The following is a 288,358-nucleotide window of genomic DNA, read 5'->3' as shown; positions in this document are numbered from 1 at the left end:
TTATTTATTTATTTATTTATTTATTTATTTATTTATTAAAAGCTTTTATAGGCCATCCACAACAAGCATCTTGGGACAGCTTACAAGAAGACACATACATGTGTCCATATAGAGATCTTTCTTGTCCAGGCACTGCATGTCTTCTGTTGAAAATATCTGTTTAACACTATACATATACAATATATTTCTGTGGAATTTCATCTTCTTGTAGTACTTTTTCTTATGGCCAATGTGAGCTTTCAGATTTTTGAGCCTATGTGACAGAGATACCTGTTCACAGACTTTGTCAAGAACTCAGGCCAAAGCAGGTCAGTAGAGAAAGTCATCAGCCTGGTAGTCTTTGTAGCTGTTATTTACTTTATAAGTGTATGAGTTGCCCTTTGGCCCAAATTGGAATCCCAAGACCAGTCACAATTCAAACTTAAAACAATTCAAAAATAATTTAAAAACATTACCCACAAGAGAAATTAGAGCAAAAAAGATTTTTGAGAGTGCACTGCTAATTCATTTTAAAAGCAATGAAGAAAGTATTACTGTTAGTGTTGTATTGTTAAACAGTAGGGAGTCAGAAACCTTGCAGCTCGGGCTGTTAATCAGCCAAAGACTTATCAGTATATCCCAATCTGTTCAGCCTCCTGTATATTCTTCCTTTGACCAACAACTCCAGTGGCACAGGAAGAGAGTGTCTAACGCACAGGAATCCTGGTTTGGGTTTTGTAGAACTAGTAAGAAATAGAACCAATGGCTTCATTTTAACTTCATTACAATTTAATAATGGTAATAATCCACTGGACTGAACACTACAGAAACAGGATGCGAATGGTCTGCAAGTCCATGTACAGCTTGTTTATGTTTTGAGGAAAAAACAATCTCAGCTCTAACAGTCATATGTTTATGCATAGTAGGAAAACCTTTAGATTGAACAAGATGTTTATGTTTCATTTATAGCTTGAAAAGATACAACAACTTGAATCCTGTAAGTTAGCATTTTCTCTGAAGTGTGCTGTAACCAGGTTATACCAGGTTTGTGAAAGGATTATTCTATTAATGGTTGATGAAGATTTGCATGAGTTGCTTAGTCCTTAGCAAGCCCATACATTAATGTCATCATATCTTTTTGCTATGCCAGCATTCTATCATAAAATGATGTTGCATTGATTCAGCAGTTAATTGTTCCAAACCTCAAAAATCATTTGCTAATGCAGCAAATATTAGGTATATCAGTATTACTCCATTATACAACTTTTCATATAATTAGTCACAACTAGGTAATAATAGGCAGTATCCGATGCTCTTGTGTAAGCCAGTATTCATATAACATCATTAGCACTTGATAGGTGAAAAGAAAAAGCAGTGCAGCCAAAATTTAGCAGCAAACCACACCACTGAAATTCAAAGACAAATCATTTCACCAAAATTTGAGGGGAAGCCATGTCTCCCAAATTCAGATAAAGATCACTTGTTCCCTTGTTTCAAATGCTAATCATGTTGTGTCACCACTAGCACTGTAACAGTACTGGATGCTGACAGGTTTAAACGTGAATGAATATAGCACCTGTATGAAGATAAAAAACAAATAGCGTGTTTTTAGTTGTCAGGCGAAGCTTATGGGACATATCAGTTGGAAAGCTAGACAAGACATCAACTCTTTCCAACAAAAACAGAACAGCCGGAAGAAACGGTTGTATGCAGGTATAACTAAGTTCAGTTCCACCTAGTGACCAGACTATATAATGACATATCCATACACTAGTTAAGATTAACCAGTTCAGATATTCTGTGTTTTGTTTGTGCTCACACATGCATCTGTGTGCATGCCATCCTTACATTCATCTGAGGATCTATCACCTATACGACTGTGTATGTAAACAGCCTGTCAGAGATAGAGAGCCTAGTCTACTGGTATTACATGGACTTTCAACTTCCATGAGATTAACTAATATGGCCATTGATCAGGGATCGTGGAAATGGTGGTCCAAAGCATGTTTAAAGCACTGGTTTGAACATAGGCTCTATTGAGACCTTCAAATGGAGATTGCCACAAAGAATCCTGCCCCCTGCTCCATCATCCTTATGTATGGCTCCAAATGCCCGTACAGAGCCAGTGTGTTTGGTATCAGGGCAGCTATTACCAAATGGCTTTCCAAATGCAGTGTGGGAGCCAACAGAATTGGTAGGTGTCTCCATCTCAGTAAGGTTTATTTAGTTTGGTATAATCAGAAGCTGTTATCTAGAATAAATTAGATTGGAGATACAGAATATATGTATATGTGAAATATATGTGAAAACTGAGAAACTATGTGCAGATCTATCACACACCAGCTGATAATTGCTTCATTATTTGGAATATATACTAATCTCCTTTTTGTTGAGTTTAGCAACCTGCCAGGTAGCCTATGAAAGTTTTATTTTTTGTTTTGCAGGCTTATGATCATATCTGCACACATTTAAAATAACAGGATTTCACTGTAGTCAGAGTTTTATAAGATTTCTCAATTAAGACTGAAAATGATTTTTGACAATGCATTATTCACTAGACAAAGGTAACGTGCTATAATATTTAATCTGCTTCTGGGCTTTCAGTGACAGCTGGTAGGCCACTGTGTGAACAGAACTTGATCTGATATGCCATGGCTCTTCATGTATTCTTGTGTAACAGTCTTCCTTTTTCTTCAGAAAAATGAAGAATGTTTAACATACATATATTCACTGAAGAGTTATATAGAATTAAATTCCCAAAAAGGGAGATCAATCTCACTACATTTTAAAGCAAATTCATTTATTTAATTTTTTTCTATCCCACCCAGTAACCAAAGCTTTCTGGGTACTTTACAGCAACATGTTAATGTAAGAAAATAAGAAAAAAAATCCCATAGTACAGAGGTAGGGAGACTTCAAGAATGTGGGATAGAGTATATTTGGAATTTTATTAGACCCTGGAATCCCCTAACTAAAACCAGATAGTACTACCAGTTGATGGGATTGGAAAGAGCTGGATGCACTATGTTGGTTAAGTGAATGGACTCAATTAACTACTGCAAGGGCCATAGACTTCAATTTTCAAATCTACATCTGAGTTAAGTCAGGGATTCCAGCACAGAACAGCTCTAAAATTGGCAAGCGGAACTGAACAAAGACATGGTCAAAGTCAACTGCTTTACAGATAATGAACACTGACATTTTTGGAAATTATGCACATATACTGACACACAAACAGATTCGTTTTTTTTTTTTTTTTTAAGTGCTGTCTGCCTGGCATACCCAGACAGGAAATTTCAGATTTATTTATTTATTTATCCCTCCCTCCCTCAGTGGAACTTAGTATGACTGTGATGTTGTATGATTATTTATCTGGGGACTACAGAACACGGGTCTCTTAATTTCTCTCATGGTAGTGCCATTTGCTGTATGTACAAAGTGTTTTCCAACGGAAGCAAAATCACAGTAGGAGGTTTCTACAAGGCAAAAAAGGTTCACTGTCCTCTGTCATCTTTGCCAGATGAGACATCCTGATGTGTCTGGTTAGCTTGTCTCATATTCTGAACAAGGCTCTGCAAGCAAAGTGATTTTATAATCTACATAAGCAGCAACACTCTGTTGATGGTAATTCCCACAGAGTAGGCATTACAGAAACATGGTGGAGCAGAGATAACCAACGGGTTACCGTCATCTCTGGATATAAATTGTATAGGAAAGACAAGGTAGGGTGAAATGGAGGAGGTGTTGCCTCTTATGTTAAGGAGGGCATAGAGTCCAACAAAACTGATAATCTAAAGTGTGAAACTCCTCCACAGAAGTAATATGGGTGAAAATTCCAGGCTCCCAAACTAACTTAGTCATAGAAGTATGCTATCATTTTCCAGACCAGTATGCTTAGGATGATCTTGACATAGGAAATGAAATCATGAGGCCTCCAACAACAGCAGTAGTGTAATAATGGGGGACTTCAACTATCCACACATTGACTGAATAAATGGGTGTTCCAATTCTGACAGAAAGGATAAATTAGTCAATGTCATAAATGACCGACCAACCAACCCTAGAGCAATTGCTTATGGAACTAAGCAGAGGAGAGGCAATCAAAAATTAAGGAAGCGGTAAAGAAGAAGCTAAACAGGGGAATCAAGATATTTAAAACACTTCAAAACACTTGGAGATTACACCAAAATATTATAATATTTTGTTTTGTGATTTATTGATTTGTTCTGCTTTATTATTTATTGAAATTGTTGTTTTAATTGTCTTTTTAAATATTGTAAGCCATCCTGAGATGTTGTATAATAGGATGGCATACAAAAGCTTTTAATAAATAAATAAATAATAGAGTTCAGATAATATGATTTTCACAACTGAGAAAAGGTAGCACAAAATCCAGCAAATCACCAGCATGGTTAATGCATAGAGTTAAGGAAGCTATTAGGGAGAAGAAAACTTCCTTCAAAATATGGAATTTTTGCCCAAATGAAAAAATAGATGGGACCACAACTTGCAGGAAGGAGATGCAAGCAGACCATCAGAAAAGCAAAGGAACACTTTGAGGAGTGCATTGCTAACAATATCAAGGCTAACAATAAAGAATTATTTATATATATCAAAAGAAAGAAAGTGTTTAAGGAAGCATTGGATAATAAATAAAAGGAACACTAAGGAGGGATAAGGAGATTGCAGAGAAGCTGAATGAATTCTTTTCATCCATCTTCACACTGGAGCATGAAGAGCAGTTACCTGTGTCTGAGCTTATGTATTCTGGAAAGGATTCCCAGGAATTTGGGCAGATAGTAGTGACAAACAAACAAACAAACAAACTCAACCTTACTGACAAACTGAAAGTCAGCGAGTCACCTGTCCTGAAGGTTATCAGACAACTCAAGCATGAATTTTAACCCTCTTTAATGTGTTCGTAAGTGATCTGGAATTAGGAATAAGGAGTGAAGTGGCCACATTTGCTGATGACACTAAACTTTTTAGGGAGGTTTAAAGCAAAAGGAATTGTGAGGAGCTCCAAAGGGAACTCTCCCAACTGGGAGAATGGGCATCAACATGGCAAATGCAGTTCAATATAAGCAGGTGTAATGTGTCTTGGGGCAAACAAATCCAACTTTTAAGTATAGATTGATAGAATAAGAACTAGCAGGGACTGAACAAGAAAGGGATCTTGCAGTAGTGATGGACAGCTCAATGATAATGTTGTCCCAGTGCTAAGCTGCTGTGAAGAAGGCAAACTTCATAATTAGAAATGAAAATAGAACTACCAAAATTTTATTTTCCTTATATAAAACTTTGGTGCAACCGCACTTGCAATATTGTGTTCAGTTTTGGTTCCTTTACCTTAAAAAGGGCATTATTGAGTTGGAAAAAGTACAGAGAAGAGCAACTAAAGTGATTAAGAGGCTGCAGCAGCTCCCTTATGAGGAGTAGCTATGACACCTGGAACTGTTCAGCTTGGAAAAAAGGTAAGTGAGGTCAAACATGATAGAGGTGTTCAAAATAACTCATGGTGTGAAGAAAGTAGAGGGGGAAACTTTTCTCCATCTCCAGTAACACTGAAACTGGGGTCATGCCATGAAGCTGATTGGTGGGAGGTTTCGGGCCGATAAAAGGAAGTTCTTCACACAGCGTATACTTAAATTATAGAATTCACTGCCATGGGAAGTGGTGATGGACACCAATCTGGATGGCTTTAAAAGGAGTTGGACAGACTCATGAAGGAGTTGGGCAGACTCATGAATGAGGAGGCTATCATTCATGGCTATTAGCCTTGCTGGCTGTTTGCTACCTTCTTTGCCAAAGGTGGCATGCCTGCATACACCAGTTGCTGAGGGACTTGGACACCTCTAGCTTGAGGGATGCTGTGGGCAACTGGTTTGCCACTGTGTATGCAGAAACCTGGACTAGATGGACCTTGTGTCTGATTCAGCATGACTTTTCTTATGTTCTTATTGGGCAGAGTAAAAATAGAATAATTACCATTACTGAGTAGCAGGAAGAAAAAAAACCCACTATAATAGTATATAGAATACTAAAAATAAAAGAATGCTTCAGTTGTGTAACTAGATTTCACACCTATATAGTCGTGGCTTTGTCATGTACATGCAATAATATTCCACACAGAGTTGTCAGTTCATGCTGTCACTGTCCAGGATGACTCTTTGTGGCTAGGCTGAAGTTGGATTGTGGAAGCAGATGGTCATGGCCTGAGAGAATAAACAGGTTTTCAACTGTTGGTTTAAGGTGTTTGAGGAGAATTTGTATGTCTTGAATTTAAAAAAAAAGTCCCATGACCATTAAGATACAGCTGAAGAGACGTTAAATAATGAATGACGTTGCTTGTAGATTAGGGGTCTTTTACCTTTCATACTTTTGTTGTACCTTCCTTCTGGAGTCTAGCCATACATTTTATTTACAAAAACTTTATTGTGAGTTAGATAAGGATCCAGCTTTTGTAGAAGCAGGAAAAGCAGCTGTCGCAATATCTTGGACAACTCATGCTAGGAGAATATATCCAAAGCAGGTCTGTATCCTTATGTTCTGATCCAAGCATTGCACTTATCTAAATGGTGATTCAGGCAAAGCTTTTTTTGCTCGAGGAAAAACAACAAATGGCTCCCCTCCCTTCCCACAAATCAAGGCACATAGTGTCCAAGACTGGTCAACTTATTTTGGCACCTAAGGCAGAAAATCCCACAATACATCTCCCTGTGGAAAACAACAAGTAGGTTTTCTGCATTTTTGTGTCCGCAAGATCAGCTGCCCAAGGAGACCTCACTGCTGATAATGGTAGTGCCAGCTCAGTCTCCTGATAGTAGGAGATGACATGCTCAGAAGCAGATTGCCAAAGGACTGATGTTATTGCAACAGTGTGCTTACTCTTTTAAAGAGCAACCGAGCATTTTCTCTGTGGGCTGTTTCCGTGATGGTGTCGGGTGCAGTGATGCTGTGGGCTGTCAGTACAGGCTTCATGAACATAATGACTGCATCTGATCCTTTTCTAGCTGAGCCAGCTGTGTTCTGTTTTCATTACTGCTGCTGCACTTGCATTGAACATGTCTGTGTTTAGCTTTCCTTTCCAACATTTGAAGCACCTTTCGAATGCCAGAACAGAATTACTTGCCTGTGTGCTTCAAAACAACCAATAAGCAATTACAGTGCTGAAAAAATAATTAGGTTTCCAAATTTTGTTGCAGAATCATGCTGATCTTTGCTGCTAATTAAGCAATGTATCTTGTTGGGCTATTTGACTGACAAGCCCAGAATGTAAGTAGTTTTATAGAATCCTTCCAGTTTAACAAAAGGAACTAATTAATGGACAAAATCGAGACTGCAGAGTCCTCTATACTTATACCGTAAATATAACAAAGCTTTTGTTGTAAGTACTAAATTCTCTAGAAGTCATGCATTTGTCCTGTCTTACACTTCTTTCATTGCAACAAACTTTTTTAGTATTTTTAGATACATTTGGAGTGGATCTAGCTCTCATTACTTGGCCAACTATGCAAGATCAAGGATAGAAGCATTAAAAGAACACCAAAGTCGTTGGTTCTGTATAATCCAATTTGATGCAGAGAAATCTTTGATGAGTTAAATTTGTCCTTGTTGACTAAGAAGAATCATTACTGCAGGCACTGAGATGGGATCAGTCATTCTTTAACAGCTCTTGTTTCTGCATCCTTAACAACATTTTTGTTGTCCAGTCCTGCAGAAGGTGGAGCAGTATAGTGTGACCACAGTTTTCAACAGCTGCTTGGCCTCTCTAGGTTACAATAGGCATTTATGATCCACAAACTGATCTTCAGTATTGATCTCAATGACACCAGTCTTGTAATTAGTTATTTCTGAAATCTGTTGCAATGAAAAGTGGTATAGGAGTATTTAAATAAATCAAGACATGCAGTACACCATGCCTATTGTGTTTATAGCTGTAATTCTGATTAACACCAAATCTCCTTGTGGCTTTCTCCTGGTTCCTGGTGAAGCTTCTCCTGTGAAGCCACCTTTTGGTCTTCTTTAGGTGCTTGTACCACACAAAAGATGACTGCAGAAAAAGTCCATAACTTCAGGCTGTATTGCCTCTCCTGTGCAATCTCTGTGGTCTTCTGAGGAACGGTAACTCGCTCTCCACATACTTCCTTCCCCATGTGTGCAGTCTTGCACTTGTAAAGGGACCCCAGTGGAAGTTTCAGGCAATAGGAATGATTGCACAGCTGCAGGAGACCCTTTCCTCCTCCAACCTCACACAGAAGTGATGAGAGCCAATTGCAAAGATTCCCCTCCATGCACTTGATTAATACCTCATTAAAACAGGTTTATATAACAGCTGCTTAAGGTATCTTTAATTACTCCTTGAAAGTAGGGTCATGGGTCTTCTTTCCCTGAAGAACAAGAATTATGGGCATGTTTTTAGTTTTATCTGAAAGAAAATGTCAGCTCACGTCATTCAGGCCAAGACTATGGACATCTTACAATGTGAAGCACAGAATTCAGGCAACATTGTTAGAACAGAGATACTTTTAAAGATATATGCATATTATATCAGATATTATGGAAATATTATAAACACATTTATAAATAAGTCTTGTAAAAGGCGAGATAGAAGGAAATAAATGAAAAAATAAACAGATAATAATCTGTATCATAGTTTAACATTAGTTTAACAGATCTAGAACTATGCTATATTTATTAAGGCAAGTGTGGGAGCCAGTGTGCTTTAGGTAGCAGTAAATAGGGCTACTTATTCAAAAATTAAAAGAACAAAAATAACAGTTTGAATCTCTGCTAGAAATAGGTGAACTTTCAGAATTACTACATAGAGTATTATTATCAAAATATTTCTTTGTTATTTCTACTATGTCTCTCATTGCCATGGTATATCATTCTCATGGCATAGTTTGCATTTTACAATAAATGCCTGTAAGAACAATTGGTGAAAAACCTTCTTCATATCTTGAACCCAGCACACTTTGCACTGAAACTTTTTACATATTTTCCCAAAGTGATTAATTCTCTTCTGTTTTGTGTATGTGCCCATTCATGTCCCTATAACAGTGGCTGCACTCTCAGAACACATTGACTGCCATGGGGATTTTAACCATGAATTGCAATTAAAATGTCTTTGTGCCTGAAAGATGATCATGCACAGCAGGGGTTGTGCACCTTCCAGTGTCTTCCCCACCTCCTGCCCCCCTCCTGTATCCCAGTATCCCAGAGGTCAGTACAGGGCCTCAGAGATGGTCCCTAAGCAGCGGCAACTCATGTAGTGCCGATGTCTGACATTTTTAAAAATTGCATCTGTGCTGATAAAAATAAAAAATATAAAACACTGAAAAATGGTTAGAAATGGGCTGCAGAGTTGCAAACATCTTTGCTATCACTGCTAATCTTTATTTTTTTCCCAGATTTTTTAAAAGAAGGTGGGAACCCACCATTGTGAACCAGTAGCTTTGACGATATTCTTGAGCAGAACAGGACCCTGGACATAATATTCCCTGTTTTAGCTTCTCCACCCCATTTTTGACAGCAGTAGGGCAGAAGCAGAGTCCATCTTGTTGTGGCATCTCAGGCTAGCTGCTGTATTTATTTCTTCATGATGCCTCACTTAGATGTGGTGTTAGAGCTGAGGTATTGTGGGGAAATAAATTTGCTGGCCAGCATTAGGTTGGTTTAAGCTGTTTAAGAAAGGGATGGGGAAAAATTCCTGAAATCTCTGACAGTTCCTGTTGCTGGAATCAGATAACAAGAATTACCCAAGGATCCTAACAGTTACCAAATCACTGCTACAGATCTTACTAAAGAGAGACAGAACATGCACTACTGTTTGTCTTCCTGTCATGCATGATAAAAGCATGAAGCAATTCTGTTAGAATATGTGGTTTTATGAAGTGGCACCTAGTCTTCCATACAACTTGTACTTGGATAATCCCATTAAGTGTAACTATTTGTGGATCATATTTGTAGATTACTTGTACAAAGTGCCATGGAATTACTCCAGGCTTTAATCTGTTTGCAAAATGTCACAGTAGAATAGAACTCGGGAATGTCTGTGTAGGTATTATAATCTCCAGATACTGATGTCCTATTTCCCCCTGCATCAAAATTTGAAGAACAGTGTTGTGCTGTGTTCAGTAATTAAATAGTGAAATCCCAAAGCAGTCATGATGTAGGATTATGGGCCATCAAATGAAAATCAGAGCTGCCAAAATTAATTGCTATCCTCATCACAAGAAAAATTGGCTTCCTTCCATTGAGGTGACCTATGGAATGTGCATGCAGAGAATTTACAAGATATTCTTTTAAAATTCAGCCATATTTTCTGTAAGAGAAAAATGGATGAGCTTTACAAATCCATTGACTTAAATTTTAAATCTGTTAAAGATTGCTGCTTTATAGTCATGTAATGGTAGCCATTAAAACTATTATGAATAAGAACTTTGCTGTTATAGAAGGGCTGCAATCATAGCCCTCCATTGTATTTCAGCTTCAAATTTCTGAAAAGATAAAATTCCATCAAAAACAAGGGAATTTAAAACTAGATATGTCAAGTAGTGTGGGCAAAGTGCAACTTAAAAAAAGCCTCGAACTAGTGTTGAAAAAGAACAACCTTACTATGGCATATATTACAGCCATTGCATTTCTAGTGCTTTTCAGAGCAGCATAAATCTTGCACTGCCTTGTTCTGGTGGCAGCATTTATCTGATCAATGTGATCTAAACCGCTATATGGTGTCCTTTGGAACAAAACAGTGCAAGACAATAATCAGAAATGCATGCCATTTAGCTAAGGGACATATATTACATTCCATAATAAAGTTCTGGAAAGACATGCATTAATTCATGATACCTCAGAGAAGTATAACCTATCTTTAAACCCACAGGGGTCATATCTTTTTAACCCCATGAGGGTTACAATCTGTATGGGAAGAGGTGGGATGAGGTTCTTCCCCTCACACTCATGTACATACATCCCCATCCACTCCCATAGGCAGGGGTAAGGGCAAGATTGAGGATAATACTTTATCCGTAGGCTCTTACTCCTTTTCTTACTCCTCTGCAATTTTGCAGAGATCAGTGAAACCCCACAGGCAGTGAGACTTTTGAAACAGCCTTCTGGTCCTGCTTGAGATGAGAGGCACTGCCTCTCCTTGTCTGGGTTGGAAACTCTTGGGTGGAATCTGGCAAAGGCTCTGTGGGGTACATGCAAGCCACAGGCCAAAGACTGCGCACAGTTTCTCTGACATCCAAAATTGTTCATTTTTTTCAAGTAACAAAAACACTAGTATCTACCATAATAAACCACTTGCATTATTCTGGGCTTGGGTATGGGTTGAGTGTGGTTGTCAAAACATAAGTTATTGTGTTGTCTGAACCATCAGTGTGTGTGTATTTGTGTGCATATATATGTGGGCATTTGTGTGTATGTGTATCATCTTTATGAGTGCCTCTGTGATGGTGCAGCAATGCTTTATGGAAAAACATAGAGAAAACATGCTTCATACAAAAGGCAAGTGGCAGTGATGAGAGGGCCTTAGTTTTAATAGGATGGGTGGTAGCTACCTGTTTCTTTATACCTCTAAAACAGCCTTATCCAAAATGGTGCAGTTCAAATGTTTTAGATCACAACTTCAGCCTTCATCACCATTGCCCATGTTGGTTTGTCAGGGGAGCATTAATGGGACTTGAAATTCAAGATATCTAAATAATATTGGGTTGCGGGCAAATTTTCACCATAAAGTACATGCATGTGAGCATCTGGTTTTGTGTGTGTGTGTGTGGGAGGGGGGATTGGCACCTGCAGGGGTTGTTTTGAAAAGCAGGAGCTTTCTGCAAACTTTCCATGGATTTTTGAGAACATGTAAAAGTATGCAGAAGTAAAGGGATAGGTTTTGTACAGTTCTTGCCAACTGTTCAAACAAGAATAGTCCCATGGTGAGCAAATCTATGGTGTCACAAATATATCCAGCTCAGCGTGTCCATGAAGCCAGTGCTTGTACTGTTGTATACCATCTCTGGCATAATAATAATAATAATAATAATAATAATAATAATAAGAAGAAGAAGAAGAAGAAGAAGAAGAAGAAGAAGAAGAAGAAGAAGAAGGAGTGGCTGTGATGGAGAGTGAGAAGGCTTTCAAATCCTGTGTTCACTGGCAAAGCACAAGCAATACAGGCAATATAAAGCAAACTTTTCCGAAAGGGGATGCTGAGTCAGAACTCTTGTATTCCAATAAAGGGGCACTTGGCAGAATATGCTACAACACATTTTCTTGGTTATGTTTTGAATCCCGAGGCTAGCAATTAGTTAAGAATCAGAAAAACAAATATGACCTTCCTCTCTTTCCTAAGACAAACTTGTATTACTCTTCAGAGAACCATTTATATTCTTCACATAAACTAGGAAAACAGGATATTGTGTTAAAACAAGGAGGGTGGGTGGGGAGAGTTTAGGATATTTATCTAGTGATCGTTTTAGGAATCCTGAACAGAATCGAAACAAGGCTGAACATTCTTCTGCACTGACCTGAAGAAATAGATTACAAGTTTGTTCATGCACACACACACACACACATACACACACACTTAAGGAATAGTGATTGGAAAGCTAGCATTATTTAAGCTCACAAAAATTCTCTGAACTTCACTGTGAGGCTTGGATTAGTGCACTCCTGTTTTTGTTTGCAGCATGATTTTTGGTTTGTTTTAATGAGAAAAGCTCATGTATCTGTGAACATTTTTGCAAAGTAAAAATTTCTCTTCCCATTGACTAAAGTGTGAAAATATTTTTTAAAAGTTAATTGGAAAGCATGCATTTAACCACAAACTAAAATTTGGGAATGTGCAGACAATTTCCCAAAATAATATGTTTGCATTTGGAGTTCAAAGGGGCAAGTCTGGATTATTTGCAGACTGGAATGAAATTCTTGCTCCTTACTAATGAGGAGAACAATTCATGTTTGGCTGATCTGTTTGGATTATGGCACATTTCTAAAGTAACTTAAGAAAATTCACAAATGGAAAGTTTTGTCTTGCCCTTTTCATCCCATAAGCCATCTTCAGAGACCCCTTTTCTTAAAGTGTCTGTGAAGGGTTGGAAACTCTTCTGAAATTTGAAATGTGGGATGGGATATGAGAGACAAGCTCTTGGATTACAGGGAATAGCAAAGTTTTGTACATGAATTTCCTTCAGTTTAGCCTTCAAGTCATTTGAGTGATTTCCTTTTCCACTAGCAGTTCTTGCACCAGAGACAACATTTTCCACAGCACCCCCAGAATCACCTTTCAGGAGTTGATGGTGGCCATGGAACAGAGAAGAACAGCACATTTCCCTTTTGTTAACTTCTTTAAGAAAGTATCTAATCATCCTGTGATAGCATATGAGGATCTTAGGCTACAGCCAATTTGCCCCTCCAATTCCATAAGCAGAGCTATAATGTAACAGTGTGGCCACATAAACTAGGGTAGGTAGACAACTCACAGTGTTCCTGACCATTGCCATTTTGCAAGGGTTTCTGGGAGTTGTATTTATTTGTTCATTAATTTATTACATTTCTAGCCTGTCCAATGCCTCACTGGGTACTTTCACTCACACTTGTTGCAGTTATTTCTACAGAGGGATCCTTGCCAAGATGAGGGCATATTTATAGACTTCTGTGTATCTAAACCTGCCTGCATAAGGAAACATGGTGCAGACTATCCTGTACATAATATTCTACGCCCAATCTAGATGGTGGAGTTGTGCATAAGTAGCCCTAGTCAAACGATAAAGAATAGCACCAGTAGACCCTTTTCTTCCTCTCCCTGGATTGTCGATTAGCACTATCATTAAGTAGCTGGCCAGGGCAGCTGCTATATACACATGCCACTGGATCAGGGCACTTTAACTTTAGCAAGCTGAGTACACATCCATTCTACTCCCTTGCCCTCCAGCTGCAATTTAACAGAAATGTCTAGTAGCAAATATTTAGTTGGTAGACTTACGATTAGTTCCACATTTGTTGAAACGTGCGATGCATTGCTTCAAGTCCTACCTTCATCATAGTCTTCACTTATTGCTGGTGCAGCAGTGCTGATGACATGTTCCTACTGCAGAGCGACTTCATGGATTGGCGCAGGGCGCCATTGCTGTGCCATGGGGCATGGAGTCCTATTGCAGAAGCTTCTGTGCTTCTCCCCACCAACATATATTTGCAAGAGCTGCAGCTCATGGATTACGCCCCCAAATCATTAAGGGTCTAAGGAAGACACTGTCTATAAATTCAGAATAAAGTCCAGCTATTGATGCCCTCCTTACCTCCAAATTTAGGAGGGTTCGAACTGTACTTTTGCTTTAGATTGACCCTAAGTTACAGTGAAAATACAAAAAGAGAAGACAGTCTCCAGTTTCTTTATAGGCTCTGTTGTTTCTTATCTGCAGAGTGTCTTCTGGCCACAATAAATTATTTCTAAGCACATTTTAAAAAGGAGAGAAAGGGAGGGAGGGAGAGAAAAAGAATGAGAATGTTGAACTATGAAAATGATTTCTTTAAAGAATGTGACAGTGTTAACTTTCTGTGCTTAAATGTTGTGCCTTCCTGTCTATTTTCAGTCTTCATTTGCTTAATTACTACTCTGAGGCTGGCAGAGATTTCCCTTGCAGGGCTCAGCAGCTCTGCTGACTGCAGAGACCCTACCTGGCATGAAATTTAGTGCGTCAGCATTCTAGACAGAAATGAATGAAAAATCAATCAGGGCAACTGCAGTGGTAGCACATGCAACTCTAACCTACTTTGTGCATGGTTTTCAACATTTCACTATAGACTAGATTCTAAAATGGTAAGTGTGCCTGAAATAAAGTATCCCTTTGCTGTTCGGCCAGTGGGCTCCCTAGATTAGATGATGGCATCACACTTGTGTGCTAAGTTATCTAGAATACAAAAATGGCTGTATTAGATGCATTACAGTGCATACTCTATCAGAGATACAGTTGGACATAAATAGAATAAATTCATAGTACTAAGCAGACAAAGAAATCAAAGTCCATTTAAGATTTGAGAATCACAATAATTGGTTATTTTTATGATCTGGAGATGTTAACTGCATCTGGAGATGTTAACTGCATGTTTCCATTTGTTCTAATTTTAATTGGCAGAGTTGTTCAGTTTCCTATTTCAGCTGATTAAATACCATTTAATAGTCTATGCAACTAACTCCCTGATAAGGTAATAATCTTTTATAATATGTTTCTCAAAGTCATCTGCTCCTATAACTTTTCAAGCAGAGTGGGTTAAATCTTCCCGGAGCCATGAGAGAATGATTGGGCTGTAACAAGTTGTGCAGTGCATCACTGTTAAGATTTCCAAATTTCACCAGGTTCTTTATATGTGCTACTCTCACAGTGAAGAAGAGTCTTGGGCTATAAAAGATGAAGAGCCTACTTTTCCTGGTGCTGATTCCTTTCTGTTGGGCTGATCATACTGCTGCCAACTTTACTCTGGAGCATGACAGAATTATCCATATCCACGGTAAGTAAAATTAATTTAAACTACAGTTTAATGCTGTATTGAAATGATCTGATTTGCTACATCTATACCTGTATTTTAGCTGTATTTGCTATTGCTACTGTGTACTGTGAACACTGAAACTTTGAATGCTTTTAGATTTGAACTGAGGTTATTCAGTGTGCAGCCCCCCAGTGATTTCTGAGACTGAAACATTTTCTGCTCAAATTAAATTGCATGCATATTGAAATCAGTAAGTAAACAGTTGTCTTAGATAGAAAATACACTTGCCTTACTGCAGAACAAATATGATCTAAAACACATCCTTTAGCAAATACCACCATGTCACAGATACATGGTAATGGATTATTATTAAGATACAGTGTACAAAAGAGAGAAATCAGTGGTTAACTTGAACAATATATGAAGTAGCTTACCTCACTAATGAGATGCCTTTCCTCATAGCTTTTCATTTGAATAAAATGGTATGCTGCCCTCTGCATAACTGTGCATATCCATTTGAATCCTAAAGCTTATGGTTGGCTGTGTGATGCTTTGAGGCTGCAGTGCAGTGCAGCTGTTTTTCAGTTCCAGCTTTAGCAGTTGAGGGTCATCCTGTATGAAGCAAGCCAAAACATTTATTTATGCAAAAAGAACAAGCAAATGAAAGGCATTTTGCTTCTTTCACTTGTATACATTAAATGGTAACATCTGAAATTATGCAGCCTAGAAGTTTGGAGCCTCTTGAATGGTGTTTGCACTCTCTACAAAGACACACTGCACTATATTTGAATTCCGAGAAAGGCTTAGCAATTGCAGTCTCTCTGTAGGGATTTCAAGATCCCAGCATCTACATGTACTAGACCCTGTCTTCAAGGTCAAAAAAGAGGTTGCATCAGATTAATGTGGGGGAAGCAGATATTTTTTAAAAGAATCAAGCTGTATAATCAAAAGTGTATGTTAATCATCAGGGTTTAAATAGATAGACTTTGTAAAGCGGCATGTAGTTTTTGGTCCCTTCCTAAGAATTCAGTTCTCACCTTTGGAGCAATGGTCTAGTTGACAATAGTCCCTTGGACTGTAATTCTAGCACTTCCATATGAGCATTTGTTTCTTGAGCTGGGGCAGGAGTGCAAAGACTATTTTCTGAGGAATTAATATATAAACCCTTTTTCAAATATCTAAAGGGAGGTTTAATATAATGTGTTACTTATGCTGCAGACATGCCCTCACTTTTTCCCTTGAAGATACAGAAGATACAAAAGGACTGGTGCTTTCAAACACCAATATTTCAATCCCATGTCTTAGCAGTAGAGTATATTTACTTCTTTGTAATACACTGATACTTTGGTGAATAGTTTAGGATATTTTACTCTGTCTTAGTGGCTATTCCATGTTGTGTTGCATGGCTTGCAAAAGGTCAGTCCACCCAACTATTTTTGTCAACTGGGACAGAGGTAGCTGCACTTCAGGCTGCAATGTCCTTTCAAGCAACCTGGGGGAAATTTGGGAGTGAACTACTGCAGAAACTCCAGTTAGCTGCTTCTGGGACATTTGCACCATTGCCCTTTCTCATTCACAGACTTTTAGGGTGGAGGGTATCTAAATATAATCATCATATACTTGTAGCTCCCCCTTGTTTTCCTATTGCTGCCCCCCTTTTTTTCTTACCACAGAAAATATTTTGGGAGAAAATAAAATGGAATGGCTGTACAATTCCTTCTGATGGGTAATACTAGGAGCCTTGTGCCTAGAAGCAGCCTTAGTAATTAAGCACTAAAAGCAGCTAGCTAAATGCAAACCTTTTGTGGTCAGAGTTTATCTGGTAGTATTTCCTTCAGTAATCCACATTGCCAATTCAAAAGCAAATGTTTCACCACCACCATTAAAACATTAGTGCCCTCATGATTCACTAAGTCCAAATGTTGATCTTTCCTGCTCCATGCCCTTCCCCCTTGTGAAGAATTTCAGGAAAAGAAACAGGGCATTCACCTTTCAAATAAAAAAATCACCTAGTTATGGCTCACTTATACTTGGTATCCAGATTTAAAACTACCCATTAATTAAGTCTGAGATGGAGCTAGACAAAAGAAGAGAATCCCCCACAAACAATTCACTAACCTTAATACCAGGAAGCTGACAATCCAAAAGAAGATTAATATTATATTAATCAGGTATGAGGATCCTAAACCAGCAAGGGGGAGACTGGAGGAGATTCTTGTATTACAATATAGGGAAGGATTTGATAGACACCTAGAGCTAGATCACATACTAGACAAGGCGGGTTCTGGATAAAATGAAATTATGATAACTGAAAACAGACAAAGCACTGAAGTAATTGGCAGCAGAGCATATGGCTAGTCAATTTTCCTTTTCTTTTATGTGAATATTGTGTGTCCTTCAGTTGCCAGTATTATCACTTTGTATTTTTTCAAAAGTGCATGTAGTTGTGGAGATGTTAAGATGAATTTTTAGCTAGGGGTGCTCTCCAATTCTGGATCTGTGGTTTCTGTCCAGAGATCCAGGTCTAAGAGCACCCTTTGGAGAGGGTGCCCCTCTAAGCTGTAGTAACTAGTGTTTAGCTAGTTGTGATTCACATTTGCACTGGGAAGTTCTTTAGATGCCACTTAATTTAAGCTAGAGCTTACTCTCTGAGACAGTTTTGAATGCTGGAAAGAACTCTGTATTCAAATACCTGAAGGACTCACAGAGGAACTGAAATATTTCCTGCTGCCCTAGAGGGCAAGACTATATCTAGTGGGCTTACAGGAAGTTAGATTTCATTTAAGCATCAGGAGTTTATCTTAGCAGTAAGGTACAGTTACATAATGGCAACAATTACTGGGCAGGGGAGGGTTGCCTCCTTCAATCTGAAACTGAAGAACCTTTTGTTGAGGTTGCGCTAAGTCTGGGTGAGCTATACCTAGAGGAAGGTTAGAACAGATGGTTTATGAGACTCCTTCCAACTCTTGGAAGGATTCTGTTGTATAAGAGTATATGCATTTCAGCCAATGTTGAATAACTGCAGCCCATCCTATCTGGGACTACAGGGCAGGATCGAATGGTGTCACTTCTTTATTTCAAAAGCATAACACTTTCACTGTTTAGAAAACATGGGCACATATGTACACTCTTTCCCTTGAATAATTAGTAGAGGATATGGACAAAGATTCATCTTTGTGGCAGGACATGCATGCCTAGCAATTGCCCCCTACAAAACTATTAAAAGGTACCTTTTCTTTCCATTGTACTGTGTTATATATGTACTTACTGATGGAATCAGCTGAATCTGTATTTGGCTTTGTTTCATCTGACATCTAATAAGAGAGGGGCCTGCTTTTCATGACAGAACAGCCCGTCACGGGCAGCTCACTGCTATGGCTTTCATACTGTCAAAACCTAGTGCATCTAGAACGGGTGACTTAATTTTTACAAACAAGCCACCCATGACTTCTTCTAGGGTTATTGTGTTACCCAAACACAGGAGATTTGTTGGCTCACGGCTTGGAGGACTTGTGCCACCAAGTCCTTAGGCAGGTCCTTGAAGAGAACCGCTCCTCTCCTTGTGAACAATATGGCTTCCCAGGGTTTGCCCAGCAACGTATTGCTCTGTGGCAGCTTGTACCATCCTGCCATCTTTTGACAAGATGCAGTCATCTGAGAGGGATGGTTTAATGTGAGCTCTTGCATTGAGCAGGGGCTTGGACCCAATGACCCTCTGGCCCCATCCAGCTCTACCATTCTAAGACACTTCATTTGTTAGCAAAGTAGTTCTTACTTGCCCAGATCAGACAGCTCTGTATAATCTGCATATTTCAGGGGAAATTAGTATTCCATGCAGAAACAGCTCTTGGAGGTACTTTAGCAGCTACAGTCTGCAAAGTTTGCTTTTTTGCTCTTCAGATAGTACCATAGATCCCATCCTTGTCATCACTCATCTTACAAGATCTCTCCAGATCTGGGGCCCTGGCTAAATTGGAGGAAGATAATCAGCAATGTGACCCATTGACATGCTTTGTACATCGGTGTCTTCTGGTACCTTCCAAAGTCACAACAGAAGGTTCAGCAGAAGCTGCCAAATACTTTTGTTTCTCGATAAACAACACATTGGGGGTCTTCTTGGACAAAGCATGGACTGCTGCAGTGGAAGTGGTGGCACAGCAGCAACGAAGGGAGAAAGAGAGAGGCTTCAGTAGAAGACTTAGTGTATGCTCTGTTAGATTTCCATGTCAGAAGCAACAAAGACGGGACAGAGGGTGAGTCGGCTCTCCTTCACTGATGGGCTCAGAATGGTTGCAGTGGTGACCTTAATCCACTACTGACAGACAGAGAGTGGAGGAGGGATAGTTGCTTCAGGTAGGGGATGTGGGTTGAGAGAAACTGGATGAATAAAAGAGGCAGCACAAGCAACTGACGGTTTTAGCACACTAATGAAAAAAACCACAGGGCATGAAAGGTTTTACAGTTCTTACTAGAGATATAAGCTAGCACTTGAAGACACAAGGAAGGGGCTGGAAAAGGAAAATCATGTCCTGGCAGGGGGAATCAGTACAAATAGTACAAATGCTACTGTCGTGAGGGAGCAAAGGATCATGGGATCAGCTTCTACCACAAAAGCACCTGGGATATGTGCTAGAGCTGGCTGAAAAACTGTAAGAGTAGGAAGAGAGAACAACCCATAGCTGGGTGTACTGTACGTTATTCTTTGAACAACCAATGCTACATAGCTTTTGCACAGGGTGGTTTAGTACAGACCCAGCCAGTGTTTATCATTGAACCCAGCTGGGACTAATCTTTGCAGCAGTACTGTAAGATTTTTGTTGTTGTTGTTAGGGATAGAGGCATAGAATTTTGGCACATAGTTTTTTTTCCCCTTCTGTGATGACAGAAATGAGCCAAGTGAGTTAATCAAAACAAAACATAATGCCTTTAACAAATCTGCAGCTAATACTAAAAGATTCTCAGTTACAAAACAAAGCATAAAACTTAGAACTACAGTGAGCACCCCCAACCCCAGAGAGGGACTGGCACTTGCCAAGGGAGATCCAACAATCAGCTTCCTGCAACCTCCCATGTGACATAACCAAGGCCGAAATTACTGAATTCCACACTGGCCAGCCCAAGAATAATTGTAAACAGGTTACGTGAACCACCACATTTAACCCAGTCACTTAGTGTCAATCTGTGCTGGAGTCCCTTCCATTAACCAGGGGGCTGTTGTGGTATTCGTGTAAAATGCATTTACCACTGCAGGGGCACACACAAATGACTATAGTGCTGTTTCCACTGTATTTGGAGATTATCTTCTGTCACACACAAATGCCATTCCAGAGAAGTAGGAGGAGTGTGAAAGGTGATGTGTGCAGAGGAAACGGCCCTTTTTAAAAAGTTGTTTTTCTGTTAATGAGATTTTTGTTTTAATGATAGCTCTCCTGTCCCCTCACAAAAAAAGTTACAGAGAAGGGGTTGGGCAGAGACAAGAAGGAGAGTGTGGTGCTGCTGCCATTCCCCCACCACCCATGGTGGGACCCCTGCCAAATCTATATCTCCAATCCCATCCATGCAAGAGCAATTATTGAAATCAATGTGATTTACTTCTGAGAAGACCTGCATTTCTGCTCATTATCAGCTACTTAGTCCTAGAGACAAGGAAAGACAGAGGCAGGGAGAGGAAACAGCATTCCATATACTCTTCAGTTCAGTGGACAAATTAGAGACAAAAATAATGGGGTGGGGGTGAAGGGGTCAGGGAACAACTGAAGGATCGCTGAATTGCTGCTGCTCTGCTCAAGCCCCATTAGTGCACTTTCTCTCTGCCCCACCCAAGCCCACCAGGCCCAGGACAGTACTGCAAGTTTACAGCACAAATGATATACCCCACTCCACACACACACACCCCAGGGAAAAACTGTAACATATAAAGAGGACATGATCTAACCAGTCTGAAGAAATCTGGGATATAATGGCAGAAATAGCATGAGTAGGGTAGGTTGGGGTGAGAACTACTTGTCACACCAGTGAGTCACACAGTACCATGCTGGTAAAAATGCTTAGTGCATATCCAGCCTTAGTTTGCCCTAAAACATAATATCCTCTGCTTAAGCACCCCTGAGTAATGGCCACTCTGCCCTGTGAAATAGAAGGGAGATTTTATATGATCCCTAGCTAGGTGTTGAACTTTTCTTTTAAGCCAGTGCTTATGTACTCAGTTTAGACTTCAGAAACAGCCTGCAGATTTAGCATGAGATGTCCAGATCTGCATTTTTTCCCAGCCACATATTCCACTTATCCATCCCATCTGCCCTCCAGGTTCCAGCTAGATTCAGCATTATATGCAATCATTTCTGTCTCAGTGTAAAATGAAATTGGAAATGCTCCTTAGCGAATGCTTAGAAATAGAACTAATAGAACTACAGTCAAGTATACACTTACCTGGAATTGAGCTTCACTAGAAAGAGGGGGTTTTAGACAGCTGGTACTGGTTTGTACTACTAAGTTGGATGGATGGGCTAGAATACAATCTTGAAGGAGTGCACTTTCTGAGGAAGGCTGGTGCCATTTTGTATTTTGGAATTTGTAAGTCTGCACTGCCAATGGACCATAGTTAGAAAGTTTTCCCTAATCTTAAGTATAGAATTTCAAACCAGTTCAACAAAGGAAGCTATCTGCCTATACCCATTGAATTGGTTTATACTATTCATTACAACAGGTAATGCTGTGTAGTCCAGTAATTGTGGGCTCCCACACTACAGACATTCAGAAAGAAACTAGATAGTCATCTTAGTGGGATGGTGTGAATTGGTATCCTGCAACACCTTCATGGCCCCTTCCAACTCTACTTTTCTATGATTCTATGACAAAAGCCATGTCTGGATACTTTAGCAACCATTTTAACTAATGTACTTGCATTTTAGAAAATGTGGCCCATTGTGTGTTAATTCCAGAGAGGTTAATTGAGAAAAAGTGGCTCATGTTCAAGGACTACAATTTACTTCCATGCAGTCTGAAATGTTATGTACTATGTGCATCTGAGCAACACAGTATTTTGTTGCAGAGGAAGACAGAATATTTCAGGATTCACCAAAGAACAATATAATGGGTGGAGTATATATTACAGGCTGAATATAAATATTCTTAAAAGTTTCTAATATGGACATGGGACATGCAGCTTAGTGCACAGAATAAGCCAAAATCACTGACTGAAGCTCTTTGTGAAGCAAGAGTAATAAATAGAAATCCATATACTTCAGTTTAACAGATTTATTATGCACAAAACCATGGTGATAAAAGACATATTTCTACTATAAACCTAGATACAAGTTTTATGCAACCAGTTTAGCAATCATGAGTTTATCTAAAGAATCTTGGCAGTTGCAATTTGATGAAGATACAGAGAATCTTCTATAGATTATCAGCTGCACCTCAAAACTGCAGTTCCAAGGCCTCTATGGGAAAAAAGAATGGCAATTAAAACAGTTTAACAGTCCTATGCCTGCTCATCTCCTGGATGGAGGACCCCTCAAGCACAGTGGGACTTGCTCCTGAGCAAACTGGCACAGGATGCTGATAATTCAGATAAGCAGAGTCCTCCCTCCCACACCTCATCACCCAGTGCCTGAAGGCAAGGTCCTGTTTTCATCACCTCATGGAACTGGATTTTTGCTGGGTGGAACAAGCCCAGGTGGCCCAAGAAGGTAGGAGATCCCAGTCTGAAAATCTGGGTCATAATGAAAACTGCAGTTAAGCAAGAGTACATTTATCTGAAGATATAAGCATTCCTAGCATGCACTACTAATTGTTGGGGGTTTTCTATAATTTCTCACCAAATATCAAAAGATATTTGAGGTATGTACATATTTTTACTATCATTTTGTGTACTGTATATGAAAAACAGCTATTTCTGAAACAGTTTTGATGCAATGCAGCAGCTCTTGAAGCTTTAATTTGTCAAGTGTGCAAGTTACTAAATGTGTAGGCTTACTTTCCTCTTTGCTTGGTTTTAAACTTTTCACTAACCTAAATTATTTGCCAGAAGAACATTATAGAATGAAATATGTACTCCCCAGGGGAAAAAAACCAAAGAGCTAATTTAAGACTTCCACTCCCTTGCAATGATACAATGAAATGAGTACTGTGAAATATTTATTTATTTATTTATAAAATTTGTATGCCATCCATTACTTGCATCTCTGGATGGCTTACAACAAATCAGAAATATATAAATTGACTATTCTATGCTGGCCCAAATATGCCCATATTGTTAGAAACTGGTCAGAAACTGATATCAGATATTCAGCCTGCTGCTTTCTATCTGTCACCAGTGGTCTCAGACATTTTGGGACCAGTAAGTATACTTGGAATTTTGCAAAGTGTCTTGTGATCACAAAATGGTAGCCACAAAATGGTTACCATATGGGATGCCCATTCAGGAGCAGCTGCCATGGTGGTTGTCATCACTTACAAAACACTCATTCCATAGAAAGACAAACTGGTGAGTTACACCAAAGATCCTGAACACAAGACATAGATATGGTCTGAGCTCTGAATACAAAGCTGCACCTTTGAAACCACAAGGCCTCCAAGCATTCTCTTGCCTCATCCCACACCCCAGCACACAAAAGCTATTCACCCAATTAATTTTCCGAATCATCCCACTTTAGAATATCCCTGTTCCCTTCTTCACATGCCAAGTTGTCCCAGCAGCCCTCAAATTCCAGTCCTAGGCTCCCTCATTCCTCTTCCAAGTGTCCTCCCTGCTGTTGGTTCAGTGCTGCTCCTTCCCCATTTCTCCTTGTATTCCATTACATCATCGATTTCTTTCCCCAAGCCTCCACCACTATATCCTTACCAGGCAGCAATGGGGTCTGTGCTTTCCTTTTTCCTTTTTCTTTCTTTGGGTGGCTAAAATGCTTCAAAGCAAAGTACTGTCACCCAGCATCTTCACTTCTTAAAAATGTGTCTGGGTCCATGAAGCCAAGAGCAGGTGGCAGGTTGCTGGAGGCTAGTATTTCAGCTTCAAAGTACTCTTGGCCACCCATTCTGTGTGTGTGTTTGTGTGTATGGCCACAGATATCTCTAGTGCATTTTGTTGATTCAGAGGGCTGTGTCTATGTGTCACTCACTACCTACCTTATTCCTATCAAGACCCTTTTTCTTATTGGTTCCTTGCTAATCTTGCTTGCATAATTCCATCTGCTGTGTTCCTTTAACTGAATAGTTATTTAAGATAACATATGGGAGGCAGGCAGCCCTTAAGGAAGGCACTTCTGCATTAACTGACTCAGTTGGAATCAGTTTCCGGATACAGCATATGAGTCTTGCACGTGTGGGAAAGTAAAACTTGAGGTTGGGTGGCTCAGTACCTTGCAGTCCTCAGTATCACTAATGACAGCTCTCTCTGCAACTCAGTCTAAGGTTTCTGCAATATGTTTGCATGAACAGGGATCACAAGAGTACTACAGGAGGAATTACTCTACTAGCTGGGCTGTCTGCCATTTTCAGTTCTGGGTATTTCCCCAAGACAAAAACGTATTATGAAATACTTATGATTCAGACAGTCTATTCAGCCTTTAAGGTTTTTGAAAAGAACCGTTGGCCTGGCTGACCCATATATACACATTGACATTGATGGCTAAGTGTCAATGTTACTAGACTAGAATACTAGAAGTTACTACCTGACAAAAATTAATCTTACTCTTGTAACTAGCAATGAGTTAAGTCTAACACAGAAGAAAGAGCTCAAGGCATTTATTTAGCATAGTTCTGGGTTGTATTCCTTGAACTAAAGGCAGCTTACCAAAAAGAAACAACATAGGGAATTATTTCACAGAGAGGGGGAAGACATAGCATCTGCATGTCACTGTTTGGAAGTCTGCAGGTCTATATACAAGATCACTTGGTTGTATGTCTTGCTGAGAAACATAGAAGGTAGTGTTATACTGGGTGAGTTGGCACATCGCCCGCAGCCACCCTGAAGGTAAGCTTGTTCTCTGGGTTTGATTGTCCTCTTGATAACCCATGTTACTCCTGACAGATGACTGGGCACACTGCAGCTTTTCTTGAGCTGTTTCTTCCTTAATCCTCCCACCCATTCCCAGCTTGTATTCCAGGAGGCTTTGCTTCAGAAATTCTTCTTCCTTCATTCGCTGCATCAGCACCCTTTCTACAACTGGCCCTCTGCTGTTGCTGGCTCACAAGGAAAAACCCTGCCCTGGCATCAAATCACCAGGCACATTTAATTTTTTGATTAAATTTCCTTACAGATGTGAGGATTTCTTTGTCATTTTTATTTTTAACTTACTTATGTGTCTTTCACAAGTGTGCAGGAGTGTGAGACTACCTGTTTGCTATTTATCCTAGCATACCAACTTGTCAATGTCCTTGTTGATTTTATATTCCACTTCAGAACTTGCCTTGTTAGTGAATACTTTTGTAAAAGTCTGCTGAAGGTACTACTGCAATACTTACACCCAGTGCAAAAGCTTCCTCCCCTGCAGTCACCAGCTTGTTTTGCTCCTCAAAATGAGTATTGGTAAAGATACGCATATTTGTGCACATTGATAAAAGAAGAAAAGAAAAATGTTGTGGACATGTTTGTGACAATCTCCAGTGCTCTCTCTTCTAGATTTTTTTTTATAGCATGGGTGGTGGGCATGGGCAAGAGATGGTGAACACATTAGCATGATCACAAAAAGCAACCAAGGGTTTTGCCTCCCTTGTCAGTTGGTTTTCTACAAAATACTGAGTGTGGTAGAATTCTGCATGGCTGCATGAGTTGTATGAGTACAACAAAGATTTCAGACCTCAGCTTCTGGGGAAAAGGAGTTTTGACAATTTTGGCAGGTGGCTGTCAAAACTGTTGAGTTCATTTAAAATGAGTTTTGACATGTAGTGGGGTTTTTTGGTTGGGACATATGGTGGAATATATCTCAGTGAATGGAAAAAGGCATTGTACAGTCAGAACTCCAGCTAGCTATCAAAACTCCTTTTTTCCCAGAAAAGGAACAAACTCCATGCGCACTGGCAGGGCATGCACCCTGCATATTGCCCCAGCCAATGCTTCAGAGCATTATACTCACACGACTGCAAGTGTTCATAGTTGTGTGAGTGTAGCTGAACATAGTTTAAGTTTCTGATGCAATTTGCTACACAAAACAATAATAGAAATGTTGTAACAGCTGCATATTATCAATTAAAGATACCAGCTGGCTGGAAAACTGGCTTTTGAAGTTCTGGGGGGGGAAAGTTGTGGTGAGCCCCAACATGGCTTGTAATCATGGTGACCAGAATGGAGAAGCCAGTGCCAGCTGCCCAACTGCCCCCAAGTGCTGCTTGAGCACTGGCAGTCACCTTGGAGCCATTTGGTAAGGGCAGCAAGGGGCATAGTAGCTGATTTCCCATGCCCACAATGGCGTTAGTTGGGCATTTCCCATGCCCACAATGGCGTTAGTTGGGCATTTCCCATGCCCACAATGGATTTCCCATGCCCACAATGGCATTAGTTGGGCATTTCCCATGCCCACAATGGATTTCCCATGCCCACAATGGTGCCAGATTCAGATGACACGCAACCCATCATCACTGCAAGCCCTATGTGAACCCATGGGTTCTGAACTTATTGAAATAGGTCCATGTTCACATTATGTGGCAATCCATCATGGGTAGCAACCTGCAATGGGTTGTTGTGTCATGTGAACTCAGTCCTTGAGTCATATCACTGATCCATCTTGCACAGTATCATTTGATTGGTAGCAATTTTCCAGGGTTTCAGGCAGGAGTCTTTCCCTGCCAACATGGACATACCAAGGACTGAACCTGTGGTATTCTGTTGCATATTCTGTACCATTGTGCCAGGTTCCTTCTCAGAATTAGGAAAGCATTGACCGGATCAAGCTGTTAAAATATTTAAAAATGCAAAGGCCTCTATGCATCCATTCTGTACAATGTAAAAGGCTGATAAATTTACACTATTTGTAACTTTATAATTGCTAAATTCATTGTAGTCCTGCCACAGGCAATTAAATTATTATGGGTTAGCCTTCAATGTAAAATACTAGATTAAAATATAATGTTACTGTCCAATGATGCAGTATAATACAATTACTAGACTAAATTGAGAAATTGCATTCCATTTACTGTGTGTGTCAAATGAAGCTCCTTGAGCACGAAGGCAGATTTCCCCTTCCATAGCCAGCAGTGAGGGAACGCCTTGTTTCTATACTCAAGACTAGATTAGAGCCATTAAACTCTGATGAAAAACCAGGCATCACTTTAATTGCCTTTTATTTTCATCTGTCAAAACCTTTGTTCAGACAAGGTTTATAGCGCTGGTCAAATGTTCTGCAAGACCTGGACCTGTCATTTGACAGAATAAGCTAGCTGTCTAATTTTGGTTGCTAAAAAGGGGGGAAATGTTACAGAGGGTTTCTAAGTAAGGTGAGGAGGAATAAAGTGGTAAAGTTTGTGTTGGCCAAGGTGAAAGACAGGATGGTGGCTCTCAGGCAGTTCTCTCTTATCCAATTTCCTGCCAGTGGTTTGAACTCCACCCTGTACCACCAATGGTGGTAGATCTATGTCCACAGGACTTTGGTGGGCCGGCCAGAGATAATCTCTGTCGGCAGTACAGCACTCCTTCTTTATTTCAGCTCTCTCCAGCCAATAAACCTATGGATTAGAACTGTTACACCAGGTAATCCTGGGGAGTAATATACCTCAAAAGGAGGTGCTTGCTCTCTAGATTGCCTTGCAAGGTGTGGGATCTTTTGCTGGGGTTTGATGCATGCAGCTAGAAAGAACAAACTCTGGTTTTGCATTCACACAAATACTGCATGTAGAAGGAAAGGAAGTCTGTTATTCAGAAAAATATAGAACAGGCACAAGCTTTTAACCCAATGTAGCCTAGACAGCACAGTCTAGTTGTATCCCAATCTTACTGTGAGAGAGGGGTGGTCTATCAGAGAGAGAGAGAGAGAGGGAGAGGGAGAGAGAGAGAGAGGAGTCCATACCCTGTCCCACTGGGAAGACTCTCATAAGCAGCCTTATGTAGGGGGTGGGGGGCACAGTCTGGTGTTCAGAGCTTTCCTCCCTCTTCCTATTGTGTTCAGAGCATGTTTTTGCTTGCAATCAGAGCATGTGTGTCTACAGCCTGTGTATAGAGCTTGAGTATCCAGAGGTTGTGTGCAGAGCTTGTGTATCTTTTTCCTAAGCTCTGATCCTCATGCTATATCTCTGTGCATGTGTCTGTGGGAAAGATGAGTTTCCCAAACATATCCTAATTGTTGGAAAGTGCTTGATTGCTTCTAGATTACCTCAACTATTGTTGGTCTGGCTAAGAGATGAGTCCTTTGTCTGTGTTTGCTAGGTACTATGGGTGAGGTAATTTCTAGGTGTCTCAGAACAATGGGTCATCCTGCTTGCAGGGTTGTTATGCCTAATTTCTTTAAGGGCAAAATGTCTGACCTTCTGCAAGATTTCCAGCATTTATCCTTCTCTCACACTAACTAGGCCAAGATTCAAGGTACTTCTTCCTGAATTCAAGAGTGCACAACATGGCCCGTGGTCTAAAAGCCAGTCCAGGCCTGGGAGATTATGGTTACGACACTATACATGTGTCACAGAATTGCTGTTCCAGGAGCAAAAAATGCTTCCATGCAAGATATGCTGGTATTTTAACCCTGCCCCTATTCAACCTATCTCTGGAGTGAGACACTAACTTCTCCAAAATAGAACTCAGCCCTGGGCCCTTAATGCTCCAGCTCTGAATGTTATCAGTGCATAGTGTCATATTTTGTGAACTTGACTTGCTATTCATTGTGTGGCTTGCCTAACTGATCAAGTTACCTACAGCCATTCACTTTTAGCTCCCACTTTCTGTTTCTGGTACATCTGAGTCTGTGCCCAGTTAGCCACCTGGTCATACTGTTGTGCTGCCCAGCTCTGTCCTGAGGGTCACCCTCCCATGCTCTGCAGCATCCCTAGTTTCATATGTGAATGTAGGACAGCAGTTCATGCTCAACAATGTTTTGGTTTCTTTCTCTTTCCAATATATTACCAGAAAATGGACCTCACCTCCTTGTGAAAGCAGAACAAACTAAAGTCTTCTCACGCCGGGGTGGCAATATTACACTGCCATGTAAATTTTACCGTGACTACGTATCATCTGACTCAGGAGCCCACAAAATTCGGGTCAAGTGGACCAAACTCACCTCAGATTACCTCAAAGAAGTGGATGTCTATGTAGAAATGGGATACCACAGAAAGAGCTATGGCAATTACCAAGGAAGAGTCTTCCTAAGGAAAAGCTCTGAAAATGATGCAACTCTTGTGATCACCAATATAATGCTGGAGGATTATGGGAAATACAAATGTGAAGTGATTGAAGGTTTAGAAGATGACACAGCTGTTGTATCTCTAGAATTAGAAGGTAAGCATTCCTGGCAAGATAGAAATTGCTAAATATAATACATATCATTGCTACATGGGCTGTGGGAAAATGGTTTTTAATATGACATACATATACTTCACAACTTTAACTATTGCATAAAAAAGCAAGGAGTCTTAGTGGACAACTTTTCATTTTCTAATATTAAGAGGGTTTCTTGCTTGAATCCTTTCCTGAATAAGTATATAAATGTCATTAAATAGTCTAAATTTATTGTTGCAAGGACTTTTGTGGAAACCTGATTATTTCATGAGATGGATCTAAAATGAGCCATTAAGTACAGATATTCATTAAAGGATAATCCAAGTCATTTCTCAGGTGCCACAGCACTGTTTACAAGCTAACATGTTTCCCATTATAGCAGTACAGTCCTTTGTGTGGCTACTCAGTAGTAAGTTATGTTGAGGTAAATGGGACGAACTCCCAGATAAATTAGTATATGATTGTAGAATTAACTTATGGCAGTAAGGAGGGGTTAATTTTTCAAAAATGTTAGCTTTGAATTAGTTTCCCAAGAAATCATTTCTCTCATTCTTCCCTACTAAAGTTGAGGTGAAATGAAGGTCAGCTGGTTCTTTTAGACATGAAATTATCTGCTGTCCCCAGAGCAGGGATGGGGCACACATGGGCCTTCAACTTGCAGCTCCAACTTGCAGTTGGATTGCAGCTCCAACTCTCCCTCACCATTAACTACTCGGACAGGAGCTGGACGGAGCTGCAATCTAAGCAAGGCTACAAGCATCTTATCCTGCTTTAGGGAAACGCAGACCACAAAAACACAAGGAAAAAAGCAGCAGCACATTGTTTGTAAGAGCATGTGTGGCACATTTTGTTGGCAATCTATTACTGCAAGTTAACTATATATCAAAGGAACAGCCATAGTTTCATTTGTATACAAGAACAATGAATATTTGATCTTCATGCTGATTTGTGGAGAAGACAGTTTCATGAGACAGTTTCAGCAGCTTTGAGTCGGATCCACCAAATATTACCAGGTGAGTACAAGTCATAATCATGCTTCACTTGCCACATAACTGACACTAAAGCATATATGATGATACACTTGAGTGCAAGTGAATTAGGGGCACAACTCCTTGACTTTCACACTGGTCTTTCAAGTAGTTTAGAATTTATTCTTTTTATTTTTCCTTTTCTAATCACAGGAATTTTGCATGACATTATTGTTTAGGGTTTTTTCCAGTTTTATTGATGATGGTGGCTGTGGTGGTTAATGATTCAAATGATCACATTTATCTACTGCACATATAGCCTACTTCCCCTCCACATGAACTGCAACCGGATCAACCAGATGAGTAGGGAGAGCATTTTTAATTGACTCACAGCACCTATGAAGGTTTGCACTTGCAACATACAAAACAATCTTTTCAAAACAAACACTAGGTTATGTTAATGCCATGCAAGCCGTGTTTTAACTACATGACATGATCACCAAGACCTCACTTGTGAACTAGCAGATAGAACCAACAACAAAGCTATAAACCAATAGACAGCAGTCCCTAGGTACTGATCTTAAGAATTGTCCTTGACACATTGATGAAAGCATTTCTTTTCAGGAAAGCCCCAAGCTGGATAGAACAAATAATCATTCTTGTGTGGGTTCATCAAATCAGTTAAAGTGACCCTCTCTGGACTGGTTCACACAATCTTGGAAGGGAAATAAGTCATGGTGGCTTATCCCCCCACCCCGCCATGCACACTTGTCCCATGCTGTGCTATCAGGAGGTTTGTATAGCTACCCTCAACAGCATGGATTATACAGTGTACAAACCCATCTGGGATAGTTTATTGCCGTGTATTCTGAGTGGGATCACCTTACAAAAGCTCATGTATTCTAGCTGTCTTGTTACCCGTAGCAACAGGCTACCCTGACCAGGTTCACACAATATAACATGTGGCCGAGGGTGATTACATAAACCCCCATGGCACATGACTGACAGGGCTGGGGAAATAAGCAACCATGGATTATTTCCCTCTCCATGATCTTGAAAACCTGGTCTCTCTTTCAAGGGATGTCCTTCCACTGATGATATATAGATCCTGGTTGGCAATAGCCAGAGTTAAAAATACTGAGCTCAGTTGACAAATAATCTGACCTGTTAAATTATGGGGAAAAGCTGTAGTTTGGCTCTAGGGTGCATGTTTTCAATTCAGAAGATTCCAATTTCAATTGCTGGCATTTTCAGGAAGGTCTAGGAAATATCCCCATCTAAAGCCTGCAGACTCACCACCACTCCATGACTAGGTTTGTACAACATGACAACGCATCATGGGTTACTACCTATGATGGACACTGGGGACTGGCTAGCAACTTGCTTTGTATTAATGGCAAAAATGCCTTGTTGTACTTGCCATGGCCCCCACCAGCCCATTCATCCCACAAGTGCCTGAGCTTGCTGTACTCACCAGTCAATTTTGTATCTCCTTTGGATCCAATTTTGGATCAAGGGCTTTTTTTCCATAAAACCTTGCTTAGTCATATGCTTGCTTTTGCTAAGATCACAAAACCTGGCTTGATAGCTGGCTTTCGCAATTCCCATTTTGAGAGCCACTGGTAGCTCCATCCACTTAGTGGCACCCTAGAGGGACTGACAATAGCTAGCAGAACCTTTTAAAAATGTGCAAGAGATGTATGCATATAGGTTTGTTCTTCAAGGACAGGCCCACACAGAGTGCCTTTCAGTAAAGCACAGGTGACTGAAACCAGGCTATCCCAGCCCAGATAGAGGTGTAACTGGACTACCAACCAAAGTTGACAGAACACACTCTGCCACTGAGATCACCTGAGCACCAAATGGCAATGAGAGTTTTAGGGCAATTCTCAAGGTATGAAACTGTTCTTTTAAGGGGCATGCAACCCCATCTAGATCATGTTTAGCACCCTCTATGCAGTCAGAGCAACCACCCAGTAATAGCATCTCCATCTTACCTTGATTGAGCTTCAGTTACTTAGCCCTGGTCCCGTGCATCACCATGGTCATGCACTGATACAGTACATCCACAGCCTTATATGATGAGGTAAACAGGAGAAGCAGAGCTGCATCTCATCAGCAAAGTCTTCTTGGTTTTTTCCCTTGTTCATCCTGACCGTTCTCAAGGATGGTCCATGAGACAAGTCAGTTCTGCCATGATGTACCTTGGGAAACCCATGGGAGGTTCAAGGAAGAGAGGAGGCAACAACTTATAGGAAGTTTATCACGTGTTGGGCAGACTGTAGCTTGGTTGGCCAAAAACAACAACACTTTCTGGCTTATTGCCAGGGTGGGCTGGCATGACAGGAAAATTTGCCCAGTATATAAACTGCACTAGATAGACCAATGGATTCCCCTTCTTCTGTTCCTAACCTTGGTTCATGTAAACAGATTGGCATTGCACATAATAGGAGACAGTGAGACATTCTGAAGACATGAGATAATTTTCTTTGCCAGAATTACAGTAACATCAGTTGGAAAAATGCTTGTTAGGGCAATATCCATGCCAAGTGAAGACAGTTACACTATGGTGGAGTATACAGCGTATTCTACTGTATCCCATGTTGACTCAGGCTATAAGAAGTCTGAATTTGTTGTTTAGACTAGCACAGAAGGAAGCCAATTTCTTTACTCTGGCTAAGGATGGCCTCTTTTTCCGTGTGGACTTATGGCACAGGAAATTTAAATCTTTCTGTAAATACAGAATGGTTACTCTTAAAATTAATAATTGACTACAGTGTTAACTCAGAAAAGTCTGTACTTGAAAATGTCACAGTATAAATGTTAATCTTGGTAACCAGAAAAGGCAAAACTGATCAATGAAAAACTACCTCTACCAAAACATGTTGGGTTGGTTCCAGGACCTGCCTTCTGTTGATGGAAGGAATCTGTTCATAGAAGGTGCCTCTGCCTGATTTTGGAGGATCCTTCCTTCCCTGCTCTGAACCACTGCTCATTCCATGGGCAGAACCAATTCCCCATCCTTCTCTGTAACGTTCTCAGTGGGGTGGAAAAGCTACTGGGGGGAAGGGAACAAGGAAGTCTCAGTTCTCCTGACCTGGATGCAAGCATCTAAACTGGGTTCCAACCCAAATTTGTAACCCCACCAGGCTCCTCAGACTACAAGTACTGATATGGAAAAAATACATATATTCAGAAGATATTTAGGAGAGGTGGTCATCAAATGTTTCTTGTGAATTTCATAAACTCTTCCATAGCTCTAAGCATTCTCCTGCTGATAATGCTGGGAAACTTAAATAGATGTCAGTACATGCAGCTGGTAACTTCAAGTTTATGAAGTTGCATGACTACAAGAAAAAAAACCTTTTCTTTTGTTTGGGTCTTCTGAAGCTAAAGACCTATGTTCTTCAATGTTCAATTTGGTAATGCTTTGGATGGGGCACATGAATATTTATGAGCCAAATCTTGGCTAAGTAGACCAATATTTATTTTGTAGTGAAAAGCAGATGTTCAAAATTGCTCTCCAGTTGTAGTTAACAGCACTTCACTGTCAGAGAGCCTCAGTTTATAAAAACAATACAGAATATCTCATTATTAACATGTGCTTAACAGCTGCAATTAGCAGCTCTCTTGTACAATAACCTGGGTGACAGGATATGTCAGGTGGACAATGACTGCTGATAAATCATTACATGTTACAAGTAAATAAGTAATACATATTGTTTGATTTCTCCATTTATATTCTCTGATGTTGAATAAACAACTTTAGCACAGTCTTAGGTGTAATACTGATGTGATTAATGTAATAAGCCATATCTTCAACAATAGCAATACCATTTTTTCAGAGAAGAGCTGCACAATTTGGCCATGAAGTATGAACTTACTAGAAAATGAAAGTTTTGGAATGATAGTGCAAACATAGCATGATTTGGTTCACTGTTTCAGATTAAATACTTACATTAGCAAGGTTAGCTTAAAAAAACCTATATTTACTTACATGAAAGTTAGGGCCAAATTAGATGTGACATGGCATGCATTTTTGCATTTCATGTGTGTGTTTTAAGTGTGCAAAAAGCAGCAGTTGTGAGCTGTGTAACTATAGATCACACTAGTTGGATAGTAAGACCTTAACCCTTTCCTCTTCTGCTTGGTTCTGATTAAAATTGCTGCATTGAAGCTTCTATTTGCATTGGAAGGAAATTCTGTTTCTATCAGGGTAGGGGAGGAAAAAGGTTCAAATTCCCTTTCCTCCTGCTGTAATCCCATCACTAGGGTGGGTTTTTGTTTCTTTGTTTTGTTTGTTTGTTTTTGGATCTTTAAAGTAGGACAGTAAAACACAAAATACATTTATGACATGATCTTATGAAGGCAGAAATAAGTCCCACAACAATTGTAAGACCTTTTCCTATCTAAGTGTGCAATAGGATTGCACCATTGTGAGATTTAAAACTCCTTGAGACAGGATTCGAGTGGGTACAAGCAGTTTATTCCATACAAAAGGCGTTTGCAAAGGCTGGCTCAATGCCTCAGTAGTCTGAGAAACAAAGAGCAATCTTTTACTGTTTACAAGAGACTTTATACATTTCTTTCCCCGATGCTCAACACTATCCCCACTTCGCCATTGGCTGGTTACTAAGAAGTCACAATCTTTCCCATCCGCCTACATCATACTACTCCTTAACATGTTCCCCCCTCCCGCTCATACATCCCATGTTCATGCTAATGAGCCTATTACCTATGAGAGGTGTGTCATTTACTATTCATAAACTTATTACGCTTGCGCAGTACCTTCTAAGAGGTCAACAGGCCGAAGTGGCCTTGAAAATTCTTACTTGACGCCAAAATGTTTCTTAAATCTAGTGGGGAGGATGAGATAATGAGAACAGGCCTTTATTCATTCTAAAAGATACAGATTTTACGCTTCTTATGAAAGAAAAGATCTCTTCACCCCCTCCTTTGGCTGCAAGGAACTCCGTGCCAGCCAGCTCTCACCTTTAACCTGCTCCCCTTGCACCTTTGCAGCGCTGCTACCCAATCTATTTTGAGCCTGGTTCCTTTGCTCTCTAGCCTCCCCTTTTGACCGATTGACCTAAAGATATCATCTTCACTGGGGCTGAGACCCCCATGATGATGAATACACGATGATGCATACCCTGTCTAAGGCCACCATTCATTTTGGCCAACAGACTTGGGTTAGCCTGCTTTGCAAGGTGGGAGCAGTGTGAGATGAGGCAATGGCCTAATGTCCAGTTCAGTCGTCTGCTTTGCCCTTTGAGGCGATTCTTCGAGATTTCGTTGTCTAGGCTTCACTCAACTTCTGGACTCAGCTGTACACTTGGCTTGTAGGATTTTGCTTCCTCGTGGATGATACAAAAAGCAAGGCAGAACACAGGAATCACAGTCTTTGTAGTTCCAGTTCATCTGGTGTTGGGAAAGTACAGCTCACAAAACAGGTGGATTAAAAAAAACTTTGCATTTCTTCACAGACTCTGGTTAACCATGTTAGCTTGGAGATGAAGTTGAAAAATCTTTGTCCCTTTTCAAGCCTGCCCCCCCCCCCCCGCCCACTAACATTAGGTTACTGTAAGGAAAACTCTCCTTAGCACCATCAATATTCCTTTCTTGTACAAAACACCCTCCATAGCTATCTTTCCTTGTAAAATTTGGAGCCTGATCAAAATACTTGGCAACATTGCAAAAAGGGAATAACCCACAACATTGAGACCACAACAGGTAGTCTCCTTGGGGTTTTTGAAAAGAACCCCTTCCACTGTGCACCCATGTGCACATGCACACACCCAACCAAACAGCCCCAGTTCCACCCATTACCCCTCTTCCTCTACTCTTTGTGTTGTGGCACAGCCACAAGATGGTATACCTAGAGTTCAGAATATATTCCCCTCAGCCTCCCACACAAAAACTCCTGGTAGTCAGCACAAACAATTAATGCATTCCCACAATACAGCTTTCTAGGTTTCCTTCCCTTAAAAAAAATTCCCCTCAGCCTCCCCATTGAGAGTGCTCAAGGATCCTTTGCTTTAACCCAATCCCTTCTCATACAGAATTTTTCCTGAGGCAATACAGGCTTTGAACACTCAAAGAATGTCTCACCTCAGGTGCAATACCTTATCGTCCCCCTTCCCCTCAACATTCAAACAGCCCAACATTTTCTTTTAGAGTTTTCTGGACACTCCAGATCCCATCCAGAAAACCAGTGCAAGCCTGCCCCCAACTCGTGGCTGGAAGCAGCACTGCCCCAACTTCCCAAAGTGCTTTGAACTCTGCACATGCTTAGAGGCTCTTGTGTGTGCGCTCCCTCTGCAGCACTCACAAAATGGTGGCACCTTCTGCCAGAGCACTCCCCTTTCTTGGCTGTGTGGATCCCACAGTCAAGTCCATAGTTTCCAGCACACATTTCCCTGAATTCAGCTGCCTAGTCCAAATCCAGAAAAAGCTGCAGTTGCTGTCCCTTAAATAATGGAGTGCTCTTCAGCAAATGAGGTACACCAACCCTCTTCCTTTTTTTTTTCTTTTGCTTTTTCCTTCTTTTCTTTACCCAAATGAAAAGGGTGTATCATGGCGCCCTGCAACAGCAGGGGTTTGAACTTGATGGCCTTTGTGGCCCCTTCCAACTCCTCCATTTTGTGCTTCCATGAAAAACTTTAGCAGTTTCATTCTTTACACGGTTTTTTTTTTTTAACCAAAACACTCAGTTGTTTATCTTTTGACTCGAAACTTGGTAACTCCCCCACCTGCCCCAAGTAAGGCAATTCAAACAGCATTTCATAGGGTGATCTCTCTTTACATGAATAATTGCCAATTGTTTAGGCAGAGCTAATTTTTACACTACTTGCATCGACTTCTACTGCACCAAAACTTTTCCTCTACTCATGATCAAACTCCTTTCCTGCCTAATTTTCCCAAAGGCATGTGCTAGCCCAAATACATCCCAATGCCACATCAGTTTTTAGAAATTAATCTACAAGAGCCTTAGCTCCAGAGACTCTACTTGCATGGAGTCTCTGGATTACTTGCCTAGCTAGTCCCTTAGATAGCCATTCTTAGCCATCAGACATTACCCATCTTCCAGAGTTTAGATTCTTCTCAGTTCCCAGTTCCTCCCTACAATTTCAGGGCTCACTTCAGAGCCCATAACTCACAAATTTGGGCTGACCAGGAGGAGGACAGTCTCCCACTATTCCTCACCTGGTTCCCTTTTATTTCTTTGTATCCATGATGCCTTTGCCCTTACTTTAGTTTCTAGATACACTAATTCCACTGTTACCGGACTGAGCCAGTCAACAGCTGGGGCAAACCCAGGTGGACCCCAGACCCAAGCCAAAGAGAGCCTGAGACAAGACTTAGAGCCAAAATCAGCGTTATTCTAGTGCACTATAGAATAAAGGGAGACAAAAGGGGACATTCAGCCCAAAGCAGTGTCTCAAAAGTTGCACCCCAGTACATGAGTTTTATACCCTAGGTAACCAATTAGGTCACCTAATACACATCTAATGCATCGATACATCAATGTATGCACCCTGTCCTGTGCTGGAGAAAGAGTCCTTTCTTCTGTCAAGGACCAGACATTTCCCATGTCTATTTCTTATCTGCTCGAGATTCACACAGGCTTGCCATGTTCTTACTCCCTGCATATTTGCAATGTTCATGGCAGCTAGAACCAGTTTCCACTGTCCCTTTGATTACTGTATTCGAGGTCAGGCCAGCGTGTTAGCTGTGGGTTACACAAAATTCATTTTGTTCTTATCCCCCCTCCCTTCTGGACAGTATAACTGTGGTGTTTTTACTATGTGGCCTTCCTCTGGCCTACTACTTTTGGGGTGTTTTGGGGTGCTGCAATTGGTAACACCACACAATCATGCGCTTACTCCAAGTCTCAACTGCCTCCTATCAAGAAATCTACAGGATTCACACCTCCTCCAGTAGTCAGAATCAAATCTAGTTGATTCATCAGTACAGCCTCATACTTAATAAGTCAGGAGTCAGTTAACCACTTTGCAGCCCTGATGGCTAACAGAGCTTGCACTGGGTGTGCCACTATTACCACCAAAGCTTCCCCCATAGCTAATTTCCTGGCTTCGTCCACCACTAGGGCTGTGGCTGCACAGGCTGTTTCCTCCATCCCTTTAATGCCAGCCCTCTTTTTGACTCCCCTTCCTCAGTAAATACTGCAGTAGCAAATAAAAAATGCTCCTGTTCACCATAGCCTCGTAAACTTTTCCTTTAGCTCCCTCTCCATAGGGCACCTGAGCCCTTCAAGAGGATATGTGCAGCATCATTTGCACATCATTCCAAGTTGAGTGATAAAACATAGAAAAAAAGTGAGTTAGAAAGGGGTCCTCCTCTGGTCATCTAGTCTGACCCCCTGTTTCGGTCAACTCTGTTCCTATAATCCACAACATGTGGTTGTCCAAACTTCTTCACTGATGGGCGTCAACCACCTCCCATGAAACCCATCCCATTTTCTGGGGATTCCTGACCCTCAGAGATTATCTTCTAACACTTAACCTGAAACCTAGAGTTTTGTTTTATTCGAATACATTCTGCCATTCTGGCATTAGTCCAATTAGTGCTTTGAAACAAACTTATCACCTTTCAGAATCCCCTGGAAAAACTAGGATTCTGATTCTTTTAATTATACAACTCAGAGATGGCAAATGGTTGTTAAACACACACAAAAAGATAAACACAACCCCAGGCAGAACCTGTCACAGTGGCATCTGCCCTTTCTTGCTGTTAAGTTATGGCCTGCTCACTTTTGAGTCCAATGCAATAAATTCTTGCAGGGAGAGGCATCATGCCCCCCCCCCCCTTTTTCTTTCCACAAAGTGTTCAATTTTCCTTCCAGGCCTCACAAGCACCAGCTGCCTGAGGTTTTAGACATAAATCACTATTGGTCCTCCTCCTTAGCTTCATCTCTACCTAACATCCAATGCCTTTTACCAAAAATCCCAGTCTGGCTAGGAGATCTCTCCCTGCCAAGTTACAAATTTGCCCCCACAGTACGAAATCACACAACAGTTTCACCATGCTCATGTTTTACCTTAGCAGGTTCGAATATTTTCACTTTTACCAGAATACCTCCCACTCCTTGAGTCATCAATTCCCCTTTTCCCCAATTGCATTCCATTTTGAATCATATTCATTGTGGAGCAGGTAGCTCCAGAGCCTACCATAAATACCATGTCTTTCCCAAATGGTTCCACTTTCGAATTTATCAAATGTTCCCAGTGGGTCCTCCTATGAGGAGACCCCTGACCTTCCTAATCTTTGTCATATTCATGAAAGAAATCAACCTCTCCTCTCCCCTCAGCTCAGGGCATTCTCATTTAAAGTACCCAACTTTTCCACATTGATAACATCCTGCACTTAATCCTTCATTCATTCGCCACACCTTAGGTGTGGGCTGAAATCCTCTTCCTCAACCTCATCCTCTACCTGACTTATTCCCATTTCCTCTATTGCCACTACATTCCATCCTTTGAGTCCATTTTTCCTCATCCTCTCTCCTTGCATACACTTTCTGTGCCTCTCTCAACAAATCTTCCAACGTCCTTGCTTCTCTTCCATCTAACACCTGCAACTTCTGTTCTGCCTAATATTCTCCCCTGCCTTCCCTGCAAACTGACACTTCAGCAATATCTATCTGATGGGCTGGATTCCTGAATCCAGTTGCCCAATTTTTATTTTTTTCATCTGTTGCTTCAGTCTCTCCAGCCACTCAGATGGAGTATCATCTTTCTTTTATTCCAAAGTCTGACGTACATTAAGAGACTGAGGTACTGCTTCTTTGATTCCCTAGATCATATACTCTAATAATTCCCAACTCTTCCTTCTAGAAAACAGCACAGAGCATCTCCTGCTCTGTTGAGATTTTCTCTATTCCAAACATTTCTAGCTGCCTGTTGGATCAAACTCAATTCTTCACCAGAAAACAAAATACAAGCAAGCAAGCAAGCAGGCAGGCAGACAGACAGACAAACAAACAAACAAAAATAGCTTGTAGTTCCTGCCTAAAAGGTTTCACCTCTCCTGCAGTCCGAGGGGACTCCACAAACCCAAATCCTCCCATTGCCAAAGTACCTGCCCAAAAGGGGCCATAATATAATTTTGCTGTCCTCATGCTTTAGGACCAATCAGCAAAATCTCCCCCTGTAAGCCATGGCTAAGGTTTTTTTGTAAGGTGAGATTTCCATCCTTGTTCCATTTATAATCTGGTTCCTGCAGGATATAGGTTGGCCAGACCTTTCTGCAGTACTTAATCATTTGAGTCTTGTTTAAAAAAAACATGTCCAATTAATCCGATAGGGTTTATCCCACTCTTTTAATAAAAATCCTAATGGGGAGTATACCGGTATTTCTTGTTGGGATTTAATCTCTTTAGTGGGCTTTGTATTTCTAGAACCTATCCTTCCTTACTCTATCTTCTATTAGTTATGTCCCGCAATCACTCTCCATTTGCTCGGTACCGTTTCAGCCGCTCACCTCGCAGGGACATGGAACCACGTACTAGGTCCTCCACTCTCACGCGTCCGTTTGAACTTTTCTTTCACACTCCGGGACCTCACACTCACACACTTATTACAACACAATTATTACATATTTTTACCAGCGGTTTTATTTTCCTAGGCTTAGGAACTGATCACTCAGCAGTTCCTGTTTACCTGGTGAGACTACTCCCAACCCGATCACACAGCGTGTCGGTTAACTCACCCTTAGGACACCGCACCAGTGGGACAATTATGACTCTCCGTGGTCTTTTACCACATCTGGCCGGACTGTCCTCTTGATCTCCCAGTGAGACTAATACCGACCCGATCACACAGCATTTCGGTTAACTCACCTGGGCCTGTGCACAGAGTTGCCTGGTCGAAATCTCTTCAAACCTTGGTTCTAACCGCAGTTTCTGAGTTGTAGCCACCCGGATCCTTGTCCCTATTTTGTTCAGCTCAGGCAGTCGACGGAGGACCCAATGACAGACTCACCACCGGCCGCCAAACTCGGCGGGGCGCCTCCGGATCATTCCTTCTTGCCTCCTCCGAAAGATGCCATGAGCCCCACGTTGGGCACCAATTGTGAGATTTACAACTCCTTGAGACAGGATTCGAGTGGGTACAAGCAGTTTATTCCATACAAAAGGCGTTTGCAAAGGCTGGCTCAATGCCTCAGTAGTCTGAGAAACAAAGAGCAATCTTTTACTGTTTACAAGAGACTTTATACATTTCTTTCCCCGATGCTCAACACTATCCCCACTTCGCCATTGGCTGGTTACTAAGAAGTCACAATCTTCCCCATCCGCCTACATCATACTACTCCTTAACATGTTCCCCCCTCCCGCTCATACATCCCATGTTCATGCTAATGAGCCTATTACCTATGAGAGGTGTGTCATTTACTATTCATAAACTTATTACGCTTGCGCAGTACCTTCTAAGAGGTCAACAGGCCAAAGTGGCCTTGAAAATTCTTACTTGACGCCAAAATGTTTCTTAAATCTAGTGGGGAGGTTGAGATAATGAGAACAGGCCTTTATTCATTCTAAAAAATACAGATTCTACGCTTCTTAAGAAATAACAGTCCTTCACTCATATTTTAAAAGATACAGACTTTACCCTTCCCACAACCATTAATATCAAATCTGATTTGGTTCGAAACCTCATTGAGTTCAATGCTGCTTACCACCAAGTAGCGTATTTAGGATTACAGCCCCTTTGACACTTGCTCCACAAGGCTGTTACCCAGACTGTAATGCTTTTCCAGCACAGCTGCTTCTTCTTTAATATGAAGAATATTATTCTTTAATATGCCCTGCTTCTTACATGGCAATCCCTCCTCCTACAGCAGAGAGTTTAGTTGATACCAAAGGCCTTGTGCACAGCTCGATATCAAGGCTTCCAATTATTTTTAAGTCTTGCAGACAACTATTTCCCAAGGTGATCCCATGATCCAGTCCCAGCATACCTCCATGCCCCCACCCCCTAGTTCTTGCATTGGAAAAGATCTACCATGGACATTTCTGCAGAGGAGAAGATTGAGTGAATTTTATGACCCTTGGTTAGCTTCCCAAGATCAACAAGATTGCAGCTGAATTCATCTACTAAAATAAAAATACTATAAACATTTCATCTTCACTTGTAAAACTGGAAAGACTGTCTTGCTGTTTATTCATTGGTGTATTTAAAGAGAAATTTAAAACATCATGATTGCTTAAGTTGCAAATATTGTGCATGTAAATGATGGTGAGCTACTGTGATCCAGATTCATGAGTGTACATTTACAGTTTTATATGGCTGAGATCAGTCATGCATCAAAGTTGTGAAATGCTGAAAAGTAAGGTATTCAGAAGTTGCATAATTGGAGGTGAGTGCTCAAAGAAGCTCAGCACTTGAATGGCCATTTTAGCATTTCTTCTAGGCCTAACCCTGGAAATCTTGTATATGAAAGTTATACACATTTTTGTCATATTTATTTAATGTGCATGTTTGAAACCATAGAGATGTTAATGTGTAGAGAGGAAAGACACTGTCTTGAAATACCTAATTTTAGTTTTATAATCCCTTATGTTTTTACTGCCTTCTATCGCTATTTCTGAACTGCTGACTTATTTTTTTCATACCTATGCTGTTGAACTTAAATTTATTATGTCTGTTATCCACCATGGTCCTACTTTAGCTGTAAAATTCCAAAATGCAACCCAAACTAAGTTATATTTCTGGATCCTGTCAAATTTGGGTACTCCAGTTGCTATTGACTGATGAAACAAAGAGAAGTTTGAAGGGGTAACCCTCACTAGAAAAACAGCACTGGATAGAAGGTTATTTTCTTTATATAAGATGAAATGGGCTCCAGTCCATGATAACTTATGCCTTATCCAAGTTGTTAATCTTTAAGGTGCCACCAGACTCTGCTATTCTAACTTTTCATTTCTGTTATGTTACTAGATAAGAAAGTGAGTATGCTTCATAGTGTTCAATAGCATATAGCCAAACCATGTAGAATGGAGCTGCCCAACTCTGGGACACTGCTGCATTAACTTTCCACTTAACTTTTCCTGCCATGTATGTGAAGAGCTAATGTGTTAAATGGAGGATGCACTGAGCCTGCTGGTTTTACTGTTGCTTTGTGGTGTGGTACATTTAATACCTGCTCTCTTGTATCCTGTAAAGCAAAACTAAAGGATAGCACGTTTGCTAACCCTGTCTAAACACACACAGGATTGTGTTTAGTGCCCTTAGCGTTTGTTTTGTGCTGTTTATCACTTCAGATGCCACATTCTTGGCACAGGATGTGAGATACACATTTTGTAAATGAACAAATACTCATAGCACTAATATTAACTGCCTTCAGTTAACGGGTAGGTTTTTTATATTAAATGGTTGAGTCTAAGACATATACTCTAATTTTAATTGGTACTGAATTTTCAGTTGGAAAAGAAATAGTGTGTGTGCGCGGAGCATTTTCCACTGAATTGCTGCAAACCTGTTTGTTTGGGAAAGAAGCCAGTTTGGTTTTACCCCTGGAAATGAACTGTGTTGTTGTATTATATTTAAAAATGTAAGCACAAAATTTTAACAGTTACTGTGTAAATATTAAGACCTTCTGTACAGCTTAGAACTGAGGCACAGTTTTGGTTAAAATGTGTCTTTTAACTCTGATGACCTTAGTAATAGTCAAAACTGTCTGGATAGTTTACAACACATAAAATGCAATATAAAATACAAACAACAATAAAAACTGCTTACAAAATTTGAAAATCACATTTAAAAGGCTATAGGTATTTAAAAGACCATACAAATTAGACCAATAGATTTGCTTAAGCAGCTAACATAAGCTCAATAGGATAGTAAATTAATAAAATGTCCAGTGGTAGAGGATAGTCTTAATATATCTTTAATATCTTTTGGCACCAAAAAGTTATTAGAATTGGTGCCAGGTAGGCCTCTTCTTCACTTGAAGCAACCACTGAAAAGGCCTTTTCTTGCTACCACCAATGGAAGCTCCCTTGGAGGTAGCAGTGGGAGGCAGGCCCCAGACCTTGATCAAACTGTTCTGGTAGATTGCACTTGGGAGAGGTGTTTGGTAAGATATTGTGGTTCCAGTTCATGCAAGGCTTTACAGGTAAAAACCAGCATATTTACAGGGAGCAATAGGCAGCCCCTGCAGTTGACTAACACTGACCTTATATGTTCAGACCATCTAGTCCCTGGCTCCCACAGTTTGAACAAGCTACAGCTTCTGAACAGTCTTCACAGACAGTCCAATGAAGAGTGCATTGCAGTTAATTTAGTTTAGAGATTACCAGTGCATGGATTATTGAAACCTGGCTATCCCTGTCCAGATAGGGTACACCTGGACACCAACTGAGAGCCCATATCCTGGCAACAGTCACCTGATAACAGATTCCTGGACCTGTTTCTCCTTTTCACCATTGCAGCCCGCTTGTTCAACTGACTTTCACTCAGACAGCAGATGTGGTGGAAAGGAGCAGCAGTAGATACCACTCAAGCAAACAAGCAGTAGATAGTACTGCCTACTTACTCACTGGCTCTCTGCCTGTAAAGCAAGCAAGCAAGCAAGAGAAAAAGGAGCCAAAGCAGCTAATGCAAATGGTACTGAGAAGGCAGGCTTACTGAGAGAGGAACCTGGAACTTGCATTGATTTGTTTTAGTATGGAAACTATAAAAGCATAAAAAGGGCTCTTCTGAATCATGTCAAAGCTCCATCTAATCTGAAACCTTGTATCCAAATGTAGTTCATCTGTTCCTCCCCAAATCCAAAAGCAGGGCAAGAATACAACACCCCAAATCCATTGTTTGCCCTCAGCAAAGCAGAAGCTGCTTTGTGTGAGAAGAAGGCTTCTGCATGGGCAGATGGTGCAATCTGATTTTTGAAGATCGTCCTACGCACACACAGTATAGCTCAATCCAGGCAGCAGGTTGTCCTGATTCTCTGGCCCATCGGGTTTAAAATCCTAATCCCCATTATTTGAAGGCTGTTTCCCCTGCAAATAAGCCATGTTACTGGGTTTTGTTGACATTATAAACCAAACCCAGGTGCATAATTAGTGAATTAGTGAAACAGAGATTAAACCAACCACTGTGACTTAAACAAGCTTGTTCAGATCAAGCAAACTGGCTTTCTGTGTAGAATTTGCAGCTGGATGGAGGGGCTGCTGTGGGATGGAGTAGGCAAGAAAGTCTCCTTCCAGCAGTGCGATTGATTCAGCATAAATCTGAATCCAATAATAGCAAGGTAGTAAACAAAACATACAGCAACAAAAATATATCACAAATGTAATATTATAAAAGCATACAACATTACATTAAAAACAGATCAGAAACATAAAAACAGAACAGACAAGGCTCAAACCAAAAGGTGTAAGTTTCATGTAGCTGTCAGTGCTAGTAATCACTGATATATTTCTTGCTCTGTGAATATCACTCACAGCTCAATCGTATGCATTCTTATTCAGAAGTAAGTCCTGTTGAGTTCATTGGGGCTTGTGGCAAGGTAAGTTGCAATAGGATTGCAGCCATAAAAATACAACTGAATTTAAATGTCATACTTTATTGGTATTAATTAATGCCCACACCAAAGAAGAGGTTTGTCCAGTTCTCAAACTATATTTGTGTTTAAGCTGAGTAGACCAAGTCCTAGTTGTTTTCCTTGCTCTTCTCAGCACTTCCTAGGTTATTTGGTGCAGATGTGCTTCTAGTGTAATGATCAGAACCAAACCATGAGGGTGATATTAATAATCATTGAAAATACTGAGAAAAGAGTACAGAATGGGGAGCATTCTATGGGGAAAGGTTGTGATTCTGTCTGTTACAAAGGGCTGCTGTCTGAGGAGACTAGTCATGCAAAATTCTCAGACTAAATAGCTGACTTGCTGACAGCCTCTACTGCAGACATAAAATTTAACAGATTGCTATTTTGGCATTACATACAAATAACCTCCCTCTTTCCTCTGCCATCAAATGTTCCTTCCCTCTCTTCCAACTAAATGCATGTGTATGCACAACACAATTTTGCAAATGTATTTAAATGTATTACTCTTGCATTCTTTTAGGCATTGTCTTTCCTTACTTTCCACGACTGGGTCGCTACAACTTAAACTTCTATGATGCACAGCAAGCCTGCCTGGACCAGGATGCGGTTATAGCTTCATTTGACCAGCTGTATGAAGCATGGAGATCAGGTCTAGACTGGTGCAATGCAGGCTGGCTCAGTGATGGGTCTGTCCAATATCCCATCACAAAACCCAGGGAGCCTTGTGGTGGGAAGAACATGGTGCCTGGAGTCCGGAATTATGGCTTCTCAAATAAAGATCAAAGCAGATACGATGTCTTCTGTTTTACATCCCATTTTAATGGTAAGGAATTCTTACTTTTTAAAAGGATCTGTAGGTGCTTGCTGGTGGGGGTGGGGGGATAACAATTCAATGCTATTTGTTACTTATTTAGGAAAGAATCATAGTTCAGAGCACTTGCTTTTCATGCTGAAGATCCTAAGTTTAAGTGACTCCCATTAAAAGAAGCAGGAAGCAGGTGATGAGAGATACCTGATGCTGAAGAACTGCTGCCCATCAGAGTATACAGTACTGTGTAGAAAAAAAAATAGTCTGACCTGCTATAAGGCAGCTTCATGTGTAGCTTATTTAAAAGAAAATTTTTCAACCAAAACTACTGCAGGAAGCTGTTACTAGATTTATAAACGCAATTAATGAATGAGATATAAAGCAAAGCAAAACACAACTTACATAAAAAGATTAAAATAGCATAATTAAAGCTTAGGGAAAGGGAGTATATAAATAATTTCTGAACTGCCTCCCATTGAAAGCTTGTGTTAACAAAGACCTAGAAAATGGAGTGCAGAAAACAGGTGTCTCTGGAGCAGCATTCCACATTTTGAATGCCACCACAATAAAAGTCCCTGCCTGTTGTTGCCTGTGAGGAGGACCTCAGCATACAGGCAGATTCATATGGGAGAAGATGGTCTTTCGGATAGTTCTTTAGTTACAATCAGCAGAAAAGTTGCCACCACTTTAACTCTTGTTGCTATCCTCCAACTTTCCATCAGATCATTTCAGAGAGAATTTTTCTGTAATAAGAGCTAACCCCACACAATGGAATATACTCGTAGAACTACTTCCATTGAACACTTACATTTCTAGTAGTACATAGTAGTGGGTGATGGGGTAGAGCAGCCTGCAAATGCTCTTGGCTGTATCCTCTGAAGTCATTCCTCTTTAGGATGGTTGTTTACAAATTTGCACAGCAAGGGGAAGTGCATCTTCAGAAAAAGAGAACAGAAGACACTGATTTACATAGTTCCCAAGTACTGAATTATAAGTATGGATGCACATTTTAAAATGTTCATTATAATTTATACAGAAATACAGTACATCTCATCATAATATGTAAGACTTGCCAAGCATGGCTTACTCAGTCCACTCTCCAGGTGCAGTTGATGGGCAACTTCAAGGCTCAGCTGTTCCTCCTTCGTTGAGACCTTCAAACAGAGGACAGTCCTCTAGCACCTTCTATCTTCTAGAACATAGCAGATAGTTTTCTGTAAAAGAGATTATCAGATGGGAAGGGAAAGCACATATAGGAAAGAATAACAAACAAAAAAACCCAATCTCAGCCCCTGATTTCTGAAACATGTAGGGCAATTATCATCATCATCATCATCACTTCTACTACTACTACACTGGGACTTTTTAGACTTTTTCCCCACATCCCTTTCTATAGTGGACACATGGTTACCCTGATTGCAGCACAACTGAGAAGTAGGTTGACCCCAGTGCTGATCAGAATTCTGGGGTGAGGCCACAAAAGAGAAAGCAACAAGCAGAATGAAATAATACCATGCCATCAATTAAGTGAACTGCTGTGATTCCTGAAAATCAGTGCTCTATACAAGACAGAAAGTTAAGACAGATTTATCTGTTAAGCAACAACTTGGACTGTTTTCTGTGACTCAGATGTGGGCCTCTCACATGCATTTTAACTTGTATGCGTGTTGCAAAGCACACTAAGAGATGCTTCCATTCTTTGCTTATGTGTACTCCAGGCATTATTCACAATGAAATTTATTTGCCTTAAAACATGCAAAAATAAACATTTCTTTTGCTTTGGGCAGTCTTGAGTTTGCAATTCCAAAACAGAGAGGTTTTAAAATATTGTGCAAATGTTTACCCGAACCAGATAAATTGTTCCGTAAGTGTTTGGTTAAATTTATTCAGATAAATCATATGACATTTAAGAAGTTTTGTACAAATTGTGGAAAGGGAATAAATAAACACCATCAGATCCAGAAAGGCTCTCCAGCCTTCAGCTAATTATCATGAAAATTGGATTGTCTCATGTGCATTGTATGTTCACGCACATGTGTTATGTAATAAAATGCTAACTTAGCATCGCAATTTTTTTAATTGACCCATTTCCCAGACTATTTATCTCTGAAAAGCAGCAAACAATGATACCCATGACGGAAAGCCTACTAAGTACAGCAGCACTTCTAAGTTTGTACAAGGGATGTATGGACTTTATGGAGTCCATTCCATCTGGATTTTATGAATCATCTGGTCTGCTTTGTGGATTGCCAGATGCCTAGCTGAGCTGACAGAAGTGGACCTGGATGAAATACGAAGCCCCCCCCAACCTTATCAACATTTACACCAAGGTCAACTTATCTGGGGCAGCTGATAATTCCATTGCTGCCCTGGCAATCATGTGACAGTCCCATAATATCAAATGCAGAATGCACTCTTGACTTGATTTTTTTTCAACCAGCCATAGAGAAGGAGATTCTCCTGACTGGATGAATGGTGTTAAGCCTGTTTTGGAAATATTGCATTCCCCCTAAAGAAGCAGGTTCATAGCTAGGTGGTTCTTCTGAATCTGTCGCCATCTTTTGAGGTTCAGTGGTGTGGAGAGCCTTCTACCAACTTCAGCTAATTGCCCAGCTATGCTCTTATCTGGACAAGGATAAACTGGTTTCATCAATCTGTGCTCTGGTAACATCCAGGTTAGATTATTGCACTATGCTCTATTTTGTTCTGCTTTCAAATATGGTACAGAGACTGCAGCTTTGTAAAATGTTGTAGCCACATTAACAACAGGGATCAGAAGTTCTGAGCATACAATACCAACTCTGTCCTATGTGTACTAGTCGCCCTTATATTTCCAAGTCAAATTTAAGGTGCACTGTTAATCTCTAAAGCCTTATATACCATATGATTAACACTTAAGCCCACCTCTAGTGTTTCTTCTGAAGAAGTTTAGAGCATGGCAGCAAGGAATAGGGCTTTCCGATTGGACTCAGTTTATGGACATTGTCATCTTTTGAGTGCCAGGTCAAGGCTTGCTTCTGTTCCCATGCATTTGATTGCACATAATGGGCTCTTTTAATGTACCAGATGAGCTGAGTTGAGTCACTGATGTCATATTTGTTTTATTGGGTAGTTGTACTTTAGTACAATAAAGAACATCTTTTAGCTCCTCTAAATCGTGTATGTTTTAATGTTGCTGTAAGTTACTTTGATTCTTTTTTAAATTCTTTTTTTCAGGAAGTCATCTAAGAAATTTTAAAATTGTAATAAATAATAAAGGCTTGCCACTAGGAATAAATACAAGCCCACACAGTCTCAAAAGGCAATGCAATATGACAATTAATAAGAATCATTACTGACAATGCTTCTATCTCCCACTTTCTCCCTATCCCTCAAACACACAGTTTTTCACCCTCAGTAAAAGGACTTATCTTAGGCAAAAACAATTATACAATGACAGTTAACAGAGGAGAGCAAAAATGTAATAATCCTTTTTTAAGGACTTTTAACTTATAATTATACAATAGCCATTCCTTTAATAAATTATGATTCAGTGAAATGTTTGGTTTGTATTTTGCTCATCTTTCATTCCCTTGATATTATTTTCTCTGCTTTTCATCAGGCCGTTTTTATTATCTAATACACCCAACCAAGCTGACCTATGATGAAGCAGTGCAAGCCTGCCTTAAAGATGGTGCACAGATTGCTAAAGTAGGCCAAATATTTGCAGCCTGGAAACTCCTGGGATACGACCGCTGTGATGCTGGCTGGCTGGCTGATGGCAGTGTCCGGTACCCCATCTCCAAGCCAAGGAAACGCTGTAGTCCTAATGAAGCAGCTGTACGCTTCGTGGGCTTTCCAGATAAAAAGCACAAGCTCTATGGTGTCTACTGCTTCAGGTCATACCAGTGAATGTACCTAGAGCACAACAATGTCCAATCCATAAAGAACATGTGAAGGATTTTGTTTCAGTATGAACTCATGCAAGTTACCAAAACTGTGATAAATCTTTTTTACTTACTGTAAAGAGTCATTTTCATAAACCCAACCCATTAATTTGTTTTGGTTATTTTTTTTAAAAAATGCCATTCGTAGATATTTTAAATTAATATAATTTAAAGGAAGCTCTAGGTAAGGAAGTGTTTGAAATGTAACTGTTTAAGCTACATCACTCCAACAAAGCATATTTTTCATGAATGGGGCATGCAATAGCTTGATGATTGCTAGGATTAAGTTAAGGAATGTAAGGATACTCAAAGCAGAAACCTTCTCAAGATAAAGTTTACATAATTGCATCACTTTAAAACAGACCATAGAATAATGACTGAGGTATGCAGGTCTGAATTTCATTGATCTTTTCTTAACTACTATTCCATGTGGTTTCTGAGCAGTTAAAAACAAAGATGTGAACATAACTTAAAGCAACAGTGTTTTATGAAGTTGGTCATATGAGAATTGTTTCACTGTTTAAAATGATGCCTTTCAGCAAAATCTGCTCAATAATCCCATAACATTCCAACAAGCACAGTAAATATTCTGAACATCATTCCTGGTTTTATTATGTATGCAGTAGAAATGTGTGTATGAATAATTAAAGAGTGGACCCTAGTTTCTTCTTCATACAAGCTAAATATGCCTGAGATGTTTTGCATTACTCTGAGTAACTTTATGGGGGTGTTCTTTGTTTTGTTTTAAATTCTAAAGGCCATTTTGCTAAGCAGCATTTAGCATCTACTCAGGGCAGTTATCTATATTTGAACTGCTGGACAGAAACACACAAAATGTATTAAATATAGCAGCTTGTTTCATGATAGCTTTTAAAATATTATTGTCTTTATAAATGAAACATTTAAATATTTAATATTTCTTTCTTAGTTACACATGTGAGAAATAAACACCTGTATCTTGAAGGATATGATTAAATCCTTAGATACCAACTAAGGAAGGGGGCGTATTTCTGTATTCTGTGCCCTGTTTCAGTGCTCCCTGTATACTCCAATTTGCACATGACTCTCTTACGTGAGTTTTCCCATTCCTTTTCATGGAGGCAACACAGTTCCATATAGACATCCTTTTGTGCCTGTGAAGCTGTCCCTTCACTGAAGTGAGTGAGGAAACCCTTGTGAGCAAAGGTGCACTTTGCATATCAAAGTTCCCATATCCACAAGCAATCACTGTATCAGAAAAATAGGATCAACTACACCAACATTCTTAATTGTGATTCCGTGATTGCCTGCTCTTGGGATTATGGGGCATACCCTAAATTGTCAGCAGTACTGTGATGGCACAATTCTGTATAAATACTGTCTATGTATGATATCCCTAATAGAAAATAAAAAGGAATATATTCAACATAGTGGATGAAGCTGCCTAGAAGACTTGAGGTCCAGATCCAAGAAAGAATTAACTATGACTAAGTCCTATAGAAACTATTCTCAGACGTTAATCACGAATAAGGCCTGTTGTGACTTAAAATACAATCCTATGCACACCTACTAAAAGGTAAGTACCACTGAGTTCAATGGGACTTACTTCTGGAAAAAGAGTCTAGGATTTCAGTCTTAATCATGACATACCTGGACTGGAACAACTACATCCCATTTTCAATAAAAACATCAATTTCATTCTTCTTTCTGGAATACAGTTTTGCATGTGAGAAAACATAATACTATGCTATGTTACAATGCTATGATACACATAGCATTTCCTCTACTTCTTGAGAGATACATAGCTAATTGATAATGATCTGACTGCTTTCATAGAAAAGTGTTGGAATGGGACAGGATACTGATGCAGGACTGAGAAGTGTTCCAAGCGTGCACAGACATGCAATAGCCACAGAACACGAAGTAATGGTAGGTGCCTCTGTTAATACCCCTGTAAGTGATTTATCAATAAAAGAAGAGGGGAAGACAATGGAAAAGGATATGTACATGAACACGTGCCAATTAAAACACAATGCAAAAGGAAACTTTGATGTGATCATGCCATCATATTAAGATTCCTTAAACCCAAACTCTGAAATAAAACGTGCTAATATTCATTGGTGATCTTTAAAGGAAGGAAAGACAGCTTGAAAACTGCAAATGTGCAAAGCTCTGAATAAAGGGCAGAGTCACAGCATGCTGTAGAAGACGGGATGAACCAGGAGAGCAAAGATCAATGTCTTTCTCAGGATCCAATCCATAGTCTAAGGAAAGTAAGACTTGAGTAGGGACAGTGTTCTTGGCTATAGAAAAATATCTGATTCCTATGGTTTCTTTATATTTTGAGCATCTTTATACTTCTATTCCCACTCAGTTGTGAATAGGCTCCATTGAACAGAATGGGAGTTCTAGGACTGTACTGTAAGGTACTTTATTTGTCAAAAGTACTATTTTATCAAATCTTTTTTTGAAAGCATTCCTCACAATAGTTATGGAGAGGGGGCAGGGATGGTATTACAGATTTCTAAGGCAATACATTTATTATTAACTTTACTATTAACCACGAAGTAACCATGATGACAATGGACTCAGAACTGAGAACTCGTCTCTTGACACCATGCCTGTATTTAAACAAAATAAAATTGTACATTTTCTAATATTGCACATTTACATGTGAAATCAAATAGCATTCTGCAGCATGGCTAGTCAACAGGTTTTCAATAATATTTTTGTGCAGAATGCAGATTTATTTTTGACAGAAATTAGTCAATACATCTCTTTCCTCAATGGTCGATGGACCCATTTGAAAGATCTGTTAGATAGTCTTTGTCATGTATTAGAAATGTACTGTAGTATCAAGAATATTGATAGCCATTGGAATATATATTAGGGGGCTAAACAGGTTCATAATGTCAAGTGTGGCATTGCATCGATCTGAAAATGTTCACATATATCAGTTTATATGATGATGATGGTCATTGGCATAAAAAAGATGTATTACTTCCTTGAGAGGAGTATTTCTAGACAACATAGGTTGTGCAAGTGCAACCCAAATTCCCTCTCCAAATTTTAACTGAGATTTTGGGTTTCTGAATGATTTGCCTCTGATCATGAATTGGTCCTGAAAGAAAGGTCAACTTCTCCTGGTTCTTTTAGTGTGGATTTTTGTACTCTGTAATGACTGCTGTGCAGCTTTCATTTAACTGTTTTCCGTTCCATTTGTTCATGTTAGTTTCGCAGGTATGTCATGCACGCTAATGATTGCGCACATAAAAACGCCATTGTTGTTGCAATCCTATGCAACTTAATTGCAAATAAGTCTCACTGAACTCAGTGGAGCTTACTGCTAGGTAAGTGAGTATACAATTACAGCCTTATGATGCAATTGTGTGCAAGTTTAGACAGAAAATGGCCTATGACTCCCAGCATGCCCCAGACAACTAGGGGGGGGGATCTTTTTTCCTGTCTTAACCTGCATAGAATTGCACTAAAAATGCCACTGAAAATTCTCCATAGAGAAACAGAGGAAAAGCAAATCACATGGCTGTCAGAGTATTCTGTTCACTGAGTCATGTGATGTGTATTTCGTTCAGTTGGTACATTAAGTGGCTTCTCTGCTTCACTAAATGTTGGGTATTGTTGGATGCTTTAACAAATTGTAGTAAAATGAAACTTCTGGAGCTATCAAATGCTTCAAATTATGTAGATCCAGGGTTAAAATAAGCTCTCCCCTGCCATGTGCCTGAGGGCTGCTTCTGTGCTGAAAGTTTACAGAATGCAAATCACATTACACAGACGTGTAAGTGTGGAAATGAAGAGCCTTCTTTATACTGCAGCTCTGCAGTGCGTACACAGATGCTGAGCCTCAGCTCACCTGGACTGTACCACTTTAGAATGCAGTTGAGGATTCCATGGCTTCCTACTATGCCAGGTATATAGTGCCCACCCTATGAACAGATGGCATTGGCAGAGAAACATTACCTTCTCTTCTTACTGTTTTCTAGCCCACATATTTCTGACAGGGTTTAGCATTCAAGCATTGATCTCCTACCTGAATTCTAGTATGGTACAAGTCCATGCAGGATTGAGTTTTTACATAGACTCCTGAAGAATCTTAATATGAATCTCTGCTCAGTGTCTCTCACAAAAGTGTTGTTTATTTTATAGCATAGAACTGTCTCATCCAAACCAATTCTTTCAATATTGAGATGCACAACACATTGAATATCTGAAATTAGGGTCTGGAATGTGTTTGCAATACATAGGAGTTAATTAGCTGTTGTTAATCATGTATCACAATACAAGCTCCCAGATACTACAGCCAGCCAGTTTCAAGAACACACTCAGGACTAATCCAATGTACAATCATAACTGGAAATGGTTTTTTCAGCAGCTGTTGTATCTTTGACCATGCTAAGTATAGCAAGGAGTTTGAGGAGCCCTTCAAACAGACCAATAGCACATCATTTGAAAAATGTGAAGAACAAGTTTTCCAGTTTTGTATGACAGAGGGATCATAGGACAAGAGACGAGTGAGCAGTTCTATAATCTGGTGCATTTTGGTTGATCTCTGTCAGACTGTTAAATAGTTGGTTTCAGCGGCTTTACAGCTTCACACCCATTCCAAAGAGCATCACCACTGGGGTTTCTGTGCTATGAAAAAATCACATTATGTAAGAGGGGATGTATTATTCATGTTTTCATAAATATTCTAACTGAAGTAAGAGTTGCCTCAAATCCCAGATATGTAATAGTACTGATATGTAAGGTTGCAGAAAGTAACATCTTACATTGTACGTAGCTAGATGAAAAAAAAAATTAAAGGTGTGATTGCAAAGAAAATGAAAACAAAGTAAGCAGAAATTATATTTATTTTATACAGTTACTAATATGAATAATAAATCATAAGCTTTACAACATTACCAGGACTTACAGAGCATTTTTCTATGAGGAAGTGGTGGTTCATCAGTGGGCTTCTCTACACAAGGCATTTATTGTGCGGCCACAGAGGTTTTGGGAGTTGCCATGATCCAAGGACTTCTTCCATGTTTTCCAGCTTTTTTTTTTTTTGGGGGGGGGGGCAGCCTTTTCAGTGTGAAGAAAGTTAGCTATTAAAATGCAATACAAAATGAAAGCCTTGTGAAATGTCGCTATTCCACTATACCAGAGTTATACCATTGCACTGTCATGTGGTTGGTTAATAGAATATATAGACCTCCCCCTCCCAAAAAAAAGCACACACACACACAAGAAAAAATGTGTGAAGAACATAGTTTTCCTCCTCCTATGAAAGTGGAAGAGAAGCCTCAGTAAAAAATGTAGAGAAGCCCAGTGACTTATGGAACGTGTAAGAACTGGTTTATGTCAGAGCTATCATCCTTCAAGAAAGAGGGAACTATTATAATAAATAATGCACTGTATCATTTTCTTGTATTTCCCAATGTATCTGAATTTTAATGTCCTGAAATGGCAACAATTAAATCATGTTGATCTTTTCAATAAGAGAACTTCTTTCTTTATGGGAAAGCAATCTTTATTAGTGTCAAATGACCTTCATGAGGACTTCTGTGTGAGATGAGGAATAAGAATTTATTCTTCTTTAGTGCCCAGAAAACCAGTCCACATGGTACCCAGGCTCCAAATGGTATCAAGGGGTGGGGAGCCCTAAGCATCATGCTACTTTCTCCATTCAGAACCAGGGGTAAGCATTGAAGCCTGTTTGCTCTTCCCACTTCTCCTTGATCCAAGACAATCAATATCTGACCTGGGTTGAAATACAGTCAGTAAAGATCACATTTCCAAAAGTTGTAGCTTCTCTCAAAAGAACTTCCAAATACAATGTCAAGCTGGCATTCCTGGTCAAGGAGTAACGTCATTTCATTGGTAGACGTGATTGATTCTCCTTACACAGAACATACCCCACCCCTATCTTAAGGTATGTTTATAGTTTGCAAGCCTGATTGTATTAATGCAATACACATTTCCACTACCTAATGTTCCCACCTGCCATTATGGAGCTTGGGCTGAATGCAGAACTTAAATACTGTAGCTTTCCACAGCCGAGGTGAGTCATTGACATTTACACTGACAGAATGCTCCTGTTAATTGAACCATTCTTCACTTTACTGGGATGCTTCATATACAGTGTGCCAGTAATAATCATCATCATAAAATACTCATTGGCAATTGCTGGAAGTAAATTACACTGGGAAAGGTCATATGAATCAAATATTCATTTTTGACCATTTCTTAATTCATTTGTTTATACGCAACGAAGAATGAAGCAACAATTCCTTTCAAGGGGTGGACTTCATGGCAAGATGTCAAATCCCAGATTTGTCAAGGCTGTTATGCAAACACAGAAAATAAAACTGTATCATTCTGTACAATTGAGGGTGATGGGTGTGTATTGAATTACAGCAGTGAAAGCCTGGGTGATCTGTTGCTAGAAAAGAAATAGTGACTAGGAACATTCCCTCTTGGGGGTATTCTGTAGTCTTCCTTCCCTGCTCTTCGAGGCTAAACAAACAATAGTTGGAAAAAAGTGAAAGTTTTTCTCTCCATCTCCTGCCTGATTTTCTCCCCAGTCTCACTGAGCCTGAATGAGTGGATAGAATGATTCGCTGAATAAATCCTTCACTCTCCAACTGCCCAGTTTGAGCACTGTGATAGTGATGAAGATGTGAATGACACATTATGGCTCATGATGGGTTCTTTAACCCATCGGCAGGCACCAGGTTGCATATCCATGAAAGTATCATCTTGTGCAAACACAGCAAGTGTGGCTTATTTAAAGCTAAATAACCCTTGCATAACTCAGTAGCAGCAGGTTCACATAACAACCTCAAATGGGTGAAATAGCCCATGGCAGACTGTCAGGTTATACAAAGAAGCCTGTTGCATTAGTTTTACCTAATCCTTTACGAGCTTGTTTCCCGGGTAATCTGACCTACAAAACTGTCTGTTAATGAGTACTATGATTGGACTTTTCGCTTGCAGAATTGAGTTGTTCACAAGAACAGGCATTATATGCAGGGGGGGGGTGAGATAAAGTGGTGGCAATTCAGCTAGTGCCACACATGTTTTTGCCTAGACAGCCATTTTCAGCCTTCAAATAACGGTGGCAAGGGGGAGGGTAGGAAGCCCAGGCACAACAGCCCTGCATCCTCCCTTCCTGCTCCCTTTTCCCCTCACCAAGGCCTAGCCATGACTGGGATGTGCAACCAGCATGGTTCTTTTAACGCTGGCTGTGAGGGGGAAGGGTGAGGGTTCAGCCTGAGTACAGAGATGATTTCTGAAATCCTGTGATCTAGATGATTCTGGAAGATTCTGGATTGTTCCTGACAGAACTCTGACTCTAGGCTACATTGTGTTCAGGTCTGATGATCTTTCAACCACTCTATAATGTTGCTTCCACAAATTCTTAACTGCTGTGAAGTTCCCAGAGAGCTTCAGCTAAGTCTTGAATACCCAGAAAATATGTAAATTTTAAAATATTGCTGTCATGATTTAGTTTAATTACTACTCATATTGTGGTCTGAAGACAATGCAGCCCCAAAGCAAAAACAACAGACAACAATAAATATTGCACTAAGAATAATAGAAAAACAGCATGGAAAGCATGTGAAAGCAACAGCATCTGAGTTTAAGCAATGCCACTCTGGAATCCAAATCCTTTCTTCAAACTGAGTTTTTCACTGCTTATATAATAGGGATTCTGACTGGGCCAGAGAGGCCTGCCTGAAGAAAAAATTCCCTAAGAGCCAGGCATGATTTTATATCAGTGGCTACATCTGTCTCCCCTCCCTCAAGTCCTGTCCTGTCCTGTCCTTTCCTTTTCCGTACAGGGAGTTCAGTTCAGATCTCCCTATTCTAGGTTCCTAGTCCTGATTAGGGAACCTGCACCTACTGTACAGTAAAACAAAGAAGAAACTAGGAGAAAAGATGCAATTGCAGAGAAAGATTGAAGTGTTGACCTGAGCAGTTTGCCACTGCAGCTTTAATGGCCCTGGCTCTTGTGCCCATCCACTTCACTGAGTGACACAAATCTCAAGTTCCCAGATTTTGTCTGCAATGCACATATAAGTATAGGTGGGCATCTGGAAGCAATGCTGGATCCAACATCTCTCCCAGATTGTAAGCTTGATCTTTAAGAGGGTGTGCAGTACTCGTGCTCCTGCATCCATGTCATCTTGTTCCAATTACATTTCCTTTTGTTCACTCCCATCCAGCCCATGACATATCCCAGGCAGAAGTTGCACAGGGTGCCTTTACCGATTTAGACTAGTCTGCCAGTTGCAACCCTACCTGGACAGAGAGAGTTGGCTTGGTTAGCCATCTGATATCCTCCAGGTTAGATGACAAGAACGCTCTATACATGAGGCCACTTTTAACAACTGTACATTCAGATGCTATAAATACAGGATGGATTACTGCATTACTGCAACTAGGCATCAGAAACTTATTTATTTATTTATTTATTTATTTATTTTAAAACTTTGGTATACCATCCACTACCAAATGGTCTTGGGATGGTCTTACAACAGAACATTTTACACTTGCATTCCACACAAGCTCCCCAGCATCATCAAACAAACCAATGAATAAATACATGTACAGGTCCCCAAAATGCTGATTTTGAACTTCATTGTGAACCTTTCATACCTCAGGACCAAGTCCATGAAGAAGCACCTCTCTCCATTCACATTTGCCCCTGGTGAAGCGTGGAGAGTGTCTTGTGGAAGTTCCTGCCATCTGCTGCCTGTGTCTTGGCATTCTTGGCATTCCAGTTATGCAACATTTTTCCAGAGAGGTTCACCTGGCACCGGCCTTGTTGTCCTTTCAGCAAGACCTTGTTTTTCCAGGCTTTTAATATGCAAACTGAATCTGCTAACTCTCTTATGCTGTTTATATAATTTTATTTGTTTTGTTTTCTTTTGTTTGTTTACATTCTAATTATTTCATCATTTGGGTAAACCATTCCAGGAATATGATTTGAGGCCATATTTCAAACCAGCTTACTCCAAATCAAAAGGTCTGCTCTCAAAGTAGTTTTAAGGAAAATCATGCATGGCTTGTAACACAGTAGTTTCTAGGGCTCTTCTCCAAATAGGAAAAAAAGAATCAAAATACAGTTTAAAAATATGGCTTGTATCCAACATAGTGATATATAACAACAATTTCAAATACACTAAGAAAGTTAAGAGGGAGGGGAAACTTCCTAGGATTATGTCCATTCTTGAAATTCCTACCTGGTCTACTCACACCCACAAAATCTCTGTATAAACAAGCTATGCTTCTAAATGGTCGTAATAAAAATTGCAATGAGATGAGAGGTCTCACAAAAAGGAACATGAGCACCTATCTATTTTGTGCCATAACTTAGTACCTCAAGAGGCACCATTTGATCCCTGCTCCATGGAATGGCCCCAATCCACCACACCAAGATCTTTAAAGTGTCCTTCCAAATAGCCATAGCAATGCATTAGGAATAAAACCAGCAATTTTGGGGTGGGGGTGGAATGGAGCAAATCTATTCAAAGAAGTTGGTTTGATTGTGTGTACCTATGCTTAAAAAATAAAGGTACTTTTTGCAATACTTTTTGCAGGTGCATTTATTTAAAGATGATCCCTAACATCTTCCAGCAATGTCTTTGCCCATTTGGAATCACACAATGCATTTCATTCGTCAAGTCCTTGTTTTAGTATGCCCCTTGAGAGTGATTACTGACCAGAAATTCAAGGCAGACTTTTGAGCTGTTCTATTTTCTGCTGAGTATTACTGATAGTATTGCTAATTTGGAACCGGTCTGCTCTTAATTCTTGTTTTTCTGAGTTGCTTATTTTCCATGCCCCTTCCATGCCTCTACAAGAAAGAACAAAATCAAGACAATTCTAGGTGCTGAGCCTCTAGAATTTGTTTGTAAATTTGTCAGCAGTCTAAAACGGGAGTAGTTTTAAGAAGTCTTAAGGAAAAAGCTTACTGAGGAGAAGAGTCCAGAACACATCTAGCAGTACACAGCCAGTGGTTTTGGTGTTTGGGTTTTTTGTTGGTTTGTTTGGGGTTTTTTGGCAGGTTCAGGTCAAAGCAACGTTTTAAAAACAAACAAAAGCCATCTATTTACCTAAACTGTACATCTTTAAAATGGCCATGAGGCAAAAACAGTTTCTCTACCAACTGGTCCAGTTAGGCAGCATTGTTTGTGTGTTACTTTTCAACTTGTCACTGTAGTGGGAAGAAGACATTCAAGGAATACAGCCCTCAATAATTCCCTGACTCCATTTCACTCATCTACTGCAGTCAGTCTGTCAGTCAGTCAGTCAGTCAGTCAGTCTGCCTGCCTGCCTGCCTGCCTTTCTTTCTAGATTCCCAGCTGGATTCATACCTTTCATTAACCAAAGTATATTTCCATCACAGATCATCAGTGTTCAAAGAAATGGCCTTCCAGAGTGCCTGCAATGGTCCACGTAATCTGTGAGCAAGACCACGCAGCCGTAGCATAGAATGTGGTCTTCTGCACCTAACTGAAGTACTGTTTCAATTTCACAATTTCACTGAAGTTGTAGTTCAACTTTCATTAAATTTTAATATGGAATTTAATCCCATAATTCTAACAAAATCCGTGGAGCTCCACTACTTAGATGGAGTTCCCACTAACATATTTAAGGGCTTCTCCCACTGCTTTCAGTATCCCTGGGTGAACTGCAGTAATCAAAGTGGACCTCCCACCTCTTCCTTCCCACAGTAGCCCCTCCAGCCCCAGGAAATGCTACAAAGACAGTCAGGACACCATAATGAAGTGAGGAAAGTAAGAATACTCCCCTACTGAATATGGGGGAGAGTGAGAATCACCCAGATCAGGGGAGGGAGCCCTTTCGAAAGGAAAGCCCTTCCTCTTGTGCAAGGCCGATCATGGATTCAACCATGTCTCGATTGCTGAAATAATATTAGCAGTGTAGAAATCAATGTCATTTCCACTGCATGCTGAGATGGAGACCTAACAGGGCAGCAACTGTACAAAAGCAGGATTTCAACAGTCCTAAAAATGGCTTCCTGAGAAAAATAATCTTCTATCCAATAAGAAGGCGAGCTGTGAGGAAATATTTTTGAGAACTCATCATCTTTTTAAGCTATCTTGGACATAGGCCTCACAGCCAGTTGATGAAATGATGCTGGCACAGGGCCCAGGCACATGGAGACATTGATAATTAAGGTGCAGTCCACACTCTCCTGGTCAATTTCTCTAGCATTAAAAACTGCAATAGTATATTTTTAGGTCTTACCTTAGGACCCAATTTTCTGTCCAGAAGTTGAAAACCTGAGAGCAAGGTACAGAAGGTTCAATCCAGATTTAGTCATTGCCTAGAGTCATTGAAATCCCCGAGTTTTACATTAATCGTGTTACATTAGTTAGCTTAAGTCCCACTGATTTCAGTGAATTCAACCCATAGTAACCTACAATCTCAAACTTGGTATAAATTGCACAAGGATGGTATGACTGTGTAGTTCAAGTGTCTCAAACGACGTGGTAAGCTTGCCCATCTTTTCCCTATTCCTAATATACAACATTGAGCTGACTATCCAAACATGGCCATGGAAAACCCATCGTCCCAAACTACATTCCCATGTTGATTGTGTTATCCATTTAGAGCCATTTAGCGTCATATAATAGGTTGAGTCCAGAGATCCTCCCACATCCATTTGGGAACAAGCAGGAGCTGACTTCTGTTTCATCCTTTCCCTGAAGCTCTTCCCAAGCATCTTCTCAGGGTTGGAGGACCCTCCTGAGTGGGCTTGGCTATGGTCCAAGGGATAAGGAAGAAGGATTCATGGTGTCTCTTCCTTCTGGTAAAAGAGGTCTTCCCTCTGCTGCCCCTCTGTCATGGTGCATTCCATTCAGCCAGGATTCCTGACCCTTTGGAGGGTGGAAGGGTGTGGGGAAAGCCAGAAATGGGATGGGGTAGGAAAGCCAGACTCTGCCCATCCTTTCCATTTGCTGTATCCAAACCAGTTCGATGTTAAATAAAAACAAAGTGTTAAATAAAAAGTGTTCTAGCCATATAGACTAAACCATTAACATGGTGTGGTTTTTGCATCTTTCCCCAAACAGGGTTCCAGTACCATTTTTACCTAGCTGTATTTTCAACATGGTGGAAAGTGTTCTGCATTCATTAGCATGAGCCCCAGCAGTGCTAAATGTGTTCTGCATAAATACTAGGACAGCACTCTGTAGTAAATGGAAGGTGCTCTAGTGTGGAGCCTTCCCCATTTTGCTGGATGTTTTCTCACTACAGAAAATATTTTAAAGAGGGTAAAGGAATAGCTGCCCAGTGCCTTTTGATCACTACTGGTAGAAGCTACCCAGCTAGACCATCCAAAATGTATTTGCTTCTTGCTCTCATCCTACATTTTGAAATGTTGTTTCAGTTATGGTCTCATTATTTTACAAAGTTTTCCATTTCACTCTTTGTAGCCCTGCACAACCCTGAAAAGTTGCTCCCGCAGGGTGGCAGGGACAAAATACCAGAATGTATTCATTTAAGTTACTGCCAGTACTTAAGTTACTGCCAGTAACTAAGCTTTAAGAAAGGCATTTAAACCTTTCTGAATGAGGAAAATATGCACAAGGGGAAACCAGCAAGCAACCAGTGATCGGGTGAATCAAGGAAAACAGGCAAGAAGGATAAAGAGTATTTAAAAGCAGAGTGATTCAAGGATCAGTAAAAAGCATGACATTCAAGATCTTGCACCCATTCAGGAAGCTATACTAGGAGTTGATGGATTAATTAAGTGGCTAGGGTGACTTAATTTTTACTGTTAATTTATGTTAATTTAAGTAAGTTTATTTATGTATGTGAGCCGCCCCGAGGCTTCGGCGAATGGGGCAGCATAGAAGTCTCCTAAATAAATAAATAAATAAACAAACAAACCACTTCCTGCTTCCTTTATATGCCAAAAAACTGGACCAGGATAATCCCATGATTGTAGGTAAAGCTGATTTCCAAGACAGGATAGACTGGAAAGGAGAAAGTCTAGACCATCTCTGTGTTGTCTAATGAATAACAAGGAGCTTGGTTGTAGAAGACTGGAGATAAACCGCAAATGACCCCCAAATGGGCTTGGCCAAATCGGGGTTTCTCTGTGTAAGCCCCCCAAGTGCCAGCCCAGCCCCTTCTGTTAAGTAGAGTGAGGGCACCTCAGACAGCAAATATAAGATGTCAAAACCAGAACCAAATTACTGGCTATTTCAGCTGTGGTTATTGTATTGTTATTGTGCTTATTGTAGAGTGTGCTTGTTATGTTGTTGTTTTCAGAAAGGAGGAAATATGTTTGTGGAATTTTCTTCCTCAAATGTTAAAATATCTTGATAGTTTTGTGTACTGGGCACCTTAATTTTAGGTGGTGGGAGAAGGGATGAGTTTGTTCTCTACTTCAAGACAGCAGAATGCCTGCCTGCATGTAAAGTGAGACTATGTAGTCCTGTTACATAAGATTGCTGTCAAATGGAAAGAAGGGCAATAAAAGACTTTGCATAAGCCCCATTTAACACTGCAAGGCTTACTTCTGAATAAACATGAATACAGTCTGGCTGTAAAATTGCCCTATGAATGTTTAAAATGTACCTCTGGCCAATGCCAGTTCAGTGGTTTTGGAGACTATCAACACATTATTCCTGCAAAACTCTGCCCCTAACTCCACGATCCAGAAGACTTAGTACATTGCTTTGCATTTCTGAGTAATTACATCCAAGTCTCCTCCTCCTCCCCATGCATTTTATGAATATTCTTTACCAACAAAACATCTTTCCATGCCCTAGAAAGCTTCCTGACATTCAAGAATCTTGTTACCAGAATATCCCATTACCTATCCATTTCACGCCTGTGGCACAGAACACACTCAACACAGGTCAATGTTTCCGATCATGGCTCTGCCTTTATAAAGTATTTAAGTATTCCATTAGAGTCATCAGGGAAAACTGCGTTCTGCTTTTTGAAAGTGTTATAGCAGAGCATAAGATGGAGAAGAGGAAAAAAATTCTGTACAACCAACCATGTTAGTTTTACAGTTTATCTTTCTGGAAAGGAGGGGAAAGTGTTTATATGATGTGGCCTGCCACTTCTGGTAAAAACCATATACAGACTTCCAAGGGAATCTCTCTCTGAAATGTGTGCAGCATTTGTGATAACCTATTCAAGATAATGCCTCTCAGAATTAGTTAATTCTCAAGAAATGGGAAAGCTAAATGTTTTTCAGCTTGGCTTTAAACAAGATGTAGTTGGCTTATTATAGAGGCTGCTGCTTTTCTTATATATAGTCTGTCTCCATTAGTCTCCCTCCATTTCTTATCAGCTCTTACAGTCTTTCAAAGCAAGGCTTACCAGTTCTTTGTACAGCTTAAAACACAGGACTCCTTGTCGTCGTCTCCTCACTCCACTGCCTCCTACCTTCAGCCTGTTGCTAGTTTGTATTCTTTCTCTGCATATTGGGATCTTGTCAGCATGTGTCAGTCGATTCCCAGCTTCTCTGCACTGCTGGAGAAGGACCCTCTCACTGTATTTTTAAGAGCCTTGATTGATCTCATTTGTATTCTACACTTCCTTGGAGTAGTTCATGATGAAGTGTACAGCTTGTGCCATATTATCTTTACAGAACAGCCATGTGAAGTGGGTAATTTGACCAAGATTGCATAAGCCCACCTTAGAAGTGCTTACTCAGAAATGAGTCTTTCAAAAGCCTTATCCATAAACAAGAGTAGAACAAACCCATAATAGAAGGAGCTCTTGAGCTCCATCCTCCCCTTCATGTTGCATTTGTCATCGTCAAATCATGGAAGGTGACGGTGTGAAGAGGAGAGTCCTATGGATCTGTAGAAGTGCTCCAAACAGAAAGGAACCCTGATTTTCCAGTACTGTGGAGAGCTTCTACGGTTAGATGAGTCTCATTTCTTCAACCTATCTCCTTTAAAAGGGTGATTAAACACAACAGCCAAGAGCACTGGGCCTGGAGAGCTCCTTCTCTGCACATGTTTGCTCTAGTTAATGTTTGCTAGTACATGTTTGATCTGGTAACTAATCCTTAGCAGAGGTAATTCATCCTCTCCTAACTAGCCAGAAAACCATTAAAAGAGTGATAGTTGGAAAAATGCAGGTATGTCTGGAGGCCTGGATTTCATCCTTGGATCTGAGGTTCTGCTTCCTGGCTGTAATAAATGCCTTTAGGATTACAGCTTTGCTGATACCTACAACTAAACAGAACTCTGAATCCGTATCACCCAGTTCAGGTTCCGCCCTCTAGCCTATGCACTGTGTAAGGGTCTGCGTGGATCCTGAAGTTTGAAAGGTACACCAAAGGCAGATGTTTCCCAGATGTGGATGACTCTGGAATCTTTACTGGAATGGGACTGCTTTCTCTTTGATGGCTTTACTATAGCAATGGCTGCAATATGTTAAAGGAACCTTTTGTTTTTGTTTACTTGATGTACATAAATAGAGGTTCTTATATTTACAGTTTTAATGAGGGATATTTGGTTTACACTGAGCAGGCATTTTCTTTAGATGACATAACATAAGGTGGTGGTGGGATGACGAAGGGGGGTTTTAACCGAAGTTGGGCTGTACATTCTGGAGAGAGAGAGAGAGAGAGAGAAAAGAAAGAAAGAGAAATACATGTTTCTGCCCCTTGGAGTCCCAGATCCTGTAAGTTATGAAAAAATAGTAAGGTAACATTGCTATGCTGGCTTGGAGGTGTCTGAGGGGCTGCTGGATGCTGTGGAGCATCCAGTAGAAGCAGGAGGAGGACTGGGGAGGATTTGTTGACAATCCTTCTCTTTCTGAAAGCTATTGTACAAATCCCTTTGACATAAAGCCCAGCTTGCTCAAAGCATGAAGCTCCCAGCATTCATAGTTATGGCTCCCATCACTCACACTGATCTCTGTTCTCCTCACGGCTAAGCAGCAGCCCCTGTAGACAGACCCTTTTGAGATGGGTAAGCAGATCTGCCACAAGGCATGTTCTCCTGGCATATTCCAAGTAATGTTTCAGGATCAATATGAGATCTTTTATATCTTTCTGATGTATTATCTTTTATATTTTTATGTCCATTAAATTTCCATGTGTGGGTACAGTGGTTAAGAGCACAGGACCGGGACTCAGGCAATCTGGGTTCTAGTCCCTACTCAGCCATGAGGCCAGCTGAGTGACTTTGGGCCAGTCACAGACTCTCAGCCCACCCTACCTCACAGGGTTGTTGTGGGGATAAGATTGAAAGCAGAAAGAGAAGAATGAAGGAAGTCACTTGGAATTCTTTAAAAAAGGAAAAGACAGGATATAAATCTAATAAATAAGTAAAATACTATTTCAGTTGTGAATGACATTTCTTGTTTCTTATATCCTGCAGCCATCATTCCATGCTTTAAAACTGTTTCTAGAAACTTTATTTGTTGGAACAATAAGTTTGCCAACCCTGATGTTAAAATGCTGAGCCGGTGCACTTTTGCAGGTTAACTTAACTGAAATAATAGCAGAATTATGGCGATGAGAATACAACAGAGTTAGCTTCTGTTTCCTCACATTCTCTTTGCCTGCTGCTCAAGAGCTGTGTGGCCCTGAACTTTGGCCTCTGGTTCTCTGTCCTAGAAAAATGGAGCCGCATCACAATTTCCTTTCAGTGACAGATTACGTTGTCATCTATCTTGCAGTGTGCCCTTGTTAGTGAACATCCAACAGCTGGAGAGTGAAGCAAGCTGAATTAAATAGATGCATTTGACAGATGGTGGTGAGGAGAGCTTCACACATACCCTGGACAGATAGAAAGGTGAACGAGTGGACCCTCTCAAATGAAGCCAAAATTTTCTCTGGAAGTTAAAATGATGCAACTGAGACAGCTGTGTGCTCTGGGCACATCATATAATGGTTAGACTCACCAGAGAAGACTTTGGGTTGCCATAAGTCAGAGGTACATCATGGCATGTAACCACAACCAACAACAGCATGATAGGGTCCATTTAGCTCGAATGAAAGAGAAGTTCTGGGCTGAGTCATACAAGCTTTATGTCATTTTCTCATCAAATTTGCCTCAAGTAAGTGGCGATTGAGAGTGCTAAGTCAGAAAAACAGACTAGAATTGCCATAGTGCCAACCAGTGGTTGTGCCAGTTTCCATAAGCAACGACTGGAAACTGTGGAATTTCACACAAAGTCTCCACACATGGCAAACATATTCATATAACCTACCAGGTAGGCTTAAAAGAAGTTTAAATTTAGGCTAGGAAAATGAAGATTTCTCTCTATCTTTTTTTTTTTTCTTTCAATGGGTATAATCCACCCAAAGGTAAACACTTTCAAATCCCGTTAATTTTGATGGGGAAAGTTAAGCACATTCATTCTTGCACTAACTGAATAAACTATAAATGCTTGTCCTTGGCAAAACCATTCAAGCAACTTAGCCAGCAAGCAAAATAAAGTTACAGTGTGTCTTTGTTCTCAGCTTTCAAGCAACCGTCCAAAATAACGTACCACTTTCCCCAGCATATTTCTAGGGTGTGTGAGGAAGGTGATTCCCTCTCCACACCCTTAAATAAAACATTTACACAGAACATTTCTGCATTTACCTTCAAGAGGAATTTTCTATGACTATTTCAAACTGACTGTGGTAGGAAAAAAAAGACCTGAAACATTTTCCTTGACATTTTTGGCTGTGGGCGCTTTGGTTTGGCCTGGCATTTGCTGCTGGTTTTATACCACACATACATGGCCACACAGCAAAACCAATTTATCAAAAATTACTTTTGTCTTCACAATGCACTTCTCTGTCTCTTCTCCAGGATAACTCACTGGAGTAAAGTAAGACAAGTTCTGGAGCTCAGGAAGCAATCTTAGATGAGTCTCTGCCTCACTTGCTTGCCAATCCGAAAACATGGTTAAGATAGAGAGGAAAATTATAACTAAAGGAAAAAAAATGTTGCAAACAAGAGAAAAATAAAACTTTACATGGAAAATACTTGTATATGTGAGTATAACTCTTATTTCCTCATAAATTGCATTAAGGCATACTGGAAGCTTTGTTCTATCCAGGTTTTCAGCTCTTGCAAAGAACTGTTTGTGTTGCAACAACTAAAAAAGATTTCTCTACCAAGGAAATAGGGCAAAGTGCCCACTCTGACATCTTAAATTCCTTCAACATCACTCTCTCTCTCATTGATCATGCAAATCTGCAATCATAAGCTATTTTGAATTTTATAAACTGATGACAGGTTCTGTGTTTGGGCAATGGTGAAAACACCCACCAGACTATTCAGAATCTGCCTGAATAAAGAGGCATGCTTTGCTCATGAAGCCACTGTATGGCTTTTGCTCTCTTCACACTAAGTCCTGAACCTATTGACTCTGGGACAGGATATCAGGGCCAAAGGTTCAGAGATTCCACCTGAGGTCATGATGCAGGCAAGCATTTCTCCTCAACACCAGAACTGAGGCCTCCAAAGAGCTGGAGTGTAATTGAGGGAAATATCAGGTAGAAAGATAACCCTAGTTTCACAACCCAAGCTGCAAACCTAAGAGCACTTTCCTGGGAACAATCCCCATGGAATTCACTGAGATTTAATTCTACATAAACATGTATAGAATTGAACACATAGAACATGTACCAACAATTCTTCATTTCACAGCGATTTCATCAGATATTACCATTCTATCTATATTGTCACAGGATTTCAAAAAGTAAAGGTAATGTGCTTAGTATGAGGCCTTTCTGGATTGGGACAAAAGTAATGAGGTTTTCCAAAATGAAATTTCTCCTGCTATGCTGACTTCTGATGTGCTGGCCATAGTGTTGTGCTGATCCACACCTCCACCCAACACAATCCTACGGTTGCCTGACATTGCCATGGGATTCCAGGGAGTCCTAGCTCTGAGGTCCTGCCTCCTCAGAACAGGTCCTGTGACCTCAGAATGGGGGGTGGGGGTCCTCCCATTCTCCATGCAGCTCATTCGGAACAAACCATACCAGTTGAAGAGGGCCAAAGAGGCAAGGCGGAGGAGGTGTCAGGAGGGGAGGACTCTGGCACCAATAGCTTAGGTATGGCCCAATGGCAGCCCAGCCTCCTTCCCTCCCCTCTGCAGTGCTTCATCAAGACCACCAAGGATGGCTGTCTAGAGGACACGGCAGAGATGGCTGCCACCGTGCTTTGTGGCCTTGGTCGGAAGCACATCAGCCTCTCTCTTTCTCTGTCGAGGATGCTGGATCGTGCCCTCCCTGTTATTCTTGTTCAGCATGCCTGGCTCCCAGCTTCTTGTAAGATGATCCACCAGTTGTGAATTATTGATTTGATTAAAAAGCTATTTAATAAGTTTGCTTGACAGAGAACAGTTTTGCAGTGTCCTCAGGCAAAGGGTATTAATGCCTCACTCTGCTCTCCACAATCAGATAATTTATGCATAACCTTTTAATATTCAGGCATAAAGGCTTGTTCCTAAAGGTTATGTGCCATCAGTAATGGAGTCATATTTTCTTCTTCTTTTTTACATATTTATGTCAAGCCTGTGTAGATACATACAAAATCAAATTTATAGGTTAACCTCTTTATAATCTTATGTGAGACAATATGCAATTAATCATGTCAGACTAAAATTGTACACATTTTGAACTTGCCCTTTCCATTTGTATTCATATAAATTCTAATTCTACTCCCTAAATTAGTTTTGACATAGCTGTTGTTTTTGTAGGACATACTTCACTTTGGAAATGGCATGTTGTGTTTAGTATTAATTGCTGGAATTAGAGATGACTATGGCGGGTCAATCAAGCTGAAGAAAGAAAAATAAACAGGCCTACCTCCACTGGCATAGTCCCATCAGTGTAACAAAAATGGGTCTCCACTTCCCTTCTTACTTCATGGCACAAAATGCACATTTAGCTTGTCATTTTGAACCCTTCTTTTATGCAGAAAGCCTTAATCTGTGGTTGGTTCTAGTTCAGTGGAGAGCCCCATTCACTGCATTCCATTGGAGGTGCAATTCAGTTCTAGGATAACTGAAGGAAGCTTTTCCATCTATTCAAATGGGAGATCGATGCCACGAGTGGTATTATGAATAAACGTTCCCATTCTTCATTCAGCAGAAAAAGGCCAATACGCAACCCTTCTCCAAGAAGATCTCTGAATAGATGCAGTGCAATAAACCACCTCTGTCTGACATCTAGTGGAGGCTGCTCAAATTGCAGTTAGTGGAAGAAAAAAATGTCTTCCAAACTGTATTTCTTAGACGTGGATAAGAGGGATGAATTACATGTAGTAGCAGATCAACGCACGGGGGGGGGGGGGGCATTTCTGAGCTTATTTGGTGTTAGTTAGTACACCAGCACCAGGCTTGATACTTTGGAGGAATGGAATCCATTATAATAGCCACCAGATCCTCACAATTAATATCTATTCAGGTGTTTTCCATTTGCTGCACATTATCTCTGAATAGGGAAGAATGACCAGTATTGCTACCCTCAGAATGCAGAGAGGAGCTTGAGACCAACTGGGAATGAGACTGACTGAGACTGACTTTGAATGCGTGGCTGAGGTGAGATTCGAAGGAGGGTCCTGCTGGTCCACAGCTCTCATGTGCTTAACCATTGGGCACAGCACCCAAGAACAAAACTTAGGGAGCAGGACATCAGAGAATGCTTCTCAGGGCTCCCTAAGCATTCATCAATGCATTTGCTTTCTGTACATAATGTGACATCCATAGCATGACACATAGCCTGTGCTGCGCTCCACACATCCTGCAAAGGTGGGAAATTGCGGTATATACGGGCACCACTGTAGTGTGAGAAGTGAAGAGTAGTTAGTCTGTGCAGCAACATCTTGTCATGTCGCTTTCTCCCTGTGCTCACTGCCAGGGCCTGCTTTTTCTTTCCTTTTGGTTTTCAAGCTAACATGCTCAGCAGGGCTCTAGGGTGATGCTCAGATGCCAAGCCTTGCGCCAAGAGCTGTTCAAGAAAATTTTGGCAGGTGCAGCTTTGTTTGCAAGCTGCTTTTGCCAAAATGCCCTTCCTATGTACAACCACTAAATGCACAACCCTCCTCTCCATCTGGTCAACTCTGGTTTACCACGCAGTACAAACCTCAAGGATCTCACTACCACCCTGCACCCTGGAGAATTCGGAACCATTTAGGTGGGGGGGGGGAGAGAGAGAGAGGTTGCAGCAGAGGTATAAGTGAAAGGGTTATGTTTTGGCTTTTGTTCTTTCAAATCTTGGGATGGGGAAGTGATGGAAAATGACCTTTTTCTGCTTGTGCCTGCAGGCTACAGAAATAAAGATTGCTTCATGGGCAAGTCCTGGAGTAGGGGTGGTTCTTCTGACAATTTTTCTGATAGCTATTATTCAGCTGCTGGTCCAAATTAGTTTTGTCTGAGACATCACTCCTACAACCCAGTTCTTCAAACACTAATGATATCCATATGCTACAATGTTTCTTGGCTTTCACTCTTTTTCTTGGAAGAGACTTTGGCACCATAAACCAAAAAAGCTATCCTGAGCCATCAAGTTCTTTGAAAACTTCCTTATTAATTTTGGCTGTTTTCCTTAATAGCAGTGCAGTTAACTCTGAAACAAAAAAAGTGGTGTGTATAGAAATGATTCGATTTATTTCCCAACACTTTATGGTACAAATGAAAAACAATGTCACGGCCCTGTCTAGTGAAGCTCTAGTAGTTTATATTATAGAATTTGGTGGATTTGAGATGAAGGGGCTAGTAAAGTTAAGTTTTAAAGTTTTTTTAAGCCTGTAAGAAAGCCTTGATGCATTTTGTTTGTTAATTAAAAGCAGTCTATGAAGACTAAGAAGTTGAATGGAGGGAGGCCTAAAAGGCCTTTAGTTCACTGGTAGAGCACTGGTTTGCTTGCAGAAAGTCTGAAGATCTTCTTTGGCATCCTTCAGGCAGGACTGGAGAAATTTCCTGTCTAAAACCTTGTAAACCCATTACCAATCAATTGATACATTATCTGACTTGGTATAAGGGAGGTTTCTATGGTTCCTTCAGGGTTGGTTGGTTGGTTTCAAAATTGCTTCTGCACAACAAGAGGAAGAGTTTCACAAGAGTCAATGTGCCTCTAGAAATGCATACAATGAAGAGGAATTATTGCCAGGAGGTGACTCCAATAAGCAGAATGGCTGCTGGGAAAAGGCTTCACCAATACTTCCTATTGTAGGCTATCTGCTCGGCATTGCAGCCCCTCAACAGTGTTTTTACTGAACAACAACCACAATGGTTGCAGCTTTGTTGCATACCTTCATGTAGAATGTGCCATTAACCTCAGAATGAAAAATGCAAGATTAAAACATAAAACAGCCTTGCATGGCCAGGCAAAATTCCTGCCAAGTCCACCATCACATTTCCACTAGCCATCCACAGTAAGACTGGAAGTGTGAGGACAACATCTGCCTACCCCTGCTGTTCTCTGACTACTGGAATTCAAAGACAAGCTACTTCTTATCCTGAAGGGTTTATGTGCCATTGACAACCTCATTGTTCATTAACTTATCTAATCCCTTTTCCTTTCCGAAGGTGCCAGCTCCAGGCTCTTGAGGGCACTTGGCAAAACCCTTGTTCTCAATGGGATCCTCTCATAATGAGTCCTCCTCCTCATTGCCACTACAAGAGCTACTGTTGCTTCTCCTCCTCTCTTCACCATTACTACCAGTTTCCTGCTTGACAGGTGGAGGGTCAGTAAACAAGGCAGCAGTGGTTGCACCTCACACTCTTTCTCACCCCAACAGTCTTCTGGGCCAGAGCAAACCACAGGTGAGCCAGCGACTTGCAATGGCAGAGAGGAGGAACCCTTCTAAGGGCTTCTAGTCAGTGAACTCCTACTCAGCTGGGTGTGCTTGGCAAAAGCCCAGCTATGTCTTCCCTTGACACTAGCCTTGTTCTCATAGTAAAACTAACTGCATTTGTATGACTATTATTTGTACATGCCAAGTTTCTTATATTGGATCAGGCACTAGGCCATTAAATCTTCAGTTATCTGGATTTGTTTCCCAGCTCTGCTGTTGCAGCTCCTTTAAATGGAGATTGAACCAGGGACCTTACACATGCAATGTGTACTCTCTGCAAGTGAGCTGTAATCTCTCTCTCTCTCTCTCTCTCTCTCTCTCTCTCTCTCTCTCTCTCTGTGTGTGTGTGTGTGTGTGTGTGTGTGTGTGTGTGTGTATACAAGAAGGAAAGAGACAGATGGACAGACAGACTTAAATTCAGTACATGCAACTGGAAAGCAGGAATTGCCTACATCTTTCAGAGATCTCATACTATATTCTTAAGTCAAAAGAATGTTCCTTCTGCATGTTTCAAAACAAAGTAGAGGAACGACTTATTCATTTGCCACTTTCTAGAAAGACTGAGAACCCAGATGCTTCTTGGCAAACCCCACCATTCTTGGTTTTTATATCTTTCATGGATATATTTCTGTGTATAAAACCTTTTCTTGCTGTATATTTAAACAAAGAGGTGGTGTTGGATTTCTCCCATGACTTAAAACATAAATGTAGAAAAAGCAAAAGCAAATTAATGGAGTGAGTGTGGACCACTCTTGCCAATGTATGGGACAGCATATTGAATGTCATCATGGGATCAGGTGTCACCACAATGGGTCTCATAACTAACTTTTATTTCCAATGGATTGCCACATCGTTAAGGCTATCAGGGCTTGTTCTGAACAGAGTTTTGCACAACCATTAAACTCAGCTCAGTTTGGAAGATTCCCTGAGAAAGTGATTTCTAAATGGAGGGAAACCTGTAGCTAAACTTTAGCCCCAGTGGGATGGCAAATCATGTCCCATGCTTCTGCCTTGTACATATGTTTGGTACAATGCCTGTGTTTACAACATGCCTGTTCTGTGATTATGGACAAGTCCCTACCTATTCAAGAGTCCTCAGTTAGATAAATACAGCCTATTGCTTGCACATTTTCTGTGACCACAGACTCTTGCAAACACTACATCAGAAGTACATATGGAAGCTTGAGAAGAGATTGAGGCCAGAAGGTGCAAGCAGTTATAACCCTCCTCCCTACATGCATTTGAAGGGCTTTTGAATGGTGCTGATATATGTCAAGTATATCCTTAAGTGTGAAAACAAAGAAAGACTTGGCCTTTTAATCAGAAATAATTCTATGACAGAGCAATGAAGGAAACAGAAACCAGGAAGAGACAATACAAAAGCAGAGACAAGCAAAGACAGGAAGAGACAGAGACAGAGACAGAGAAAGAGTGTGCGCATAGGACATAAAGTCTTTATTGATTGATATTAACATTAACATTCTGCCTTACTTGCTCAAAAGCATACCAAGGCAGGTCACAAACTGAAAAATAAAGCTGTGGAATGTTCAACTGACTACATCATTAGAAAGCTGCATCTTCACACTTTTCCAAAAGTCAAGAGTTGTGGCTCATAAGAGCTCTTGAGGGAATCCATGCTATAATTTCAGAGTGGCACAGAAGAAATTCCTTTAACACAGGCCTCCCTGGGTAATGATGTCCTCAAGAGGCATCTCCTGCACATCATGATCAGGCAGTCCTTTCGATAGCCTAATCCTAAATTATCTAGAGCTTTAAACTTAATATTTCAAAGTGAGTCTTGAAATCAATAGGGAACTAGTGCAGTTTCCTTAGAACTTTTAAAATTTCTTGGCAGAATAGGATGATGTTGCAGGGATAGTTGCCTCCTCTGAGGCTGCCACTGCTTCAGTAGCAGCTGAAGTTCAGGGAATTTTTTGTAAGAGTACTTTTGCAGTTTGAGGATTTCCAAAAAATGATGTATCCCAAGTGTCAGGGATTGTTTGAGGGTTGTACAAACAATCAACCCACACATTATATGAGGATTATTTGAGGATTGTCTAACCCTCAAACAACCCCAGCTGCCTGTGTTTGCATGACAGAACAAGCCACAGCAAAGCAGATGCTTAAAGACACTGTGCAAAAATGCCACCAGCCGTGCCCCCCATGACACAAGATCCCCAGTGGGTAATTTAAGCCAAGATGTGTTGTCATTTCAGATGGTCCATGTCTCTGTATCCTTCCAAATCCTGATTCTGCAGGAGCATTCAGATTTTAATTGGGTCAGCTTTGAAGGAGCCCCAATTCAATTTGGCCATCTACTAAATCTTTCCAAATAAGCCCAGTTTGCTTCTGAATTTGGGATTAGAGCTTTACCTCCATAAACAGCAGCTCATGTTTAAATGTATGCCCCACATGTGCCAGCTTGTTCATGTGGATCATTGCCATTCCAGTATGAAGTGTGGTCATGTGTGCACCAGCAAGTGAATATTTCATTCAAATGGGCCAGCAGCACAAGTGGTAAGTGCACTGAACATGACCAGCTGCACGTGGAACATTTTCATAAGTCAGGGCCTTGCACACTGTCTTCATGCTTTATAAATCAGGCCTTAAGTAGACACTGGAGTAGCCTCTTTGTGTTTGTACACACATTCTTCCTTTTGGAATAGGCAAACCACAGACCCCAATTCATGACTTCAGTGATTTTGCAGTCATTGCACTTAACCTGGAGACTTTGCTGTGTTGACCAGGCAAAGACAGAAGTACTTAAACTTCTCTGTGTATTTAAACCTGGCCAATCCAGATTTTTTTTACTGTGCTAAAGCACAGGACCTAATGTTCTATATGTCCTGTCTTTGCTAAGCCTGAAAAGGATTTGGAGACCCAGGCATGCAGTTTGGAATAGCTCGCTTGGCTAGAACTTAAGTCCAAACTTAAGGCTCAGAGTTCACAGCTCCAATTTCTTGATGAGGGATTCTTAATGAACTTGAGCTCTGATTACACTGTCTATGTGGAGTGAAATTGGAACATAATTTTAGCCTGTTTGTTATTGTGCATGACCTTGGGAATGAAGATACAGCGGGGAAGGTCTGCAGAAGGAGACAGCACAAATGGTGTCATGTTCCCACAGGGATGCTGGGACTCAGTCCCTTGGAAAAGGTGGAAAGGACAGCCCACCACAGAAATGGAATACTTGCCACCATTCTTGAAGGCCATTTCCCCAGCTTCTTCAGGTAAGTTTGTGTAAGTCTGAAGGAAAGAAGAGGAAGCGATGAAGAGGGGAACATGCTCACTCAGAACACACACAAAACAATGATATTTTGCATATGTTCCTTGGATTGTACACACTTGGGTGTGAATGCAACAGATCCAAACTTTTTGGCAGGAAAACAGGAATCATTATATAGTCTTAATACTTTCCTGCATTTACAAAGAAAGAGATGGCAGTGAGGGCACAAGGCTTCAGTCCAGTAAACTGAAGAACATTGCTTATGCATCAACAAGTGACTCTGAGAACAGGGAATCATTGTACGAAGGGTAAAATGCAGCTGGGGCCTATGTACACCCACTACCTGTCTGGATAAATGCTACAGACTTTACAAAGAAAACAGCTATGAAGACAGGGAGAAACTTTCTCATTCAGCAGAAAGCCAAGTGGTTATTTTTTAAAAGCCTTTTATACATATAGATCACTTTTACTTTGGAAAGAATATCCCTATTTCCAAATCCTTTGAGGAAAATGTGGGCCTTTATTTGAATAAGCTGAGATTCAACAATTCTTTGTTTCCCCTTTTCTCACTTACCTTGGCATGACACCTGATCAAAAATAGGCACAAATTAACAGGAGTGGACCATGTTCTGGTATTAAAATGACTGAAATGTATATTTTGGTACAAACAGTACAAAGAGTGATAAAACCTACACTAGTGTATTTTTATACAAAATGACGTGTATATACTGTTTATTGAGAATAATCTCAGTTTACACAATATTTATTATATATATATATATGGTATATTAGAAAACAGATTTCATAAACCATCTGTATCTAATGGACTATGGTCAAATCAATTTCCCATTAAAAGTCTATCAAAAAACTGACCCTGGTTAATCAGTTAAAAAGTTATTATTAGAAATGTAAAAAAATTATGAAAGTGTTTGCATCTTTCAGTATTTGTTGTTCTCAATTATCTTGACTAATCAGTAGAACTTGACATTACAAAGACTTAAATTCTAAGACATGCAATAAACAGGACAAGTCACAGTAGAGCAAAACAAGGTTTCTTTGGTGAGCCAGAAGCCAATATAAAAAGTTAACAATGTTTCTAAACTTTCTTTCACAAAAACAAAACATTCACATTACACACTATACAAAATAGGATATAAATAGTGAAAAAGTACTCTGCGTTTAGGAAAGCAGGGAAATGTACAGATCAAAACAGTGGTAGCTCCATATGAGAGACCATGACAGGCCAAAATGATTAGGCACAGCCCAATTCTGTGATTTCACATTTCACAAAACTGGCCCCCAAACCCTGGTCTCAGCCTAGGAAACTTTGGGTCCATTTGTAAGGGTGAAGTTAGTGAACATGCAGCAAAATGGCAGGATAGAGACTTGAATATATTTAGTCTAAATCTCTACTAAGCAAATGTATCCACCAACTACCACCAAACACCACTATGTTTAAACATGGAAGACTGGTACATATTTCCTCAGGAAACTTGGATACCTCACAATGGAATATCTGAAATAGGATATCAGTGATCTGCTTAGACTCTAGCTTTTGACAAAACAGATGTTTTCCACAGCAGATTTGAACAAATGTGTATGTTCTACCTTTTTAAATGGCCCAATTTCTTGGAAATTCCTTGTTTGCAGAAAGTTATTGCACAGAAGGAAAACAGATCATATGAATCTACCACAAATTCACACACAGTTAAATATGGCAACTCTTAGGTCATCTTATGTTCTCACAGAGATTCAATCAATTTGAATGAGGCTTCAGGTGGTACAAAACTGAACACCACAAAAAGGATACCTGGCAAGTAAAACTTAGCCCTGACTTGATAAATACAAATTCCAAGGCTGGCCCTCCCATAAGGCAGAGTGAGGCAGTCGCCTCAGAGAGCAGATGTTGGGCAGTAGCCAGAAAATGTTGGCGGAGTGAGCTGGGGGTCATGTGGCTTTTCCTGTCCCTTCTGAATGAGCCTGAATTCCTTCAGGTGTGCTTCCCTATTGCCAGTGTTGAAGAAACACTCAACGTCCAGTCCAGTTAACATTTTTTGCACATAGAATGGAGGAGGGCACTATCTTGTCCTTTGCTTCAGGTAGCAAAATGTCTTGGGCCAGCCCTGACAAGTTTACACCATTTGAGGCTGCATTCACAAGAAATACGTGCCACATAAATTGCTATGTGAAGCCAGCTTGTTGCCCCAATCAAAGGCCAGTTTCCTGACATGTGAGAGCACACGTAGAGTCTGTTCACTACTAAAGCTATGTCACGTACACCCTCCCCACACACACACATACTAGAATTCAATTATGAAGAGGTCAGTCTATGAGCTAGCCCTTATTGTTACCTTCTACTTTCCTCACAAACTTCACATGCACTGATACAACTAGGATATTTTTCTTCATAATATTGCTCTAAAAGTCAAAGCATATGACATGAAAAATCTTTGCTTCTGCCCCCAGTGGTGCTACGATTGCAAGGGGAAGACGATTTTGGCTGTATTGGACAATACCTGTTCCCAGATCAATCCCATATGCCTCTGGACCCATCCATGTATAAGATGGGTTCAGAAACAAACACCCTGTTTGGCCCTTTGAAGTACCATTTTCTGTAGCAATTGTACCTCACCAGGCTGTGACAGAATTGTTTATTGTAATATCTTGCCCCTTCCCACCTGTTTGATTGTATCTACTATGAAGAAAAATCTACAATATTTCTATGGGCACATAAATATTATTCACAGGTAAAGATGCTGATTGTATACAAGTCACAGCTCTCATTCACATCACCACAGACAAATGATCCCATTTATTTGAATTTTTTTTCACAAGTCAAAAATGTTTGAAGCCAACTCTGGTTCTTCCAAATGCATCAGGTAAGTTTGGTAGCTCTCAATAAGTTACCAAGCTATTTCAAGGTTAAAAAGAACATCCAATAAATTATATCAGTATGGCTTACTTCATTTATTTATGTACGCTTCACAGCTGCAGCATTCATACACAAACATTCATTACTTTATAAAAGGATTAAAAATGGTTATATATATTTATATATACAAAATTATTTACTTTTTAATTTTATTTTAATTTTTTTTTTACAAAAAAGTAGGTCTATCTATCTCCATCTTAAAATGCAGAGAGCTGTAACATAGACCCAAAGTTAGTGTTGTAAAAATCATTTTTTAAAAAGTGGCCCTGGTTGAGATTTATTGTATTAGCGCTTTTAAATTATTCCTACAGGCCCTCCTTGTCATTAAAAGAAAGAAAGAAGGAAGGAAAGACAGACAGACAGACAGGCAGACAGGCAGAAAGGAAGTCCTCCAGGCAAGTCCCTTTTGGTCAGTGCCAAAGCTGGAAAGGACGATAGTCAAATTCCACATTGCAGTCCCATGTTCAGGGATGTCCCCATTTGCCGTGCTCCTTGTGCAACTCTCGCATCGCACAGTTCTCTATGGACCGCTGCTGGGGAATTGCAGTGTTCCTTAAGCAAGAAGCTACTTTCATTGTTCATCTTCAGGTTGTAAGAGCCGTTTTCTCCCATGTTTACAAAAAAGAGAGCAAACAGCAATTTAAACCTATTTCCAGCCTGGTGAAGTACCTCAAGACAAACAAAATAAATGATTAAAGAACTCTGAGCCCAAATCGCCATAAATAAGCCTGAACTTAGTGTGACATCTCATTGTATATACAGGGTTTTTGAACACAACAGACACCATTAAATCATCTTATTTACATTGTCACTGGTGCTAAAATGGAAGAGCTTAATTATTACAGGACACTGGGATAGAGAAGTGAATTGTCCCTCACCAATGACATATAGAAATTAATATACTAGATAGGCTGGAAATGGCTCCCTTCTCAATTTTTTCATTTGTATCAATCACTGATATGTGTTGTGAATACTGAGTTCTTTAACTTTCCCAAAACTGCTTGGTAATACTCCTATAACTGATTTTATTTTATTTTTAAAGGCACAGGAAGTTAGGACTTTGGCTGGCATGGCGAACATCCCACTTTCACCAGGGTGCCTTCAGCGCCTTGAATCCTGCCATGTCCTGATCCAGCGATGAAAATGTTTAGATGAATTTAATGAGTTTCCCTTTCCTGGGGAAGAATGTTTATAATAATATTTCTTAGGATAAGTCCTTTGGAATGAGGATGCTGAAAATAAAAGAGAAAGAAAAGAGGAAAAGCTTTGTAAATGTGCCAGCAAAAGTATAAGAAAAATGAATGGATGCGATGTGATATTACACACACAGGTAGGTACAGGCATTTCCTGACCTAGGCAGTCTTCACATGGTGGAGGAGCGACTCCGTCTCCATGGAGATCGTGTTATATGTGATGCAAGCTGCTCAAGGTGAGCACCCATTCATGCAAATGGACATCTGACACAATAAAAGAGGGTGATGGAATAATGGCACATCAGACTGATCAGACACCAGTGCAGAGCTCCTGCAGCAAAAGACATGTGCTGAAGGGCCAAGCAGAGAGAGAACGTCTCTCCTCCACTATGCAAAGACTCTTGTAGGGCTGGTAAATGCTTGACCTGGATTTTATCAATGATAAATCTCTTTAAAAGGGCAACTTACGAGTCATGCAGGTAATTTTAGGCAGATCCCATCGGCCATTCCCTTGGCACCGGATGATTGGAACATGACGCTGGATGAAACCATCTTTACAGTGGTATCTGATCAATGAGTTGATTTCATAACGAGGCTTCATCTTCCCAAATGTCTTGGCATTTTCTACTACTGGAGGCTGGCCACAGGCAACTGGAAATAGAAATGCAAGCATATTGTCAGTATTCTTTTATGTTGTAACTTTCGTTAATGCTCTCTCTGTGTGTGTGTAGATCACACAAGTTTTTGGAATACTCACTCCTCAGTAAAGCTTAAGGAACCTAATTGAAGGAAACCAGTATCAGAGCTGTCGTCATTATTTTCAAAGAGCTAAACTAGTCATAAAAGTAGGAAAAACTGATGATAATCTTTTAGTCTGAACTAACAATTTCACTGCTACAATTTCTAATGGAAGCTAGTAGAAAAATCTTGTCTTCTATTTTCACAAAAAAAGCTCTTAATATTTCAAAAGCTGTAGTGCCTAAACCCTCAAAAAAAAAACTCCTGCTTAGATTAAAAAATATCTGGATTTCTGGATCAACCAAAAGTATTGAATTATACAATGACAATAAAAGCAAAAGCTATGTTATGCAAACAATTCATCAGTAAGCCAAGAATGATTCATAGACTCTTATTCCATACTAGGGTTGAGCAATGCTCAGCTTTTGCCATCACAACAAGAATAAAAATTAGAAATAATAATAATAAACAGCAGTGTCTTTAACACTAGGGACTGCTAATAGGGTGTAATTTAGTACAAGCTAAAGCAACTTTTTAAAAAATGAGTGCTCCTTGGAGTACAGCCAATAGGGGGTCAAACATTACCCATTCGCTTCCCAAGTAGCACATCCTTGATCTGTCTCATGATGTGGAGATTCCACCAGTCAGCCACAGTGCTGTCTAACCAATATGTACCTGCCTAATACTGTTTAGAAAAGCTGCAATAGCCAATATTTGTAAGACTGGGGTGCCAAAGTCTAGGAGCTATCATAGCAGGACTGCTGCTTGTTACATTGATAGATTCAGATACATCTGAGCTGGGACTTGACTCAAATGACCAAACTCTCAGTGTAAATGAATGCTCTTAATTTCTGCTCATTGTAGACTGCATGATTTCTAGAAAACTGTAAGACCACCAATATATATATTTCTACACTAGAAAAAAGTTGCCTATTTAACTTTATCATATAACCATTTTATGGCACTTACAGCAATATAATGAAATACAAGGAATTCTTGTTTATATGTAGCAGATTACTATAATTTGGAGTTGACCTAGTCATGACTAATCCAGACGTAGTCATGTTTAAAGCAGACTCATTTTATTTATAGACCATTATTCTGCAAATGAAATTTCAGGAGTTGGGGGCAGTAATCCAGAATGGCCCCATAGCCAAGGGAAGGATTAAAAGCACTACCAGGGTTACAATCCGGATCAGGTCCCTATGCCTTTCATAGGATTAAACAAACTATGACTATTAGCTACTAGCTGTGGCATTCAGGTAACATTGATGACTTAGGCTGCAGTGATTTCATTGTGTCTACTCCAAGTGCAACTAATTTTGGATCATAGCATGGATTGATTTTGCAGCACTAACAGAACTCAGCCTGTGGTGCAGCATGCATTCTCTTCAGGCACCAAAATTTTCATCCATACACTTGGCTGAAATGCTGGCCTGAAAAAACAGAAACAAAAAACAAGTTGGGATTTGTCACCCCAGGCTGAAAGTCTTTACCTGTTCCTTTCTTGCAGGTATAGGTGAGATGATAATTGCATGGTACATCATTCCACTGGCCATTTTCATGCCAAATTATAACAACACAATCTTCTCCAGAAGAAAAGAAACTGTCTGGCTGGTTTGGTCTCCAGTTTTCATATTGCTATAGAAGAAAAGACAAAATAAAGCATCAGAATCATGGCTTGAAGGAATCTAAGCTCAGTGGGGTCTTGCAAAACAAAACTATACCCAGCTATACCGACTTGCAAACATTCAAATGTACAATTTCATAACCTAATGCTTCAGCTTCAGCACAGCAGGGGAGGAAAGGGTTCAACACAGCATTCCTGTGCGCTGAGATCCCAGTCCCTCTCCCATCCCATTTACTGCTGTTTCCATTTTCTTAAACAGAACAAACAACAAGCAAACCCTGCAGTGTTAAATGCATTTATAACATTAACTTAGTCAACATGTCAACTCTCAGTTTGGGAATAAGTAGGATTCCAATGACTGAAGATGGTTTTCTTTAGCCTCTGGGTTCTAAAAATCTCAAACATGTTGCCATCACATTTCCATGTTTTCCCTTTGAAATAGTCAGACACTAATATTGACAAGATTCTGCAAGATTATCCTACAAATGATCTGTGCTGCAGCATTTCAATACTGCAATGTAACTTTGCATTTTGCTTTCAGGGTAGCCCGGGGAGCAAAACGCTTGCCTTTTCAGAATGATCCCTTCTCCATCCATGACTATGTGCTACAAGCAGATCCTGGCTAAAGTTGCTGAACCCGAAGACAGGCCTGTCCTACACGAAGTGCTGCAACGTACTATTCTTTTGTCTTGGTTCTTTTTCAAAGTAAAAATTACCAGTAACAAAGAGCTACAGAGAGAAATGCTTGGCAAAATTAATTTAGCTGTTCTTTGCAAATGTTTCGTTGCAAGTAGAATTTAATGGTGGGTAAAAATAAATTTCTAGAAGAGCAAGAATCCCCATAAATGCCAGCCAGTTACCAGTCAACCTGTGCCTTAAATGGACAAAATGACATGGTTCCTAAGTGCTTTTATTTAATTTCAGAGCTTATGCCTTGGCACTGGTCCACTTACGTGCTTATAAAAGGTCCAAAATTGTTTTACTTTAATTCTTTATAAAGTAATCCAAACACATTGTCTTTCTGAGCACATTTTACTAATAAAGTTAATGAACCACATAAATGCACTGCTTACTTAGTGGAGCCTTAGAAAAGCTGAATATAGTACTTCTATATGTTTCCTGCACTATGTCATCTTCTCAATCACAGCCTTTTAATTATCTAAGCTAGTGGGCTGCAGCCTGCTAAAGTGGGTTGAATTAGATTTATTGCCAGTCTATACAATAAAACTTGTTTTTTAAATGTGGAGAAACTAAGTCTACAATTCTGTGCATACTTACCTGTGACTAAGGTCATTGGATTAATCACAGTGGTACTTTCTTCCAAGTAAATATGCATAGGATCAAACTGCAGATTGGTAAATTTTGCTTTTCTAGTGAAGGGTACAGTGTATCTGTTACAAGACACCTATGCAGCAGCGAGGCACCAAAAGTAGCCCCAGAACAACAAAGGAGGTAGAGGATCATACAGATGCCAATGTATTTTGTGCCACCTTGCCTAATGTTACAGAGAATATCCCCCACCTCAAAGAAGCCCAACACTAAACAAAATTCTTTACCACTATATATTTACAGCCTTACGGATACACACATCTTACCATTGCTTGCATTACATTTGCATAATTTAAGCCTCTGCACCAAATATATCAAGACTGATAATAATTTAATTATTACTTGCAGGATATCTTTAAGATACAAATGTTTTTATACTATCGGCTCATAAAAACCATTCTAATAATCTGCCTGTGAGTCAATCCAGTTGAACATCCTATGTGTCAAAACATAGCTGGCTGGATGCTGTTTGTCTCCAGCATCTGAAGGATTATTGAGTATAACAATCTTTAATAGGGTTAGGAAGGGTAAGAAATAGCAGCTGCCTAAGTCCTGCTGGCTCATGCCACTTTCTAAGCTCTACTGGCTTATGCTGAAAAGGAAAGACAGTGTGTCATGGACAGACTTACCCCAACTTCTTTTTAGCCCTTGCAAGTATTCTCCATTGCCACCCATTTTCCCTCCCACTGGATGCAACAGAAGATGAAACCAGCATTCACCCAATCCTGGGGTCTCAAGGGGAAATGGATGGATACAGGATCCAGCAGAGCCAAGGCCACCTCTGCTACACCCAAGAACAGCTCATTTCGGTGGACAGCAGCAGACCAAGGCTGGTGGTGCTTTCTGTGGGTGAACCAGGGGTCTCTCTGGTGGATGTGTCCCTCTATCCATCAATGGAGCTCTTTTCTGAACCATCCAAGATCGGTATGATTGCACTCTTAGCTACTATATCTTAGCTATTGATAGGCATATTTGCTCCAGGACAGACCCTTGAGTATTCTGCTTCAGTACAAATATGGATATCCCATTTCATTCTCTTTAACCAAGTGAAGGAAAGAGATGTATGGGGACATAAAGTCTGAAATAAAAGGAAAGACCTTTAAAATGGTGCAGAATTGTGCTCCTTTGGAAACTACAGTATAGTCATATATACCAATCACCCATATAGAGTGAGCATACTTATGGTAAAGCAGGATCAAGAGAATAACCCCATTTCCCTCTGAGCTGCTTAAATTCAGGTCCTCCACCTGGGACTGTGTTCCTACACCCAAGGATGGGTGGATTTGCCCCTGCAGATTTTCTCCTGTTTCCCCCACCCCCCCAATATCTGAACTAGCATAGTGTTTACTCCATTAGTTTATCTAGGGGTAGGTGGAAAGAGCTCAGGCTTCAAGGAAGAGAAGTATGGGGATTATTTTTCTGAGCCTCGGATCAACTTGGAAAAATTACTTGTCTGCCAATTATTTTCAGAAGATCCTAGTCAAATTCTGAGTTAATCTAAATAAGAATATGAAAGCCATACTGGATTAGATCAAGGGTTCTTCTAATTCAGAATTCTATTCACACAGTGGTCAAGCAGCTGACCACAGGATTCCACAAACAGGAATTGCGGGCACATCTTCCCCCTTTTCTTTCTCAATAGATCAAAGCAAAAGGGTTCTCAATGCAGTCCTTTACTGAGTCAGGCTGGCTTTGCAATGAAGAGCGAGTAATATGAATGTTGCTAACAAGCAGCATCTATCAAAGTAATGATCTTTCCAATTTGTAGAAATAGCTTTTGCAGAAGTTAGAAGCTGATTCCAAACTGCAACCTCCTGCAACCACCCTTCCAATCCAAAAGGGCTGGCTCCATCCTCAGGGAGCGTTGCACTGCTTGAGGGCCAGATGGCAGGAACACCTGATGTTATGCAATGTTAACGATGTTAACTTGACCATGAACTCATGCCTGTCTCCCTCTGACCTTCCTTGTTCCACAGAGTCTCCTTCTAAATCAGAGGCAGTCTGGTTCTCACCAGGCTTAATGAACCCTGTGGTTCATTAACCCTGACATTCCAGTATTCCAACTTCTTCTTGCTCACATGCAGAACTTTCTAGTTTGGGATGCTGTATTTTGAGAGAAATGGGCCCAATCCCTAAAATAGCAGAGCAACAGCCCCCTCTGCCCAAGTTTCTCAGAGGCATACTACCTCTGCTACTAGAGAGCATACCTCCATCAGGACTAGCAGCCAGTGACAATCTTCTTCATAAATTTGCCCAATCCCTTTTAAAGTCATCTAAATTGGTGTCCGTCAATACAACTCATGGGAGGGAATGTCCTAGTTCAATTATGTGTTGTGTGATAAAGTAGTTCCTTTTTTCTGTCCTGAATCTCCCATACCTGAACAAATAGTCTCAGGGCATAGCCTTATTCATGTTTAGAAAAAAATATCTGACAATTCTAGCATTCCCCAGCTACTATAGCTGGCTGGGAAATGCTAGAAGTTGGACCATCCATAGAACTGCATCCTTAGCTTGGCAAGAATAAGGTACTTCTTCCTTACACAGAACAGGGCTAAGTCTAGCTGTTTTGCTGTCCCAAAGCCTGTATTCTCATTTTAATATCCAAAGCTAGTTGATGTTGGTTAGATCCTGGAAAAAAAGCAAGAATTGCTATTTCAGCAGATTATGCTTGACCTAGTAAAAGCTGAAAACATTTCAAGGGCCTGGATTACTAGCTGTGAGCCCTGGCTTGCATATGTTGTTGGCAAGCACCTAAGATCCCATGGAATGGACTCTGTGGTTTTGCAAGATTGCACCATTCCATTCCCCCAGACGTGACATGCTGTTGCCTCACATCTGATATCATCAGTGTGCACATTTATTTTGGCATTCTGACCCTCACAGTGCTTTTTACTAATGCCAGAACCACTTAACAGAGACTCCTGAGCTGATTTCTTAACTCTACACCCTACACACTGAAGTTTTTCATTTCCTTATTTAGGCAAGCATCACTGACTGAAGATAAGCTTTACAAACGGTTCTTTCAAACACAATACAATACAAATGTATTTAAGCATGTATTATTATTCTTACATTGCATTGCATTTAAAATCTGGACTGAACTTTGGGGAGACAACAGGTCTGATTGCCCTTTTAAAAATATGAGTGGAAATCAGATTTAACTATCACAGACCAAGTTGTTGATCTATGTGCAGATGGCAGCTGGAAACTGGAAACTCCAGTGTTAACTTGTAGGAAAGAACCCCTATATAGCTCATATGACCAAGTCATACCTTGTATTCACATGCTGTCATATATAAGACAACAGATGGAGATGGGAAACAAAGCGATGGCAGAGAAAAGGTAGAAGACAGAGCTGTAATCTTAGAGTGAGCTCCAGCACCTCAATCTGCTCCAGAATTTTGAGGACTGGGATACAGTGATTGCCTTATCGGGGACAACACTGATGTTAGACTAAACTTGCAGTCCTGTGCCTACTTACATGGATACAAGCCCAACTGGAAACGGCATACATGCGTAGACAGACACAGGACTACATTGTGAGGCTACTACTGGAAGTGCAGTCTACACCAGTGTGGAGAAGTAGAGTGTTGGACTTGGGGACCCAGGAGATCTAGTCACCACTCAGCCATGAAGCTCACTGAGTGACTAGGCCAATTACACATTCTCAGCCTACCCTGCTTCACAGGGTTTTTGCTGTGAGGATAAAACGGAATGAAAAGTTCTATTTAAGCCGCCTTGCATCTCTTGCAAGAGGGAAAACGGGCAGGATATAAAGGTAATGTCATTATTATCATAATCATCTAGAGCAGGGCAGTCAGTTTCCAGATGGTTTGGATGTCCTGCATTGTTAACTTTCATGACCATTAGTGATGCTGACAGATCTTTGTGAGAGCTGAGGGTCAAAACATCTGGAGAACTACCTTCGGCCAACTCCTACTCTAGAGAATTGAGTAAAGTACTAGGGGTTCTTTCATTTCAGTGCCAATTAGATCTTGCACCCATATCCCTATAACATGGTTGCCAAATCTGTCATGAAAAGCAGCAGACACTACTTTCATACTTCAGAGCCTGACAGAGCTTTGGATAAAGTTCTTAGTCTCTCTGCAAGCCGTACATATCAAATGGCAAGAATTGGCAATGAACAAAACTACCAAAAGGTAGTTTAAAACCTGTCCAAATGGAAGTCAATACATTTCTTGCATTCGGGGACAATGAAAAATGGATGAATGCATCGCAATTTCATTAGTAATTAATCTTTCATTACATTCAAACAGGTGGAAGACACTGAGAAAGAACCCCTTTCCCCCAAGAATCTGGCTGACAAACAGGTAATAAAATTGAGAGACTCAAAACTTTGCCCAAAGCTCTGTTGGCCTCTAAAGTACTTTTTGTTTTATTGTACTGTGGCACAGTTCTAAGTTTATGCATCCATAAGAAAATGGGAGTGTCAACTTAATATATGTTAAGTTTCCATATTCATTCATTCATTCATTCATTCATTCATATCTCTATCACCCCTTACAGCAAGGAGCTCAGGACAGTGTACATGGTGCTCTTTCCATTCCACCCTCACAGCAGATTAGGCTAAGAACCACTGACTGGTCTAAGATCAACAAGTGAGCTTTATGGCTAAGTAGAAACTTCCCAGTTGTATCCTGACATTCTTACCACTACACCATATTGACTTTCAAACGTTTCTTCTCCTTCTCCTCCTCATCATTATTATTAGACAAGGCACAATGAAAAATATAAAGCTACCTCTTTCCATCCTGGCATCTGTCATATAATCAAAATTTTTCAATTTATTATAGTTTCAGAGTAAACAAAAATTATATTGTGGAAATTTCTCATGAATTAGCTGTGTCCCCACTGGTTATCAGTTTCTTTATCCAACATGTAGGCTTCAGCTAAATCATACTGATCCATGCCAACAGAAGGCAGATATTGTTTTACTGTAAATTGCATTGAAAGAATAAAAGAGACAGTGCTATCATGTGGCCAATAAACAGAACAGCAGAATTTCTGGGAGACCCGACTACAGGATCAGAAAATTCCTCCAACTTCATAGCTGGGTCTCTCCACTCGGCCTCCCCTCACTCCCCTCACAGTTTGTTGGGAAGACACTGTGCCAGCTGTTTCCCTGAGGGTGTAACAGTGCCCTTGGAGATGGGAATTAAGAGATATGCTGGGGTACAGGGAGCAGTTTGGCACTCTCAAGATACAAGGTATCCTGACAGCTCCTCCGCCTGCCTCTCACTTCAAAGCACCCTGCTTAACCAAAGTCAGCCAAATATTTTGCAGGGCAGGAGAATTTAGAGGCAACCTTCAACTCTTTCTGCCCCACATAGGACACCCATAACACTCTGAGTTTGGAGGGTTATGGGCAGCCAGATCATATTGGACCCTCAGTGAATTGTTAGCCTCTCACTAACTTTCATCATTCACTACTGAGACTCATCCAAAGTTTTCAAACCTAAATCTTCTATCTTAAAATCTTGTGCAAATAACCTAACATCTTCCTCCTCTATAATAGCATTGTTTCCTGGATAACTAATAAGTAATCCACATGGGTCTTTAGATATTTGAATATTATCAAGGTGGATCTCTCATGAGCTATATCTAAGTAATGCAAAAACCATTGAGTGATAATAGCTATCCTTTTATCTGTGAAATATCCATGAAGTGTCTGTGATCAATAGTTGGGATTTCACATTGCAGAACAATCAATGGGGCATAGTATATAGTGACCCTCAGCAAATCAACTGCTGATGCAAAAGCATAATTGCTTGTTCATTCACTGTGTGAAAAGTCACTAATTCCCTCCACACCTGTGGTCAAGGATGTCTTTACTATACATAAGTCCAAAAATTAGATTGAATGGAGACTTAGTTTTCAGCATCTTTAAATTCCTCCTTGAGAAAACCAGATGCCTTTCACTGTCTCCTGCAAAAAGAAGATATGAGCCTTTTTTAAAGCTTAGACAAGGATATATCAGGAATAGGCAGCTATACAATTTCACTTCAGTCCTGCCAGCTAAATTCAAGCTAAGCAATTGCTGGCTCAAGATTATCAGTAGCTGATTTAAAACTGAGCTTCAGGAACCTTAATTATGTCATGCCATTAACTAGCATTGTCTTTCTCATAATCTTCCTTGTACTTTAGAAAGCACCTTTCTATTGTGACAGTTAAGCCCTTTGAAGTTGTTATCTAGAATGCATGCTTCCCACACTGGTGAACTTCATCTGTGGTTTTATTTACATAGGCCTGTTTTTCAGTGAAGTTCTTCCAGTGCTTACATGTTTATCTGGGTTACCTAGAAATCAAGCGATTTGTCCAGATTAACCTAAACCACTTGAAACCAAACCTGTTGAATAATCCTACACACACATAAAGACTTTTCAGTGCACTTATTATAAACATGTTTACAAACACATATCACACAGGTGCAGAAAGAAGAGGGCTTGGATTGGATGGAATTTCTTGATGAGAGTGCAATCTGTAACAAAGCCAGGCTTTCAGATTTTTTAATGTGTAAAACTGTTATGAGTTGTGGTAGCAACTGAACATGTTTGTTTAAACAAATCACATCAAGATTCTATGTGAGCCAGAAATGTACAATTCAGACTACTCTGAACACCATGCTTACGTTTTTTAATTATTTTTAACACTGGTCCCAGAACAGTGTTAGATTTTAACCTAGTGTTTTCTCTTTCACACATTCTCTCTTAATTGCTTTTTCTCTGTATAGCCAGACCAACCAACATGTAATATGTGCAGGCCCAGCATTCAGGAATAACCCACTGCTGCACAGACTCCTGACTGTGGCTTCGCACCCTGAGCAACTTTGAGCCACCATTTTACACTTCCCAGAATGCCCCTAACCTGCCCACCAAGACCACTGAGGTCCACTGATCTAGGAGGGGCCTTCCAGAGACCCCTTTGCTGGCCCTGCCTATAACAGCCTCTTTCTTCTCTCAATGCACCATCACAGATCTCTGTGCATCCCACTCTCTGTTAATATTCTTTATGTCTCTCTCTCTCTCTCCATCACATGTTCTTTTTCTAAGCTGCCGCATAAGCTACTTCTATGCTGTGTCTTCATTCTGTCTTTGTACTCCATGGCATTCTCCTTTTCTTCTTTCAATTTCAATCTTTCAATTTCTCCTTTCAAATTCAATTCCAATTTATGTTCAGTTTTGGTTCATTTACAGCTTCCCCTCCCTCCCACTGCATATTCTTATGCAAACAAGAAATTCGAAGAATCATTCTGCATGTTGGATGACAGCATGTTCGGGTTTTACAACTGATGAAGATGCAGCCTGCCTGGATTTTCTAATGGTGTGGTCCTACACATGCCTGCTCAAAAGTATTGCTTTCAGAATAGTGAATTTAGCAGCATTCCACAGTCTGGCACCATCCACCAGCTAGGCTGGCTGGGATGTTGGAAGCTGGAGTCCAATAAAAGCAGGGAATGACAACTTCAGGAAGGCTGGCATGTAGCATAAGCCTGATTCTAGCATTCATTTCATTTGCACACTGTGTTTCATAGATATACGCGTACACTTAGGGTGAAACCTATGCATGTTTAGACAGGGTTTTTTTTACCCCACAACTCCCAGCATGTCCAATTAGCAAAAGCAATGTAGTGCTTAGTAGTGTGGAGGGAGTCTCCAAGACAATTAAACTGTGCAGTAGGATTTGCTGGAAAAACTGGTGCAAACATTCACCAGGAAATTATGGATCCAGGAAAACAAGCAGTAGTGCCGAACATAATGCAGACCCTCTCCTTCCCTGACCTCCACCGTTGATGATCCTGTGTGGGCTGCAGATATTCCCCCAAAGAAATAGGAAAGGGACACAAACAATAGGCTTTCAAAGCTCCCTGGGGGTGGATAGGTGGATACATTATGTTGTACAGACCCAATCTAACTGCATTTTAAACATGCTATTCTATGTAAGATAATAGCATATTTGATTGGGACATTGAAAGAGCAGCTCCCAGGACAGACGGTTGCACACTTTAATGCTAAACAGGAAGTGGGGGAAACAGGATACATAAGCCAGAGGCACAAAGTCGTACAAGTCACTACTTTAGATTATACCACCCACACAGATCTCACTCGTCACCCACCCTGCTCTTTGGAGGAGTGTAGATGCAGTTTGTGGAGCACGGGTCCACTGAATTTGCATGCCACATACCTGAGAATCCTCCACATGAAAGGACTGACTATGACTTATTAGGGCCCAGCACATGCCGATTATGTTTGTGCCAAATTTAAGCCTCTGGTTCTCAGCACATGTGTCTTCCAAGACATATTTTCGGTATGTCTGGCAATGATTTCCTGTTGCAAAGTTAGTAACTGTGTTATATAAAAGCATGTACTGGATTGTATTTTGTTAGTGGCAATCAGTTGTTTTGGGTATTTCATTTCAGGCTATTTTCTCACTAAACTTGAAGAGAAAAGTCCATGATAAATGGTTATTTGGCATCACAGAAATATCCAGTAGATGGAGCTGTTTAATCATTACCTAAGCAGTATAATAAATGTCAGTGATTAAATGAGGTTAAGAGTTTCAATGCACAGGAAAGATGTGATTCCTTTAGTGCTCAGCACAAATACTAGGAAATCAATCACAAACTTCACATTCCTTTTTGTGAGCTTTGTGTACTTAATGGTATGGTGGCTTTCCTGCTATGTGTACGACAGGGAGAGAGAGAAAGGAACAAAAGGAGGAAATGAAGGGGTGAGGCAATTCATAATTCACAGCTTTATACAACACTTTTCTTTCTTGGATCAATGCTTTGCACCCAGCCCATATCACGGCTGGCCCTAGTCTTAGAACTCCACTTGTGCTGTTTGCCAGCATTACAACTAGCAATAAATAGCCTATCAGTTAGTAAAACAAGGTGCATCTACCCACAGCTTTGCAGTAGAAATTAAAACAATTAAAAACAAGCAAGTGTGCATCATATCACAAAATAAGTCAGGGAAATGAAAGCTCTCAGTTCCAAAGAAATAGTCTTCCAGGACAACTGCTGCCAAGGCCCTATTTCGTATGGCAGATATTCTCACCTCATAGAGCAAGCCCTAATACAGTTGGCACTAGGAGAGGCAGTCTGAGGCATGTGGGTATAAAGGTTAAAATTACCATCTTGAATTGGCCTTGGAAGCACCCAGGAAGGTTTATTAGGAGGCAAGAGGAAGCATCTTGCCCCGAAGGAGAAGGCGTTCCAGAAGTTCCCCTAGCTGGAGAACAGAGAGCAGATTATGCCAACCCAGCCTGAAAGTTAGGAAGGTGTGGGTCAGCATGGCAAGATTTGCAATATCAAAAAGACAGACATTGCACTGAGCCAAAATCCCTCCCTGTACTATGTAGGCAGTGAAAGTGAGGCACTGTGGTGAATTTTCAAAAGACTAGACTTCATGGATGAGAACAAAATCACAGCATTGATGGTCTTTTGTCCTCTTGGTTGTTCAAAGGACCACCATTTTTGGCCACCATTTTTATTCCCTCCCCTTTGCACAATACCTGAAGGATGACCATGGCTACAACATCATATAGCAGCAGTAAAAAAAAAAAAAGATCAAAGGGAGAAGCATTTCCTCCTTTCACCTAACAGACTAGAGTTTGATGTGTTGAACTTTCACACCATCATTAATTCAAGTTCCAAACCTGTGAAGCAGGGCGCTCACAGCCCCATTAATCAAGGACTCTGCATCCTCCTTTAGGGCTGACAGTTTCTCATCAGTGTCACACCCATCCTGTTGGAATTCAGCTTCTAATTCATTCATTACCATCCATTCAAGCACTGCCTCCAAGAACTGATGCATAAATGTTTTAGACAGATAAATGGGCAGTGTAGTATAGAGGGTAAGCATGAAGAGGAGAGAGAAAAAAGTCCTATTGTGTTAGCACTAGCAAGAGATTGGATGTAGCTGACTTGAAGGAAAGAATTCTGGCCTGGTATCTGTAAAGTGCTATTTCAATATTTGCATCATTAATATATACTAAGTGGCATGAATTGCATATTTGAGAAATGTTGGTCGTCTATAATAAAACCTACCATCAACCCAAAGATGTTCTCTGAAGAGAATGTTAAGAGAACAGCCAGAAGAACACATGTAACTTGATCTTTTCAGTGAATATACAAAACAGCTGGCCTTTGTGTATAATAAAAAAGAAAGACTCATGTGTGCCCACACAGACATGTGAAACAACTCATTTCTTCCAAGCCTTATTGCAGGATTTTTGTAAAGGCCCGTGAAGGCAGGGACCTATCTTGCTTCACTTTGTAAAAATACAAAAAAAAAGCCTGTGTGGGAGGCTTCCTTACTGATTTGAGCAGGGAACATAATTTTGTTGTTAAATGATATATTTTAAAGTCATTATAGCAATGAGTTCGCCCCTCCTCTTCCTCCAAGCTGGTCAAATGGGTATCTTAAAAACAGAAGCTCTACCAACCAGAACCCAAAATATTGGTTAAGGTTTAAAATCCTTTTATTTGGGGACCTCGAGGGACTCTGGTACAACAGGCTTTTTGTCTGCAGTCTGCACACGGCGCTCCCAGACTCATTTGTTTGTTTTATTTAGCCCTCATGGGCAAATTTCCTCCATTACAGGTACACTCTTTCCCCCACCCCGCCATCTTCAGTTGTGCTCTGTCTGAAAGGAACGGATATGTGTGAGGAAGGTAAAGTGTGGAATGAAGAAAGGAAACACAGAAAAGGGTTGTCTTTACTGTGAAGAGCTTCTGCTTTGTTTGGAGGATGCCCTTTCTATCAGCAGCCTGGGCTGTCATATTACAAACACGTGAAATGCATCCACATGGATGGGAGTCGAAATGAGCATAAGGTCTCTGGACAGTTTTAAAGTGGCAACATGCCTGCTTCCTCGCTGCAAGCAAGCCAGGAGTGAGACACAATCTGGCTGCAGAGACCAGCCTGCTCGTTTAATAAAGCACTAATCTTGTGTAATGTGAGTGAGCTCACTGCCATAGAAAGTACTAATTATCAGCAGCATTTTCCAAAGGATATGAATAACTCCCCCCTGTGAGAAAGAGGCCCAAGGCACAGCCTGAGTGGCTGTAAGTGCTTAATCCACAACAGGAATGGGTCCTGTGGACTCCTTTACAGCTTCGCTTGTTTGCAAGGGACCTGAATAGCAAAATGGTGATCATTCAAGTTTGGCGGAAAATGTGCCAAAAACAATACCTGCTTTCTGTTTACTTGGTTAGGCTTTGCTGATATCAAAGTTGGCACTCAGCAATCTAATTGAATTATTTGAAATTCAATTTCCCTACAAGGTTTTTAAACACCTACTATTGCTGTCTGAAGTATTTATATTTATTTATGGCATGCATTTATTATTCTTTTTTAGCTGTCCAATTAGGAATGGAAAATAGCTTCAGTTGTACTTTAGGGACTGAAAGACGGGGGATAGGAAATGTTTGATCCATGGATTCCCCTCATAAGTTGTGATCATATGATATATATGGGTGGGTCCCCCACCCCATCCCACCCCAACTTTGGCAGCAATCCAGACTTGTTGAGACTTAAACCATACATTTTCCTTTGCTTCTAATGAAACCCTAAGAAGCTCAATAGGACTAACATGAAAACAATGAATGGACTCATTATTTGGGCTTGATAGATGTATAGACAGAATGTGAAATTTGCTACCACAGGATGTTGTGAAAGACATGCGTTTGGACAGCTTTAAAGGGGAATCAGACAAATTTAGCAAGAGATAAGCTTCACCAATGGCTAATAGCCATGATGGCTGTATTTTATTCCGCTACTGGAGCAGTCTGCCTCTGAAAACCACTTGCTGGGGACATGGAAAATTAGTTATTGCTCTCCTGTCCTGTTTCTGGAATTGCCATGGGCATCTAGGTGGTTGATATTCAAACAGAATGCTAGACTAGATAGGCCTTTAATCTGTCCCAGCACAGTTCTTATGTTCCTATGAAACTATGGATTGCTTGTTTAAATTATGGCTTGTTTACTTTCAACTTGAGCCTACACAGGAATCATGGTTTATCTGAGGCTGACATAATGGTCCGCCTCTCATATACCTGGAAGCTTAAACCATGATATGGGTTCTTAACTAAGCACAACATTGCTTTGCAGTGGGCTGGTTCACATGACATGCCTGGCCACTGTGGATTAATTTACCCATGAGAAGCTGCAGCATGTGCCAGATGCCATTACAAATATGCAAGCCTGACTGGGTGTTTCTATGGCTTGCCATGTTGTCCAAACATGGTTGGTAGAGCTTTTTTGAGGACTAAATATCCCCTGCATAACCTGTGATCTACTTCAGGACCAAAGTAAATCACATTATCTTAGTCCACTACAGCAAATGCAACGATCTTGTGACTTATGAATTCACCTTAGAATAAAGCTTTGTGGCCACTGTCCACTTCATATATTGCGTGAAGAGTTATCCACAAATTGGAAGAATTATATAAACATACAGTAGTACCTTGGCTCATGAACTTAATCCATTCCAGGACTCTGGTCGGGACCCAAATTGGTCATGAGCCAATTTCCCCATAAGGGTCAATGTAAATAAGGTTAATCCATTTTGCAACTATTTTTTTTACTCACAAAAATTTGAAGCAAGTGGAAAAAAACAACAAAGATTGCGGCCATCTCCCCCCCACCAGCGATCATGTGGGGGGGGGGGGACGCGGGCGTGATCGCGGATGTGCGAGGGGAGGCAGGCATGGGCGCTCTTGGGCAGGGAACATGGGCGCAATCGCGGCCCTCTCCCCCTTCCCAGCACAACCGTGGTCGCACCCGTGCAGGGAAGGTAGGCGCGCTCACGATCGTCACCCAATGCAGAGTTCGCGACCTGTGGGAAAATGTTTAAGAAATTTTGTTCGCAACCCTATTTGGTCGTGAACTGAGGCGTTCGTGAACTGAGGCACCACTGTACTGGATGAGGAGAGAGAGAGAGAGAGAGAGAAAGATGGACCTCATTATCAGAGGAAACTGAAATGCAAAAAGTACAGATAGTGATAATAGCCTTAACTGTTGCCATTCACAAACTGTTGTTGGCTAATAATCCAGCTATCAGCAAACTATTCATGAGCAAAGGAAATTCAAGGACAGATATCACTGTGAAATTATTGAAGTAAATTCATGAAATTCAACTGTTTTTGCCTTGATTTGTAGGCAAATCACACTATACAAGTCAGTTGGCTCACCATTGCAATGGCATCTATGCTATCACCTAGTTAGATGAATGGAAAAATACATTAGAAGATACAAATTCATACTCCCTCCTCTTTCTTGGTGCTGCAGATGCTGGGACCCAAAGAACATTGTTTTAGCCCAAAGGGGGCATGTGTGGTCGTCGCCCAGAGGATATTCACTCTGCAATAAGAAATAGGAGCTCTCATTTGCTTCCCCGCTCAGTGTGCTACCAGCCTCCAGAGAAATGGTCCAAGAAGGCATTGAGAAGGGAATGGGGGGCTGTAGAGGAACAAAGGAAGCTCTGTTGGGAGGAGAAAGAGAGTGGCTGGCACTTAACCAAAAGATTTGTGCTTTATTCTCATCCCATCCTCACCAAATAACACCCTTTGGTCCTGTACCAATTAACATGGTTCCAGACTCATTAATCACAAATGCATTTATTTTTGGAAACTGCAGTTGACTTACATCAAGTCAGAGCACTGGTTCATCTGGCTCAGTGCTGTCCTTAATTAGGACCTAACTGTGTGACACTAGCCATTTGATTAGAAATCGCATGGATTAAACAATATGAGATATAGATAAATGATGATAATTTGACATTTCTCACTCCTGGAGCACCAAATCTGCATTTAGAGGAAACTGTATTTTTCCCCCACAATATGATCATGCAGGGCATGATTTCTTACTCAGATCACAGCCAGGAAGGGAAGATTTAAACCTTTCCTCCTTGCATGCCATGGTGCCAGTTGCTATTCCCACCTCCTGTGCAAATCGTTTTTAATTCTTAATTTTAAAAATGCTAGGATGCTAATCATAATATTCATGTCACATGTAACTAAGCCTTGACTGGCAGTGACTCTGCAGGGTTCCAGACAGAGGTCTTTTCCAGGCATCCCTCTGTATGTTGGGATCAAACCTGGACCTTCTGCCTGCGAAGAATGTCCTCTTCCATTCAGCTGCAGTCATTATCCTGCAGCCTGTAATCAACCAGAGACGTGTTAGGAAGTTGTGGAGGAAAACCCCCACTAACACAAATAATTATCCCGTGTTCAGAAAACTTGCAGCTGGTCATTGGATGAGCAGCTTTGCTGATCATGAGATGATCGAACATTGAGTTAAATTTCACATTACACTAAGCTTGCACTGAAATCTTACACAGAAATAGATAACCAAGCTAACTAACCTGCTTTCTTGCCTAGTGCACAAGCTGCCTTTTTGCCAGATGGGATGGACAAAGACTACAAGAAAAAGATGCAAGTGGGTATACTGGCAAGCAACTGACCCTATGTCATCTCACATAGGAGAGCTAACACAGGAATACACCCATCTTCCTGTATTCAGCCATATAGAACATTTGTCATGTCAGAAGTATCAGCAACCAACTGGAGAGCCTCAGTGGACTGATACAGCTCCCCTCCTTGGGAATCCTGCCAAGCTGGATCAGATCTGGAATTGGATTTCTTAAGATACCCCAGGCTAGTATTAGTATTCAAAGCTTTTAAAGACCTGGACCTAACTCAATGTTAACGATTTATTCAAAAGTGCAGTCCTATCATATAACTGGAGGTTATTTTTCAAAGGAACTTGGGGAAGAGACATAGCAGTTTATCCTCATGTTGCTAAGAAATTTTACTTGATTTTGTTCTTGCAGTCCAGTTCGTATGCAGACCATTGTGTCAATTTTAATAAAGCCATTTTAAGGCTAAGCCATGGATACTACAAAGAGATCTCTGCTTGTGAAGGAAACCCTGCTGTATTCCAGACACCTCCAGGGTGCAAGATACTAAGATTTTCTTTCACTCACTCATATTCTTGGGTGGTTTCCCCAAACTTAAAAAAGAAGCTTTAGTGAAATTTGAAGTATTACTGGACAGATGGATGAAAGTAATTTTGCTTGGCCCATAAAAAACGATTCCAGTGTGACGGCTCATGGTCGGATCTGCAATGACCTAAGCACTTTTTTTGCTCCAAAGCTTTGCTTGTCAATGAGTCCTCATGGATTAGAAGCTTACTCCACTTACTGGAATTATTTTTGTTAACTTCATATGCATTCCAGTCAGTGTATGAAAAAAATCCACTGCAAAGTCTGGTATTTTTACAGTTGTTAATTCTGGTAAATTGCCAACAGCTGATAATTTCCATGGGAAAAAGTAACCCACAAACTCTGAAAAAGAACAGGTAGGCTCATAACTCCACATGTCATCTAGCACATTGCTTTATGAAGTGTTCAGTTAGCAACACAGTAGAGTTCTTACTTGTACAAAGAGGCTGCATGGAGAAACTTTCAGTAGAACCCAGCTGTATGATCAAAATAGATGCTCTTTTATGATATTACTTTCCCGTATAAGAGTATCAAGACTTCATTGCACTGGGACAATGCAATGGTCAACAGAATAGTAGTCAATAGCCAATAAAGGACTGATTTTTCTAGCAATTCCTGGTCAAGTGTTGAGTTAAAACATGAAAATGAAAGTCATGTGAAATTGATGATTTTTTTTCTACTTCAAAACAAGTTCCATGATAATTTTGATGTTCAAAATCCAATTTTGCGCATGTACTGAAACTAAGATTTAGATGCCTACATTTGTGTTTTATTACCTACTTCACATATACCGACATCATTACAGCTGTATGCCATTTCTAACTAAAATATACATATCTCTGGAAATCACAGGACTTCAACACCAAACTTAATCTCTATCTTTCACAAACCATGTAATTAACTTCTGAACATAGAGCACAACTTAGTGAAAATCACCAGAATAATACTTCAATATATGACTCACTTTTCATGTATTTTAAGCACCTGCAAATTTCATTAATTTCACATGATCAACTGAGTGCTCAGACCAACTGATTTTCAAAGACATATTAAGTACGTAAAAGGCAGTCAAAAGCAAGGAGTGGGAGATTTGCAACTAGTGTAATTTGAGGTACTGAATTCCAGCTTCTAGGAACCTTTTGCCAGATCATTAAGTCATTAATATTTTTAGCAGTAAATGTAATTTCAGGCTTGCTTATTAACATGAGCATTTATCATCAAACTCTTCCCACATGACTAGGGGACATGCTCAAAACATGTCTGTGAATATCTAAGTTTAAATGAAATAATATAGCAATAATAATAACTTTGTTCATATAATCACCTAAACAATAGTTTAGGTCGAGAAATAGAACCACAGTTTAGGTCATGTTGTTAGATTCCAGCTCCCATTATGCCCAGCTAGATGTCTAATGATCAGGAATGATGGGAGTTCTAGTCAAGTAACATTTGGATTGTGACAGGTTTCCTGATTAAGTCATTAGGAAAAAACATAGTGAAATTGACCTTACTTTCTCTAACTTTCTTCCATATGCAAGAGGAGGGAAGTTGATATGTACATGAATGTCATTCCTGCTTGTAAAACATAATTACGTCCTTTGGCAACCCTGAACATGAACACAAGCAAAGAAATAATTCTCGGGAAACTTTTATAATATCCTTAACTTGAATTCATATTCAAAAGTGCATTTCTGTACAAATGCACACTTCTGAAAATGCACATTTGCACAAGTGTGCATTTGAGCAAATCTGCTCACCCCCCAAATTCATATTGACTTGGAACTACAGACTTTGTTTGGAAAAACATGATTTTTTTTTTAAATGTGCCTTTTTACAACTGGAAATAATTGAGCATTTTAAAAAATGCTCATTTTTCCCCAAAGGGCAAAATAAATAAATAAATCTGTGCTTTGGGGAATGTAAATGAGGCAAAATGAGCTTTGTGGAAGAATCTGGGGAAACTCAATGAACCTAAGCCCTAGAGAAAAGCGAATACTTATGCTTCACTTACTTACCTCAGTTAGAGAAGCCAAATGTAAGTAAGCCAGAATTTGAAGCCACAGTTGAAACAAACCACAGTTCCCAGAGTTTGTACAAGTGTTTAGGTCTAAAGCAATTGTGAAAGCTTTCACTGAAAGAGGTTTTGTTTGTTTGTTTGTTTTTGAATAAGTTTTATTCTTAATATATACCTAATCAAAAAAAAAAGACCTAAAAAGCATCAGTCATCGATAACATCAGACCTATTGGGTCAGCATCCCACCTTTTTTCTTTTTATATTAAACTATAAACATATTTAAGTCTATGCATAGTCCCGTTTCTCTAGCCAACGATAAAAAGAGTCCCAAGTTTGATAGAAGTCTGTATCTTCTTTCTCCTTCAGAGACAACTTTCACTGAGAGAGTTTCGATGACATGCTACCCCTTCCTGTGATTAAACTGCACAGTGTGCATTGTCTGGACAATAACCTAAGATTTGCTGAAAAGCCAATCAGATCTGCTGTGGTTTATTCACTCCCTTCTCCCCCTGCCTGGTCCTCCCACCATCCTTCATTCACAGTTGACTCCAATTCCCATGATGCTTTACTCCTTCCCTCGTTCAGCAGCCTTTTTATCATTGGTCCACTGTGTGCTTAGGTCATGCTTTTGCTTCGCCGCCTCCCCTCACCAAGACATCTCGCCACCGCCACCACCCATTCTTTCCCATATTTATATTTCTAATAAAATCTGCAAAGCTGTGCATGCCCTTCTGTGCTTTCTATTTGTGTCCTGCTCTCTTTGCCTATGCTAGTTAATTCATTCTCCTCCCCACTTGGAAGCACCTCTCGCTACATAACACCTCTCCCTCATGCTGCCCACCTTCCAAGACTGTGACTTACGTTGCAGCGATCACCCTGGCTTCCAACACCATCGGCACAGCTGTTTGCACTCACCCTCACTCCTGCCTTTGTTGCTTCATCTGCTGAGACCCCCCCGAGTTCATGCTGCCAAGCTGTCACTCACTTCGACCCACATTTCCACCCCATGGCCCAACTTCTCAACTACCTTTCTCCTTCCTACCATCCTACTTGTAAAAGAGCTACGTTTCCTCCCAAGAATATGCTGTGTTTCTGCTCCAAAGAAGATCTTTACTGAGGTTGAGATTTTCTCTGCCCAATCTTACAAGATAAATCTCAATTACTGCAGCCCAATGACATGGCGAAGGTGAGCAGCCAAGCGTGCTCTGTCATCATTCTTGCCCTTCCTGGCTAAGAAAAGTTAAAAGGGTGGGGTTAACTGGATAGGTCCAGCTAGTGGTAAATTCACATTTGCATGAAGTAATGGTTCCTGCTGGGAACAGTTCCTTAAAGTGGGTGTATTATCATTTCTGAAAATTCCCACACTTTTAAGAGTCCAAACATAGTCTGTGGAGAACCTGGCACATCTGTGGTAGCAACTGAAGCTTTTTTGGTTTTGCAATGTAACATTCATATAGGCATGATATGCTGTGCTAACTCTAAATATGTAACAATGCATTAATGGTTGAAATTCAGATGGCTAAATTGGGTAATCAAAATTTGAAATCAAAGGTAAGGTGTGAAATAGAATGGAAGTGGAGGTGAATTGCAAGTGAAAATGAATACTCTTCAGTGTGCAAAGGAGTGCTGTGCAAAGCTGTTGAAACAATGAGTTAAAATGAGTTGAAGAGACATAGTTCATTTGCAAAAAGGGGGGGACAACAAAAGAAATGGAGCAAATATTTGAAAAAACAACAGGAAAATCTGAAAAACAGATCAGTCAGTCAGATGGCTTTGTCCTGTTCACAAAATGCATTCTTTCTTCATCCCAGAGAGGAAACGAAAATCTAACACCCAGGTTTGTCCATGAACCTGAGTTAGGATTTCATTTCCTGAAGTTTAGAAATTGGTTTTATATGGGTCTTGGCTCTCCAATATTAAAGTTTATCACATGCTTAATATTGGCTAGTTTGAAGGCAGGCTTATCTTGCAAACACAATATTCAGGGCACTAGAATGTATTCCATTATGAAAAGGTAGGAAAAATATGAATGGGATTAAATGGAGAGCAATATTAAGTTCTTATTGCTTCCAAGGATGTGTTAGGCTTCCAGAAATGAAAATGGAATAGTGGCAAGTTGTCCTGGGTGGTAGCAAGCTCCTTCCTGCAATGCTTCAAGTGAAACTGTGCTTCAATGCCCATTAAAACATATTTGTTCCAGCCATAAAGTTATCTCAGTCCTGAAGCACACAAGAGACGTAAAAAGAGTTTGCCACCTTTTTCATTTTCTGTACTGTCATCTGCAGCAAATAGTAGCTCTTAAGGAGGAGCCTTTTAAAGCAAAAACCCAGCCATTGATAAAGACTGTGGTAATTGTTCAAGACAAGATTCTTCAGTAACTTCTTTCTGAAGCTGGCACATGTGATGTGCAGAAGTAATACAAGCCTGTATGTCTGCAACAGAAGAAACAGATGTTTCTCTGGATTCTTAGCACCAGAAGGCAAATAATAACCATAGCCATGGTATCAACGTACATTCAATGGACTATAAATTGTCTGACAGTCGCGTACAGGAGGGTATACTCTGATTTGGATGAAACAAAGCCATATTTTAAAAGGAAAAGGGCAGCTGAGTGAGCTGAAGGTGTACTTTGTTTGCTTCACTTTTATACTCTGTAATGCAACAGAGCATTTTGTCTGTGACATCTGCACTTAGGTAGGACAGTGCCCCAGTCTAGTTAGAAAGAAAAGGAAGACATAATGATTTTGGACTGCAAGACAGAACACACCTCAGGCAGTGGCTAGAATGTAGTGCATTTAACTCCAGTTAACGCAGCCTTCATACCCTAAAGCTTAGGTAAGACAGGCCTTCGCAGATCAAGCCCAGGGGAGCTTGGCCTCCACCAGTGCTGTTTTTGATCCAGGAAGAAACTCTCTGTTAAAGACCCGAACACATCTAGGGCCTGTCTAGCCATCTAGGACTTGTTAGGAGATGGACAACAAGCTGCTTTCTTTGGCAAGGTATCCTGGTAAATTGCAAAATATAAATTGTTTGAACCATTTGAAGCAGCTGGTTCATGCTGGGACTATGAGTTTCATTGATGCTAGAACTTGCTGTTCGGCTCTAGGTTGATTCATAGACAGAGTGAGTTTTCAGGGGCTAAGGGCTCATCTGGACCGATCGCCTTGGCTGAGAAAGTGTCTAATGCAACCTTGCCTAGCCTAGCTTCCTCCTGTTAACTGTCATCAGTACTAGCGGGGGAAATTGCCAGGAATGCTGGGAGATATAATCCAAAGCATCTGGACAGCACCGCATTGGGAAAGGCTAGCTTCAAGCATCTGTGATTGGATGTGTCTAGACCACTTTCTAAATTCCAAGTAAGCAGCTGTCACCAACTAACTTATGTCCCCAATTATAAATGCTGTTATTTATGCTTAGGATTTTTTTAAAGTTTAGTTTAAGGATGAGGAGGGAGCAGCAATCCTTTACCAACTTCCCTGACAGAAATTCCTGGGTTTTTTTTATAAGATTGACTTCTGAATAAACACTATAGGATAACATTCTAAAGGCTTCAGAGAAGAGACAGGTTTCAAGCTGGAATATGAAGAAATTGTGAGAGGTTGAGTGGACCAGAAATAAGGAAAGTTCTGTAAAATTGTCTGAAGCTCACTACATGAAGCTCAATTCCAGAATGGCCTTGACATTCTTATCTCATCTTATGCATGACCACAACCACCACCTTAAACACTTGACTGTTTTTGTTTTACCAAACTAAAGTAACTGCTCTAGAGAGTTGCTTGCTAGGAAACATGTTTCTTCATTGTTCCTGAAGCCTGACCTGTTTCTTTTCTTCAAAAGCAATGCTACAGCCTCTAAAATCTTTAGGTGCCTTACCAGAACACTGCCATCAGTCCAGCGGAAGTCACTTTCATACATTTTATCATTTAGACCAATCCACTGGTAGTCATGTCCTATACCTAGGGGGGAAATGAAAAAGCGAAATAGTTTTGCTAACTTTTCCATAAAAGGGAATTGTCTGAAAATGAAAGCATTTTCATCGACTGAATCAGGCTTCCTGTGCTTTCTTTTTTTAACTCAGAAGACAAATGAATACTTGTAGAGCTCTCCCCCACCCTATCCCTTTTTTGAAAGCTCATGATATTTATAAAACTGTTTTCAGAAACTATATTTTTAACTTATCTCAAATTTTTCAGTTGACTGCTGTAAATAAAAGTATAACTGCTTTTCAGATAGCCATATAAAATGTTTGGCAGTTACAATTATTTGAACTAGACTGCTCTGGAACATTATTACATTTAAATAATTTCAACTTAACAATGGTTTTCTTGTATAAGACCAATAATTCATTCATAGACATGGACGCATGTATTGATTGCATTCATATTGAACATGTCTTCTATCCTAGAACTCAAGGGGAGTTCTTTGGGGTTCTGTGACAGTCACCCATCTAACATGGACCAGGTCCAATCCTGTATTGCATACAGTGGGGCTACAAGCTAGCTTAATTAGGAACATACTTCCTGCTCATTACTGTTGCCGTCTGCTATTGCTTTCCCAGCTCTGTTATACACGCTTTGAAATGGGATAGTCCAGACTCCTCCCATAATGCACTTACTGTGATCCACCCCCTTATTGCGCATGTGACTGCCCGATGCAGATTGCGTGCTCCGAGGTGTAAGTCTGCGCTGTTCTGTTGACATTGGAGGTGGTGGAGTGTACACAGTAGCAAACCCTCATTGTATCATTTATTTAGGTATAATAAAATCCAGAATGCAGTGGGCATTCAGAATTCCCTGACGTAGGTAAAAACTAAGCCTCACCTGTGTATAGGGATCTCTGTGTGCACAACTGAAGTCCTGCTTAAAGTACAATTGTGCCCCAGGGATTAATTTTAACTCCTTGTTAAATTCCTTGTTAATTCATTTGCAATTCAGTGGGAAAAAAGAGAAACTGAGATCACAAACAACAGAAATGGCCACCATCCTATTTCCAAATCGATATCCTATCTCTCATTTAGCTGTAATGTTCTGCAGTGCCATAGCACTGATCTTTTCAAGGTGATGTCCTCCTAAGACTGTTTTCAAAAATATGTTAAAAGCAGAGATGTGCCAAAGTACTTGGCAGACAATCAACAATCTAGCAGCTTCTCAGAAGGAAAGGCAAACTTGACAGCAAGAATGAAGATGTGTTTTTTTCCACTAATATTACTAGGGACTGACTCTTACTCAGGTGTTAAAATAGCTAATGAAGACTTACGTGCATTAGTCTGGAATGATACCCTGTGTTTTCAAAACCCACTTGAAATGTCAACTCCTTGTAACAGAGCATAAAGTGACTGACGCTGCTGAGTCTGTGAGGGGCCATATTTTTTAAAGCACCTGGACATAAGATGGTCTAAGAAAAGGAACCTCATCCTGTTTCCAAACACCTCACTTCAGTTTTCTTCACATGTAATGTTCATGAATTCAGTTCTTTACTCTTGTAAAATATTATTTCCTTCAAAGTTCAGCAGTTTCTCCCACCCCAGCTAATGAGTATGACAGACCATATGAAGGGACTAAAGTAGCCATCAAGGACAAATGATTTCCCTTGGAAGGGATAAATGCTAACTCACATTTTAGAAAACATTTAGAGGCCTGGTGCTTACAACCATTTCATTCCCTATGCAGTCTTAGGCATATCATTGAATTGAAATGCCACATACGGTTCACAAAGAGCTGCTCCTCATGAGACAGGATGCTCGTCAGATGGGCCCCCTGGAGGCGGCACTCTCTCTCTGCTGCGTCCCATGTGCGGCGATGAGCAAAGTATTTGTAGCACTGGCCCTGGAACTTGTGCCACCCATAATCACAGGTTTCAGTGTCTGCAACAAAGAAGGACAAAACTCTTAAGTTAAGTACAACAGAATGATATTTCGGGCTACCAATTGGCTGTGTCAGCCAACCCTGCAGCAACATTCAATGCCAAGGTGACCTGTCTAAAGAGTATTCAGATTTTTTAAAAGTAAATAACCAAATAACCAAGCAGAACATGGACACTTATGTACATGTGCTGATTTTTCAATGTGTCTGTGTCCCTTCTAGACTTTATTCTTTGGCCTCTCTTATCTTCAGATTTGAGCAAGTAGCCTAGGGCAAGAAAGCATGGTCTGGAAAAGTGAATTTTACTAAGGAATGGAAAAATAATGGCAAACTGGTGGACATCACAAAGGATTGGTGGATAATCACACTGAAGGCAGAAGCTCTAACCAACACAGGTAAACACCTTCTCAAGAATTCAACATCTGCTCATGAAACCAGGCCTTTCTTAGATTTCCTCACCATAGCAGGCTCTTGCTCTGTTAAAAGCAGAAAGTATCCTAATCTGGATAGTACCCAAGTTATACTTCTTCACCAGAGAGAACTACGACCATTAAATTTGCCTATACAGCTGTTTGGACAATAGCCACTATCTGTGGGTTTTTCAAATGCCTAACTTCAGCTATTAGTGCAAACAAAAAAGCAAAAAGGAAATTCTACATGAGATGCCAGATCCCCCATTCCATGTGGAATTATAAAAAAAAAAAAAAAATTGACCTTCCAGTCTATGTCATGTAAATCTTGGACAACTGTGCTATCATTTAACATTCCACAGGAAAAGGGAGCAGAAATGAAACTAAGCTAAAAGTTTCTTTAAGCCCTCTGGTATCCTAATGGTTGAAAATGGCACCCTGTTCTGGACAATTAAAGCTCACCCATTTACTCTGTTAACCATTATTAAATTACAGAGTCATAAACTCACAGAACTAGATGGGACTCTCTAGATCACACACGACTGGGCATTCGGCTCAAACAAGCTGCTCTCCATGCGCCCCAAACTCAGATATTGGAACTGAACTAGACGGGGAAAACACTGGATTGAAGTAATGGAACATAGTGGGGCTGAGCAATGGCTTGGTTCTATTCTCTTGCATGTTCCTTTTCATGTAAAAAGTTGTTGCCCTAAGATAAAATACCCCTTGCTTCCCATTACTTCTAGCTTGAACAAGTCTCATTGAAATCAATAGGATTTGGTTTCATCACAGCTAAATTGTACCACTAATTCCACAAAAGTTTTTTGCTGGAGTAGGGTCCATGTAGTATCTTAAAGAAAGGGGGCACATATGTTAAAACTACAAAAAAAGAAAGAAAAAGGTTAGATCCAAGTGGATTTGGGGGATCAAATACAGAAGAGCTTTGTGTGGATGTAGTTTGTCTTGGTAACCTCAAAAATACTGGCTGAATTACTTATTTCAGGAAAGTGACCTGAAACAACTGCAAAAACTGCAAAGTGGCTGGCACACAGTCATGGGGGAAAATTATTGTTGTCATGAAGTTCAAAGCTCAAGTGCTACCTTAAAAGCGGTTAAGACTGCCCAGATAATAATGAAAAGGCCCCTAAGGAGAGCCTTTTAATAAATACAAAGGATTGTTTTCTGAAGGCAGCTATAAAATTGGAATATGAAATAATGAAATGCATATTGTCTGTCCTCACATGATGGATAGCCCTGATAAGAATGCACTGCTGAGCAGCATCTGTATATCAGCCAATAATTCAACTCTGCTAACAAGAAGCAAACATGAAGCTTGGAACTTAGCACATTTCAATGGCTTCCTGTCATTTATACTATGCAGATTACTGTAAAACTACCATTTCAACTCTATTTTAAAGCACTTTAAACTATTTTAAACTACTTTATTTATTGTAAGCTATCCCAAGATGTTCTGTAGAGAATGGGATAGAAACGCTTTTAATAATAAATAAATAAATAAATAAATAAATACCATAGGACCTAAAATGTCAGTGTTCCTTTCACCTGTGGTGCTCCCCTGGTAGATGGTCTTTTACCACGTGGTAGAGCATTTTATTTATTTAGAAATTTTATATTTCGCCCTTTATAGAGCCTCAGGATGACAAAAACATAAATACTTGTAAGACAAAGCTTAAAGCTGTCTACAAACTATGAGTATTTTACTTTTTCAGTTATTCCTTGTAACATTTATAAACAGCTTTTCTGCCAGAAAAGAGTCTATGATATGCAGCCATTTCAAATCCGTGTGTGTGTGTGTGTGTGTGTGTGTGTGTGTGTGTGTGTGAAATACAATAAACTTGCCCCATTGCTTTGGATTAGTATTGGACAAAACTAACCTTAGTCAGATTGAGTCCCCACTACTTTGCACATTGTAGCCAATTTCTAGCTGATTGTTCAGGGTCTGAATAAACCACAGTGATGAGTGGAATCTGATCTTTTTTCCCCTCTGAGGATGACAATATGCAGAAACATGTTTGGCATATTATATCTTCCAATAAATCTTTCGCTTTGAGTTCCTTTCTGACAACTTGCTTCCTCTCTTTTTACTTCGTTACTGCCCCTCCTTTTTTTGTTTATACAAAAATGTTAAGAGAATATGTTTCAATAGCTTCCTATAACCTATAACTTGGAGTGTAGGAGAGTGGAGCTCCTAGCCCCCTTGAAAACCATTTTTAGTGTCCCAGGTCACTTCAAAATTCTTTAATTGCTGCCCATTTCATTTTAATGCTATATTTAATGCTGCATTTTAAAATGATATTTTACATTTTGATTTTTTTTTCTTTTTAAAGTATTTTATATTGTTGTGGTTACTTTTAAAACTTTTCAAAAAATATTTTTGGCACAATCCAATGAGGCTGCCTGCAACCCTCCAAACTTGGAGAATTATTAACAACAAGAAGGATCTGAGTATGGATTTCCTGTTCCAAGCTCCGAGAGATTTTCTGATGCTTTCTGGGTTCCTCGGATTGCCCTATTGTTCTGCTTATTTATTTGTATTGTGTGTTTAACTCTGAGTGCTTTAGCTGTAGGACAACTCATAGAATGAATGAATGAATGAATGAATGAAATGCCATCTTGAAGTAGTAGCCTGCACTATGGCATTGTAGCTTTCTTTGAAAAATGGAAGTCTGAAGGTATTTAATGATTTTCCTTTTTCAACTACAGAGATTTCAAACATGTAATTCTCCATGAACATTCCAAAATGGCAGATGGCCTAGAGGTTTTATTTCCTCTTAGTATAAGGTCTATAAAAGATATAGGCTTCCTAACAAAAAACACAAAACTGTTAGTGTAGAGACACCAATAATTTTTTGAATTGATTAATAATTTAGATATAAACATTAGGGTGCATTTTACTATTTCACTACATCTGAAGCATTCATAGTCAAAATGTATTACATAAAAACTGAAGCGGTGCTTGGCATTTTTACAGAGCCTTAAAAGGTGTTGCTGTAAACCCATGAGTCATTATAGTGCAGAAGTTCATTTTTATTTATGGATTCTGGGTATAACATTTAAATTTCCTCATATACACATCATCTCTTTATATCTACAGAATGGATATACTTTTCCAAACACTGTATTAAAGTTATATATCCTAGGTTCTGAACAAGGGAAGGTATTGTTTTTCATTTTAGTGTTGGGGTGGTGGCAATTATTGCAACAAATCTGTAACAATGGGTCCACTGCCTTCTTTAAAAGCCCTGCTAAAAAACCAGAAAATGAAGTCTGAATGCCAGTTACTACTGAAGTCAGTAGAACAGAAAGCTCTGGGTTTGGGCTGTGATGTCCTGGACTGGGTTTGCATTGCCTTCAGGCATGACATTCAGTGAGTGGTCACCAGCAGGTCACTTCCTGGTCTAATCTATCTCACAGACGTGTTCTGAGGACAAAATAAGGATATCCTATGAATGCATCTTGGAGGCCGAGGAAGAATAAGATGCAGATGTGGTCAGAACCTCTGTGCGTGCCTATTTGGTTCATTCAAGCAAACCTAAAGCCAGGCCTTCTCCAGGAACCTTGAATGTAAGGCACAAATTAAGACCCACTGGGCTATTCTGGCAATGTAACTGGGTACAAGGAAGGTATGCTGATGGGGGAGCAGCTAGCATAGCATCAGGTTATGCATATTCAATTGCATAATCTGAACTGACTCTACATTTACACAAGCTGAACATTAAGCAGCCTGTTTGTACAAGAGTTTGGAAACTACACAAAGAGCATGGTCTTCAGTCATGGAAACAACCATGTTCATGAAAAGTTTGCATGTGCATAGGATTCCCCATGTGAATAGGAGCCTTGCTTTTGCTCCTGAGGATCAGACTCTATCCAATGGGTTCAGAGTACCTAAAACAAACCAAAAAACATTAGGAAGAATTTCCTGGTGATACAAGCTCTTACGACAGTGGAACTAACTACCTCAGAATGTGGAGGAGTCACCTTTGAAGGAGGTTATTAAGCAAAGGGTGGATATTCACCACGCAGGGGTCCTGTAGGAATAGATTTCCTGGTTTGTCAGGGGATTGGACTAGAATATTGGAGTCACACCCAGGTCTATAGCATGTGAATATGGTCTGCTCATTGACCAGCAAAATACATATTAGTCAGGAGTAGGGCTTGCTGTCCTGGCTGTTCTACTTGGCGATGACTTAGGAACAATCCTCCCATCCAGCAGGGCCGTGTTCAGAACAAGTTTACTCTCAGGCTCCCAGGAAAGCTTAACTGGCTTGGAACTGGACATGAAACGAGGAGATGTGGTTCTGTGACAGACCAGCTGCACTGCATGCAGAAGCTGCTAGGTTCAATTCCCAGGATGGACTGGAAAAGTATCAATCAGTGTTGACACTATCGGGATAGGTAGGTCAATGGGTTGAGTCAGCATAAGGGAGTTCCCTTTGTTCCTAAGCTTGCAAAGGAAGAACTTATGAGTCCAGTTTAACTAACTGCCTTTAAAAAGTGACTTTCGGATTTTTTTTTCCTCCCTTCTTCCCAGTCCTCTGCTGTGAGAACTCATCTAGAAACTTTTCAAAAGGAGTTCCTTCTTTCTTTTCCAAACTATAATGACTTCCAGAAGAATGCCTGTGGGCAGAGTCAACAGTAAGCACAAACATTTGCATATTAAACTCCTTTATACAACTGAACACTTCTACTAAAGAAATCATTCTGCTTAGGAAACCTGGAAGAAAAGAGGAGGAACAAAGAAATGAAATCAGACCATAACTATACTGTGCCAAAGAGAGATGTCTACTTACTCACATTTGCACCGGTACAGTTTAGGTAACAGATTCAACAGTACATATAACTTTAGTGAACAGTGTAAGCTATGGAAACTTTGCTGAGATTCATGTATGAACATTCCATTTTAGTTTAACACAGAGAGAGAATGGGGGTTGGGGGAAGAGAGAAGACAAGATGAGTTAGACATGTTGTCTTGATCCAGTTACTGTCCTACTAGAAATGCTGGGTCTTGGGGTCCCAACCTTCCAGCTTGGAATGAAGGCTGCTCCTACTGAGGATAAAAATTGAGGGTACAGGAAGGGGAAAGAGGAGGCCAGAAGTACCCTGCTTGACTCACACTTACACATAAGTAAAGAAACCGAGGAGCTTGGTTTTCTGACACCTCCTTTTAAATTATTCAAAGCATCCTTAACTCTTTCTACTGGGCAAGAATGAGTCTACTAATGCTAGAACTCAGGTTCATCTTACTAAGATGAATGGTAGCAGTTACCACTCCCCAAGCAGGACACCTGCACTGTATAGACTGATGCTACTCCAGCCTTTCTTCAATCTCTGGCACCACCAGTGATGTTCTCTGGTAGCATCCATTTCCTCTTTCATCTTGGTTAATAATTAGTGCTATGATCAGCCAAAACATATACAAATTTATCAGAATGAACATAGAATATATCTCAGTTCAGTCCAACAATTTATATGACCAAGCATCCAAATCATGGATTGATTCTCTAGTTTAGGAGACTGTGTGGCATGTCCCTTTAGCCTAATATACCCGAACCCAATGTTAGTCAAATACTGAAGAAAAGTATTCAGAAAGTTCCCTCACTGTTATTGGAAAAAAAAGTGAGGAACGTTCAAAAACTAGTAAATGGCAAGGAAGTTTGGGATTTCCCAGTTATAACTTTTCTATCTTTTCCCACTGTGGAAACTAACTTTGGCTGCAGTTCTCAGCTCCTCCTCAGTACTGATGACCACTTCCAAGTTATGACACAGAACACATCAAAAATGGCTGAATGCCAACGAACAATCATAAATTATTTTATCCTTCTTAGCATGGCCAAAAGCATCTGCCTTGTCCCATCTTGCATAAGAATATCAAACATTCACAATGATTTCCCCTAAATTAGCAGTGCATTATGAGAAAATAACAAAGAATGCAAGGCACGAAACACAGTCAAACCCAGCAAGCATTCATTTGTGTCTTTCTATGGCATGGAAATACATTTACCATCTTTTGGGCTTTACTTTAAGTCTGATGAAATCAGGTCCAATGACATGAAATCTTTCAGAAAACCATTTGTTAAGCCAATGCACTTTGTTAAATGAAAAACGCTGGTATGAATTCCCTCCCAAACCACCATACAATTGTAATTGGTGGAATTCAAATTCCAACAGTGATTAATAGTGGTCTGGTTTAGACTGACTAACTATAAGATGTTCCCACAAACTAGCTCAAATAAACTCACCGGTTGGTCATAAAGAAAACCTTAAAGCTACTGTGATTTTCGAGCTATTTCACTTGATGGAGAATGATATTCTCAGAAACAAGCTTATGCTGTAAAAACATTGTAGATTTCTTGTATTAAAATAGCTGATTTTAGAAGACATTTCCAGATACACTACTGAAAAACTGAAACATAATGAGTGCTGGATCTACTCCTATGCCTGAGGTTTCAACATTAAGAAAATAAAACCCAAAAAAGGTCCCTTCAGGCTTATGGATTTTTTAAAAAGCTCTTTCAAATTCACAGCCTTTCACCCAGTAGGCTTAGGATGAAAGACAAGCCTGAAACATGCCAATATTAATGTAATTATGTCTGGAGGACACTCTTGTTCTAGCAATGAGTACATCCAGTCAAAGCAAGATGGAAAAAGGAGGAGATATTTTCCTACATCTGTAAAGGGGCCCAGCTTACACCATTTGAATTTTCAGCTCATTCTTCTTCTTGGAAATTTCCCTGTTACCTTTGGACAGGACTGAAAAACCCATGCTGAGAAACTCATGTTTATTCTGTAATACCACCTTTCCAAATGCAGGCCAGGGGTGTGATAACAAAACAGAGCTGGGAAGCTCATGGCAGGTACATAATTAACAGCTAATGAGGGTCATTATGTGAACATGTTTCTTATGCTTCAAGACCACAAGACCTAGACACAGAAGAAAAGAAAACATGATGTCAGCTTGAAAAAAAGCTTCTTGGTCTTGGTCAGGAATCAGGCAGCTCCTTAGGTTTATCTCATACTGCAGGTGCTAAATTTACATAGCACAGTGAGGAAAACAGGCATATATGGTATTTCATGATGTTTCGCTCTATGCTTACATTGTATCCACATTTTCAACATTTTCTTCTGTGTATGCATGCTTGTTCTGCCTTGTGTTGTAGTGTTTTATTGTATTGATGGGTGCATGTACGTACAGATTTGCCAACCAAGGATAAGACTGTGGCCATATTTTCATTATTTAAACTACAAACCTCAATATGCAATTGGGTATTGAGGTCATCCTGTGTATCATCCCCCCCCCCCCCGCCGCTCCAGGCGTTGCAGTACCATGGCATTAGGGAAATGTTATAGAGTTAAGCTCATGGGTAGGCCTATATGCATGAATTAGACAGGCAGCAGCCTTCCAGGTTGCTCCGTGAATGATGCCATGGGAAAGGTCTATGTAGCACACACACTTGTCACCTTTTGCATGCTGAATTAAATAGTTCAACAAATATCTGAATGCCAGTAAAATTGTAGTTTGGCAGGTAGCTCGGTTTGGGAAATGAAGAAATAAACAGATTTTCTGGATTTGCCCATGGCCAGCCAGGTTCTTCCAGGCTCTCTCCAAAAGCTTACTAATTCTTTTGTCCTTGCTGCCTTGCTTCCACATGATCCCACTAAATTTCTTGAAGCTTCCTCTCTTCTGTGTCCCAAGAAATTAATTTTAATTGTTGCTCAGATAAGAGTTGTTCTGTTTTAGTAGTCCTCCTCTGTACTTTTTTCAACTCAGTAATGCCCCTTGTTCAGATGCAGCAACCAAAACTGTACACAATATTCAAAGTGCAGGCACATCAAAGATTTATATGAAGGGAATGTGATCTTGGCAGTTTCATTTTCATTTTCTTTCCTAATTATGCCCAACATGGAATTCGCCTTTTTCACAGCAGCTGAGCACTGTGTCAAAATTTTAATCAAGCTATCCATGTTCCTCATGCCCCAAGATCAATAGCCATCAGCCACTGCTGACTCAGATCCCATCAACCTAGGGGATTGAAGTTAGAAATGTTCACCCCTACAGAGATTTCTTTACACATTTGCTATTTCAATGCCTATTCTCCCATCTTGGAGATATCTTTTTGGAGCTCCTCTCAGTCCCGTTTCATATTAACCACCCTAAATAGTTTGGTGTCATTAGCAAACATGGCCACTTCCCTGCTTACTCCTAATTCCAGGTCATTTATCATTGCTAGAATTGCAAAAGGAAACATGCTGTGTAGCTAAAACAATCTTGGAATGCAATTCCTTTTAACCTCAGGGAAGCTTCAGCAAGAATCTTTCCACTTTAAGTCTTAAACTATATGTTTGTGAGAAGAAGCCAGGAAGTCAAGCCAAGTCAAGCTTCTGATAACATTTTCCAAAATTCCACCTCTATCAGGAACTACAAAAGCTATTATTTATTAATATTTTTAGTTATGACTTTATCAAGAGGAAAGAATAACCCAGAATACAAGTGATGGAAAATAAAAGCTAACAAAAAGGATGCTCCCTTTTTATTTTTCCTGCCTTTAAAACCTAAATATAATGTATCTGAGTTCATTTTGGTGGTTTTATTTGCTGCCTCTCTGTACAATGCAGATGTTAATCTTTTACTGCAAAGCACCCTGGAATCTGTTTTAAAGAAAGACACAGTTAAAATGTTTGCAATTAAGTAAGGGAAATGTATTCATTCCATCCCAATGGAGGATGGATTTGTTGCCAAATTTGAATAGTTGGTTACATTTTTATGTGGACTGAGTTACTTATAAATCTGAAATAGTTCACTCACCCTTTTCACAAAGAGCCCCAACGTAACTTGGAAGGCAAAGGCAAGTAAATGTGTTGACACCATCGATGCATGTGGCTCCATTTCTGCAAGGGCTGGATTGACATTCATCCACATCTGTCCAAGAACATCACAAAAGTTTTAAAAACAGAAGTCCTTCTTTGCAAAATAAAAGAACAGCTGTATATGTTAACCATGTCAGATGAAAAGAATCCATTAACTGGCTTCATGCATTATAATACATAAGAACTTAAGCATTTTCTTCAACTTTTATATACAACACTAGGTAGAATTCTAAAATAATACCTCTGAATAAATATACATACCTGCACTTTTGCAGAACTTAACTTGCATGACTTTCTGGAATTATCAGGTATGGCTGCTAACCTCTATTCTCAGTCTCTACCTAACACAACTTGTTAATGGGAAAGAGTATTGTAGATATTCTTTAAAAATGAATGAATAAACTGGATAATTAACACCCTTGAACGTGTCTAATTGGTTCTAATCTGTGACCATGGGATAGTGAACTTCTGTATTCGCAATGCATACATTTCATTAATGACTATACAGACTGATACCTAGTTCCAGTCATCTTAGACCTTTTCTAAGGTCTTCTGTCCATGCAAAAGAAGCCAATTATGTGCACTTTCTAAAAGAGAATGCCAAACAGTGGGAATCTTAAATATACTGGCTGATTGAATAGCTATAAACTAGTTCTTCCCGTAGCCCACTATTGTGGGGTTTCTGCCTCCATGCTGCTGACAAACATTCATTCACATTAGCTAACAGCCACACAAAGCTTCTCTTGAATATATGCTCAGTAGATCAGGATGGCATGGTGGACTTTGAGTGGAAGTTGTGAAGGTTATGAGTATTTTGAAGTGAATGAATCTTCTCCACAGTGCTATAAAAAGCCATTCTGGGTAATGGATGCTATAGAAATTTAAAAATAAATAAATATAATAGTCTTCCTAGCTTCACAGTTCTACCAATGTGATTTATAAATCTCTCAGTCAGGTTCAGTCTTTGATCCTCATCCATCTAGTAATTGAGATACTGATATCCATGACTATTTCTACACATTTTCCATGTAGAAACTTTCCACTTGAACTTTTAGGATGATCTTGGTCTTATGTTATCCAGGGAAAAGATAAGAAAAAAGCTAAATATAAACTCCTTATCCCATAGACACACATTACCTGTGCCACGCAGAAAACCATATAATATAATGCATGTTGCATGGCCCTTTTTGATACTATCTGTTGGAAGCTGGTCCCCGGTTCCCTTACCACCAACATGCTTTCCTTCTAAACATATTAAGAAAGAGAATTCTGATTATAATCTTCATTGTTAAAATTGGCCAGCGAGGCACATCTGTGATATTGCAAAAGTAATTTACAAAAGATACCAGCCAAGGTAGGATACCAACTATTAGAAAATACAGAAATTGATTCCAAACTAGATCCTTCTTTGCACCTCTCAACCAGAAGGAGTTACCCCCAAACTCAAAGAGGTTTCTGCTGCTCGTGGGCCAGAGGCCAGGGATGGTAGGCACTGCTTAATTGGTCTGATTTTTTGATCTGACACCAAACAATGATTCAGCCTGTTCAGCAGGGTATCTCACCAAACCAGACTAGTCTGCTCCTCACCAGTCTCTTGGCTTTTTGCTGGATTGGGTGTTCTTGCCATTTGAGCTAAGTATTATGATCCTGCTTCTTCTTCCAGTGCTGACGCATATTCTGGGGTAGCAACCTTAGAATGTTGTCTTTCAGGAGAAGAAGGCATAGTTCCTACACTATCATCTTTTACACAGCTTTTTCTATTCAGCAGAACACATTAGCACATGCAAACTTATTCCCATACACATACTGCTTTTGCTGGGCAAACTGAACATGCACACCTCCAGGGAGCGAGCAAGTGTTGTCTACCTGCTTCAGCACATGGGGATACAACTGGTGAGCATTCATCTAACTGCTCAGGAACATGCAGACTCATTCTCACACTCAAATCCAGTCTGGAACTTCTTGAAGCCTTGCTGTAATACAACATCTCCCCATCTGTACATTGAACAATCGGGAAGTCAAATGCTGGCAAAGCAATTGCTTCTTACCTACTTCACACTGGTCACCACTGAAACCCGGCATACAAGTGCAGATGTAGAAAGAGTCGCGTGGATAGCAAGTGCCCCCATGCAGACATGGATTGCTTTTGCATGGATCTTGGCCTGCAAAATGAGTTCATTGAATGTTGCAGTATTTACTAGAAGTGATGGTTGGTTCTGACTCCATTAAATAGAAGAATGTTTCCCACTTCGTAGCTAATATTGTCCAACTTGTTGCTGTTGCAGGTGCAGAGAAATGCCCCACCCCGACCCCATATGCTGCAATAATAGTAAATCAAACATCCGTTTTCTATGTTGGCAATGCAACTTTACTCACTGGTGAAAACAATTTATTTTCAGCAATATTTCATTTTCTTCTAATGACATTTTCTATTGTTTTTGGCAACTGTGACATTTTATTGAGGTTTTAGTTGGCATGACATGACAATTATAGCTGAAAACAGTTAAAACATGTGTGCACAGTGAATGAAATATGCATTTATCTGGACAGGGTTAGTTTATGTGGAATGACTGGCTACACAGAACATGCATTTTATGCCATACTTCTTTACCATCTTTCTGTACATTATTTGCGACCACTGAATACCCACAAACATTCATTTCATACTGTCATTTGCTTTCCACCAAATTATATGGTCATTCTATTTCTTTATTAATTTATTAAAGGGCTAACTGAGAGGCCAAATATCTTCAAACCATACTTAACATAAATACCTAGAGGTCTTATATTATTTTAAATGAAAAACAATGGTACAGCAAACTAATTTTGGTACTGTATGTCATATATGGAATCTGGTCCAGTCCCTCATATACATATATTATATAACGAGAAACTGTTGTGAGTACTATTTAAAACCATTTAGTGAAACTATTGCAGCTTAAAAAACATATATGCTTTTTTAATATGCCATGGGAAACCATTAAGGTTAGAGTTTCATATATTCTTCTTTTACATCTGAAAGCTATAGTTAAATGGAATATCCATGGCATGTCACTGTCATACACGAAGACTTTTCACGACAAAGAAAACAACATTCAAACATCAAGTAGTCATGTGAATTCATCCTGTCAGGAGGGAATACATCTTGTCCCAGAATGCCTTCATTCCATATTTAATCACAAACAGGAGAAAGATTCTGTGCACTAGGCATATGAGTTTTGTGCTGTTTCCTCATAAGTTTCATATAAAAGCCAGGAATGGAAGATTTTCTATTAAGTTTGTTAATTTTAACTTGTAAAAAATCTAAAGAAAACCTGATGAACATTCATACTTTAAAAAAAGACAGCAAATACTCTATGGTCTTTAGATCAAGAGCCCACTCAATCCATCAACGTTTCAGAAACAAGTGCTCACACAAACAATACTAGAAATTCAATCAAGCTATCAGGTATCCTTTAACAGCAGGAGCTTTGCATATGTGAAACAACAGTTCTGGGCACAGCCCCTCACTGACCCACACTGCACATGGGTAACTTATTAAACAAGTGAACCAGTGCAGAAATGGGAAGGCAGGGAGAGAATTGTTATCTACCTCTGAGCTTAGCTGTGAATGGCTTGGATCCCAGGATCAGAATGCAAATATGAATCCCACAAAAATGGTTATACAGTTCCCTTTTGCACACCGGCATGCCAATTCATATATAAATATTGTTAGAAAATATTACAAAAATCTTAGAAGGTTGTCTAATATATGCTTGCTCTTCTGTTACTACTTTTAAACTATGTACCTATATAATCAAGGTTGCATAATCAGTTACACTCCTGAATCCTTCTGGATCCAGATATGAATGGACTACTGTAACATGTGAATCAGCCAAACCAGATACATTCAGCCATAATTCCTGGGGATATGGCTATTGTGATTAAAGGAACTGCGGATGGCCATACCTTCAATCATCCAGTTCACATATCACACTTGTCTATGGGTCTATATGCCAAACAATGGCAGAGATTGCAAACACCAAGAAAGAAATGTGCTGTGCGACCTAAAGTTACTGCTTTCATAGTTTTCAAATATTTACAAAGGAAAAACAAACAAACAAACACTCCTGGCAAATGTGTTCAGATGAAGAGCACATACCATTTCAGAAGGGAGAAGGATACACTTAGACAATTTAGTTCTTACCTGGTATCTGAACCGCTGTGCCTTCCACCGAACCCCCACCTGTGGCAACTAGGAAATCTGATCCATTAGTAACATCCGGAAGTAAAAATGGCAGAGTTACAAGTTCATTTGTGCTCATATCCTCAGTGTTCCTTGTCTGTTCGTTATAATCAGGAATGCTTTCGGGCCCTGGGCTTTTAGTTGCAGCATTAGAGGAAATTGTTACTGGCTCTTGCTCAGTCTGGAGCTCCACAGTTGTATCCATAGATGGTGGGGATGAAATAGGCCAAGCATCAGCTTTCCCATCAACACCAAATACGCCACCTGTTTTACTCTCATGTGGAATAGATGGAGCTGTGGTATGTATCCAAGGCAAGGCTCCCTCTGCACTATTTTCATCTGAGTGATCTAGTTCCTTTACCTTCTCGTGAGAGGTTCCTTCTTCTGAGCTAACTTCTATAGTTGTAATGGTTGGTTTAGCTTCTCTTGATAATGGGTCTCTGGAAATGATGGTTTCTTCTGCAACTGTCATTTCTGTTGGCCCTTCTTTAATTTCTGTTATCTGCCAACTGGAAACAGTTGTGCTTTCAGTGATCTTGCTCTCTACTTCCAACTCAGATGAGGATGATAACGAAATCTCTGAAGACTGATTCATGGCAGGTTTGTAAGTTGCTGCCATGTCGGCACTAGCTTCTTTAAAGGTTTGTATTTCTGAAAAACTGCTCTTATCTGAATCAGTGGATGATGAAGTGCTTGGCATGATTTCTTCAGGGTATTCAGAAACTTTCTTGAGTAAATAGACAGTCACAGGTGATTTGGGGGGCTCAGTTGTAAGAAGTAATGCTTTTGGATCTGGTTCTATTAATGCTGTGGCTAAAGTTCGCATTCCTTCAAAAGTGTCATGACTTGTTTTTTCAGGCATCATTGAACTTTGGGAGACAGTGCTTTCTCCATACTTGTGTGTTGTCGAAGCTTGATCTATTTTAACAGGTAGCTGTGGTGTTGTAGGGGAAGGAGCAACATACTCTTTTTCATGCATTTCTACTTGCTCTTTGACCAAAGTGCTGGTGGTGGAATCCAATTTTCTTTCCTCGATCATTGTTTGATTGTCTGACAATGTTTGTAATTCAAAGTTGTCTTCTATTGTCTTTGTAGATTCTGTATGTTTAGTTTCAAACTCTAGTTCTTTGTCCTTTTCATCAGCTTTGGAACTGATGGGAAAAGATATCATAGGGCTGATGAAAAGTGGTGTGGTTGGAAGGAAAGTGGCTGTTTTAGGAACCTCTTGAGAGATGGTGGTATCTGCTGTGGGAAGTATGGCATCTCCTGAGCCTGTGTCATCTGCTGTTACTGACTTTTCAGATATTGTGGGTTCACTGTATATGACTTGACTTGTTCCAGAACTTCCGTCTCCAAAACTGTCAGATTTATCATCAGTTAAAGTATTGTCAGGTGTTGTATGCTGAATTTCCATGGTTAAAGTATAAATACCATACTCTGAGTAGCTTTCGGGACTCACAGTCATTTGGCCACTTATATCTTCAATATCTGACTTCAGGTTATCAACATCTATAATGGTTGTTTCATCAGATATTATTCCATGGCCTTCTCCAATTACATCAATAAGGCTTGGTTTATCTCCAGAATAATTCCTTTTTTCATCAATAATTGGTATAAGTTCTTCATAGTCTTTTAAGCTGTTTGTGGAACTTTCATCTGCAAATGTCTCTGAAAAGTCACTCTCTGAAGTTGGTCGCGTTTGCTTTTCTTCTCTAAAGATGGGTGATGATACTGGCACCATCTGCGTTCCATTCACTGCTAGATCTGGTTTCATGACCTCTGAATTCTTTTCACCTGAGCTCTGAGATGCAAATGATTGTTCCCTTTCTGGCAACTGGGTAGGTGATTCCGAATGTTTTCCTGCAATGTCCAGCCAACCAGAACCTTCCCCAGAACCTTCATGATATTTTACAGTCAGCATATTGGGTTCTGAGGTGGTTGCAGGTGCTTTAACTGTTCTAGGAGTAGGCTTTCCTGTGAATAATTCAGAAACAGGAGTTGTATCTTCATGCTTCATCACATGTGAGGCTTGCCCTTGGGAAATTCTATCAGTGACAGCTGCTGTTGATGATGTTATCTTTTCTTCCTCTTGACTGCTATTTTCTTGTTTGGAATAATGTTCAGAAACAAGCTGCTTTATGGTGGATGCTTCAGTGTCAGTGACCCACACATCCAGGGTAGATGCAGTAGTTACTGTTTTGTGACTTGTTGCAGAAAATGCATCTGCTACAGTATGTGGATATTGGATTTCATTGTCTGAATCGTCACTTGAGTCAGATGTGTGTCTGTCAAATTCTTTAATTCCTTCCACTGCAAATGTGGCTTCTGAACTCTTAGGATGAAGAATATCATAATTGAATGTGCTTGTGCTTTCTTTTACTGTAGTAGAACTTGCATGTACAATGGCTGATTGATCTGTGAATAACACATCTCCAGAACCTTGTTCTGAAAAAAAGGGAGCATTAATGATTGGCATGCTTGTTGGCTCATACGGTGTAGAAACAGAAAGAGGTTTGTGGCTATCTTCAGTAGGATGAACATTTTCTACCAACCATTCTTCTTTCTCTGCAATCGTTGATGAAGTACTTACAGCTTTGTTTTGAAATGTTTCAGATTCTGTTGTGAGGGTTTTACTATATGATTCAGTATCAGATGTAACTTGAAATGTTATTTCTTCTACATATGGAGAAAATGTAGATCCACTTAAAATCTCAGCTTGTTTAGTTATAGATTCTGTACCTTTTACAAAATATTGTCTTACCACGTCAGGTGTCTGTACCATATCCCCTGATATTTCAGCTGCACCTTCATTATCAGAATTCACTTCATGTTCTAAAGGAAGAATTGTAGGTAAACCTCTTGTTTCCAATTCAGCAAGTGTTTCCTGATCCATATTTGGTACCTTTCTTCTAATCCCTGTATTTGTTAAGGTGATCGTAGAGGTACTACCTATGTCTAACTTTGCAGGTGCATCTGTATACACCTGATACCTAGATGTCATGCTGCTGTGTTGGTTTTCATCTTTTACTGTCTGAGTTCCAGGCATTTCTACCAGTAATTGTGATGGAACTGTGGTTTGTATCAGAGGATCTGTAAAAGAGCCCTTGTCTCCAGAACCATCTTCAATAAATGGGAGTTCAGTATTAATTACTCTTTCTGATGGACCATGAGGCACTAGTGCTATACCACTTTTGCCATCTTTTGATTCCCCTCCAGAACCCACATCTGCAAGCTCAAGTTTCTCTGCAAAAGTGGTTGGAGAAAGATGAGTTGTGCTTTCTGGTTGAGCAGAGTTTATTGTATCATTTATCATAAATGGAGAGCCTTCTTCTTGTGAGACCATGCTATCTTTCAATACTGTAGGAACACTGGGAGAAATTATTACAGTGCTTCTACTTTCACTTAATTCAGTTACTGGCTTTATGCTTTTGATGCCATCAGTCACAATGATGTCAGGGGCAAAGTGTGTTGAAGATTCAACAGATGCTGTCACACCAGAAGTCTCAAATAAGTCCATGTTTTCTTCTTTTGCTGTAGAAGATATTATCACTTCTTCAGCAGATTCTCCAATAGACTTTTCACTAACTGACAATACGACTGTGCCTAATTCTTGTAGTGCTCCTTGGTGATCAGTTACATTCTTTGGTACTTCACTTTCTGTTCTGGTTTCCATCCCCTCCCCATGTGATTCAGTATCCAGCACTGGCATTGTAGGCTCAACCGTTACTGAGTATTTCAAAAGTGATACATCCCTGCTAAGGGTGTCTATCTCCTGTACTTGTTTCTCAGTGCTTTGAGGTCCGGACTGCAATGAGAATGAAGTGAATGTAGTAGCTTGAGTCACATCAACTTCTCCAGAGCCTGGATCTATAAATGAGGAGTCAGTACTTACCACTTTACTTGTGGGACCCCCCCAAAGTATGTCTCTGCCAGGATACATCCAAGCATCTGTAGACCCATCCCCAGATTCTTCATCTATGGGCAGTCTCTTTTCTGTGGCCTCCTCAGTTTTAAGAGATGGAACATCTGTCCCTGATGTGATTATGGATTCTTGGTTTACCACTCCGATATCATTACTAAAGCTTGCAGAGTCATTACTAAACAACAAATTTTCAGTCTGAACAGTAGTTGAATATTCATTAGCTGAGGAAATGGTACTTTCAACCTCTTCTATATTCTCCTCTGCTTCTGATGTATTTTTCATAGAGCTTAAAATTAATTCAGTAAAAGACTGGGTAGTAGTAGCTTCTATGTAACTTTGTTTAAGTGTAGAACTAGTCTCCTTATACAATAAATTAGGAGGCTGTGAGAAACTTGGGGTAGTTTTGGTAGGAATTTGCTTGTCAGCATCTGAGAAAATTTCCTGGACATGAATTTTTTCTGTCCCTGCTGTTTTTATTGTAGATTCAGATTCACTGGTAGATTCAGCATTCTCTTGAGTATTTCCAGAGCCTTCTGGTACATAGAGTGAAATAGGAGTTCTAGTTCTTTCCAATAAACTTTCAGCAGAAGGAAGTATATCAGATTTAATTGTTGATTTATACCCATCCTGTAGAATAGAAACATCATTTTCTGACACTGTGTTTTCTTCCCTGCCTGGGGGTACAGTGATATAAGGATGTATCCAACTTGAAGCAAAACTTGTAGAAGAAAATGTTTTAGAATCTTCTTTTGGAGTTGTCTCGGTTGTATGTGAAAAGGCATGTGTGTTTAAATCAGTCTTGGTAGTGAAATCTCCTGAGTGTTCTGAACTAATTAAAGAGAAAATGTGATGGTGTTTACTTAAGATTTCATTAAAATCTGTACCAGATTGTGTTGATTTTTCTGTTGTGTCTGAGGACTCGCTATGCAGAGATGTTATTTCAAAGATTTTATCTCTAACAGAAACATCTGAATCCCCACTAGAAATAAGTTCTGTCATGGTAAGCTCTGACATTAGCTTTTGTGTAACTACAGTTTCTCCTATCACTTCAGTGGATTCATTTGGCTGCTTTGGAGTAGAGACCTCATTCTCAGAAATCAAGTTAGTATCATTGATGTGTGAAAAGGTAACATTTTTGGAGTGTGCTAAGCTTTCAATCTGGTCACTCCTTGCTTCTTCAGCTTTTGTATCCCTTGGTGCAGTAGTCACCTGGTGCTTTCCATTGATAAACTGCAAAGCTGGGGGAGTTGTGACATCAGTAGTATTCTCACAGTCTTCCTCCTCCTCCTCAACAAATGGGTAGAAAGGGTCTACAATTATGAATTCTGAAGACTCTTCCTCAGGGGTTGCTGTGCAGGGTTCATCATGTGTTGGTTCAGAATCTGTAGGGGATTCATCTACTTCATCTGAATGAACTGGGTAGCCCAAGATGTTCCAAACTCCATGTAATGTATCTGTAAAAAGTAAAAGGAGAGCTTTAAATAATAATTTTAGCAACTGTTTTGCTATGGGTAGTATCAACTGTCATACAAAATGCATTAAAGGAAATAAAGACTCCATGCTCTTCCATTACAATTGAGCTACTTTAATGATCACTATTTCATATTGTTTTTCTACTGTTATTTTCAGTTCTGTGATATCATCAAATAATCACCAAAACTGTTTCAAACCACATTCTACAGCCTATGAAAATGTCCATCACAGTCTGAAGAACCTATTAACACGAGTTAGCAAGGTAAATGCACACACTCACCTATCCCATTCTTATTCTTTGGGCAGTGAAATATAAGGAAATGGAGGCTGCAATCATATAACTACTTATCTAAAAGTCAATCCCTAAATGTCAGTCTCACTGAGCTCAAGGAACGTGTGTCTGAGTAAGCACATATAGAATTGTCAGACATAATTCTGCTTAGCAAAAATTCAACTAAATTCAATCAACTCTTCCAATATTTGTTTTTATCCTTCAGCCACCCAGTGTTGTAAAACATTTGGGTGGAAACATGTTTTGAGGAAAATCTCAGTCCCTTGCATGTACAACACAGTTTCCTCTAATACGGAGTGATCAACTGCCCTCTCCTGATGCTTTCAGAAGCAAAATGGGGCTACTCATAGGCAAAATAAAAGTTCCAGCATACACAGGGGCACCATAAATGGCCCCGAGGGTAGGCCTCCTAAAAGGGGCCCCAGCTGTTCATGGAACTTCAGGAGTCTGAATTTCTTAGCTGCATCTTTTCCAAAGCAAAGGAAACAAAGGAAGATACTCAGGGGTTCCCCCTTCATTGTATGTGTTCGACAGCAGTCATGCACAAACCTAAGGTGGAGGATCTGTACAGGGAAAAGCAAAAGGGGAAGCAACAACCACATACACACATCTTTCTACCACTTTTACTTCGCTATCCATGGCCACCAGTCTCACACTTCTAATTTCTGTGCGCGCATCCACTGACTACTTCCAGTAGGGGTGGCAAATGTGAAAGTTATTGTCCTGCCTAACAAAAATTAAGGGAGAAAGAGAAAGTGAGAATAGAGTAAATTTTCTTTTCCACACATAATTAGGTAGGGAAAGGCGGAAGCTGCTTATTGTTGTGATGGCTCTGAGGAAGAAGCCATGCTTCAACCACATCATGAGTATATAGTATTGTTCATAGTCTTTAATCCAGCCTCCTTATTGCCATTTATATTCACAGTTCATCTCTTTCCTTTACTACTTCCCTTACTTTTCTTTATCAGAGCCAATCAGGATGTTAAGTGAGGAAATCATGTCTGGAACATCTTGAAGATCAGTGTGGCCACAGAGATGTACAGGGTGACCCTGAGAGAGTTTATAAAATGTGGATATGTTTGGTTGGGATGTAGGGAAAATATGCATTTTTGTGACTGTTGTGAATACAAGAGGATTGCAAGGAAAGGGAGTCTGGAGTGAGGAGCCTATGGCAACTGACCAAGCCTGTCATTTTGCCAGAGGCTTTGTGGGTTGATAATAAACGTCAGCTCCAAGAAGTTTTTCACACAGGCAGTTGCATGAGCTAAAGAAACTGAAGTAAAATATGAGACAACTATTTTAAAATCGGGAATCTTTTAGGGCATGCTGTTTAAAGACAGGGACTTTTTGTTTAGTTTTCTCTCTCTGGCATATTTATAATTGAATGCCTAGAGAATCTTTACTGCATCTGAATTTCAGTTTTGCCTAAATCCTGAGATCTACTCAGGAATATTGAGATACTTCAACACTTCCCAGATATGCAGTGGGCTCTGAAAATGAAAGTTGTGGAGCTGTCTTTATAGTACTGCACTAAATGAAACAGTTCCCCAAAGCAATTACTACAGGACAAGTTATCATGATGTGACAATAATACTTTTTCTTACACATACACAGTATTCAATTTTGAAATCTTTTTTGTGAAATTGTTGTAGTTGCACTCCTACATTCACAGTGCACTCCTATATTTATCTCTTCAGAGACAAGTCCCAATGCAACTAGTAGGCCTTACTCCCAAATAAGTGGGTACGGAATTGACATATTAAAAAGCAAGCTAAAAGTTATTCACTGTTTTCAAAATATCAAAAGCATAAACAATCATCTGTGGAATAATAATAAGACTAACAAGTTCTGAGCAGTAAATTAATTTTCTAATAATGCACAGTTGAAAGACCCACTGATTATTGCTTCAGTTTAAGCTATTCCTAGTGGCCAATAAATCCAAGACCATGCATCTGTCCTACAGAAAACATGAATATGTACAAAGAGCAATCAAAGAGCAATCCATACAGATTGCTTCACAGATCTCCCTAACATTTAATGCACAAGGATCCTCCTAGAGATTTGATAATGTCATAACTGGGCTCTCCTCTAAAATATTAATTAGTTGCTTTTCACAGCTCCCCCGGGGGAAAATGCTATTGTAGAACATGAGGTTTTATAATATTACATTAACTATTTCTCTTGTGCTACAATTTTATAATTTTCCTGCAGTCATCATTCCCTGAAGGTATTTGCCCTTTCTGAAAGGATCTGTATCTATGCTTCCCTTCTTTTCTCCTTGCCTGAAAATGCCTGTCTTCACTAGTATTCAGATAGCCATTCTTTCCATTTGGGCTCACACAACTCTCACCAAAATTTATCTCTGCTGGAAATCTAGCAACCTACCATTGGCAAGGGCTTGGGAACAGTGCTGCATTCTAGCTAGGCTGCCCAATCTCCCCTGCAGATTGTCTGAGTAATTCTTAACTCTTTCAACGATGTTAGAGTTTTCTGAAGTAGAATCAAGCATCCATTAGATTCAGTATCATCTTTTGCTGTAACACTTAACCAGACTAAGCTTCTAGGATTTGAAATCTTCAAATCTTTGAAGAACACCCATCTTTGTTCTCTCCCACAAGCCTGGTATCCCTTTCAATAGCTTCCCTGACTGGACAGTGATGACTTCCTTTTCTGTTCAACCTCTTACCCTGTGCTTCTGATCCTCTCTGTTTTGATCAGAACTTCTTTAGTCACTGCTGCCATGGACAAACTTCTGTGGCATAGTGGCCATTGCCCTCTGACTTAATGATGTTGGTTCTGTCACCTCCCCATTGCCTTCTAGTTCCTGACACTGATTTCTGACTATTTCCTTATTTCTTGCCTGCTGAGTCTCCAATAGCCTTTGCCCACTAGAAGTGTCCACCCTTGTTCTTGTAGCATTTGGAGAGGGTCAGGGTTGCACAGGTTAGCAAACTATGATATAGAAACAAAATAGCTCTTGCTGATCCTCTATCAGTCATCAACAACCAGGAAGGAGGGAATGGGTAATACTAAAACATTCTGTTGTCTTCAAAACTCCTAAATAAGACCTAAATTCACTGGTCCATTTCAAGTGTTCTGAATGAACCTATGATCCCACCATCTGGAAAATAACTGATACCACTGAAATCATTAACAAGTTCTACTTTCTCTGGTTAGATGAAACCAGGAAAGGGCCCAAAGGCAGCCACTTATTTCTGAATAAAAATAAACAAAGATAGGTAAACAAAACCATCTTGTGGATTGTGCAAGGCAGGTTAATTTTTCTTCTTTTTTAAATAGGAATTTAAAACTGTTCATGTTACAAAGTTTCCTAGCTGAAATATCTTTGTTGAAGTATTCTTATCTTTGGCTCACATATAAAACTTATATATAACTTATATATAAGTTATTAGATTATATATTTGAATATATAATCAAAGTATACTTTTTGTTTTCTCTGACAATTAAAAGAGGCAGCTGGAGAACTTTGACATTCCCTTCAGCAGTAAATGTTAAAAAAAAACCAACAAAACCACCACATGTCCAAAACGATCTTACATAAGGCCATAAATTACTCAACTCAATTTCTTAAAGAAATTACTGAATAAGACCTTTATTTTTTTGTGCAACTGGCTTGAAAGGAATTGAAAATTGTGCAAGTTGGGTGGTCAGCCTTGGTACTCAACTCTTCAGATTCATTTACAGAGCTTGATTTGCAGTTATTCTCTGCCTGTACTCCAGTGGAAAATAAAATGCATCTTTCAATCTTCTCAATTTCCAGTTCTTTTACAAAGTGCCCCATTCTGTACTGACAAAATTGTTGACTATGAACAGAAACATCTGCTCAGAGTGGATGTCACCGTAGGGAACATCTCCATGTGCTTCACTCTTAAAATTATCACAGTTTGGCAAATACTACTTCCACATTCAGAACAGTAATGCATTCGTTTTCATTTATTAGAAATAATTAATCATTTATATTTTTCCCCTAAGTTAAGACAAGTAAAACTTCATTCTTATTCTTAATTTTCTTTAAAAAATAGAAAATATTAAATAGTCCATGTTACAAAAATTTTAGCTGACTTAATTTAATTACTGTACCACCCCACAGCTGAAGCTCTCTGCACTTCTATCCTAAACAAAGCCCAGTATTGTCTTGACCCAGTGTTAGATTAGCTCTTTAATCTTGTTTTGTTGCCCACTGATATTTTATATTATCATCTAAGAGATGTCCTCATTCCTATTTAAACTATAAACTTATGCTGTGTGTGCACCATCCCCCTTTCCCCAGAACAAGAAGCTTTTTGTTGGATTCTCATGTTGGTAAATTCCTGTGGTGCTGTTTGCCCACATGCAGTTCATCCTTATCAGGGCCATTTGGTCACAAGTAGTTGCAGGGGAAGAATGATACACACTGACACTACTTAGTGTAGCATATATTTATCCCACCAGTAGATAAATGACACTTTCATATTTACATAAGAGATAATCTATCAATAATGACACATCTTATTACTGTTCAGATGCTTTGGGGCAAAAATATTACTATTGTTTGTCAAAGGAGGGAATTTAAATGCTAGAGGAGGAAATTGCTTTAGTTCACGAAGGGAGGAAAATGTTTTACTGTTCCTTATTTAAGCATACTTGATGCTTTTCTTCTGTTCTGTCTGTGATTCAGTGGAGGTTGTTCTTCATTATATATTCCTTCATTGGCTGTGGATGCTCAATATGACTGTAATATATTCTTGGCTTTTGTAGAATGCTTTCAGTAGACTTAATATATATTTCACTGTAGTTCTGAGGAAGCTTAAATTAATGCCACACTTGCTAAATATTGACAATGGCAATGCTAGTTTCTTTCTACAGCTTTACTTAATATGTAGTTATCCATGATTTTTATTTTTAGACTATAGCTGAAATCCTTAAATCACTTACTCTGAAGTAGCGCTATTAGACTTAGTATAACTGCTCTGTAGAAAGGGGCCTGAAGCAGCAGATTACTGTTTAAATGAAAGATGTCTCATTGATGAAAGAAAGTTATAAAACTACAAAGGCGGCATCCTTAAAGAGTGTTCTGTCTCTAAATCTATCTGCATGCATGTACATCGTTACACACTGCAATTATTAACATATGTGGTACATTTTTCAAAGACAAAGAAATTGCATTCTAACTTCATTGAAAATTAATTGGTTACTGCCTTGACAAGCATTGGTCAGGTACTACAAACTGTAGTTATAACAGCAGAAGAATCAAAAGTTTCTATATAATACTAGCTTGAAATACTGGATTATAAGTTTCTGAATGTATCAGAACCTTTTGCTCAATATGGCAGATCATTATTTGTTCAATTATGTGTTCTCAAAAGCTTGTAGGCCTTGGGATGCGCTGCTGAAGTCATTAGTTCCTGCAAAGTATACAGCTTTCCCTGAAGGTCTGCCAGAGAACCATCCTTTCTTTGAAGGTGTCCCCTGTTAGAAGGACTGTGCTATCCAAGTCAGCTTTAAAGGTAAAAATCATAACAACGGTAACAAGGGAGACCCTTGAAGGGTCCGAAGTTGTTCATCAACAGTAGACTGAACAAGCACATAGGGCACAGTTGTAGCCATTATTGTGGGGTGTATTGTATTATTATTTGAATTATAGTAATTATTCTAACCTAGACATACATTTAATACATGTATTAAATATATTTAAACACATTTAAATTAGCACATCCCAGGTTTCGTGCAGATCCGTATCCTTCATTTGGCAATGTATGCTCTGATTATTTTACCATATGTAACTGGCCACCTTAACCTTTCCTGGAGTCCAGGATAAATTGAGGCAAAGGGGAGGGTTCCATCCAAACCTAACAGGATCTAATATAATTGGAGGCCTGGCTGGAACAGGGGAGAAGCCACCACACAAAGGAGCACAAGCTGTTATTTTTTTCCATAGCAAGTTTCATTTTGTCTAAATTACAAAACCCACCATCATAGTTCAGTTCTTTCCAGAAATGGTTGGATAGCCCTATGAATGAGTATAAGAAGGAATCTGTTCACCCATATAAGCACAGAGAAATTGATGTCTTTGTATGTTAACTGCACTCATTTAACATGTTCTTTTATAAAGCTATCATATTTTATCCAAATCATGTTTATTTAACAACTTAAGCACTTAATGAAAGCTTAACACCATGGCTAACACTAACCTAATTTCTATTTAACTAGGAAAAGCTTATCTAGTTAGAACTACTTAAAACTAGTCAATGTTTAACTATTTAAAGATTGGGGGATGGGGCAATGGAGAGACCATAGGATCTTGCATCTTCACCAAACCAATAAGTTTGAAGATGTCTTTTTAAATCTTGGCAATAGCTACTAACTCCACAAGTCAATGCGCATCATTTCTTGACTTCGCTTAACTGTCTGTATTTGTCACTTTCAGTCTTGTCAAACTTGTGCCTAAAATCTCTGCCATTCCTCTTTTTAGAAATATGTTTGTGTGTGGAGGAGATCTTGGATGGATATGGCTTTATAACTCTGAGTGTTTCTTATGGGCTTATTATTGTTATTGTTACTTGATTGGTTTTATTGTTCTATTGTTTTATCATGATGGAGTGTTTTTGTTCTGTTTGTTTGTTTTATATGTCCTTTTTAACCTTGTTAACTGCCCAGAGAGACTTTTAGCTAATGGTTGGTATAAAAATGAAATAAATAAAAAATGAATAAATGTGATTCTAATTACAAGTAGATTGCTTTATCCAAAGCAAAGGAAGTTTTGTTTCCTGCACGTTCCTCTTCACTTAAACTTCAGTAGCATATAGAACAAACAAAGGCATTTTTTGTTGTTTATTCTAGCTATTGAAACAAGTATTTTCATTTTGCCTTTTTTAAGTCATAGGAATGCTCCCACGATACAGCCCCATATCTAATAAGGGTTATTATTTTTTCCAAAAATGTTATGGGAGTGTTGTGTTTAAGGCTCGGCTATACCCAGGTCTTCCTCGGAAGTCACTTCTTGCATCAACTGCTCCAAGCTTATGGCTTTAAGAACTTACTTATCCAAAAACTCCATGGTATAAAAATCTAAACACACAGTCCTAGTCTCCTGTTCTAAACCGTTATTTCACTAATATTATTGGACTAATATTAATATGTAAAAGTTGTTTCCTTATGCTGCCCTTAATCAAAGTTGTGAGTAACAGAACAGAACACACATTCTGTGGAGAGAGTATACCAGAACTATCTTTATACTCTGGCAGCTGCAGATATGACCATAAAATGAGGAAATCAAGGTTCTTGTGAGTTCAGCATCTTTTATATGGCATTAAATCTTGACCTAAAAAAAGAATCCTCCAAGATTCTCTACATAGTTCAACATCACATATAGGACTGGTAGGGTGAGATAAATACAAGAATTCATCCCTGAGTGAATCAGTAGAATTGCTGTGATAATGAAGCTTTAAGGATCAGTGAAGCCAATAACAGGTTTGAAACCTTTTCGCAGATTTTTCACTCAGTCTACAGACTTCTCTGCATGCTTGAACAAACTGGTTAGTGAAAACTGCTACATATTTTCTCCTTTTAGTTAATTATTCCCAAAGCAGAACAGATTAAGCATTTTCATGGCATAAGTCAAAATGACATTCATGAGCATCCACACTGGGGTGCTTAGAAATGCCATAGTGGGAACAGTGTAATAAACAATTACTTTTATATTTGCTTTAGACAGCAAAAGCAAGCTCTGTTAAGCCTTCCCGAAGCTGAAAAACGCTGAGCGCTGCTGCTCGGGTTAATGGGGAATCTTGAAGAGCTGTCTATCTGCTGAACTCAGGGAAGGATGTTGCAAATGCATCCCTTCTTCAAAGAATACCTGTTCTTAATATGTCACCAAAGTCAAGGATAAATGTTAATGAGCCTAAACAGTTCTTCATCTCAAAACTTTACTAAGGCACACAAGGCTAGCATCGTATGGAAACTTACTTAGAAGTAGCTCACTGAATTCAATACCCATCCACTAAGACTGGCTACAGATGTCCTTCTTAGGGAACCACCTGCAAACAGGGGAAGGGTCTTTCAGTAGTTGTACCCCATTTATGGAATATGCTCCCCAGAGAAATACACCTGGTACCTTCATTGCTATCTTTTTGGTGCAAGACAAAGGCATTTGTATTCACCAGACATTTTCAGAATCACTGAATTAATATTTTATACTTTTAAGGGATTTTAATGAATTTTCTCACTCCTGTGCCTGAGGTAATTTTATCACCTGTTCTAGTTATCTGTCAGGGCATAATGTGTTTTATTGCATTTTACTTTACAAATTGTTATTGTAAGCACTTTTATCATATGAATTGTATTGTTATAAATTTGTTTTGGATTGTACACTCCCAGAGAGTCCTGAAGGATTAACACTTTATAAATATAACAAAGTACATTTGAACTGTTACATTTTTCTCTGATAACTAATGTAGATCCAGTTTAACAAAGAATTTTCTCTCATAGCATATCTCAAAATGTTCCTCAGACATTTTCTAGGTTCCCCAAAATGTTTTAGGTTCATTCATACCTGCATTTCTGAGGTATGCAGAGCAGGGGCAGGTGATCCTGTTCTTTGCCTGAAGGCACCAATGCCTCGCCGTCCCTACACCTTTCTTGGGCTGCATTCACACATAGCATTAAACCACGCCACATGGATACTGGAGTTACCAACAAAGCCAGCATCCTTTTGTGTAGGGCAGTTTCCACAAGAGGAGAATGCTGGCTCTAAGAGCAGAGCAGAGCAGAGCAGAGCAGAGCAGAGGCACAGCAGTTTCAAAGCACTCTAGAGTAAACTGTGGTGACCAGACTGGAGTACCGAGCATGGCTGTCTCCAAGGTTGCTGCTGCTAGAGGTGGTGTGGCAAGATGCCCCACTGCTGCTGAGTTTCTAAACCTGCAGGTGGGCATTGGGGAGGCCTCACACAGGCAGAGAATGGGAAGATGGAGCAAAGGGTAGAAACCATAAACAAACCATTATTTCTCTCCATGGTTCCATGCAAAACATACTTACTGTACCTCACCACTCTTGCTGGGTTCACAGATAACAACAAACCATGTTGCATGTGAAACTGCCCTTGGTATCCATCAAGCAGCTTTAGCCTTCACGCTTGAAAAACACAGCTAAGATTGCTGTGACATGTTTTTGTTGGTGCTGAAAACTGCCATCTCAAGCTTAGACTCTGATGATTGATCAGATAAACTACGCTCAGCCTTGGTACCCAGGTTACTTGTTCTTTGCTAGGGTTTCAAGGACATCTATTGTGTGGTGATGTCGTCCAGGACAGTTTCTTAAATTGCAAAATGTGACCAAAGTCCAAAATGTTGTTTGAAACTTGCAGACCTACAAGAAAGGACCTAAACAATAGCCCTCTACCTGGTGTAGCAATCTGCATGTTTTTGCTTTGTGACCATTCTCAAAGAAATGCTTCCTCATATGAAATAGAAGTAGTGAAATTTCTTGGAAGGCTTTACTGCCTTGGAAATGCATGTACAAACGGAGCCTTCATTTTTTAAAAAACCTCTTCATCAAAGAAAACAACTATCTCATATTATTATGCATTGAAAAAAAACCCTTGATGATAGCTCTCTATGTTTAGAATGGTTATTCTCATATTTAAACAAAGAGAATTGATGCCTAAAAATAGCTTACTGTGGCTAAGTATAACATTTTTTCATGATTAATAGAGTAATCTAGTAAATTCCAAATTCCATAACCTAGTAAATTCCAAGAAAAAGGACAAGGGCTGAGCATAGTTTATCTGATCAACTGTGATTTTGACTGCTGGCTACACAACTGATGTCCTTGTAAAAGTAATATTAGAATTCAGTATAAACTGTTAAAAGAGACAGGGACCACTCGCTGCCAACATTGTGTGAGTCCTCATTGCAATTGTGAACATTAAGTTGTGGCAGGACCCGACCGAGATGTCTTGCTGACTGAGGCAAAGGATAGGATGATTGCATGTGGAGAAGTCCATTGGGTTGGCAGCTGAACATAACTATATTCCCCACTGACCTACGGGCACCAGGCTAACTTGGCGGGTACAACACATACTGTTCTGTAATCCAACTGAGGGAAATGGAGGAGTCCTCGGGGGAACAATTAGAGGGTGCAACTATTCTCCTATGCACATATACACCCCAGCATCTGCCCTGATGCAGCCTCTTCATTCTGTCTCATGGTAGGTCTGGCCCTGGATATTGGCTCAGAATTCTAATATTGTGGGAATCCCAGAACACATACGCACAGCTAAGAACATGCATCTCCTGCACAGCTTATAATCATGAGTGGCACTGTCCAGATATTTAGTAGTAACTATTTTCATCACACTGATATACTTTGATTCTGGATGTGTGTCTCATACTTCCCACCATCCCATTCATTCCTGATGTGTGGTCAGAAACTACCTTTGTTGTTGTTTGGTTAGGAGAAAGCATGGTAATTGGGCAATGGACTATCAAGTTAGTTCTTAATATTTATCATACTAAATATAGTTCCTGTAAAAGTGGATCATTGACTAGAACAGAACAATCTTACCTCTATTATTTCAAAGTGTGCACATAAAATATATATTAGGTACACAGAGCTGTAACCTATTTCTGTCTAGAGCTTCTGGAAACATAAATGCAGACTAGGGAACATTACCTTTTCTCTTTTGATTCATTATGTACTTCCAACCCTCCAAAATAAACTAGACAAGATTAAGACGGACCAGATGATGTTCCTAATTCTATGCAGTCATTTCCCCAGGCACCAACATAGACGAGAAAGTTACAGCAGCATTTGGAGAGATGACAGACCATTTTAACGTGGGTCCTTCCTTGGTGTTCCTTCCTGTGCTGCTTAGCAACATTGGAGGGCTCAGCCCACACAGAACAAGCACTGAGGCTTCTCTGCACATCTCCACTAACATTAAACTGGGACCTGGCTGGTACGGAAAAGAGTGTAGTTCAGGCTCGTCCCACACAGACCTTGACCAACAGGTGAAGGAAGGAGCAGTACTGCAAGGTCACATGAGAAGGACCCTAAGATATAACCCATTGTTGCATTCCAGTAGTACCCTTTGAATCACAGACACATACACAAGAAGACTTCATCAGATGGCCAACCTTCTGATTAATTGTTCATATTTTCTTTTCATGAGCAGTTTTATTCTAGGGCCAGTTGAAGCCATTGCTCTTTTTCACCTAGACTTCCCCCTGGGCTTCTTAACAGTCAGCTGTCTGTGAACAATCACCTCAGAGTATCCTATACTCTCAGCTCAGAAATGGACTGAGCTGTGTGTGTGTCATTAGAATCCATTTCCCTGAATATCTTCTGGTTCATTCCCCTGACTCGCTAATCCTTATTTTGAGCTGTGCTTACTGCAGCTGTAATCTGTATACAAGTGCACACATGTATTCACTGAAAAGAAACGCATTCTGTGGTTTATAAAATAGACATTATTCTAATTATTATCACAGCCTAGGATAGTGCAGTTATGAAATGGTCAATTGACTATGATTTGCCCCTGAGAGGGTTTCCCAGTTCTCAGTGGGAGCTGCAAGGTCAGTTTGTTGAGCTCTTTTACCTGTGCTGACATTCTTTGTGACAGAGAAATTCTACTGGAGCTGTCCCAGCACTTCTTGAAAAGTACCCTCCCCTCATTTGCTCACTTATCACAGAATAATCAGAGGCTGAGTATCCATACATATAAAGTTCCATTTACTTATGTTACCTGTTGCCTCCAGACAATTTGGCATATACGAAGGACTTTCTTTTGCATTTCCTAATATGCTGCCAATCAGTTAGATTAGGTTGCTCTCCAAGTCCTAGTCTTTTAAGAGCATTTTTGCACTGAAAACAAGAAGGAATGCAAAGTATCTGAGAACAGAAAGAAAGCCCAGTGCTAGCACATTTGAAGGGAGGAGGGATAGCTGTCTTCTCATTCTTCCACGCCAATCTGTGTGCAGGAAGAGAGGATGGACTTGGTGCACCAAATCTTCCAGCACTTTCTTGAAGGTACCACCAGTTGCCTATGAAGGTACATTCTCAAATGTGGGCCTGAATGAATTCATGAGGATGAGTAGAATGATCTCAATGCTAACCCCAACAAATTGAAATAACCTAGATGAAATGGGATACCTGGCAAACCATTGTATAAGGTAAATTTTAACACACACACACACACACACACACACACACACACACACAATCATGTGCTATCATTCTTGGCATATCCCAGGTCAGATCAGGCAAATAAGGGGCAGAGCACCAACATTAGATACATGAAGGACAGCATTCGAACAGGCCTGATGCAATGGGAAGATAAGCCAGTAGGCCAGGGATTTCAGGGGGAACAAAGGAACTGCATGAGACCACCAAATGCATGTGGCAGGTAAGACCACCAGGAAGTGGTTATGAGGTATGGATGGTTGATATTAAAGCAACTGCAGATGGTAACCACCCAGAGATCAGGGTGCAGTGTCTCAGGCTTGTGGGTCAAATCCAGTCTAGCTGAGATCCCACTCTGCATCTGCAGGGTTTTCCAGGAGGGCACATTCCTTTCCCCTGGCCTCACCCCTTTCCCCTGACCACTGATCATGGAGTTATTTCCTGGCATTTGCAATTTTCCCCATTCCAAAAAGATCAAAATCCTTCCACCAAGCTTGAGTTACTGCAGTAAGAACTGTAAGTTAAAATATGCTGGTGTTTTTGGTATTTTCACCCCAATCCCTTTACCTTTAACCCCACCCCATTTTGCTTTTAGTCTTATCAAACAGAGAGCAACCCTTGTTTCTTTCTCCAAATTTGGCTGAAAGAGGTTGAACACTCCTGTAATCAGTAAGAAGGTACAGAAGGACTGCCCAAATGCTCAGATGTTCTTTATTCTGGCTTGAGAGAGATATAAAGTAACTGGCAACCAACAGGACTTCTCAGTGGAAGCACCCTACATGCAGAATCTCCTCCTACAAAAGGTTCTCTTGTCTACAAATCTAATTCCATTTCAACACCAGACAAACACCTTCCCTCCTTTGATACATCAACTGTGATTTTTCTATTGATTTTAGTATTGATTTTTCTATTAATTCTGCTGTGATTTTGTGATTTCTTCATTGCATTTTTAATTGTATTTACTGTGTTTCTGACTGATGGAACCCCTCATGGGAGATCATTCAACTGAAGAAGAGCATGCATATGTAATACATGCAGTGATGTTCACAAGTGCTAGGACTGCAAACCGAGCAAGAAAAAAGGAGTCAGTTGCAACATTTTTCATTTGCAACATTTATATACCACTCTACATCTGAACAGATCCAAGACTGATTTTTATTTTATTTTTTTGTGAGGAAGGGGAGCTGCCAGAGAAGTCATTTTATTCTCCTCGGCTATCATTTTTTAGGCTATACAACTTAAGAAGCCATAGCTTTTTTTTTAAGCTACATAACTTGTGTGTGAGTCTCTTTCTCAAATCCATTAATTTGCCTAGATGCTTTTTAGGCTCCGTTCTCTGGCTCACAAGCACGGAGAAACCTGGCTGAAGCTGATAAAAAATTGAAATTTATTTAGGACACCCTGTCAAGCTTGACAGGGGCTGGATGGGATTATTTATGCATTATTGTTTTTCTATTCTTTTCTTTCTTTCTTTTTTGAAGGATGGAAGGTGTTCATTTTACTAGTTCTCCTACAGCATTCACATCAGAAAACTTGCTCTGATACTAATCTTTCCCATAACAGAGAACATGTACAGGTTTGGTGTTTTCGTGAGAATTAAACAAAGAGCAAAACACAGTTCAAATGGTGCACTGAGTATAGAAAAGGTTATATGATAGAGGCACACTGAAATTTGTTGAAAGGTGACATTAAAAAAATCAATAGAAAGAATCAGTTTAAACTTCTGCTTACATAGGGGTATTTATGTTTATGGTGCCAAGTACCACACTGGTTCTGAATTTAAGCATTCTAAGTTTTGGCCCATTTGTTTTGGAATTAAAGTTCTTACTAGTTTCAGGTATTTCCCCAGAGGTGAAAATTAGTTAACATTTTCTGAAAGAATGACAGGGCATTTATATTTTAATAATGCCTGAAGGTAAGGATGACTATTCATTTCTTCAGGTAATGATACTCTTTTTCTTCCCATATTGGACAAGTAGCATCCATATAAAATCTATAACTTAATAGTTTGTAACAATATACCACAGATCTTTCTTTGTGTGTTCTTTTCAAAGAGAACTTTTCTATTTTCAAATCGTAATGAAAATAGCATGAATAAAATGGCCATTTATTTATTTCATGAATACACTTAAAGCTATAAGGAAACCTCATGTTTAATCCTGTTTGTAGGGTCATGAGGTTACCTTGGCAACTGTGTGAAAAGCAGCAAAGAATGTATATATATCTTATGAACAGCGTAACACAAGGATGTGTTTCCTGGTGTCTATGGATATCAGTAAAGGAATGTGAAGAGAAATCATCATTCTGTACTGATGGTCCTAGAATCAACTTACAATGGAAGAGAGCAGGCTATTTAGTCAATTATTTAAGCTCTTAAAAAGCTGCAGTTTATTGTAGGTTGGCAATTATCATGAATTATTTTTTCAAGGCTACAATTTTCATTTTGCATGAGGAATGAGAATAGCACAATAGATGCATTTGCTTTTTCAAACAAATAAAATTATTTCTCAAATACTGACTGAAATCTAAGCCTGTGTTCATTTTCTTTAGAAAGAAGTATAATAAACAACAGATATTTCAAATATGTTAATTTAAAACAAAGCACTCTCACATACAACAGTGAAAAATTATGTGAGGCAAATAATAATTTGGGACATGGATGAGCCCACTTCGGAATAAATTCATGTTCTCTCTCAATCAACAGAATCTATTCTGATTCTTATCTGCTCTTTGAATTACAAGTTGCCTATTCCCACATTAATGTCACCAGTTATGACTTTTTGCCAGTGTAGAAGCCATTTTAATCAAATATTTTCCTAGAAACAATGCTGCATCCTGGCATGGTGTTATTTCAGTTGCGCCATTCTGCTGAGAAACATCCCTGCATTGCCACTTATGGCAACTTTGCCACCCTTTATAGTAGAGGCAAAAGTGTTTGGGGTAGGGATTAAATGATAGAAGTTAAATCCATGTCCTTCTCATCTGTCATGATGTGCCACTTGGCCACCAAAATTGAGAAAGCAGAACAACTACCGCAAGCCTCCGAAAAAATAGTCTCTGATAATATTCCTGCTTTTCATGAAAAAACAGATGGCCCTGCCATAGTGATGGTGTCCCAGTATGAGAGAGATTCCACAAAGCTTTCTATGAAATCAAGCATTACAGTAATAAGGGGATTTCTAGGAGCAGTTTCTAGTCAATCAGTACAGTGTTGCATTGATGAGATAATATGATTCTCCAGATGTTTCTCCTCATTAAAGATGGAAAAAACACACAAGAAGAAAATGGAATCATTCAGAATGTGAGAACTACTACAGCTGTCTCAGTGATTAACTGGGAAATTAACACTCTCACAGATGACAACCTAATTACATAGTGATAGAGAAAATCTACACAGTGCCTAAAAGAACTTTACAAATTCACATGTGAAAGAAATACACAGAGATTTCCCATTATGTTAGTTTTGCACAGGCAAGCATACTTGATGTGGAAGTGATTCAAATAAACAAATTCAAATATTCCATATTCCTTCTGAGGTAGTTCATGATTGTACCCTGGGCAACTGAGCAATTGTGTTGAAGATTTATAAAGTAGGAGAGTTAATTTGCTACCTCAGTCCTCAGAGTCTACTTTCTCTGCTCTAAGGATTCAAACATCCTAAACAAGTTCCAGTTCAACTCCTTCTACACCCAAACTAATGTTTTTCAGGCCCATTGCATCCAACTAATATCCACAATCCAAATATGCTGTAACTGAAGACATGCTACACTGGCAAAATGAGGCATTTTCCTATATCTAAATCTGGATGGAAAACCTCTGTCTCTGAAGTTGTTAGATCATAGCTTCCATCGTCCCTGACTATTGGCTACATTGGCTATGGCTGATGGGAGCTAGAGTGCAACAGCATTTGAAAGGCTACAGTTTTCCTACTCCTGAATTTAATGAACAATCCACTGCCAAAATTCATGATGTACTAACTGATGTCCACCAATGACTCTCAACCCTTATCTAGCTTCTCACACATCTGGTATCACTGATATCTGTGACATTGTTCATCTATCTATCAGGTGCTCACCAGCTGGCCTCTGAAGCAAGAAGCTTATTTTATGCAAGTAAGAATAATGTCCCAGCTCAAAGACCAGCATGAGTGGCAATGTGGACTCTGGTTCTGTTTATTCTAAGGCTTAATGTTGTGATTAATCTATGCATTCTGCCAAAGTCTCTTACATGAATGTTTCACACACTTGTTACATTTTGGAGGCAGGAAATATGCATAGTAAAGAAAATGGTAAATAGCATTCAAAAGGATGCATTCTCTTTTCATAAAATGTTGCATTCAGAAAGTGATGGTTCCCTCAACTTCAGACAGCTTGAAAGTAGAGGGGTCAAGAAGCCAAGCACAGCTGGTACAAAACCTGGGCTCCAATAAGCACTTTAAGCATGCTAAGTAAACACATTTTAAATGCCTACACAAGAAGCAGGTGTGCAAATTATTCTTGGTACAGACAGAAGTCATGTTCTCAGTATCCCCTCAACCACTCTTAAACAACAGCCTCACCTCAATCCCCAGTATTTGGCAGCTCGTAAAAGCATTATAAGTGCAGAAAAGTTCCTTTTTCTGCTGCTCATTCATTCCCACCTAGCCCTTGAATCATAACTCTCCATTACTGCTCTTTTTAATCCATTACAACATAACTGAAACATTTTCCCTTTGTACCCAACCAAGACTAATGATAGCTGTACAATATGTAGGCTTACAAGGATCAACTATGGGAGAAGGGATTTTTCTGGATCATACAATTTGCATTCAACAATGCTACAAAGGCAAAGTATGAAATGCACAGAAAGAAATAGGAGCTCATAGCAGATTTCAGTGGCAGCACATGAATGGTCCCCCTTTCATGAGAATACCCCTCCCCAAAGGGATGGCTCCCAACGCTCACATATTTTTCCTCATTAATTTGCACACCTGCCCTAGACCTCCTTGTGACCCAAGTAATTGTGTGCTTTATGGTCCTCATTAACTTGTACACCTGTCTTGAATTTGGACTTGAGAAACACATGGGTTGCTTGTACAATAAATTTTCTCATGGAAAACCACTACATTCTTATATTAAAAGTAATCATTTTAATCCCTGAAGTGATATTCTCTCCTTATCGACATTTTTGTGGAGCTGCCAAAGTCAGACATTATGAGCTTGATGTTTAGCCAGATTTCCATCTATCCTTTGTTTCCACAATGGAATTATGTAATTGTGCCTTGGGGGGGGGGGGTTGTCCCAAACAGCTTTTCATACAATCTAACAGAGCAAAGAAATGCCATCAATAAGCATTTAGTTTTCATTACATTAACAAAGGATAATTGTTAAAATGGCATAAATACAATAGTATTGAAGAACATGTATTCCGTGAATCTGAAGTAAGATGAAGGCTAGGAAAATCATCATATAAAGCCCAAAGGATCAATCTGGGTACAAAGTTATGGGCTGTTCCATTCATTCATGAATTGCAAACATCCATGTGTACACACATACATCTACAAATAAGACTGTTGCAAAATATTATCCCACTTCAAGCAGCCCTTTAAGCAGGCTGTGAAAATGGCTGATCCCCATTTTGTCAACTATTGGCTACTGATCTATTTCCAGGAGACTTTTTTCAAAGACTTACAGGAAGCATGCTGACTGTTGGCAGACACTCTCTCTTTTTTTAGTCCTCCCCTCCTCTGTTGGTGTGGCTGTCTGTGGCAGTGGTGGCACTCTGTGAGGGTCAGCAGGACTCCCTCAAATGTCTGAAAGTGTCCATGGAATTATGCTAAGACAAGCTGTTCTATTCTGACCCAGTTCTTAGGGGAAATGGCAGAACATGATATTTCCTAGGAACCTTAATTCCCAATAAGTGTATAGCAGATGCTAACCAATCTTACCATTGGCTAGCTACCTTTATTGGCCTCTGTTGGCGAAGCTGCAGGACCCGGTAAGCAAGACTATCTGGCATAGACCACAGACCATGCTTTAGTTATTTGGTGCAAAGAATGAGTTTTCCAGAAAGATTGGGAAGTTAAGAAAGTGTTCATACATACTACTTCAGACATACTACCAACATACAAAATTCCAAAGTGGTGTTGAAATCCTTTGATTCCCTCCCTCCCCCATTTAGAATTGTTGCTGGAAAAAGTTGAACCCAATCAAGGAGCATAAATGTTAGAGGAATTGTGTTAGGTCTTGTACTCACTCTGCATCTTCAAGACTGAACTTGGATCATGTGGTACCTTCCTGAGTAGCATCCATTTGGCCAATGAGGCCGACTCAGAGGAAAGATCCGACTGGCTGTAATTAATGATGTAATCATTGCAGATTGATCAGTAAAACAAATTCCAAACTCTAACAACATGAATTGTGTGCACGTGTTGCTTGGCAACCCCTTCTTTACCTAAATCTAGATAACAAATTGGCATCCGACAGGAATATGAAAGAGAGGACACAAGCGGAAATTGGTTACTGATCCATTTAATCTCTATGAGAAGGTCACAATTTTTCTTCAGGATGATGCCCACTTAGTATGAGTATGAAAAGATTTTAGTTACATTTTAGCAGGAGTTGAATGGAAAGGCTGAGGACGGAAGAAAAGAAACGGATCAGAATAAAGACAGAAACAAGGGGCATTGCAAGGATGGTAATATAAATAGATTTAAAGTATCAAAAAAATGGAAGATGTCCAAATGGAAGTCTATCTTCTGAACGAGAGAAATCAGAAGGGTGAGGCCATACGGATGGTTGACCAGCAATGCAGCAAAGAAGCAAATCCAAGACAAGAATAATTGCATCCATAATGCAATGGAGGGAGCTGGAGCACTTTAAGTAGTATCGTTAAATGTGATGAGGACTTCCCAGATGCAGGGCAGGAAAGCTTGATTCAGACACCACATGGGCTTCTCAGAATGCTCCTGACATGTGTTTCCCATGAACATGACATACTCACCCCAGAGCCTGGGTAGTGATTTAGGACACAAGTATACATACTACAAAACGCACAGAGCAGAGTGCAGTCACACATGCTGATTGCTTTTCTAGCTTTTCTTTTCTGAGAAAACTGACCATATTCCTTGAGATATAGGAGCATTTGCTCATGTGTTACACTCTTTCAACCACAGATGGCAAGTAGGCAGGCAGAACTTTTGAGGGACCACTTTCTTACATACAAATTGGCTGGTCATTTTGTGGAACTGTGGAGCACATGGTTTCAATCACATCTTCTTTAGAAGGGTAAATCGGCTGAGGTTGAACAACAATGCCAGTAGCACCCAGCTCGTGGAACCCCTTCATTTTGCTTCCTCACTTTCAGGCTTTCAAGTATTTTTCTAAGACATTTTTATTTCACTGAGCTTTTGTTCTAACATTATTGTCCCTCCCCTACCTACATGCCCACACACTCACATACACACTTCCTGATTGTGTTAGTGCTTTCTTCTCTTCTTACTTTTATTTAATTATCATTTACTGTGCGTTTATGGGTACCAATTTGGAGATCACTTGACAAGCCAAAAAGCATACAAATAACTTTTCTAATAAATGAAGAAATAAACCTTGACCTAGAAGGAAGGCAGCTTCTCTGTTGTATACCTGGTGCCATTCACAAAAGGGAGTGTGTTTCCCTTCTGTGATTTCCCACAACAAAGGTAGTTTTTCACATATGTTTCTTCTGTATGTCTAGCAGCTCTTGGAAAAATATGTTTCTGAAATGCAATTTCTTCAAGTGATCCCCCAGCTCCAATAAGCTTACTGCACAGCTATATACTTGAGCAAATTTCATAAGGCTTAAGCAGGAAATATTCTGAAAATAATTTAAAGAAACAAACCCAGTTTGTATGATCTTGCAGCCAATTTTTGGTTTATTTAAAGGTTGTTTCACCCTCAAATAAGCCATTTCACCCGGCTTTGGATGGCACTACAAGCTACACTCAGGTGATTAATCGACACCTTGCATGGACCACAGTTTAAAGAAACTACCATGTCTTTTTTAAGCTGCAATTACCATGAAAATAGGGCCACTATAAACATCTGATGAATATCTATTGTACATGGTCAATGAATTAGCATTAAATGCTGTAATAATTTTTATGAGGTCCATCAGCTCAGCTCATCTAACTCTAGCTATCAAAACAAACTCACCACACGAATTTCTATTAAATGATAATGAAAATGTAACAGACAGTTCAAGCATAGCAGCATACAAAAATATTACTATTAAATAATAAATTACCACTAAACTCTTATGATATTAACCACTGGGCAGAACACAGTAATGGCACCATCTCTGCTCAACTGTATTACTGTCAGTAATTAATCATTGGCAATAGAAGAGCAGGAGAAGTGAGTCTATGGTCTACTTTTGTTTAGCTGAAGCATTCACACTGATTTCTGCTTTTGTGGCAATTTCACTTGTCCATCTATCCACACTCATTCATTATATAAGGCACTAGATACTAGACAACTATACATGTTCTACTCATGAAACTGCAAAAGATTTTTCAGTGAAACTTATAGAAGTACCTTACTGGTTAGAAAGAAGACTATATGAAAAAGCAAAACTACAGAATTACAAAGGAAAATTATACACAGCCAGATATCCAATATGCTAGTTTGTCTAACAGTGTTTCTATCTAACATCAAAACATAAAGTCACTGATGAGTGAGAAACATATGCCTCCTCTCAGATCTTTTTTCAGTTGACACATTACCCTCGTCTCTTAGCACAGAAAAAATTATCATATAATTTATTACGTTAGTGGCAGTTGATGCCTCTGGATTAAAGCTGCACAGACAGTGCCCTCAGCTAAAACTCAAAAACCAAAACAAAGCAATGGGTGTTATGATTATAACCTGCCAAATTCACACAGTATCCCTTTCTTTCCCCAGATTTGATAGTACCCATTCATGTAAGCAAAAGAAAGAACCTGTACTTTGTTTAGCTGATAGCACTGCAGATGCCATTGTTAATAGCTACAGATTAATGAAATGTTAACACGCTCCAATGCTACGTTCAAGAGTAGTAACGCATGATGTGGAAGCCATGGAATTAAAATGCCTTGTTCCACATATAATGGATGTCAATTCAATGATTTGATAACATCATACAGGAAGCTCTGGTTACTGTTGCATCCACCTCTATCAATCCTGATAATTCACTCCTCTGTATAGCCTATAATTAATAGTAATACCTAATTAGCTATCAATTATTTACAGCATACAAAGAATAAGAAATGCTTTAAAAGTTAAAGAATAGTTCAAAACACATGTGCTTTGACCAAATGCCCATAATTTTGGGTATCTAGCCTGGGAAGCAAGACTTACCTGTATCATTGCCTGCGATACTAACAACAATTACTTTTATGTCAGCTTTGTTTTCAAACCCTACTTCATCTGAAGTAGGAGGCTTTTCTTGGGACTCTAACACCTCCGTGGGTGATCCTGTTGGCTGTGCAACTGCAGTAACACTGGATGATGTAAAATATTCTGTATCAATTTCTGGCTCTGCCTTCTTGCCTGCAAAATCATCATCAGTGGTGGTTTTAATGGGAGAAATGGATTCATCAATTATTAGTACGTCTATGCCTGCATCTTCATCAGGTTCCCATTCCATCAAAGGTGGCTGTGTTTTGGTAATTAAAGATTTGGATGCTGAAGTAGGTAGGATTTTGTCTACTGCAGCAAAAGTAGTTGTGGCTATGCCACTTATCACTGTTGGTTTACTTGTTGCAGGGGCAGAAAATAAAACAGACTCTGTTCCTAGGATGTCTTCTGTTGTTCCGGAACCTTCTGGGCTATGAGTCGTGACAGCCTTTGCTTTTCCCATATCAGTAGATTCTTCAGGGACATGCGTAACAGCTTTTGTAGAAAAGGTTTCTTTAAATTTGATTGTGGGGACTCCATCTTCACTCTCCGGGCTCGGCTTTGTGGGCAACACCATACTAGTAGTTAGCTTTTGTGCAGTGACAACATCCATTCCAGGAAACTTTGTGCTGGTTTCATATGTAGCTATTTTCATAATTGGACCCAAAGCTTCTGTAACTGCGTATTTCTCTTCATATGCAGATCCTTCAGCAGTCTGGTCATGTTCAGGTGTCAGAGAAAACTTTGTTGCCCCTGCTGCAGAGTCTGAGACAGTAGCTGGTTTCTCCGTATCTTGATCTCGACTACTGGGTTCTGTTTGAATGATAGATGTAGCATTCTTATCTAAGAATAGCTTGGGCTCTTTCACTACCTTTAATTCTGGATCAGTGCTGGAAGTTTCCAGCCATTCATCAGGCATCACAGCCCCATTGTCATCAGTGAGCTCCTCTTTGGGAATGAGAACTGTTGTGAGTTTTGTGTCACTTTTTACTTCCATTGATTGTTTTGTGGGCTTGATGGCAAGATGTGTTCCTTCTTTTGTTGGTGTAACAGAAGTTCCTGTTTCCACAGGTTGACTAAAGTTGCTTTTCAGTAGAGCATCTACAGAAGTTCTTATTGGTGCCACCTCTATTTGTTCAGTCTGACTTTCAGAAATTTCTTCACTGTGGTCAAAGACACTTTCTGTAGGTGTGACTATTACTAGGTCATTCAGTACAGTATCTGATTCTCTCAATTTTGATGAATCAGAAAATTCTGCAACAGTCTGAGGTAGAATAGTGGGTAAAGTAATTATTTCAGGTACCTTCTCTTTCTGTTTTGCTTTAGTCACTCCTGGTGCGACTGAAGAGATGTGGGGATGAAATGCATCTTTAGGGGGTATTATCTTCAGTTCAGTTAATAAGTTAGACGATCCATTTTCCACAGATATATTTAGTTCAACAGATGTAGCATCAGACACATTCTTATCTAAAGAAAACAATAATCATAAAAAGAATGAGAAAACAGACACTTGAAGCATTTGTTTGCTTCAAACAAATCTAGAATTTTTTTTAGAAAGAAATACTGAACTGCTCTCCTTCATCTGCACTATGTGAACTGTAGCTCCCTCATGTATTCGCTGAGAATGCTTTCAAGAGAGTAGGTGTAATTAAGCTGGCTAAGTCCCATTAACTTCCACTGATATAATTTGTTTTAAATGAGTTGTGGATTAGACTTTTAATTGCTATTTTCCCCATAAGACACCAAAACTCCCCATTTAAAAAAAAATCCATATGTCATATGGAACAGGAAGTTGCAATAACACAATGCATTGAAATGTATGATTTAAAAAAAATAAGAGTTCACCACAATTTGAAGATTGCCTATTATTGTTTTTGAAAATTCTAATAATTTAAGGCCTGGAGAAATGTTGTCCATGGGGTCGCAATGGGTCAGACACAACTTCATGACTAACAACAACAAATAATTTAAGAAAGCGTTTGCCAATCTGAGATTTCACACTTCATATGCATTATAGTATAAACTCCAAAAGAAAACGTGTGCCTGAATGGAACCTGGAACATAAAAACAACAACCCAAAGTTCCAATGTTAATCCCAGGTTTAGCTTTCCAAATAATATTCAGTTAGCATAGAAGTTATGTCCAACTAGTTGGCCAGAGCTCAGGATGATTTTCGGATGATTTTTGCCAATCTTTAAGATTTTAATCCTGGATTATTTCACTCTCATTAGACATTGCTTTATCACCTGCATGGATGAAAAGATATGGATTTCAAGTCCATGACCTCAGCTAGAAGAAGGGATTTATGTTAAAGCTGTTTCTTCTCAAAGAAGACATCCACTACAATTTCATCTGCCTTATGCCTAAAGAGATGACCCACCCAGAGATGGTTCTGTGGTTTTTTAAAGGCTCTTTCCAGCATTAACCAACTCCCTCTCTGTACAGATGTTTTGCATTACTAAACTCCTTGAATCATGTGTTCAATGGGAAATCTTCTTTGTGCTCCTTCTGATGCAAGACATGAGGCAGTTTTTCCTAATAAAATATCCACATCTAAAACAGCAAGAAAGCAAATTATCTCACCGACAGCTGCTTACATCAAAGTCTCTCCTACATTCTAAAAAATGTGCTCTTTTACATTATGCACAACCTGAATGAAGTTGATTTGGGATGAAGTCTTTTGGAATTGGAAAAGTTTTCCATTATTTTAAATCCTTCACATTTTAATAGCTTTTCACTCAAACAAACTTTCTTTTTTATTCGATACCCTTTTCAAAAATTTAACCAAGTAATGTTAAGAACAATGTTTTAATTTTCCTGAAATGTTCATTGTGAAGTTAGAGAATGCAATCCTTAAACGCATAGATCACAAATGGTGTAGGTAATATCCTACACGGAGTACAATGATTATGAATTAAACTAGAGAAAGTTCATCACATATGACACAGAAAGGTTGTGGCTTACAAAACAACAATGGCAAAGAAGCTGCTATCCTGGTGCCTGCTATCACTGCATGCAGTTGCTTGTTTTGTGAATCAGCAGCATTGAGGCACTGCACCAGGATGGCTCCCCAGTGGGGAGCCATTTAAAAATGCATAGCAGTCCAAAATTTGGCTTCATAACCCCTTTTCCATCCCCATGCAAAAATCTACAAGAGATTGAAATATGTAAAATGTTTTGCAAGATCATACTTCCTAAAACTTTCAAGATGCTGAATGCATATTGTCAGGAACCCAGATTGAAGTTGAACAATTTCTGTGATCTAGAGTTTGGCTGAGGACTGAAACAGTTACATTTTTCCTCTTCTCATACTTCCCTCTGTTTTTCATTTAAATGGTGGGAGCTTTACAAATTGACCTGGAGTAGCCTCTCACCAGAGCAGTATTAGAGAGGAATTGGAACCTGCAGCTCTTCTGCTCCATGGTCAGTCTATCTTTTATAAAGAGTTTCAGTGACTGTATCCAGATGTATTGATACATTTTGGTTTTTGTTAGAGGAGCAAGTCTTAGCTGAGCTTTGGTCTCAAGTGTCCCCTCATCCTTTGCCCTTCTGTGACACAGACACATAGAGGTGATGGAAGTTTTTGTTCCCATTTATGATTAACCACAGTTTAACCTTTTTCTGAACTCTAGTCAATCTTCTTATAGTTTATTGAAACAAGCTGGTTTGAGAAACCAGTTTTTGAAGTTGGCTTGTTTCAGTAAACCAGAGCAAAAACATAACCCAAAGTACTGGATGCGTTGAAAAGAGAAGCAAAGTCTTTGCTTTCCTACTTGACCCTGAACCAGAGGAGGAGATGGAAAGGACTGCAAGAGTCTGAAGCAACTTCATGAGTCTGCGTTCATAGTCATATTACAAAGAGGCCAGAAAAAGACATGTTTGCAGTGATTTTCAATTAAGCATTTAGATATACACATATAACTAACTCCGTGTTACAATCTTTAAACATGGAGAAACTATTTGTTAATGAGTCCCGTTATGTATCTGCCTATTTAAAGGGGGGGGGGGGGAATGGATCAAGATACTTATGAATACTTCCATATAGACAGGCCTGTGACTGTGAAACAAGATGTGCAGGAATAATGCTGCTTTGCATGTCAGTACCATTTGAGATTAAGTTGGCTTATACTAGAAATGCAGGCATATGTTTTGTTTTTAAATGATGGCTACCTGCATTCCCATGATCATCCTTTGGATGATCTGGGAAGCAACTAAAACTGAGCCAGACCGGTGGTCCATGTAGCTTAGCACGGTGACAGCTCTTTAAGATTTCAAGCGGGGATCTTTCTCAGCTGTAACTTGAGAAGCTGGTCATGGATCCTGAAACCTTCTGCAAGCTGCCACTAACCCAAGTACCTCCACTGAATGATCTTTAGCTCACCAGGCTTGCAAGGACTGTGTGTTTTGTTTTAATATGAGATGAACTAATGCTAGTGGTTATATATTGTATATTTTGTTTAATAAATGAATGTTTCATGAAGTTTTATTATAAGCTTCTAGTAAGCAACGGAGGTCTCCTATGCCTGAAAACCAATCTTAAAAACCCTCAGTCAATAAGCAAGCAAGCAAGCGGCAATAGTTTTATGTACTTCATCCAAAGTTTGCATATTCAGTGGACAGACTGCTGTTGACTTCAGAGGGTTAGGTTTTAAGAAAGACAAGAGAAATGTTCCAAAATGCTCTTATGTTGAATTATGAAACCAGGATCCTCTAGGAACAAATTGTTTTTGGCTAAACAATGATTTAATCTATTACAGCTAAGAAGAATCCATGTTCATTCAAAGTTCCTATTTACCTTTTTTTTTTTTTTTTTTGCAATGCTTTCTCTTTCACCAAAGAAAAGTCTTTGTTTTTGGATGCACAAAAGATTTTTTAAATCAACATTTGAGATTCAGCACAAGCATCCCAAATGTGTGGCCTCTTGAAATTAATTTAGCAATATATGAATAGGAGGTCAACCTTTAATATTATCAGGAAAGGATGACAAAGGAATCTGTAAAATTTCAGAAACCCTCCAAAAGGCCCCTGCCTCATTTGAATTATGCCAGGTCATTATAAAATCTAAAGTCCTCTTGGTCATGCCAGTTTTCCCCCAGCCCTTCCTAGTAGTGTTCTGGCAGCAAATTGAAACCTTTCTGTATCAGAGAGCTTGTACATGATTTATTCTGTTTCAACTAAAGTCTTTTATTCATTATTTTTGTTGCTTTTTTATATCTGGCATGTCAAACTGTACGTTTGTGTGTGCACACTTGGTGTTTTATTGCATTTTATTATAAGCTATTCAGAAAGAGTTGCTGTGGAACAGAATGCAAATTCAGTAAAGAAACAAATAAGTAACATTGGAAGTGAGAATCTATTCATCTTCTTTAGGAGCCATGAACGCATCTGGAGTTCATATATCTCTGCACAGAAAAGATGTGTGACTTCCCACAGGAAGTACGAGAAATATGCATAGAAAGCATTTGTGCTTATTTGTTACTACTAGCTTGCAAAAATCAGAAATGGCTCTGACTCTCTTTGGGTATACTGCTTACTGGCAGGTACCCACGGTTAACAAAAGAGGATAGATAATGCAATCACACGCTGCTTGTTGAATTTATCTGAGACATTCTTTCTGGCCACAGTGACAAAGAATGCCATCAGCCCAGAAAAACAGTTGTCCCCTGCCCTGCATTCTAAGACCAAAATGACAGTTTAGAGAAGCAGCGGTCACAGTTCTTAGATAATATTGGAAGGCCGGAGGATTGCATCCTAAATGAGATAGCGAACTAAATGAGTGTTCTGACTTTAGCTATGTTCTACTTCACAGAAGATAGCTCTGTATTTGAAGAGCTGTCAGAGGACAGAAGTGTCCTTGACTGGAAGGCCTGTCTTGGCCTTCAATTTATAGATATAGTAGGTGCTCCAGGTTTGGGGTGGGTGCATTTGGACCTTCAGTATGAATTCCCAAATGAATTCCCCTCCTCAGTTCTTTTCCACTGCATCTCTACCTGTTTTTTCTTTCTTTCCTGGAACCAATTTGTACCATTGCCCAGAAGGCAAATGCAAGGCAAGGGAAGAAAGATACTCAACTTCCTTGTTTGTATCATTGCTTGCATGGTCTAGGGTGGCAGGTGAACAGAAAATGACAGCCTGGAGGAGCTGCAGGAGGGTAAGGAGGACCTTGACATGGGCCTTTTGCAGAGGTATAGACTTTGGCCGGTCCTAACAATGCCTACCCAAACACCGGCCCTGTAAAGAACCCTAAGGAGGGAGAGCAGGGACCTTGAAGGTACCCATCAACAATTATCACTGTCACAAAAGATGGAGCTGCTGATGGTGAATCTGATTACAGCTTTTGCCATAATAGGGACATGCCCTGTATTTCTAAACTTTCATCTATATGTATATATTATCATATACAATGTAATGTAATGTCAATCTGTATTTTCTTTTATCTTCTTTTTGGTGATAAATTTTGTCTTTCTGTGGAGGGTAGAAGACCTAACCTGCTTTTATGCTATTGTGATAACTTCAAGACTTAAGAATGATTTCAAGGAATACAGTTTGAAATACAGCTGCGAATATAGGGAAGTGATTTGGGAAACAAGGAATGTACTGTAGTGAGAAAAAACACAGATATCTGTAATACTGAAATTGTGCTGAAACCATAGTGTTAGCCTTCTATAAAGTGCTAGGACTTTTGTTAAACTTGGATAAGGCTTGTGGGATGGAGTTCAAGGCCGGGGTCTATGAGCACCTGGGAACATGAGATAAATTACAGATATTTTTAAAACACCATGTGGTTTCTGTAGAAACAAATCTATGGTCCAAGTGATTGTGGTCAGTGCTATGGGATTCAGTGTTAACAATAAAACATTTAAAGTGCTCTCCAGAAAGGCTGATGGCAGAAATGCACTTGAGTCTGTCTTGACTCAATAGCTTTCAGTTCCCAACATCGATAAAGCCACAATCCTATGCAAATTTGGACAGAAAAAGGGCTTACACTTCCCTAGTGAGAGACCCTTTTTCCTGCCCAAACTTGCATAAGATTGCACATTAAACTGTTTAAATGACAATTGTGAACATAAATAAATAAAGTAATAAAGTAATCTAGTGCTCCAGGGTTGAGAGAATGTAAGATGGAACTAAATTTACAAAAACCTGGAGGATTTGCACATCTGGAAGACACGTATACAGAGATCAGACCCTATTTCAAATGCCTTACTGGAGTAAAGGTTATTTATATTCCACACACTACCATGTACAATCAAATTAAGGAATGGGTTAAATCTAGCTCTATTATAGTTATCTCCTGAGTAGTAACTAGAAGCACAATCCAGAGAATATTAGCTATGCAACAGAAATCATTGGGAATTCAGTGCACTGTTAAAACACTTGAACCCAATCCATATCAGTGGGCACCAAGAGCATCTAACTATAAGGTTTGTGCCCTATAGTCTTACATTAGCAGTTGGTATTTTGTAACTCAATCTTACTACACTTAATTTTTCCATGATCTTTTTCCAAATTAAAGTAAATCTGCTTTCTAAACTCTCTCCGTGTGTCTGTCTCTCTGTCTCTCTGTCTGTCTCTGTGTGTGTGTGCACGCGCGCATCCAAATTTTTGGATGTTCATTTTGCTCCAAAAGACAGGATGAACAGATAGTGTCAAAGCAATTTCAAGCTCAGATGTAAGTAAAAGGCCGTCTGCTTTGTTGACAATTGTATTTGTTTGTTTTATGTGTATTAGGACAGATGCCTTTTCTGGCAAGGATATGTTGCTTTGCTGAATGTGAAAGCACCAGCACCGAGTTGCCTTCTGGGATACCTAATTCACTTCTCTTCCTCTTCCACCATTCCCCCTCCTCATTTCCTGACTTTGTTGGTAGTGACACTGAAAAGTAAATCTTTACATTAAAGTCTCCAGATCTGGATGACTCCTAGGGTTAGGGAACAGGATTTGAGCCTCCCTTATTATAGTAAATACAGAACATGTGGTTAGAAGTACAAAGGTTGGGTAAATGAGAACTTGTCCTGCTCCAAGGCGAGGGGCAAAGGGACGTAATAAAGGGGTGACATCATTGCTTTTTACTGTACAAACATCTGCTCCACAGACTTTGTACATTGCTGGTATCTGGATGCCTTGGCTAGATTTTGCCTTTCTTGGAGATGAATATTGTGTTTATTCTCTTTCCACCCCCATCCTCACAATTAACAGCCCCTAATGTGACATAACTGGTTATGATTTCAAATTGTGCTTGATTCTGAATTCTAAATGTATGCATTGTACAAAGATAGTGGGAAGAGTGAGTACGGGGAAGGGGAGAGAGTCTATTTTTTTGAGAATACCGGTAATTCAAAATGGCTATACACGCTTGTTAATGCTCTTTTTCAAAACACTCCATCTTCTGTTGACATTGGTCAGCACTAAATAAAGCTGCTTTTCTCAAATATGATACTCACAGGCTCAAAACTGAAAGACAGGGATACAGGCCTTGAGCTCAGTTTGATGCAAAAGGTGGTAGGCAGGGTCATGAGCTCACTAGCCTCAAATGGGGCTAGTTTCTTGTGCATCTTTATTGGACCAGCTTCCCCAGGTTGCATGGAGTCCACAGAGCTTGAAGACTGATTCATTTATTTTGTATAATTTTGCGCAAATTTAGCTACAGAGATAAATAAGATTTATATGCAAAAAAATTAAAACTGATTAAATCCCCTAATTGAGCGAATCATGAGAAATATACATTATCAGGGCTTTGTATTTTTATAGCTGATATGTGCATTTCTGGGAGCATAAAAAAAGGTAAAGGTATAGGTTTCCCCTTGACGTTATGTTCAGTCATGTCTGACTCTAGGGGGCGGTGCTCATCTCCGTTTCCTAGCCAAGGGAGGCAGCGTTTGTCCATAGACACTCTCTGTGGTCATGTGGCCGGCATGACTAAACACCAAGGTACATGGAACACTGTTACCTTCCCACCAAAGTGGTACCTTTTTATCTACTTGCATTTGCATGCTTTCGAACTGCAAGGTTGGCAGGAGCTGGGACAGAGCAGCAGGAACTCACCCCATTGTGCAGATTCAAACCAGCAACCTTTTGATCAACCAGTTCAGCAGCTCAGCAGTTTAAACCACTGCGCCACCTGCACAAATGCACATGACTGCACCTGTGCAAATTCTGAGTCTGCAATTTGATGGACGGCAAAGGGAAGTTACCCAAAGATGGCAAATCATTGGCAGAGTGGCTTTCTCACTGTTTGAACATCTGTAGACAAGATATGTCCCTTCTTGGATGCACATCTGAACATGGTGAAGGGGTTTGAGAGTGTCAGGGAATCTGAGAGAGATGGTGCCTGGAGGGCAGACTCTCTCATTAGGTTGCTCTCCAGAAAGGTAACCCAAGCTAGAATAGTCGAGACCATATATGATACATCCACCTTCTTCAGGAGTAACAGTCACATCAGCAGAAGAGGATGGATATCTTAATAGTGATTGGACAGAGCAATTCCTGAAGGGAAGCACCTAGGCACGAGCAGTCATTCAAGGTGACTTTGGCAGAGGATCTTTCACAGATCTTTCTTCTTTGGCAGTGATGCTCAAACTAATTCTGGTAGTACTGTGTAGAAGAAGGCAGTGGTAAACCACTTCTGAATATCTCTTACCCTGACACACCATAATGGAACAGTCAAAAATGAAACAAGAGATGGTGCCAGAAGATGAAATTCCCAGGTTGGAAGGCACTCAACCAGCTGTTATGGGAGAACAAAGGACAAGTACAAATAGTTCTGTCATTACTGACACAATTAGATCAAAGCCAAAAGGAAGAGGCTGAGATGCACAGAGGGGAAAGGAAACTCCAGTGCTGCACAACACATATCATAGGAACATGGAATATGAGGAATATGGTTTTCCAAGACAAACTGGGAACCATAAAGCAGAGGGTCCTGTGTGGACTATTGGGTACAGTTTACAAATCCAATAAATAAATAAATAAGCAAGAAAAGGAACAGCTAGTCATCACAGTATTGGGTCTGAGTGAACTGAGGAGGGATGGAATAGAATGTGACATTTTTTATCAGACAAACACAAAGCATTTGATCTTGGAAATGACAATTGCAAGGAAAAGGAGTAACTATAATACTGAGGCAAGATATAGCAGTAAGGGGCTATAATGCAAAGTCCAACTGAATAATATAAATCAAAATCTCAGAAAACCTGTCAACATTACCATAATTCGTTCTGTAGGGGATGGGATAGAAAAGCCTTTAATAAATAAATATAATAAAATTCAACTCTATTGTACAAAAATAGATGCTGAAGAAGAAATTGAAAACTTGTATGCCAGCATCCAAGAGGAAACTGATAACCCACTAAAATAAGATGCTGATAACCACAGGTGACTGGCATGCAAAAGCAGGACACAAAGTAAAGTCTACTCTAATGGGGTGGAGATCAGAAACATCGTAGAAGAATGATTCATAGAAATCTGTGAAGCCAACAAGCTGTTTATTGCAAATACATATTTCAGCCAACTGATCAGATGAGTTTAGATATGACTTTAGACATGGACATCCCAGATGGCCAACACAGAAATCAAACAGACTATGTAATTGGTAGTAAGAGATGAAGAAACTCTGTTCTTGATGCCAACACCAGAACAGCAGCATATTGTGGGAGTGACCATGCACTATTAATATCAAAAATCAGAGCGAAGCTGAAAAAAATCACTGACGGAAGCATAGTGCCAAATACAACTTCAAGAATATTCCTGAGAAATTTAAATTGCACATTTAAAAACGTCTTTTTCTGCATTACTAAGCTCAGTTGACTGTGAACCAGAAGAATTGAGGTCTGAACCAGAGACATTATTATGGAAGAATGGGGGTGGGGAGAATTCCTGTAGTAAAAATGGGGAAATCCTAGATGGATGACAGAAGAAACACAATTCCTAAAGACAGGCAAGAAGCAAAAGCAAAAGGTGAGAGAAATAGGGTGAGAATCATCAATGAAACATTTCAGTAATTATAACATAGAAACAAAAAGAACTAATATCATGTCCAGGGCAAAGAAATAGAAGAATAAAACAAAAGACCTCTTCCAGAAGACCCAAGAAATCAAAGTGAGATTCAAAGTGAGATTAGAAATGCTGAAAGACTCAATGAGGAACATGGTATCTGACTTGGATAAAATAAAGAGAAGGTGGAAAGGCTATAAGGAAGAACTATACAGAAGAGATAAAAAGATGCCAAACTCCTTTGAAGAGGAACCCTGTGAGGAACAGCCTGTAATACTAGAAAGTGAAGTGAAAGCTGATCTGAAAGCACATGGAAGAAATAAAGCACCCGGAGTCGATAGTCTACCAACAGACCAAATCCAAGCTGCAGAAACTGATTTTTTTTCAAATTCTAATAAGAATATGCCAACAAATATGGAAAAGAAGCAATATACACTCCAGTCCCCAAGAAAGGAGATTCTAAGGAATGCAGCAACTAGGAGATCACTTCACTAAACGCTGATACAAACACAGTGATGCTCAGGGTGTTGCAACAAAGAATTTTATCCTGTCTGGAGCAAGAAAAGCCTAATCTTCAAGCTTGATTTCAAAAAGGATGAGGCACTCAAGATCATATTGCAAATGTGGATACATGGAATCTTTATTTGGGTTGGCCACAGGTCTTAACATATAGAATGAAAATATACAAAAAAAAAAGCACATAACATGTACTGAATTAAAATTGTTTGAAGTACATTCTATCATTTATATTAAATGCCAGTATCAAAAAGAACACATAATCCATTATATATATCCTCTCAAAACATATAAAAGTTATATCTCGAATAATAGACAATATTATTTATCTGAATTTTATTTTAACGTCAGCTATAGGTTGGCTACTGGAACACACCAAAACATTTCAGAAGAAGGCTGGTTTATGCCTTTGACTGTGTGCATCATGAGAAGCTCTGGAAGCTCTGGAAAGAAATGTGAGTGCACCACTGTTAGGACAGAACATGGGGAAACAGAATGGTTTCCTGTAGGCAAAAGCATCAGACAAGGGTGTATTTTATCTCCCCATCTGTTCAATTTGTATGCAGAGCATATCATAAGGAAAGCTGGATTAGGATCAGAGGAAGAAGGCATGAAAATTGGTAGATGATGCATCTGTAATTTAAGATATGCAGATGACACCATATTACTGGTGGAAAGGAACAATGAATTGAAACAAATCTTGATGAAAACAAAAGAAAGAAGTGGAAAAGCAGGACAGTAGATGAACATTAAGAAAATAAAAATCATGGCTCCAAAATAATTACACAACTTTATTGTCAACAATGAAGCAACTGAATTTGTGAAAGATTTTGCATCCCTTGGCTCAGTGATCGATTCAAAGGGAGATTGCAGTCAAGAAGTTCAAAGCTGTTTGAGACTTGGAAAGCCAGCAGTGAAGGAAGAGCATCAAGTGTAAGGAGTTTCACTGGAGACCAAGGCCAGGATCAGAAGCACTGTTGTATTTCTAAACACTGTGTGAAATCTTGACAGTTAAGAAAGAAAACAGACAGGAAGAAAAGTGGTACATTCAAAACATGGTACTGGAGGGGAGCTTTGTGCATACACTGGCCCAACAGAAAGACAAACAAGTGGGCTATAGATCAGATCAAGCCGGAACTTTCCCTAGAAGCAAAAATGATGAAGTATGAAGCTGTCATACTTGGGACACATCCTGAGAAGGCAAGAACCACTGAAGGAGACAATAATCCAAGGGACGGTCAAAGGCAGAAGAAGAAGAAAAGGAAGACCAAATATGAGAAGAATTAAGGTTGCAAGAGCTGATCAGGCCTGTAAAAGACTGGACATTGTAGAGGGCATTCATCAGAGGTTTTGAGATGACTTGACAACAAATAACAACAACAAAGGCACAAGATATGAATGTGAACTGAAGTACAGTTTGCCACATAAGAGCAGACTGGACCAGAACAGCCAATCACATAAGTAATTTTCCCTCCTTCCTTTCCTAATGCTCTTCAAGCATCTATGCTGGCAGCTAATAATCACCCAGCAGTTTAGATGCTAAACGCAGCACCAAACAGGTCGCATCCATTCTGTTGTGCCTGACGCCTCAACAGAGGCGGCACCTCACGAGGAAGAGTCAAACACCCAAAGAGAGAATCAGACATCAGAACAAGAGGTCTTACACTTGAGGCCCTGTGGCCAAGTGACCCTTCCACAACCTGGCTTGGGAGTAGCTGAACAGGTAGCTATCCCTCATCCTGACCCTTTACCCCTTGGGCAAACAGCCAAGCCTCTGCCCTACCACGAGGGCCCCGAGGGAAAAGACACTACACATTCTGCCCCTGAAGAGCGTGGGCAGGATGCCCCCTTCCTCCTGACGCTGAGTCTCCTGAACAAGATACAGAAGATGCAGGAGGCGGGATAGATTTGTCTTGCGCGACTCTTAGACGTAGCTTACGCCGATTGGAACAAAAGGAAGCTTTGTCCCACCTCAGGGGGGAAAAATGGGACAAAGAAAGCTAAGCCCATGTGGGTTCCCTGAGGGATGTCACTAAGAAGATAGCAAGCTGTTGTGAGGTGTCAGCTCACCTCACAGTTGTAAATGACCCACACTTATGCAGGAAATAAAACTAAAGTCTTTTATTGCTACTTTTCTACAAGATTTACGATGCTACGAATAAGTTCTACTGCAATGACCTTTACAAGTTAGTTGCTGTCTTCTTAGTGACGTCCCTCTTTAACTCGTAATCCAGTCCTAGGAAACTGTAATCAACCCTAGGATAACTGATAAAAAGATTTCCCGAGGAGATGAGTTATTACTGAATAGAGATGAAAGCTTATCATAATGTTGTTTTCGTCTCCACACTGAAACATGTTATTTTAACAATTGTTTCAGCTCAGCAACTCTGCTTGATGTGCAACGTCTCAATCAGGAGCTGCTTTTATTACAAAGTGAACCCAGTAAATTGGCAAGTTATATGACATGAGTCAAAGGTATACATTCTCAAAATAAACATCAAAGAAGCTTACGTTGAAAGCAGTAGGCATCAAATCTGCTGTCTGGATAAGGAAAGCCTGTTTGATTCTCATAGCGATATAGTGTGCGCACTCCAAGTAAACCTCCGCCACACTGGATTCTTGCCACAGACACTGGATAACGCACACTGCCATCAGCCAGCCAGCCATAGTCACACTGGTCAAAGCCATTCCTCCAGGCGGCATGCAGGTCACCAACAGACGCAAGAACCGCATCTTGTGCCTCACATTGACTTTTGGCTTCTTCGAAGGTTAGCTTATTCGGAGCAGTTATGTGGAAGACATCACCTGTACAAATAAGGAACAAATGGCACCTTTACTCTTTGCATAAAGATCAAACCAAGTGACAGTAACATGTAGCTTAAATGGCTTGAATTTTTTAAAAGGTTTCCAGCATTATTATTTTAATGACTTGATTTGCTAACCTTCACATTACCTATCATGATTGTTCAGTTTTGATGTGAACAGTCTTGAGCATAATTTTTGAAAAGGTGGTGTATAAATAAAAATTGGCATTTATTTACTGTTGAAAACTACCCAGTTTGCTTGGGATACTGGGGGATTTAGAAATTTATCATCATCATTGATTATTATTTTTTATTATTAGGACCTTTTATTCTTTTCTTATGATTCATTCCCGCACATAATATTTGGTCAACGCTGGCTCCAGGTTTCTGAGGGCCCTTGGACAAGAAACTAATGGCCCCTTCCCTGAGTGAGTCTACCTTCTTAATCTCCTTAGCACCAGTGGCTCCTGCTCTTCATCTTCTTTTTCATCATTGCTACTATTTCCTTGCTCGAGAGACAGAGGGACAGGGAATGAGTAAGCAATGGCATTGACTGCTTCTTTTTCTTGTTACTTCTATTTTCTGGGCAAGAGTGATTGGCCACTGAATAAGCAGTTTGCAATTAAGAAGAGGAGGAACATGTCTCGGAACTCTTGTCAATGGGCCCTTGCTGGAGTATGGGCCATCAGGCAGATCTAAGACACATCCATCCTTGACATCATTCTATCATCCTTGGTCCCCTGAAATTGCCCTTTCCTCCTGGCTTCTTTATTAGAACTTAGTTCTTGAAGGCACATGTCATACCCCTTCTCTCCTCCACATTCATATTAACTGTGTTAAGTCTCCAAATACAAATACTGCTGTATGAAATAGTAAAATAATCCACTTGTGGGATGCTCTTGAACTATTTCGGTGAGCCTACAATGTAGTTTCCATCTCTGACAGTGAATTGACCAGAGTTCTCTAACAGAAGGGCAAAACAAACATTGTGTTTAGTAGTCACAATGCAGGGGCCCAATTCAGATCTTAAAAAGCTGCACCACCACCATATACCTACTAGAGTTCCAATCCAAAGCAGAGGCCCTGCACTGACCCTAGAGTAAAATAGAAGAGGACGGAGCTGTCAGATACAGGTTAAAAACTTCTAGTGGCTATGTTTTGGCCCAGAGAACCTTTGCATAGAGGGCAGAAAACTGGGAGCTTGCAAAGTACACAGTACCCACTCTGTCCTCTCCATCATGACAATGGGTGTTTTACTAATATGAGAGACTAGCAAATGCCAAAGATAGGAACACTTTGTTTTAATGGCAGAGTCAAAGACTTGCTAATTTCAAAGGGCATCATTAGAGGAGGCTAAATTAGACTTTGTGAACCATGAAGCTAGAAATTTCCAGCTTCCCTCCCAGAACACCTGACTAATCAGGGAACATATTTTGTGCCTCCGATAACAGATGACCAAATCACAGCAGAACTTTCAAAAAGACCAATGTAAATGCCAAGAAAGCCAACACAATATTTATATTGTTATTCCATCAAGTATTTTGTAAAGATATGTGCAAATATGAAAATAAAATATGCTAATATGCCCAGTTACTGACATTCAAGGCAAGCCATTACACAACACCATCTCCAAATATCTACTTTAAATAACAGCCACTAAGCCAATAAGCACAGCAAACAAATTCCAGTTGATGTGCTTTGTCACAAACAGGCAATAAGTCTACAAATACGCCATCTGTGTCAATATTAATCTGAGCTGCTTCTCAAGTGCTGTAAGAACTGCTGTAATATGTTAATAAAACAGATGATAAATAAGAATGAAGGATTGTTTGAGTATGAAAATGTTCAAACACTGTCTTAAATTTTGCAGAAATTACAATGGAAAATAGGTTTGTTCTGTTGCTTCAGGGAATACATATGAAAATGTTTTTCAGGCCAATTTGGCAGGTAATAAAAATGTTTGATCTTATTTTGACTAACAGTGGAATAGAGGTTTGGCTCTGGAGATCTTCCATGCTTATGAAATAATGTTTTCACTATAGCTAAGGGAATAAACCAAAGACAATAAGAGATGCCTGTAGCTGCAATCTCAAATATAATTATATAGAAGTACATCTCAATGAAATTCATGAGGGCATCTTCTGAAGAAACACATTTGGAATGGGAGTATAAATACTACAGTAATTCCCTGGACACACATGCTTAACTATGTGTTTAAGAAAATAATACCTCCAGTATTAAGTTACAGCAACCTTTTCCACAACTGCATAGACATCTGTGTGTTCCCATCATAGAGAAAACCATGGTCAACTAGGTTTCATGAAGTTAGCATCAAGTTGCTAGTGGAATTATGACTAGAAGGTAACATGCAGGGCTTGTGTCAAAGACCGGCCTAGTAGAACCCCTGCCAAGTGGCCTACAGACAAGACCTGCCTGGAATTGCTCTACCTCTCTATGGTTTCAATTCACTGGTCTCTCCCCGTGGCCCAGACATTTAATCATGGGGGTGAGAAGGAGAAGTAGCAGATGCCTCTGCCAGCCAAATAGCTCCCTGGCTGTCTCATTGCATACTTTGAACCAAGTATGCAATGGCAGCAATAACAAGCAATGTGATGAAGAACAATTGCAGCTGGTGACAATGCCAGTGAGAAGGTAGACTCAGAGAGGAGCTTGTTGAAAGTATCTTGCCCAAATACCCCGAAAAACTTGACACCAGCACCAGTAATACAAACTTGTTTTCTGTTCATGACATAGCTAAAAAGCTTACCACTTTGTCACAAGTTGCATGCTATTAACAAACGACAGCAGGGGTAAGAGGGATTTGTGTTGTGTGAATCCACCTGAAATTATTTTCATCTAGCTAAAACTTCTGACACATATTCAAACACAGCCAAGAGGCAGGCATAGTGACCTACCAGGAGCTCTGTCAGTCTCCCAGATACTCTAAGTTCATTTCTATCTGATCTTCCTTCCATCATGGAACTCAAGATAGTATACATGGGCTTTGAGGCCATCTCCCATCCACACACTGGTCAGATCCAAATCTGTTTAGCCTTCAACCAGGGAGCTGTATCATGTGCCCTCATACTATGCCCTAGGATCTAATAAGTCCTTAAGAGTTTGCTGTCTTCCAGAAATGAGAGAAACACAAGACTACACAAGTCATCTAGCATTTAGTTGCTGTGTTGCTAAATGTGTCACAGAGTTTACAGGTCTGAATTAAGGCATGGTCCACACAGAGAACAAATTAACAAATCTGTACTAAAAGGAAGGCCCATTGACTTCAGTAGGGCATAGTTCTAGCACCTGTCTATGGGATTGCAGCCTACATGGACCACAACTGACTGCAGCTGAGGTTAGCAGGGCTGCATATTCTCCACAGAAGAAAAAAAATCCTTGTGCATAGAAAATCTGATATCAGGGAGAAGGATTCTAAATAAGCCCAATAAACTTGTTTTCTTTATGCAGTGAGTTCTTTCATTTATATATTATTTTTATTATTGCATGTATGCTCCAACTATTCTGTCTTTCAAGGAAGTCAAGATGGCTCCTCCTCTCCATTTTTTCTCTGCAACAACCTGTGAGGTGGGTTAGGCTGAGCCAGTGACAGGCCTAAGTTGCCAAGTGATATTCATGGCTGCGTGGGACTAGAACTCTGACCTCCAGAATGACTGCAGCTCTAACAACTAGACCACGCTAGCTCTCATGATCTTTCATGTTTAAGAATAAAGCTATGAGGCCAGAAATTGAAGTAGCACAGCCCAAAACAGGCTTATAACAGCATGTACTGCCTGATTATGTAATCTCCCACTAGCAATCTGAGGTGAGGGTTTTGGTCTGGGCCTCAGGAGATCCATCCATACTTGACCATGAAGCTTACTTGGGAACTGATTCTCAGTCTAATCTAGACCACAGCATTGTATGAGTATAAAAAGGAGAGAAGGAAGGTCATGCAAGCCTCCTTGCCTTCCTTGCAGGAGGAGGAAAAGGTAACATGTAAAGGTAATAATAAAGCAGTTAAAAATAATCAAAATACCACCACCGGCAAAATGGTGTAATCAAGAAACAGAGTTACAACTTCATATCCCATTTGCTTCCTGGTAATGAAGAGCTAAGAATATGAAAATTGGGAGAATTTCAGTACTGTGTTTGTTTACTAATAGAAAGCAGTGCGTGGGCCTCCATATCCTAAAATGTGTTTTGATTCTGTATGCTGAATCCCAGGTTCCAAGGCTTCAACTCACTCAGTTTTTAATCCCGACTTCCCCAGATGTAGCCAAATCAGGGCGGTGTTTATGTCAGTGTCATGCACTGTAGAGCAAGAACAGGGAAAGATTGTTTGGAGCAACTTCAGAGCAATTACCCCAACAAGATTTTAAGAGCTGTTAGCAAAATCAATAAAAGTATTAAAATATAATCTCCAAGATCAGTGCTTATTCTGGCCATGGAATATCACCGGCACTTGATGTTTAAATGGGGGGCTTAGACCCATCATATAGTCTGAGGTGCTGAATTATCTATCTGCAAGAGCCAAGGGTTCCAAACAAAAACAGCTTTGATATATTTTTTCCACATGTTCCAGAAAGACACAGAGTATCTCCATCTGGCAAGCCAGTGAGTGACGTACCCTTGAACATGAGAGCGATGCAGAAATGTTTAGAAAGAAGCGTGGGGAGGGGAATCGAGTGTTAAAACTCATCTGCAATGTTTTGATAGGTGGAATCCACACCGAGAGTACCTCAGCAGACTGATCAAGGCAAGCTCCCAGGCCAGGAGTAAGAGAGGAAAGGAGCTTAGCTCTGGCCATACACTGCAATAACAGGGCTGACATGGAAACCATGACAATCTTTGGATTACAGACAGCAATGCAATTTGTATTGGTTTTGGCCCCAGTTTTGGGTGATTGTTTCTGCCCAAAAAGAATCTCCAGATTTTCCTCTTGTGTGTATTTGCATGGCTCAGTTTTAAAAGCACCTGCCTAAGCTTCTTTTTATTGCAGTTAAATACAGCAAGGCAGAGTTGGCAGCCAATTTTTTTTGCCTTAGACCCACCCCCACAGAAAAAAGAAATCTCTCCTGCCTCCTATGCCAGAAACCTTGATCTCTTGGGAGATTACCAGCTAGTATTGTTTCCTCTGAGACTCAGTTCACATACTTGGCTGCATATGGGAGGAGAATGAAATAAAGTTATTTATTTCATTTCTTTATACAGTTCTTTGTCCACCCCACCCCACCCCAAGGCCACAAAGGTGAAATTCAAATTAAAACCTATAAATAATAAGTGATTGGCATAGTAAATGAAATAAAAACATGGAAGGAAAAACACATATTTAAAATGGCAAGCAGATTGCCATTTTAAACACCAAATAGAACATAAAAATAAGAAAGCAAAGAACCAGTCTAACCAATCCAGGGGAAGAGTTGCTATGTTCCCAGTCTACCAACCTAACATGTTTAGGTAATAAGGAGTGCAGCAGGGCCTCCAAAGCCATCTTAAACCAAATGAAAGTTCATCTGGAAGGAGTAGACTTCAGATATCCATGTGTCCTTCTTACAAAAGACTTGCCCACGCCAGGGTTCTGCCATAGGCCAATGCATTTTGAGCTATATGTCTCATCTGTGTCATCTGCATGGAGGTATCTAAAGCAAGCCCAGCCAGAGACATGTTGCTGCCCAAAACAGAACAGCAAATCTCCCTCCCTTCCATTCACTCAAGGTGTATAAGATTGTGGCACCAGAAGCCTCTCCCTGGTAACTGAATGGCAATAGAGCAAATTAAGTATGGCCCTCTGTGTCATCCCAAATCATTGCTCTGCCGCATGGTAGGGCAAGCTCTGTGGTGTTCCCTCCACTTGTAGCAACATCATTTCAGTAAACCAGACATTCACCAGCCACATAGGGGGTCTGTCAATCCCTGTTGATCACTAGTATATCCAAATTACAGGTGAAATAGTTCAAGTCTAATGTCTTAAATCCAAGGTCATGTAATGGACTTCCATTTGCATGACAGGACTTCTTCTTGCAACCCCTCATGCCCTTCCAGGTCCGCTTCAGTGGGTCCCTCAGCCCCGAAGCATATTTGGAGAGCATACAATGAGCTTCAGGTGGGGAGAAAATAAACTTTCCAATGGGGGACATTCAGGGTTAGTTTGTGCCCTGACTGAAAGTCTGAAAAGGAAGAAAAGCAAACTAAAACATAACCTAAAATACAATCAGTAATAATAAACAAAAGGATCTGCACTGATGAACCTGTCCAAGCAACTGTAATATAAGTACCTTAGGCTAATTTCAGTGCTTCTTTCCTGAAATACAGTATCTTTCTCCCACCTCTGGCTTAGCACTGCAAGATGCAACCCCATTTTGGAGAAATTTAATTTTCTCTAACTCACTTTATTCCACTGCAAGAATCTGTGTGAACCAAAAATAAATGTGACTTCATTGTTATAAAAGTAAACTCAGCGTTCACATTGCCAGATGCTGGGAACAAAAAGAGAGGACAGCTCACTCCTCCATCGTGTTCTATTTGAAACGTCTGTTGGGACTTGCATCTGTGAGGACAGAGTGCTGTGTTGGAGTGTTCCTTGGTGTAATCCTGCATAGGCCAGTTCTTGCCTTTCCCACCTCTCTGGTCAAAATGACAATTTTGTGGCTTTCTTTTTTTCCTGGCATATTCCACAATTATGCAGATGTGGGAAGCATCAATTATCTCAGCAGCTCTCAAGACCATTAATGATCCTATCCTTCTGAGTCTTGCTACCACTTTGCAGTGTTTTGAAAAACAGTGCTGGAGCACTACTGCTTATGTATCTTGGGAGCCAAACTGCAAAATTCCTCAACCCTTCAGCTCCCTAATTAATTCACATACTAATACTAATGCTATTATTTTATTTCCACGGCAAAAAGGGTGTAATGTGCAAAAGAGGAGCCAGAGCTGCCATGCACAGAGCATTCCAAGCTGTTTCTTCTGCACAGTCAAATCTACAACTTTTTTTCTTCCAGATCTGCAGCAGACTTGATACAAGCTAATACTGACTATGAGAAGGCACTGTGTGGCTATTCCATCCTTTTCAACTGATTTTCCTCAGCAAGAAAAAAGATGGAAGAATCATTAGGAAAACACAGGAGGATTACACATGGATGATGCTGATAATGTCTGGAAATCGAGTCCATGTACAAGGCAAGGCCATTGCACATTAAGGGCCTAACCTGGAAATACCTGCAAGCTATTCCCAGGAAAAACAGGAGCTAAATTTCATGGAGAGGTCAAGAGGAGAATAAGCTTGTAGATACTTGTACTGGAAAAAAGAAGGAATGAATGGCTTGGAATGAAGGCTTGGTTGTGATGTTACATGTCTGGCAGTGCTGCAGTGGGTCAAGGGGAACTGGGGATGCTACTGTCCCTTATGGGTCTGCCATGTTGCTTATATAAGCCATGACATATTTCACCCACTGGCAGCTTTGAATGAAGCTCATGGCAAACCATTGAAGTCAATGGAACCACCTCAAAGAAAACAACTTCACCACTTATGTACCTTGTCTTATTTACACAGCAGGTTCTGGCATTGTCCATTTTGAAATAGCCAACTTAAAGTGTGGCTATTACCTTTAAAGCTTTGAACGGCTTAGGACCAGGTTACTTGAAGGAGCATCTCTTTCCATATAGAACTGCTTGGACACTAAGATGATCTTGCGAGGTCCTTTCCTACGTGTCCCCAACATATCAAGTAAAGTGGGCAGCTTTTGGGAATGGGCTGTTTCAGTGGTGTTATCCTGGATGTAGAAACCTCCACACACAGAATCTCATCTGGGCACTTTTACTGTGGTCTTTTCAGAAACAAGTGAATACTTTTATTTTCCTGTCAGGCTTTCCAGTCTTTTGTTTTAAAATTTACATCCAGTCACTGTTAGTTTTTTTCTCTCTCTTTAGCTTTATTTTATAGGAAGAGTGTTAATGTTACTTATTACTCTTGTTAATATTATTTGTTTTTTGTGATGTGTTTTATGGGTTTAGCTCTAAACCTACAGCTTAACTACCTAGAGAGCTTTGGTTCTTGTGTGCTATGGAAATATAATTAATAAATGGAAATGATAAGCATGCTCAGTATTGCTTGCAGACTCACATCAGCTTTCAGGCAATACCGTTTCCAGAACTGAGGTTTGTAGTTGTTTTTCATACCAGTTTAAGATTGAGCTATTTTGCAATATACTGGTTCTCCTTTGCAAATGGATTATGAATGCTCACTTACTGGTATTTTTCAAATATGGAAAATATGCAAGGAACATCTGTTTTTATATTGCTTTTCTTGACTAAAAGATATCAAGGTGCATCATGGGAAATTGTATGTTAGAATTTCCCATTACCCCTCCATAAAACAACTTTCCTACCACTCCCTGATTGCATCTTATATGGCAATGGCTTAACAGCTATACCATTAGTGAGATACGGAAAATAAGCCTTAGTAAGAGCCAAGTTTCCATTTTGCACTAGTACCCACCAAATATTAATGCCATGTTTCTCTACAGAGTCGAACAAAATAAGCATCCTTTGATTGTTTGGCTACAAAACTCTAACGGGACATTACTTCGTCAATCCGTTCAGGTCTGTGTGCAGGCATATCAACAACATCAAAGGGTGGCCAAACATCCAACTTGACAGAGGAGGATCCACTCTTTGACGAGCTGCCTGGTCCAGATCCAGTTTAAAGATAAATACCATTGGAAGGGAGAACATGCCCTTGAAACTGCCCTTGAACAATGAGCACCTGAATAGCCGGGTGAGCAGATTCATGGTTTCCCTCTATTCTGGTGAGATCAAATCACAGTAATTCTGTTTAAATGTACATCTGCATCTATAAATTGTTATATCCACTTTTTCTGAAAAACGGTGTCTTTTATCCTCTTTTTTGAAAATGCATTTTCTCTTGTTTGGCCACATGTGCTCATGTGCTTTTTACAAGATTGTCTCATTAATCGAGTCATCAGGAAGTTCACCATTGCTTATAACAGGAGATATTCCAAGAGACATGAAATGCACCCATCTCACCTCTAGCTGGACAAAATGCTGTTTGGACCCCATGAGTGTTTTACTAATTCTAACTATGCTGCTCTTAAATCAAATGCAAAACATTTTTCATGAAAAATTATGAGGTTATTTATATGCCTTCCACATCAAGGCAACATAAAATAAGGATAGCAAAACACAGTAAAAGCAATAAAAGTATCAGCATAAATGTCAACAAATTATATGGCTTTTCCTGAAGAGGAAAAGTGTGCAAATCCTTCACTGTCCATGTCTAAGGGTGCCCATAAGATTATTGAAAGCCTGAGGTCATAACATGAAATAATAAATATCTGAGAGTAAGCCACACTGAACTCATTGGGACTTAATTACAGATAAGAAAGCATAGGTGGAGAGTTGGCGAGAGCCTAAATCATGCATATTTTAATGTTTGTTTTGCCAAACAAATGAAATTAGTATGGTAAATTCATAACATATTCAACAAATGTCTTTTCCAAGGTCTCCCCACCCTCTTAATAATGACATCTGGTGTAAAGCTCTCCAGTACAGAAGCTGAATGTATTTTGACACCCAATGTTCCATATATATAATGATGTCTGTATTTCATTAAGGATCAAATATTCTGAGCATGGCCATCCCAAGGACCACGGGATGTCTCGGATTCTCTTCCTACAGTTATAGGCACTGCTACAATTTCAGAAGGACACTACATCATCCAAGCCATCTCCTGTCCCTTCACAGCTACCATAGAAAGCAGCCCCTGCTTTCCAAAATCACAAACCTGGTCTCAGAGGACCTTGGAAAGGTCAAAGGGGGGCCTTCTGTTAGGTGGAAGGCAAGCGAGAAAGCTCAACACAGAAAATCCTGTGGCTCTTCAGCACTGCTCCCACCAGCATGCCTTTGCCAGATGGGATCAAAGGCCTGTCTAGGGGAGAAAAAAATTAGAGGAAGGAGAAATGAAAATCACCTCCATCTCACTTCTGCTCTGTCAGCAGCAGCCTGGTAGAGCACTGGATACTTGAAAGCCTTTAAGATCAAGGGCTTCCAGTGGGTGTTGAGTAGATAGGGTTACAGCACCCCAAGGCATCTGCATCAGCTGTCCCAGGGTGATTGGTCCATCAATGGCAATGGAACCTCTCATAGAAGAATATGCCATTAAAACTTCAGAGTAACTGATATACATCGCTTTAACAATCTTGCTGTTCAGCTGTTCAGTTGTGTCCAACTGTAAGTGATCCTATGGGCCAAATCTCACCACACTTCCCAATCCTGTGCCACCTCTTTCAGCTGAACTATCCTCTGGCTCACATCCTCTTTGATGGAGTCTAACCACCTTGCTCTTTGGCAACCTGGTTTTCTCTTGCATTCCAAGCATCATATCTTTCTATTTAACAAGCTGGCTGGTTGTTTTCAGCCAGCCTAATATCCTCCATTGGGGTGGGGGAGGTGGATATCCTCAAAACAGTCTTCTTCCAGCTTGGTGCTCTGCAAACTATATACAGGTAGAGGGTGATGGGAGTTGAAGTCCAAGATATGTGAAGAGCACTTGAATGGGGAAACTTGCCTCAAAGCATTGGTTCCATGCCAGCACAAAAGGTTTTCAGCATAATTGGCAATGCTAGTAATAAACATTTCTGCAGAGCAAGGTGAGAGATTAAAGCTCTCAAAGGTATGCCAAAGCACACCAACACTAACATCCATTAGCACCTGCACCTGTGAACATATCAGGAAGCCTCTAGGAAGCTCTCCAGTCTGTTTCGTGATCCTACTATAATGTCCCTTGCCTTCTATATCTCTTCTCCTCTTAAGTTACAAGATTTTCTGTGGTCAAGAATATTTTTGGTTTTAAACAACGCAACTCAGCTCACCCAAGATGGGGACCTGGATGCCAGGCACCAACTGCCTCCACTAGCAAGTCTTGGCTCTGTAGAGATATTGGCTTACCAAACCAAGCAAACCCTTCCCCATCACTGGCTATGCTGTAGTCAGCAAATAGCATGTAGGCTCAACATTCTCTAGCCTTGCTGCAAACTGTAGAACTTTTTTTCCTTGCAAAAATTTGTACGGATTGGACAGTGAGCAAAAATACTTACCTGTTTAAGAAAGTTGCATGTATGAGACTGCACTAAATACTAAAATGCTATATTATGTTTCTTTTCTTTCTGCCTGTGCCGATAGAGAATGCTTCAGGAAATAAGCAACCTTTGTCACTGGGCTGATTCGTAAGACATGCTGCAGCTTATAGGCTGGACATGCACATGGTGGGCATATCGTGAGTGGAGCCAGCTGGGGCTGGAGGTCAGACTAGATGGCCCGGGAGACCCCTTCTGACTCGCTCTGTTTCTATGTCTCTTGTCATGGATATTTCACCCATGGTGACTTATGCTGCATGCCGGTGCCATTTTGAACGGCATTTTGACCCCTGTCCTGAGGTTGCTGTACTGTGGAAACATGGGCACACAGTGTTATGTGAGGGGTTCAATAACAGAGGGCTACCAAAACCCAAGAGTTCCATGTAGGATGCTTAACCTTTGCATAATATGGTGGTCAGGTAAAGCCAACATGGTAACCCCCATGCCGGGTGTTGCATATTAAAAACATTGGCCTGAACTCACCACTGCTCATCGTGGCCTAAATGGCTCCCAGTATGCCTGGCATGGTGTGTGAACCAGGTCATTGTGTTAAGTGGAGCTTACTCGCTAGTAAGTGATACTGTCTTTGCAATGCCTTGCATATATGATGAAATTATAGTAACGAAATCCTTACATTTACTGTAATAAAATCCATAAATTAGAAATGAAAGACTGGTATCTCTTTCTGTCTCAAGGAGACTAATAAGTGTTAAGTTGTCATAGACAACTTGGATTTGTTTAACATTTCCTATGTTAAATGATTATAAACATTCTGAGTACTTTAGCTAAAGGTGCAACTAAAGTGCCTACAGTGTTGGATTGTCCTAAACAACCTGGATGTGGTAACTGAACCTCTTGATTCCATTTTAGCCATCATGTATAATACTCAAAATAAGGGTTTTGCTTACCTTTTAAGCTTCCCACATAGCAATAGGCATCATAAGTTTCATTGGGAAGACGACGCCCATAGGATCTGACTCCTTCCTTTCCCATCATGTCTCCGTAGCAGCCAACTCTAGGTTGTCTGATGGGATATCTGCAATAGAGCAAGTGCACGATGGACATGGTCACGCTTCATTTGCAGCTACAGATGCAAGAAAGCTCTTTCTTTTAGAATGGGCAGATAAGAAACTACTTGATCATCTCACCTAACAGTCTGGTCAGCCAGCCAGCCAGCATCACATTGCTCAAATCCATCCTCATATGCAGCTTTGAGCTGATCAGCGTTCGCTATTACAGCACCATTCTCCAAACAAACCTTCTGAGCCTGCTTGAAATTCAGGGTGTACCTACTAGACGCTGCACGATAATGAAACACAACACCTGCAAAAACAGGAAACCCACACTAGTCACTCCTGTTGCGTTCACATTTACGTTCATAGAAAGTATTCTAGCCTGGGTGGATGGCAGGGTTAGAAATAGCATGCAGGAAGGCTCTCTGGTTTTATTCTATGCCACCATGACCTGTGTAAGTAACTAATTTTGATTGGCCTGCCTTTGGTCCAGTATATTTATTTGTAAAATAGGGCTTCTTGTATTATTAATCATTATGGATCGAATCCAGAAAATTAAGGGAGGAAAGGTTTTGGGCACAGAAAGTTCTTCTGTCTGACTTTTGGGTGTCGCTCTGCCTGCCCCATGCACACATGCGGACACAAGCACCAACACACACACCACTCACCCAATTTGGCAAGATCCCTGCATCACTGTTAAGGGGCTAGAGAGGCTACTATGGGAAAGAGGTGAGGAACATCCACTTACACTAGGGCAGTTGACCTTGCATATGTCTGAATCTTACTCTTTAAGTATCAAGTTTTTGCATTTGTGTTTTGGCCAGTATGGAAATAAAGCTTTAATCAATGCCATGATGCCATTTTATGACACTGACAATTCTCTGTTCAATGCTGTGCTCCTAAAAAGAATGGATAAAGGGTCTGTACATGTCCATCTGCAGCTTGGGTTCAAAATCTTTAAGCTCTTCATATACCAGCTATGGGACTGTTCAATTGCCAAAGATTTTCCCAGCGACCGCTTTGGTCCCTGAGATCCACTGACAGACAGGCTTCACTAGGATGTACACTGCTCCCCCAGCTGAGAGATGCTTGTGATGTTAAAGGTGACTTAAGATGGTTTGCTATGCATCTGAAATGAATGAAGATACTCCCATTCACGCTTGATGTGGTCCTTTAAATACGTGCTCTGTGACTATTTCAACCATTTCTTTAAGAAAGAATTCTGTACAAAATAGCCAGTCAAACAGCAAAGTCTGGAAAGAATGAGAAAGAAATACAGCATATGTTTCATGACAAAATAGGCCAAGGAAAGTATATTTTATGGCTAAAATGCAATCTCAGGTGACTGGGCTTCCACTTGCACAATGAACAATCCTTCTCTGCTTTTCCCTGCAGACACTCATGTTCTCCCAAAGCTACTCTCAAGGATCACTCAAGCCTCTGAAGTAGGTTTTGAGGACTCATGGGAATTGGGGTTGCTAAGGAAATTGCCCTTTCAGTGTTCTGCTACCAGAATTATGAGTGGCCATGTGTACTCTTTTGCAGGGTACAAGGCTTCATTAGATGGACTTCCACTGGACCTTCCTCTACTGGAAGGGCTGTCCTGTCCAGTTCTGGTTTAAAGATAGAGAACCATAAGAACTGTTTCCCATCAACAGTTTTAGAACCCAAACTGAACAGCAGGTTCCACTGGAAGCCACACGGATTACATGATCACAATCTTTTGCACTTTGGTGAGATGCCTTATATCTCTACCTGAATTATAGTATTTTAATAAATATAGTAAATATAATTTGTTTATACATATCAATTAGCATTAAATTGTTATCTTTTGTTGCCTTTGGTTTTGTGATGCATGTTGTCTATTCTAGGTTCCATATCCATCTAGTGGAAGGGATACTTAAAATCCGTTCTCTTTAGAAAAAAAAAAACTTTTCAAAAAGGCTGTTTTGAAATAACAACAAGAATAACAATAATAACAAAAGCTGAGGTTTCTCTTAGCATGAGAACAGTGTACAAAATATTAGTACATGGATCTGATTTTTAAAAGATCCCATAAGATTCAAGCCCATTTTGAAGATGAGTATTTTAAAAGTCTGTAATCCATAAAGGCTAATCTCTAGGCATTCCAGTGCAGCACAAAAAACAGTCCCAGGGAAAGGAAGGTTTCATGCTGTTTGAGATGTGTTCTTCTCTGCAGCATGCAAAGCCTGTTGCTAGACATGGCCGTGAGGTTTCCAAATCTGCAGCACACTTTTGGGAGATGCACAGATAACTGTGACTTTCAGGGACTGAACACAAAATCAGCCTGGGTGTCTCTCTCCGAAAGGAAAAGAAGTACAGGTGAGTCTATAAAGACTCCTACAGCAGTGGGAAACCTGTGCTTCTACAGCTGTTGTTGAACTACAACTGCCGCCATACCTTTCCACTGTCTGTGCTGCCTAGGGCTGATAATAGCTGCAGTCTAAAAACATCTGGGCAGCCACAAGCTGTCCACCACTGAAAGACAAGAGACTTGCTCTAGAGTAGGTAGAGTCATCAAGTCAGAATGTAGTCAAATGTCTTTTCTTATGTATTATTAGAGACATGGCATATGTTCTATGTATCAAATAAAAAACCATCAACTACATGCCAGACTGCAGCCCAAATCCCACTGAAATCAACTGGATTTCAGCACGGTTAGTGAGAATTCCAGCATGCAGTATTTCCATAGCATTCTTATGATCAGAATACATTTTCTCATCTGATGAAAATGTAGAATTATTCCACATCACCCAAATTCATTTGAAATGTATAATTGGTCTATGCTTGCAAGTAGTTTGCTAAAGTTTGGCCAAACCATTTTTGGAAGAGGCCCAAATCTAGGCATGCTTTTAATGTTATGAGACGATAGCAGAGAGGCAGCTAAACTTAGGTATATACAACTGTGGAATTTCCCACATGCTGCTGTCCAGTTTAAACTGATTTATAATCCCTTCGCCTTCCAGCCCAGTTAGGCATGTAATAGTAATAATGACAATTAATGACCTTCTACTACCACTTTATATTAAAATATACAAGTCAATAGCCATGGCAGTGACAGGTCTGCAAGACTGTTAAAAGTCTTGACTATGGTCCTAAAGGCTGAGGTGCTAGAAGACCCATTGGGTCCCACGTCAGACTATACAGCTCTATGGGCAAGGGGCACTTGAATCAAGTTGAATCAAGTCCAACAGTGATGGCCAGCCACGCTTACTGTGCCTTTATGTTGCCCTGTGATTCCGTGAAGTTTATAATGATGTGGTTTTACTTGTTAGAATGTGAGATCTTGTTATACTTGTTGTTATTTTTAATTGTATATATCTGTAACCCACCCAGAGAGCCTTGTGGCTAATTGCAGGCTGGGGCGGGGGGGGGGAGTCCAATAAATAAATAAAACTATGGACCATTTTTCTTCATTTTTGTACAACAGGCCATAGCATCTGATGTTGAGATTAATGCTAAGAGAACCAATGCATGTATACTCATAAACAAACTTCACTGGTTACATAGAGCTGCATCCAACGTTGATTTTACATAGAGCAGATAAACAAACATGCAAACAAGAGCAAACTGTGTCTGAAATGCAGTTGAAGCAAAATTGGCAGCCAAGTTCTATCACATTAGTACATCAATTTGAAGAGGGGCTGCCATGGGGTGGAGGTCTTCCTTCTGTGTGTTTTTATACATATTCCACAAAAGGAGTGAACAAATAAAGAAAGAGAGAAGCAAACCACAACAGTTTAACAATTGTGCTGAAATTCAGGCAAGCAAGATTAATATAAATGCCAGAGACATTGCCAAGAGCCATTCCAGGGAACTGGATATTAATATTCTTCAGTTTTATTCACTCTTGCAAGGACTGTGGGATCCTATCTAGTTTTATGTTACTTGGTTCTTTTTTTTGGGGTGGGGATAACTTCCCCTGATTCCTTCAAACAGAACATTAAATATTATCATAAGAAGTGATATAATCATTTGTCAGATATGTGGAATTGGCTGTTATCATTGTCCATTTTAATTTTCCCAGTATTCACAGCATAATAATTTCTTGTAATCATTTAATAAAGCTTACAACAGCTTTATTTTAAAAGGAAGAGGCTTTCTTGAAAATACACAGACTTTCTTTTCAGTATTAAATGGTTATTTACAATAGCTTGTTGTTGATGCATCTATAGATGGCTGGACACAGCTAATAAAACTGTCATATTAAAATGGCCTGCTAATTAATGAATGGTTTTAGTGGTACATATTACACTTGTTCTAATAATCTTTGCCAGGAGTTTAACTGGTCCCCGTGTTAAGAAATGACCTTTAGTTTTAGAGTCCAATTTATCCATTGAAATGCACCAAAAATAAAGTGCAATGAAAAATGTTCACAAAGCTAGTATTGTAGACAGGCAAACACTGAGGCAGTCAGAAACAGGGTTGCCAGATTACTAGATAAAAATTGGCTTGGCCTGCTTATGTGCCTTTGTCACAGCTTGATCACAGAAATCAGCAGATGAGGTTTCACAGCACTGAGATAAGTAGCAGCATCTGATAAAGTCTGAAGATTAAATTTCTGTTACAGCAGCACAAGCAGGAGCTGGTAGGAATATAGAAGAATTTCGTTCCAGTTCACAATTCATTCACACTCCCCACTTGCAAGCCCAAATGCAGGAACACATCCTCTTGAAAAATATTTGCAAATTCCTAAATTTGCAATCCAGTTTTAAAAAAGGCATATTTTGAACAATCTTCACTTTAAGATGCACATTAAAAAAACCAAACAAATGAGAAGGGTGTACTTTTGAAAACTGCGTGTAGAACTGTACCATTTTTCAGACAAGCAATAATAACAACCAAAATCTGGGTTGCAAATGAGAAGGGGACAAGACTAAATGAGCTGTGAAATGAAGATCAGGAAACTTCAGCAAACTTGAACTGGTTCCCCCACCCCTAGCAACTGATGAACAATCAGGCAACTTTAATGACAAATCTTGTGCCTTCATTCCAAGGCCAATAAGGTTGCAGAGAATCTGAAAGTAGGTAAAGTACTATGTGGGGTATTTGGCCAATTCATGAGGGCTTTTCAGCTGCCTCCATTCCCCTGGCAACCCCATACACTGTCTCATGAAGACTGTACCAAAAGCTGGGGCTCCTCAGATTGCCATCTCATAATGATGGTGCTACAGGGTGCAGAGAGAAAGGGAACAACAGAGGTAGGTACAGAGATGCAAAGAAGAGAAACATGGGGATGCAGAGAGGAGGAAGCAATGTGGTGAGGAAACAACAGGAATGTTTATAGAATCATAGAATAGTAGAGTTGGAAGGGGTCATGAAGGCCATTGGGTCCAACCCTCTGCTGTTCCAGGGCACACCATCCCACTCAGATGGCTGTCCAGTTTCTTTCTGAATGTCTCTAGTGTAGGAGATCCCACCACCTCTCTAGGCAGCTGGTTGCACTGTTATATTGCTCTGTCAGTGAGAAAGCTTTTCCTGATGTCCAGCCTGACTCTGGGTTGCCGCAACTTGAATTGATTATTCCGCATCCTACACTCTGGCATCAACAAGAAGAGAGCATGACCTTCCTATTTGTGACAGCCTCTGAGGTACTTATAGAGGGATATCATCCCCCCCCCCCCCCCCCAGCAGTCTTCTCTTCTCAAGGCTGAACCTGCCCAGTTCTCTCAGGCTCTCCTCATAGGGCACTGTTTAGGTGCATAGTACAGCTGGTCCATAGTATGGCTGGACACCTGCCAGGGAGTCACATCTGAACAGGAACCACTGCTGAGAGCCTCATTTTTCTTCTTCGCCCATTGCAGTCATCCCATTCACCAGCATCTCACCCAGACAACAGAGGTGGTGAGATGGAGGAGCAGGAGATGCCACTGCTTACTCACTCGGTGGCTCTCTGCCTGTCAAGTGACGAAATGGTATCAATGATGCAGAATAGGAAGGGGGCAGTAGCACTGACAGCAGCGTTGAGAAGGTAGACACTGCGGGAGGGGATGATTGAGGGTGTCTTGCCCAAAGGGATGGCACTGCCTCTATCCATATAGCCTACCTGGGGAGACAGGGGGCGGCACCACCTACCGCGAAAGCCAGTGTGCTGTAGTGGTTAAGAGCGCAGGACGGGACTCAGGCGATCTGGGTTCTAGTCCCCGCTCAGCCACAGAGCCAACTGGGTGACTTTCAGCCAGCCTGAGACTCTCAGCCCAGCCTATCTCACAGGGTTGTTGTTGTGGAGTTAATACTGAGAGCAGTAGGAGGAGAATGATGGGAGCTGCTTTGAGTTCTTTAAAAAGTAAGATATCAGTCTAATAAATAAGTAAATAAATGCCCCACTAATGTCTACCCATTGTGTGGAACATCAGCAAGGGATCTGTGCACACCCAGCTGCATGAGCCTAGGCTTTCCACACCGGCAGTAAAACAGCGCCATCTCCCACAAGTGGGCAAAGCATATGTGCCTACAGCTATCGACACAGGAGAACACTTAGTGTGCGTGTGCTGCTTGTATGCCCTGCTCAATGCATGGACGACTGGGATAAGGTTGACGATGGTATGGGCGCTGTAGCTTGAATGCAGCAGCCACACTCATGACAAGGACAAGAAGGTCCATACATCTTGCACCAAGTTCTGGCCCACTTACGCTACTTGCTTTATGTTTCCAAGCCCAATTCAAGTTGTGGGGCTTGCCCTCTAGAGCCTCACTCACCTTGATCTTGATGAACCATCTTTGCCAGAATAAGCCTACCTGTACGCTAAATTCATCATCTAAGGTCTCCTTTGAGAGAGGCTTGGAAGGTAGAAACAAAGGAGGGGAACTTCTCAATGGTTCCCCAGTGATGGAATCCTCAATGCCAGCCTGACCTGAACGTTGTTATCTTGCTGTACCAGGTTAAGAACGTCCTCTTTTCCCAGCATTCAGTAGCATGTAATGATGTTTTAATTAGGTCTTGAACTTTTCTTAGTGTTGATTGTGTAAAATTGTTTTAACATTGAGATGTATGTGCATCTCTGCTTATGCTGTTTGCTTTCATTTATATGTAAATGATTTTATAATGTATTTTTAAGGATTTAATCTTTGCAAACTGCCCAAAGAGCTTTGATTATGCAATGAATTAATGAGATGTCCTACAGAGAGTACACTACCGGGGAGATGGAGACAAAGGAGATTAGCAGAATGAGCTAAAACAACACTGTATTTAACATAACAACAGAAATGCTTTGCCCTGGCCAATGCAATAGTTAGATTCCTTGCATTGGTAACAGTGTAATCCTATACAAGTGTACAAAGAAGTTAAGTCCCACTGACGTGAATTGGAAACACTCCCAAAAAATTGGGTCTAAGATTGCATCCTAAAAGAATAAAAAAATCTCAGAGAGGATCTTGGGGTGGTTTGAACCTGATTTTCTGAGTATTCAGGAAACTCATTACATCAAAACTTTTCCTGCACAAGCTCAATGGAAATGTAGACGCTCTTGCACAGCTTTCATTAAGTTTAATGAAAAACATTCCTGGTGGGTTGTGCTAATATTCTCCCGCAGTGAAGACAAGAAGGAAAATCCACCAGAATTCTCCTACATAAGCTCCATCGAAATGCACTACGGAAGATTCCTTCCTTCCAGTACCTATGTTCTCACTTTCAACTTAATTCTTCCTACTTGCTGCTGAATCAAATCCAAACAAACAAGCTGATATCCATGAAAGCAACGCCATCCCTCCACATTAGTCAGGGAGACTCAGAAAAGGTTGATCTATTGCTGACACCCTGAGTTAATGAGGTTGTAAAAGAGAAAGTAGCTACATATAAAGATGTCACTTGCCACCCACTGGCAGTCTAGACCTGCACAAATCTTTTGAAGTTGTGTTGAATGCCTTGAGCTTTCCAAGGGACATTTCTTTTGATTTTGTACCCTACTTGGCTTGAACAACATACTGTGTGTTACAACTCCCGTCAGGGCAAAGTTGGTTTACAAAAGCAACTGGAAGCAGCATGGAAAAGTCAGCCAAGCTGCCCTACAGATTGATCTTGATGAGAAGAAGAGACAACGTTTGATGTCTAGTACAACTGCTGTAACAAGCAACAGAGGGGGAATTGGCTTTCCTGATACACACTCCTTAGGTCTATGAAATCTGTGTGGGCAAAGCTACATTTGGATTTTTTTACTTCATTTACTGCATGTCTTCCTAAGCACGTTTATCCTGAGGTATGTATTGAATACTCTATGCCAAGGTAGGCAACTAGTTTCAGCTATAACGTCCATGTGGGTTGGGGTTGATGGAAGTTGTAGTCTAAAACATCTGGAGGGCACCAAGTTGCCTAGCCTGTTTGTTCATCATAGAACTCTTAGAACAGAATCATTAGACCGGTTTAGATATAATGATCTCTGTGTAATAAGCCAAGCCTGCACATTCCCCCTACCCTTCTCCCAGTTCTTTGACAGTTCCAGACCTTGTCAAATCATAGTTTTCTGTTACATCTAAGCTGTAAAGGAGTGGTGCCATTTCTTTTTACTAATCAAGTTATAGAATTGGGATTGGATATGGTTTCACAAGCCCAAGAAATCTGGAGAGAAACATTTGGGGGTAAGACTCAATCTCAGACTCATGGTCTATTAGATTGAGCTTCAGTCTTGTCCCAAATAAACCATGAATTATTAGACAGCAGGTGCATCTGAACTGGTCCAACACCTTTCTTAGAACTACTCTGCCATTTGCAATGCACCTACATCACCAAACCTTAATCTAATTTGTGCATTTTTACACCGCTATCCAAGATGCTCAGGGTTTTCCACATTTTATCTTAACAAACTCCTTGAGAATAGAAAGCAGGTCCAAACTTGCCTAGTGAGCTTTGCGGCTGAATGGAGACTGAAAGCAAGACTAGGTGACATGACACAGACCCTACATGCACCTCTCGGGAGTCGAGATACTTTGTGAATCTGATGAACCTGGGTTATGCAAGACATAAGCACCCTTTGAATAACCCCAAACCGCAAGCGTAAGCACCACAAGCATTGTTTAACCCTCACAGAACTCCCACAAATGGGGACCACAAGACAGAATGGCCACCAAGTGGGGATTCCATATTCAAAAGAGCAGGTCTACATGCCCGGCACACTCAGTAGTCTCACCATGGGACAATAACCCCCATGGACTGTAATGCTCTTGAGCATTTCAGCATTTGGAAACACAGTTTTCCCTTCAAATCTTGAAATAATGTGAGCCAGATTTTTTGGAAACTAAAGTCAAGCTTGCTGAATATTTTTGGTCAGCAGTGTTTTCCCTGTTGCTGTGGTAAAGAAGTTAAGATATTTCCTTGATGAATGCAAACAAAGTAAACCATTTTGTAAACCGGTCTGGGAGCCATATATGGCTGTTGAATGATATAAAAAGCTATAAATAAATAAAGTCAAAACTATGTAGGTCTCCACACTTTCACAGCCACAATATTAATATAGTTACTATATTAGAGCCAGTGTGGTGCAGTAGTTAAGAAAGTTGCCCGGGGGACTTGGGAGACCCGCGTTCTAGTCTCCAGTCAGCCATGAAGTTCACTGGGTGACTCTGGGACAGACATCTCACTCTCAGACCAACCTCCCTCACAGGATTGCTGTTGTGAGCATAGAATGGAGCTATGTAAGCTGCCTTGGATTACTTACAAGAGGAAAAAGGTGGGATATAATGCAATGCAATGATAATGTAAATATACCATTATAGTTAATTGATTTGTAACAGTAGGGATCTTTTTTATCATTATTTTTAATGTATAATCTGCCTAAATATACCATTATAGTTAACTGATTTGTAACTTTGGTTCACAACACTGATACACTTTTAAATTATAATGCTCAGTAACGAGAGCTGCCAGTTGTCATTTAGCCACACATGTCTTCCCACTAGAGACTGCAACTGTGTCATTGCACAAATGCCAGCTGCTCTATTGTGTTTTCACCCTGATCTTCTTGCTTGTTTTCTGATCGCTTCAGTCACTCTGATCATTTTCGAAAGAATGCAAAACCACCCAGTGGAGGGCAGGCCATATGCTTTCCAGCTATCCTCCCTGAAGAATAAAACTTAGGAACATGATTGCATGCTACATAACCCTGAATCATTAGCAGTTGGAAAGCAAACAGAAAACTATCCTTTGTTGTATTTAAAAAGTCCCCCACACTTCAACTAGTCTGATGAAACTAGAAAGCCAAGTTTATCATTTGTGGCCAGTAATGCTTCTTCTGGTATTACTATGAAGGAGGAATGCTGTTTCCTCTGTGCATGCAAACAGCATCCTATTTAGATGAGAACAAGGGGAAAGTTCGCAGCCAGGATTAGTTTTTGACTGTCTTTCGTGCACACTGACCCGGTTCATACAAGATTCTGGGATAACTGGGGGCTGCGTAACTCCTGATGAGCCATGGTGCTTGCTTGAATATGCAACCCCTGCTCAGAAGTCACAAAACCCTTGGTTTGTTGTAGGTTTATACAAAAATGGCTTGTCCCTCAAACAACCATCAGTGGTCAAGTTTGCACAGCATTCAAAGTATCGCCTGGCATGTCATCCAAACCGGGCCAGTGTTGTAACACAGGGAGGTCTCACAGGGCTGAAGTTCCAGGACTTATGGATGACTCTGCCACCTACACTCCCCTCCTGTCATGAGGTTTCTCTGTCCCCTGTACTTGGCTACAATCTTGGGAGTGACAAAGGGAATTTTCCAGCCACAAAAAAGAGTTATGAGCTAGTCCCTTTGTAATTTGGAGGTGATCTGGTGTTAAGTTATTTAGACCCACTAGATTTATGAAAAATCTAGAATTTGTTTCCTGGGGTGGATCAGTATGATTGCCAGAATTTTTGTACTGTCCTTGTGGGTGTAGGAATGGATAAGCATGATGAGCCGCCCCACTTCAACTACTATCACTTCATCACTGGACACCATACATTTCTTTCCTGGGATGGATCAAGAAGAGTAACTAAAGATACTGCAAAAAGGACAGGGCGAGAAGACATGTATTGGCTTGAGCTTGGAGGACAGAAGATGAACTGTGCAGAGGCACTGGAAAAAATGCATAGGTATCTGTGCTTGTTTGAAGGACTCATTAGTTATTCCCTTGCTACAAATTCAGAGTCCTAAATCAGAGCTGGGAAGGATCAGAATGGATCTTGGTCAGCAGCGTGAAAAGAAGGATCCCAAGCATTTGTCCATCCTTTTTGCCTTCCCTGATGGGAAGGCATCTGGTTTACTTTACTCAACTCTTCTTGCCTCCACTTACTCATAATGTGGATCAATTCAAGCCATTTAAACATCTGTTTAAGTAAGATCTGGATTACATTAAACAAATGATTACGACAGAAGGAGTGTTAATATTTGGTGGGGCTCTGTGCAGAATTAAGAACATGTGGCTATAATTCTGGTCACAGTGTTATGACTGTAAAATATGGCCACAGTACTTTTTGGTTGAGGAGGGGAGTCATAGCCTCTATGCACTTTATTATTTTTGTATGTAGTAAAAAGCATTTGCCACCATAATATATGAAGGCTACCTTGTTGGTTCAAATTTAACCCCTAGCAACTCCTTAACCATGAATAAAGGATGAACAAGGAATGTTTCCTCTGTAATCCCTGTTCTCCTGTCCTCATGGTCATAAATTCCTTCAGCCTATCCTTTGGCAGCCCTAATAACACAGAAATGCATTGATGTTACCCATCAATACTAACTAAGGTTCTCCCTTAACCAACAACCTGAAACTTCAGGATTAAATCCTGGTTAAGAGCGTTAATGGTTTAAAAACTGAGCTGAGGCAATATTTAACTTTGCTTAAGGCAGGAGAGGAGAGGAAAAGGGTTGAGAAAAGGACACCACCCCAAACTGAATGCCAAATTCCTTCTGCAGAAAGATCGCAGCAGTATTACATCATTAGTTCTGATATAAAAATAATAGCGTTAAGTCTTACAAGAATCCCAACTAGTAATACTAAGAAATATCATGAAAAGATATGGCAGGATATGACTGGGCATCAGGAGAGCAGGGTTCACATTCAGTGAATATATGGGATTCCTAGAAATCATGAAAACAAATACACCAGCTCTACATAAAGGAATAAGAATGTAAGAAGAAACTTATTATCTAGGGGGGAATAGCAGAAAGAACAGCATAGGGGATCCTTGGTAATAGGAATCAAAAATGGGAGATTCCACAGTCAAGCCTGGATTAATAAGAAGAATGGCCAAGCTGTCAGTGCAGAGGCAAGAGATGTGAATGATGCAACTAATGCCTATAGCAATTTAATGTAATTTAATTTAATTAAAACATTTCTATCCTGTCCTTCATGAAAATGTCTCAGGATGGCTTACAAAACTTAAAATCAACACCAATAATAAAAGTACAATCAGTAATACAATAGATAATAATAAATAAATTGTAATAATAAATATAATCAGTAATAATAGAAATACCATCAGAGTTAAAAATAAGGATGAGTTAAAAGGATGAGTAAATGACATTCCTTTTTAAAAAAATGCGACTGTTAACTTAAGCATCTAAAATCCCTAATTCTTAAAATGACGGTTAAATAAAAAGGTTTTCACTTGGCGCCGAAAAGAATATAAGCTCGGCACCAGGCGAGCCTCTCTGGGAAACACATTCCACGGTCTGGGTGCCACCACAGAGAAGGCCCTGCTCCGGGTAGATGTTATTTTTACCTCCTTCAGGAGTAGGGCCTTTCCTGCAGATCTTAAGGAACGTGAGGGCATATAAGGAAGGAGATGTTCCTTCAGGTATCCTGGTCTCAAGCCATTTAGGATTTTATAGGTTAATACCAGCGCCTTGAATTGGGCCTGGACTTCAATCAGGAGCCAGTGTAGCTGGTAGAGGACGTTATATGAGAATAATGACCGTCCACGTCAGCAACCTGGCAGCTCTATTTTGTACCAATTGAAGTATCCAGATCATTTTCAGGGGCAGGATTTACTGGCCATCCACCAAGGATAATGAGCTAAGATACCTGACCCACCATGCTCCATCATTTCTCCCCACCCATGAAACTAAATTAAGAGAGGAATTAGAGAGAACAGAATAGTGACATTACAGTATCTTGTTGGTAAATGAGAAACACTATTAAACACAGTTCATTTTCATCTTACAGCTGGTTAGTTTTGGAGTTAGCAGATCCATAAGTTTAGCAAATGAAATCTTACCATCAACAGCCAGTGAGACAATGTCTTGAGTATCTTCAATTCCATACATAACATCACAGCGGTAAACCCCAGCATCACTTGCCCGCAATTTCACCATAGTCAATGATGCATCTCCAATGTCTTCTGGATGGGTTGGAACCGACACTCTCCCTCTATAGCCTTGCCCTATCTTGATATTCCCATTCTGGGCCACTAATACTGTGGTTTCTCTTAAATCTTTTCCACCTTTGTCCTGTTCAATCTTCGACCACTTAATCCGGAGAAATTCAGCGGTGTTGTAGTAACTAGGAGGCAGAGTTGGCAAGGTCGAAAAGAAGCATGGGAGGACAGCTCTTCCAGCAAGCAAGCCCTTCACTGGTGGGCTTTTTTCTACTTTAACTGGAAGAGAAGATACCATATTAGTGAGCCAGCAGATCTGAACTAATGACAAAGACTACAATAACCCCCTTTTATTAGTGCAGCTCAGAGCTCAATCAGTAGTGAAAGTGAGCAGGAGTGGATTGATAGAATGTGCAGGAAGGCATTGCCATAGTCCTCCTCAGCCCAATGTCTTCCAGATGGGAAATGCTGAAAGTTATAGTCCAATTTATTTAGAGGGTGCCAGGCTGAGGAAGGCTTCATAATGGTTTGAACTTTAAACCCAAATTCTATCACACAACTTAAAGAAAGAATATAATATTGGGAACAAACCAGAAGACGATGCATTTTATTCCCAACATTGCTCAGTCCTAAAACAGAGGAAGATCAGGTGCATTGGTCACAGGCAGCAGGACTAAACCGCAGGTGGCCGGGTGGTTTCTTGTACAGAGGACTGTCCTCTATTTGAAAGACCATCCTGTCCAATTCCAGTTTAAAGGTAAAGACCCATAAGAACTGTTTCTTATCAACAGTTCACACATGGACAGCAAACTGAACAGGCAGGCCGATACATTATCTGATCACAGAGGTCAACATGGTAAGATGTATTTTATTTATTTTCAAAGTTTAATAATTAATTATAATTTGCATCAATACCTGAGGATCAACATAAGTAAATGTTATGCAAATCAAACAACTCCTTTTGCCTGTTTTTGAGGAGGCACTAATGCTTTTCCTCTTTTTTGGCCATGATCACCATAAGCAGCCTTCCTAATGAGTCCATGCAGGTTTAGGACTCACTTGAATGTGCTTTTAACATAGATGAATATCCCCATTCATGTTTCAGTAAGAAAGCACAATATTGCATGACCATCTCTAAGCCCAGTAGAAGCTGGAAACATAAGCCCTCTTCCCCACCATGAAAAGCTGTCCTGATACACATTTGTAACATGGATCCCCTCATACATTCTAAATGAAAAATTGGAGAATCATTTAGTCTGCTTTGGTTCCTTCTAATCCCTTTATTCAAGCTTTTTATACTTCTACCTTATTTATACCATTATTTTATACATCTCCAGCTGCAAACACTTTCTGGCAAAATGTCTCAATCCAACAAAAGAACATCTTTAAAAGAAATGCTGGCTACTGTTCATCTAACCTGCCTGCAGTATGTCTGCAAACCGAACTTTATATTTGCTAACAGTGTACACAAACACCTTTAATCTATCATTGTTATTTGATGTGGTTGGACAACAAAAGCAAGCTTGGCCCTTACTGTCTTACAGACCTCCTAAAATGTGAATCCATTAATTCAAAACAACTGAGAAACATGCGGGCCACCTATAATGAAAAACAGGAAATCAACACAGCCAACATAGGAAAGTTATTTGAACTGTTTTGGAATCAGTTGTTGAAATATGACCTTTCCATCCTATATGCTGAAACTTACACAGTGAGACAAGAAGACAAGTGCTATTACATTTATTTTTATTTATTTATTTAAAACATTTCTATGCCGCCCCCATCACAACAAAGCCTCGGGGCGGGCAACATGCTGGATGGATGGATGGATGGATGGATGGATGGAGATAGAGATGAAAAAGAATATAACTACATGTGCAAAGATGGGATGATAAACCAGATTTCATCCCCTGAATGAAGAAAAAAAGTAAGAGACTTCTGTGGTGCTAATAATGAATCCACTAGTATGGCAAACATGGTCCAATTGTGTGTGACCTGTTTTGACAAAGCAGGAATATAAAGAGATATTTTGAGGCGGAAGTCGAAATGCTTCATAAAATTTAAAGAACATACAACCTGTTTTGCTAACTGCTTTATTAGAAATATAGATTCCTCTTGTAGCTGCTCACATCCTTCAGGGACCCAGCGTCTGCCTGATTGCACTGTTGTTCAGTTGTTTTGTCTATTATCTCAGTAGCTTTGTCTATATACTCCATGGGTCCTCAAACTACGGCCGGTGGGACGGATGTAGCCCGCCATGCCCATTCATCTGGTCTGCACCACCGCCCCCTGCCAGTGGGCATGCTCACTGCGTGGGTGGGAGGTGGTGGCTCGCTCGCTCGCTCTGAGATGGTTTTGGACTCGCAGCGAGTCCAAAACCATCTCCGAGCGAGCGAGCCACCACCTGTCTCCTCCGCGCACGTGCGCTCGCTGCTGTCTTGCAGCGCAGGCTGGAGGCGGTGGCTTGATCGCTCAGAGATGGTTTTGGACTCGCTGGAAGATCTCCGAGCGAACGAGCGAGCCACCACCTTGTGTGCACCTGATGACACCTCACCAGCCTGCGCCCCCAGGCCCCCCCTCCTCACCGGCCCTCACGTGTAGCCACCACCTTTCAACTGGCCCCCTATCGAAAAAGTCTGAGGACCCCGATATACTCAAATTATAACAGATGCTTAGGGCTCTCTCTGTCTTCCTTCAGCAACCTTGATTACCCTGCACAGTCAGCTAAAAAAAGAAAAGCTCTAGGCCCCATGCTGTCATCAAATGTAGCCATCACAATGCACAAACTATTTCTATTCCAAGGGGAAATGGGTGTTCAGCAAAATGCTGCTCTGGACTGAAAGTATGTGTGAGGAGGGACTACACAGGCTAGCCCTTCCTCAGCCATGGGCCACAGCCCACAAGCCACCTGAGAAATGCACATGCTCCTACAAGTCAGGCAAGACCGTCACTGGGCCAAGCACCTCCTCACTTGGAGCTCCATGGGCATACTTCAGGAGGCACGGCAAGCCATTCCCTGCCCAGCCAGACCTGTGGATGGTGAGTTTTCATGGGGGGGGGGGGCGTGCTTCATGCTGCCTTCAACCTTTCCCATGCAGTCTTTCATGTGTGAAGGCATGTCATGTGACCCTCTCTAATGCAACCATACATTCAATCTTTTATCACACTATAGCATCTCCTTAGGAGTGTTTTCTGTTCTGACTTGTAGACCAGTTCTGGCCCACTTGCCCTGGCTGCCTATATGTTTCTGGTCTCGATTCAAGGTGCTGGTTTTAACCTATAGAACCTCATGCAGCTTCAGGCCACAATGCCTATTGGAGCGCCTCTCCCAGCTGCATTCTACTCAGACACTACACTCAACCTCTGGTGTCTTCCTCCAAGTGCTAAATCCAAGGGAAGTATGGAGGGTGGCATCAAGACAGGGACTTTTTCAGTGGTGGCCCCCATCTATGGAAACCCCTCCAGCTGTGGCCCAGCTGGTGCTGAATCTGTCATCTTTTGGGGCCAGGTTAAAACACCCCTCTTTTCCCTCAAGATTTATTTGACCACCTAGGAGCTTGAGGGGCACCACCAGGTTGTTTCAGAGTCACTCTCTGTGTGTTATTCCTTGCTATTGTCTCTTTTTATTATGCTTTTAGCTGTTTAAAACTTTTAAATATTTTTTCATATTTTATGACATTTGATTGTGCTTTTATAATCTTTCTTATAGTCTGTATAAACCATCCAGAGAGCATTGGAAACTAACAAAAAATAAATAAACAATCAGCTCAAATATGCCATTGCAAGTGTGTGGTGAACAGACTATGGAATCATTATTTTATATTTCTTTCAAAGTAAATAATTTCCTGCAGCATGCTATGCTACCTATTGAGAAATTATCTGTTGCCCATTGCCTACTGAAGCAGCCATTTATCCGCTTAGCCTCCCATATGCTTTGCCAAGCAAAATTAGTACACCTAAAAGATGTGGTCAATTTAGAGGCAGTTGCCACCTCTCCTGGAGGAGTGGTGAAGAATGTTTGTTCTCTTTTGTGCATCTGTGAAAATTTAATTGGTAAAAATTTAAACTGAGTCAGTTGTTATCTTACAATTTACATTACCTTCACCAAGCAGTATAAAATGGATCAAATTGGTTTTCAGACAGCATTCCTGCTTATTGTCTTAGACTCTTAGACTTAGAGCAACATATATGGGGATGGAAACATTAAGAGAAATTCATCTTTCTAAAAAGAAGTTAAGGCTTAAGATGAGTGTCCAGTCTCACAAATCGCACCAGTCTGTAAAGATGCATGCAAAATTTATTGTATGCACATACAGTACACATTTGTCTCTGGATAGTAACAATGATGTAACAAAACTTCCAGAAAAGACTTCTTTTGTACAATCACCCTGCCTAATTGACAAGCTTATGTGTGTCTGCATGAACATGCATGTACATGTCCAGATGTCATCTTCCATTTATAACCATTTGCTTCTTCCATCTTTTATCTTACAGCATTAAATCAATTCAGGAAGACAAGACAGAAGACCCGAACAATGTCTTTGGATTGGTAGCACTAAGAACTATCTGTCTGAAAGGATGCTTTCTTTAGAGCGGCTTCAGGTAGCAGCCATATCTGAACAAGGGTAGCCAGGGATCTTACTTTGCAGAAAACAGTTCTCTCTTTGGGGGAGGCAGCAGAGCAGCAAGACTGATTTGAAGCTGTCCTCTGCTTGAAGAGGAGTCCAGTCCAAGTTTTGTTTCAAGTCAAAGAAGGAGAGCAAGCAGAGGCTTTTAGGTTACTCATCAATAGTTGGCATCTGAACAGCAGACTGAAGAGATCCAGAGATCACTTCAGCAGTCTTCTCCATTATAGTTAGATATATTTTTAATTAAATGATAGTTCTAAATTTGTACACACACGTGTGTGTGTGTGTTCAGATATTATGCAGATTGGTGCCTTTTGCCTCTTTTTTGGGTGATCTCTTTTGTCTTTTTGGCAAAAGAGACAAAAGTGGCCACCCTAATTTGAACAAGTTCATGACCATTTGAAAACACTTTCTAGAAGGAGATTCCTGACAAGGCCAGTAGGGCTTAGGAGGAAGACAGAAATCTGCTGGGCTAAGAATTTAAATTTCAGCATGTAAAGAAATAAGGAACAGAAGCACGTGAACTGCTGTTCTTTCCACAGGGGCTCAGATGTAACTAAGCTGCTTTCTGCGAGCAAGATAAGTACAAGCAAGCTGCAGCTTCACAGTTATGCAGAGTTGATTATCTTGCTGGAAGCACTACTAAGCCAAGTGGGAGTACAGATAAAAGCTATACTACAAACTCAGGAAGAAAGACCCACCAGCTGCAATGGGGTAAGCTTGGAAAGCTAGCCAAGAATGGCAGAGACCCAGCTAGGAACATGTCTGGAAGGAAACCAAAGGAAATGTCTCATCAGGTACTGAATTCTGGTTGCTGAAAATCACTGCCTTAAAGACCAAGTCTGGGAGTGTCCCTGTAAAGGAGCTTCAAAAGAGCCATTCTTCATAGGAAAGTTAGCTCGGCAGTAGAAATGGACAACAGAAATGCATTCCAGGATAGACCGTGTAGCTCCTCTGTGAGGAACGGTTATTGCACTTGAGGCTTCTTCAAATGGGGGCGGGCAAAAGAAGATGCAGTGATGCAAGTATATAAAATTATACATGGTCTGAAGATGGATAGGGAGAGGTTTTTCTTCTCTGTCTCATATTCCCTGAACCTGGGGTCATTCAGTGAACCTGAATGGGAGAAGATTCAGGATAGAAAAAAGGAGGCCTCTTTCTGCATGGCACCAACACTGCTCGTGGCCACATGTAGCGATGGCCACCAACTGGAACAGCTTTAAGAGGTTAGACACATTCATGGAGGATAAATCCATTCATGACTACGAGTCAAGAAGGCTTTTTACTATCTCCATTATCAGAAGCAATCCACCTTGGAATTCCAGTTGTTGGAGGACACATGCAGGAGGGCCTTTGATCCAACACACCACATCACAGCAGGAGATCTGACAGAGTTGGTGAGCACACTCACTCTAGTATTCATACCTCAAAAGGCAGCATGACGTAGTAGACTGCATGGGTTACTCTATACTTATTGGGGCTTATTGTAAAATCCACTTATTTCTTAACAGTGCAATAAAGGCGGGTAAGGATAAGGTTTTGCACCAGCCACTATACTCTTTAGCTATGAATTTTCTCCCATGCTTTCATTAAAGTGCACAGATAGAATGCAATGCAAAGCAATCACCTCTCAAACTTATAGGAGCAGTCTTCCACCATGACAGCAAAGGCTGCTGAGTTGTTTCATTAATTGAAAGGGGAGAACCCAGGGAAAAACTAAACATTTCACACCGCTCTTCCTGAAGCCCAGAGGCAGACTTTTCTGAGAGGCTGTGCTTTGAATAAAATCCTTTCTGTTTCAACATTCATCACAATTCCAGCCTCCCTTGTTCAGAGGAGCAGTCCTCTGGCTCTCTGGGGCCAAATCCTGTGCTGTTGAACCTCACCTTATCAATGGAAAAATAGTCTTTGCTGTCCAAGCTTCCCTAAAAATTAAATGTTTTATCTGGCTGGAAAGGAAGGATTTCCTAGGAACTGTTAACATGACTTCTGCTGTGACCCTAGTATTAGCCTGTTCCAGCTGGGCAGCATTTTTCCTCCTGAAGCACTATGCTACAGTAGACATAATAAATATGAGGATGATCCAAGCAAAGTGCCTACATGAGCCAACTTCGTGATCAGCAATGGAGGCAGAAGCTCACATGTTCACCATTCCACAGCCAACTGTTGGAAAGCTGAAGTTCAGGAATGGGGTCATTTTACAAATATACTGTGCCAGGACATTGGGATGCATCCAGAACAACTGCCCTGCCACACAGCCCAGGGCTGCCAAGTGTCCTCTGACATTGTTGACACCCTCAGACAGTTCTTCTTGTAAGGCAATGTGAAAATCCAGTTTGATCCAGCTGCCAGATGGGAGTATGGGCAACAGACATGCGGTGGGAGCGGAATGTGAATAACTTTCGCTGCGTCCCCCTGCAGAAGCAGGGCTGTTAGGTTTGTGCCCTAGCAACATTACTAGAATAGCCCTAATAAGGTAGGTAGAACAGTTTCGGATCACATCGGGTGAGAACCTACGGGAAGGAATGTTCTTTATGAATTGACACAATTGCTAAGAAACACAGTCAGACTGACTGAATAAATGAATAAGACAATTTGAAGTGGATTGCTTTTACAAGAGAGCAGCCTACGTACATTGCGGGAAGATATCAATATCCTGACAGCATATGCTTCATGATGAAATGAAAATTGTCAGCATCCACAACAAAGAGTGGTTATGGCGTGTGTTGTGTTAAGATCAATAGACTAAACAGAAGAAAAGTCTCTAAGTACTATAAAATACTTGTGGGTTTTTCTAGAGTTTTTAACTGGATTACTCATGAGTAAAATACTTCAAGACTGCAGATAAGTGAAAACATTTAAAGCAGGAATTTCAACTCTGGTGCAACAATTGTAAACATCCACACTCCCAGCTTTTTGCCTTCAGTGCTGTTATGATTCTTTACTGAATTGCTAGCAAATGCAGTGTGTTGCAACATTTCGCTGATGTTGCTGCTGGAGCAGCATGTCTGTGGCTCCAGATGGTGGCATAGCAGGGTGGCTCTGTGTCTTCTCCATCACAGAGGACAATGTTCTGATGAAGGTGTCCTCTGTCTGAAGGGCTACCCAGTACTCGGTAAGGACCATAAAAGGATGCAGAGATGCTGAGCATCAGCAGACCAAGTAAGCATACATGTCAGCAGTCCCTGCTATGTTATTTGTATTTCTGTTTAACTTACAATCTATTTCTATTTATAATACAGTTATTATTTCTAAATTTGCATCTATACATCTAAAATGCATTTATATATAGCACATAGATATTTTACACAGACCTGTGTCCTCTTTTACCCTAGTTTTGGTGTTGCATTTCATCTTTTTGTTAGCCTTAAATGCTTTTCACTTAGGCTAATTTTCTATGTGGAAGGAACTACACCTATACATGGATTGTCACATTTAACAAGCACATACCAACATCTTGTGCTCTCAGCATGACTTGCTGAAACAGACCAAAGGGTCCAATATTCTCTTTCAAATAAAAGCCAACCCCTGAAGTTTCATGCAGAAGGCATGAAATCTTTCTCCCTCTGTTTGTCTCTGATATCGATCTATCTGACCTTTGAGCATAAAAAATCCATTTAGAGTTATCCTTGGCTAAGAAGACTCAAACCACATCCTATTGCAAAAGCAGGAATGTGTGCTGCTCCCTCCTTTCTTTTACTCTGGACTACATGGAGGTCCCCTGATTTGGATCAGGACTCCAGCTTCTGAGTGCTTATGGATCTTTTAAAGTGAATGGATCACTATTGCAGGTGCAAGGAAGCCTTGATCCAGATCAGGACTGCAGCACAGAAAAAGGGTTAAAGCCCCAGTGTTCCTTGAACTGGGATCCTAAGCCAGACTGGGGTCTCTGTGTGTGAAGAAGGAGGAGGAGGAATGAATGAATGAATGAATGAATGTGTTCTTTGGCCCTAGCTATTGATAGGCACACAATTTATAAGCCTTCTAAGGCTAGTATGACAATGACATTTCAATAAGTCATTTAGGCATGTATGAAGAAATACAGCTCCCTGAGTGAACTAGTAGATGTGCTTGGAAGTCCTTGGCAACCTCAGCTTTTGAGTAATAATACACACTGTGCAACACACATGACTGCTGGAATCATCAACTGTGATGATCAACATGCAGGTTACAACAAACACCATTTAGAAAGGGCAACCAGCAGTGCCCTTTGCATGAGTCAAAAAAATTCAGGCCAGATTTGATTATGCTCAGAAGCACCTCTTTCCCTGGTTATTACATTAAAACATATCAACAACAAATGTTTGTAAAATAGTGCCTTCTCTTCTCTTCTCTTCTCTTCTCTTCTCTTCTCTTCTCTTCTCTTCTCTTCTCTTCTCTTCTCTTCAATACAGTGATATTGGTGCCCGCTAGACATTTTGGACTGCAACTCCTGTAAGTCCCAGTCAGCATGGGCAATGGTCAGGGATTACGGGAACTGCAGGGTAAAACAGCTGGAGGGTATTAGGTTGCGGACCACTGCAGACCACCAGCTGTTACCTACCTAGAAGTGCCTTCTGTGCAGCTGTTTCATCAGGTGTAAAGCAGCACTTAGGAGCACCCAATTAATGTGCAGATTCCTAATGCAGATACACTGAAAGATTCAGGTCGACCTGCAAAGACTTGCTTGGGGCTTTGACAATGAAAAAAAAATAAATTGAATTTTAACAAAAACATTTCTGTTCTACCAGATGGCTTGTGGTCTGACTTAGTACTGTAAAAAGTAGGGGGGATGGTAAACCAGGCATAATGCAGGATTCTTTACTCTTTCAAACTCTGGCTGTAAATCATGAAAGTAGGCAAATGTACATTCCAGCTGCTGCTGCAGTAATATTTAAGAAGGCACATATATCTAAATGTAGTACTATGAAACACCCACGTCATATACATGAAACACAGATACTTGTTTCTGTTACTTGTTCAGACTGACTGGCATTTAAAACAAATGCTAAAGTACTGCAGTTGATGACCACCCTACCATTAAGGCTTCTAGGAATCTCCTGAAATCACTTCCAAAAGCCACAACTATGTTGAAGAAGTCAGTCCAAACTACTTTTGCTGGCCTCACCAACCTACCAGACCAGCTTAACATGTTGAAGGGTTCATCTGCTCTTAGGCCCACCCAGCTACATCTCAATCCTCCATTTTTCTAGGATGCACAGTACTTATATGGACCCTATATACGGCTCAGGCAAGAGCATATATGGAAGAATGTGATTAATAGCTGAACAGAGGAAGGATTTTCAGTTTACTGATGCTGCCTAGACCAGATGCAGTTCAGCAGCCATCTGGAGTCCTACACTGAGCAGTAGGTTGGACCTGATGATCCTCTGGCCTCTTCCGACTCTACTGTTCCATGATGCTATGAGGTGCAAAGGAGCAGTCTACTCTCTCCCACCCACAGTATAGCAGCAAAATGAGCGGGAGCCTTCCTTCATGCTATGGAAGGCTTAAAGGATACACCAGTGAAGAAGTTAATTAAAACAGTTATTGTTTTCCTCTTCAACAAGAGTAGAATTGGAAACTCCTGCCTTTACCTAGATACATCTAAGCCTAGAACCACCTAATGATGAAATTATAGAATGATAGTGGTCTATGATAGAGAGCTCACCTTTCTTCCTTCCATTGAAAATGCCACCAGGAAAGCCATTGGCCACCCAGAGAGCACAATGCTAATGGGATGGTTTTTACAAAAAATTAATAAATAATATTCCAACGCTCCATATTTACCAGAGATAATCCTAATACTTTGGTTGCCAGCAAATCATTGGCCCAATTTGGTTCCTATTTTGGCCAGGGCTGAGTGCTCAAGCAAGTTCAAAACTTGTTGAAACATGCATTGTGAGTTTATAAGGTTGTCACTGTTTGAGCCTCAGGCTCTTCCTTAGGGCTTCTAGATGTGAAAATCTCTGAAGGTTGGGTAGAGGCAGTTTAGCACCCATGCAGGCTCATGAGCACCAAAAGCATCAGGCAGAGCAGAGTAGTTTCTCAGGCATATTCAGAACTGTTGACAAACTATTGCAAAGCAATTATTTTTCGTAGCACTTTCCCCAGCTTGATGTTTTCCTTCATGAAGATGTTGGGGAACTGTAGTTCAACTCATTTAGGAGGCATTAGACTGTAAAGTGCCATTGCAGATCTTTCACCCAAGGAACAAACACCTCCTTGACTTTTTCGATCAGCAGAAGACAGGGGATTCAAGGACAGATTGTGGGAACTGGACCCACCTCTCCCAAAATACAGCATTCCAAGGTGGTTACCTCATACTCTGCATCCGAACTAGAAAAGATGAAGGGTCATAATTCTTGGCTGAAATATCACAGCGGACAAGAACCAAGATAGACTAAGAGTCTGGCTTGGTGGAAAACATGGTTGAATGGGCAGGGCCTGAGAAAGAGAGATGCAGTTTAATAAGTCCAATCGTCTGATGCCAGCTGAAGTGAACTAGCCAACTGAGTGATGCCTGGTAATCCCACTGTCTGGCTTACAAGAGGTAGGAAAAGATGGCACAAACTGCTCAGTTGGGAAGGCAGAAGAGGGATTAAGTTTGGCATCAGCTTCTTGACTTGAACGGTGCTTTCTCTCATTAAGCTGTTCCATTAACTAGATGGATTGTCTTTCGCCAATGACTTTGACTGGTTGACCCACTTTGCCATAATCATAGAATCATTGGCTCTGTAGTTGGAAGACTTTCAACTTGATTTGCTTGGAAGGGCAAAGATGGGGGCAGGGAGACAAAGCTGCTCCCAGTTTTCATTGGTATGGCCCTGAGTGGTAGAGTACCCAGCAATGTAGAATAATGGTAGAGAAGGCTTCAAGTAGTGTCACAGTTTAACCCTATACATATTTACTTAAAAGCTGGTTCCTCCATCTTCAATGAGCCCTAGCCATAAGGATGTATAGATTGTAAATTGAAAGAATTTGATGCCTTCCTGCAAAATTAGATTAGATCAAGATAAACTGCGGAGGAAGGGCTCAGCAGTTATAGGCAACCTATAAATATGGGTATAAATTAGTAAATAAACAAGGTTGCTTTAACTATGGAAGTGAAGAAGCACATAACCAAATGGCAATCAGGTGGGTCAGGAAAAATGGCCATGTTATCTCTGAATTTGTTCCCCACGTGAAGCAGCCATTACCACACCCTGCAGATCACTCAACTCAATCTGAGTTGTCATGATACTGTGCCTATCCAAGCATCAATCTGTGATGTTAACAAATCTCTCTATTCCCACACAGATGTACAAACACACACACGTACGCAGGTGGAATGAAACAGTCGTTTAATGACAAATGAAGTCGTTTAGTGTCCGATAGTGGTCTCTGCATAGAATATCATTCTTCTTTTGAAGATAAACTGATTGTTGTTGTTGTAATTGAAAAGGCAGAACATATTTGTAGATTTTCTTTATTTATAAAAATTCTATTCCACCTGTTAGCCAAAATGGCTATGTGGGCAGGATACAAAAATAATAATAATATAATAACAAAATAAGCACACTAAACAATACTATTAAATTAAATATATAAACTATAACAGTAGAACAATAAAAACACAGAAAAAAACCCACAATAAAGTCACACAGTAACCTCAATTAATTTAAAAGCAAAAGCACAGTGGCATTAAAACAAATAAATGCAATATAAAATCATATTAAAATTACATCAACTATTAAAGTATTGGGTAAATGAAAAGGGCTTCCCTTGGTGATGAAAAGAATATAGGGAAGGCATCAGGAACCTCATTTGGGAACTGGTTCCAAATGTGAGGTGCCACTACCAAAAAGGCCCTTCTCCTTGTAGCCACTCTCCTAATTTCCTTCAGAGGGGGCTCTCTGAGAAGAATCTTAGATGATGATTTTAGGGTCCAGGAAGGGACATGTACTAAGAGGTGCTCCTTTAGATTTCCTGGCCCCAAGCTTTTCAAGGCTTTCAGTATTAATGCTAATGCTTTGAATTGGCCTTGATTACAACTAGTAGCCAGTGAAGCTGAAAGCTGGCATTCTATGTTCATATCAACCAGTCCTTGTCAACAGCCTCTCCATCCTCTTCCGGACCAACTGAAGTTTCCAGACCATCTTCAAAGGGAGCCCCACATAAAGAACATTACAATAATCCAGGTGAAAGGCTACCAGAGCATGAATTATTGTTCAGTAACTAAGGGGCAGGGAGACTTTAGAATAAATAAGCTAGTAGTAAGGAAAAATGTTGAAGGTAAGGGCGGTCAGTAATTCTGATCTTAGACCTTATTTTATTTGTAAGGGAATATTTCTGATCTTACACATTCTTCTTCTGTAAGGGAATTTCCCTTTCCTAATCCATATCATCACAAGCATTACACCCACTGGCAAATATTTAAATTATTCCACCATTTACGTCATGCGCTAATTTAGGCTGTTATTCAAGGTAACACCTTAACTACAGACTGCACAAATTGTAATGGAAATCTCCACCTCAATAGAATATTATAGCCCATAAAATCTCCTAATGGTTAATTCACAAACCAGTTAAATCAAAATATATCCCTTCTAACATAAATTTATGATGTGCCCAATTTTCGAGAACAAGCTTAAACAATTATTGCTGGGAGAGAAATCAAACACAAGTAAATCCATTCCCTGAACCCTAAATGACCTAATGCAAGCGTTGTTTGATGCTTGTGCAAAGAGCACTTCTGTGCAAGAATCAGCATGCAATCCATGTGCAGCTTGTCACATACCAACATCTGTATGTTTTGTTTTATGTGTATATGTAACTCAAGGGGCAAGTTGCACACCAGGTCTTTCCATGCAGCATTTCTGTAAAGGTGGCCACAAACCAGATTAGATGCTTATGTGCACTTCCCAGAGACTCACCCCATTGAACATGGTGGGACTTGCTTCTAAGGATTGCACTGTAAATCTGACTGCTCCGACTTAATTAGTATGGACTATTTATGCAGTCCAGTAGCTGCAAGCTCACCAGAAGATAGCAAGTGAAACTTCTCACATCATATAATGCTATCCAGCTACATACATCTGCCAGCCGATCACAGATTGCTTGGCACAGCAATTTCCCCCTTTCCCCTGCACACACACCCCAACTCTGTGCCAGCATCCTGGGAGATCCTCTGGAGGAAATTTGAAGGAGATTCAGGGGAGGGGGGAAGTGTTGCAAGAGAAAAGTGAGAAAGGGAAAATCAAATTTTCTGATAATGTCAACACAGCTAGTTGCTCATAAAAGGTGTGACTGACATGACAGGACCTTTTTCCAAATGTTAAAAGACTGCAGGTAATCAACCTGTAAGCCTCTGTTCCAACTCACAACCACTATGAGATGATTCAAAGGCCAGAATAACTTTTATTCATGAGAGCTAGCACCTTGAAAGCTTCAAACCAGTACCTGGCAGTCAGGAAAAGTAATAGGAACAATAAGCACACTTCCTGCTCCAAACATTCAGAACAGTGTGAAATCAGAATGTTTGACAGGCTGAAGCAGGGCTGCTGTACTTCCTAAGGTCCAAGAGCCACATTAATTCTTGGACAGACAGGGAGAGGTAGAAAAAGACTGCCACGAGGCCTGCTCCTCTCCTTTCAGGACCATTACCACCAGCTTCCATGTGGGAAATACCCCAGTTATGTTTTAAATATAATTGAGTTTGATTTTCTTCCTTTCTTGCTTGTAAGCTGCCTTGGAAAGATTTGTATCCTGAAAGGAGAGACATGAACCACTGAAAAGAATGGATGTGTGGGGGGAAGGTTAGTGCCCCGGGGCTATCGACAGGGGCTCCAGCAGAAGCCAGAAGACGGGAAACAAGCCAGTATTGGCAGGGAAAAGCCTCTGAATCAGCTTTATACCTGATGATCAGGCACCCCAGCATTGCCTACCCAGCCTGGGAGTGCCTCTCCACAGTTTCTGGCAGGAGCCTTCCGAAGTACATCTACAGCTCATGGGACGCATTGCGAGGGAGAACAGAGGCTCGGTGGCAGAGTGCATGTTTTGCATGCAGAAGGGTCTCCCTGGTCCAATTTTATGGACTGGGAAGGAATTCTCCCTGAAACCCTGGAGAGTAGCTGCCAGTCTGTGGTGACAATGCTGGACCAGATGGACCAGTGCCCTTCCTCAGTTTAAGGCACCTTCATATGGTTCTCTGTCTTCCCCAGTTCTACTTGGTGACCCTAGATAATCAGCCTCTGGATTGTGTGAACCACCCAGAGATCTTTGGCTGCTGGGCAATATGGAAATGCAGTGTAATAACAACAACAGCCTGTGCCTTTCTGCATGCAAGTTGTGTGTTCTACCACTGCACTTAAAATCTGAGCACACTCTCTCATCCGCTGTCTCAGCCTAAGAGATGATCTCAGAAAAGAACGGCCATCTTCTTTTCTAGCAGGCACTCCCTGCCTTTGTTCATCAGCTGCTGTTTCTCTGTATACTTGCTGTTTAAATACTTCATTGTCAGAGGGCCATGTTTCAGCCCCTAACAGAAGAAAAGAAGTAGCCAATCCTAATGGTATAAAAGAGTTTTCCTTTATTTTTGTGTATCCCCAATCAAAGCAGAAGAACCAGAAATGTCTAATTAAAAGTATTATCTGTCAGACTAATTACTTCAGAAGCGATTTGCCAGTTACTGAAAGGACAGTTTCTCTACTTCTCTGAGGGAAACTTCAGAACATATTTCCCTGCATGAAGCCCTTACCTTTGCGAAGCGCATGTGCGATGGCCAAGGTCCAACACATCCATAATATTTTTTTAAACATCTTGACCTACAAGCAATGCAAACACAAAATAGATTAAGTGTTGTTGTTACTCGTTGTAGGAATTATATAAATTTATAAAATTACGCATTTTCTTGACTTCATTCTAGCCTTGTAGACCAAGGTTTTAGTGTCCACAGGTCAAAATTTCACTCATGGTCTTCATGAAATATGTTCCTTGACTTTTTTCTTGATCATGACCTATGTTATCAAGCATTTTAAAAGTAGGCCAGAAACAGTGAGGGTTCAATCCTATAGCTGCTACATTGAGTTTAGACGGCCTTGGGCAAATTTGGGACCCAACTCCTTGGAACCTTGGAAATACACTTCCAAATGCTGTCACTCCACCCTTGCCACTGTCTCAGAAAGAACCACACTGGCTGTGCCTACAAGGTTGGAAGACAAGGAAGGAAGGCTTCTGCAGGATAGAAGTTATCCTGGCAGTATCTTAGCTTGACCTCCTTGTGAGCACTTGCAAAAAAAAAAAAAAAAAGGTATCCCAGATCAGAAGTTTAAGCCTTTTGCAGGACTGGAGAAGCACAGATGTATCCTTCACCTCCATGTTTCTCTTGTCCTTGATAGGAGACCTGAAGGACTGAAAGGTTACAGGCAGCCATGCTGGATGCTGCTGTTCATCAACGAATCAGTAAACACAATCAATTCAGCAACTTTCAATTAACTAAAAGGCTGTCCCCAGTCAAAAGATCTATCTACTTGTCTACTCCCATCAGCCCCAGCCAGTATAGCCACAAGTAAGGGATTATGGCAGTTGGACCTCAAAAGTTCCAGAGGACCACAAATTGGAGAAGCCTGAGTTAAGTAACTCCAGGATCCCAAGACTTCTGCATGGTAGGATATAACTACCATGATTCTCATATAGTAGTATACAGATACTCTAGGATTCCAGTTGTGACTAACCATCTTCAGTTGTACTCATGTGTTTGTGCTTGTTTTCACTCAGCTGCCTGCATCTTTTCCTTCAATACATTAAAAATTTTATCTTACAAGGTGTACCAGGTTCGGATCTTAAAGTAACCTTACACCAATTCTCCAATTACCCACAGCTTCCTATTATATTAACTGTTTCCAAACAAATTGTTTTATTATTTATACAGTGAATGCTAAAGAAAATATCATTCTTAGCAATATTTCTAGATGGGAATTTATTTATTTATTTTTTATTTTATATTGAGATTTATATTCTGCCTTTTTCCTACAAAGGGCTCAAGGCAGCTTACATCATTCTCCTCCTCCAACTTATCCCCACAACAGCAACCCTGTGAGGTAGGTTGGGCTGAGAGTCTGTGACGGGCCCAAAGTCACCCAGTTGGCTCCATGGCCGAGGGGGGACTCAAACCCAGATCCTCTGAGTCCCAGTCCCATGCTCTTAGTCCATAGATATTTTGATAGCTGTTGACTATAAGCTTCTCCTTCCAAAATTAACTTTTCGGGTTTTTTCCTTTCAGGAATAATATGAAAATGTATACAGAAATTGAAACTTTATGCAAGTGTTTGTCATTATAAACTCTTCTAACTGCTGATCTTAGTCATTTTCATAAGCAGTGGATATTGTAAGACAAGGGCTACAAGCCAGTCCGCGGTAATGCATTCTTAGATTCCATTAGCCAATGTGAAGAAAGTGTGGTTAACTTGGCTGGACTGCAACCATCATTGGTGTACTTAATATGATGTGTGCTTATTCTCTTGAAAGAATGTGCACTATGCAAATACTTTAGCGATGTTAGCAATGCCAATTGATTAGCCAACTATGATCCTTAGTTGACTAAGTGTGAAGAGCATTAAGAGAGAAATAACCCCCAATTAATAAACAATAGCTAGTCACCATCTGGTTCTGGGATTTTTTAATCTTTTCTTTCCAGAAATTGTTTTCAAAATCTTGGTTTATAAAATCCAGCTATTAATGTTAGGTGGAATGCACAATGTTCAGTCCATGTACAGTTTATGCAAATTTTAAGCATAGCAGTAGTTCATTTGAAAACTGCAATTGAAAACAGACTTTTCAATCCAATCCCATGTAAAAGTACATCCCACTGAGTTTAATGAGATTTTTTTTCCAAATAAGGAGGCACCAAATTGCAGCCATGCAGTGCAAGCTTATGTATGTTTATTTGAAAGTATCCCTCTAACAGTGAAGTCCTATCTAGATCAACTCAAAAAGTAAGCCCCACAGAATTCAAGTTTTGTTTACCATTAAGTGAAATTACAGCCTATATTCAGTGCATCTCAGGTGACTTCCAGGTGAGACTTTTATCCCACAATTGTGCTGCTTCTTTCATAGAATGTAACGGTGTGGGAGAGTCATCATTCACTCCCAGCCCTCCTGTGTTTTCTCACCACTTCTTCCATCTTTTTCCTTACCACAGAAAATCCATTAAGGGGAAAAACCAAAATTGCTGCAAAATGCCTTCTGACTGTTAGCAGTAGGAGTCCCTCAGGCTGGAGGCAGCCTTACTCTCACTTAAGCATGGATAGGATTGTAGTGTTAGTTTCAAATCTACAGCTGAGTTCCAATTATCCCATGCATTATCCAATGTTACACAGATTAGAAAGTTACTGGAATTCTGTATGGGTACACCCCAGTTCAAACATCATAATAGGCAGTCTGAGATGCTTTTCAAATCAGGAGAATGGTTCAAAAAGGAAACACATAACATCTCAGATTAGTCATTTTTGATGTGATTGCCTTGAAAATTATACTTGTGTCATAGTATTCATTTAAAGGAGCCTGGAGTCCTGGAGTACTAATGGGCACAGTCAGCATTTCCCTATACACAAGTTGACCTGATCTTTCAGTGGAACGTTGTCACTGACTTCGAGGCATTAGATGGCATCCAGAATTACATTTTATCTCTTTTTTCCAGCATGCAGAAAACAGAGAAGCAAATTGCAAAAGCCCTGCACGAACTGCAAACTTGTAATTAAAATGTGCTGACAAACACACCATCATATGTAAATTAATGCTTATACTGATTTTTGAACAGTACTATCAGACAATGGGATCTTCAGAGAAGGATGAATTGCAAAGCCCTCACCATATATGCTGACTATGTATGGCATTTACTCTACATGCTCGCTATGGGTAATTACATGTACATGGTAGTCATTTGCCATTGGTTGTAACTACAGCTATTATATGATTAAAGAAATCATAGGGATATATCCTACATATGCTTAGACATTAAAACATCCTATGAGTCCTAGCATTCCCTTACCGATCTTGCTTCCTGGGGAAAACTCGGAGTTGTAGGACTTTTTTCTGTCTAAGCATTCATATAGTTGCATCCCTAATTGACTAATCATATGAATTTCAGTGGATTACAGTTACATACTTTTATATATGGGTAAACAAATATTTCTTAAGGAACAAGCCTTGCTTTTAGGCAGCATGCCCATACATTGCCATGCCTGATTAAATTGTGGCATCCCTTTCACTGATTAAGAGATTGGAATGGATACACCTAGCCATCAAGGGGTGACCGTTTGGTACTCTTGGTGCTACCTCCTGGCTCATGACATAGCAAACCACGGCAAGCAGGAGGGGTGAGGCATGGCACAACAGACCCTGGGGCTAAACTAAGTCACAGGTGCATGAGCATGCATGTGCCACCTTCCAGGACAGTCCCCCAGGTGTGGCATTAGGCCTCGCATTATTCTGTTGGAGCCCAGAATCCCCAGGAGGCCTGTACCACCATCCTGCTTTCCATGGGCACTGCATAAAACGAAGGGAGAGGGGCCGGGAAGCCCTGGATTGCACCGTTCTTGATCCACTTCTGCTCCACTTCTTGCATCCTTCTGCCACGGGATGCCCTCTTCTCCCCTATCCATGCATCCCCTTTTACGAAGAGCAGTGTCCTTAGGATACAGGATCCTTTAAACGTTTTTTCTCACTCACACAAATAGAGAGGGAGGGAGAGACTTTAGAACATACATAAATTAATACATGCAAATTTGTGCTGTGGAAGTGTGTGTGTGTGTGTGTGTGTGTGTGTGAGAGAGAGAGAGAGAGAGAGAGAGAGAGAGGAGGGCCTGAGCCCCTGGTTCATAGCACATTCCTACTCAGCCAACCACAAACAACTACCCACATAAACTCCTCCTATATGTAGTCCCCATGCCTGGTCTGCACAGGGTTACCTGCCTTGTGCCTTCCCCTCTGGGCCTTGGCTAGCTACCTTTCTGTCTCTGATCCTGATCTGTCTTACCATCATTTCCTAGTTTGCTAGTCTGCAAGAAGTGCACATTTGTCTGAAAGCCTGACAATACAAACACAGCTACAGCCAGTTTTCAGGAGAGATTTCTGATACCAAACACTAAACAAACACCAGGACCATTGTTGTAAAACCACAGCTTTTACATCCCCCACACTGGTGCCCTTCATAATTCAGGAAGCTGTGGATGATGGGAGCTATAGTCTCACAAACCTGACACCCCAAAAAATGCTGGATAAGCTATAAAGAGCTTTAAAAACAGAAGAATGAATAAAAAAGACCCATTTCTTTATCTGGATTGAAGCTCAGTCATGATGAAAGCAGCCAGGTATCATTTTGGCAGAGGAATGCAGGCAAAATGTTTCAGAAAGCACTGCATTTGCACTCATTGCAAGACTAGACTTCTAGTAGAACATGATTAGAAATATAGTGGTGATTATTCTAAGGAAAGATTTCAAACCTGATTCCATTTTTTTTAAACGATCTCCTAATTGCCTTTTCTTAACCCTTTGTTGTTTCCAAAGTTAAGCAAAGTAATTGTCTTTTCTTCAGACTCCTGTGAGTCAATCCAAATGCATTTCCTGCTGGAACAAGTCTTTGGATGTCTTCCTAAATTCTGCATTGACACTCGGCTTATTCAGATGGTCTGGAGTGCTATATAACCCTCAGGAGAGATGAGTGCTTATTTTTCACCTTTTGCTGTATTTGCCCCAAGTGACAGCTCCTTCTCAGACAGAAACGACTGTGTATGATAGTCAGGTACACAACCTTGATGATTTTTTAGCAGATGCAATGGTATATATTCGTATAAGCCACCCAGCAAGCTTTGTCTAGAGTATGGACAATGGGGGAATTTGGGCTCAGAGCCTCAAGTCTCTGATGCATACTAATTGATCCCAATTGCTAATCTTAGAAGATACCTACATATCCTCAGGTGCCACATTGCTGCCCAAAGCATGTCTTGCTCCTTTCAGAATCATGTTTTCTTTCCCTGCTCCCCCTTTGCATTACTAGTTGAGAGTGGGGATGGTTCGGATTACCGGGTATTGCTGCAATCTGACGCATGTTGGACAGGAAGAAGTCTTACAGCTGCCAGGTTGTCCAAGACAGGATGGTTGGGTAGGAACACTGGGCTTTCTAAGAAATTACTGATTTACTGATTTTATTTGCTGTGGTTTATGGTAGATGCATTTGTAAGGTGAATGCTGGAATAATCGATTCTCCTTGTAACCCAAGAAAGGAAGCTGCGTGTAGGTCCATTTAGCTCCATACTGTCTATACCAGAGGTAGTACAGGCAGTGCTTACCAGCCCCCAGTGTAGTCCCACCCACCCCCATGCCACTCAATTTTACCATGGTAACAAAAAAATATGAAAACTGTTTTGTGTGAGGGGAAATGGCATCAGCAGTGCCACACAGTGTCCAAAGGCCAAGCTACATTTGACCATTTTAGCATTCAACTTTGGAGCACGCAAAGGATCACATTTTGATTGCAAACAAGCAGTTTGACTCTTTGGGGCACTCTGGAACACGACAGAAGCACTACAGCCCTTTTACTTTGTTTTCAAGGCATCCTGAAAATCGAGTGGTGCCACACGGGGTGTTGCATGAGGAGAGGACTCTGAGGAGCTGACTGGGTATAGGAAGCGTTCCAAGCCTCACCTGCAGATGCGCCAAGAACACATGCTTTGCTGGGAGGCTGGCTGTAAGTCCCATTGCAAAGCACATTACTGAGCTAAGAGTTAATGTCACTATTGTAGTGTCCAAATTCATCCACTGAAATATTTCACAGATCTCAGTTTATAATACCTGACATTTTACCTGTAACTGGGTTTTGCATTAATTTGATTTGTTTTTGTGATTAACTAGCGTTATAATCTCAGTTTCATGCAATGTGAATGTCATTTAAGGAAACACCACAATGCAGGTAATGCAGGCACAGTGACTTTCTCCAGTTAGTACCAAATCAGATTTTAAATGGAAGCTAAATAGAGGATTTCTTCCCTTTTCTGAACCAACCAGCAGATTTGTTGCATAATAGAATGGAAATGTTCTTGTAACTTGGTTCTAAAAATGAAAACTCACTGGATAGGACTGAAACAATGGCTTCATATTGCTTCTAGTATTTTTGAAATTCATTTTCCTTACTTAGTTGCATGTAGTATTTGATTGATTGTTGCTTTTAAGATGTATTTTTATTTCTTATCTAAGGCAGTACACCTACCTGGAAATAAAAACCAGGAAAACTTGCTTTTGAGCGAGCATGCAGAGGACTGTGCACTGTTAGCTTACCATATTACTGTATATTTTTATGCTATATTAGTAATTTTAATTAATGAGCTTCTGTATAGCCTGAAGTGCCTGATCCTCCCTAATTTTGGAAGCTAAGCAGGGCTGGGCCTGGTTGAAATCTGGATGGGTGACTTAAATGTAGTGTACCACCCAGAAAGCTTCAGGTATGGGCGGTATAGAAATATAATGTAATAATAATAATAGCACTCTGAAACCAATTAATGCAACCACCTCCTCCTCCTCCATTGCTATTATGTTACATTTGCATTCCCTTAGAATGGCCTGCAAGGTTCTCCTCTCCATTTTATTCTTGCAACAATCCTGTGAGGTCAGTTAGGCTGAGAGAACAAGACCAGTCCAAAGCCATCTAGTGAGCTCCATGGCTGAATGGAGACTAGAACCCAGAGGCCCAGTCCAGCACTCTAACCTCTACACCAGACTGGCTCATAGTGGTAGTAGAAGGGGCAATACATTAGACCCTGGCAACTTGCTGGACTACAGCGACCATCCCCAGGTCAGTTGATTGAGTTCCTTCTAAAATGTGCATGCATGTGCTCTTCTCTTATCACGTGCATATTTCAGATCATGTAAACTGACTGCAGAAAGGAGGACTGCTGGTCCTGGCATGCAACGACTTCATTTTTCTTAATGATGCAGCCAGTGTACTCCATCTGTACTGCCACTGACTGCCTTCAAATTAGACAAGGAATAATCTGAGACAGGACTTCTCAGTCCTGCTGCCGTGAAGATTAAAGATGACTGTAATCTTAGGTGAAATGGGTATCATCTCAGATAGGTTAATTCATGTCATGTATTATCTTGGTGCAGTGTGGGAAGAGTGCAGCAGCCATACTGCTCAGCTTGCTTCCTCAGTGAATCAGACCTTCTGTAGAGAAAAAGTTAATGAACTGTCAACACAAAGGCTGAGAAAGGAGGAATTTTCATCTTAAATTCTGTAAAAATTCAGGACTTGTCCCAAAATCTTCTACCATATTTGACTTTTGAATTCTAGCTTTTTTATGCCATAGGAAAACATGACCACTTAATGACCCCAAATCTTGCTGAACTTCACAGAAAACTAATGCTACAGTCCAGAGGAGCCTCTCATGCTAATAACATGCCACAGAATCAAAATGACATTGCAAAGTACAACTTAGCTGATTCAACCAACCACCTTGGTTGGTTCCAGAAAAGGGCATAGAAATATAATCAACAAATAATACCAGGGTTGGGTAACAGTGTTATTTATGTTAACACAACCTTGTCCAGCTGAGAAATACAGGGCTCCTCTTCTGTTACCCCTGAAACTGTGGCCAAGTTCAAGACTCTCGGCTACAGAAAGGACCTTCTCTATATGGAAACCTGTGACCCAATCTGCAAAATATAGGATCTAGTTCAGGTAGTTGCGTGTCTTACTTTACAACAACAATCCTCTATCATGAGGGGACTGGCAGAGGACAGTTCCCTATTTGAAGATGCCCTCCCTTGAACAACATGTCCAGTCTAACCAAAGTTGGAGTATAAGGTCAAAGTCAAAGAAGTATAAGGAAGGACCTTGAAGATCTCCATTGCCAGGAATGGAACTGCAGATAGACACACCCAGATCTGCCTCTCCACTATGGTGAAATGAATCGTACTTCTATTGAAATTATACTTACTACTTCCAAGTGTTTAGCTATGTATATGAATTGATATATGCAAATGTTATGCAGATTGGTACCCTTTTTGTTTTTTGTGATATGTCAGCAGGTCCAACTGACCTATTGCTGTCCTCAGATATTACTCTGATTCAACCCGAAACATTTCCATTCATTTCAGTAGCAAACTCTGCAGACCGGTAGGTTTACAAATTGCAATCATAGACTTATACTGAACAAACAAGTGCCCTAAATTTAGCTTTACTTTTTCACCAGGTGCCTTCAAGCCTCCAGGCAAAATGGCAGATGCTTGTGCCAGACGGAGAGAAACTTGCCCAAATGGCAACACGTATGGCTCACCGGGTCACCCCACGTTTTACATCGTTTTTCTCCCTCTCTTTCATTTTCCTCTTTCAAAGTTCAATTTCTGTGTTACATGTTCCAGCTTGGAAGAAGCCAACACCTTAAGGAAAGTCAACATGGATCTCATGTAAAAATGTCACAATGTGTAGGTCCACATTTTTATTTTTATTTTCTTTTCTCTTTTGGTCATGGACTTGTTCTAACAGTTAGTCATATTGCCACTGCTACTCTCCTGTTCATTGAATTATATATAATGGGAAAGCATCAAATATTTAGAAAAAACACTCAGGAGATCTAACCTCTAAGGGTGTATTTATAGCAAACATTTGATACTAGCCAGCCAACTTCAATAGCAGACACTCAAAAAGGAATATAAAAATGCTCCCAAGTGCCACCCCTCTTATTCAAGTGAGCAGCCTGTGGCTGACCCAGCTGACTCCAAGGGCATTTGGAGCAACCCAATCAGAGTGAGGGTGATAAGCGAAGCTGCACTGTGTTGGTTCTACATGTCCTTGCTCCTCTGCTACAAATTTGGCTACAAATTTTACACAAGGTCAGTGTAAAGCTTCTTAAACTGACCTTATTTCAGGAGACTGATGAAGGTCAGATAAAGAAAGAGAAAGGGAGGATTTAATAATTTTCAAGAAGGTACCTATGGATAATTCATCAAGCAAGCTGTTGTTCCATCAAAGCTGAGAGAGGCAATAGTAGAACTTCTAAAGAAGATCTGCATCCATTATGGAAATACAGGCCATGTATTTACAGGTCTTGTCAAAGTTTTTGTCTTTTCTAGCCAGGCTGACTGAGCTGTGCCAATAGCTTATCTTCAATCCAACTCATAGCCAGGGTTTTGGAGTAAGGCTGCCTCAGCTGATGACCCCCATCAAGTGAAAGACAGATAGAGCTATCTATCCTATTCCCAAGCACCTCATGCCAGGGCATGTGTGCTGCTCTCCTGATGTGACCGTATGGTAATGCATATACCCTATTTTTTTAGGAAATACATGCACACTATTTTCCACACTTAGGAGCAGTACAGTAATGTGCAGGACAGCCTCCAGCTGGTAAGATAAGTGACCATCTGCACATGCTCTGATAACGCAGACTGGAATTCCAGCCTCTTTATCAAGTCAGTATATTGGACCCAAGTAGATGCAGGGAAATGTCTGGAAGTACCACATTTGAACTGTGAACCCTTCTGATTACAATGAATGTGGGTGGGGGGATGAAAAATGAGCAGGAGTCAGGCCCACTGGTGACTTTTCCTGTCCATAATTCGTTGCATTCCTTGAGTACTTCTTGAAGAAAGACAGTTTTGTTTGCACCTTCCAGTTCTCTAAGTCTTCCTGTTTAATGAGCCCATGCTCCCTGGACCACAATGTCAATCATGGCTTTGCCTCTTCCTGTTCATCTGTTGTTACGGCAGTTACTGCACCCTGGAGGTCTCCTTTTAGTTAGAAAAGTCTTATTTGTCTTTTTGCAAGTAGGATCTACAGAGATACTAATTTTATTTCTGCCCAAAATAGACAGGCAGCTGTTATTCTTTCTGATTCAGTTAATCACTAAATCATGCCCTGAAGTCTTTTTATGTGAACTGAAGTGAAATGAGATTGTAGAAAAGGTATTAACTGGCAACTGCCTTTGCTACTCTTTAAGAGAGGAGTCTGGGATATGTGCTAAATCAGCTGCACCTTTTTGCATTAATGGAAGCAAAAGGATGCAGCGGAGTTTGCCCTTTGATGCCTCAATGAATATTTTAATTGGATATTGTGTGCACATTTAGTGCTATCAGCATGTGATTTTGCCTTCCCATTGCCTGTTGCTCTTTGGCAAGTTCATCCGCCAGACAATGTGTGCAGTGTGACCAAAGCATGCTTGTTCGGTTCTGCTGAGTTCGGTTAGAGTGCACTTGTGAATCCAGCCCTCATCTCTAAGCAGCCCTAACATTCTGGCTTTTTGCTTGCTCTCAGGGAAACTGAAAAACCCTGTTCTATGCATGGGACATCCATGCAAATACATCCCAAGCATCCATTTCCTAAACATATCCGGCTAATAAGCTGATGGAAATTAGTGCAATGGGCCTACCACCTCCTTGCACTCTTTATTACTCATCGTCACTCATCTTCAATCTTTTTAGACTATCTGATGGACCACTAATTGCTTAACACTGATTCAGTTTGCCATAAATTGCACTGCTAAAATATTCTACTCTTCATTTAATTAACTTTTCCAGTTTTACCACATTGCCGTCAGTTGATTAATTGCTCTGTTGGTCACAGTTGGTTAATGTGGGCTCTGTTCAATTAATTACAGTCTCTTGATTAACTCATTATCCCTTGTACAGTGCTGGCTGCCATTGTTCCTCCCCACCCTTATGACACCAGATGTCATGACTGCAGCCCCCAGCATTCCTGACCATTGGCCATACGGGCAGAGGTTGATGGGAACAGGAGTCCAAGCCGTCTGGAGATGCCATGATGGAAAGGCTACCCCAAGGCACACTTTCATCCTTGAGTCTATCACTTCACACCAAACTAACAATACTTTGTTCTAGAAATCTCATGAAGTATCTGCTTTTCTCTAGAGAAACTGAGGATTATACAGATACAGGAATACTTCAGACTTGTTCAATGTCTAACTCAACACCTGCTGTGCATGGCAACTCATCAAGGACTTAATAAAATACCTGCTTTTGCTGCTTGGTTGGGACTGCAGAAACAGGCTCATGTTCTTGGCAAACCACCATATATGAGAGCCAGTGCGGTGTAGTGGTTAAGAGCATGGGACTGGGACTCAGAGGATCTGGGTTCGAGTCCCCGCTCGGCCATGGCGCCAACTGGGTGACTTTGGGCCAGTCACAGTCTCTCAGCCCAACCTACCTCACAGGGTTGTTGTTGTGGGTATAAGATGGAGGAGGAGAGATAATGTAAGCTGCCTTGAGCCCTTTGTAGGAAAAAGGCAGGATATAAATCAAAAAATAAAAAATAAAAAATAAAAAAAAATATGCTTCATAGGCTGGTAGGTGACATGTTGTGCAGACATGGGGCAGTATCCTGCCAGCACTCATCAGACGACACTAGTGGCATGACTCTTGGTGCAAGAGGAAGCTGGCCTCTGCTAGAACAACCCCCAGCGCTAGCTCAAGCTCATTTTCTCGGAATGGGACAGGCCAGTGGAGCTCCCTTCTGCTCCCTTACTTGTTTTAGTCAAGAAATGCAAATGTAGACTCCATTTCCATTTGGTGTGGCCAGCTCTTCCTATCGAGATAGCTAGTACAATGACACTGCTGGATATTGCCCTTCACATAGAAAATACTGGAAAACCATTTTGTGCAATATTCATACCCACTTGTGTATATTTTGCTGCTGTGAACTACCTCAATAATAAAATAGATTAAATAGTGTGTTATTTTTTGGACCAAGAAATTGGTGACCCACCACCAGAACAAAACCATTTTTAACTGGAAGCCAAGTTGGGGTGGTGAGGACAGGAAGGTTAGACCTTTCAATATGTCCCTTTGTGTAAGATGAGCAGAAGTCAGCTTCTTCACTTGATGCCAGTGGCTGCTTTGTAATACAGAAACAGAGTGATTTGTCTGTCTGCAGTCTGTCTGCAGTCTGAAACAAATCTGATCTAGATTTTTGCACCTAATAGAGGCTAACACCCAATGAGCAGCTTCAGATGAGCTGTACACAACACCCGCTTGGCAGTTGTTATACTGTGCAAACTTGGGGAGTGTGAGTTAAATGAGGGTTAAGCAAGCATAGGTCATGAATGGGTTGTTTAGCCTTTACACAACCCATGTTCCCTGGGTTCACATGGCAAAACAAGCTGGAAATATCATTGGAAATGGTGGCTGATCACGCCTCACGTGTGCAACAGCCTCTCCTTGGGTTCAGTAACACACTGTGTCATTCAGAGAGCCCCATTCTGGCTCTAGCTTACATATTTGCACTTTGGCAGCTCCCCAAGGAGAAACAAGAGGAAACTGTGCAAGAGGACAAACCCAGCTGCCTTTCAAATCTATCCTCCAGTTTCAGCCTCTTCATGAGCATTAGCAAATCCTACCTGTGATCATTTCTTAACATGAATCCTATCCAAAGTAACCACTTAGATATTGACAAAAGAAAGGACCAAAGCAGACACAGATTTGCATCAGATCTACCAATCCTACTTTGTAAGTACAGAATTAAGGATGAAAATCATACTTACTATGATTCAAATAGAAATAAATGTTGACATAATGGGGAAGATTGTGACCAGGTGCCCTGTCCAGGTGCTAACTGGGGATGGGCAATCTCAGGGCCCCACCAGGCTTTCCTTTCTTGTGGTCCTTAATCTTAAAATGGAGTTCAACCAGGCAGACCTTCAAACAGAGAATTGTAAAACAGGGTACCTGGTGACTCTATTTAGGTAACATGTAACAAACTGCTCTGTCTGGAAGGCGTTTTCACTCCTAGAAAAACTGTAGTTAATCGGTTTGCTAAAGATTGATTTTAAGTCTGTTAAGATGTTTCTCCACTGTTTATTTGGTTACATGTTAGTGGTTGTTGTTTTCACTATGTAAACCATTTTTGGAGCCTTGGTTGATCACATTCTACAAAACTGAATTAATAAATTTGCCCATTTTAGGCAATATCAGCTGAATTTGTCATAGGGAAACTTTTGAAACTTTTTCTTCCCTCCTCTGTCATGCACAAGCTATAACTGCTGTCAGTCTAGATACAGAGAAGCAGAATAATAACCATTCCAGCTGGAATAAATTAGCTCCAGGGCTTTTCTTACTGCCCAGATGTCCTATAGACTGCAGTCTCTCTGGTTTGCATATCCGATAGATTCCAACAGACAACCTGGTTTGCATGTAACAACAACCCAGAGTACAGGTTGAATACTGATTGATGTTGAATGATGGGGTATCATTATGTGTAAATCCTGCACTATAGTTGAATTATGGCTGCTAACCATAACAACCCAGAGTTCGCAATCCAGCAACAAACTATGGGTTCTCTTCCTGTGTAATTAAAAGCCATTGTTAAACCACATCGCAGGGTTTGCTCATAATGACAGCCCACTCACTATTCAACATCAGCTCATGATTCAGCAACAATCAATACTCAGCCCATACTCCAGGTTGTCATTACAAGAAAACCAGGCCCTTGTATTCTACAGATTGCATCCTGCTACTGACTTTCAAATACATTTATACTGTGCATCCTCCATACTTGTAAGCATTAGCAGATGCCTGTTTATGCAATAGACTCCAAAATCCCTAGAGCAGCTGTTCTCTTTATTTGTTAAAACAAAGTCTGAGTCTTTTTAAAAGCTACTGACATAAGCATATTCAGCACTTCCAGTGACAGTCAAATGATTGTTAAATATGTACATAAATGCTTGCGTTATTGTTTGCACTGCATTGCTGTACTTGAAGGGGTAAGTCCATATAAATGCTTGGGTATGTATCTTTCAAGTGTATAAGGATGCAATCCTTTAGCCACCCACAATGTCTGGAGGGTTATGGGGTTATGCAGAGCCCCAGTTGTGAGACCCTGTGATCTCAGAGCTGGGACTCTGAAGGCTGGGAGCCTGGCCCATTTTCCCTTCACACCTTTCTGGGGATGAAAATGCACTTCAGCGGAAAGAAAAGGAGGTTGTACCAGAGGGGAAGAGGGGAGGAGGTGGCGCTGGGAGTCATTCAGACTTCTTAGCAACACAGTCTCCTTCCCTCCTGCACCCTGGCATGCTATCTAGAGGGCTGAAAACAGCTGCCATGCTAAACTAGGGATTCCCACCAATGAGTTGGCAGGGGATGCATCTAAACAGCCAAGTTAGGAAACCTCCATGCCCCACAACAGGGGCACAAGGAATGTGTCCTTAGTAGCAAAGACATCCCAGGTAGCACCATATTAAAATCCTCCTGTAATAAGTCCCCAAGCTAAAATATCAATGTGTGTGGATTCCAAAGTAGAGTTTTGAGGCTGTGGGGGCTTTGTGTAACCATTGTCCTTCCCCCACTTGGATCTGGGACCGGCATTCCCCTCCACTGTTAGGTGATAAGGAAAGTCATGGATGGATGCTTCACACGGTGGAGAAAGCCCATGATCGCTGTGTGTCCACTGCTTGTCCTGATACAACCCTAATATCTGAAGGGAGGCTTCCATTTACAAGCATACAACAGATACCCAGCTCTGCCCATGAGCTGGAATTTTGCAACTACTAGGCTGCTGTATAAGAAGCATTCCCAGGACCCTGGGGATCTGCCAGTTCTCCTGGCACCAGAAACAAGACAGGTCTGAGTTCCATACAAGCACTGTCTGATCCTTGTGGACTCACAGCTGGTCTGTTTAATGGTTAAATCAGTACTGCCCATCCAATGTTGATGCTGAGTTGACCCCAAGAAATGGCAAATTCCTTCTGAGTTCCCAGCTTGGAATTTCTGACAGCAAGGAGCACTGAGAAGATTACCTGGGTCAGTGCAGCCATGTTGACCCTGGTCATTTTTGCCCTGGCCTTTCTCCTGACTTTTTTGGAGAACTGATTGGCCTCCTGTGATGTATGAAGGCTAAGACTTAAAAAAGCATTATAGATCAAATCTAAGGATCAAATCTTATCTATTTCCAAAGTCACCATCTGCATGGAAAAGGGGGTGAGTTTGGGAAGCAGAATAGGACAGAGTCTCTACCTATTGCAAAAACTCTCTACCCCTGCCAAAAAATTTTTTTAAAAAGAGAAGAGTCAATCTGAGCCCACAATTATCCATTCAAATCAAAACAGTCAAAGGCTGCATGGGTGTGGACATGGATGGCAGCAAAGAAATCTAATAAACTGAAGGCCCATTTGAGACCCAGTATAAGGAACTATGGCTTTGGAGCTTGGTATGGGAAGAGAGAAACAATGCACAACTTTGAAAAGGGATGCCAGAGATACACAATAAGCAAGATGAGAGTAGGGCTGCTATAGGAAGCTAATAATCAGTGCCAGTATGATTAGTTGCAAGAAACTGCACGTCTGTGTGTGAACAGTAAAGGGAACTGAGGGAGGTCAGCTGGGGAGGGGGGAGGTGTTTCCCTAGGGTAACAAGATGCCAAGAAACTTGCACCATGTGGACAAAGGAAGGGTGAAAACCCTTCGATCTGTGTGAGGTCTTCATAGAAGCATCTGTGTTGGCCACTGTGGGAAACAGGATGCTGGATCAGACAGACCCTTAGTCTGATTCATCAAAACTTTAGTTCTGTTCTTACCCAACTTTGGTGAAGTTGGCTGCCTGTCAAGCCAGTGGCCCAAGGGCCAAGGATTCTACAGCACTCTTGTGGGAGACCAGACCTGCCAGTTACTTCTTTGCACAGCCGATCCATTCTTCACATAACTCATAGTTATGACATTTTCTACAACAAGATGTGGTGATGACCACCAACCTAGACATCCTTAAAAGGAGATTAAACAAATCCATAGTAGATAAGGATCTCAGTGGCTCCTTGTCCTGGTGGCTATATGCTCCCTATATTATCAGAGGCATGGAAACTCATGCAAATGAGTTTCTAGGGAACACCAGGGGAGATTGCTGGTGCATCACTGATCAGAAGGACTCTGCATTTCCTCTGGGAAATGTCCCATAGGCTAGGCCTTCCCACCCCATCTAAGATCTCCCCTTGTGAAAGTCTCCCCACTAATGTGTGCCCCCTGTCCTTTGTGCTCCCCCAGCCTTATTTACTAAGCAGCCAGAGTGCTCAGGAAGCCTTGGTGCATCCCTTCCCTTCCCCAGCACCGTTGCTGAAGGGCAGCAGGCAGGGCTTTAACACTCCCCCGATCCCTTCACCGACCCTGGCATAAGAATGTGAGAAGAGCCCTGCTGGATCAGGCCAAGGGTCCAGCGAGTCCAGCAGTCTGTTCCCAGAGGGGCCGGCCAGCTGCCCCTGGGAAACCCCCAAGCTGAACAGAGCCTTCCTCTCCAGCGGGAAATAGCGGAGTGGGCATGCTGCCCCTGCCACTGGAGGGGGCATCTCCCCATGGACAACCTTTTCCTCCATGCGTTTGTCTAATCCACTTTTACAGCGGTCCAAATTGGTGGCCATCACTACATCTCAGACAAGTAAATTCCATAGTTTATGTGTGCATGAAGATGCGCATCCTTTGATCCGTCCTGAACCTCCCATCAAGCAGCTTTGTGGTAAGAACCAGGTTCTAGTATTTTGCCAGAGGGAGAAAAACGCTTCCCTCTCACTTTCTCCACACCATGAGTGCCTTTGGCCACCCTTTCCTCGCCCTCTTTCCAAGCTAAACAGGCTCCGCTGCTGTCATCTTTCCCCAACTCGTGAACATTTTAGTTGCCCTCCCCTCCACTTTGCCCAGTTCCTCAATATCCTTCTTTAGGTGTGGTGACAAAACTGCCCGCCATGTCCCAAGGCCAGGCGCATCCCCGGTGCGTATCAGGGCGGGATGACATTGGCAGCTCCACGGAAATCTGCGCTCCGTCCCGCCTGCCTTTCCCCGCCTGCTCGCCCTCCCAGTGAAACAAAAGGGCTCCGAGCGAGACGGCTCGGCCGCCGCCGCCGCCGCCGCTTCCCAACTCCACATGCTCCGAGTGCGGCGGGACAAAGGAGCCCGGCGGCCTCCCGGCTGCACCGCTCCGTCCACGTGGCTGGGCAGGAAGGGACCTCCCAGGCTCCCTTCCCAGCTGGCCCGGGGCGCGCCAGGGAGCCACAGGCGCGGCCGGGGGCGGCCGGGGGGGGGGCGGGGACGCGAGTGCCGCGGGTGCGTGGCTCCCGACGGGCCGCTCCGGGTCCCCGCGGGAGGAGCCCGGGCTCCGGCTAAATTCCTGCGCGAGGGATGCCCCTCGCGTCCTCGGATCCCTTCCCAAGGAGGGCCGCCTTGGCCCTTCTGCTGCTGCCAGAGCGCCCAAGCGGAGGAATCCTCGTCCACTGGTGTCTGGCTACACTTTCCCAGCGCCTGCAAGGCGTGGAAGCAGCGAGACCCTCCCTGCACGCCGCTGATTCCCCCTCCCTCCTCACCCATCCCCCGTGCCATGGGAGAAAATGGGAACAGAATTTTCTTTCTCTTGGAAAGGAAACGCGGGCTTAGTGCCTGCCTCAGCGCATCTCTTCCCCATCCCTCAAGGCAAAGGCAGCGAAAGCAACAGCTGAAGTGCGTCCGAAGATTCGCAGTATGCACCGGAGGGCCGCTGGATGGATTGGTGGCTCTCTCACTCTCCTTCTTTGTATACAGATTCAGTGGAGTTTGTTGAGCAGATCTCAGTTATCCTGGAAACTCAGCCTCCAAAGCTAACCCGCGAACCCACCCTTAAAAGCGACCCGCGGGGTGACCTTAAGATAAACTGCACGCAAAGGCGGCTACACACGGCTGTCTGCCTGGAATTGCATCCGCCTGGCGGGAACGAGCCTGCAAATGTTGCCCAAGAAGCGCACGCGAGCAGGGAACGCTGCCTTAGATCGGTCCATAGGCAGCGGCTCTCCAGGCTTGCGGGCGGGGTGGCTTCCCAGCCCCACCCGGAAACGCCCGCGAAGCATTTGCCGCGCCATTGACCTGCAGTACCGCTGGCAGGTAGGGCGCACACGCGCGACAGACGCGCCTTCCTGCTTGGAGACTTGCTGTCCATTTCCGGATGAAACGCGGGGGAGATGAAGGGCGCGCACACGCACACACACTCAGAAGGTCGTTCACACGTGTACATTCCCCCTCCACGCTTGGCAAGCCACTTCACTGCGCCTGAAGTGATACGAGGTGACACGGCCTTGATATTTCAGTTTGCAAGCTGGGCGCTCGTCCGCAGAAGCCAAGCATCACTGGGCGACCACAGACCTTGTCCTGCCCCAGTCCCAACGCCTCTTCGTGGTTTGCACATGTTGCATACTTGAGCTCTGGCATTAAACACACCACGAGGGCGGGACAAATTAGGGATCGATCCCTGAATCTGATTAAGCTTAGTTCAGGTAAACTACACGAGCCGATTGCTTTTTCGTGTGTAAAGTAAAATTCATTTCATACAACATTTATGCTACGGAGCGTTTATTCCCTACTTAATAAAATAAGGGCTTGGCTAAAACGCAGAAAAGTGGAGCAGAAAAAGTGGAGTAGCAGGTAGGGAATGGCGAGAAGTTGCAAACGTGAAGGGGCTGGAAGACGACTGTTTAGCGTTCATTGCCGATGTAATTGCATTCGGAGGCTCAGTTCCAGCGTTAAATACGCAAGTATGTCCCCTGCCCTCCTCAGAAGCTAACGCCGCCTGCTCGTATGAATTCGCTTTTCTCTCGCGCGCGCCCCCGCCCCAACCTCGGCGCGCGACATTCCCCAGCAGGGGGAGCCAGGGATCCATCCAAAGCCCCGCAGCTCCGCATTTCAGGTTCAGCCGCCGAGATGCGCCAAGAGACGCCTCGCGCCGGCCCTTCCTGGGTCCCGGTTGTTCAAGCGTCGCCAATCCGGACCGGAGAGCGGGCCGATTGACCAGGAGAAGCGGGCAGGGAGCCCTCCCTCTCCCGCATGCGTTTCTCAGCAGAAGGCGGGCCGGGGCTTCGTCTAGGCCTGGCGAGGGCTCGCAGAAGCGCCCTCGTCCCTTCTGCAGCAGCAGCAGCACCAGCAGGAGGAGGAGGAGGAGGCGTGTGTCGGGGGGGAGGGAAGGGGCACGCCTCTGGACCGGGCCAGCCGCGCTCTTGTTCTCCAGCTTGCTTGGAAAAAGAATCTGGCAAGCAAGTCCTTTCCCAAACTCGAGGCAGGACGTGTGAAGCATGGGGGTGGGGAGCGCGGGCCCGCGTAAAAGAAAGCAGCTGGGGCGGAGGGAAGGGGCTGCGCGCCGGGAGGGTGACGAGCGGCTGCTCCCGGAGCGCGGAGAAAGCCCGGCGCGCCCCCGGTGACATTTCCGAGCCCGCCAGCGGCCGCGCCTCGCGAACTTTTTCCCGGCGCTCGTCGCGACTCTCGCCCTGCCGGGCCGCCCCCGAGCCGAGCAGCGGCGCGCGCGGCGCCCCCCAAGCCGCCGCGGCCAAAACCGCGCCCGGCGCTGCGCCGCCGCCTTCCGCGCAGCCCGGCGCTTCTCCTCTCGCCATTCCGCGCACGCACGCAGCCGCCGCCGCCCCCGCCCCGTCCGCCCGCGGGGCGCCCGCTCCTGACCCGCCAGCCCTGTCCTCAGCTCTGGGACGGACTGAGCCCCCTCTCTCGGAGGATGCGCTTGGCAATCTGGATCACTGGGTCAGTTTGCAGCAGCATCGTTCATAAAATAATAATACGGCCATGCAAGAAGGAAAACTCTCAGGTACTTTCACCGTCTTTCTAACTCCTTCCCAACCATTAATCTGTGAAGTCTGGCTCGGAGGCGGAAATCAAGTCGGATGCACGTTTGGACTGAGAGATTAGATCGCTCTCAGTACGCGACCGTTACCGCGAGCAGACGGCTTTCTTGAGCGGAAAAGTTTCCAACCAGAAAGCAAGCAAAGGGGGTGTGGATCACTTCCCTGCGCGCTGCTTCTTTCCAGATCCCCCTTTTGCGAAAGGGCTTTCCCGAGCACTTCAAAGTTCCCACTTCTACGTCTTAAAACAAAAACGGGGTGGGTGGGAGGTGCCGATGAAAAGAAGCATGGAAATGCTGCCCGAGACCAGCTAAAGTTGACGATGAGGTGGGGAGGGGGGCGGCGAGGGAAGGGGAGCGCCTGGCCCCACTGACCCTGTGATCGCCTGCCCGTGTGGCCGGGGAGGACTCCCGGTAGTCTTCCCCCCTCCCCCCACTCTCCCGGGAGACCACCACCAACTACCCCAGCCGGAGAGGAGGGAAAACTGCTTTCCAGGACACCCACCCCCGCCTCGCCACCTCAGCATGCAAGGAAGCGATCCATCATTCACAGCACCGCTCAGCCCATTCAGCCGGATCTGATCAGCCAAAAACCCGCCCGGCTTCCCACCACCTCCTTCCTCCCCGCGCCGCTTTGTGCATTCAAGCCCCTACAAAGCCTTTCTCCCTGCCATTAACCGTTTGCGAGCCGCCCCAACCCCATCGCTACCTTGCCTTCCATTCAGTTACTCTGGCCACACGCACTTCATTCTGTGCACTTTTCTTTGTTCTCCCCACCCCGACCCTCGATTTGGTGCTTCCCACCCATCCAATAACTCCTCTGCCTTGCCCAAATTGTTAATTCTTGCTGGGCAGGGCGATAAATCTGCAGGTTTCTGTTAAAAAAGCGAAGAATAATCATCATGCTTGCTTTCTCCCCGCCCCCTTGGCTTCCCCCAAACTCTTTGTCTCGCAGGTAAACCAGAGTACCCAACAACAGCCAGCCTAGGTGATGGAAATCGGTTTCCCCTTCACCAGCAGACAAATGCAGAGAATAGAGAAGGGGGGAAAAGGAATAATTACCTTCCAAAGCAGTTTATTGCAGAGCCTGCAAGGCACCCCCCAAAAAATAAAATAAGGAAGAGGTTGAGGCTGGGGGGAAGGAACCCAAATCTCGGCGCGCTGTTAATCCAGAGGTGCCCTTTCGGAACTCAGTCCCTTGCTTAGCCGCCGCTCCGGGCTCGGGTCTCCTCCTCCTCCTCCTCCTCCTCCTCCTGCTCCTCGTGCCCGCCCCCACCCTCCGGGGCTGAACACCTGATCGCGGGCTGGGAAGAGCCTGGCTGCAGCTCCGGGCATCCAGGAGCCCCCGTCCGCTTGGCCTGCCGCAAGTTCAAATGCGGGCTTCGCCACCCATCATCATCATATCACGGGCACCGTCACGGCGCTCCAGAGGAGGGGCCCTGCGTGCCTCTCCGAGAGGAGGGCTCTTTCCGCGCTCGCAAGCCGAGGTTCGCCAAGACGGAGTCCGGAGCCAAAGGGGGGCAGGAGACGACGGCGAGGAGGAGGGCGGCGGCGGCGGCGGCTCCTGCGCCTGCCTCGCCTCCCCCTCCCACGGGCGGTCCCCTCCGGAACTCCCCGAGCCCCGGGAGGCGTCGCAGAGCGCCGCCGCCGCCGCACCTTACGGGGAAGCGCGGCCACCCCGCCCCCGCCAGCGGCGGCGACCGGCGCGGCTCCCCTTCCCCAACTTGGGAGCAGCGGGTTCGATAGAGGAAGAATGGGAAGGGGGGCGGACCTGGGCGAGACATCTTCTGCTCTTGTCTTCCTCGCTACGCTCATCAGGATGGGGGCTTGTGTGAGGGAGGGAGGGAATCCTGCAGGGTCCTCCCCCCATGGGAAGCAGGGCTGCAAAGTGTCCCTGTGCGCTCTTCTTACAAGTAAAATAGGATGCTCCCCATTTCCACCCTGAATCCATGTAACTTGACTCCTGGTCACCCATTGTTGGGATGCCAGAGCATGGAAGGTAACTGGATTTTGCATCCGCTGCCCTATTGGCCCCCAGTCTTAGTGCTTGTATCATTTTAAACGGGAGGAATCAAAAGCATGGTCTGCAGATTGCCTCTGAGGTGCCTCCATCCCGTGCTTTTGGTTAACCCTCCATCTGTGGCGAGGGCAAGCTTGGACACATGCGGGGAGAGTTACGTTTTGTGGGGTTGGTCCCAGTAGTGAAAGCCACTTTGAAGGACATGACAAGAGCCATGTGGCATCAGCACAAGGGTCCCTCTAGTTGTTCCTGAGCGGTAAAGGCACACTGGCTCTGAACAGGGAGGTAGCACATAGCCATCAGGACTAGTAGCCACCCATGGTGTTCTCCATAAATGCGTCTAACCCCCATTCGAGCCATCCAGATTGGCCATCGCGACATTTGTGGAAGTGAATTCCATAGTTTAACTATGTGTCAGGTGAAGAACTTTCTTTTGAATCTGTCCTGAATCTCCTACCAATAAGTTCCATGGAATGACCCTGGGTTCTAGTGTTACGGGAGAAGAAAAATGTCCCCTTATCCAGTTTCTCCATGCCATGCCTACGTTTGTATTCTATCATACCCCTCCAAAGTCACCTTTGCTAAGCAAAACCAGACAGTGTAACCTTCTGTATTGTGTTTCAACCCCTTGATCATTTTAGTGTTCTTTGCTGCAATTTTTCAAGCTCTAAGACTACAAAATCCCATTTTTCCATATGAAGACCAAAACTGCACATAGGTCTCTAAATGTGGCCATGCCACCAAGTTGTGTAAGGGGAGTTGTATGAGGTGCACTATAATGGGAGTAGGGTCTTCGTAGGGTCTTTCCCCTCACTTGCTTTTCTAATTATGCCTAACATGGAGTGTAACTTTCTTGCAGCCGCTGTGCACTAGCTAGCTCAGCATTTTCTCTGAGTGTTAGCCACAACCTCAAGATCTCTTTCTTGGTCAAAGAGCACCAGCTCAGATCTGCTCTGCTCTTTTGCCTCCGGGTGCATCATTTGCCCTTTCACACTGAATCCCATTCGCCCTTTGGCTGCTCCTCTCCCCAGCTTGGAGAGTTCCCTTTGATGCTCCTCCCAATCTCATTTGCTCTTATCCTGCCTACTTTGGTACAGCCACTTTGGGTGCTGTTTCTGAGGATGAGGATAAGGCCTATCCTTCCGGCAGCGTGAGGCAGCAGATGCTGGGGCAGGGTGAGGGCAGGTTGGGGAGGAGGACAGATCTGCATGCACCAAGTCGACCGCCCTGTGCCCCCTGAGCCAGCCTGGTACCCTGAGGTGTGACAGAGGACACTGTCCTCTTTCCAGGCTTGAAATGAGATTCAGCTCAGAGGTGTAGCAGATTATGCATGATGTGGGGAAGTGAATAGGGAAGCATCCTGCTCCCCGCCTCCATAATGCAAGCACCTAAGAGGTGGAGAAGTTTCATGACTGAATGGGGATTTGCATGCTAAACTCCTCAACCGTATTTCAGCACCAAGCAGTACAGCAAACTAATTGAAGCCCAGGTTTAACTGATGCTCAGTTATACTCAAAATTGTATCCCATTTACTTTAGCTCTGCAATTTCCAAAATGGTGCCTTGCCTGCAGGCCATATAGGCACCTCTCTTGGTTCACCTCCGTCCCTCCTGGTTTTTATTGTATTTCTTATGATTTTTAAAAAATGACTTTAGTTCGGAGAGTGCCATGTATGCTGCAAAGCAACATGCCGATCTACAGTACCATCTTTATTTGTGTTCGAAAGAGTGGTTTTGCGTACAAGAGCCAGAACACACTTTTGCCTTTTATTTAGGTTGCTGGGCAAATTTTAGTCTTGCCACCTTGCCTTCTGGGAAATTACTGTGTTATGATAAGTTTTGCCCTTTTTGGCAGCCATTTTGTAAGAGCATTCATAACACACAAGATTCCACAAGTGCTCTCTGATCCAGAAAGGTCGCAGACCCCTGCTTTAGCCCATAGAATTCAGTGAAAACCAAGCCAGCCCCAAACTGTATAGACCACCATCTTATTTATTTACTTATTTTTAGGATGCGTATAGCACACTCTATCTGACATAGATGCTAAACGGAAGGAAGGAAGGAAGGAAGGAAGGAAGGAAGGAAGGAAGGAAGGAAGGAGAATCAAATACAGAATCAGAACACCTAAAATCAGATGGTGTTAGTAAAATCATGAGTGGTGAGGGAAAACTTGCTTGAACAAATAACTTCAGCAGGCACTGAAAACAAAGCATCTTTATTTGTTTGGTGCTTGCCTGACATCAGCAGGCAGGGAGTGCCACAGAGGGGGATCCAGTTCATTGGAGATTCTGTGTTGAATGGACTCCACACCAAGGTCCATGTGGAAGCTCCACAAGCATCTCATCCAATGACCTCAGTGACCAAGCAGGCTGACACAGGAGAGGGTATTCTCTTAAATATTCTGGACCCCTATTGGAAGAGCGAGTGGGGGATTTGGCGTGATGTTAGACCAATAACACATTTTGTGTCTGAATCTTAACCTTTAGACAGACAGGCAGGTCATATATGTATGCAGCTTTCCTTTTAGTTGGCAGCCTAATGGTCCCTTGACCACCACAGGGTTTTTTTTAAACCTCCTGGCTTTTAATGTGTTAGCATTGGCTGGCAACATGAACTGGGTTCAGCACAGGAGTCACAAAACTGAATAGTCATATGCAAGGTTGAAAAGCATGGCTGGCAACACCTCAGCTGTGCAAATGCCTCTCATATTAAACAATTATAAATACAAAGTGGGTTCTTTCTTGCATTTTTAATGGGCTCTTTCTGTTTCTGCAATGGCATCTCACTCATTGGCAGACATATATCATATAGCTACCACTACCCTTGCGTTTAATACGCTAGACTGGGTATTTTGTTCCTGGTTCTATGTGGCAAAAAGAGCTAGGAATGCCCAGCTTTACAACCTCACTTAGTCAGAAAGAGAAGTAAATGCACATCTATCCATTCATTCAATTTAGAGAACTAATTTTCTAGGAAATCTAATGTAATGTTGCCGTTTCAGTGTTCTCCTTGCCAACTCTGTTTGCAAATTCAAGAAAAGCTGTGCTGAGAAGGAGATGCATTCTTCAGATATACTGCAAAATCTCAAGGCATGGGCTCAGGAGACACAACACTGCCAATTTGCTAAGCTGATTAATATCTGGTCAATGCCTGCAGCTCCCCAGTGGCAGGAACATAGGAGCTGGGTGTAGCAAGAGGCACTGCACTTCATTCTGGTGTCAGGCGTAGGTTTGGAACAGAGACTTCTTTGACTGACTTGGTGGAAGATCTACACCAGGAACTGGACAGGGATATTTATGTATCTGTTTGTTTTAAAACTTTTATACCCTGTCCACCACTTTGACATCCTGGGGCAGCTTACAACAAAGAAAAATAAAATAGCAAAACAACACAGCATCCAGCAATCAAGATAAAAAACCCCAGTTAAAACAAACTAAACATTAAAATAGTGGAAAAATAAAAAGGTTTTCACCAGACGCTGAAGAGAATATAGTGTTGGTGCCAGGCGAACCTCTCTGGGGAGCGTATTCCATAGATGGGGCACCACCACAGATAAGTCCCTTCTCCAGGTGGCCACTCTCCTTCAAGGAAGGCTCCCAGAGCAGGGCCTCTGCCTCAGATCTCAAGGGGCAGGAGGGCACATAGGGAAGAAGGCACTCCTTCAGGTACCCAGGACCCAAGCCATATAGGTCTTTATAGGTCATCACCAGCACCTTAAATTGTGCCTGGACTTCAAATGGCAGCCAGTGTAAATGATAGAGGGCCAGCGTTATATGTGAGTATCTGCTGATCCTCGTTAATATTGTGGCAGCTCTATTCTGGACCATTGAAGTATCTGAACCATCTTCAAGGGCAGCCCCACATAGAGCGCGTTACAGTAATCTAATCAGAAAGTTACCAGAGCATGAGTCATCATTGCTAGGCAGTGCTCATCCAGGCAAGGGTGCAGTTGATAGATCAGCCGAAGCTGAAGGAAAATGCTCCTTGCCACTGCTGCCAGCTGAGACTCCAGGGACAACTCTGGGGTGAGGAGCACTCCCAAACTGCACACCCTCTGTTGGATTTGCTGGATGTCTCAGTGGTTTTGGATACTGTCAGGTATGGTATCCTCCTGAGGAGGCTCCTTAAGGTAGGACTTGGAGGCACTGTACCACAATGGCTCTGGTCATTCTTGAAAGGGAAATCTCAGAAGCTGTTGCTGGGGCAGTCCTGTTCGGCAACCTGCCCTTTGGCCTGTGGTATCCCTCAGGGCTCCACCTTGTCCCCATGCTATTTAATACAAAACTTCTAGGAATGATTTCCAGAGTTTTGGAGCTTGATGTCACAAGTATGCTATGCCACCTACCCCTATCTATCTTTTCTATCTAAATCCAAGGAAGCTTTCTCTTGTTCTAAAGCAGTGTCTGATATTGGCAATGGACTGGATGAAGGTGAGAAAACTGAAGGTTAAGCAAGACAGTGCCAAGGTTCTCCTGGTTTGCAGAAAGGCAGATCAGGAAGTAGGGATTCAACCTGTGCTGTATTGGGTTATGCACCCCCTGAAGAGTCAGGTTCACAATTTACATGTACTTCTTGGTTCAGACCTGAACCTGGATGCCCAGGTTTCGGCAGAAGCCAGGAGTTCATTTCTCTAGTCCATCAATTGCACCCTGATCTGGCCACAATGATGCATGCTTTGACTACATCCTTTTGGACTACATAACATGCCTTTGGAATGTGTTTGGAAACTTCAGCTGGTCCAGCATGCTGCATCCAGATGGTGGACCAAACACATGACCCCCTCAGGACAACAACTGCACTGTCTACCTGTTTGTACCTGGGCATAATTCAAAGCTCTATATTCCTTAGAACCAGGCTACCCCACATTTTTTCAGTCCATGAAAAGAGAGCCTACCAGTCTGATCTCTAGAAACACATTTTCAAGAGACAAGACTAAATGCTGATTCACAGAAGACAAAGGGGCTTTGCAGAATGCACCTCAACTGAACCAAACCTTCCACAAATGCAGATGCAATTTTACAGGGAGAATATAAACTTGTGGTGTTAATAGTAGTGGTGGTGGTGGTGGTGGTAATATGGAAAACATTTGTAATGTGGGAATAAATCTCAGGCATGGTCTGGATTCACAGGTCATGACTGCCAGTTATTGGAGATTAGCCATGGAGAGTTACCATGCCATTCAAACCCAGTCTGCTTCCCCACAGAGTGGTTTGTTTTGGACTAACAAGCCATCCTGACAAGCCATGGCTTGTTCAGCACATCATGGGTTGTGCGGTACAAACGTGGCACACTAGTCCCATCATGGGTTGCGGGAAGTGGTGTCCAAGCCACGCAGAGCAGCAAAATCCTTTACCACTCTCGGTGACCTTGTCTGGGCCACTGCTAGCACCATAAAGCGGCCACAGTTTTATTACTTATTTTGCGGGGTGATGGGAACAATGCAAATGAGTGCAATTTATTTTCTTTTTCCATTTGCATCCTGCTCATGTGTGCACCCGTAGCTTCCTGAAATGTGGATCCTTGCCTGTCCAGTGTCCTGGTAAGTTCTGCTATCAAAGGTCAGTGGACAATATCCATGGACGTTGAATGTGTGAGGACTGCACATGGGTTACTTTGCACACACTTGGCGGCTGTCAGCTAGTGAACTGTCAATTGAAAAGTTGCAAAGATCGCCCCCAGAAAAGTTTATGATGAATACCTCTCCCTCTTTTGTGCTTGGTCATCTAGGATATATTTTTAGTATTGCCCTGCCTCTTCTCAGGCAGGGCATGTGTGCTACGAAAGAAACTCCCTTTCAGTCATAGAGGGAGACTTAGAGAAGAATAAGTTAGTAATTGCGAATGTCAACCCTTTCGGTGCCAGTATCGCAGACTGTCCAACATTCATGGCTTTTGCAGCCAGGGGTGCATTGCTCTGAGGTTTAGCAGTTTTCAGGGTTCCTAGAGCGTGATGTGGGCAGCCTTCCTCCAGAGGGACAGACTGGGATTAACCGTGGAGCAAGCCTGTTCAGCAAATACACGACACCTTTCTGCATGCTCCCTGAATCAGCACACTGAAGGAGGTCCCAATTCTCCCTCACATAACATCTTAATCAGCTTTTAATCTGCTGTGTAAAAGTGTTGGCTATTGCTGAAGGTAGCAGTGGGAGTTTCTTTGCGGATGTGCCATGGCTGTCCTGTTGATCTCCTTTTTCCACTGATTCATTTGGTCTTGTGCTTGGATGCTTTGTTTGTTTTCCCTTAATTTCACTTGGAGAGGTTTACACTTTTTGTTTCTTGGCCCAGGGAACTTTGTTTACAGTAAAGGTTGAAGACTTCTGTTTTAAATCATTCAAGTCCACATGTTCAAGTTTCTTGGATGTCTTCTGCAATCTGTTTTTTACCTTATGGGAGTTCCTTCCCTGCGGTGTCTACTACCTATTTAATTCCAGCAGAGCAGCAGCCAGATCATGTGAGGTGGGGTGACAAAGCAGTGACCTCCCATGCCAGGACTGCTCCTCTGGGGGAATGAGGGAGGCTGGTGTGGCAAGTGACCATGATTTTATCGCCTCCTGCATGCTCTGGCTGTTTCTCTGTTCCCAGGGTGGACCGGGAAGGCGCTGTTGGGGGCAGGGCGTGATCATCACCGGTTCTGCTCCTGCAATGTAAGTTCTGGCCTAGGCTGTAGGATGACTATCTGGCGTGATTCTAGGGATTCCCACTGAGGCCACAGAGGAAAGGATCTGTTAGTGCTTCCATGTGTAGGTCTGCACTTAATTATTCTGGAAAGAAAAAAGTTTAGACTGATACTGCTTTCTATAGTTGCTGTGACACTGCAACTTTTTCTGCCTCTTGCTCTGTTCTCCCAATCCTTTTCCTTTTCTCAAGTCTGGGGCTACAGGCTAAGAAAATAGTTGCTCTTCATGCTTACTTTCTCTCCAAAACGGAGTTGGAACCTATGGAAAATGCTGTGCCCAGGGCTGCCATCATGGAAGGGCACGGTTGAGCCCCTGCCAGAGCTCCAAGTCCAGCAGGACCCAAGCTGCAGCCACCACTTCTTCTCTTGCCTTTCTCAAAGCGAATGAACAACGACCAGAGAGAGGGGATGAAGCAGCACCCGGCCCATGCCTTGCCCTTCCCCTTTGGGGAGCTCTGGAGGAAGGCGGCAAGCAACTGGGGAGCAGCACCTGCAGGAAGGAAAAGGAGAGTTCACTCAGGGATGGGGCCCATTGAGGGCACCTTTTCCAAGTGCCTCAACCAGTACTTGGAAGAACCCACCTGCATTCTAGAGTGTGAAAGTGAATTGTGGATGTTTTTCGGAGTCTCTAGGACAAGACATCCCCAGAGGGCCCCACACTCAGTGAGTCTACATTCTCAGCACCACAGTTACCAGCCGAACTTGCTGTTCCTCCTCTTTCTCACCATTGCCAGCCCTTGACAAGGAGAGAATCAGGGAGCAAGTGAGAAGCAGCATCTGATCTTCTTTTCCCTACTCTTCTCTGGGCCAGGTTTCTGTCAGTAAGCCCTGATGGAAAATGGCCCACACCTAGAACCTGACTGTGTCCGCCTCCAGCACCGGTCCAGATACTCCTTAAACACCAGCTGATGCTCACATGAACTTTGGGACTTTTGAGCTCTTACAAAAATAAAATTTAATACTGAACAACACGCCCAAGGGCACATTTGCATGAAAATTTCTTGCAAGCACTAAACTGTAACGCGTCTGCCTTTAAAAGGAAGTTGATCCAATGTTTAAAAAATCATTGCAAGAGATTAAGATGCTCACTATTGGCCGGCCACAAGGATCTGTCAGGTTGGCAGGCACTAGAGATTGGGTCTTCTCAAAGACGGCCCCTGCCCTATAGCGCTGCCTTGCAATGACAGTTTCATCTGGTGTTTTCAAGAAGGTTTTAGACTGCTCTGTTTTCTTTGGCTTTTAACTAAAAGAGCTGCTGCTTGTGTTAACAGTTCAAAATTAATGTATGAATGTATGCGCTTGTTATACAATTATGGAATTGTCTGGTTTATATTGCAAATGACCTTGGGAAAATAATAGACTTGAAAGGCATTTAAGAAAAGCTTTACATAAATACATCCATATATACATACTAATCAAGCCCTATCATGACATTGCAGATCCAATTGGCATAATTTCAGGGACTGCTGCAAGTGACCAACACAAATGTCATTCTAAGAACAGCTTTAGGATAACAGTTAATGAATGAAGGTGCTCCCAGATAGAGGACTTCTAGCACTAGACATTGGAAGGCACTATTCCATCTTTTCTTCCTTAATAGGTTTTCTGGCATAAAAAACAAGGAGAAGACTTCCTAATTACAGGAGGGTTATGAATGGAAGACATAATTGCCAAGAGATTCTCAGCCCAATAAAATTGCAAATGAGGCAAGATGATGAGCAGTAAAAACCTTGCCTGGAAGCTTCCAAGGATGGGCTTGCCCAGTTCCAAGTTGCCACAGCACCCAAGTATCCTAAAATTCCTTCAGTCAACCTGCAAGCAGAGGCAATTTCCCAATGATCCCAAAAGTTAGGAGCAAAATAACATTCTACCCAAATTTCTGCAATGAAAATTTAGGTGGCTTCAAAGCTACTCCATTTTTCTCTGTGTTCCCTCAGAAGTTGTTAGGTGGGAAAGCAACACATTATTTCCTTAAGCTTTAGCCAAAATATACTGCTCTCTGTACCAATTAACTGTGTAGCAAGCCTATATCACAGCACTGCATAGGTAGGAAGAGTGAGACAGCTGCCTCTTGTGGCCCACGTTGGGATTCAGGAGGCAAACAGCAATGACAAGGGGTTCAAGGACCGAGCTGTGTTTAACATGCCATCCACCCTGCACGTCTCTCCCCGCAACTATCCCATTATCCTTTGGCACAGTGGAGGATGCTCTCTCATTAGCCATATAGAAGCAAGATTCAGCTAGCAGGGAGGTCAGCATCTGTCCATGATGAAGGAGGATGTCCTCTCATCCTTCAGCTCAAGCAACAAGGGCCAGCTTAACATCACAGCAATATTTCTGTCTACAGTGCTAGTTCAGAAGCTCGTCCAGCTGAGGATGCTGCTGCTGAGATGGCTGCATGGACAGAGGCATCAGGGAACAGCTGCTCTGTGAAGTCACAGATCTCATGTTTTTATCCAGGCACTGAGCTGGTTCACATGATTACCACTGGGTTATAGCACATGTGTATGGCCATTTTAAAATTTAAAAGGAAAGACTTTTTTTTAAATTTAGAACTTGCTTCTATAATCATGGCTTTATTTGCTTTTTTGCTGCTGGTTTTATTGTTTATGTTATCCTCCTGTTTTGCACCTTATATTAGTTGGATTTTATGTGGTTTTAGATGTTATTGTTTTGTTTTATTACAGCTATACTGTGTTGCTGTTTCTGTTTTCTTGTGAGCCACCCAGAGCAGCATAACAGCATATGGGATGGCATACAAATACAGTAAATATTCAACCTCTGGCATTTGCCACATCAAATTGTGCCATCCAGGTAGTAAAGGTTGCCTAAAGATTAAACAACCTTTGGATAACCCTAGAACAGATCATGGGTTTCTTGGGGGTTCTTGCTTAACCATCGTATGACCTCCACCACCAGACTTTGGATGAGGCAACATGGGTTTGAACAGGCAACTTGGTGCCTATGACTGAGGTGATTGTATGAATCAGGTCACTGTGAGGTTCCTGGTTATCTGCTTCAACCCAGAGTTACGTACTTCCAGATAGAGGCGCCTTGGTGCTAACATTCAGAATTCATTTGCATTTGTTCCATCTTGTGTCTCTAACAAATTTCCTACCATAAGAAAAGAGAAGAAGCAGTGGAAAAATATGAGAGATTTCCAGGTAGAAGAATACCATGTTTGGATTCTTGTAAAGTTTCATGAGAAGGGCAGGGTGAAAGCTTTATCAAAAAGTACCCTTAACTAGAAAAATACCAGCAGCTGCATATATTCAGAGCTTGGTGTGGTAGCAGAAGCTGTGGTGTAGTGATTCAGAGGTTCTGCTTCCTTATTTTGTATCATGAGAATTCTTGGAAGCAGTTCCCATCAGTACTCATGACCTTAGTGAAGGAAATAACTTGCACTAATTCGTAACACTTTTTAAACAGATGCACTATCAATGCACAACCACTAGAGAATACAGTCCAGGGGAAAAAAAACTGGCTGAAGCTACTTACTGAGCAGATGTTTGGCTCCATAAATATCACCTCCACACCTTCTTTTGGATGTTGCTTCCTCCTTTTCCCTCCAGATTTTTGGTCAATCATTTATTTTATATCCCTGATAATTTATATAATAATAATAGTAATAATTGTGCCTACATGATTGCCTGTCTTTTTTCTAGTTTTGGTGAGTTACTCTGGAAGCCCTGGCCAAACAGTGGATATATGTAAACAAACAAACAAGATTTGCAGCTATATTCCACTTTTCATCCAAAGAGCTCAGAATAATTCCCAGGTGGCAATTTCCAAGGAATAGCTCATACAGGACACTTCTCAGGTGACACTTGCTTAGTTTCTGCAGGAGGATGGTGTGCTATGGATTCACACCAATTTTGAAGGTATTTGCAATAATTTTACTTTCTTCAGCTGGCTTATTGTTAGAAGTAGATGGTCTCAGGGTCATGGCTATCACAACCAAGGCCAGATATTTCCTCCTCCTTTTCTCACCTCCCCCTTTCACACACACACACACACACACACGCAGAGAGGGAGGGAGGGAGGGAGGGAGAGCATCTCTCTTTAAGTTAAGAAGTTGTGATTGCTTGCCACAAAACACAGACTAACCAAAGGAAGAATCTATGCAGGCAAATTGCATTGACAGGGATGTGTCAGAGAACTAACATCACAAGCCCCTATCTGGGCTCACAGTCTTTCAGCATGCCAAGGCAAACAATCCTGGCTAGTATGCAAACTGGACAAAAGGTTTTGCTGAGGTCTCAAGAGCTGCTCAAAGGTTGCTATCACTGCAACCAATGAGGATGGAATGATAACACTGACTACAGGTGTTAGCACCTGTACAACCAAGGGGCAGACCGGTCAGCTGCCTAGGGTGACCCAGGACAAGAAGAGCCTGCAGCAGCACTGCTTGATGCCTCTTCTGGTCTGCTTGGGGCAGCAGAAGTTGGGGCTGGAGCCCTTGTGCTATTGCTCCTGGCATGCCTTGTTCTCCATGCAACCTGAAGGGGAGCTCCAGAATCCTCTGTAACATGGGGGTCGGGTGTGCTCTCAATTAATCTCACATGCCTGCCTGAGCCAACCGATCAGTTCTCCTCTGCAATAAGTGAAGCTAGAATGTTTAACATGTTCCTCCTCCTCCTCTTCGTCCCCGTCCTCCTCTTCTAGTTCTTCTATAATAAATGTCAGCATGCAAAAAACTTTATTTTCCAAAGTGGACAGACTTACTTTGAAAAGCAGGACTGATTTCATGCAGGCCTTTAACCCTTAACTAATAATTTCAGTGTATCAATTTTTTAAAATTATGTGCATATTTGAGGGGAGAAGTGTAGGAATTCCCCATGGAGCTGATTCCAGTCAAAGTGTCTTTCAGAGAGCACATAATTTCCCTCAATTCTGTCACCTCCACCTTGTCCTCTTCCTTTTCTATAATGCACAAAAAAGCTTTTTCTAGAATTTAACTAACATAAGCAATTGCTGGTAATAAGCATGTATTATGCAAGTCTGCTGTTGTGCTTAACATGGTGGGATTTCTTAATTAGTTTCTTTGTTTTAAACCATAACTACACAGTAACAAAAATACTGATGAATATTTTTGGTTGGCCTCAACACTTGAGGCACAGCTCATTTCTGCAACGGACTCAACATCAAGGGAACAACCTACACTGAGCATTTTTACTGGTGGTATAATGCCAGACTCACTGGTAAGTCAGATGATGCTCACCTAATCCTATCTTCCCTGCACCATTTCTGCCTTTCTATCCTTGATTTCTTCAAAGCAGTTAAAGCACAACTTTTTAATGTGCTGTTTTTCCCCTCTCAGTGTATGTATCAGTGTGTGCTTGACTTGTGGTACTGTTCTGTGGCCAGAAGGAATGGCTTCAGTGGACTGGGAGAAGAGCAGTTGTCCTACTGGGGCTTTGACAAAACAGCAACGACTCTTCCTGGCTTTCCCACATTCTTTGTCCGCCGCCTCCCGTGGGGTACTCTTTTTCTTTCTCTCTTTCTTTCTCTCCGACTTGCCCAGTGACCTGAAGAGTAAATGCAATTGTGCTCCCTCCTCCCTTCCTCTCTGAAAAAATAAAGTTTGCAATATCTTTTCAAGCCTACTCGGAAGTAAATCGCATTGGCTTCAGTGGACTTAGCATGTGGGAAAAACAGCATGAGAGAAAAGCAGGAGCAGAGGTGAATGGGGTGATGATCCTGCTGGCTTCACCCCATGGGAAATGGGAGGACATTCCCAAAGAGCACCACTCCTTTCCCCAAATCTCCTTTTCTCCTTTGAGGGGGGCAGGAGGAGCTGTCAATTATCTTTTTCATTTTTTTGAAAGCCGTGCTCCTTAATCTGCTCATAGATAATTGAGCTTAAAACAAACGAACAAACATAAAATCAAGTTAGCCTTCATGGGCTATGTCCCTGCACATATCTCATTTCCAGCTCCTACTTCTCCCAGAATTGCATTTGTGTGTGACACAAGATGACATTCTCAACACTGTGGAAACTGTGCTGTGTTCATTAGCATGTTCCTCAATTGTGATAAACGCATTTTGCATGAATACCATTCTTGTGCCCCTTCATAAACAGAAGGGGCTCTTCTGTGGATCTCCCCTAGAAGAAGGACATTGATTCAGTTATCACAACCCTCCATAACAAATGTATTCACCAGTTCAGATGAACACATGGAAGGCAGGGACATGTGACAAGGCCTTCAATCACTTGTTAAGAGCCAATAGACTTAGCTCAGCATGTCCAACATGTTGAGTTTGTGGGGAGCGTCACTGAACATGGACCTGTAATCTCATCCAATTATTCAGGCAATGAAGAGAGATTCTGTGCAACAGTCCAACAAAGGCTCATCAATAATGGCATGCAAATTATGCAAAGATGATTGAATGATTAATTACTACAACCCATGGTTTAGGTGCTTGTTTCATATCAATATGTGAAATTTGGCTTTTGTGTGCCTTTGACCTTCTGCCCCTCAATTATCAGCCTCCTTCACTTCTTGGCCTTCCTCTTCTTCCTCCTCAGAAGCATCAGATAGCCTCCTCTCTCGCGCTTTCTCACTCTGAGGTTCTCTCTCCCTAAGCAAAGCTTATCATTTCCCTTTCCTCACATCAGCTGCACTACTGGTCAGCATTACCGGACGGACTCCTTCATCTCAGCAATTAGGTTGGTTATTAACATGTTGTGATATCACTGCAGGTCAGCTACAGCCTGGGCAGTGCAGCTAAGGGACCTCCAGACAAGTGACCATGATCCTTGACCTTTTAATAAGCTATATATATGAGAGGCATCTGTCCCAGACCTTCCCTTTTAAAAAGCACTGAAAGGGACTGTTTCAGCACCCATTACAACATGTAGTTTGGAAATCTTAAGTGCTGCCAAAGGCCACAACCCCACTTGGGAAAATCTGGTCTTTAGATAACTTATATCTATATGTGTCTTCATTTTTAAGCCTTCCTGACTCTAGGGACTGGGGAAAGCTAGCAGTAAGAAATGGAGTAGCAGTTGAGTCGGAGGTTTAAAAAGTGTGTGTGCGTGTGCGGAGGTGGCTGGATGTTCAAACAAACAGCAATTCGACAAATTGGGCTGGATAAATTGACACATTTTGCTATATTTGCCATATTCCATTCAAGGGTTGGATTCAGATTTGTGCTCAGTGCTGTTACGCTGGTGCTGAATGAAAAGGGAAGAGGGCAGCCATCTTTTCTAGTTTCTCTCTTCCTATGCAGCCCTCAGCACCAACTGCAACACTGGCTTGTAAAGTCGGGGGATTCTCCAGAACAGCACTGGAGGAAGCACTTGGGCTGCAGTGGGGAACAAGGCAGCAGAGAAAATTGCAGCCCTGCCCCCATGCCTCTAGCCGGAAGCCTCCACTGGACCCCAGTTACCTCCATGAATCCAAGGAGCCCTTCTAGGAGAGACAAGTTAAATTCCAATTTGTTGCAAACTGATTTCTTGGTGAGAAGACCTGATACTTTAATAGATAATAGTTTATCAATCTGAATATGGATTTGGCATCAAACTAGAAGCAACTGGAGAGCAATTGAGATCAGTTACCTTTCAGGTTGTTGATCCTCTAATCTGCACTTTTACATCAAGTGAGTCTCAATTCAAATTGTTGCTGCAAATATTTGGAAGAGGAAGGAAATTATAGTTCCCATACCCAACACCCAGACCACACTCTTGTGATGCAGTCTTTTTTGTACAAATCCTTTAGCCTCTAAGTCATTTGAAAAGCATTTTTTTCAGAAATCCCTTTCCTCATTGCTTCCATGGTCAGTGAGGGCCAAGGATTAAGCAGCGACAGCAAGGAGGAGGAGGAGGAGGATGAACAAGGCTCACCCAGAAGTCTGCCATTGGACAAGACTAAAGATTCAGCCCCATGTGCACGTGGTGAACTGGAGATGGCCAGTTTGGTTCATTTTGGGGTCACCATTTGATCCCTAGACTTGGTTTCTCTGTAGAAGGGCTGTATGGTTCTAGCAGTTGGGAGCAGGGCTTCTTCCTTTCCCCTTTAAAAGCTGTTTTAAAAGATGCCACTTTTGCCAGGGGCTTCAGCAACACGGTAGCTGCTAGGATTTTTCCCCAAACCAGTCTGGAAAGGAAAGTGCTAGTGGTCACTGCCAAAGCTCTCCTGCTGTCACCACTAAAGCAACTAGAAAACTGGCCAGTTTGCTTGCTTGCTTGCTTGCTTGCTTGCTTGCTTGCTTGCTTGCTTGCTTTATTTATAGCTTTTATATCCCACCCTCCAGTATGTCTCAGGGCAGTAATACAATAACATAAATTAAGGTACAGCATCAAGATATTACAATAAATAAAACCCAATCTTAAAACAATATTTGCACTTAAAATGATGGGAAAACAAGAAGGTTTTGAAGCCATTGAAGAACGTTTAAAAGGAAGGATAAGAATCTTCCCTGTCCACACTTTGCCAGAATGGTAGACCCTCCCCTTGCAATTATATCCCCTTTTCTGTCTTTACACCTTGGGTGTTCACCTCAGAATGCCCCACTAAAATTCTGGTAAATTCACAACGTGCTAGGCAGTGTTGGGAAAACATGGTAGATTTCGGCCTGACCAGGAGTTAAAAGTAGCTCTGCATTCCCTTTTACAGATAACAGGCCTCTGTCCAAAGGACTGTCAGAAGACTATCCTTCATTTGAAGGAATGCACCATCCAAATCCTGTTTATTGAGAGAGAAAAATCATAAGAACTTTTCCCCTATAACAGTGAACACCTAAAGAACAGACCGAAAAGGCAGGCACATGAGCTACTGGTCACAGTTTTGTGTGCCAGAATGAGGTGTACAGTTTTTCTAAAGTGCTGTCATCTCCACCTTATGGCAACCCTAAGAATGAAAGGCCTGCAAAATGTCTTATCCATGACAGTCCTGTTGAGCTCTTGTACATTCAAGACTGGTTTCCTTTACAGATTCAACCCATCTCATATTTGGACTTCCTTTTTTTCTTCTGCCTTTGATGTTCCCGACTGTGATTGTCTTCCCCTTGCCGTCTCATGACGTGCCTGAAGTATGACAGACTTCTTGTCCTTGTTGCTTCTAGGGAAAGCCCTGGCTCGATTTGATCAAAGACCCACTTGTTTGGCTTTTTGTCCATCCCAGGTATTCACAAAGCTCTCCTTCAGCACCGTGTTTCAAAAGCGTCAGTTTTCTTTCTGCCAGCTTTCTTCTCCATCGGGTTTTCGCACCAATATATAGTGATTGACAATACAATAATCTGGATGATCTTGGCCTTGATCTCCAGTGAAATGTCCTTACACCTGATGATCTTTTCTAGTTCTTTCATTGCTGCTCTTCCAAGGCTCAGTCTTCTTCAAGGTTTTTGATTACAGTCTGTATCTGAATTGATGACAGTCTAGGCATTTCAAGTACAGTATTTCTATTTAAATTATAATCATTATAAATGTATCTCTACAATGATAAATTTGTAAGTTTAATTTTATGCAAATTGAAGTCCTCTTTATTGGCTATGTATTTCTTTTTTTCACAATATATAATTGGCTGACCTTCTGACAATCCAAACCCCTGATATGTATGAATGAATGGGTGAATGTCTATTAATCTTGATATTATTCTAGATAGACAAGGGAGAGAAAGAGGTACCAGCATCTTATGATTACCTTAGATTTAGAAAAGTAGTTTTTAACCTACTTTTGACATCCTTTGATTTATTTCTGCCTATACTCTTGCAGATAGTTTAAATTGAATCCTGGCAAGACCAAAGCCCTGTGGGTGAGTAGCTCCCAAGTATGAGAGAGAAGCTAATTGCCTTTTCTGGATGGCATCACACTTCCTCTGAAAGATCAGGTTTGTAGTTTGGTGGTACTCCTGGATCCATCACTGTTGGTGGAGTGACAAGTGCCTGAGCCAGCTTGGAGTGTCTGTTACAATCTTTGATTGGTTCAGCAACTGGACAAGGATAGATTGGCCACAGTGATACAGCTGCTAACAACCTCAAGGTTGGATTACTACACTGTGCTTTCTGTGGTCCTGGCTTTAAGGCTGCTGTGGAAGCTGAAGAGACTGCAGAATGCAGCAACCTGGCAGTTCTCAGCATGCAACTCCTTTGGTGAAGGAACAGCACCAACTGCCTATTTGCTACTAGGTCAGGTTTAAGATCCTCATATCAATGTACAAAGCCCTAAACAGATTAAGACAAGGATACTCGAGAGGTCATTGAGGCCCCATCGGTGTGGGTGTTCAGGGATAGGCTGGACATCCTCATGGTGGGCATGTTGTGAGCAGAGCCGGCTGGTGCCGGAGGTCAGACTAGATGGCCTGGGAGGCCCCTTCTGACTCGCTCTGTTTCTCTGTTTCTATACTTAAGAAGATGCTTTCTTCCTTACCAATTTGCTTCACCACTGAAGTCATCAGAGGGCCTTCTCCTGGTGGTTCCCCATGGACCTATCATCCAATAGGAAACCATCAGGAAAGAACCTTTGGTGTGGTAGCTCCATTTCTATGGAATTCCCTGCCCTGGAGGTCTTGAGTTGTCTTCTACTCTTGCTGAAGATATCTTTGTTTCAGCCTTCTTTCCAGACCAGCCCATTTTAATGCTATCCTGCTTTTAATGCATCATTTTTACCATTTAATCTGTTTTATCTTTTCATTGTTCACTGATCTGGAACCTGTCTAGATATGAAGAGGTATATAAATGCTTCAAATAAATAAATATTCAAACAAAACCCTCAGAGGTTTAGTAGCAGAGCATTTCACCCCAACCTTCACAGTTTTAATTGGAAGCCCCTTTTCCCCATCCATGTTCCAATATCACTGGCACAATTCTGTTGATGGTCCACAAATGCCGCTGGTGCATATTTTTTCTGCACCAGGGGAGGTAGTTGGTGGAAGGAGGTAGGAGCAGTGTGTGTAGAAATGATTCAGCAGATCACTTGATTGGGGAAGATTCAGGAGATGCCCTCTAAGTAGGCATAAGCAGATTCTTCCCCCTCCCAAGACCATAGAGTAAGCTAAGACCACTGGGAGAGGAAAGGAGAGCAGAGGAGAGAGATGAACCCACTGGATTCATGAGCTTTTTGGACTTCACCCCTGCCCTAGAAAAATAGGCTAGGTTGGCTAAATGTCTCATCTAGTCGAAATTAGCGTACAAGAGGAATAAGGCATGAAAATGTCTCCACTGTTCATCCTACCATGTCTGTTATGATAAACAGCGGGTAGTCCTCCATCTATACACTACCAGTCCCATGGAACTGCACTTTTGGTGCATATACCTGAAAAACCATTTAACAATTATTATTTTAATGCAGTGTTCTACCCAATAGACATGCACTGAGTCTATTATAAAGAGCAGTGCTTGGGATGATATTGATATTTACAAATAAGAAGACTAAAATATCCAGCAGTTCAGTACCATGGATATTCATTACTTTTGCAGCTGTAGATTTAAAATATGAAATTTGACATGCATGTGCAAAAGGATTGAGGTCACGGCAAACTCTCTATGGGCATGCGTTCATTCAGGCTGCATTATGTTAGTTCCAAATAAATAAATAAAAGGTGACAGCTAAACTGTTATCTTTCTTCAACATGCCTCCAAACTTCATCTGTTTTGAGACAAAGAAATATTTGACTCCATAATTAATAATTGCTCAATTCAGAGCAAAGTGACCAAAACAATATTTGACTTGTTAATAGGCCAGAACAAAATAAAATGCCATTCTTCAGATTGCAGTCCCAAGAAAACTCCTTTCTTTACTGGTTGATGTGCTGGTACAAGATAACCAGAAGAGTCAGGAACGGGCTTACCAATTTATTTGCAATTGAAAGTCAACTTATGACAAGTAACATGACTGTGTTACTTTTCTTGGGTGCTCTGAAAATGTCTCCTGTAATGGAATCTCGCTGAGTATTTGCTCTATAATAGTTTAAATGCAAGAAAATTTGATATTTAAAAAATGGACAGTTGACAGGTTTACAAAACAAAAGCTGTAAAAATCAGGACTTGTTTAGTATGGGCTCATTCACTTTCTTTTCCTCTCAAACCATTGGCCATGGATATTTTTTCTGGAGCTGCTGTGCCCAAGCACAATGTAGCAATTAAAGGAGAAACTTTCAGCCTTCACTTTGAATTTCCTTGCAGATGTTGGCTTAAGCCAACCCCTTAACCTCTGTGCAACATAGTTTTTGTGTGTGCATTTATGAAGCCTCTCTCCCCTTCTGCTGCCCTGCTCCAACTCCCCCTTCTCGCTTGACTATAGATCAAACACTTCCATGACATATGGGTAAAGTATTTGCCAAGAAATTGTTGTTCTCACGATGGGAAATTGCAGCTCCATTCCTCCCTTGTTTCACACACCAGCTACATCCAGTCCCCCCCTCACCGTCTCTTCTGGGCAAGGGGGAGCGGGGGGCGGGGGGGAGAATAGGCATGAATGGGAATAGATTCCTATGGCCACTCTTCAGCTCCTGTTTTTGCAAGATCAGTCTTCTGTCCCCCCTCCATTCGCCAGAGTAATAAGAAAGTCATCTCCAACCTCATTTAGAGAGAATGAAGGAGGGGGAGAAGTCATGAAAAGATATTCATTATCTTTACAGTTCTGTTAATAGCTGGTCCCCAGGGCCTATTCAAAATATCATTAACAATGGAGCTCAACAGAGGTATAAATGTCAAAATCTGACCAAGGTCAGGCTGTGTTTTATAAGCTTGCGCCTTTCTTGTTATGATTCTCATGTGCCTGCTTTATGACACACTTTCCACTTTTGCCTGTTAGGTACACAGCTCTGCCACTCTGCTTGCCAAAATAGGTGGGGTGGGAAAGAAACACAGCTATTTGTGGCAAATGTGTAACACAAACAAGGGTTCCTGTTCAGAGGGATGCCCTTCTTCTTGGAACACAATTGCCTGTAAAAGGAAGTTTTTCCAAGAACAAGGAGACACCCCATGTTGTTGTTGTTGTGAATAAATGTATTCCTATAGTATATGCCACTACTGATTCAGCATATTGTTGGCAACACGGAAGACTACGACGTATCACTGTTACTCTTACTGGGCAAAATCCAACACTGCATGAGCAGTCTTTGCTTGCTCAGTCGGGGTTTCTCTTCTTTGCCTCCCCCAGTACCCTGGCCCTCAAATCTACATGGGGGGGATGCCCCCAATCCCCCAGAGACTATCTGGAGGGCTGCCAGAACTTGAATCCATTCCCCCAGAAGTGCCTGTTCCACTAGCAGATGGAAGTATTTGGATAGAACCCATTATATAGTTTTGCCAATCTTTTTATGTTTTCTTTTGTATACAAACTAGCACATTTTGCAAGAGGAAGTGGCTTTTTGGCAAGACAGTTGTTTTATTTAATAATGACAAGCTTAATATGTTCCAATCTTCTATATAATTCTGTGAGGGTTTTCTGAGGTTTTTAAAGAGATGATAAATTATCCTTATACAAATGTACACAATTGTTAACTAGATATACCCTCAATCTATGATATCTAACTGCTCTCCATGTTCCCCCATCAATGTAGATTATTAATCCAATTTTCTACTGAGAACTCAATTTTAGTAAGATTAAATGTAGCACCTCTGATTAAAACTTAGTATGTCTGACATTTTCTTATAGCTTTCAATTAATTTTATCAATTCCCCTGTTGATTGCTTAATATTGTAGCAATGCAAACTTGATTACTTTACAGCCATAGGAAACCAGAGGCTTTTTTTAAAAAATGTGGTTATATGTAACATAATATAACCTGTACAGACTTTTATTTTGATCTTGTGCTTTACCCTGTATTCCTCTGATATTATTACTTCCACTCACAGATATCTATGTACATACACACAAACACATGTGTACACTAATGAATGGGCCTTTGCATGCACACTCTTAGCTTGATGCAGCAAAGCCTTCAAGCAAAATTATGTTGATGGAAGAGCTGGGCTTTTATTTGCTCTGGGTTTCCCACCAACCAGCTTCATGGGTTCTAGTATTATAAGACATCTTCTCCATGTGATGCATAATTTTGTATACCCCTATCAAGTCTCCTTTCACTTATTTCTGTAAGTCATACAGCCCCAGTTGTTGTAACCTTTATTAATAAGGGAGTGTCTCCATCACTTTGATAATTTTTGTTGTCCTTTTCCTCTTTTACATTTTTTCACGTGTGCTGATCAGATCTACACAGTATTCTGAGTAACACCACAGATTCATTTTAGGATGGAATAATATTGACATGTTTGTTTTCAATTTCTTTCCTAATGAATCCAACAATGGATTTGCGTTTTTCACAGAATTACTGAATAGTAGAGTTAGAAGGAGCCTATAAAGCTATTGAATCCAGCCTTCAACTCAGTGCAGGATTCCAGGTTAAAACATGCGTCTCAGATGGCTGTCCAGCTGCCTCTTGAATGCCTCCAGTGTGGGAGAGCCCATGACTTTCCTGGATAATTGGCTGCATTGCTGTACCTCTCTAACAGTCAGGATGTTTTTTCTGATGTCCAGCCAGAATCTGGTTTCTCATAACTTATGCCCATTATTCTGTGTCCTGCTCTATTGGATGACTGAAAAGAGATCCTGGCCTTCCTCTGTGTGACAGCCGCTCAACTGCTTGAAGAATATTATAACATCTCCCTCAGTTTTCTCTTCTCCAGGCTAAACATGCCCAGTTCTTTCTCCCTCTTTGCTTTTTTTACTTTGTTTTTGGGCCATGGGTCATCCTTGTTGCCCTTCTCCGAACCTTTTCTAGTTCGTCCGTACCTTCTTGAAGTGTGGTGCCCAGAACAATACTTAAGATGGGGTCTAACAAGGGTTGAATAAAGGGAGTTTCACATGATTTGTATAGCTGTGGTCAAACATTTTCATGACCAATATCACTGGGTCGACGTTTTCATTGAACTGTTCACCATGACATCAAGATTCTTTCTCTGTCGGTCACTGCCAGCTCAGGCCCTGTCAACATATACATGAAACTGGACATTTTTGCACCAACTTGCAGCACTTTATACTTATACTGAATTGCACTTGCCATTTTAATGCTTATTCTCCCCATCTGGGGGAGATGCTTCTGGAATTCATCTATATTCATCTTAAATAATTTGCAAACATCGGCAAATTTGGCCACCTCACTGCTCAACCCTAACTCCAGAGCATTTGTAAACAACATGAAAAGGACTGGGATGATATACAGTAGACCCCTGGGGGACCCCACTGCTCACACTCTTTTATTGTAAGAGCTGCCCATTTATTTCTACTCCTATTTCCTGATTTTTAATCAGTTACTGATCCATAAGATAACATTTCCACTTACTCCATGCCTCAGATAAGCAGATTATTAATCAAACAGCTCATTATCATCATTAGCAAATTGTTGATCAGCATATAAAATGTCTTTAATCAGCTGGAAGCCTTAATAAGAAGCATTAATTAAGCTGGAGAGAGAAAATATTAAGTGTGTGTGTTATGCCCCCACGTTAATGCATCCAGGCTTTGCCTTCCAGGGATTAGAAGGACAGATTCTCAAGCTATGAATTCTACTCATTCTTGAGCCCCAGTAGCTCATTTCAGACCTTAAGCTATCTCCAGCTCTTAAATCAGTCTGCTTTTCTTCTACTATTTCAAAGTGAGTTGGCACTAGCAAAATTCAGGAACCCTTTATCTCTAACATGGCGTGATCTCAAAAGTCATAAGTCATTCCCAATTGACATCTTCATCATGTGTCAATTAGGTTCAAAGAACTGGATCTTATATGTGCTCCTGGCAAGAGGCCAGTGGGACATACAAGTGAAGCCATTCATAGGAACGGGCTCCATTAACATCACTGCTATAAGGGAACTGTGTGAAACCTGTCCTGGAATGAGCAACTGGCTATGCCAATGGGTTGTCAGTAGTGCTAAAAGATCTCAAAATATATGGGAAGCCTTTAAAAGGTGGGAGGGGGAGGAGACTATATATTTATTTAAATCTTATACCACCCAATAGCCAAGGCTTTCTGGGCAGTTATCAGAGGTTAAAATTAAACAAAAGTTATAAAAGACGCATGCACGCGCACACACAATTTAAAGGAACAGACCCATTATACAGAAGCATAGCAGTGCTGGGCATGTCATGAGCAGAGTCGGCTGGAGCCAGGGGTCAGACTAGATGGGCTAGGAGACCTCTTCTGACTCGCTCTGTTTCTATGTTGCTGTGTTTCACCATAAAAACAATGTTAAAAATTTAAATAGTTAAAATACTGGGAAAATTAAAAGGTATTCACCTGGCACTGAAAAGAATACAAAGCAGGCACCAAGTGCACCTCTGGGAGCAAACTCCAAAACTGGGGTGGCACAACTGAAAAGGCCCTCCTCCTGGTAGCCATGCGCCTCACCTCCTTTGGAAGGGGCTCCCAGAGAAGGGCCCTGAAGAAGACCTCAGGATCTGGATGGGTATGCATGACAGTGGTCCTAGTCCTAGCGGTGGTGCAGGAAAGAACATGAGCTTAGCCCCAGAACTTAGTCCCAGTGCCAATCTTCAACCTTGTTGAAGCTTCTTGTAACTTATATTACTGAGAGTATGCAGAATGTATTTCTCCTACCAGGAAATAACTGATATCCACCTAGGTATAGCTAAGATTAAGAGGTTTAGTTTCCACATTCTGCAAGGTACACATTTGAGGCATGAATATGCTCTGATACATTTATTTTTAGAACTGAACTGCTGCTATAGAAGTGGCCAGCTTGTGATTCTCCAGATGTTTCACCTAACTATCAGCCCTAGTTAGAATAGGCGATGGTGAGGAACAATGGGAATTGAAGGCTAAAACTTCTGGACAGACACATGTTGCCTACCTCTGTTCTGTTCCGTTCAGTTGCAAAGTCATGCCCAACCCATCACAATCCCACAGACAACATTCCTCCAGGCTCTCCTGTCTTCCACCATCCCCCAAAGTCCACCCAACCCCCAACCCACCACCCCAGTGACCCTATTTAGCCACCTCATCCTGTGCTGTCCCCTTCTTCTTTTGCCATCAATTGTTCCCAGCATTAGGGTCTTCACCAGTGAGTCCTTCCTTCTCATTAGGTGGCCAAAGTATTTGAGTTTTGTCTTCAGTATCTGACCTTCTAAAGAGCAGTCAGGGTTGATCTCCTGTAATGAGACCATTTTAAGGACCCACCTGCCCATGCACAGCCCCAGTAACCCCAGTCTACAAGCAAGAAAGGCATGAAAGATCATGGCTTGGGTGAGCAAAAGTACATGCTTGGAAACTGCTCTTTTGTGAAAGAGGGACTTTTCAGTAGAATTCATTCTACTGAAAAGTCATTGCATGGAAAAGGAATGGTTGACTTCTGGCAAGAAGTGATGCTGTATGCATTTGTTCTCCAATGAGAACAGGGTTGGGTGCTGTATGAAGAGGATCCACAAAGGAAGGCATCCCACACAGGCGACTGGATCCAGATTTAAGCTGGATCAACTTCCTAGGCAGAAGTGGAGTTCCCTTATTCTCTTTCACATGGCAGTCCCTCTGGCCCAGCAAAACTGCTACACGAAGGGACAGAGTAGAATTGGTGACTAAGCTGCATTACTATAGAAAGCCAGTCACTGAATTGCCTAAGAACAACAACACTTTTCATAGGCAATTTCAACATTCTCTTGGTTTTACACAGCACTTGAACATGGACCATTTCCCAAGAAAATTAAAAGCCATCCTTTTTTTGTAGAAAGTTTACATTACTGGACCAGATAATAAATTGACTAATGCTGTGTGGTTACTTCTCTTTTTAAAAAACAAGTGAAACGGAAATCCAGCTTTAGCTATGAAATAATGCTCTGCTTGGTGCAAGCAGTGGTCCCCCAATTTATCTCTGTGTCAGGTATCAATGATAGTCTGTTTTGCTGTTATAGAATTTGGTCTGTATATTTAAAGAATAGACTTATTGTAGCCTTTACAGAAGGGTTTAAAAGGTCACAAGCTACTTGTTTCCTTCTGCCCAGAAGGAACAGAGCCCAGTCGACTGAGGGAGAGAAACTTATCACTATCAAGGGGTCTCAGTCATAGTGAAGTACTGTGTTAATCCTTACTGTCTCAGACTTCCTCTGATAAATTTCACCCCGGGCTCATATTATTTTTGTTTTGATAATGCAGAGACTGCACCATAAGAGCTGACGCAGAAGTAATACTGGACAATCAATTGTGGGTTTGTTCTTTTTCCTTTTACTCCATGCAACCAGACCTTCATAATTTATGATATGATGTTACCACAATTGTGCAAAAGATGAAGCCTGGTTCCGTCCTGATAGAATGGCTCTTGAAGCGAAGTAAAAGAGAGACTCGGTCGGTAATGTGTCCCCTGAGCGTTGCCCTGTCTCTGCTAAATGTTACCCAGAATGGAAACTTCATCCAGATTTAGGCAACTTGAAGGAAAATAATCACAGGGGCCAAATTAATTGGGAAATTCTCCTGCACAAGCCCCACCGAAATAAGCATGAGCAGCAGAAACATTGTACAGAGATCCTTGTGCACATTGTGGCCATAAATCTGAAGCCCTTCACTTTATTCCAGTAAGAAGGAAATTACTAGGCCCACTCCACAATTATTTGGATCCCACTTTTTCCAGGAAGATGCCAGGTTGGTTGATCAGCTGAAGCTGATACAATGTGTTCCTGGCCACAGCCCTGTCCAAGAGGAAGCTTGGATCAGGGCTAACATCAAGCATGGCTGGGTACTTATCCAGGCCCACACCCAAGCAAGAGTATCTGACAAGGCCCCCCTGTATTTACACCTCCTCTTCACTACTGTAGGTTGCTTATTGATCTGCCTTCACTCTGGTTCACATGGTGCTGGTACGGAGAAGGAGCTACCTTCGATGCCAGTGCCTGCTTGTTTACTGACTGTCTGCTTGTCAAGCAAAGAAGTTGCTGCAGGAACGAGGAGGACCGCTCTATGGCAATGGTGGCAAAAGGGCGGACTCATTGAGAGAGGAGGCCCACTGAGGATGCCTTGCCCAAGAGCCCCCACAAAACTGGAAGCTAGTGCTGGTTTGAATCTTGCAGCATGCCCAAGTTGTGAATTTGGTCTTCTTTAGGTGGAGCTGGTACAATGTCCTCTGCTCCATTGGAACTGGGGCTGCTCACTATGATCATTTCTGTTTTGTCTGTACTGAATTTCAACTTATATTTATCTTCATCCAATCACTTATTGAACTCAGTTACCCAGCAGAGAACAATAGATGGAAGAGACCTGAGTGGCATTCGCGTGCGGCTCCACTTAAGTCCACTTTGAAGAATTGTGGTTGCATGCTATCAACAGGTTCTGCATTTGATGGAACCATCAACTGTCACAAGGTTATTCTGAGCACACATACCCACACAATAACAACAACATCAAAAGTCAGTTGAGATAGTCGGCTTCAGAACTTGAAGTAATTTAGATATGTCATTCCATTTCTATGGATTACAACAATGCTTATGGGTTAGTGGCTCCTTACAGAATGTAAATGTTTCATTCAGTGCTACAACTAATGTTGATGGTTTGAGGCTTTGCTTAGAGGGGGGGGCAGAAGGTACATTCTGGATAAATTAGCAAGCATTTATGACTCCTGGTCACGCAACAATACTGGCAATGAAATGTTTCCTTTCCTCCCTGCCCAATCCTAATTTATCCTACTGAAAAGCTTGGAGTAACCAAGAGTGGATTTTCGTGTCAAAGGGCTGTGAGCAACACTCAGTTCTCAAAACAAATTCCTGGACAGTGGGCTAAGCATTCTTAAATTCTAAATATATGCCCTTTGTACCAGGCTCCGGTGGATGGAACGCAGGGTTCTATTAAAAACAAAGTAGGTCCAGCAGATCTGCAGTCTGCCCACCTCAGTAAAGTCCACTGATGCAGTCACTTGGTTTCTTGCTCCAGAATTGTTATACTTGGAATGGATAATTACTAAAACCAGGCTGTGGAAGCTTTAAAAAATAAGAAAAAAATTCATTTCCTCCACCACCCTATGCCATTTTTAACCATTCCCTGCTAGCCCCGAACTTGCACTAGCAAAATAGATATGAAATCTGAACACGTCCAGAGAATTGCCTTTGAAACATAGATCAGAAAGATGTCAGTTTGGGGAAACCGGTCCTAAGCAGATTAGGGGAGCAGTAAGTATAAGAACATTGTCCACTAGGTGGTGCTTTACCGCTTATATTACCTACCATAATTATAGTGTAATTATTTGATGCTGATAAGGATTATCAGCAGCTCTTTTATCTAGGTAATAAACAGCACTGTGTTGCTGTTTTGGGAAGTGTGTGAAAGGCAAAGAGGTCACTAATTAGGGTCTTATGCAAAGCTAGGCTTCTTAGATTAGAGGATCTTGGAACTGCTGGAGCAGCTTCAATCAACACTCATGGACGCAAAACTATGCAGCTCTACCACCACATCAAATACTGTGGCGAGGGGAGCCAGGGCTCATGCCAGCTTTCAGCAAGGTTAGGGTCCCATGATTAGTTTGCAGATTTAATAATTTCTGAGTACTGAATATGGCTTGAAATTTTCCCAGAGGTGTATAAGACCACTTTATTTCTGTGAGCAAATGAATGGAGGCAGCCCCACATGCTATGTGGAACTGTCTTTGAAAAAGCTTGGAAGAATTTGGCTCCAATAAACCAATAGACCAAACTGGCCCTTTTTGGAGCATCTCTTCTTCAATGTCTGTGTGTGGACATTTGTTTTTCATTCACTGCTTCCATCAATGCCCTCCCCCATTTTGTGTGTATTCCAAATATTTACCTGCTACCATTTGTACTCTCTCACACACGCATGTGCATGCACACCCCAAAGAGCATTTTTTAAAATCAGATTGTTTTTATTTTTCAATTGTTAGTTGATTTGGGGATCTGTTGAAGGCAGAAAGAGGAAATTAAAATATTCTGATGAATAAATAAATAGACAAAAGCAGACCACCTAAGAAATGGAGCCCTTTTTACCATTCTCATTTAATTTGATACAAAGCAAATGACTTTGGAAAAGAGAACAAACTGTCTTGAGAATTTCTCATGAGCAGGGTTCCTGGCTCTTGTGCTCATCTTACTAGGAAGATAGTGCAAGTGCCAGTCTTTCTTGATACAACCTGAACCCTTCAACTGAAGCCTGAGGAAAGTCATCATGCAGTAAGTCTTTTCCACAGGACTTTTTAAAGATTAGGAAGTAAAGGCTGCCAAGTAATGGACAGAACTATGATGATGATGAGCATATAAACAGATGCCTCTGCCACCTCTCAGTGACAAAGTAAACTCCAAAGCTTTCCTCCAATGCAAGCTACTTTCATGAAGGAGGAAACTTTTGAGAAATTGGAGAGATTTGGACACAACACTTCCCTAGATCTGGGCATGACACTGCCTCCCTTGCACCTGCATTGTGGAGAATGCAGAACGGGGCTCAGAAAGCAGACACAGTTGATGCTGTTGCATTTGCAGTGCGATGCCTCCCCCCCCCCCCACCACCAAAAAAAATCCTTAGGAGGAAAAACCAGAGTGCTGCAGTCTGTGCCAGTGGTAAGCCAAAGCTGGGAGAAATGGAAGCAGCAGGCCTTCTTTCCCTGGGGAAATGGGTGAAATCGCCTTCCCCGCCCCCATTTCTTTACCCACAAATAGCGTGGAGAATTGTAAAGGCCTTGGCAAGTACAGCTCTGATAACAAATGCTATATCTGAACTGCACTTTAATGACCTCAAGTTTTATCATCTTAAGCCACTTTGATGAAAATACTTACAATACCCCAGAAGGATTGCAGGCTTTGGAGAACCAAAGCACAGCTGTAATGGTTAATTTGTAGGGGTACGTTTCAGACACTGATTTTTATCCTATTTGGCACTTTTAGAAGAAGGCCTCACACCGTGGGTTCATATATATTAGTGTCTGCCCTGCATGCTTTTAGAGGTAAGGACCAATTGGTGTCTGGAAGGATCTAGTTAACTGGAGTATTATTCCAGGTATGTGAGCAACCTCCATGAAGATTATGGCTGCGTTTCATAGCACAACTACCCACTGTGGCCGACAAGCCATGGTGGACTGTCAAATCGAACAAACCATGACTGATTCCATTAGCTGCCAAACCAAACCAAACCAAACCAAACCAAACCAAACCAAACCAAACCAAACCAAAGGAGGTAAAATCTATATGGAGTCTCTCTGGGTCAATGTCCAGGTTTGGAACCTGCTACCGTTTGGAAGCAATTACCTTTCTAGACATTGTTAATGAGAGGATACCCATTTCCAGACCTCTGTAAGTGTGCAGGTGTACATTTGCAAAAGACCTGAAGCAATATATATATTAAATTGTGCATACTGGGGCATAGAAGAATCATTTTAAAAATAGGTTGGTGACCTTAGATAGCCCCTCCAAAATGCCACTAGGGCACTGTGAAGGTGCTGTCAATGACTATCCCAGCAGGGACTGCAAAAGACAGCTGGCAAGCCAGATTTCATGATTTCCAGGAGGAAAAAGAGGAGAAGGGAGAAAAAGTTCTGGCAACCTCAAAAAGGCAGGGTAAGGAAGCCAAGATGGCCCTGCCATGTTATTCCCTAAGGCACCTATGGAAGGAGTGAGGCAAGCAATGCATGGTGAGCTCAGTTGTTTGTCAGACAGACTCGGTAGTTTTTGCACTATAACCAAATCCAGGGTGGCTTATTGCAAGGGTGAGTTGTCAGGTCATGCAAACTTATCCAATATGGTTGATCTAGTGGTGGGTTGCTCATGGGCCCTACTTTCCAGATGAGAATCCTGCATTTCAAGGCATCCTGTATTCAAAGGGCTCTCCAGGCCAAGTCTGCTTGAAAGATATTGCATTTCTCTTTAAAGTATAGCAGTTATTTCTAAATTTGCATGCATGTGTGTTTGTGTGCGTATAATTAGCACATGCCAGGTTTATGCAAATCCTTGTCCTCTTTTGTCTCTTTTCAGGCAGTGTAGGTGGCCACCTAATCTAAGGGTGTATAGCAAGCCATTAGTAAGCATTCCTTTCCTGTACCTTGCAATGGAAGTGTGGAAGCTCTGATCAGTGAAGCAAGACTTACCATCTCGCATAGTTGCTGTTAATTCAAAGAATCAGATTTGTGATCTATCCCTTTGAGTGCTGTGAGGCAATCTTAAGATTCTACCCAAGCAAGTGCTTTTCAGAAGCATGAAGCCATCGTTTCATTTTTATTACAGTCAATAGCACAAAATTTATGCTGGCACTTAGCAGAGTTTCTACCAGATTGAGTGGGCATAATCAAAAATTAAATTATCATCACTTACTTCCATCTAAGTGAGCATGCATAAGATCAAAGCATCAATCAGACAAAACAAAAGCAAAACGAAAGACAAACCAAAACAAAATGGACTACAACAATAGTTTAAATTCTGTTACTTTGCAAGAGACCTGGATTTATTTATCAAAGAAGATTGTATTTCTTAGCCTGCATGACACACGCAGCAATCCTTGTAGGAGTCATCAGGTGGTGAAGCCTCTTCATGAGATTCACCATTTTTAAAAAAACAAAGTTTACATATTGTCTTATGTACAGATGGAACTTACTTGGATATCTCTTCTTCCCTTTCCTTGAGCAAACATGTTTTGTTGCTATACAAGCAAAGGAAATCCTTCCTGACTTATAATGTGTGTTTGAGTTCTCACACTGTCTGGCTTAGAGTATCCCAGGGAACTGATGGCAAACAGGATCCTATTCTACACTGATACATTCCCCTCCCCACCCCACCCCACCTCCTCCATACTTTTCTGAGTTCAGATGCTACTGATGACACGGGGAGGTGTGGGGGGGGGGGGGGCGGGGCCCAGATCCATTCCCTGGATTTGATTTGTCATTAATTATTTTCCAACATTAAAGACCTATTTAGACTCATGGTACCAGATATTTGAAGGTGCTGACACAAATGTGTAAGGCCAGTTGCAATCCCTCAATGATCCTTGAGGGATTGTCTTGTCAACAGAGTCCAGTACATCTACACATGTAGGGTTTTCCCTACAGGGATGGGAACCTGATGGAGGAAGCCCTACATGCTCTGAAGTGGCTGCCTTCAAACTGAGCAGATCCCACACTGGCTGGAAGATGTCGCAGATACAGATGACATCTTCAAAGGGGGGGTGGGGTTAGGGCCACAGTTTCATGCTGGCCCATGTACATGTTTGGAATAAATATCTGAATGGGGCTTCTGTTCCACTGTAATATTACTTTGGGTTCTATAATTCAAGGCATAGGAAACTATTCCTGTTCTCTAAATCAGTGGTCTGAATTTGTATCATTTGAACATTAGTTTGCAGGAGGACATGCGCTCCCACATATCTACAGAGAGAACGTTCCATTTATATCAGCATCAGCATCATCCTAATAATAAGCATGTTTATCACTTTGGTGACCAAATTTATGGAAAGGGGATTTGTCCCTGATGTCTCTGCACATGCTGGCCCTGCCTGTCCAACAGCCTGCAGATGTTTCATGAAAGATGCGGGCAATGTTCCTACATGCTGTACATGCACAAAGCCTTCCATCATGTGGCTGCAGTGATGGCTGGGTCTGCAAACCTACATGCATAGGGGTCCTTTTCACATGTCCCATTAAATGGGCAGAGGTCAAAGATGGGGCTGGTGGTACAGTCCCACACACTGCTCCACATGCCCAGTCGATTCATGGAGGGGTGTGCAAAACAACTTGTGTAAATGCCAAGATATTTAGTGATGTGCAGTGGCAGGGATGAAGTTCTTGGAGTGTTAAACATGGCCCCAGAGCCACCTATATTCCCAAATCATTTATTTATTTAGGACCACCCTCCTGCTGCCCCTATCAACCACCAATTATTGAAAGATAGTTAAGCTATTATATCCTACTGGACTTATTTAATGAAAGCCATTAATTCCCCAGCATGCTTCATGTTCAGAAAGCTAACCAATTTACACAGATAAGTAGTTAAGGCAGCTCTTAAAGGATATATTTGCAAAGTTTAACGTGATGATGATGATGATGCCACAATGACATGACTTACAGATATCTTTAAAAACACTTCTTTTAAAAGCACAGTTACTAATGCAATTTGTTGCACTGGACAGTCAGTGACACACAGTCCCTCTAATGTCATTGATTTAATTAAATGTTTAAAAAAATTGTGTGTACCATCTGTAGAAAAATCTACAGTGGACCTAAGAAAAAGATTCCATATGCACAAAACTACAATTCATACTGCCAGCACCCAGCAAATTTATTTATGAAAAGCTTTTCTAACCTGTTCACCATTAGCATCTCAGGACAGCTTACAATAAAAATGAATGGAAAACAAAACACCACAGCATCCAACAGTTTGAGATAATAAAACCCCAGTTAAAATCAATTAAACATTAAAATGACAGGAAACGGTTGCAAGGCATCAGAGCTGCCAACCCAATAGCTCAACCTGAGTTTTTGAGCTGTAAAAGTGATACTAGGTCGAGTGCCCATCTTTCATAATGGCTGATTATCAATGTGATACAAAAGCGCTATAGCAGCTGCAAATGAAAAGGTGTTTGTTTGTTTGTTTGTTTATTGATACTATGACTCTACACTTTTGGGACAAACACCTACCAAATTAAGATAGTTAATATTGTGTGCATAGGAAAGACAGACATAATAATTTCAAAATATATGTAGTGCTAAACATTTCAGCTTCTACGAACAGATGGGATGTTAAAAGGACACAAAGAGTGACAATATGGAAGCCTTTCTTGCAAGGGCTTTTCTATTCATTCCAGTGAAGGGAATTTCATATGCATTTTCCAATGTGGGCAAGGCATTGCACTGAGCAAGTGTGATTTTATTTCAGACTTCAGCTATGCTCCTGCTCCAAAGAACTCAAAGCGAATGACATTATCCTTTCCAGGCAGTTAGTTGCCTATCGCAGCCAGATCTGTTTTGCTTCAGCAGCAGAAATGCCTCCTGACCCTCAAGATCCTGCTCTGGGTCAACGGGAAAACCCCACTAATGCAGAAGCTGAGTGTGCACAAGGAGAAAGAAGTGGCCCTGCTTATCTGTTTATTGCTCTGCTCGCTCACTTGCTTATTTACTTACTACAAGTTCCTCCAGCCTTTCTGCAGTACACTCAAGGCAATCCATCCTTTAAATAGCAACAGACACTCTAGCAGACACAATACCAAAGGGGAAAAAGAAACATGGAAGGGAGATGAAAACAGGCAACTTCAGGTACCTCTTCATCTGGTCTTTATGGGTATACAGGAAAAATGGCCAGTGTAAGATATGATTTAGGGAGAAGAAAAGCTAATGGCAGTTAGTCCCAGCCAAGTCAATGGAGAAGGCTTTACTGGCTTTGTTCACACATAATTCTAATTCACAGTATGGGTTGTTGAATTATGGGATGTCATGATGTATGAATGCAGGCACTCTAACAAACCATGGTTTGCCAACCACAAAGTGCATGAAGAGAACCCATGGTTTATTCTTGGGTTGTGAACTCTGGGTTGTTTCATCAGGCAATGGAGGAAGCAGGCTAGAACGGTAAGGGATGGGAGTGAGAAGGATGACTGCTTTGGGCTCTTGTTCTCACAGATTTCTGGCTGCAATTCTGAAGATTCAGAATCAGAATGAAGCAGATCAAAGGGAACTGGGGAGGATGGGATATGCTGAAACACTGAGATGAAGAAGGTGGATGTGCTTATTTCAAAGCCAGTTTATTTGGCAGGGCAGGCAGCTTCTGGGAATAATCAAGAGGTACAGCTGGCGGGAGGGGACTCTGGTGCTCAGATGAAGACCAGGTGGCCCCAGCTCTTGACCCCTTGATGAGGCATCAGAAGACGTGGATGGCCCAATTAAATGCTTGGCATGTGGAGAGGAGGTGTAGTCCAGGCATGTTCACAAGGAGAGTTAGGAACAAGAGGCAAACACTGGATTGGGTTCCACAAACCTCTCTGTGCATGCTCAGAGATTCATTCTGGGTGATTTGTACTGGGGAGCAATAAAGAATGTTTTGCAAGGGAAACAATCCATGGATTTTGACTGCTTGAAGGAGGAACCTTGGCTTGTGACAGTGACCACCACCCACCCAACCATTCTATATACCACCACGACAGTGCAGTAGAGACATTTGAGATGCAGGGAGGAAGCAAGCACAGTAGGATGGAAACAAAGAACCCATATACTGAGAAAACAAGCCTCAAGCCATCCTACTATGCCAGTAAACCAGGAGAGAAATAAGCCACTGGTTAACTTTATTTATTTATTTAAAACATTTTTATGCCTCCCCCATCGCAACAAAGCCTCGGGGTGGCTCACAGTATTATTATGAATGAACTAGGTCACTGCCCGGCCACTGTCTCCTTCTGATGACTTTGGACCAGGGTATGCCTAGTTTATTTTCTGTAATGCACATACAGCTTATTCATCACAGCCTAAGTCTTATGTAATGAGGCAGCTGATGGCCTAGGGCTATTGTCCACTCCTTCTAAAGGAAGGTTCCCCTCACAGACAGGTAAAGGAGCGCCGTTCTGTTTGCTGGCAGGATCCATTCTCATAAGAAGTACTGGCCCATATTTACCATATCTGTTTCTCTCATATTATGATGAAAGTATTTCTCAGCCAACTTTCCTTGGATGCACTGCTTATGAAGACATATGGTAGCTTTAAATATTAGCACAACTATAACAGCACAATACTTTGATTTAGTCCCTCTGTTTGAAAATATGTGATTAAGTGCCAGCTCCAGCTGTATATCTGTGCTCAGTATTGCTGCAAACAGCCAACTAAAGCAAACAGGAATGTGTTATCCAACAGGTTTACTCATGGCCTGGAGCAAAAGATGCCATCCATCTATACTTCTGCTGCTTCTTATACAAATGCCATCTGCCTATATGTTTTTGCTAAGTTTGGTGAGCGAATAAAAGGTCATTTTCTTCTTTCTTCAGGCTCTAAGACAGATGTGTCGGATGTGTTCTTTCTTTCTCCAGAATGCTGAGGCTTCCATACTTCACTGGCAGTATCTCTGCTGCTAACAGACTCAGAGCTGCCTGCATAAACAACAGTCCAAGTGACACACAGGCTACTGGACTGGCTTACTTCATACAGTAATTGGAGGCACAGGGTGTCTGAATGCTCCTCCCGATGGGAAGAGAGCAAAACAAATGAGCTTGCCAGGTTGTAGCCTAACCATCTCCCTAGCATGCCAGGTCTGAAGGGTCAGAATTTAATACACACACACCTAATTGTTGGGAGGATTCAGTTCTTCTGTCCATTACCTCAGCTTTCCCCAATTTGCTGTTCTTTGAATATGTTGGACTACATCTCAATTACGCCTCTAGCATGTTCACTGGTCATGTTGGCTAGAGATTATGGGAGTTGTAGTCCGACACAATGGGAGGACAGCAGGCTGGAACAGACAATACTGGGCTAGAAGGACCAATTGTCTGATTCAAAATGAAGCCACTTCCTACATGTAGGATGAGTCTAGTCAATAAGCTAACCTATTTGGGAATAGCAGAACTCCGAGGAAAGGGAAAAGAGCTTGGGGGCAAACACATGTCCCACATATCATGAGGGGGAATGAATACTTCCAATGTACTCAGCCCAGAAGCTCTTGATGGCAGTCCCAAGGAAAGTCTGTAACTAGGGGGTGCAAAAAGAGTTAAGATACAGGACCAGCATCTAGACATGTGGGACACCTGCTGAGGTCCCACCCCTCACTAGTAGCCACTGTCAACTCTTTGCGATTGCTCTGCCTCCTCACTGCTGTAACCCAGTTACTAACCTGCCCCTTGTTCTGTCCCAGAGAAGGGTGGTGATGAGACAGAAGATGCCATTGTGCATTTGCTCACTAGCTCTCTCTGCCATTCCTATTTTGTACATGACACTAAACGATCCAGAGATGAAGCATCTTTGGGCTGTTTAGCCACACCCACTTGCAGGACTGGTTCCATGTTTTTGAGGTTCTTCAGACAAGACCTCCTTAGTGAGCCTACCTTCTCATACTCACCAGCTGCTCTTGCTTGTGCTTCTCTTGCTCATCATTGCTACCACTCAAGCAAGTAGGCAGTGGCAACTACTGTAGCCCTTTTCTTCACCTCCATTGTCTAGCCAGAACAAGAGGCTGGCGGACAGGAAGGTTGAAATGGTGGAGCAACTCCAGGGAGCTTTCATAAGCATGGCCCTGTGTGCACGTGTGCCTAGTGACACCTACCATTGACGCCACCTTTCCCAAGAGCATTGTTCAATGTGTCTGTGAACAACGTATTTGGATTCCAGCTCTGGCTTGCCTCTGTTACCAAAAAGCAGGAGTCTGTGATCTGGACTTCTCTGCACTACTTAGTCATGCCCACTTGCAGTGGAAGCAACCATTTCAGGATAATCCAGTTTTTAAAAACTGGGTTGTTGTTCTGTGTGAACTGAGCCCAAATCACCATTATTGAATGTTGTAAGTAACTCCACCCAGGTCAATTCAAATGGAGGGAAGCTTTACTTAGACATCTCTCATCTGAATAGGATCCACTGTTGTTGTTGTTTTCCCTTTGTTAATCAATGGACGTCATTTCTAAGTACGAGCTGCAGGGTTAGGACCTTTGTGCAAAGGTTATGATAATAAACCCAGCTCTTTCATGAACACGGGCAAAAAGAGGCCTTGGAAACCACCATGGTTTTCTAAACAACGAAATGCAAGTTTACTTTAGTGACAGATCTAGATAAACATACTAAGGCAGCTGTAAAAAGAATTCCCACTGAAACTGCACAGTTTCCACTAACTCCAATAAAGAAACCACAGAGTATTTAGATGCTGCAAAGGATCTTCCTTGAGGGCCCTTCAGAATGTAAGAGAAAGACGGACACATAAAATGCACGAAACCTCACATTTAGTCAAGGAGTTCCATTTAATATTTACTAAATAAATATACTTTCCTTTATCAACTAAGCCTGAAATAGAAAAGATACTCAGGGTGAACACGGATAAGCGAAGCATGCTAATCAGATTCCCTGCATTCAAATCTATTTCTACAATATTGGTGAACTACCGCTATTCCCGAATGATGTTTTCAAGATAGGAATCAGTATGAAAGTTCAAGCTGTGTGGGATAAGTCCCATGTCAGTGCCAGTGCCACTGCTGCCTGTGCTGGTCCAGTAGCGGTGCTCAGCCATTGCAGCATAAACATTCCTTCCTGGTACTAGCTGCTTCTGACACAACTGAGCAAGGTCACCCAGAAGCCAGAGTGCGCCAGGTTCTTTTTTCTTTATTGCCCTGGGAAAATAGAAATTCTCTTCACCACCTTAGCCTCACATATAGCATCATTTACTGAACAGACAAGAAATATCTAAATTAACAGAAAATACCAAATATCTGTTCCCTGCCTCTATTAGCCTATAGCCCACTTAGCACCCCGTTATTTCTGTTCAGCCTATTCCCTGCCCTTGACACAGGCTGGATTTTGTTCAGGTAGGATGCCATCTGCCCAACCAGAATGATGTTCAAGATGCTTCCATTTTCAAAACAAGCACAGGTCCTTGGCCCTATTCCTGCAGTGTGATCTGAACTCTCTTGAACTGTGCACGAGCAAAGGAATGGGCTCCCACAGCAAGTAGTTTTTCACTGTGCCAATTGCTTGCCTTCATGATGGATGACACCACAACATTTGACCGGAGCACGTCAAAAGAAACGTACAGCGTGTGCCTGCAAGTGAGTTAAGGTTGATTGCAGTTTGCCCACACATGCCCACGGCCTCTGTACACAAGTGCATCTTCCCTTCAATGTTTGTTGCAGGAGATGGTGTAGACCCATCACTAACATACATGCTGTGTAATGTGCAAATTACAACGTGAAGTGAACCTAATCCGGATACCTGTTTCCTAGAGCATGGGAAATAGACTTTGCATTGCAAGACCTCACAGAATCCTTATAATAATCTTCAGTGTCTCCAGCTGAGGTCTTTCTGTTTGCAGTCACCAGACACCACCGTCTGGGCATGACTAAGCCATTTCCACACCGGATAAGCCCAAGTGATATTTTTGTTCCCTTCACAATGTGGCCAGAGTTTAATGAGCTAGTGTGAGAGGCAAACAGATAATTAGATACTATAGCCATATACCCTCCTAAATTGCCTGGCCTAATAGGAAAAAGAACAAAAGCAATAATCTTCCTAGCAAACTCAGTAAGCTAAAGAGAAGGGAAGTGAATAGGCAATCCTTGGGAAGAATCCTTCATTTGCTGACCATGACTACATCCTTGTAAGCGATTGAGATTTTGGAACATACATCTTATACAGCAACTGTCATACTAAACTATTGCAAAGCATTTCTGTAAACAAATATCACATTATTTGCCCAAAGGGTGCAGCTTCCTCTGGAATGGAGAGAAATAGCTGGTCATTTCTGCATATCATTGATCCACACTTTTCAGAGCAAGTTAAATCTAATAATATGAATAAGCAATGAAAAGTCAATTTGTACATGACTAAGAGTGTGGTAGAGGTTTTTAACTACTGCTTTTAAGGAAGGAGACCTTGGATAAGGCTGAGGCGTTTAGGGTACTAAACACTGGGTGGGTTCATACTTCATGACAAGCAACCTAGTGTGGTTTCCATGGCATCCAGTGTTTAGTCTGGATGTGTCTGACAATGATTGAGTGGTTTCTGTGCTAACATTGTTTCCTCCTTCCTTGCAAGGTCCTTCCACTGTTGGCACATATCCTATCAGGCACCACACCTGAACTCAATCCCATGTTGAATGGCTAGAACAGCTCCTCCAGGAGCCACTTATCTTTCCAGGGAACTCTGTGGTATACAGTAGAAACCATTATGCTGGGTTCAGATTAGAGAGACCAGGACAAAGTGGAGAAAGCATAGAACAGACCATTGTTTCCTATCATGGTTTCAAAAAAATCAGATGTATATGTTGAAATACCATGACAAGGTTCGGATGACGTAACTGTCCATTCTGTATAAGAAACCACCATGGTGCATTGTGCCATATGAATCTGCTCAGTGTCTAGACTCTAGACACCCAAGGGAAAAGTTGGAGTCCCAGACCCAAACTTGCAGTTAGGCTGAAGCCGGGGGGGGAGCAGCCTCCCTCCATTCCACAGTCAGTGTGGAAAGAAGCATGCCAATTGCACCTTCAAGGTTGGAAAGTGGCCTCAGAGCTGGCACTGAGCTGAAGTGGATGGTAGTGGGCAAGGGTCACACTTCACCAAGATATGAAATATCATGATAAAAACTCAGCCTCTCCTCCTCATGAACGGGTGCAAAAAAGTTAGCCAAAATCAGCCATCTAAATCTTTTGTAGTAGAGGGGAAGCATGTTGCCTCCACACTCTCACACTCCTTCTACCCTTGATAGGATGCTCGTAATCCTCCAAGTTGGGAGGAGCATAGGCAGCCCGAGGGGATCATCCTGCCCTTTGATTAACTGATTAGGTCCATTCTCTAAAAAAGAACTATAGTAAAAGAGAGATTATAAAAGGAGCTCTCTTTTAATTGATTGGTGTGGTGTGGTACATTTAGGATTTGAGCTAGATTTCATTTGAACTGACCCATTAAAATCATGGAGTTAGGAGTTAATCTGGATGCAATACAACAGAGCTGGCAAGTACTGCATTTCCCTTTTCTCTAGGAGGAAATGCCTCCTGTCTGTTGTCTAAAATAAAGTATGCTTTCTACTTCAGAATTGTTATTACTCTTACACAAATTTAACTGATAGCTTAATTAATTTAAACTTGCATTAATGACCAAATACTTCCATTACTTGAGTGACAGTACTAGTTATTAACCCTGCAAACATAGTTTTATAAAACTATGTTTTATAAAAATGCTTGGGAAACATTCATATTTTTCATCACACTACAAGAGTGAAGTAGTTTACCAATTCCAGGATGATTGTGTCAACAGCTGTTTTGGGTGATGCATTTCGTTGGCCTCCAGCCTCACTAGTCACATGCCCCCCATGAAACCATGGATAACATATACCATCCATTTAGGGCAATACTTCATGTATCTGATGAAGTGGGTTATAGCCCACAAATATCTGTCATAATAATTTTTTAGTCTTAAAGGCAGAGCTAAGTAACTTTGCAAGGTCTAGGAGTCTTGTGTTCTTTCTCCACACACACACAGTGCCAAAAACACAATTAAACAAAAATGGTGTGTGTAACAACAGAGCATCAAGAGGACTAAAGTTCACTTGTTTGCAAATTAATTTTGATCTTTCCATTCCAGATGCCATTTTTTAATTTACATGGGAGGGGTTTGGGGTTCTCAAAAGAGATTGCATATGGCCTGCAGGACTGCTCGCCTCTGCTTTAAGACTACTTGTGGCCTTCTAACTGATTTGGCCTACAAATATAGCCAATCGTTCATGCATTAAGGTGCTGCAATCCCCTTTGCTGTTTGGGTACAATAAATTAACAAAGCCTTCTTTCTGGAAATGGCTTGCTCTGTTATTGCACGCTTGTATCCCAACTGTCTTTTCTTGGTTGCTTGGAGTCAGACTTTGTTTCTGGAATCACATGCCTAGAATTGCTTTGCTCGCTACAGTAATATACATTCAAATGTATAATTCCAACATTTATTTTTAAACTGTAAGTTCTTTTTAAAATAGGCTTTAGAATGATGGATTTGCAACAGTATTTCCAGATGTACTATAACCTCATTTGTTTATTTTTGAGGCAATGTTATCATCTACTGACTCACAAATTTCCTGTTATACTTATTTGGCCCTGGGAAACCTTGTATTCATACACCTAATCTTTGAGCCATCCAGTCAAGGGCCAACTAGGACACTTCTTACAGTCTGTCCAAAAAACAGAGGTGGAAACGCTGACATCATCTCACAATGGAGACAGTGAGAACTGAACTACATGTTCAGAACGTCTTTTCGATACAACTGTTCTGGAAATGTACCACATCAAATGTACCATCACAGTACATAGAACCAGTGTGTGTTGGCCAACAGTAGACGTTCTCCTAGGGAATTATTGCAATGGTCTGAAAGATAGGGCAGAGCGCTGGCTACTTTGCTTTCCAGAAATAATATCCTGGTATCAACAACTGGTATATGGCAGCCTTCCCCAACATGGTGTCCTTCAAATGATTTGGACTAGAGCTCCAGTCAGCCACACCCACATGGCCAATGGTCAAAAATCATGGGAGTTGGCCTAGAATACCTGGAGAGCACTAGATCAGAGCAGGATATTTAGTAATGTTTTGACCCCAAAAACAAAGCAATAGAAATCACAATCGATTCACTCATGATGGTCTTTTCCCACTGTGGGCAGGAAAGGAGTAAGGTCAGCTATTTGCTCCAGGCATATGCCCCACTACTATCTCCATATGCAAGCACTCTGAAGATTTAGGACTGTAAGCTGATTCACTGTTACTGCTCATAAGAGAGGCACCAAAAAAGGACAGAAACTAGAAAAGGCACCAAAATAAGAAGAGCTCTACAGATACCATTTAAGGATCCATCTAGTTTTCTGTCCTGTGGCCCACCACAGGCATTTCAGAACCCCACAGTAGTGCAGGAAGGCCATAACTTTCCCAAGCTGTTGTTCTCCAGTAAATGGTACTCAGTGAATCACTTCTTCTGATGTAAATTCACTGAGACAGCACATCTAACAAACATTTATAGATCTTCTCCTTGAGTTTGCATAACTACCTGACAGCAGTGCCCCAAGTAACAACTTGGGGCACTGAATTTCATAATTTAATGTTATGGGAAGTACTTCCTTTTATCCAAATCACTCTTACTTCATCTCCCTAATTTCTATTATTATGGGAGTGGGACCATCTACTTTTAATCAAAACACACCATTTTGTAAACCCCTGTTGGGTCCCCAAGGATTAAAGTAAAGAGGCCCAATTGTTTTAATCTTAATCTTTCCTCATGGAAAAACTGCTCCACCTCATGGGCCATTTTGATTGTCCTTTATAGCGCAAAATAAAAATAAGTGGTCGATTGTGCACCTGAGGTCCTTAGCTTTTGTCCTGACAGATGAAGTTCCTAGCATCTCTTGGAAAGAAAAGCTTGAACCAGTATCCTCATACTGACAACGGGTGATGCATTCTAGATTTTTCTTGAAACACATGAAGAGCTGTCCTAAGTTACTGACAAGCTCTGCATTAGCAGAGACCCATCTACATCTCCTGTGTTCATATTTATTTATTTATAAAATCTGTATGCCGTCCAAATTACTTGCGTCTCTGTTTCCCTGTTTCTATATCCCTGTTTCAGGCTTGCATTCATAATGACTCACATTTCCACCTTCCCAACAAGATGATTATTTCAAAATAATCAACTTTGAAAATAGATTTTAAAATATGCCCTTAGGATACGAATCTATAGCCTATGCTATCCATTGTGGGAGTTGTATTCTAACACATCTAGTGGACACAAGTTTAGCAAAGACTTTTCTAAAGGATTGTTACATGCATCGTAATCACCATGCTTCCTTTTCCTTATGTACAGAAGAATTGCTTGGGACAAGAGAAAAGGAAACAGGACAGGACTGGACAGGACACGGCCAAGGGAAGGGATGGGACGGGAAGAGAAAGGGGGCATTGAAAACTAATTGAATCCATGACTTGGAAATATTTTTTGTCCCAACCAGTGTGTTGATATTTTCCAACAAAATCTGATCCAGGGAAGTAAATCTGAGTGCCCATATAGAGTTTATTTTCAGTGAATTTGGGACAAGAAATACCTCAAGAATTTGATTTTTGCCATTTGAGCACTTCTTTGTTCTACCCAACATTAGCATATCAGAATAAGAAATATTCCATGATATAAGTAAGCAGAATTAAATGCAGGCAGTTCTTCAGTAACTACACATTTGCTTTGCCCTCACTGCCAAATCACAATGTTCCTTCTGTTCTTCTAGACGAGGCAAGATGAACTCAAATCAATCCAGTTAGAAGATATGCTGGGGGCAAACAGCAAGCCATTAGGCTTAGATATGAGGTTCGTGGGGGGATTTAGAAGGGCTTTGAAAAGTGTATCTCTCACTGATTGATACTTTGACATGGTTCTTTTCATTCTCTGTTTAAACGCTGTGCTTAAGAAAGTGTCTCTGGAATGCAACTGGGAATACATTGGCTAAAACAGATAAGAAGGGCCAGCAAAAATGACATGTGATCAATGTGCTTTTATGATTCATAATTATGCAAATAATTCTTTAAATGGAGGAAAGTGATATATTGGCTTTAAAATTTATGGACTTGCAAGAGGACCTAAAAGATGGCTACATTGTGTGGAGAAGAAAATGGTTCAGTGTCCAAGTCACTGTTTTTTAAACACCTGGACTCAGCTATGATAGCACTGGGGCCATGTTTCTATGGTGTGATCTTTTACTGCTTGAAAACATGGAGAAAGAAGCAAACATGTAGATGGGGAAAATTATATTGGTTCTCCCCATCTGATTTCCTTGGGCTTAGGAGACAAGGTGACAATTGGATGAAATTACCTGAGCATATGGACCTCGAGTGGTCTAGACACAGCATAAGGAAGTGGTTCCCACACCACTATGGATGTTTGTCAAGAGTGTCCAGGTCAAGTGGATTAATGATAAGGGGAGGAACAGGGCTCCAAAAAAAAAAAAAAAAAGCAGGATTGAGGAGGGGGAGAAGGAGGTCATTATTTCAGTAGCCCAGAGCTAACACTCATACATTTGATGAGTGAAAAATAAGAAGGTATGAGAATAGATCAAGAGGAATCTGTAGTTCTCCCAACATTTCTCATTATTCACTCTGCTGGCCAGGACTGAGGGGAGCTGAAGGCCAAAATGTCTGGAGGGACACAAGTTCTCCAATTATGGAAGAGATACAGTTGTTGGGTGGTCTCTGTGCCCTGTGAATTTCAGCAGCTAACATTTCCTTCTTCAGCAGTGGACCAAAATCAAACAAAAAACCTTTGTCTCCAAATGGAGAGTATTTAGAAAAATATGAATCATTCAATTAGATACTCTGGAAAGTGCACAGCTTTGTAATATGACACCAGTCTTGGGATGAACCACACAACACCCCTCTCAGCCCGAGGGCTGCAACTTTCTATCCCCATCACCCATACAAGTACACACATGGGTAGGACAGGGAAATCCTTCGAACGATATAGATGGAGATGCAGGAGGGGCTGGTCCGACAGTTTTACTGTGCGTTAATCAGCCTCTCCTATTTTGGTTTCATTATACTAGAATGAGAGAATAAGTTGGTTCTGGCAGGGAAACATTCTTTCGATCTGCATATCACAATTAAGTGTGCAAGGATAGTACCTCATTGCAGTGTGCCGCTCCGCAGGTGAACTGTGTGTCAAGATCAAACTGAAGAGAAACAAGCTTGCACTGCATCTCGCCGCTGAGCTGCCCTCATAAATCAGAATCACGCTCACCTTGCCTGATGGCTTCCCAAAGTCAAGAGCGAAGAAGGAACATGCTGAACCTGATTTATTATTTGGAAGACTGCCAGTTTGCCATGGGCTTCCAGTGTCCAGCAAGCGTAAGGGGAGAAGAGGCTAGTTTTCTTTCTCTGCAATTATCATAATGCCTCACCACCAATTAACTTATCAGAAATGTTGCTTCATTTAATCATCTCTGTTGTACTTGTTTTCTGGAACTGCATTCTGTTGCCTGAAGCACAGCAACTTCTAGTTCTTTGTGTACACATCTAATGATTTCTTTTTCCCCCTGCAGCAACAACTTCCACTACTCATCTGTATAGAAAAATACAAAACACAACACAACATAAATACTTTGCAGGTGGAAGTGATGCAGAGGCAAGCTCATTTCCCTCCTCCTCTTGCCCTGCAGCTCAGCTAGGTGGCTAATTTGGCCATCTAGCTGCAGTGTTTCAGATGGGGAGCAAAGGAAGCTGGATACACCTAATCCCAGTGGCTTCGGTCTCCTTCCTTCCCTGCCCCCTTCCCACAAAGAAGTTGCCTCTCTGGCCTTGAAAAGGCAGTTGGCGCAGGTCTTCCTGGAGTGCAGATCATCAGTCCAGAGTTGAAGTTCTGTTTCTGGCCTCGTATCATTTGAATAGTGTATGATCCCACAGACACTGGCTAGTGGCCATAGGACTGTTCTGTCTATAGCTAACAAATATGCAGTGGAGGAAGAATTCAGAGAAATGCATACTCGGTATTTTTTGTTTTCCTTAGAGTAGACATGCTAAGGTCATCTGCTGGAGTGCTGGGCTAAATGATGGCTCCTCCTTGCTCTGGCAAATGAGTAAGACCATCATAGTGCACTTACATTTCCCTGATTTTTTTTATTTCACCCTGAAATATTGTCATCTAGAACACATTGGAAATATTTAACACATAAATAAAACATTGCTTTGGCAGATTAGCACAGAGGAAGTCAGAGAATGAAGAAAATAATGATGCAGAGGTGGATAGTTCTTTTCTTGCCTTTGGTGAGTTTCCTTCTTCACATGAGTGGCTCCAATGGGAACACTTCTTTGTAAGGTAAGACTGCATTTTTGATTAAAGAGAAATATGATGATTGTATTTCAGCTGGCTGAAGATTTTTGATTAAAACTAATTGCATTTTACAAAAGCAATCAATGATATCAGAAGAAAACACTACTGAGTTCAGTGGAGCTTACTCCCAAGTAACTATGCATAGCATTGCAGTCAGGCCCTGCAGACTTTGAGGTGGAGGTACTTCTTTGTTCTTAATGCCTATGTTTTACAATGGCACTTTTAACAAGCCTGCCATCCCCTTTAAATACAAATAACAGACAAGTAGGACATAAAACATTTTATTTATTTGTTTGTTTGTTTAAGTTATTTGTATGCCGTCCTTTGCAAGATCCTCAGGACGGCTTACACAAATAAAATACATCCTGGAGGCTTAACCATGGCTTCTCCTTGGAGAACATGGCTTGGGGGACTGTCATGATTCACTCTGGCACTGCAAAATTTTCCAGTGCACACAAAAGTAGTACATTTAAGCAAACCCCACCAGGATTTTTTGTTGTGGGCAGGTGGGGGAACCAGGAAACCAAGAAAGTGTATGACAACCTTCTCCACCCAACCATCCCTGGGCATGTTACCCATGATTTCATAGTTAGTGGCACCACAATCTAAGTCTTTGTCCAGAAAGCAAGAATTTAGACCCTCCTAGTGCACTTTCTGGCTGAGTGCCTCATCTTCCTGAATGTAACCAGGAACCAGAGCCTGCAGATTCATACCATGTTTCCCCCACTGCCTCTTAGCCAAGAAAGTTCAGTTTACGGGGCCTGAGAAAAAGAGGAATCACTGTGCTGTGCTGATGTTGCTAGGCAACCCAAGCAATCATCACCAAATACCCAGCACTTAATTTCGAAAATGTAGAGGCACTGGAGTTCAAACTTTCCTGGATGCCTCTTCCCCAGTTCTAGAAATGTAAGAACTACTTGAAGCTGCACAGCAAGAGAGAGAAGGCATTCTGCATATGCTTCAAGGATCTCTTGTATTGTTAAACAAAATTTTGTCCCTATAGCATAATCAAGAGCATTAAAACGAGTCAGGACTGACTGTTGACTCACAGAGGGTCAATGCTGAGGTTGCAGATGTTGAGCAGAAGGATTCTCTTCCTCTTCCAAGCCCAGCAACAAATGGAGGCAGAATGTCCAGGGCAGTGAGGTTGAGTGATGCTAGGGCAGGCTCAGGTCTCAGAGAGCATGAAAATCCAGGCTTCTGTCCAAGGCAGTGCTCACATTACAGAGAAACAGGTACAGGGGACTCTAATGAAATGCAGCCAAACCCATGTTATCTAAACTATCTCTTCCCTGTAGCCTTCTAAAAGAGTTGCTAATGGGCATTGCAAAAGGAAAGAGGTCCGGGGTTGCTGCTCTCCCACCTATAATCTAAACACTCTGGGGCGATTTGTTTATCAGGCCCAGTTATGGACATAATCCAGAGAATCCTGTGCTCCTAGCAAGTGGGGATTCTGATTCACATGTCCCAAACAGCAGCCTGCCTCCAACCTGATTACAGATACATCTTTCATTTCTGCCTTTCATTTTTACAGCTCTCTGGGGGTGTTCATAAAAATGACAACCCACAGATCCAAGATAATACAAACATGATCCAAAATCTTTAACAGACAAAAATTGGAAAACCATTGAAAATAGCTAAAGCAGTTCCAGTAAGACACCGGCATGAGGTAAAGCATCTGATATAACTCATATATGTTGCCAGGTACCTGGGATCAATGTCTTAACCTGACACCAAAATATGAGAATATTGGTGCCAAGCAGACCTCAGTGAGGAGAGCATTCCACAACTGGAGCCTACCACAGAGAAGGCCCTAAACTTTGTTGACTTCTCTAAGCTTCCTTCAGATAATGATCACATGTCTGGGAAGGTTCAGATATAGTAGGTTTGAAAACAGTGTTTGGTATTGTTTGAGGACAATGTGTCTGTGTGCTGTTTAAAGGAAATGTCAACCATCCTGCTAAAGCCCTTAGCTGTACCTTGAGCTCTCTGGATTTCAGCCAATATCTGAGAAATCACATTACAATCATGCATAAGCACCCGCAAAGCCAATTTTCCTGAAAACCTAAGCAGCCAGATGAACAAGATGACTTAGTAACTTATATCTGTTCCATCTCTCTCTTTTTTCCTCTCACACATATGATAATCTTTTTTCCCTAGTTCCCACTGGGTAATAACAATATCCAAACAGCTGAGCTTCCTTGCTGCTCCAGCCAAAGTTAGTTCCGCCCACCTTTTCTTTCAAGAGACTTAAGAATTACAGCAAATGGGGTTAATTTTCATGCTGTCCCTTTCAAGCTGCAATCATTCACAGCTCATTTTCCATCCTCCTGCTTCGCCCTTTGGAACGACTGCTTTCACAAACCCAGACGTAATTTTTTAAAGCTACCTTTGCCCTGTTGAAGTAGTACCTCCAGGATACTGTTAAAATAAAACTAATATTTAAAACTACACTTTAATCGTCTTGTTAAATGAACGAGAACATTGTATAAGCTTAGCGGGAGGGGAAAATGGAAACGCAAGGCTAGGGGGGAAAACATGGGCAAAAAAGAGCTTTGATCCAATGGAGGATTCATGTTCAGCTGGCATAATCAGAACCATATGCAGAAACTACAGGATTTTCAGCTGCTCTTTAATTAAATAGCATAAAAACGACCTGACATCACTTTGTATACAGGGGCACTTTGCATAAGTGCTTAACACTAGGATAATTGGCATTATGGAAAGGCCTCTGCTATTAAAACAAAAATGCCCCAGTTCCTAAGCAACACTGATCTAGTTTATGTAAAGTTCTGTAGGCCACTTTCTCAAAGAAGGGCATGCACTTTGCAAAGCAAATGGGAGAAAAGATAAGCAGACATATGTTGAGCTAGCTATACAGACCTTGAGAGCAAGAGATAAATAGGAGCCATTCAGAGGCAAGTGAGATTCAGACAATTTCCCAAATGTTTCTGCTTTCTATTTTGCCTGTTTCTTCAACAACATTTCTTTCAAATTGATAGCAAGGTTGGCTAATAGGGTGCTTCCAGATGAAGCATTTGTTATGAAACCGCCTTGCCCTATTTCTGGAATTTTGCGGGGTGATCCAAAGAACATTGTCTAACCCTGCAGTGATTCTACACATCACATTTTCTGTCTTTTTTCTTACCACAGAAAATCCATTAAGAAGGGAAAGACAGAAGAGTTGCACAAGATCTTTTGAATGGTAGCGCTAGGAGGCACCACATGTCTGGAAGCATTGTCTGTCTGAATGAGCAACACTTAAACCTGAAATTCCACACTGGGAAACTTGTAGTGTTCCAGGGTACTTTGTGGCATGAACTGCCCCCCACCCCACAGTCAAGATCCCCCCTTCCATTGAAGAGGAGGCAGGGGATTTAATTTCACCTTCCTTCCAGTAATCTTGATCCAGGTTGCTGAGAATGGTACAAAGTTAAAGCCTTCCCACCACCACATCTCAGCATCAACCAATAATAACCCACTCGTTCTTTAACCCAGGAATGCTTCTTCCATACCTGTCTTGCCTATGTAATTTCAGCCCTAAACCAGGAGGCTTTAACCTCTTTCTACACAAGGGCTTAATTCAATTTCAGAGAAGCTTTTATGGGGTCACATCCCAGTGACAGGCAGGGCCAGATGCAAAAGGGGTGGGAACAAAATACCAAAAGTATCCCTATAAAGCCCTAAACGGCTTGGGTCCTGGTTACCTGAAGGAGCGCTTGCATCCATATATGCCCGGCCGCCCCTTGAGATCGGCGGGGGAGGCCCTTCTCCGGGAACCCTCCATGAAAGAAATTAGGAGGGTGGGTACTCGGAGGAGAGCTTTCTCTGCGGTGGCGCCTAAGTTATGGAACGCGCTCCCCAGAGAGGTCCACCTGGCGCCGTCGTTATTTGTTTTTCGGCGCCAGGCAAAGACCTTTTTATTCAAGCGGCATTTTAACTGTTAACATTATTGGTTTTATCTGGCCAGGGCGGCTTATTTTATACTGTGCTACTGTATTTTAATTTTATATTTATATTTTAATTTATATTATAATTATTTTAATTTATTGATGTGAGCCGCCCCGAGGCTTCGGCGAATGGGGCGGCATAAAAATGTTTTAATAAATAAATAAATAAATAAATAAATCTATTTTAGCTTAAAGCTTACTGCAAGTAACTACATTTCAGTAGAGGCATTTCAACCTTACAGAACAGAAAGTTTGCTTTCCTGCAAAAGCCAGGAAATCACTAAATGAGTGGCAGTTGGAAAAGGGGGTATGACTGCTGGGGAATCCCAAAAGGACAAATTTGGACTGTAAGGCTGCAGCATGAGGGCCTTTTTCAAGACTTCTTAGCTGTTACAAGTTCTTGTCTTTAAACAAGATCTTGCACATTGTTTAAAGAAAGGATTGTATTTTCACCCATATTGCTATAACAACTTGTCGTATGTTCAGGTTAATATATTTTCTTCTTAGTTTAGTCCTGCATAGTTCTGGAAATTAAGTAAGCTTAATGATTGTAGAATTCAGATAGTGCTATAAAACATGGCACCAAATGTTAGCAAGACAAAACAAATATAGAAAACCCTAAGGCTCTCTCACACTTGCTTGCTCTATGTATATATGTATGCATGCATTTAACTGCTGCAATGGGACTTCCATTTAACAAAAAAAATCTACTTGTGGCATTTCTTCAGCTTCTCCCTTTATTTGAACTACACCATCCATCCCAGCAGCAACCAGCAAAGACTAGGGATATGTGAGGACTCCATTTTATGGGTAGGAATCCACTGGATTTCTTGGGCTTAGCCCTCTGGACTCTGGTCTATCTTGTAGTGATCCTGAGACCAGGTTCCTGGTGTACACACCCAGCATCCACAGGACATTCACCAGGAATGGAGCCCCACTTGCTGCACAAGCAGTGACCCTCGACAGTGGGGGGTGGGGAGGCATGAGGGTTGTGATTCAATGGACATCTGCCTTCCTCCAGTTGGGTTTCAAGTTCTGAAGTGCACGATTACTGCCCTTCCCAGTTCTCCAGATTCATAGTATGCGGAAGTATGCAAGTTCATATTAAAAGAAAAATAATTCTTAAAACTAGCCAAAGACAGTATGGCAAAGATCTGAGAGTGCCTTGGATGCATGTTATTGAAATGTAAGATGGGGGTGGGAGGAAAATAGTTTTGTAGATGGAATGGGAAGGAATTGGTCTGTTCAAGGCCCTAAAATCTTATAGCAGTGAAGGGGGGTTAAGACTTGGGGATGTCATGAGGTTAACATTCTCTGCTCTCCACATGGCTTGCCCACTATAAAAAACTCATGCAGAGGAGGCTGCTTACCTGAGCAACCTTCAGGAGGAAGGATCCTCATGTGATATGCTCACATTCAGGAACAAGGAAAGGGAAAGGATACATCTTCCTTTTTCCTATCACACACTACTGGTTCAGAATAAAATGCTCACTTTCAGCCCTGGCAAATGGAAACTTGAGATTGCTTGCATTACAGGAATGCAAGAAATGGGGAAAAGTATAACATGCCCAGGAACATGTCCTCTTAGGGTGCAATCCTGTGCATGTTTAGATAAGAAAAAGTCATACAACACCCAGCATTCTCCAGCCAACATGGGGAATAGGTGTATAGATCACATCCTCAGGGTCTTGGGATCTCAATGTAATGTTTTGAAATATGTTCCACTTTAAGACTACTACTTCAGTCCAAGTTATGTGCAATGGCAGGTGGCACATATCAGAAATTGACACTATGAAAGGAAATAGTCTTCTACTCCTGCATTCCTAACCCTGGGCTTCCTTTGAAGTTTATTGCAAAACTGCCCATGACACTTGTCTTCTTCAACAAACTTCACTAAAAAACAAAAATAAAAAGGGGAGGGCTGAGGAACTATACCAGAAGGCTGAACTATCATGGATGTATGCTTTGCTCTGTTCTGTTGTAAGAAGTGGTATGTCAGAAATGATCTTTTAAACAATTGAGTGGTATTTCTTGGAAGGGGGGCCTTCCTTTGTCAGATCTACTTCAATGGCATTGCCAAAAAAGAAAGAACAAAAGTGAACACATTTGCAAAATGTGGCACATGCTAACTTGTGTGTGTGTGTGTACATTTAACACAAATTACTATAGTTTAAATTGAAATACAGTTCAGCATAATGGGGAAGACTATGACTGGGTGACCAGTGTGACAGTTCACTCTGTTGTCTGGGTGTGGGTACCTTCAAGACTCTTCCCTGATGTCCCTTCCTAAAGTTCTTTATCAACAGTGTGGACCTGGACTGGACAACCCTTCAAATACATAGATGAATGGAGGTCTTTTGTAAAGGACACAGGGCAACTCTAGTGCCATTTAAACATATGTAATGGGAAATCTGAAATGAGTAGCAGTGCAACTTCTGGACACATTGCCCATCACTGTTCTAGATTCTAGCAATGCAGTGAGCCTAGTGTTATATCAGCTTAATTTACTCCATAAATGGAATATGCAGATGATGAGCTCTCTAGCTAATTAGAGACAACATGTGGGACTTAACTGGTGTCCAAATGGGATTATCTACTTCCATGGTCCTGAGCACCACCACAAAATGCACATGCTACAGATAAAAGCTTTATCCTGCAGCAATCTGCCATCTTCATTTCCTAAAAATAAATGGGTTCAGACAGTATAACCCAAACTCAAAAGCTGACTGTGGGTTGTCACTGAACTGAAGGTTATCATGTTGTCTGAAATCAGTGTTGGATCACGGTGAACAAGTCACAGTTTGCAACTCAACAACAAACCAAGGATTCTTTTCATGGGTAATTTGTGGTTAACAGGCCATGGCTTGGTAGTGCAGCTGTTTTTGGATAACAGAATAACCCATATTTCAATAGCAACCCACAATTCAATCACAATCCACACTGAATCGTTGAGTGTGGGTCCCTGGATTGTTTGACTTAGTCAATGTCTCTGACCACTATGTGGGGCCTGGTGAAATCCATGTGAAAGAATATGGGAGCAACTGGAGGCCTGGCTTTGCTTTTCTGTAACTTTTTAAGGCAAAACAAATTAAAAACAAATGTATGAGGCTAAAGAACTTTGGTGGGTGCCAAAAAGGTGTATTAGGGTGCATGATACTAGAGTGATAAATATGAGAGGCTTTGTCAACTCTATCTTTGGGAAATATTTTACAACTACCTGTGAAAATGATGCAGGACTTATAAGACACCTTTTTTCCTGAAGCTATAGACTTCAGGCTTTACACTCCCCTTAGTTTTTACTGCTTCCACTTTGGTGGTCTGGTTAATTTTCCTTTCTAATCCAACAGTATGTAAACCAACTGCCTGAAGTCTTAACAGTCTTGTATGAAAAATATTGACCACTAGGGGGATTGCATGCAAAAACTTTATTAGAAAAAGATAAATCATAGTTAAAAATTATTCTAAAATATGTCAAATCTTCCTGCCTTTGTAATTTCCTCCTCCACCTCCTTTTGAAGTAGACAGAAGAGTAACTGGAGTTTAACAAGATGAAGTCATAGTCTTCTTCAAGATTGATCAGATGGTCAGATATCATCAAAGAGGTCTTCAGGATCACTGGAGTTTCTTTCTCTCTCTGGGAGCATCCCTTTTGCCTCCAAAGGCATCCCTTTTGATGGCAATCCACTGTCAGATGATTTTGGTGAAGCAGAATCAAGTCTAGAAATTTAAAGCACATGTTGAAATAAATTTATGTTGATTACTTTGAAGAAAACTATATACAGAGACAAAAGGAAAGTTCATCTTTTGGAGACTACATTCAGGCTTGAGAAAGAAAGAATGCCTTATAGATGTCGCTTACTCCTCTGACCAAACCAGTAATGAATTACTCCCATAGCGATAGCTGACTTGTCACTTTTATATTTAATCTGATTCTCCCCTCTCTTGTTGTGAGTCAACATGACAATCCAGCCTGGGATGCCAACATGAAGAACTAAGGAGAAGCTAGTAAGTAGATGGAAAAGACAGCTAAGCAGCATGGCATAGCATTTAGTTGCCTGGACTTTTTATTACTTTTCTTGCATGTGATTTATAGCTATATTCTAATATTTTGACATGTACGGATAAATTCCTACATTTCAAGTTCTTGGCTTTACCTTCTGTGCCTGCCAATATTTGATATATTTCTTTTAAAAAATACTTGCAGATGTCAAAAAGCCATTTCATTTTTCCAGTTTATAGTGTTCATAAGGGCCTATTTAATCACATTTAAAAGTCCTGAGGAACATTTTTTCAAGTTTCCCAATGTCTTTAGTCATCATTGCTGTTGCTTTTTTAATATTAGAAACATTTTAAAAAATCTTAAGCATAATACATTCACTAGGAACTGGTATTGGACTTGCATTGATACCGACCGTGTCATTTACCAATTAAAGAACAACTTGTACAAAACAGGGGCTCTGTGAGACACTCTACTCATGCAAAGCTCCAAACCTTCTTCCAAAAAACAAACAAGCAAACAAAAGCCTTATTCACATGCTCATTTAATGTTTGAAAGGGAAAAGGAACCATGCCAGCTAGCTGCAGCTCCAACATCAGTGCAAACATCAGGCTCCACACCCAACCACCATAGGTTCAAAAGAGCTGCTACACATGTACATTTTCATGTAAAACAGTGGCTTCCATGAAGTCATGAACTTCCATAGCCCTCAACAATAAATATATAGTGCAGTAATTTGATCAACACATTTTGCAAAGATCTAAAGGTATCACAATGTACATACTGAAGAAATAGGCAAACCGTATCTTTGCTATAGCTATTTATTACTGTTTTGCTTTTGTACATTTCTATATGAGCTTCCATGCTTTGTCCCAGCTCCTGCCAACCTTGCAGTTCGAAAGCATACGAATGCAAGTAGATAAAAAGATACCACTTTGGCAGGAAGGTAACAGCATTCCGTGCACTTCGGTGTTTAGTCATGCTGGCCACGTGACCACGGAGATTGTCTGTGGACAAACGCTGGCTCCCTCAGCTAGGAAACGGAGATGAGCGCTACTCCCTAGAGTCAGACATGACTGGACTTTAATGTCATGGGGAAACCTTTACCTTCATATTTCCATATTTCAATGAGTCAATAACACTTGTCTAGGAGCTTTGCTAAGCAGAATGATTTTCCATGTCAGGGACGTTCAATTGATTAAAAAAAATCTTAATTCCATTGCCTTTCCACTGATTCTTACAGCTATCTGAAATGTGTTGCAATCCATCATTATATTGCATAATATTGAAACTAAATTTTTAGTCAGCGGTCTGTTTGATATATCAACACAAGCTAAGGTTTCAAAGAATCCCAATTTATTATGACTAAGTGTGTTGGTATACACTGTCTGGTTCTGATAAGCCAGGATTTCCAGGCTCAGTGAGATATGCATACTGGCCCTCCAGTATTTTTTCAGCATGGTGGTACTTCATCTAATTCCATATTAGAACTTAACTTCTGCAAGAGAAATAATTAAACTTGAAAATATTTATAACAGTTCGTGATCAATCTGAAATCATTTTCTTATTTCATCGCTATTTTGTACATATTAAAGAATTGTACACAATTAACTGTTCAACACAAGCTATGCTGCCTTTTCCATGTCAATGAATCATTCAGGGGAAAGCTAGATATAACTCTTGACACAAAATTTCTCAGGGGCTGTTGGAGGCGCAAGAGAGGAAACTATTAGAAATCATATTGCTGAAGGGAAGAGGCAGAATTATACTTCCACAAGATAGTATTACTACTACTCCTCCTTATTACATTGCATTTATATTCTTTTTTACGCTTTTGAGGAACCCAAGGCGGCTCGCATACCTTAATTTTATTATTACAACAACACTATCAGATAGGCTAGGTGGAGAGTAAATGATTGGCCCAAAGTCACCCAGTGAGCTCCATGACCAAGTGGGGGCTAGAACCCAGATCTTTCGAGTCCCTAGTCCAACACTCTACCCACCACAACATACTGGTTCGCAATATCAATTGACAGTGCTAACTAGGATAAGGGCCTTTTCAGCAGTTGTACCCAGTCTTTGGAACATGTTCCCCAAGGAGGCGTACCTGGTACCATCCTTGTCTTCTTTTTGGCACAAGATGAAGACCATTTTATTCAAATAGGTTATTAATTAATAATAATTAATCATTAATTTAATTTTTATTAAATTAGTAATTTTGATAATATCAATAGCATTAATTTATTAATTAATTTATCATTTGTAATTAATAAATAATTTATTATTAAATGTGATAAATATCAATAGAGATAAGTCTATTTATGTGGCAGTTCCACCTCATGGAGGATACTACATGCATCAAGGATGAACCAAAACTACCCTCTAGTACACTGTTTCCTTATATCAAAGTTCTATGACTTCTTTTCCAACATGTCTTATTTGTTCAAGACTATAGTGTACAGTTGCTTTTCAGAAGATAATATTACATGATAAAGCTAAATGTGAAAAGAAGTAGGAATCTGCAGCTTGCATCAATTCCCACTGACTTTTTAGAAGTCAACGGAGTTGTGCCATATGTGGAGTTAATAGGTAAGGTAATAAATCTACTCCCAGGACTCAGAGATATGCCTGCCTTAGAACCTCAGCACAGTTTAACAACTTCAAATATATAAATAAAAAATTAACTCTCTCTATGACTTGTGCCAACTGATCTGGGACATGATCTGAAAGAGGGGTAACAACGTTGTTAGGCATTTGTTTTCTCAGCTGAAAATGAACCACACAAAACTGGAAAAGCAGATGTGAGACATCTCAATAGAGAAAGCAAAGCACCCACCGATGATTTTGGGTGACAGAGAGTCTATTCTAATAATGACAAGAATGAGGTGATGTGACAGATAAAGTAACTTAAATACTCTTACATGCACACAAACGCCATAATTGCTATACAAATTTGAAGCATTTGAAGCTTTTAGGACATCTAGCCAAAAGTCAGATATATACAAACATCTCTGAATAAAGCAGACATGCCATATGCCACTGTTAATAAGACAGGGAATAGCCATTTGCCTTTCTTTTAAATAATTTCAGATTAGAGGCAAAGTTTGCCAAGACTTGCATATGTGTAGAATTCTTGCTTTTTACCATGCTGGCACATCCATCATGACACAGTTTGTGTTGACACATTTACTGGGGCTTTGTTCTCAAATTTTCAATATGGGATTTGAAGGAATATAAGTTGCAGTATGGTCCATGTATTATGAAATATTTTCCTAGAAAGTCTAACAACTATACTGGAAAACTATTTGGACTTGGTTATGTTCTCTGCTCCATTTAAATTTATTATTAATCAATCTCCTCTCTGTATGAGAACGATGTGTAACTATCTCACTGGAAAGTTCCTATTTCTTGTGGTCTTTGCAGATGCAGTGGGGTTCCTTCGCTTCCCATTGCCCTGCACAATAACACATTCCACACACTTATTCATGGGGTAGCTCCTGATTAGAGAAGCTACCAGTATAAAACATTTACTTACCAGGGTATATAACTAAAAAATGCCCTGCCCATCAGCAGGTATCACACCCAAAATGATAAACATTCTTATACTTCAACCTGCACTTACCTGTTTAGGACTATGGCTAAAATAAAACTAGTTTCATTTTTGTTATCAACGTATCTTCCACATTTTTCTTTTCTAGTCTCTTCAAAATCATCACCAGCTTTACGTTGTGGAAAGGTTGGTTGAAATGCTGGACCCAAAGGCAATGTTGCTGGGCAAGAATGGAGCTGATGTAAGCCACATGGGCAATGGGATGAAGGGAGTTAGGAGGAGCATGAAACTGCATAGGTATGTAACAAGGGCTGTGTGTGTGTGCATGTGGGGAAGTGATCTTTTGTTCAGTTTGGTCAGGAAGTCTCCATGAACTGGGTCTTTGCCTAGTTCAGGGCCAGCACAGCTTTCTAGTTCTCAAGACTCCCAAGTTTCCCTAGACTCAGTTCTTGTGTACAGCTGCCTGGAGCCTTTCAAGAAAAAAAGAAAGACAAGGCACTGCTCTTTCTGATTAGTGTTCTGTGACCTAAGCTTACATACACACATATGACCTAAACTATTATAACATATTTACATGATATTATATATTATACTGCTGAGCCTCAAAGTTCAGTATGGAAATAAAAACCCCACCCCCCACCCAACAAGGCACGATGTGGATGTTTGTATTCCTGACTAGGATGAGGCTCTCTAAATATATGTGGCTACATGGGAGAATAGGTAGCAATGGGATGCTAGAAGGAGAGACTATTTGCTTATCTGGCCTTTCTGTAATGCCATATTCAAAGCATCTACTAGTCAAGAAGGGAGTAAGAACTACTTCTCTAGCATAAGCTTTTGGAAAAATTAAAATCTACACCTGCATTAATGCAACAGGTGAAATGCACTTGGACTTTCCCCACAAACAAGTTCTAAAGTCAATAATTCATCAAAGTACATGGGTGAGTTCCAAACTGAAGGCTTCATACTGGCCACATATTCTGCTATGTGCAATGGTGGCATTAAATTTAACACTGGAGTTCAATTTAAAACACTACATTCGTGGCAATATACTTGGATGCAGCTAGGGCATTATTTTTAAATGATAGATGTTACTACATGAATTAGTTTCACTCATTAATACATATTGCCCTAGGTGAGCAAAAATGTCCGCCTGCTGCCCGTAAACAGAATGTAAAAAGAAAAAGCGGAACACCACCAAGTGTTTGAATATTTCAAGCTTAACACTTAATTCAGCTCTTTACTAACTCACATTGCTCAATGACATAATAATGTGGAAACTTCTGTATTCACTGGCTTGTCTCCAGTAATGCCCATCCACTAGCAGATATGGGAAGTACAGAGGAAGAGAAAGTCCATGAATGGCAGTCCATGTTGGGTGTAGCCTCTTATTATTACATTAGGAAAATTAACATAATGGTATATAGGTCATTCTAAGTAGTTAAACTCATTGCTCTTGCTTATCAACAAATTCAGGCTTGGAGAATTAAAGACATACATCATAAAATATTCTACGGGCTTGAGGTGTGTTAACAAGAGACATACGTTCTTGTGGTTCATTTACACTTAAGCTCATTCCTACATAAAGAAATTCGACCACACATCTTGACTGAGAAATACTTTTGCAGCCACTGTCCCAGTAGGGAGGGGAAAAAGGGATCTGATTACTTAGTCATAACCACAAAAGTATACACAGCACAAACGGTTTGGTTTGCCTAGCTATTTTGACAAGAGCCTTTACAAACCTAAGACATTGCAAAGTATTCACTAATATTGCAAGAGTGGCTTTTCTACTTAGTTTCTGATTATATTTAGAATGATTTGCTGTTGGGCTATTTTTTCCATGGTAGCAAATCTGCAAAAGCTAATCATCTGGACCAAACTCAAAATCCTGTTGCCCTCTTGAACAGGGAAAAAGAGAGAGGCTGCCTATGATACCATACAGAAAAGGTTCAAATGTTGGACTGAGACTTGGTAAACCAAGTGTTAGTCCCCACTCAGTCGTGAAGCTCATTGGTGACTTTGGATCAGTCATGGACTCTCAGCCTAATCAATCTCACAAGGTTGTTGTTGTGAGGATAAAATTGAGAGAAGGAGAAACTTGCAAGTGGTCTTGGATTCATTGCAAAGAACAAAGACAGGGTAGTAAATGTATTAACAACAACATCATCATCTAATGTCATCAATATCACCAAAAGCTAGAGTTTAGGAGCAAAATTAAATGTGAACATTTTCTAATATATAAGAATCAGGAAGAGGGAAAAAGATCTGTTTGGTTTGTACTGTATTTATATACTTCCTAAACTTTATCTAAATTGAAACAGTCTATCCTGTGAAAGTGACACTTTACCAAATGTGTCTATTTGTGTGTGTGTGTGGGGGGGGGGGGCAAAATCCATGCAAAAATGAGTATGAGTCAAAATAACATGCATTACATTACATCATTCAGGAAAATGCTTTAAATATACATAATAGGCTAAGTTGAATACAAAAGGCAATTGAGAAGAAATGCACATAAAATACTTAATGCAAGCCTTTTAAAAATCCTTTATTTTATTTAGTGTATTTATATCCTGCCTTTTCCCTGCAGTGACCTTGAAGTGGCTTACAGAAACCTTCTCCTCTCCATTTTATCCACACAGCAATTCTGCAAGACAGTCTAGGCTGAGAGTCAGTGGCTGGCCCAAAATCACCCAATGAATTTCATGACTGAGTGTGGACTAGAACATGAATCTCCTTAGTCCCAGTCCAGCACTCTTAGCTATTACACTACATTTGCTTTCTCTGGTGTGCAAACTGGATGAACCAAATCTGGAATCCAGAAAAATGAGAAACCAAAATTGACAGATTTGTCCTTCTCTAATCAAGATATCACTATTGCTCAGCTGTCTGTCAGCACAGACTGTTAAACTAAAAGTTTTATATTATGTTTTATCATGCTTAATTGTTGTGAACCACCCAGGGGATTTGAGCTATTAGGCATATTAGTGAAGAAATGTGGTGGGCATTTGGACTTACGGTTGACAGCTCAGTGAAAGTTTGATTCAGTGTGCAGCTGTGGTAAAAAGCAAGCTCCATGTGAGGCATCATTTGGAAAGAATCAGAAAATACAACTGCCAAGATTGTACTCCCTTTATACACATTTCTGGTGCAACTGCACTTAGAATATTGTGCACAGTTCTGGTTTCCACATCTGAAAAAGGACACTATTGAGTTGGAAAAAATGCAGAGAAAGGCAATTCAAATAATGAAAGGATTGGAGCAACTCCTCTATAAAGAACAGTTATAATCTAAAGGACTGTCCGCACCTATATATACCTACCTGCCCCCTTAGATCAGCTCAGGAGGCCCTTCTACAAGAACCACCTCTCAGGGAGATGAGAAGGGTGGCAAACTAGGCAAAGGGCCTTTTCTAATGCTGCTCCCCATCTCTGGAACTCCCTCCCTAGGGAAATTTGCCTGACGCCATCTCTATTTTCCTTTTGGTGCCAGGCAAAGATATATCCTTTTAGGAATTTTTAAAAAACATTTAGCCTGCATGCTATGGCCCTTTTTATTTGCTTTTATAGATTTTTAATTCATTATGCTTTAATTAGTTTTAATGTGTTTTACTCTGTTAATATGTTTAATGCATTGTAAGCTGCCTAGGAAGGCCTTGGCAATTATAGGTGGCCTATAAATACAAACATACATACATACAAATAAATAAATTGAATTGTTTTGCTTAAAAAGGGTGAGTAAGGGGAGATGTGATAGAGGTGTTTAAAATCAAGGAGTGGAGAAAATGGAGAGGGAAGTGTTTCTCACCCTTCTTAATAATACTAGAATTTGGGGGTGGGGGTCATCCCATGAAGCTGATTGGTGGGAGAGTCAGAAGAGATAAAAGGAAGAACTTTTTCACACAGTGCACAGATAAACTATGGAATTCAGTGTGACAGAAAGTAGTGATGTCCTCCAGTTTGGATGACTTTAAAGGGGTTGGATAGATTCATGGAGAAGAATGCTTTCTATGGCTATTCCCCTTGTTAGCTATGTGCTACCTCTGTTATCAGAGGTGGTATGCCTATGTGCATCTGCCTGCTGAGGCACTTGGGCAGGTGGAACTCTTCTGAGGATCCTGCTTGAAGGATCCCGTTGGCAGCTGGTTTGCTACTATGTGAATGGGGTGCTAGACTGGATGGGCAAATGGTCTGATCTGGCATGGCTTTTTTATGTTTTCATGTTCTAAATGTAATAAATAAATACATCTTGCTAAGCAGAAGAAATGTTTGGAAGTCAGACATAATTGTTTCCTGATGCAATTAGCTGCTCTGATTGTTTCACATAAAATGCCCCAAACTTCACTGTACTCAGATTTGAAAAGTGACTTCTATTTGGCTTCTGTGCTGAGTAGTCAAGGTGCTTTTACCATAAAGATGAAACTCCTGGAAGTAAGACACTGCCTTCATCAAAAGGCCTAGTAATTAACATGGGAGACAAATTCAGACTGCTATATTAGGTTGTTTAAACCTCATATATTAGCATGGGGATTGAATACAAGAAATTCTTTGTTGATTGGACTAATGGCCTCTAACTGAGAATACCCTACGAACTTACAGTGAGGCAAAAATAACCTAGTATGTTGTAGTTCTTTGAAACAAGAGATAGGTGAACTAGAATTAGCCCTGCCTGTCCCTTCAACAAACTGAAATATAACCTTCCAAAAGCTTGGTATTTAATACTGGACTAGGTAGACTATACTTCATAGCCAAATCATCTGTAATCTTGAATCTCCTTCAAGTATTAACTCCTGAAGAGAAATGCTCTCTTGGATTGCTATGAGAGAATGTCAGGTCATGTGCATCTATGAGCACTAGTGCTAAACTTTTAAGAGTAAGAATTGTTTCCATGTAGTGCAGAGGCATACAGTAGCAGCTGGAAAGGTTCACTTTTGCCTAAAATGGATATACCATCTATTCACTGGAAAACTAAACAAATCCCCTCTAGTTGCAATTGTAAGCTTGTTTCTTCACTCTTTTAGACCCACTAACCTATACATATCCACTCAAAGGAAGTCCAATTTCCTTTAACAGTACTGAGAAATGCCCAGTTTAGATTTTGAAAAAGAAAAGGCATTTGAGATCATATCCCAAATATATGTTGCCTAGCGGAGTTCACCAAAGAATTCCGGAACAGTCTTTGCTTCATAGACTACAGGCAAAGACTTTGTGTGAATCACGAGAAGCTATAGATAGTTCTGCAAGAAATAGGTACCTCAGAACTTGACTGACCTGATGTGTAACATGGATCATGAACAAGAAGGTACTATTAGAACTGAATATGGAAAATAAACAGAATGATGTCTTTAAGGACAAAAGCAACAGACAAGAGCATATTTTATTTCCCTATTTGTTCAATCCGTATGCAGAACATATCATAAGGAAAACTGAACTGGGATCAGAAGTAGAACAAGTGGAAACTGGTGGAAGATGCATAATTTAAGATATGCAGATGATACAATATTACTGGCAGAAAGCAGTAATGAATTGAAATGACTCCTGATGAAAGAAGAAAATACAAAAGCAGGACTGCAACTGGATATTAAGAAAACAACAGAAGGATTACACAACTGTAAGGTCAATAATAAAGAAATAGATATTGTAAAACCTGTGAAAATTTTGCATACCTTGGCTCAATCATCAAATTAAATGGAGATTGTAGCCAAGAAATAAAAAGAAAACGGAGACATGGAAGAGCAGCAATGAAGGAAAATATCATCAAGTATAAGGATGTTTCACTGGAGACCAAGGCCAGGAACATTCAGACTCTAATATTCCTGATCACTATGCATGTGTGAGAAAACTGGGCAGTGAAAAAAGTTGACAGGAAGAAAACTGATGAGTTGAAACATTGTTCTGGGGGAGACCTTTCCAGATATCCTGGACCAACAAAAAGACAAACAAGTCCTAGATCAAATCAACCCAGGACTTTCCCTGGAAACAAAAATAATGAAATTGAAGCTGTTGTACTTCAAGCAAATGCTAAGGCAAGTCAAAGGCAGAAGGAGAAAACCAAAAATGAGATGGATCAATTCCATAA

At 41.1% G+C, this 288,358-nt stretch overlaps 3 protein-coding genes across 3 annotated transcripts in view; 1 reads left to right on the top strand and 2 right to left on the bottom strand.

Moving 5' to 3' along the window:
- Positions 1–15,389: 15,389 nt before the first annotated feature.
- Positions 15,390–51,121, top strand: HAPLN1 (hyaluronan and proteoglycan link protein 1). Its single transcript, XM_044446505.1, has 4 exons — positions 15,390–15,489; positions 29,519–29,887; positions 46,943–47,245; positions 50,832–51,121. Exons 1-4 carry the CDS (start codon positions 15,390–15,392, stop codon positions 51,119–51,121), a joined length of 1,062 nt encoding a protein of 353 aa, XP_044302440.1.
- A 26,763-nt stretch (positions 51,122–77,884) lies between these two features.
- On the bottom strand, positions 77,885–224,939 carry VCAN (versican). Its single transcript, XM_044446193.1, has 15 exons — positions 224,734–224,939; positions 203,807–203,873; positions 188,363–188,740; positions 175,296–175,470; positions 175,056–175,183; positions 162,705–162,998; positions 148,647–150,152; positions 121,391–126,805; positions 119,253–119,366; positions 117,143–117,256; positions 107,752–107,910; positions 105,921–106,003; positions 83,544–83,688; positions 81,778–81,960; positions 77,885–81,348 (listed from the first exon to the last, which is right to left on the bottom strand). Exons 2-15 carry the CDS (start codon positions 203,865–203,867, stop codon positions 81,218–81,220), a joined length of 8,886 nt encoding a protein of 2,961 aa, XP_044302128.1. The 5' UTR covers positions 203,868–203,873; positions 224,734–224,939; the 3' UTR covers positions 77,885–81,217.
- A 53,204-nt stretch (positions 224,940–278,143) lies between these two features.
- The window catches only part of XRCC4 (X-ray repair cross complementing 4), a 137,066-nt gene continuing 126,851 nt past the window's right edge, over positions 278,144–288,358 (bottom strand). Inside the window, exon 8 of the mRNA XM_044446276.1 lies at positions 278,144–278,450. Coding sequence (XP_044302211.1) covers positions 278,318–278,450 — 133 coding nt within the window. The 3' untranslated portion in view covers positions 278,144–278,317. The remainder of the gene's footprint in view (positions 278,451–288,358) is intronic.

The sequence above is a fragment of the Varanus komodoensis genome, unplaced genomic scaffold, assembly GCF_004798865.1.
Source record: "Varanus komodoensis strain SLA01 unplaced genomic scaffold, ASM479886v1 scaffold5, whole genome shotgun sequence".
Classification (NCBI taxonomy): domain Eukaryota; kingdom Metazoa; phylum Chordata; class Lepidosauria; order Squamata; family Varanidae; genus Varanus; species Varanus komodoensis.
The sequence above is the reverse complement of the archived record's forward strand: the minus strand, read 5'-3'. Positions and strand labels throughout refer to the sequence as shown.

Coding starts and splice junctions, on each gene's coding strand:
- HAPLN1 (XM_044446505.1), top strand. CDS start 15,390: ATGAAGAGCCTACTTTTCCTGGTGCTGATTCCTTTCTGTTGGGCTGAT. Junction 15,490..29,518: donor CAGAATTATCCATATCCACG/GTAAGTAAAATT, acceptor ATATATTACCAG/AAAATGGACCTCACCTCCTT. Junction 47,246..50,831: donor TTTTACATCCCATTTTAATG/GTAAGGAATTCT, acceptor GCTTTTCATCAG/GCCGTTTTTATTATCTAATA.
- VCAN (XM_044446193.1), bottom strand. CDS start 203,867: ATGTTTAAAAAAATATTATGGATGTGTTGGACCTTGGCCATCGCACAT. Junction 188,741..203,806: donor CGCACATGCGCTTCGCAAAG/GTAAGGGCTTCA, acceptor CTTCTCTTCCAG/TTAAAGTAGAAAAAAGCCCA. Junction 150,153..162,704: donor TGATGCCTACTGCTTTCAAC/GTAAGCTTCTTT, acceptor TGTTTTCTTTAG/ATAAGAATGTGTCTGATGCT.